The sequence below is a fragment of the Ambystoma mexicanum genome, chromosome 10, assembly GCF_040938575.1.
Source record: "Ambystoma mexicanum isolate Mex_15411 chromosome 10, UKY_AmexF1_1, whole genome shotgun sequence".
Taxonomy (NCBI): Eukaryota; Metazoa; Chordata; class Amphibia; order Caudata; family Ambystomatidae; genus Ambystoma; species Ambystoma mexicanum.
The window spans coordinates 810,330,214-810,618,571 of NC_090932.1; the positions used below are offsets into that span (position 1 = coordinate 810,330,214).

At 44.4% G+C, this 288,358-nt stretch overlaps 1 protein-coding gene across 1 annotated transcript; it reads left to right on the top strand.

Annotated features, from left to right (window-relative positions):
- The first annotated feature begins 16,784 nt into the window (after window positions 1–16,784).
- Window positions 16,785–225,656, top strand: LOC138491776 (otolin-1-like). Its single transcript, XM_069618481.1, has 5 exons — window positions 16,785–16,847; window positions 31,687–32,046; window positions 87,379–87,468; window positions 114,981–115,052; window positions 224,092–225,656. Exons 2-5 carry the CDS (start codon window positions 31,695–31,697, stop codon window positions 224,994–224,996), a joined length of 1,419 nt encoding a protein of 472 aa, XP_069474582.1. The 5' UTR covers window positions 16,785–16,847; window positions 31,687–31,694; the 3' UTR covers window positions 224,997–225,656.
- Window positions 225,657–288,358: the final 62,702 nt, after the last annotated feature.

Here is a 288,358-nt window from a genome sequence, read left to right on the forward strand (position 1 = left end):
GAGTTGTCCGTGTTGCAGCTGGAGGTACAGTGTGGGAGCAGTCCATGTATACTGTTGCACAACAACAGGGTGCTTTCTATGAGATGTTGGCTCAGGCCATGGATAGGGTGGCCAATTCCATGATCCCACCAGCAACTCAGGTAGAGCACCAGCTGCAGGCATTGCAGTCCACATGCCGCTCACACAGGCTGCACATGAAGGTCAGCAACAGGAGCTGGCGTGCGAAACTGAAGTCTTTGCAGGCATCCCTGCTTGCAGAGGGTTGGGCCCGCAGGGAAGCCCTGAAGCAAGAGTTTCTGCCCCTCAGAGCTACACTAGAAGTGCACGAGGCAGCCCGCAGTACACAGTATGAACAGCAGATGCAACTGTTGACTTGTAACATCTCGGAGGAACTCTGTGCATCCTGTGAGGTGTTGCATGCGGACCTCTGAGGCTTCTGTTACGAAGGCTCTGAGATATGGAACCCTGGATGCATAGTTGCCCAGTGCTAAATAATGAATCTTAGTTATTTGTAGGGTGAGCTATCCGTCCTGCGTTTCTTGTGTAGGGGCACTTGACGTTTGTTGGCGAGCTGCCCGAGTTGCTTCACTGGTGCAGTATGCCTTCAGTGTGCCTGCTGGTCACTGCTGTGACCCCGAATCTGCTGGTAGGCAGGTAGGTTTGTTAATTGTAAGTCTTTGTTCTGTTTATGGTGGGAATTTGTTAATGTCTTTATCTCCTTCTTTTCGGGTGCGAAGGTCTTGATGCTGGCGTGCCGGATGGAGAGGCACGTTTCTAGGTAAGAGAAAGCGCGAAGCACAGCGCCTTTAATGTCTTTTGAAGCTAACCAGTGTTTTCTTCTTCTTCTCCTCACAGGCTGCTGTTGTGCTGCGAGTGGATGAGGGGGCGATGAAAAACAGGCCCCCGGAATCCGTTAAGGTAGTACAGCGCTGTGCGGTTGTTTAATATTGAAAGCAAACCTGAATATGTCTCTTTTCCTTTGCAGATGTTGCTGTGGTGCTCCGGATGGAAGCGTGGCATAGCACAATGGAATTCAGGTAAGACTGATGGAATTGGATGTATTGTTTTTCCCTTTCTCGTTATTGCAGGTTGCAATGTTCGAACAGCAGCTGTGGTAGCGGTTCGCCGGAAGTCCTTAAGCTAGTACTCACAGGTGAGTGATGTTTCTTCTTCTCTCGGTTTCCACAGATTGCAGCCCAGTTGAGATGCTGAGTGCTGGGTGGTGTTTTCTCAGGTAAGACAGAATAATCTTGTTCTTGTTCTTGCAGGATTACAGGAAGATGCTGACGACCAGGAGCTGGACACAGTGAGCGTCATGCTGCTGGTTGCAGAATAACACGAAGCATGTTCTCCAGTCAGGGTGTGGTTTATATATCCCAGGTAAAGTAGTACCAGGGAAGGTAGTTCCAGGCCTGACATGCCCAAAACACTAGACCACATGGCTTGGTTCTTAGAACTAGACTGTGTGGGTGCTTCCATGTTGGATTTAAAGGCCCATGTACATAGATGGGACCTAGTTTGAACAGCCCTTCCTTCCTACATATGAGCCTAGTGCCAAAGGCGCCAGGACTGGCTCCAGGAGCCCTTTTGCAGTGGTTTTAAGGCCCGTAGGGTTCTGGTGGGAGCCTGCTTGTGGCACAACTTGTGCCCCCTCACAGTGGACATTTTTTGAAATTAGATCAACATTTGGATAAATGTATTGATGACCAACTGAGAATAAGTTACAGGAAAGCCAAAACCCTGAAAATGAACCTGCATCCTTCACTTCTCCCTGAGCCACTGTCTGAAACACCCCAAACATGGTTACCATCTCAAATATCAGGCTTTAAGAAATGTTGTACTTTTGCGATGTGCAGATTTTCACATGGAACTACTAAGATTTTTCGAGATGCAAAAGGAACACACATGCAAATCAAAAGCAAGTGCCCCTCCCCTCTTAATCAACACCTGAATGTGAGTTCCCGGTCCAGAGAGCAGAAGGGAGGTGCCTTGCCCAGTGGGGGAATTGCTTTGTAGTTTTGGCTTGCATCAGGCTTACTTTAAAAGTCACTCTGTCAAATTTTTCTTTGTTGAAAATAAACTTGCAATTTTAAAACAGGCAACTACAACTCTAATTCCAGTCTCTAAACTATGGAGATTAAATAGTTGCAACCTATATTACTTTTGATAACAGGTCACTTAATTTATAGACATTTGATTTCAATTGCACAAGTTTAAGCTTCTGATGCAACTAATGACAGCTGTCATACAGGCGGGCCACTGGTACTGCACCCATATTTTGACAGATTTTCACAGGCAAGCACACTTTTTACTGTGGATAATTTGATGATAGATTCTGTTTTTCCTGACATTGGGCCTCATCACGAGTTGGGCGGTAACGCTACTAGCGCCGGCGCTAATAGCCCTACCGCCAAACCCCTAGTGCTATTAGCGCCGGATCACGGGTTTGACGGAAGGGTTATTGCCCATTCCCCATTGGGCCCATTCAGGAATTCCTCATTCCCCATTGGGCCCAATGGGGAAAATTCACGGTAATTGCACCGAAAATCAGCAATTTTGCTGCGGAATTTCCCCCCAGGTCAGAGCTGGGGGGAAATCCACCAAAGCCATGATCTGGCGGACCCTTAAATGCGGCAGTAATAGCGCTTCTGCCGCATTTAAGGGTTACCGCCAGACTCGTGATGAGGCCCATTGTGTGTTCATAATGATTCGTTAAATGAAGTGGCGGGTAACACCCAGCAACGATATTGGATGTTTTATGGTGTTTTGGTCCGGTATTTTGTATTTTCAGCAACCAAGAAAAAGGGATTTAAGGGAAATTTCTGGGTTTCTTTCAATAAAGCACTGCCTTTCCTGTAGTGTTCATTTTTACTTGGCGGGCAGCCCAGTACATGTTTCAGCAGTGTGGTATCCTTTCCACTACTGACAACAGGCAAAGTAGATTTGGCAGCCATCTTTCTGTTTTTCAAAGCGCAATTTTCATAGGTTTTGGAGTGCCCAGAGATTTTGCGGCCATTTTGCTGATTCTGGTGCCACCAGCACACAGTGATGTCGCAGGGCCTAGTGGGTTAAAACATCCCACAGCGTACACGGTCAACGTCACATAGGTAGAGTCACTGTACACATTACTTCCTGCCCTGCATTTTTCTCGAGCGTGACAGTTAGCGCCACCAATTCTGCTGTTTGCGCTGAAAAGTAAGATGGTGGCCTTGCACGTGCTACCACTTCAAATTCACCATTGGCTCTGTGTTTTACCACAGCTGAACCTGAATGCCTCTCTCCACTCATATGATTAATTTTCAAAGAACCATCAATAAAGAGAATCCCCCCCCACTAATGCATTTTCCTTTGTGCGCGGGATGTCATCATAGAACTCCTCGCAGTTAGTGCAATCATGTACATGGTCACCCTCTACCACAGGTTAGGATACAAACGTAGGAGAGGTCTATATTTTACACCTTACTATTTTGATTGATGGATTCGATATATCCACCTCATATGCATAAGCTCTCTGAGATGTCAATGTACCCTTAGGTTTCTCCAAAATGGCAAACAAAGCATTCTCAACAAACAATGTCATAGAACACCCCATCACAATACTGGTAGACTTCTCGATTGCGAATGTGGCTGCTGCCAGCGATTGTTTGCAAGGTAAGTTCCCTCTTATAACTGGATCCGGATCCCACTATAATATGCTAGAGGTTTATACCCTAACATAGTCCTATGTGTAAACATTGCTGTCCTGACTGTCCCATTTGTGTGCAAAAACAAAGAGAACTCCTCATCGTAGTTTATTTATTTATTTAGTTGTTAATTTATATAGCGTTCCTAACCCTGAGGTATCTGGGCGCATTACAAAAAAGTTACATAGTTATAGTTGGGAATTCCTAAAACTGGAGCTGTACAAATTACTTTCTTGGTTCTTCAAATCCTCCCTCCATTTCCTCAGTCCATTCTATTTTTTCCTTATTCATTTGTACTTTCTTTAGAGCCTGAAAAAAGGGTCTTGTGTATGACCTTTAATCAACTAGCCACACTCTAACATAGTTACATAATCCCAAAAACTGTTGCATGTGTTTTATCGTGTGAGGTTTTGCTGTTTTCATAATCGCCTCAGCTCTTTCAGGTGTGACCCTTTTTCTCTCATGTGAGATCAACTGGCCTATATTCAACACTTCTTCTTGACAATATCGCATCCTCTCTCAGTCTACTTTATATCCCTTGTCTGCTAGGATAGTCATTAACTGAATCGAGTCTTGTCTACACTCATCTTCTGTTGTGCTACAAATATAAATCTCATATATGTTCTGTATCACAACACTTTTCAAATCAATATTTCTTAAGTCCATTTGAAGGACCCTATTAAAGATCGATGGGGACTCACAGTACCCTTGGGGCAAACAAGTGCTTTTCAGTTTGGTTTGGCAAAACATAAATGACGTAAGGTCTTGGGAGTCATTATGCAACGGGATTGAGAAAAACACATTTTGCAAGTTAATCACCGTAAAATATTGTGCTTCTGCTGAGGTACTACATAGTATTGTCGCCAGATTCTGAACTAAAGGAAATTCTGCCTCCACAATCTGGTTTATCTGTCTTATATCTTCAATACATATCCACGACCCTCCCTTTGATTTTTAAATAGGATACACCGCAGTATTACATGATGACTCTGACGTCACTAAAATACCTTGTTCCATCAGGGCTGATATAGTCTTAAAAACACCCTCATCTGCCTATCGAGACATTGGGTAATGTCTTGCTTGAGGTAAAATTGCTCCTGGCTTCAGCATAAGCATAACCTCCCCTATCCCGTTGAATAGGCCTACGTCCTAGGGGCCTGTAGTCCACAAGGAGTTTGGCACTTTTTCCAAATCTTCATCGAAAGATGCTGGGTGCTGTCGTACTATCACCATTCGCTGTGGGATCTCTCTTTTCTCTATTCTGATCCAGTAAGTAATATTCCCCTCAAATATTACTTCATCATCTGATGGATTATCTCTAAACATATCCTCGTCAGTCATGTCAGTCAATCTATACCCTTCCCCAATAGCAATCACTGTTCTCCATGGACTTTCCTCATCATCAGTTCCTTCGAGCATGGCCATCTCCCCTCGCACTATTGCTGCTTTTAACTTTAGGGGAATAATCTGTCCCCCCTCTTTATCCATAGGTATCTGTGACTTGAACAAAAACTCATCAGGTATTCTCATAATTTTTCCCACTAAGCCGGGTAGCCATGTCAACAAAATGTCTACTCCATAAAGAAAGACTTCTGGCTCTAATGGAATTCCTCGCAGAGCCATTTGCCCTATGAATGCCAATATGAATTTCCAAACATTCATATAATGTATTCCTGGGGTAGAACACACCATACCTTCATCAGTAAAAAAAATTGTCATATTAAGCTTTGTCATTAAATCTCTTCCTAGAAAGTTAACTCGCGTCTGTCTTCAATACAATAATGGAACAGACATGTCACGCTCTCCTATGGAGACTGGCATTTCATCAGTAAAAGGAACTCGACTTGTAGCTCCAGAGAAACCTTGCGCATTCATGGCATTTCCCGACATTTTTTTTTTTCCCTCTCGTATACTTGAAAGAGCAGCCCCAGTGTCTACTAAAAAAGAAAAAGATTTGCCTCCTACCGTCACATCAACCCTTGGTTCCTCTTGGGGGTCTGGTGTCACTGATAGTACTGAGCACATCAAGTCACCCTGTGAACTGTCCTATTGTGGATACATACTTATCCCTGTACCTGTGAAAGGACTTCCTCCTACGAGAGTGACACCCGCACCTTTAGGTGGCAATAGCTGTCCCATGTTTGCATTCTGCTGTATCTGCATGGGTGCGTGCTGCGACTCCCGTTTTGGTGGATTCAACGATGCTTGCTGTGGGTGCAATGCCTGTTGCATTTGCGAAGCTTGTACTTGATACACTGTGATCTTGGGCAAACCCATCCCTTGCTGGTGAGCAATATGCTGGAGGATAATCTGTCCCCCCTCTTGAGAATTGCCCATTCTGTACATACCCTTGGATTCCGCATATGCATGCAATGTGCCCTGTCATCCCATCATGTCCACCATACAGGAGAAGCTCTTCTGATTTGTCCCCTTTGATTAAATCCTCCTTGCATATTCTGATTATCATTCTGCAAATTTTGAAAAGCACCTTGATTATTCTGAAAATCACTTCTTCCTCTGTAGCCCATTCCTCTGCATCGCTGCATAAACCCATTTCCTTCTTCTTCCATATGGTGTTGATTATTCACCTGTGATGTACCCACTGCTTGTTGCATTCCCAATCCTTCTCCGCTTGTCAATACCGCCCCTTCTATGCCTTACTTTGACAATTTCTTCAGCACTAACTTGGCCTCCTCAAGTTTTCTAGCATCTTACTTCTTCCTATTTTTCTCTTGCAATAAACGACAGTGATGCACTATAGTCAACTGTATTTCTGCCCACGGCTTCGCTCCAATTCCTACTAGTTTCTTAAGTTGCCTCTGTACCTGTTCTGGCAATCCCTGACATAAAATGTGGTAAAATACTGCACTGATTTCCCCCACGGTTCCCGTGTTTCAAGAGTCCACTGTTCCTGAATACTCTGAATGTAAGCAAGCGGGTCTTTGTAATCTTTCATCTTACGTGCCATAATTGCACCCATATCTGACATATCGGGATATTGCACCCTGAGCACGCTCCAGACATCTGCTCTACAGTTGTTAAATGGTGCTCCATCGTGCACTGTGTTCTGTGCTGTGACACTTGAGTATCCTGCTCTCATCCAAATGTCATCAGCCCTTTAATGGCTGCTAGGAGACATTTAATGTCCCCTATTGCTAACGTATTTCCCCCTGTCATATTCTCTAGCTCATAAATCAATTTTCCCACACCTGCCATTAAACTGAGAAGTTTGCATCTTAAATTATCCTTATCCATTTGTGGCCAGGGAAAATACTGCCGTCTGGCCCGCCTTTCTCCAATAAAGGGAACTGAGTGTACTCACATTTGCAACGGCTCCCTATGTTTGCCTATCCATAGTGGGGATAATGGCTCCTGGTTGCCTACTGCCTGGCAATGACCTCAGCCTGATCACATATGGTGGTCACTTTCTGTTCTCGCTATGTGATCATCCTTTAGGTCGCTCTGGATAGGCTATAGGTTCTGGCATCATACCCTTAGGCTGCTCTATATGAGACCTTCTTACTTCCTTGTCTGCCTGCAGACATCCCTGACATATGTAGTCACCAACTAGTATGGCTATCTTCTCTTTTACCTTTATCTAAAGTTAGCATGTCTAAGAACAAGGCTGTATGATTGAGATTGAATGGGTCTCTTTCTTCCCTTTGTGATTGGAAGGCCAGGGACTGTTCTCCCTTCCCTCGGCTTCCCAATTTGCTACTTTCTCTTAAGTCTTCATAGGCTTTATTGATCCTCTCCCCGATGCTCCCTATGATATGATATGGCATTTATAATGTGCCTATACACAAGTGTTTCAAGGCACAATGTCAACATTTTCCTCTAAGGCTACCATAGATGGTCCTAACGTCGCTCTCTGTGACGAGAGGAGTTCCTCTATATTGCCCCATGGCATTACTGGACTCGATTCCATTCATTCTTTCAAAATCGCGTTCCCTTTGTCTCCTTTTTCGCTCCCTTTCTTCATCTAATTCTCTTCACTTTCTCGCTTCCCATCTAACTCTTTCCTCTTCTTGTCTTCTTGTAGTTTCTCTTCTCTTCTTTCATCCGCTCTAGGCTCTTCTTCTTCCCTTTGTCTTTCTATTGTTTTATCCCTTCCTTTATGTGCTTCCTCCTCCTCTCTCTTCCTTTCTTGCCGATCTCGTTCTTCGATTGCTCTCTGTCAGTTGTCACATTTCCTTTGCTCCTCCGCCCTTTCTTCCTTCTTTTGCTGTTCTTCCTGATACATCTGTTCCCACCTCTACCTACTCTTTCTCTTATGTTCATCCACTTTCAATTGCTTTTCTCGTTCCTTGTATTTTCTATCCTGCTCATCTTGATCTTCCCTTTGCCTGACTTCCTCGATGCTTTTACCATCAAGTTGAGCAATATCGGCCCTCCCATCCATTTGTCCTGCACAAGCTTTACCTCGTCAGCTTTATCCTTTTCTCCTTTCCATCTCTTAATCTCTCGTCTTATAACTGTGCTTACATTTGATTGTTCGATTTTCTCCTCCTTGTTCTGTAAGATCTTAAAGATTTCCTCCTTTCTTCAAGTCTCTTATCGACTATCGTCACTGCTATAAGCAAGTGGTTCTTATATCAGGTTACTATACCCTGTTGCAGCTTTTATTTCCTTTAACGGTGTCAAGGGTTTTGACCCATGTTGAATTATTAGACTGGGTAGATGTGGGGATGAGCTGTCGCCGCCCATCATTCTATCCCAGAACAAAACTAAATCAATAGACTGGGTAGATGTGGGGATGAGCTGTCGCCGCCCATCATTCTATCCCAGAACCAGGAGAACCGCGCAGTTTTGCGCACACCAAAATGGTCGCCTGACCTGCCACCCACCAGTGCGAGCGTGATAGGCCAGGGGTGCCATGAGTGAAATGTGTGCCAAAGGAAATACAGCAGTGCAGGTGGCTAAAAAAAAAGCACTTTGAAATCACCTTTGTTTCTCTGAAATGCAAGCTAAAAATGCCTATTTTAAACATTGCAAGAGATTCAAAAATCTCAATGAACACCAGCAGACATTTGGCATAATGTATTCTTGTGTGCATACTAAATTTGGAAAGAGAAAGAGCCCAAAACAATGTTTATAACAAAACTGGCTGAGCTGTGGATGTCAGCAGCTGAAGTGAAATTGGATTGAAAGGCACTAAAATCTAAATGTTTAAAATAAATGAGTGACCTACTGTTGAGTGTCACATAGTTTGCAACTGTTGAAATGTCATAGTTTTGAACTTAGAATCAGCGTTCTAGCTGCATGTGTAAAAATTGTCAGTTTGATTTGAATGTAGAAAACTGGGTACCAAAGTGACATTTAGCTGAAGCCTGGCTTAAAGAGATTGAATTCTGCCTGACAACCACCCCCGACAGGAGTTGAAACTTGATCAGCAGCTGTGTTCCCAGGCCTGGCTGCATTCTGCTGCCCCTGCCAAAAGGAGATGACACCTCTCTGATTGAATTAGGGGAGGAGCACCTAGGGACTAGAGGAAACTAAACAAAGCACTGTCCTTGGCCCAGGCAAATGTTAAATTAGCGGGGTCGTAAATGGCTTCCTCTTGGAAACGGGGAGGGGCACTGCATCTGTGAGCAAGCTGAGCTTGGGGGAAGTGGATAACCCAGAAATTCCACCATGTGCTTTGGAAAACATCACCCCTCGGGGCCAGAGCATAATTTTAAAAAGATCGATAATCCATAGTGTGGACTTATATAAATAACATCATCATTCTTGTGATTTTTCTGTGCACATTTTGAGAGGTGTTAGGACCCTCTGGTATGTTCTTGGGGATAGTAGCAGAAAAAAGGTTGTTACTCCAAATGTATGCATGTTAAAAATCTGACACTTTATCATCTGAAACCCATATCCCTGGTGCACATTTGTGTAAAATCTGGAAAGGTTTAGAGGTCGTTATCTGGATGAAAAGGGAAGAATTCTGTCATAAGTGGACACGACATCTTACAAAGACAGGGATCGGATGGTTTGGTGCTACAGAAAATATGTTAACTGGACATATAATATTAGAAAAATGGTACATAGATAAATATGTATTTGGATCAGAAATAGATTTGTGTGCAATTTGACAAGGGGAGGATCCTCTGACCATGAACCTACCTCATCACTCTGACTCATAACCCAGTTCCCCCAATCAAGGGAGAGAGGAGGAACTGGCCAATGATAAGTTGAGAGGGTTGGGCATGCAGAATGAGCCGACCCACCCACTTTCTAAACACATAACAAGAGCCACTGGAAGCCACACAGGACATTCACTTCCCACTTCAAGCTGATTTCTTGCGGAACGTTTTGCCAGAAGACACCAGATCCAGCACTTAGACTTCAAATCCAGACAGAGACCAGAACTTTGAATTCAGACTTCAGAATTTGTCAGCAGGCCTCAAAATCTTTTGCAAACTGATTTACCCCAGACTTCCAAGGGGCACATCAGAGTAAAACCGGTACTAAAGACCGTCCGTGGCGAGAGAACCGCAGTCAACCTGACCAGATCTGTGACGAGGCCCAATCCTTTCTAAATATAGTGTGAGTACCCAGCCAGGACTGTGCAAAACCAATCTCTTAGTTTAAAATAATCTAATTCAAACTATTTTAACCTATCTAGAACTACACCATCGCATTGTGTGTCCTTCTGTGACTTTAAAGCTGCAAAACTGTCATCTGTCATTCTGAGCTTTACTTTTATTTTGAGAGTCTACCTTCACAAAATCGGCCGTATCTCGGGAACCGTTTGTCCTAGGAACGAAATGTTACTTGCATCTTAAAGCTAAGATTCTAGCCTTTCCAATGAGCCCTGAACCGACTACCTCTTATAGTGCCTCCGTAATTGTGCTCGACGCACTCGACTAAATTGCCGCAATTTGACATTTTGCTTCATTTCAGCCACGTTTAAAAATATTTGTCCTTGCTTTCCTTTGCTGAAATTCGTTTGCAACCTGCCAATCATTCATATAGCATTGCTAAAATGATCCTGAACTAATTTAAAGTAGCTATCACTCACCCTGAACCTCTAGAGGGAATTAAAATCATTTTAGCATATTTTTCCCTTCTTTGCATACCACCTTGAAAGTACTTTGCCTGTGTTTAAATCATCCCTGCTTCTCTAAGCTTGCTAGGGGGGAACTGAATTGGGATTGTACTGTGATTGTATTCCTGAAGACTGTGTGTGTTACTTCCATCTCCTTACATTGCATAGGGGGGGGAGTGAATTGTCAAAGAAAAAGTGATCACATTATCTTTTGCTGAAATCATATCACGTTTATTTCTGTACTGCCCCTTATTCATCTTTGTATCTCCATGAAATCATAAAGCATGCTCTGATACCTTATTCCCCTGTTCCTAGTCATAAGTCACCAGAACTGTGCTATTGTAGGATTACCTATTGCTGATTACTGCTCATATTCACAAGTGTGATATCAATTATTAATTTATTATAAAAGTGTGATATATATATATATTGTTTAATTCTCAAATAAACCTTTTAAATTTGCAAATCAAAATTACTTCTTGGCTCAGTGGGGTCAGGGGAATCTAAGAGAGGGGTGTTATATAAGGGTGGTCATCCAGAGTACACAAACTGGACATAAAAATATATAAATAAGGGCTTCCCTTGAGAAATCCCAGACAAGGCACTGACTTAGTGGGACTGCTTGATTGGGGTCATTTAACAACGGATACAATTCTACACCTTCGTACTATCGCCATTTACTTCTGACAAGATAAGGGGAGCAGAAGGCTCAACACTTTCCTTCCTACACTGATTAAGCATCCAATCCTCAGAATGCAGATCCTCTCACTCAGCCTGGCACATCTTCCAGAGCTCTAAATTAGCTAACTTTTTCTCCAATTTCTTCCCTGTGTACGCAGACTGCAAGTATGTGGTCATATGTTGCAATACCGCTTTTGACAGCGATCCCCCTTGTGGCCATGGTATGAACATTTTGTCTGCTGTGCCCTTTACCCATTCTGCACTATACTATTTGAGTTTAGGCGTGTGTTTTGGCAGCGTCTTGCACAGGTGCATCAGTGGAGTAATATCTCCCATTATGACAAGTTTCAATTGACTGTCAATACTTACCGTTGGTGACAAAGATACATTTCAGAAAAACAACAAATATGAGCGCACGTCAACCTCTGCCGCTCAAAGCCTCTATTTCTCATTTATCTCAACCTACTTTTCGGTCTGTGCCGACAATGACCTAAAAAATAGGTCATAACTTTTTATCTCTACTTCAACTTTGCACACTTTACTCTTGTCGCTCTTCAACACCTCTTTTCATTTACATAATATACAAAACATAGACAGACTAGTTGACTTTTCACATATGTACCATGGTGCTCCTTTTCTCCTAGCCCCTAAAATACCCCAACTGGAGTTTGAGTCATTCCCTATTATAAACCTGTTTATGTGCCACCTAGTTATCCCCGATTGGGGTTTTGAAATGACTCCTTCTAGACCTGCCTTGAGGTAGGAAACTGGGATCTACAAATGCTCCTTGTTTTCACTATAACGCTCCTCGTTTTCACTATGATGCTCCTTGTTATATTTTAAACAACCCCCATTACTTGTTTGTGTTACCACAATCCCATCCCTTATTTTGCCAGTCCCCTCAATCTACTCACCAGTCCTTCTTTCAGTTTAAGGTCTTCAGTATCGTCACCCCTCCTCCAATCGACCACTGTCTCCTTCTGTCCTCTCAGCGCCTGTTGAAACCAGGAGGGATTTCGTCAAAGAGGTGCTCGTCCCACCTATATATATCTTCTTGCAAGTTTTATATAGCGGCCGCTCTCCACAGGAAACTTCGCAATTTTCCGGCTAGATGGCGGAGGGTGTCCGATTGTCCGAAACACCGGAGATGGGTACTCTAACCATCCTCTGCTACCACATGAACCTGTAGGTCCTTTAAGCAAGGTAATGATATATCGGATGGATGGGGATGCAGAATTTACTCTTACAGCAATAATAAGACTGACTCAGGGAGTTGGCAAAACTTAGCTGTTTTGTTCGCGATTATCTAAAACACAGAGTAGAACGGACATCAACAGACATCTCACAGTATTTCTCTCAACGTGTTACATGAAAAAACACATTATCTAGTAAAAACCCATCATCATTGACGTCACACCACGTGGCAAAATGAGAAATCCTAAGTTAGATTGTGGCTGGTCTACAGGGAACATCTAGGTACACTTTCTTTGGGGAATAGTATTGTGATTGGTTCTCTACAGTCAGGTGGACAACTATGCCCACCCAAAGTGCAAGTCATCCTCAGTGTCATAGAATACACAACGTTTCATTTGCTTTCAATCTATATGGCTCTTTGCTACATGGCCTTCTATAATTGGTTGGCATGCTTGTACCCTTCTGGAATATTCCACTCTCTAGCAGCACGCAAGCTGGTACCACAGGTGCTTGTGGGTGTACTTGACCATACCTTCCCACCCAATTAGCCCATCATCCATCATCACCCCTGCTGTCTGACATTCAAATTGTCTTTGAACTCAGCCTTGCAAAGCATCACTGATCCTGAGAATAAAGGGGAGTGTGAGCACAGTCTTATCTTCAGTCTCGATGTAGCTTGCCCAACGTCTATTTTTATTTACACTATGTGACAGGAGACCGTGTTTTAGCTCCTTCTTCACCTTTACTACTATTAAATGAATATAAGGTGGCACTCTTACTGTTTTTCCATTGCACCTCAACAGGAGCTTCCCTCGCTTCTCATGTTCATTGTATCTTCTCGAATAGATAACCAGTTTCTTGGCTGCCCCAACCCTTGACACTGGGCCAGACAAGCCTTCTTGAATCTTCCTTCATCGTCAGCCGTCTTTCTCTACTGCGCCACGCTTTTAGCCCTTTCTGCTGACAGGGTACTAGTTTGCTAAAATATGATGTGCAACATCCAGATTCTATATACATGTACATAATGGCGGCACAACCTACAGTCTATTCATTACGTATAGCCAGCCATCATGGTTGCTTAGTCTACTTGCGTTACAGCATCTGTGCAGTTATGAAGTGATTCGCATTTTTCTTCAGTGATCTTCACAGGTGCAGTCTTCATTCCAGCACATGAAATGTTACTTAACTCTTTACTTCGTCATCAGATTCTATAAGGTTTATATATTCTCTTCCTTGGTAACTCTTCTTGGTGTATCTTCCCTGTTCCATGTGACGTCGCCAGTCTCTTGCCTCCACCATTTCACACTTCTTCAGGAACCTCCTTTAAGACTGTCATTTCTCTGCGGGTACATCCTACAGGGCTTTCTCAATGGATACCTTGTCTCAAGGATTCTTCGCGGGGGACCATTATTGGCATCGTGCATGTTGCAACATATAGGATGAATGGGGGCGCGACTTCCAGTAGAGGAATTTGTCTCCTCCTCTACACTGTGTTGGCTGAATGCACGTTTGCTGTTGAATTCTGTACGCTACATATGACTCATGGTGGGAATGTTATGTATTGGTTTGGTAGGGTGGTGTCACATGCCATGTGTATGAACATGATTGTCATCCATATTGTGTTCAGATGCCATTTTTATTCAATGTAATTCTCAGTTGCTGATGATTGGTATTGGCCAACTTCAGCTTGGCAGTTGTTCCTGGACTTTGGGGCCTGGTGGGTCTGGGAGGAAACCCTTAATTTTTTGTTTTGTGGGGCTTGTGCTTTTCAAGGGGGTTCTCTGCTGTTCTTGGTCTGATGCAGTGTTGTTGGTCCTCTTCTTGCGTTGTATGTATGCAGGCCCTTTGCCCCGGCTGCTTTGGTGATTTTGCATGGGTGTTGTGTGAATTCACCTGCACAATGGTGACCAGTGTGAGGCTTTGTGGTCTGTGGAAATGTTTTCCTTGTGCCCATGTTGCTGCATAGTGCTTTCAGGACATCACTTGTGTGTGTCTTATCATCTTGGCATGTGTGAGTTGGCACATCTAGGTGTTCCCTGTTTGGTGAACTTGATGGCAGTTGACGCTGGAATCATGGGTGACAGCTGGGTGGTTGTGGGTATGATGTGGTCAGAAAAACAGCAATTGTGGGGCATTTTGGGCTGGACTGTTGCTTGCATGGGTTAGTACATGTCCAGCTTCACAGGAATGATGGCAAGTGCACATGCTAGGTGGCTGCTGGATATTTTGTGGCCACCCGCTGAGTTTGGTTCAAAATTTTCTATTTCTTGTTTTATATTAATATCGGGTGCTTAGAGTAATGTTTTTGATGTAATTTGCATGATAGCCATAGTATTGTTGGTTGGGCGCAGACCCACTTTGCCCTCCCTTTCTGTTGTGCTGCATTGGTGTGTGCCACTTTAGATGTTGTTATGTGGTTTTGGACCAGTCAACCACTCAATTGTTCTGTGGATCCTGGGCAGGCGAAGTGTTCTGGGGGTGTTGAGTACTACATTTGGCCTTTTGCACATTTGCGCTTTGCACAGCCATTTTTTTGTGAATCGCTTTGACACATATCACAATTATGCAACACACTTAAAGGGCTGCCACAAATACTTTGGGCAATTTTTGAGCTTTTTTGGTAAATCGGGCCCTATGTTTTTTTTTCTTTTCCACTAGTGCAACTTTTGCTCAAATGCGAATTACACTTGCACTGATGTAAAGTTTCTGCCACATTGCGCTATTTTGCGAACAGGCACAAATGAAGACTGTCTCAACGTTGCTCCTTTTCTTTTGTTAATGTTAAAACTTTATATTATAAAAATTAATGTCTAAAGTCTTGTCAATGTCTTATCTTTGACCGTGCTATCAGTATTTCAGGGAAGGGTGATTTTAGGGAGACTTCAAGTCAGTGAGGTAAGGGCGCTAGCACATGCCCCTCCCCCCTTCATTCTGAGAATTGTATTACATTTTATTTTTACTTATATTGCATTTTTATGTGATGTAATTATCATAAGTCTTTTTAGTGTATTTCACATGGATTGTTTCTGATAGCATTTTATTGTGCTGCACGAATGAAAAAAGGAAATGAACTGGATAATAGTATTATTATACATAATGTTGCGTCAGAATGGACCAAAACAACAAACAGAGTCGTGAATTTACGACTCCTTAGTTTGTGAATTTGGTCCTCCAAAAGAGGATCGTTTTAACCCATGTGGGTGGACAGATCTCTCTCTCTCTTTCAAAAACGGATTACTCTGCACTTAGCTGTCCATCGGGAAGCCCTCAGCTATCCCTCCACGGTGGCAGAAATCTCCATAAGTGTAGGCGGTGCACAGCCTGTCTAAAAGGGAGAGACAAAGAATAGTCCTCTGTTTTAAAAAAAATCTTTTTCCTGAATTCTGTCAGGCAAACATGCTTAAAAACTGCAGAGTACACCCTCCAAGAGGGAGCAGTAACTAGCAACTCCTAATCAAGCCCCACACAATGGAGTCAGTTTATCAGCAGATGTTATGGTGATAGTTAAATAGGTATCCCCCAGATCTGATACGAAATGTAAACAGCTACATTCGAGTAGGGATTTTCTCTTAATGTATTCAACCCTCCAAAGGTGTTTGTCCTTCCCAGCTTCTGTGGCACACCATGTTGTCCTACTCATGTGGAGGGGCCCGTTTCGTTTAGATGTCATGCCCCCCATCATGTTTAGCAAACCTACTATACTGAGTATACAGCTGGCTTATGTAAGAAACTGACAACATGTCACCTAGGTACGGCTCCCAAAGGCTATATACAGCTACCACTTAACATAAATTCATGTCTACAATTCAACCAAAGCTGCCTGTTTCTTCTCATGGCATTTTTGCGTAATACTATTATTCGACCCTTTACTTGATTTTTTTTAACCTAGCACCTGATTGTGTCTATGGTCTGCCATACACACCTGTCGCATAAAATGTACAGCTGCTACAGCTGTAGCCTGCGCCCCTGTACTTTTCCTGTCTTGGAAAGAAGCCAGCAGAAGAACAAATAACAAGTAAACCCCAGATTGAACCCACAACATTAGCATTTTCTCACATTTCAGTGCTAGGATTCTTTCTTTCAGCAGAATCATCCAATCCTGAGGTGCTCCGGTGGAGGGATCTTCTTTCATTGGCTGAAGTCAAATGAATCAATGCAATAAAATAGATTTGCGCCCGGATGGGAGCAGACTGCTTTTGCCATTGTGCCAAACAGGGGGCTGTTATCCTGATAAAGGGACCACTCATCAGGTAGGAGGGCTGGCTTTACTTTGCGTTTAGTCCAACCACTAGTTTACAATGCAGTCACGTCACAGGCTATAAGAAACAACCTTGTGGTATGTATGTTGCATCGCGTTTATCAAGGTTTGGATTTTATAGTATATTGTGTATTGCAGGTGTTTTTCGGATTTTTGTTGTTGTTGAAACTATGCAGAATCTGCTTGATTGTCAGGTGGGAACTGCAGAACCGCAACCTCTCCTGTATTGCACTGTTCGCGTGCCTGGAGGCAGCTAGTAGCCATCAGAATGAACCTGCATGCTGATATAGCCAGTTCATCAATAACTAATGAAATCGAGTTGTAAAATGTACAAAAATACTTAGTTTCATGAATGTCATTTACCAAAGACTAACAATGAATTTACTTTTGTGCATGAGTTTGGATCTAATTCTGATTTACTGTTGACTTCATCGCGGAGAAGGCTGCCTGATTCACAGCGAGGTTTCTGCTCCTACCTCTGGCTTTCTCTGGGCTCCAGAAGTCAGAGTTATGCTTAATACCCTGTGTGTGATTCAACTTGACCTCTCTGCGTTTAAACCGGCGCCCTATTTTGGGAACAGAAAGAAGGCCGTCCATGGGGGCCGAGGCAGTTACTATATTGATTCTGAAATAGCAAGTGACTGAGCCTAGTTTGTTTTTCTTCAGTTATGTTTTACAGGCACAGAAAGTTAAATTCCATTTATTTTAAAATGGCAAGCTAGTGAGGGTTGTATGCCAAACATTATTAAAGCTGAAATGTATGGAGTAAGGAAATGCTCTGAACGTACACTGCCTTGTGAAGACTTTCATAAGCAGTTCGCCTTTAGAGGGCTCCAGTGCTCTCTGCTTGCACATGAAAGACAGCTCGGTTTAAAATAGTGGGTGGTGGTAGCAGCAGCATAGCTGCTTTCGAACATACTCTGCAGAGTAAAGACCGACACAGAATGCGATACTATCTAATCTTGCATCTTTTGGTCCCGGGAACCTCAGTGCCCATTGTTCTTGTAAGTGTTCACGTTAAGGACCGTGCTGGTAAGACAATATCATTCATCCAAGGTATTAACTCAAAACAAAACGTTTCTGCGAGCTGAAATTATGTCAGCGAGATTTACATCTTGCTTCAACCAATCCCCTTTCGGGAAGAAAAAAAAGCAACAAAAACCCCTCAATTCCCCGTTTGGTCTCCCAGGTTTCCAACAGACGCGCGTGATATTTCAAACAGTGAGCTGTTTGCCCTACGTAGGCATTTTGTAAGGACGTTTGCCTTGTGTTAGTGTCAGTGGCGCCATTTTGTTTCGTATTAGTAGAAGAGGAACACGCTGCCTTTTATTTATGAACAGTATGTCTGAACAGAGCTCGCGTCGCCGTCTTGCTCCAAAGACTCTGATGTGCGGATGATATAAATCACCACCGTGCTCGTTGGTGTAATCACCAGCCGGAAGTCCACTCCCTGCTTTCCCATTATCGACCTGGCCGCAGCAGACCTGCTCCATGCTTGTTCAACTAGATAATTTGAGACAAAGCACCCACTCCACCTGGCAAAGTGTAAAATCAATAGCATCATTATTAGTGCTTTGATTTAAGTTGAGGTACACGATGGGTATATCACAACTCGTTCCAAAGAGGTGTTTTTGCATTGTGCTTCTTACTGCACTCACAGGACCCGCATCAACAATACAGTATAATCATATAACATATATTTAAAATCAGAAAAATCGAAACTACATACAAATTAAAATAAACAGACCTTTCTCACATCCAACTGTAGGCTGTAGTGGCGTTTGATACTTTTTTCTTTTGTTTTTTTAAATGCTGGATTATTTTAAGAGAATAGAATTTTAAAATTTAGTAGAACAGCGTTCTCTAAAAACATAACAATCAATGTGTTTAATTGTTAAATCAATAGAGATATTCTAGGGGAAAATCCAAAGCAGAGAAACAAAGATGTTTTAGGAAGATTCGAATAGGCTTCAGGCAGTTTCCTATGCCATTCCATGTAAACATTTAAAAAGAGTGAATGCATGCAGTGCGTGGTATGCTAAATTGAAAAGTGATATCTATTCAGTTTTATGAACAAGAATATGTTTTTGAAATTAAAAACAATTAAGAAAATTGGAAAATTGCTACAACTATTTTTGCACAAATATATATTTTTTAAATGGGCATTACCTAATAAACATAAAACACGCTTTTGTGCAGAGAGCTGACATCATAAAAGACTGTACACTCTCCAATAGTACTGTTATGTTCTCTAGGGAAATGATTGGAGACTCTCATTGACACCCATTGGGCCTGATTTACCAAGCCTTTTTCAATGGGGTTTTCCCATTCAAAGTGTTTTTGTAAATCAGGCCCATTGGGTTTAATTGTGACGTCCCCATCTGATTATCTCATACAACCTTAAGGCTAGCCTTTGAATTCACCAACATTTTCAACTGGCTCTTTTAGACAAAAATAATGAATCCAAGATGGTTCAAGTTGTACTGTCCAAACAATCAACTAAAAAACAGAGGTGTTCCTTTAACAAGTTAAACATACATATTTTGAAAATGGTCACATTCTGGGTAAAAGTCACAGGCATTTTTAAAATGACAGAATGTATTAGAAATGTTTAAATAGCACGTAGAACAAATCTAAAACGCCTTAATCTGGTCCAGTGCTAGAAAGGGAAAGAAAACAACTGGAGCATTCCACCTGCGAGGCGTGGCCAAGCGATGGGGGCCTTGCTAGGGTTGGATTCATCAAAGGCAAGTGATAGGCTTGTTAGGTGTAAAGACAAAACACAGTGCTAAAATAATACTCGATTTCATCGAAATTACTTGAAACGTGCAAAAAAAACGTAGCCAACATATCAATCAACATAGTTTTATTTATTTAATTTATTTATTTCATGTGGTAATACACCCAAACCCTCTGGTATCACGGCGTAGGTTACAAGAATACTTGGTGCTAAGTTGGTACAGGATTACTTGGTACTTAGTTGGTAAGATAAACATATTTGTGAGCATACAGTTTTGTTTCTTTAGCAAGTCATACAGTTCTTTACATGGTGTTACATAGTTAAGCAGGGCTTAACTGTAAGGGTACAGTGAGTACAGGGTAGACATATTTGTTAGCATACTTGTAGGCATACAGTTTTGTTTCATTAGCAAATTATACTATTCATTTCGTAGTGTTACAGAGTCAAATTGGAGTTAGCTGTAGTGGTACAGTGCTATAAGTTTACATTCTTACAAAATGTCAATCCTTTTGGCTTTGGTTATTGTGCTGTAGGGATTGAGGTTTTTAGAAATGGTTAAATAACCAGGTTTTAAAGGATTTCTTGAATTTGGGGAGGGACGGTTCATTGGAGATAACCGCTGGAAGTGAGTTCCAAATTCTGGGGGCTGCTAGAGGCTGGAGTTCCCTGTTCTCACATTTTTGAATCGGAGATGCAAAGGTGTGTTCTAGAAGAGGTTTTGCGGGTTAGGCAATGGTTGAGGTAGCTTGGTGCTGAGCCAGTTATGCATTTATGTGCTATGGTGAGTGTTTTGTGTAAAATCCGAGCTTGTATGGGTAGCCAGTGGGCTTCTCTCCTATGTTGAGAAATGTAGTCTCTCTTTTTTATAGCTAGTGCTGCTCGGAGGGCTTTGTTCTAAATTAGTTGCATTTTGTTCAGGTTTTTTTTTTAAAGTCCCTAGTAAGAGTATGTTGCAATAGTCCATTTTTGCCAGTATAAGGGCTCTGGCAAGGGTGGTACAGTTTTGGGCTGTGAGAAGGGGCCTGCTTAGGGAGATGAGTTTCGCCGTATAAGCCATGGAAGATGAAAGCGCACTAATGTGTTTACACATAGTAAGACTAGAATCTAAATAAACCCCTATGGTCTTGACCTGTTTGGAGATATTTATTGGTGTGCCGTTGATGAATATGGCTGTGTATTGTGGATGTAGGTCTGGGGATCCTACTATCAGTAGCTCTGTTCTTTCTCCATTGAGCCAGAGGCTATTTGTTGCCATCCAATTCTGGATGATGGAGTACATTTTGTTTATAGCGATGGTGTCCTTTCGATATATAAGCTGAGATGGGGATGAGTATTTGTGTGTTATCCGCAAAGTTAGTATATATTACTCCCATAGCGTCAACGTCTGTGAAGAGTAATTTTGTTTATGCGTTATAGAGGTTCGAGGAGATGCATGAGCCTTGGGGGACCCCCAGTGGGACTGTGATTGGGTCTGCAGCAACATCACCTATTGCTACTCTCGATGTGCGGTCAGCAAGGAATGACTTGATCCATGCAGTGGCCTCTTTAGAGAAGTGGAAGTTGTTGGCAAGCGTAAGACAGAGTTTGGTGTGGTCTACTAAATCGAATGCCGTGGATAAGTCTAATAGTAGTAGGATGCATAGTTTACCTGAATCCCTGATGGCATCCACCTGTTTTTTTAGGTCCAGTAAAGCAGTCACCGTACTATGACTAGGATGAAATCCTGATTGTCTTCTCTCTAGTAGCTGGATGTTTTCGAGGTGGGATTCGACTTGTGTGTATGCAATTATATCTATTATTTTGAGGAGGAAGGGCACTGTGGTGATGGGCCTATAGTTGGTGGGGATGGTAGGGTCTAATGTGGGTTTTTGGAGAAGTGGGGTGACCCAGGCTTCTTTGATGTTGGCTGGGACAGTGTTGGATTCAAAAGAGGCATTATCAAAGTTGGTGATGATGGGTGCTAGTCTAGTGTTGGTGCGCAGTCCTTGACTAGTTTGGCCGGGAAGCTATTACCTTTACAATTAGATGGTTTGAGTGAAGCTATTGTTTTGAGTACGGACTCAGTGTTCACTGGTTTGAAGTGAAATTCAGGAGAGTTGGTGGTAGCGTGTGTCAGTGTTGGTAGAATGGGTTCAGTGGTGGGAGCTAGGAGGTTTCTATGTGACTCTATTTTGTTTTGGAGAGTGTTTATCTTAGATGCTAGTGCATCCTGGATAGTGGTGCACCATTCCTTGTTCACATTAACTGGACAGGGAGGGGGTATGGGGGTTTCTAATTCTCTGATGATAGAGAATACCTCTTTACTGTTGAAAGTGGCGTTAGAGATACGTAGGTTGAGGCAGTTGGCTTTCTGCGTAAACACTTCCTCTTTAGAAGTTTTAGATATAGGCTCCAGTTGTAGGAAGTTGATGGTGGTTTTAGGGTCAGTTGCTAATTTGAGAGCTAGGAGTTCATATCCTGGTAAGGTTTAGGAATTGCATTCTCTGAACTGGAGTGCAGATTTTGAGATGATGGCTACTCCGCCACCTGTGGTATCTTACCAATCAGCTCTGTATATTGTGTAGTCAGGTGGTATGGCGATGGTGAGTAGTGGACCTGAGGCTGAGTGCAACCAGGTTTCCGTTAATACTAGGAAGTCTAGCTTATATTCTAGGATGAGATAATGTATGTCGATGGCATGTGCTCCTAACAATCTTATATTGACCAGTGCACCTTTTAGCAGAGGTGTGTTAAGGTTGGTAGTGTTTTATTTGTGTTGTGAGTGCTGGGGTGTGTGCTAGTGGTGTGAGTGCAGTAAGGTTATGACTAACATGTTGCATGCAATTAGCTTTTGCAGGCCTCAGTATGCTAGGGTTCACGCTTTTGAGGGTATTGGTCACATGTTGGGTGCTTGTAGTGTTGGGGTGGTGTGAGAAGTTATATTTAATCATAGTGCGAGTGGATAGTATTGCTTTTCTCAAAGTGCCTAATACAGGCTTTGTGCATGTAAGGGAGCTGTGTGTTCTGGTGGAAAGCCTGATTTGGCGTTCTGCACCTATGATAGGTGTAGTAGTAGGTGTTGTGGGGATGGTGAAGTCAAACTTCCTACTGCACCTCCTCAGAGGTACACTGCCTTTCCTCTCCTTCCCCCAGAAGTTCATGGTCTCCCAAGCTCTGGTTCTGTTTAGTTTGAACTATTGTAACAGCTTCTTTCTAAATCTACCTGCTTCTACGCTCCGCCCTCTGCAACTAATTCAGAACAGGACTGCAAGGCTTGTCCTTGGCCTCAAGCTCTGGGATCGTATCTCTCCAGTTCTGAAATCCCTCCATTGGCTCCCAGTGGATGCAAGGATTACATTCAAAACCCTCTGCATTGTCCACAAGGCTTTCTGGGGCCTGGGTCCAAAATACCTTCAGCTATCCGTCCGCAAATACCTCTCCTCTCGAGCTCTTCGCTCCTCTACATCTAACTCCCTCAGGGTCAGTCATTTTTCTAAGAAACAAGCTGGGGGTAGATCTCTGTCTTCGGCTGGGGAATCCCTCTGGAACAGAGTCCCTGCCATTCTAAAACCTGAGGAGAACCATCTCCAGTTCCGGAAGCACCTCAAGACCTTCCTCTTTTCTTCTGCCTTCTCTCCCCTTCTCCCCCTGCTGATCTGTTCTCTCTTGGCACCGTGCACCTGGCCACTCTCTGTCCTCCTGGCCCAGGTACCTGCTCACCCTGCCAGACTCCTGCACTGCCTCTAGTGTGTGGAGGCAGAGGTATAGTGCGCGAGCAGGCGCGGTCGCATGCATCTTACCCTGTAAGAGAAGCGGGAGGCAGAGTGACTGGCCCCTCGGTCCCGACAGGCCATGGACAGGCAAAAGACAGGCTCTGGCCTTAAGAGGCGGGCCTTGGGAGGAAGTGGCCGGCTGAAGCCTTCCGGTTGATTCCTTCTGGGAAAATAGAGGGATTACCAAATCAGATTAGACCCAGGGGCTCACCCCCATGGTTGCTTGGAAGCCAAACAACAAAGGGCGGCGGCCATCTTAGGTGCTGGGTGCGTGGACACAGCGCCAACTAATCAGACTTTAGGGGGCATCGGGTGATGGTTCAGCATGCAGCAGGTGGAAATAATTAACAGGGGTGCTGCAGGTACACACGCTATTGATAGTGTGTTGTTTACCATGGAGAGGCAATGTCGTCGATGTCATAGTCGATGAATCCTGCTTCTCCTGAAGCTGCCTGGGCGGCGGGGGAATGGGCTCCTGCCGTCCTGGGAGAGATCTGCTTGCGTTCTGGCTGGGCAAAAGACAGGCTCTGGCCTTAAGAGGCGGGCCGTGGGAGGAAGTGGCTGGCTGAAGCCTTCTGGTTGCTTCCTTCTGTGAAAATAGAGGGATTACCCAATCGGATTCTACCAAGGGGCTCACACCCACGGTTGCTTGGCAGCCAAGCATCAACAAAGGGCGGCGGCCAACTTAGGTGCAGGGTGCGTGGATTTTGCGTCAAATCATCAGACTTTAGGGGGCATCAGGTGATGGTTCGGCATGCAGCAGGTGGAAATTATGAACAAGGCTGCTGCAGGTACACAAGCTATTGGTAGTGTGTTATTTACAATGGAGAGCAGATGTCGTCGATGTCGTAGTCGATGAGGCCCGCTTCTCCTGAAGCTGCCTAGTAAAATGCTGAACAAAAAGACTATAATTGTGGCTTTATTTTCTCCCTCCTGAGCAGAAACCCACATTTGCCAGCATAAAAAGTAAAGAGCCTATGAAAATCTGTTTCACAAATGTACGATCAAGGCAAAGAAACACAGTGAAAGCAAATGCATAATATCATCACATGCTTGTAGCTTCATGCACATCTCCATATTCTCTAACACCGGCACTCTTTTTTGGGGACCGGAACATGGCTGGGGCACGTGCAATTACTTTGTTTGTTCAGTTTTCCAAAGTTCCAAGATCATATATCATTCCGAGTCTGCTCTGCGGCTCTGCTTGCAGTTGCAGGCCATGGCTGGTTGCTGGGCCTGGGAGTATAGCAACAAACAGCCAATGGAAACCAGCATTCTGTTGTTACTATGCAGTATTTGATACATTCTGTATAGTAACACAGAATGTACAGTTTTCATTGGCTGTTCATCTCAGTCTCCAGCCAGTGAAATGACATGATGACGTTTGGGGGTGGATCACGTGGGTCTGTTTTTGTTGCAGAGGCAGGCCACCTTCACCACACGAGGCAAACTTGCTTTGTTAAGGCGTGGCATGACTCGTGAGGAAGGACAGCCTGCCCCTGCACGTGTGGTCCCGTGCGCGGCCTACTTGCAGGCAGTTTAAGAAGGCCTGGCTGGCTGGCTTAGTGTGCGGTGTAAATTCAGCTCAACTCAGTAACGTAACGGTAAGTACTAAGCCCCCCCCCAGACCTCCAACTTTGACTGCGGCCGGCGGTGTGGCACGCTGTGGTGACTGGCGCATGCAGGAGGCAGACAGCTGCTTGCCTGCTCCGCTCGTTGTGTGCCCGGGGCCGCCGCAGGCTCAGGATTTGACCTGAGCTGGCAGGCAGGCCGCGGGGCAATGCAAGCGGAGCGGTGTTATGCCTGCTGCTCTTAGCATAGTCCTAGCAGCGGGATGGTACGGCAGCTGGGTGTGTGCGAATGTTTTCTGGGCTTGCCGATGGGCCTGCCCTGCTCAAAAGGTGGCTCGGCAGGCAGGTGCGATGAAGGATTAAACATTAGTTACGCCCTCGGTGATGGTGAGGGGGCCGCGGGTCTTATTTGGATAACCAGTGACATCTGCTTTCCGGGGGAATTAATTAGGCTAGGGCGTTAGCCGCGTTAATTTAAAGCCATGTTGTGAATTTGCCGTACATGGGCAGTTGGGCATGGCTGGCACAGCCGCGCGTTGCATTTGATTATTTATGTTACTGTAAAGTTGATGGCTAGTTGTGCATGGGACATCAATAGCTTAACGTGTAGAGCATCAGTCTATCAGAAACCACATGAAGGGTTTGAGCTACCTATCATCAGGCATGTCGCATTTGGCCTCCGGGACGCACGCCTTTTCAGTGTTCTGAAAATGTTTTATAAAAAGTGCACCTGTGGCTTTAGCCCCTCTCCCCACCACATATATATCTTGACAATTATCTGTTGGCAGTTAAGCTCAGCTGCGCATTTTCTCCATGCTGCAGCAGCCATTGCAGGAATAAACTTGGAATACATTTTTTTTTTTTTTTTGCAGGCCGATCGCCATACTGGCTACTAGTGCCCATGACCAAGACAGGCGTTTTTAATTAAGCTCTCTAGCAAAAGGAAACAAATAATGTTGTGGGACTGCAGTCTAGCATTGCAAATTAATTAATATTAACACATTAATATCCGTCACCTCGATTAAGGTCATATGGGAAATGGGCGCCATAACCGTAGTTTCTTTCGAATTCAATCGTTCATGGGGTTTGTTATTACAATCACTGTAGTGATGGCCGGGACACTTTAATTTACAATGTTTCATTTGGATGGCTTTGCGCCTGCTCCCATTTTTCATTCAGTGTTAAAGATCCCTTCTTTGGTAGTAATACACGCGCAGGGAAGAGAGGCATGTAGAGTTTCTTCCCCAAAGGCGTCACTATGTCTTTGGTGTGATTTACTCACACTTGGTTTCCCCAGCTGGTGTGGGTGCCTAAGTGGGGGTGGGGAGCACGCCAGCATAGCACTATGTGGATGGACACCAAGCCGCACTCGTTTTAAGACCATTTAGCCATATGGATTACGCCAGGGGGATTATTGCCAGGAACTGGAATGAGAGGTGAGTGGGGTTTAGAAGCTGCGTTACAATACATGCATGGATTGTGATTTGCTTTGCTCGTTGTTCCATCCAATGGGGCACACAGGAACAACAATTTTATTTGGCACGAGTTTTTCTGCTTAAGGGGCTTTGGCTGGTAAAATAGCTCAGTGAGTTCAGTGCCCACTGTGCCAATTGGGACGTGCCATGTCTGTCACAGGTCCAAACAGGAATTGCTTTACGGGGTGGCCCAGTTATGGCAACAGCGTGTGTGAATGACACATTTAGTTTTAAGAGGTGGTTTTTATCACGGTCCGTTCTACCGACACTGCGAGGGAGGTATATAAAGGGTTCAATCAGCCAGAAACCTTCTATTATTGTCTCGGTCTGCTTAGAGAGAGGGCGCAGTCTGAAGGGGGACGGCAGTAGGGCTCCATGCCTGCAAGTTAGTTGGCTACCCTACCCTTCACGTCATTATGCAAGCAAATATATACAAACAATAATAGCACTAAATGGACATTCTGTGTTATTATACTCTTGCTAGGTGCCACTAATTCGACTAGGACATTATTAAACATGGTGATGGTATATATCAGTGGTTCAGACATTCATCTTGGTATGTGGCTTTCTTTTTAAAGTGTGGTGGATGTGAGCCGGCATCAATATTTTTAGAAAAAATGAAAATGAAGCAGGTGAACATGTCACCCAGTGCAATTCATCCCCATCATCAACAATATTGCCTTGTGCATAGTGCAGTTTAGCACCAGTGGAGCAGAATAGCCAAAAAATGCAATGCAGCACTGCATTCTTCATTTGTGAGTTTGTGACACTGGTGCAGTTGCCCTAATTTGGCCCCCTGCCGGTAATGATCAGAAAGGCCAGAAGGGGGGGACTCAAATAGGCACTGGGACTTAAAATGCCTTTTGAAACACAATGAACGATTTATCGATAGCAACATTTACTTAATGGAACACCGAATAATGTTCAGTTTGTGCACTTTGGATACCAGTGGCGCGTTTGAATAGTTAAACTGTATAATTCACAATACATATAATAATGTATACCTTAATTCATAGCAACTGAGATTTTAGTTTGGGAAAAGTGTGTGTTTAATGTTGCTTTTTCATGCACACTGTGCAAGTGAAATTGGTCAATACTGCCAACAGCACGTTGCACTAACGCTAAGTGATGAAACATGCCCACGGTAGCATACAAAAGAGACCCCCGTTTCCCTGTTGGACCAGGCCTTTGGGCATTACCTTATTGACATTTGGGACAGTTGAGTCTGTGGGCAGGGGTGAGGAGGAGCAGGCGTTGCTAAAGGGGGGATTGATTGAGGGGGCTATAACCCCACACTTTTGCCTCTGGCATTTTTTGCCACTCTTTTGCCTCTGGGTTTGCCGGAATGCTGGAACCACTACACCTACCATAACAAGTGTTTTCCAACTTTAAAGCATTATACTTTCTCAACCCATGTGTGCCCTTCCCCATCCATCCCACTACTAGCCTCTGCCAGCAGTTGCTCATGCAGCGCTAAACATGTGACATGAAGCAGCAGCAGTGTGATGGGCTGGTGGTGGGCCGATCTAGGTCTAGCACTGAACTGGTGTGGGCGGTGCGGCGGCGCTGCGCCTGGTATTATGGGGCCAATATTTTTTGGGGACTGGCGCTTATTTTTTTACAAATTAAGCACTGGTTGCATCCTTTAATGGACTTGTCACATGCCAACCATCCTTACCCATGAACTACATAAATTATACAAGACTCCTGCTTGTATTTACAAGCAAACAAAATCAATTAAGAGCAGACCTCTTCTGAGTTCAGAAGTTAAGCCTCGGAACAATGGCAGCAGCGGATTACTGCTGGTGCAATGTGTGGCATCTCAGACATGTGTTTTTAGTTAATAAAAACATCTGGAGAAACAATGTTTCCTGGAATCCAAATCTGAGGAAATCTAGCCCAATTCCAGAACTGATTTGCTCATAGATGCATAATTCCCAAACTACTACCTGTTCTTGAGGTATCTAAAGTGCAGAGTGTTTGCATTGCTGTTGACAGAGAAATTAGACCTTCAGAGTTCTTGCACGGCAAGTTCCTCCACTGTTTCCCAAGGTAAAGTGCTTGCTCGATATTAAAATAAACTGAACTTGTAAGGTGTTTCTCAGCAGCTTCTTGTATGATAATTATAATTAGTACCCGGCGAGAGATAATCAGATTGTTACATGCAATCTGATTGGCCCTCGCCAGGGATTTACCTGACGCAGAATCCCTCGAAGCTTAAACTTCCTTGATATCCCCGGCAGGGGGGGTGTGGCCGCCCCTCAGCCAATGAGGAGGCTCGGAACGGGGTAATCCCTTCTCTGAGCCACCACACGGCTGGAGACTGCCATCCTCCCCTGCCAGGGATTCAGGTAAGTGTTTTCTCCCGGCCTCCCCCCACCCCAAACCTGTAACTCGCTTTGCTTGGGCCTATAACTATGGGCCCTGGGGCATTACCTGACTTGATAACGCCCCAGCGGCTCGGGGCTTCTTGCTTAACTATCTGGTGGGAATTGCTGGTCATTATTCTTAATATAATTATTTGGGTCTGCTAAAGATATTGGGTCAGATATTCACAAAGCGTTTTTCAATGGGATTTTCCCATCTTCTGTCTTAATGTCCATGCTTTCTCCATTCTTATTCACAATCAAAGGGTGAGGACTTCATGTATTCAGTTATGTAACGTATATTATGATCTGTTTGCATAGAGGAGACCAGGATATATTCAGGTAAAGCCGCTATGGAGCAGAGACATAGATTATCCTTTTGTTGAATTGGCTGCGGATCAGGGTTACTCCAGCCTCCTTCCCCACAAATAGCCATTTTTGCTTTATGGGCATTGTATATATTGGGAGCATTGACCCGATGGTAGAACTTTGCAGATTCAGGCCTGAGGAGAACACCACCAGTTGTTGGTACATTATTGACATTGGTTTCCATATGCGCACACCAACAGAAAATGTTATTAAGTGAAACACCTAAGTAGCAAATAGTATCCCAAGTTAAGTATTTTTCCTTCAACTAAATTCGACCTCAGAAGTGTTTCAATAATTTGTAAAATATGCATCATCTTAAATGTTTTACAATATAAATGTGTATAAACATTTAAAGCAATAAACCCTGACATGTGGGGACTTTATCGGGCCAGCTAATGGCCAGGCCAGTTAAAAGCCAGAGTGAAGCGAGGACTTTAAAGTTAGACCGGGCATTATCTGCCCTGGTAAAGCCCACCAGCGTGGGCGGTTTATTGCTTTTAGCAATCCCGGCATGTTCACTGGGGTGCTAACAGCATTTCTTTAAAGTTGAGAAATGGCACATTCGCCATTTCTCAACTTTAAAAAAATTACTACAAGCAAACATGTCTTTGAAGGGATTAGAGAGAAGGGAATTACACAGTCCATTCTCACTTTCCCTGGTGGCCATTGCCGCAACGGAGATGCGCCAGGAATACCAAGTGGTCCTGGTGCCGGCGATGGACAAGGAAGCACTAGGTCAGTGGGGTGGGAATGGGCATAGGTGAGGGAAGTTGACATTGGGGTCAGGGGTGGGGGAAAGTAGGGGAATGGGAGCAGGGGGCTAGGATGCACCTACCTTCATTCCCAGCGGGGAAGATGGCGGCCTCCCGCTTTCAGGGAGGCTCGGAGTGTGGGCTTTACCATGGATAAAGACCCCATTCAGAACCTACTAACTGGCTGTGAACTGCCGCCACCCCCACGCCCCACTCGGCCTTGTGCTAATAACATACATTGATTATTTAATTGTGCTCTTCTGTTGTACTGTAATACAAAAACAAACAAGCAAAATAAATGTTTACGTTTTTTACTCTCAACAGAGATTTAGATTTGGTTTTGCAAGCTCCAAAATATTGTGTATATAGTTGAACATACTTCTCAAGGGACGCAAGCTTCACCAGTGATCATATAATGTAAGTCTGAACCAGAGCCTGCACCAGGTGTCACTAAACAAACAATTTAAAGCAGTTGTTTTAAAATCCTGTTTTATATATATCTATGAAATCCTTTATATTTTATTTTTGCAGAGTAATTGTTTTATTGTATTCATCCTCATTTAATATGTTTAGGAAAGCACAGATAAAACTGTAGGAAAACATAAACAACGTGAAGTACACAAATACAAAATGAAATCTCGGTATAAAACGCACACAATAGGTGGCAGACGTCCCCTCTTTTTCGTAACTTTGAAAAAGGGAAAACAATTCTGTAATCTCTCTCCTCTGTCATTTACTCCAATCTCACGTGTTTACAGAAGGTAAAAGTAAAGTTTCTAAGAGTATGCACCATTATCGAACAAGTTTAATATATCACATACACATACAAACACACACGATTTTATATCTAAAACATGATGATTACTTACAGGTGATGAAAAAACATTGATGAATGCTCCTTGAAATTATTTATTTTTTGTATGTATTGAATAAAATGTTATTTATAATGATGAGTCCTTCCTGGGCTCTCCTCTGATGTGTCCCATGCATTTCTGCATTTAGGTGTTCAGTCCTAAGAATAGCACGAGAACAATCTGAACAAAGTTTGCTCAAGTGTGGCCCCTTTCCATGATATGGCTATTATGGATCACAGAATAAAACTGTTACATTCTAAATACTCACCATCAGATGAACAACAATCCAGTCGCTTTCTCCATTGTATCCAAACATTGTGGTGTTGTTCTCCTAAACATAAATGGAGTGTTTCAGAGCTATCCTATCAACAACACAAAAAACTGTCAAAACACATTTGAGTGTATAAGTGTTTACTATCAACTATGAATCGTTCACCATTGAAGCACTTGCCCTCCAATTACAAACCTAATGAAATCAAGCTTGAATTGAAAAGTGTACCCTTGCAGTGACTATCTGTGACACCCAACTGGTGAACTGACTAATCTGCTCTAGAATCTTAGTCATTTCATCCATAGTATTGTTACCTCTGCCTGCTTGCCACTGACTAACACATACTCTATCGCCATTATGTGTATATCAAAACCGAATGTACTAGTTAAAAGAGATAACCTGCTAGCTTCTGTATGTTTGTTGTAGCAATCATGTACGTAACCCAGAGAGAGAAGCAGAAGAATATGTTATGTTTCCTTTGCATTCATTTAATTTCTACACAGTGGTAAAAATGACCTGGTCAGCAACAAACCTTTTCCGGGGAATTTATGGACTCTTATTTGATGTTAGTTTGCCTAGGGGAGGAGGCTAATCTTGATTCGCTTTCCATGTTTCTGGAATAATGTTCTGCCCTTGAATCCCTACTTGTCCATTGACATTTACATGTTGGTTTTCTTCCAGATACAGACATGGGTTTTTTGTCTTGTCTCAGTGTCACTTTCATTTGTTGTGCTGTGACTGCTTATTTGGAGGCAAAAACCACACCTGCAACCAAGTTCTTCTTCACTAAGAAAGCTCCAGACTTTGAAATTACAAATCATTTAGAGACATCAGTTGTACCGGCAACAGAAGAAACCATGTTCACAGAAGCTTTAGAGATAAGTGAAACCACATCAGAATTAGAACCCTTAAACCAGGCGTACAGAACAGCAACAACCCTCTTTCCATTTGAGAATTATACGTTAGAAACTGGTGAATTTTTCTTCAACTGCTGTGATACCCCTGGAATGAAAGGAGAACCTGGAGATCCTGGACCTCCAGGTATGTCAAAGCTCCCACTGACATAAAAGAATATGCTTGTGAAAAATTCATGAATTTTCTTACAAACGATCAGCATGTTTATCATAGAGTCTTACTGAGAGTTTTTAAAAAAACCTAATGAGTACATGTCAAGGTACCAATGGAGAAAAGGTATCGGACTGAATATATGCCAACAAAAATATTTAGCTACCAAAATATCAAAACCAAGTGATATAAAAACAAAAAGATAGGACATTTATTTTCTACGACCACTGTCCTATAAGTTCCTTTTTCACATATTTGATTGTGAGGTATCCCAAATCGAAATCTCTTTGACCCTGCCTTTCACACCTCACTCTAAGCCCTATGTTTTATATATGCCATGTTTAGTTTTAACTACAAGATGGCGCTTTAGCATCACCTCTAAGCCGAAACTATTGCATTGGAGTACAGATAGGGGGAGATGACATATGAGGAGGGATACACTGGTTGTAGGTGTTGATTGATTATTTACCCACCCATTCACTGCCCATTGCCATACTGATCCCAATGGCCATTCCCACCCACTTCTTGCCCATACCTGCCCAAAACACACCCTCCTGGGATCACTTTCAGCTAGCTTTCCCAAGCCTTGCCATCAAACTTTGCACTCAAAGTGCCTGCCAATGTTTCTTCAAAGCGATCTGAGAGTTAATGGTTTGATTGGTGCTGTAAATGTACTACTGTTGTAATAAAAATATTTAAGCCAGGTCTGCCTTCAATTACTTAATTAACAAGTAGTATGCGTGTTCCTCACTGAAGTCATGTTAAAAACCAGCATTGGCAAAACCATCAGTTTTGGCTTGTGTATAGGTATTAGATAGGCATTTGCCAGGCACTCCTATTATAGGCCCAGGTACTTGCAACATTTTGCAGCTGCTACCATAAATTGCCAGTTAGTACCATTACGGCAGTACCTTGCAAATGCCTTTCCCATATCTACACAAAAGCAAAAACTATTGGCATTTCCAATGCTTGTTTGTCTTTTTAGGGTTCTTCTTGTCCTACATTACTTTTGGATCTTTCTGTTGCTGTTGACTATCAGTAGTATGAATCTATATGATTGTTTGGGTAAGTTGCCTCTTTTCTTACTAAACCTCTGTTCTTGCTAATAGCAATGGTAATCCGAGCTCTGTGCCGTCTGATGCTCTCCCTTCTTCTCTCATTCGTTCTGTCTACATTTTCCTTATTCCCTTTCTTATGTCTCTTTTTAATTCTGCTCTACCCAAATGCCAGTCCAATAACACCCATCATGTTTTGCTTTATCATGGAAAGATGCCCACTAAAAATGCCATTGCCCTCCTCTTTCACCCTGCCCCTAGCCCCTAAAATCCGATTTTCCCAGGCCCAGAAGAAACACACGTGCACACACATTCACACACCACTCACTCATTTACACCTTTTACTCGCTCATTCCTACGTGCACCCAGCCACGCATGTATCATATATTCACTCATGTACACACACATTACATAATACATAACACACCCTCTCACATACAGACACAAACGATTTTGGGCCTCATTACGAGTATGGAGGCAGCCATGCCCTTAATAAGGGCATGGCTGCCTCCATACCGGGCTCCAATAGCGGGTTCCTGCAATGAGGACTTACAGGGTCATTCCGACATAGGAGGAACCCGTAATTCCTCCTTGCAGGAACCCATCCCCATTCCCATAGGGCTCAATGGTAATGGGGAGGGAGGTAATAACGGGCACATTACAACTGACCCGTTATTACCTCCCTCTTCACCTTGCGGGACCCGGAAAGGACGCCTGGTTTTACCAGGCGTCCTTACAGGGTCCCGCAAAAGGAACCTCGTAATCGGCGCTCCCTTCATTATGGGAGCGCCGCCCTTGAAATGAGGCCCTTTATGTTTTTCTTATCTGATGTTTTGAATCTGTTGCCCACGAGGGACTCCTCCTCACGCAGGCCTCAGGCTCCCGCACTGCACACCAGCGGGAACCAGGGAGTAGGCAGACCCCCCAGCTGCCTGGCTCAGGACATATACAATGTAGCCGGAGCACCTCCATCCCACTCTGCACTAGGAAGATTTATTTCTGAAGTCATAGTACAAGCCCTGACTTCAGAAAGAAATCATTCCTTTCTCAAGTTGATGGGGCCCCTCCAAACATGGTGTGGTGGAGTCCCACACAGTGAGGGTGCTGCAGTTGCCCCCACTACACCACTGTCTAGAGCCAGTTTTTCCATTATGTGCCTTACATGTGGTTCCTAGATAGATGTTTTTGCTCAATACTAAGTTATTTTAATGTTTACATAGAGTTTATGTGTGACACTTTATATATTTCAACATGATGTACTACCACTCGATATCCCTTTTTATGACTGCGCAAATTAGCTTCTTTAAGAGTTAAATAGTGCAACATTGGTGAATTTTGGGACCAATAGATGAGGTCGGAAAATAAGAACTAAATGTTCACCAAAATGGAACACACCTTGCCTTGAGATCCCCCAATGCATATCTTTATTTTTTCTTATGTGATATCAAACGCATGGATTAGTTGTATATGAAAATGTTCAGTGAATCCAACATTTATAAAGCATATGTAATAATAGAAAAATTAATTAGATAATTGTTTAAAACATCATTAAAAGGACCTTTTAAAAACGTAGCTCAACTTCCTAATTAATTTAACTGAAGCGTAAACAATACTTGCTGAGAAAACCAAGCTAATATTACCCCTTGTGCAATCTCCAGAACAGACTCTACATTGCAAATTGAACACAAACTATGTGGTGGTTCCATTAAATATAATGGCCGTTTCTTTTAAAACCCCAATGAGCCTAATTTACACGTTTTCCAATCAATTTTCCCATTGAAAAATGATTTGTGAATCAGCCCAAATAGATTGTTTGTTTATACTGGACTCAACATTACCTTCGAATTAAAACTCATATCAAATTCGTAAGCGGTGTGCAGAAGAAGGCCTCTGCCTACCTAGGGAGGTATTATGGTAACTTATGCTTGAGCAATCACAGTTTTAGATTCTGCAATTTTCCAACTGGCATTCGCATCATTGCAAATACATGTGCATTGAAGCAAAATGATGGTAGCCCCTTTTCCGTGAACAAACACAATCAAATAACCTGTTCTCTGGACTGGTTTCCCCCCAGGAGGGTTTACAGCCACGTTAGAGCACAGTGTCCCTTTCACAGAGGAGAAATATCCATTTCCATATCAGTTTCATCCTGCACACAAGGACCGTTCAGTACCAAAATACTAGGCAATTCTCCAATGAACAAGAAGACGGACGGCAGCCCCAGACACGTGTTTCTGCCTTGTTGGGCATGAACCATTAGTTGAAGCTGTGTCTCTCTAGGCACAGAGAGTAAGGGGTCCAAGTCTGAATTACTCCTCTAACTTAGGGAATAAACTGATAATTCCAAAATGTAGTACATTTGTGGGAGCTCCTCCACTGACGATGAACAAAGCCAAATGACCTGCCCGCTGGAATGCGTTCCCAACAGAAAGGTTTAGAACTATGTTTTAGTTCCAAGATAGGTTGGCCTACAACCACATGTTTTTCTCAATGTTCTTTGCATGTATTTATTCATTTATTTAATTTATAAACACACATACAACCTAAGGGCATCGAGGTGCTGTTATCACATTTGGATTCATGTATTAAAAGATTTTGGGTAATTTGTTGTAGTTTTACAGAAACAACTGATCACATTCCGGTTAATCAATTAAACATTTTGTGCGGTTAGACCTGCATTAGTTAGTGTAGTCAAACAACTGTCTTTTAGTAGTTTTCTGAACCCCCAGTAGGATTTTTCCGCTCTCAGTGAAGGGGGAGGGAGTTCCAGTGTTTGACTGCGATATAATGGAAGATGGAGCCTCTGGCTTTAACCCTTCTGAATTTAGGCAAAACTATGTGGTGAGCAAAGGGTGTCCTGGCAGGTCTGTTCGAGTGACCCTTGGCTATTTTATGAGAGATTTATGGGGGGGGGGGTCTATGCTAGCACGGCACTTGTGGGTGATAGACAAAGTTTGAAAGATGATGCGCTCTCGGACAGGCAGCCAATGAGCATTTTCTCGAGCTGCTGAGATATGTTATTTTCTTGGAATGTTAAGCTCTGCTCAAAGTGCATTATTTTGTATAACTTGAAGTTTCTGCAGGTTTCTAGATGAGGTGCTTGTAAAGAGGACATTGCAGCAGTCAAGCTACGCGCCGATGATTGCTCAGGCTATTGTAAGGCAGCTTTCTTTGGAAAGGAAAGGTCTTGAGGCATTTAATACTTTGGTAGTGTAAGCTGCTGAGGAGGCAATAGTGTTAACTTGGCGTGTCATGGAGAGGGTAGCGTTGAGGTAAACCCCTAGTGTTTTAACTGATGCTGAGACAGTGATTGAGATGTTATCAATATGGAAGGCAGAATATTGGTTCCTAAGATTTTTTAGCACTACTGGGGGTTTGACAAGCAGGATTTAGGCACAGGTGGTTTGCCGCCATCCACGCCTGAATTGTGGAGTAGGTGTTGTTGAGGGTGTTGCAGTCTTCCGTATAGTTGCCTGAGAGTGGGAGTGGAATTTGGGTTTTGCTGGTGGAGGTGATGCCGATGGAGTCAAGGATGTTGAATAGGGGCCTGGTGAAGATATAGTATAAGGTAGAGCATATGCATGAGCATTGATGTACCCCACATGGAATAGGGGATTGTGCGGCATTGGCATTCTCTGCAAATCCCCTCATGACTCCACATTGCTGAAAGAAAGCGATCCAGGCGGTAGCCATGGGAGAATAGTTGGTCGAGGTAGTAAGGTGGTGGCACAAGGTTTTGTGATCGACTAGGTCGAATGCTGCAGAAACATCCAGGAGGAGGAGAAGTGTTGGCTTTCTCTTGTCCCTGATCTCAATCTGGTTATTTTGGTCCACCAATGGGGAATTCCATACTACGGCCTGGGCAGAAGCCAGATTGTCGCATACCTAGGACATGGTTTGCTTCAAGGAAGTGCTGGACTTGCAAGTAGGCTGCCCGATCTAATATTTTTAGCAAGAAGGGGACATTAGTAATGGGCCTGTAGTTCATAGGGTTAGCTCGTCTAAGGATGGGTTGTTTAAGGAGTGGGATTACCCAGGATTCCTTGAGGCTGGCAGGCACTGTGCTTGTGGAGAAGGATGAGTTTATGAATGTAGTGATGATCGGATTTTAGCACAGTCTTTGATAATGGAGGCAGGACAGATATATCCCTTGCATCTCAATGGTTTTTGGCTTTTGATGGTACTAGGACTTCTATCTCCGAGATCTCTTTGAATTGAAACTGGGGGACCATGGAGTTAGGGCTGTCTGGGGCAGTGGTAGGGGCTGAGGTGATGGGGTGTGAATAGCAGCTGGCTTGATTGCTTAAAATGTTTTTGTTCAGGTTGTTGATTTTCGTAAGCATTGCCATTTGGATACTTGTGCACTATGCTTCATCCTTGGTAAGGGTAGGGGGAGGAGTGGTGGGGCTCTCAACTTCCCTAAAGATGGAGAAAATGTCTTGGGTATCTGACTTTACATTGGAGATTCTGGCATTGAAGGCGGTTTGCTGTTGCTGAGACGATTGCTAGCTTACATCGCTTAGCTATGTCAGTGAATTTACCTTTCAGGGTCTCTGAAGTTTTTTTTCCCGCATTAGTTCAGCCTGATGTTTTTTGTTACACAATTCTAAGAGGTTGGGGGTAAACCAGGAGTTGGAGTGTCTGACTGGTTTGACTTTTCGACGAGATAGTGGGCAATGGTGTTAACTGCTAAGGAAATTGTAGATGCATATATGTCTGCTAGTATGTTGGGATCGTTGTATTTCTGTTTGGTGTCACTGCATGCATGCAAAATTGTTTGTAATGCTACCAGGTCCATGTTAGAGAAACCTGTCACAGGTACACGTGCAATTCTGAGCAAACATTGTCCTAATCCAAAGCATAGGGCCTGATTTATGGAATTTTTATGTGTATTGATAAGTGACTAATTAGCATGCAAAAGTCTGTCCAGCGATTCATGGAACTCACTTTGTGTGCATTTCTGGGTCCTTGCTGACACTTTGCGCAGGTCCACCCCGTCTCTGCATGCCATCGAGTGACTTGCATGAGACCCCACGCAAAGTGTGGGAGGGGCCTACTCAATGAAGTAAACAGGGCGTGGAACATGCATATTCCCCATTCTCCCTGCAGAATGAGGAAGAGCAAGGCATTACGTGGGCATGTCGAGGGACACCCTGTGCAAGGAAATCGCACATCCAGCACTGTGAAAAATGAAGCGTATTCATGGATCTGACCGTGCAACATCACGTCGGGGGAATCAACATCCAAAGCTTGTGATCTCACTGTCACATGAAGGCATGCGCAAAGTCGGAATTGCATAGGAATCAAAGCGCAAAGGTATACTTCGATCAAGAATATAGGGGTGTGGCCACACAGTTGGGGTGCCGATTGCAGTTAGGGGTGTGTGTATGCAGATTAGCGGGGTGCAGCCATAGTTTACAGGGGTTCACACACAGATTTACCCGGGGCCGACTTGAGTTACGAGTAATGCAATGCATATCGTCGGAGTGCAGTTATGGGTTTACGTAGAATCCTTCACAGTGTCGCCAGAGTGCTGCCCTGGTTGCGGGGAGACTGCAGGCAGTAATGCAGGGGTGCATGACTTTGCAGACAAGGATGGTGCATAGGTTGGTATATGTGGCTAGATCGCCTTTGTATGGGGGCATGTCATGGCCATTACGGCCGCTACTGCGCCTAGGCTTACTTTGTGATTACAATTCCATGAATATGCAGATCACACATGACATGCTTTTGTGTGCAAGTACACGCAAAGTGGTGTTGCATGCAGGGTTGAAGGCACGCCATCAAACGCTCATGCCAGAAAAAATATAACCCGCTAGGGAAAAAGGCCAAGAGATTCTTGCAAGGATAACAAGTTTTAATCACACAAAATTCGGTAGGCCAGCAAAGAACTCTGCTGCTTGAGAACGTTCTGCCCAAAAATAGTACAAGCAGAGTATTGTAAGGAAACACATCGTCACTAATGACGTTACATATACATTAATAACCTGCACGGTTGCAGGAATCAAGGATTGTGTCGGCAGTGCAAGGTCACTCTTTAGCAAATTCTCTTTGAACCGGGCAAATATTCCATGAATCGGGCCGTAAGTCTACGCAGTTATATTTAATATTGTGTTTGTGCAGGGTTTCTTAGCACGCCATCCTTCCCCATAAGTGTCCTCTAAAGCACCTAAGGGGGTGGCAGACGTTAATTTCCTTTCCTACAGGGTCTATGCGCATTTTCTGTAAATCTGGTCCATAGTGTTTCCAATGCATTTGTGCAGGAGGGCAATGTTTGCCCTAATGCTAATATGGAGGAATATTGGCATTAGAGAAAACCACTCCCCCAATGGAAAACATGCATTTAAAGAATACATACTTTGTACTTGGGAAATACACATATTTACTTTCTCCTTTGCATAGATTCATATTAAAACCCACCAACATGTAAACATGATTTTTTATTAATTGCTCCAATAACTGAATACTAACCTTTGAAATGTGAAAAGAGGCGGAACTACTCACAAAATACCTGTTATTTCATAAATGTGTGTAATCTCTTTGGGGCCTGATTTACAAAAATGTTTTCAATGGGACTTCCACATGTTAAAAAACATTTTTGTAAATCAGGAACTTAGTGCTATATGCTGAATACATTATTCAATGCAAACATTTTTGAACAATTGTATTCACAAAAAAGAAGCAATATTTGATCCCATTCATGACAAAGATCCGACAGACAGATCATTCAGGGCAAACATTACTAAGACGTACCATTTATATGCACTGAGGGATATCTCTGCGACTGTGCTTCCAGTTGAACTGTATTGTGCATAATAATGTCTTCCAAATGCTGAATACTACAAACCGAACCAAGAAAATGCAGCGTATGGTTCACTGGGCCACCCGTGTAAGTGGCTATGTTTTTAAGAAACATTTTAAGTCCATTACAATACACCATGGTGATTAGAAACACTGCTGATGCTGGTTATGGAGCCATTGGAGCTAACCATGGAGTAATTAGCTCCATGGTTGCCTCCGAAACCGTCCCAAATTCGGCTTGGTGAATGGAGTAATTACCGGGCCATTCCAGGGTTGGAGGGACCGGTAATTCCCCATTCACCTTTTGCCCTTCCCCATTCCCATTTCTGCCCCGTAGGGCTCAATGGGAATGGAGAAGGAGGTAATTTCGACACCGTAAATTACGGTACCGTAATTATCTCCGAAGTACCTTTGCGGGTCCCGTACTTAACTCCTGCTAAAAGCAGGAGGTAAGGAAGGACCCGCAAAGGGACCTCGGAATATGGAGGTAAGGGATTACCGGCATCGGCACCCTTACCGATGCCGGTAATTCCTTACCTCCAACCTCGGAATGACCCCCACTCTCTTTAAGGTATGAAGCCAGCAGGACCACAAGGTGGGAGGGTCCATGCCTGCTATTTAGTTGATAAATAATGTTACTTTACCTCAGACTCATATTTGCATGTTGCAATAGCCCAGTGTCATTAGACATGCTATGGATCTGTTCATGATCTCATATACAATGCTCCCACACCCAAGGAGCAGCAGTGGTTAAATGTGAGATTCTGTACATTGAACAATATGATGCCTGTGAACTGGTTGGCACATGATTACTAAAACAAGCATGATGCCAGCAAGGGGGTGGGCCCATATAACTAGGAAATTACTTGACAACACAACTGCTTTACACTGATTTAAATTTGAGATCTATGGGAATAGTGTAATATGAGCAAAAGGACACGCATTTCTATGCAAGTAGCGCATACATGGTTAGTTCCCAGTTCTCAAGACTCCAAGGTCAGTAATTTAGCTACTGGTTTACATCTCTTTCCTTTTGTAAGGAATGTGAATGGGCAATGTCAAAATCACAGAAATGTTACATGTTTGTTATTTATTCTTACAACCAAAAAAGTGACTGCTCTGGGGAACTATCCACACCATTGTTTTTTAGCCCATCTGCACCATTGCAATAGTAGCAGCCCAGCCCAAACTGCTAGTCCAGGTCCCCTCTGCACAGAAACACAAGCAACCTCAGACGTGTTTCGGCCTTGTTGGGCCTCATCAGTGTAAGTGATTTCAACCTGGCACACATCCAAGTCAACGCCTAGCATGTAATGCACAACTGAAATCCTTATTTATTTTTGTCTAAAAGTTCTTTATTCTGAACGATATACCACTCATATCATGCCCCTCTCCTGGAACCCCCCGGTCACACTGAACCCCCCCGCTCACACTGAACCATGAATAAGGCTGGTTTGCAAAGTTAAAATATATATTTATGTATTTACAATTTAAACACACTATGTTTGGATGGGTACCCAATAATCACCAATGGAGTGATGTAGCACTGAATAATCTCTTTAATACACAAGTAGTAATAGTGAGCAAAACAATTCAGCACAGAAATAATACTTTTATGTGTGTGTGCAGATCAGATAGCACTGTGGTTAAAGGTTCCCCCTGCACACCCCTCAAACCCCCAATAGGCAATGTAAAGTGATAGGAGGAGAGAACAGGTTTTCAGGAATGGCAGAATTCAAACACAATATCAATTCCACTTTCCCCCAGCAAACACAAGAGAAAAACGGAATTGACTGTCAAGCGGCCAGAATGTCTTTTAAAGTTATCTTGAGAATGGATTGGGTAAAAACACTAAATACGGTCGAAATTGCTGAAATTGCTATACATTCGTATGGGAGCCCCTTTGGATAGTTGCACACAAACACAAGCAATGATTTAATACCAAGAAACAATTTGAAATCTTAAAATTTAATTCGGAAGCAACAAAAACAGTTTTAAACGTGTCAGAATTTCCCAAAAATGAAATTTGCGGCAAACTTTTCACTGCGCGATAATCGCGATAACGGGAGAACCATATGGATTTGGGATGCGGTTTTAGAGCTGTGTGTTATCTACAAGCAGAAGTTGACATTTTGTTTCTAACACAAAAAGTGAGGATGTTATGGACGTTTTAGTGGAGGTCGTTTTTTCGAGATAGGCACAAGAAGGGAAAACAGGGATGCACTTTTAAAATGACAAATGGGTTTCTTACTCTAGAGGATGACTATGAACAAAACGAATACCCCACAGGAACACAGCCACTTGATCAGAATGACTGCCTGCTAAGGACTCGCCTTCTTCAGATGAGAAAAGATCAGCACAGAGATAGTTTTAGCAATACTAGTACCCGAGGAAGATAGGAGGGATTGGATAGAGAGTTCAGACAATTTGAAAATACTCCTAACAATACAGGTTCTGAATACAAGATAGGATGGGTTTAAGATAGGGATTAACTAAGAAAGATACATATGCTAGTGGCACAGTTATTTCTATACATACTTACTAGATATGTTTGAAATGGAACCGTCAGGATCCTGGACCGTCAAGATTCTGGTCAGGGAATTGGATCTGGTGTTAAGACAGACGGCTGGGCACATCGGATTGGGTCTGCAATCAGCAAGACGCTCTGGTCACAGCACGGCACAGGACTGGACTGGATCTGCAAAGCACTCTGGTCACAACACGGCACAGGACTGGATTGGATATGCCCTTCTTGGTTCTGATGATAATTATTTCAGCAGGCAAGCAGTACTGCACAGCCCGGCTGCATTTTGATGCTTCCCCTTAGGTTTGTGGGGTTCTGGAATTGAGGCCTAGCTGAAAATGGTTCAGCTATACCATGGGTTTCGGCTTTGCCAATTTTCTGGAGTCTGGAGCAAGGAAGATGGAGAGTTCAGCAGCAGGGTGCTCTGCCAGTATCAGGATAGTGGGTGAATCTGTCTGTCTTTTTGAGTGGGGAGCTGTCTCTATTTATGCTATGATAAAGGGGTGTGTGGGCTGGTTTAGCCTAAGCTCGCCCCTTTGACATTATGATTGGGTCAGAGTATCCTCTCTGCTTTGATAGGAGGAGAGAAACAGTGTGTCACCTTTATGGTGGGATTTTATGAGGCTGAGAATCCACCCCTAGACCCTTGAACACAAAATCTACTTTTGGCACAATACATATTTACACATGTGCAACCTCTGTAACAATCACATATACAGATTACATATTTTATATGGCAGCTATTCATCAAATCCCTGTAGCTGTGGGATCTTGTCTTGACATTTCACAGAATTTTGGCCTTTTCATCAGGAACACAATGTCCATTTTTTAAGCATATTTCTACCAGTGTGCACGTTTAACATAGGCATAAGTGTATAAAGTTTCATACTTCTATCAGAAATATATTTTGTGTAAAATCACATTTTCTGCCATTTCTTTCTAGAACATGCCACACGATTTTGCTGCCTCTTGAAATGTGCAGCCAAAATTTAGATTCACAAATCTGTTACTTTTATATTTTTCACAATTTTCACTGGCAAATTATAAGTCTTTTAAAAAAGTGTTCTTTGTTAATGTTCAGCACCAGATGGTTGTTTGGGTCCGCCTCTTTCTGTCTCCCTGCAGTCCACGAGTAATCTTCTCCCTGTTTGCTCTTGGCAGAGGCCATTTACGACTGTCCTCACACCTCGCATTTCCTTAGCAGCAGCTGTTCATTGTTCCCTTTTGCCTCTGTAGACCAGGTTCTTTCCAAACCCTATAATTATCGCTTTGGATGTTTGAAGGTGTTTTGTACCGGCATTCTGCAGTTTCAGCAACCAAGAAAAAGGAATTTAAAGCAAGATTTTGGGGTTTCATTTAGCAAACAAAGAAAAAGGGATTTAAAGCAGGATTTTGGGGTTTCATTTAGCAAAACACTGCTTTTTCCTTCTGTAATCCATTTTCACATGTTGTGGAGCCCAGTGACACATTCCAGGAGTGAGATCTCTGTTCCAGCACTGACAACATGTGTGGCAGATTGGGCAACCATCTTTTTGTGCGTTGCAAAGCACGATTTTCAGAGGTTTTGGCGCGCACAGGGGTTTTGCATCCATTTTGCTATTTCTGGCACCATCATAACATAGTGCTGCAGCATAGCAGAGTAGAAGTGGGTTAAAACATCCCACAGAGCCGCCCTCATGACTTGAGCTTGACCGCCTGTCAAGGGGAAGTCGGGAGATTGGGATGTTCTTTCTTTCTTTGGTCCAGGTGTAGAATTTCAGCTGCTTCTCCCATCAATGCTGGATCGACATGCTCTCCTCGCTGGTTCTGGATGGGAGTATGGAGCGATACTCCGGGCTCCTTGGGTCTTTCCCCCGGGTCCCCAAGTAGTCCTCCTTGGTAATTAGAAATTCTTGGTTCCAATGCTATGAGACAGAACAGAGCATGGTTATGGAAATTCCCCACTACTACTCATGTAGTGGGGCAGATGCATACATTGAATACAATTTACAATATTCCCCGCCTGTATTTACAAATGGTTTTAACAGTTGGATTATTTTAGGTATCTGGAATGTCCCCCTCTGGGTTTCTGGTTGGCTCCTCTATTTGCCACAAAGTATGACTGGGATGGCAACTCTTTAGCTGGTTTATGTGGACCCACTTGTCTTCCCCTTCTGCCAAACTGCTCTTGGGGATGCAGAATTTATAGGCGACTGGTGAGATTCTGTCTACAATTTCAAAAGGACCCCGCCAAGTTGGGAGGAATTTGCGCTGTTTGGCTTGGCCCCTTTGGAAATTGTACAAGTAGACCCGGTCTCCTACTTGACATTCTTTTTTAGTTGTCTTAAGGTTATAGTGGGTTTTCATACTGTCTGCAGATCTTTCTAGATTCCGCTGAGCATAGGCAAAAGCATGTTGAAGGTGTTTTCTCAGATTCTCAACATACTCATGAGTTGTGGAGGCATTTATCAAGGTCTGCACTTGGGTTCTGTAGAGCAGATGCTGGGGTAGCACCATCCTTCGTCCAGTCATCAGATCAAATGGAGACATTTTTGTTGCAGAAGAAGGGGTTGTCATGCAACGCCTTGGATATTGGCGTTTATGGCGCTGTTGGAGTCGTTATCGCACTTCCTGATTTCCAGCACGCTTCAAACTACGTACCTGCAGCGGTCTAGTTCTTCCATGTCGGATGCACGTAGTACTATTTAAGCACGCCTCCTCTTGACACCTGCGCGTTGCAACCTTTCGGTCAGCTGCGTTTTTCCTTGCTACCGTTGTTGCGCTAAGCTTTGTTCCGGTCTCTTCCGGTTCCTTTTTCTTGTATCCTTTCTCTCCCTCTCTGCCCGTTCTCCTTTAAGTTCATGCTACACTTCCATGCTTGGATCTTTATACAGGTTTCTTTCCTAGCGGCCTTGCCGCATTTACTTCCACTTTATATCCTGCTGCCTATGTTTTGGGTTTGTGTGGTTGTCAGAACTCCAACTCAACCGCAACTCAATTCCAGTGTCCACATTGGGACGAACACCCTTCTTCCAACTGAATCCTGCATCTTCCAATCCTGCTGCCACATTTCCGAGGGTTTTTTTACCACGTTGGGCTTTTTCCCCTAATTCGTCCCTCCCGGGAGGGGGGTCCTCAGAGAAGTGCTCTCTAGTAGCCTTCACTGTGGCTTCCTCTCATGTGAGACTCAAACTTCAAAACAAAAAGGATAAGGACTACAGATCTCATCGATCCTTGAGCCCAGTGGAAGAGGACACGATTTCCTCAGGTGAGGAGGTGGAGGAGGGAACGTGGGACGTTCAGCCTCAACTAGAAAGGAAAGTTGACAGTTTGCAACGCCAAAATCCCATTATGGCTACTTCAGAGCAAGTACAAGAATTGGTAACCGCAGTACAAAGTCTCTCATTAGAGATGCAAAACATGAAGGCGGAAAACAATCTATTGAAGCAGATGGTAGCGACACGAGAACCACAGTCTACTGACTTGCCACTGATGGCCCTATCCTCGGGCAAATACGGCGGTTCCCCTAAGACTCTAAAAGAGTTTCTTGATGCTTGCAGGGTGTATTTTGCGTTCAGAACCCGCACGTTTTCTTCAGATCATGCAAAGACAGGTTTTCTGATATCTAATATGACAGGTAATGCCCTAGCTTGGGCCACACCTCTTGTCACTGGTAAGGATCCAATCTTACAAGATTTTAAGTCGTTCTTGGAATTATTGAAACAGAGTTTTGAGTGTCATTTGCAGCCGGGGAAGAATTGTTAGACGCACGCCAAGGTCAGGCTGATGTTAGGACTTACATTTCTTCATTTAAAAGCCTGGCAATGGAGACCGGTTGGTCTGAACAATCTCAGTACATCATTTTTCGTTGTGGTCTTAAAGAAGAATTGAAAGATGAACTGGCTCACTTTCCACGACCTGCTACGTTACTTGAGCTGATGACTGCCACTCTACAGATGGAAACCAGAATGCAAGAAAGGCATAATGAAAGACGGAAGCTAAGACCTTCATTCACCGGACCTCCCCCTCCTCTCCCACCTGCTACCAAACGCACAGATCACCCGGAGATCATTAACTCCCGAAGAAAGAAAGAGAAGGAGGGAACAAGGATTATGTGCCTATTGTGCTTCTGACAAACATACAGTACGTAATTGCACTGAATTACCCACCAAGCCGGCGGGAAATGAAAACCCTCGATCCTAGAAGGGACGGGAAATCGAGGGCCCTTTCGTAGTCCCTATGTTACCATGACAATTGACGCATCCAACGTACCCGAAGATTCACGACTAATGGTGCTAACTGTTACGGTTACGATCAATGGGTCTCAAGTGGAGACACTAGCATTATTGGATTGTGGGGCCGCCGGAAATTTTGCTGACACCTTATGGGTGAACAAGGTCGGAGCGAAACGCATCGATCGAAGTCACGGACAAGACGTCGAAGGAGTGGATGGCCGACCATTGAGCTCGGGACCTATTCTCCAGACCACAGAACCTTTACCTCTCTGCATTCACGAGCATTCAGAGATCATTATCTTTGATATAATCAGAGCTGCACATTTCCCTCTGATATTGGGAATCACATGGCTACGCCAACACAATCCGAGCATCAACTGGAAGACTAACTGTTTGAGTTTTGATTCAAACGATTGTCTCACCGATAAACCAGTGAAGACTTTTTCCAGCCCGCTTCTCTCTACTGTCAGCATAAATTCTCTCACCCAGGTGTTAGAAGAGTACAACCCAGTATTTGCCAACAGCACCCGAGCAGTATTACCTCCTCACAGACCAGAGGACTATGCCATTGACCTGGTGCCCCGAGCTCTGGTAACTTTTGGTAGGATGTTTGCTCTCTCTAAGACAGAGAAGGAAGTACTCCGGAAATATTTGGATGATAACCTTTGCAACGGTCTCATTAGACCTTCAAAATCCCCTGCCGGTGCACCGTAGTTTTTCATACCGAAACGAGACTCCAGAGACCTTCGGCCTTGTATTGACTGCCGAGGATTGAACAAAGTAACAGAGAAAGATAGATATCCCATGCCACTCATTCCTGACATCTTAGAGGCCGTCCAGGGTGCCTCGGTATTCACCAAATTGGATTTGTGCAGCGCCTATCATCTGCTCAGAATACGTGCTGGGGACAAGTGGAAAATATCTTTCAGGACACCCTTTGGGTTGTAGGAGTATCATGTAATGCCCTTTGGGTTAGTTAACGCACCAGCAGTGTTCCAAAGGTTTATAGACAGAATTTTTTCTGATCTCCTGTTTGTGTCAGTTGTCGTATATCTGGACGATATTTTGATTTTTTCTAAAGACATGCCAGAGCAATTGATTCATTTGAAAGACGTATTAAAGCGACTCAATCAACATCAACTATTGGTCAAGAAAGAAAAGTGTGTTTTTGGAGTCACAACAGTAACCTATCTGGGCTTTGTTCTCTCACCACAAGGTGTACAAATGGACGAACAGAAGGTAGAAGCCCTTCTTAAATGGCCCGCTCCATAGTCTGTTAAAGAAGTACAAAGATTCTTGGGTATGGCAAATTTCTACAGACGCTTTATCCCGGGTTTCTCCGAGGTTACACTACCCATAACAAATCTTCTGAAAAAGAATTCTATGCCATTCGTCTGGAACACCCAAGCAGAAGAGAGTTTTCAACAGTTAAAAAAGAGATTTTGCTGTGCTCCTATTCTACGACAACCAGACCAGGAGAAACAGTTCATACTGGAAACAGATGCTTCCGCAGCCGCCATTGGAGCTGTTTTGCTTCAAGAAAATTACAACAAAGAACATCCTGTGGCCTATTTGTCTAAGACCCTTACCTCGAGCCAACAAAATTACTCAGTTATTGAAAGAGAACTATTGGCCATGAAGAAGGCATGCGAGGTTTGGAGGCATTTATTACAAGGTGGAAGACATCCCTTTATAATCAGAACGGATCACAAAAATCTGCAGGTCTTACAGTCTATGGAATGTGTCAATTCCAGACAGGCCCGATGGGCCCATTTCTTTTCTCAGTATGACTTCAGCATCACATATATCCCCGGAGTCAGAATACATTGGCCGATGCCCTTTCGAGGAAGACTCACCACTCCGGTGCATTCTCCGTTACTCCAGAAAGACTGTTCCCCCAGGAATCGAATCATAGCAACCACCTCTACATTTCTACAACAAGTCAGAGAGGTTTAGCAAAGGCAGAAGGCCTTTTTTTCAGGAATGGAAGATTGTGGATACCATCCAAAGAATTGCAAAAGAAGGTGCTTGCCTGGTGCCACGATCATAAAACAGCTGGACACAGGGGACAAGCCAACACCTTAGATCTGGTCAGTCGGGTTTTCTTTTGGCCAGGCTATTCCAGAGATGTTAAACAGTACGTGGAGACCTGTAGCGTGTGCAATCAAAGCAAATACAGCACTAAGCGACCTATAGGTTTGTTGAAACAAGATAACGTTCCAGATCGTCCGTGGAGCCACATTACAACCGACTTTATCGTTCTAAAGGTTGTTCCTGTATTATGGTAACCATGGATTCACTCACCAAGATGGCTCATTTTTCTCCTCTTCCAAGCCTACCCACGGCAGATGCTATGGCCGTGATTTTCATCAGAGACGTCTTTAAACTTCATGGTCTTCCTGATAAGATTGTCTCAGACCGTGGAAGCCAATATGTTTCCAAGTTCTGGAAATCTCTATGCAAAGCTCTGGGGATTGAACGTGCATTATCGTCTGGGTATCACCCCCAGACCAATGGACAGACTGAACGCTTAAATGCAACCTTGGAGCAGTATTTGCGAAGTTACACCAACTTGGAACAGGACAATTGGGTGGACTTACTACCTACAGCAGAATTTGCGTATAATAACGCCAGTCACTCCGCAAGTGGTATGTCCCCGTTCTACTGTACGTATGGGTTTCATCCCCGATCTATCATTCCTCACTTTACCTTATCAACTTCTCTTCTGGCAGTGGATGAAGTGTTAACTCGGCTTAAAGACACCCATGAGAAGGCTAAGCAAAATTTGACAGAGAGCCTCAAGGTCTATAAGAAACAAGCCGATAAACATCGACAAGAAGTTCCCGAATGGAAGTGGGTTCCAAGGTATGGCTTTCTACGAAATACTTACCACGATGGTCTCACCCATCCAAGCTTTCGCCACGATTCATTGGACCTTATCCAATCATTGCCAAAATCAATCCTGTGGCATTCCGTCTTAAATTGCCTCACATTTTAAGACGCATTCACCCGGTTTTTCATGCTTCTTTACACAGGAGTGCAGACCAGACTTGTATTTCTCGATCTCTCTCTGTCCCATCCTCTTCTAAAGTGCCGGAATATGAGGTATCACACCTGAGAGACTCCAGATATCATAGAGGTCGTCTGGAATACTTGGTACATTGGAAAGGGTTCTCTTCTGCAGAAGACTCCTGGGAACCACTGTCGCATATTCACGCCCCCTTGTTACTCAGGAAATTCCACAGGGCTCACCCGGGCAAACCCGGGGGTTCGAGGGGGCATACTGTCATGCGACACCTTGGATATTGGCGTTTATGGCGCTGTTGGAGTCATTATCGCACTTCCTGATTTCCAGCACGCTTCAAACTACGTGCATGCAGCAGTCTAGTTCTTCCACGTCGGATGTACGTAGTACTATTTAAGCACGCCTCCTCTTGACACCTGCGCGTTGCAACCTTTTGGTCAGCTGTGTTTTTCCTTGCTACCGTTGTTGCGCTACGCTTTGTTCCGGTCTCTTCCGGTTCCTTTTTCTTGTATCCTTTCTCTCCCTCTCTGCCCGTTCTCCTTTCCGTTCATGCTACACTTCCATGCTTGGATCTTTATACGGGTTTCTTTCCTAGCGGCCTCGCCGCATTTACTTCCACTTTATATCCTGCTGCCTATGTTTTGGGTTTGTGTGGTTGTCCGAACTCCAACTCAACCGCAACTCAATTCCTGTGTCCACATTGGGACGAACACCCTTCTTCCAACTGAATCCTGCATCTTCCAATCCTGCTGCCACATTTCCGAGGGGTTTTTTGCCACGTTGGGCTTTTTCCCCTAATTCGTCCCTCCCGGGAGGGGGGTCCTCCGAGAAGTGCTTTCTAGTAGCCTTCACTGTGGCTTCCTCTCGTGTGAGACTCAAACTTGAAAACAAAAAGGAGAAGGACTACAGATCTCATCGATCCTTGAGCCCAGTGGAAGAGGACACGATTTCCTCAGGTGAGGAGGTGGAGGAGGGAAAGTGGGACGTTCAGCCTCAACTAGAAAGGAAAGTTGACAGGGGTAGATCTGATGGCCATCAGGACAAGGGGTAATCGAATGTCCCAACTTGGCCCAGAATCTACCACAAACTTTTTTAATATGCTCACAATAGTCTTGTTGTATATCTCAGCTCCTCCACTAGAGGCTTGCCGGTAGGCAATGTGTAGTTTCCTTTTGACCCAAGTATCTCCCACATCTTTGTCATCACTTCGCTAGTGAAGTGGCTACCTCGGTCTGACTCAATCCTTTGGGGTAGTAAAAATGCGAGAAGATGTGATTGATCATCAGGGCATCTGCTGTTTCTGCCTTGCAATTTGGGGTTGGGAGACATTCCACCCATTTAGTGAACAAGCATGTCACGGTCAACATGTACTTGTTCCCCCTAGAGGAGCGAATCATGGGCCCGATAAAATCGACTTGTAAATCTGACCAAGGCAGTGTCATCCCCCTCTTTTGGAGGGGAGCACGGTGTGTGAGTGATGTTGGCTGAAATTGTGCACACACAAGTAGCCCTTTCAAATATTGGTCGAGGTCCTGCCCCATGTGTGGCCAGTATGCAACCTCTTGCAAGATTTCTAATATAGTATGCAACCCCTGATGACCGGCTGTGGCTGCATCATGGGCGTGACTTAGCATCAGGCTTCGGAATGAGGTAGGGACCACCCACTGGTCATGGCCAGCTATGGATCTCCTCACCAACAAACCGTCTTGGATTCGGAACATTTTTGGACATTTCTTCAACACTCTGAGGTCCTATTTCCCTATGTAATCCGTATCCACCAGGGGAAAGTTCTCAGGGTCCTCAATGTGTTGGTAAAACTTACCAATTATTGGATCCCCTTTTTGAGCCGTAATCAAATCAGCATCTGGGGTCTCCTTAGTCCATTGTGCAGTTGAGAGTTCATTGTGAGCCTTTGTCTGGGACCTAGTGATCACAGTGACCTGGAATTCCCCCAACAGGGACTCGATCTTAAGTAGATCCCCTTGGATGGCTCCGGTTTTGGCCAGCTGATCAGCTAGGTCATTTCCAGTTTTGTCTGGTCCCTCTACTTTAGACTGCCCCTTGATCTTTTTCCAGTAGATGGTCATCCCATTCGAGGTGACCAGATCATCAATATTTTTGCATTCATTTCCCATGTTTCAATGGTTTGTTATTAGCACATAGCATGCCTCTGGTTTTCCAATTAACCAGGTGCTCCACAAACCCGTTCCGTACATAATCTGAATCAGTGATTATGACCAGTTCGTGGAGTTGGTGTTGGACAGCAGTGAGGATGGCTTGATGCACAGCCATCAACTCTGCCACTTGACTACTTCGGGGACCGATTTTGTACCCAGCGGAGGGTTCTGGGGCATAATTCACTCATGCATTCCCTACGCCTGCCACAAGTTCCTTTTCCCCATTGTTGTCAACATGGTAGGAGCACCCATCCACATAGACAGTGGGCATTCCCTTACACTGGTCGTTTTCATAGACTTTGTTGGGGAATTAAGGTATGCCTCTATGTTGTCCTTGATTTTAAGACTTTCGTCCTCCAGACAGTTTTCTCTGGCACAATCATGCAAGTCAGCAGAACTTGCGCGAGGGGACTCTTCTTGTTTTGGCCATATCTGACCTCCACAGGAAAGCCTTGCATTGACAGAATCCAGGAAGTAATTCGGGAATTACTCACATTTCCGGCCCGGATTCTGTCACTTTGAAGATATTGCAAAGGTTGGTGTAGAGTCTCCACTATGATGTGTTCCCCCTGGATAAATGGGCGGTAATTCTTCAATGCCCACCCCGTTGCCAGGAGTACCTTCTCACAATCGTTGAATATTTCCTCCACAGAGGATAAAGTCTTACTCGCATAGGAGATTACTTTATTGACCTTGTCATGCTTTTGATATAATACTGCAGTCAAGCATGTATTAGAGAACCCTGTCTCCAAGAAGAACTCCTTGTTTTTGACAGGGTAAGCTAGGCAAGGCACTTGTGATAGGCTTCTTTTGAGTTGTCTTAGTGCCTTGGCTTGTTCTGGACCCCAGTCCCACTTGACCCCCCCTTCAAAAGATGGATCAGGGGTATTGTGATCTCTGCGTAGTTCTCAATAAACTTTCTGCTGTAATTAGTTAGTTCAAGGAGGCTCTTTAGTTCCCGCAGATTTGTGGGGTCTTATATTTTCTGGAGTGCTTCCACTTTCTTTTCCTGGGGACAGAGACCCTGCAGAGTTATCTCATGCCCCAAGAAATTGACACAGGTTCTGCACCACTGTGCCTTTTGAAAGGAGAGTTTTGCTCCGGCAGCCCCAACTGTGTCAGGACATAACAGATCTCCACTATGTGTTCCTCCACAGTTGAACTTTTGACTAGAACATCATCTACATATGCCAGGTTACCCCTCTCACCCAGGTCGGGCATGGCCTTATGTAGAAAGATGTTAAATTAATTGCCTGAGTTTATGTATCCGAAGGGAGTCCGGGGCCAAGTGTACTGCAGACCCCTGAAGGTAAAGGCCAGCTTGTATTGGTCCTCCCTACTGACAGGTACAGTCAAGTACCCATTGGTCAGGTCAATTGCAGTGAATAATTTTTGACCCCTGGATCTGGGCCTGCCCTTGGACAATGTAATTTCAGTAAGGGACTCCAATGATGCAAGAGGCAAGCGATATTGCTTCACAAACACTGGAGTCATGCCAGGGTTCATGGGAATTGTTGTGTGGATGTTGGTGCGACCACAGCCCTATGAGTCCAACGCAAAGAGATCTTGAAAATCTAAGAAAACTTATTTCAATTTTTGCTTTTGCTTCAGAGTCTCGCAGGCATCAGCTAGGTTGACTCTCTCTTCAACCATCTGCCTGAAGCCTGGAATGACTTCCGGTTTGGCTATCTCAGCGGCCTCCCCCAGCTGGGTGGAGAAGTCCCTGGTCAAAGTGCTGATTTGGACTAATGGCATCAGGTGGGGAAGGCAGTCCTTGTGGACTTGAAAGATCACCTCATCCCTACTGAAGTCACAGGTCAAATCTTCCTTACCATAAGGGCAGGAAGATTACACCAGGAAATTCCCCCCATGCCGGGTGTAGATCCTGTCTGGTGTTGTGTCATCGTCGCTATCACTGTCATAACAGTCCTTGGGGATTGGTCCTAACAGTTCATTACTTAAATATATGGAAACATGTTGGGCATCAACCGCCATTCCAATAATGATGGCTGCGCCTAAAGTGATACTCTTTAGGTCGCTGTTATCCACCTCTGTTGGAATGGTGTTGTGTTCTATGTTGACTAGTGGTGTTGGGTTTACCCCCAAACCCTGCTGTTGAAAATGAGCATTAAGATGGACATAGGCTTCAGGATTTTTCAGTTTCTGTTCTATTTAAATTTTTACTTCCAGTGAGAATTGTCGGGTCCGTTCTGGGATGGTGACTTCCTCTCCAATCTGAATTTCAACTGCATATGGCAGCAGCTGAGCTGACCAAAATGCTTTCTCTGGGTCATCAAAGTCCATGGGATTACCCGCTAATCGGGACCAAGTTTTGAAGTTTATTAGGTCCAAACTAATGGCAAAGCGATTGAGAATGTCACTGCCTAAATAAAATGCAGCAGGGACATCTCGCACGACCCAACAATTATGGACTATGCTCTTGTCACCTATGGGCATTTTGAGCATATACCTGTTAGGCAGGATATGTTTGGAATTGGGTTTTTCCAGGTCCTTTTCCCATTTGTCTAGCAGTTTAAATGTGGGAATGGCTGGCTCTTTAGGGAGTTTGCAGAACATGGCCTCGCTGATGAAGCTCTTACCATTGTTCACACATACTCAGGGAAGAACAGAGTCTTTCCCCTCATTTAACTGAATAGGGATGCACAAGTGCTCTCCAATTTTCTGAATATCAGCCAAGCTTTGAGCTGATTTCTCATCTTTTTGGACAATAGGAATGGGATTTTCTGATTGTGAATTTGTGTAGAATTTCAGAAGTTTGATTTTCAGAAATAGAGAGGACTCCCCATCACCAGTTTGCTGTCCTACTGCAATTACTGTCACGTCTGGGATTTGATTATTCTGGAAGTGAAATTCAATTTGGTCAGGTTTTTGTTCAACCATGTGACATGTGCCATTTAAACTAACATGGTTGACGCTCTGTTTCAATTTTATTGGTCGGTTAGTCTGGGTCCAGAGGACCTTATTTACACAATCTATGAGGGGAGACAATCTACGCAGTATGTCATTTCCTGGTAAACAAGGTGTGCCCTCTGGAGTCACCACTATACCGGGTGCTTCACCTTGTGTCACCCAATTTTAATGTCCTAATCCGCAGTCCCCGCGACAGGAATTTCCTTCCCATCGAAGTTCTGAAGTTGTCCAGGAAGAGGGTTGAGAGGAATTTGGTATTTCTCCCCCTTTCCCGAATTCAGTTGATCAAAGGCCCTTTTTGACAGAAGGGTAGCTTGGGATCCAGTGTCCACCAGTGCCAAAATTGTACATTGCCCCTGTATTTGGACCGGGACATAAAATCTTCCCTCCTTTTCCTCAAGGGGGCAAAGATAATGCACATTTGTGGCCAACTGGTGGGTTAATTTCCTTGCTTTGGATACCGACAGAGGGGTGATTTGGGCAGGATTCTGTTTGGGATCTTGGGAACCTGTAAGAAAGAGGTGACAGCTAGATATGGGGGACGTTTTGGGTTCCCCTGGTTCTGGTTCTGATTCTGGGCTGCCCCCCCACCCTTTTGGAGGCAGTCACCAGAATGGGTTTGCACCAGGGGATTTTCGTTCTGGTCATTCTGGGGTTTGATGATGGGCGGTTTTAACTCGGTCCCCACATCTACCCAGTCTGGATTGGGATCCTTTGGGACCCACTTTTCTTTGGGAGGAGTTCCCCCATCCCTGAAGGAGAAGATCCTTTTGCCAGGATCCTCTGAGGACCCCTCTCCTTCAAACTGGAAGATTTGCACCTCCTCCTCAAAATGGGTCTTTTCAGGCTCTTTATTTCTCCTACCCACCCTCTGTTCCTTGGGTTGCAGACTTTCGGGGGCAGGGGATTTGGGTTCCGGTTCATGGGTTTCCAGGGGCTTTTCACAAGTGGGGAAGGGAGCTTCCTCCAAGGCTTTACACCCCCCTTCCCCTTGTGTCTCCTCCCTGGGAACTGGTGGGTTGTCGGGGTTCTTCCCCCGTCATTGTTCTGGAGCACCCGACCCTGGATTTGAGGAATTCTGAGCCGCCATGCTCATCTCAGGGTTCTGTTGAGCCCTCAGCATGCGACCCAGATCCTGTGGCATGTTCTGGACCTGGCGCTCTAGTTGGGACACCTGCTGTGACTAGTACGGGGTCCTCAGGTCTACCCTGGGTTGATCCCGGGAAGGGTAACTATCCCTTCTTGCAAAATACCCCTTGTTAGGATAGTTTGGGTACTCCTCCACCCTTGGCCTCCCCTCTCCCGAATTGGGCTGTCTGGGCTCAGGAAAGTGGGGATAGAAAGAAGGGTTGTTTTGGGGGTTGAAGTTTGGCGGGTACCGGGGAAAGAAATTTGGTCCGGCATTTGGGGGATTACTGCCCTCCTGGGAAAAATGAGGAGGGAAGTTTCCTGGGTTTCCTGCTGTCTGGTTGGACCCCCCCCTTGGGCTGGAGGAGTCCACACATAGCCCATGAGCCCAGGATGGGTCTATTTCCCTTGTAGCGTGGGCTGATGTAGTCAAGGGAAGTTAGGGGTCCCATTTGTGGGATTACCTCCCTGGCTCCCTGTTTGGATTGGCCCAGGGCCTTTTGAGTTTGGGGTTGGTCGGATTCTGCGGGGGAAGGTTTTTAGGCCCCCCATCTCCAGATCTACAATGGGAGCAACCTTCACCTCTGCCACCTTAACAGCAGCAGAAGGGGTGTTGGTTGGTTTGGGGCTTTTGCTAATATTTTTATTTTCCAACGGCTTCTGTACTTCATAGATGCGCGTTGCTTATTCAATGACCCAGTCTAGTGATCTTTTCTCATGAAAGGCCCTCACTAGCTGGGTCATAATGTATTTCGGGAGAGCATGAAAGAAGGTGTTCACAAATTTCTTACCGTCAGTGCGCACTCTTCTAGTGGTCTGTGCAAAGGCGCATTTCAATTCCTGAACACATTCTTGTGGAGCCTGGTCTTCCCCACATTGTAAGTTGTAGGCTGCCTTGGGAGCCTCTTGAGGGTTCCTATGTATGGAAAACTGTTTCAGGATGGCCACCCTATAGGTGGACCTTCTGGAATGGTTCTGATCCTCCAGCCCCACAAAGAAGCTGCAGTACTCAGGAGAAAACATGCACTTTACATACTGAATACAGCTTTGGCTGTCCTTCAGATGGAAAGTCTCCATCATCTGCTCAAATAATTCAAGGTGCTCCCAAACCGAATATTTGGCATTTTTGTGGTAGGGCGTGATGACACTCCTAATAGCTTTTATTTGTTTCAGGGGATCCTTGAGTAAGGCCCTCTTAACTTTGTTGGCCTTTTTAGTTCTGGTCACCCTGGTCCACTCATCCTCTGACTCAAGGGAACTGCCACCAGAGGTGGCTGTCTGGTCTTCTAGACTCTCCCGGATTCTGCAAGCTCGGGAATGGCTGGCAGAATGTGGGGACCTAGTCTCTTGGGAACTGTGGCGCTCAGAAGAGTCTTCTGACTCTTCCTTGCTTCCAGGATTGGTTGAGTACCCCCCCACACCATTGTCCTAGCTGGGAAGAGGTTTTTAGTATGCTCTTAGTGGGCCTAGTCTCATGGAATTCCCCACCAAATTTTGCCTGATCTCTTGGTAGGTTATATTTCTGAGGATCCATTTCTCTGATTCTCCCCTCACCGGAGTCTCCCTATTCAGAGAAGATGGCCCTAGCACTTGGGAACCTGTACATAGATGCCCACCCATCCATTTCGGGGAGGCGCTGACCTATTAGCCCCATATTCCCCATTGGGTTGAAGTCTACCATACCCGTGGCCCTTGGTTCATGTGAGCCAGTGGACATGGGGGTGGCAGAGTCCATGGAATTGAAGGGATTAAAGTCTCTGGTGCCAGCGTTCCTGAGGTTATGCTCAGGGGTTTCCCTCTCCCATCTGACCTCATCTCTCTCAGCCCCTACTCCCTGATGGCATGCAAGAATCTGACCCATTTGTTCTTCTATTAAGGCCTTACTGGTCTCTATTAGTTGTTCCTGCATGGCTATCTGTCTATTGAGCCTGTCATTTTTTTCACAGAGAGCCTCATTGTCTCTCTGTGCTTCCTGTCTGATTTGGGAGTATTTGGCCAATTTTTGCTGCATGAGGCTCACATCCTGAGTCTGATCCTTACTAGCCTGATTATTCTTTGCCAGAACATCTCCCACCCTCCTGGTGTGCTCTAAAAGCTTTTCGTAGTCCATTTTGAGTTCACCCAGTCCCTCAAGGCCAGTTGATTTTCTTCCACCTTGGTTTTTAAATGGCTGACTTCCTGGCCTAGGGCGTCCCTTTCCTGAATTAGAGTACCCCTGTCTTCAGCCAGGTCATCCCTTTGTTTTCTAATGGCACATAATTTCTGGTGCTCCTCATCAAAATCTGTTTGAGTGTGGAGATCCTTCACTATTAATTTATTATTCTCCTCCTTCATTTCATCAATCTGATTTTCTAGGCCAACTATCTGCCCTGCGCAGACTCTATTATAACTTAATTGCTGCTCCAGCTTTTGTTGGCTCTGTAGTAGAGAATCCAACCTTTCTTGGCACTCTTTTTGCAGTGTCAGTAATTTGGTCTATTGCTCTACCTTCTCTTGCTGCAGGGGATCCAGATCTTCCTTTAATTTTGTCAGGTACTGTCTGGTTTCTCTCTATGAATCTTGGCTCTTTTCTAGCCTTTGCTCTGCAGAGTCCAAATCAGTTTGGGTTTCCTCTAGGGATTGTACTTGCCTCTTTGCCAGATCTAGGTTTTTGGCATATTTATCCTGTATTACTCCAATGTGGAGGTATAGATAAGCCGCTATTTTGGCAATTTTACATTGCTCTTCTTTTACTTTTGGGGCCATATACAATTCACTAAGTGCCTGATGTAATGGACCGTGGTCCTGCCATGTATCTAATTCTATGGCAGTGATTTCTTGTTTGATTTCCTGCAGCCAAACATTCTCATAGCATTCTCATACTGCTCTACCCATTCACCCCTGACAAACAATTTGTGCAGTAGGTGTTCTTTTGCCATATTGATTTCCACTAGGGTCGCCATTCCGGAAATATTAATTTCCTTCTGACTTATCTCAGGGTTATTTTACTTTTGCAAAACAGGCCCAACTCCTTTGAGTATTTCTTTTGAAGGGTGTTTCTACAGTGTAGCACAGTATGGTAGCCCAACAAGGTGTATGTACCCCGTCAGTTAGCATGCTGTGTTAGAGTGTCACAAGTGGTATGTCTAATTCAGGATCTTGTGACGAGCCCCCAAGCTGTAAGTGATTTCAATCCGGCACACATCCAAGTCAATGCCTAGCATGTAATGCACAACTGAAATCCTTATTTATTTTTGTATAAAAGTTCTTTATTCTGAACGATATACCACTCATATCACGCGCCGGTCACACTGAACCAGGAATCAGGCTGGTTTGCAAAGTTAAAATATTTATTTATGTATTTATAATTTAATCACACTATGTTTGAATGGGTACCCAATAATCACCAATGAGGTGATGTAGCACTGAATAATCTCTTTAATACACAAGGAGTAATAGTGAGCAAAACAATTCAACATAGAAATAATACTTGTGTGTGTGTGTGTGTGCAGATCAAATAGCACTGTGGTTAAAGGGTCCCCCTGCATACCCCTCACCCCCCAAAAGGCAATGTAAAGTGATAGGAGGAGAGAACAGGTTTTCAGGAATGGCAGAATTCAAACAGAATATCAATTCTACCTTCCCCTAGCAAACACAAGAGAAAAACGGAATTGACTGTCTAGCAGTCAGAATGGCTTTTAAAGTTATCTTGAGAATGGATTGGGTAAAAACACTAAATATGGTCAAAATTGCTGAAATTGCTATAAATTGTTATGGGAGCCGCTTTGGATAGTTGCACACAAACACAAGCAATGATTTAATACCAAGAAACAATTTGAAATCTTAAAATTCAAGTCGGAAGTAATCAAAAACTGTTTTACACGTGTCTGAATTTCCCAAATACGAGGGCTGTGGATGTTAGCTACAAGCAGAAGTTGAAATGTTGTTTCTAGCACAAAAACTGAGGAAGTTATTGACGTTTTAGTGGAGATCGTATTTTCGAGATAGGCGCAAGAAGGGAAAACAGGGATGCACTTTTAAAATGACAAATGGGTTTCTTACACTAGAGGATGACTATGAACAAAACAAATACCCCACAGGAACACAGCCACTTGATCAGAATGACTGCCTGCTAAGGACTCGCCTTCTTCAGATGAGAAAAGATCAGCACAGAGATAGTTTTAGCAATACTAGAACAGGAGGAAGATAGGTGGGATTGGATAGAGAGTTCAGACAATTCGAAAATACTCCTAACAATACAAGTTCTGAATACAAGATAGGATGGGTTTAAGATAGGGATTAACTAAGCAAGCTACATATGCTAGTGGCACGGTTCTTTCTATAGATACTCACTAGATATGTTTGAAATAAAACATCAGGATTCTGGTCTGTCAAGATTCTAGTAAGGGAATTGGATCTGGTTTTAAGACAGACAGCTGGGCACATCGGATAGGGTCTGCAATCAGCAAGGCACTCTGGTCATAGCACGGCACAGGACTGGACTGGATCTGCAAAGCACTCTGGTCACAGCACAGCACAGGACTGGATTGGATCTGCCCTTCTTGGTTCTGATGATAAGTATTTCAGCAGACAAGCAGTACAGCACAGCCCGGCTGTATTTTGATGCTTTCCCTTAGGTTTGTGGAGTTCTGGTTCTGGAATTGAGGCCTAGCTGAAAATGGTTCAGCTATACTATGGGTTTCTACTTTGCCAAGTTTCTGGAGTCTGGAGCAAGGAAGATGGAGAGTTCAGCAGCAGGGTGCTCTGCCAGTATCAGGATAGTGGGTGAATATGTCTATCTTTTTGAGTGGTGAGCTGTCTCTATTTATGCTATGATAAAGGGGTGTGTGAGCTTGTTTAGACTAAGCTCGCCCCTTTGACAGGATGATTGGGTCAGAGTCTCCTCTCTGCCTTGATAGGAGGAGAGAAACAGTGTGTCACCTTTATGGTGTGATTTTATGAGGCTCAGAATCCACCCCTAGCCCCTTGAACACAAAATCTACTTTTGGCACAATACATATTTACACATGTGCAACATCTATAACAATCACATATACAGATTACATATTTTACATGGCAGCTATTCCTCAAAACCCCATAGCTGTGGGATCTTGTCTCTGCTTTTCACAGAATTTTGCCCTTTTCATCAGGAACACAATGTCCAATCTTTCAATTTCTACCAGTGTGCGCGTTTAACATGGGCATAAGTGTACAAAGTTTCATTCTTCTAGCAGAAATATATTTTGTGTAAAATCACATTTTCTGCCATTTCTTTCCAGAACATGTCACACGATTTTGCCGCCTCTTGAAACGTGCAGCCAAAATTTAGATTCACAAATCTGTTACTTTTATATTTTTCACAATTTTCACTGGCAAATTATAAGTCTTTTAAAAAAGTGTTCTTTGTTAATGTTCAGCCCAGATGGTTGTTTGGGTCCGCCTCTTTCTGACTCCCTGCAGTCCAGGAGTAATCTCTTCCCTGTTTGCTCTTGGCAGAGACAATTTATGATTGTCCTCACACCTTGCATTTCCTTAGCAGCAGCTGTTCATTGTTCCCTTTTGCCTCTGTAGACCAGGTTCTTTCCAAACCCTATAATTATCGCTTTGGTGTGATTTCCTGCTGGAGGGAAAGACCTCTGTTAGGAAACCTGTTATTCCAGTTTGGTTAGCTTTAGCCAGGCTTGATTTTATTGTTAATCCTGTTGCATTTTTCCTTAGCTTAAAACAAACTTGTGATTTCAAAGAGAAGCTAGAATTCTCATTCAAGATTTTAAACCATGGGATCAAAACAATTCCAACCTAGGTTACTCTCAATAAAAGGCCTTTTAGATTGCAAACATTTGATTTCAGTTTATACATATTTAAAGTTTTATCAGGCACGCTCCTGACAGCTGTCATCCCTGCAGTCCTCTGCTGCACAGAGATTTTTGACATCCACAGGCAGGCCACTTCTGCTGTGGAAATCCCTTTATGCTTTCAGCTTTTCAGGACCTTGCAAGTTCACAATGATTTCTTAAACTAAGTGAATTGTAGCACACAGCAAGAATTTTGGATGTTTGAGGGTGTTTTGTACTGGCATTCTGCAGTTTCAGCAACAAAGAAAAAGGGATTTAAAGCAAGATTTTGGGGTTTCATTTAGCAAAGCACAGGTTTTTCCTTCTGTACTCCATTTTCACATGCTGTGGAGCCCAGTGACACATTCCAGGAGTGAGACATCTGTTCCACCACTGACAACATGCATGGCAGATTGGGCAACCATCTTTTTGTGCATTGCAAAGCGCGATTTTCAGAGGTTTTGGCACGCATTGGGTTTTTGCGGCCATTTTGCTATTTCTGGCACCCTCATAACACAGTGCTGCAGCATAGCAGAGCAGAAGTGGGTTAAAACATCCCACATCAGTGAGGTGCAGCTTGGTTCCCTATGGCGCAGCGAGCAAGGAACCCACGTCTGGGCATACCCTCTCTCACATAGGGCCTCATTACGACCCAGGCGGTAAGTTACCGCCTGGGCCGTGACTTTACCACCATGGCGTAAACTACGTTTACGCCATGGTGGTTGGCGGATTTACCGCCCCATTCCAACCTTGGCGGGGCGGTAAATCCCCATTTTCCCATTTTCCCTTCCCCATTCCCATTTTGCCCCATAGGGCATAATGGGAGTGGGGAAGGCGTTAATTACGCCACCGTAAATTACGGTGGCGTAATTAACATCAAGGTCCCTTAGCGCCATGGATTTTAACACCTGCTAAAAGCAGGTGTTAAAACCTCCATGGCGCTAAGGGACCTCGTAATCAGGCGGTAAGGGTCGGCGCTGTTTACGCCGCCGTAAACCCCTTACCGCCTGAGTCGTAATGAGGCCCATAGTGAGACAAACTACAACCAAAAAAGTGATGGGTGGAAGGTTTGGAATTACTTATTACTACACTTCGAAATAACAATAATATCTTCTTTTATGTAGCGCTAAAAACACGCAGGTATCTAAGCACTCAGATAATGCTTGATATTATTATCCCACTGTGTGGTACATCGGAAGGGTGAAAGGCTGAGTTGACGCCGCCGGGATTCGCTCTGCACAGATGTCAGAACGAGCGCTCAGCTTGCTGTGCTATCTGACCAGCTTAGAACGAGTTTATATGTTCATCATTAAATATAAAATCTGCCTATTAGTGTTGTACAAAATGTGTTAAATATTTTACAGTCAAAGATAATATCACATTTAATAAGCTAATAATGTGATGTTCCTAACATCGCCCTTTCATCACATTGCCTATAATATGTTTCAAAAACAACACCATTAAATAAGATTTTGAAAAATACCTTAGGTACTTTGAGGCAAGTGTTGTATTTCTGGCTTCAGTGAACACATACAGTGAATAGAGTTTTTTTTTTTCTACTGCCTGTCATAATTAATAAGGGACGCTTAGCCTGGCTGTCTTCGGAAATAGAAAACAAAGTACACTTATTTGGACATATGTGTCCTTCTTTCATTGGTTTGTGGTACAAATCTGGACAAAATATGCATTTGCAAAATATCCTGTCTATCAACCTAAATGGAAGTGGCTTGTACCTATCGCAGTGCATCTCCTTCTCCCTGCACCTTATTCCCTAAAACAGAAAATGTGATAAGCCCTACCCGTGAAATTACTAGCATCAATCACAAGGTGCACATTTAATGAAGCGCCTGTGATGTTACTATAAACAGATGGTATTCAGCGTGGCTCCCAGGCACAAGTAATTAACAAAAAACAGACACATAATAAGAGCCCTAGTTCAACTCAGTGTTTGCTACTGTCACTATACAGTTTAAAGTTTTGGAAGGCAGACTTTCTTGTATTTTTTATGTGATGCAGTTGTATGTTTGTTATCTCATGCCACCCTCAAGGTAGAAGTTTTACTGCGCACAGACATGGGTAGTTATTTAAATGCACCTTTGAATGCACCTTTAGGGATTGCATTTGTTCACTTAAGAGACATGCCTTCTCATGTTCCAAGTGAATCAGTTCAAGGAATGATAATGTAATGCTTTTATTGGGCCTCATTCTGAGTAGGGCGCAAAGGGATACCGGACACCGTTAAGGACATCGGTGCCGGTAATCCCTTTGCGCCCTACTACGAGGTCCCTTAGCGGGTCCCGCAATGGGAGTCGCTAAGGGACCAGAGAGCTAATAACGGTACCGCAAATTGCAGTACCGTTATTAGCTACTTCCCCATTCCCATTGAGCCCTATGGGGGCTCAAATGGGAATGGAGAATGGTTTTTTCAATGGGGATTTACCGGTCCCTCCAAGGTCGGAATGGACCGGTAAGTCCCCAATGAACCAGGGTGGACTCGGTACCGGTATGGGAGGTAGTCATGGCGCAAATAGCGCCATGATTACCTCCATACTCGGAATGAGGCCCATTATGCCTCCAGCACGAAAGAGTTTTATCTGAACTGAACATCTATAGCTGAAAACAGGATTCCACAGGCCTGATTTACAAAAACATTTTGAAATAAGGCCCCACATAACAATCAGCTCTTATTTCAGAACCCCATCTTGGCTCCTTTTCCGCTAGTCTCTTGTGCAAAGAACATAATAGAAGATACAATTAAAGCTTTGCAGAAAAATTGAACACCCATTTACATCTCTAGCATTGATTTAACATCCGTTTTTGGCATTGTTAATCGCCTTATTCTTTAGGGCGAATTTAAACAATGGCGGTTCCACATTCTCTGATGAATACAGGTCTAGAGTCCCATTCTAATTCGCAGATGCAGGTTTGTCTCGGTAAAAATGGTTCATTTGCCTCTAAAATAATCAACGACAGAGTCTTGAGGTGGGGTTGCATATTTGCAACCTGACTCTTTAAACTCTACCTGTCAGATCTGGGAGAGACAGTATCAGAGACACACATTACCTCCCCCCACCCCTCGTGTGGCTCAATTGAAAGTACCATGGCTCACATACACTGATGATTTCATCCTGTTGGACAGAGCACAAATGGATCTCCCGCATTCCATGGATATCTTATTTTCAAGAATCAGAAAAGAAACCATCTCAACATTGGTACAGGGTACTAATGAATTGGATCAAGTATATCCCTTACTACATTTAGGTTTCCACATCTATGTAAAACCATCTATAAAAGCAAACACAATAAGGTTGGCAGCTAAGGCCAGCACATTTCTGGCATGTTATGTGTACCTGTAGATTTGCTGTTGCTTGGCTATCCTAGGGTAAGTGGGTGACTAATGATGCCATTTAGAGTGAGTGTGAACGGGCGAGTATACATAAAGAGATGGAAAGTGTTTGTTATGCGGATGCCTATGTGATAACCCTCCTTTTTTAATCTGTTTTGCCTAACTAGTGTTATCAGTGGACCTCTGATTAAACGGTAAACGGGCACAGCACTTGAATGCTTTGACACGATCAGTGTCCACCAACCCTGAGGGACCAAAACAAGCTATATTTTTGTGTTCTGAAAAAAAGGAGCGTTAGTTCTTGACAATATTCAATCTCCAGTTCCTCAATCATTATGTCTTGCATCAGCATTTCAAGATGGCGACAAATGTATTGTTGAGGGACCTGTTGAAGCCTAGCCAACGGTTGGTTCAGCTGGACCTCAAAGGGGTGTATTTGACTGTCTCCATTGCAGTAGAACACAGGCGATTCCAGTGCTTCTAGTGGCATTAACAGCTGTTCTGGTTTGCTTCCCTGTATTTCAACTTGTCCACAGAACCTTGGTGTTTTCATAAGTTATTGCGACCAGTTGTTAATTTTTTTTTATTGCATGGGAGTCAGGTTGTTGCTTTACCTAGATGGTATTCTCATCATGATATGATATAATATGATATGGCATTTATAACGCACCTATACACAAGTGTTTCAAGGCGCAACGAGGCAGGGAGGGGAAACGGAGGGAAGACAAAGACAGCGATCTTACGAGGCCAGGTGACATTGAGATTGCGCAAGTGCAGGGGAAGGGTAAAGGGGAAAAGTGTGAGAGGGAAAGGGGAGGAGGCAGTGCAGTACATAGGATAATAGTAAAATAAATAGAGACAATAAGTAGTAAATAAAAGTGCAGTCAGCTGGTGGCAAGTGCATTGGTAAGTGCAGACATCAGGTGTCAAGTGCTAGTAGGAGCTGTAGGGATACAGAAACAGTCCCCGAGTGCAAGGGTTGCCCGGGGGGCAGTGCAGGTATGCAACTGGTGGGGAGTGGACCTGGGCCAAAAATCAGAGGGTAGCCAGGTAACCAGTTTCAGATTCAGCCAGGAGATCAGCAGGGGAGAGGAGGAGAGAAAGCAGAAGCAAAGAGGAAGGTCTTGAGGTGATTCCGGAACTGGAGATGGTTCTCCTCAAGTTTCAGAGGGGCAGGGAGGCTGTTCCAGAGGGAGGTCCCACCAGAAGAAAGAGATCTACCACCAACTCGCTGCTTTGAGAAGTGACTAACCCTGAGGGAGTTGGAGGTCGGATGAGCGAAAAGCTCAAGAAGGAAGATCGTTAGGAAGAGAAATTTGAAGGCTTTGAGGCCCCAGGCCACAGAAGGCCTTGTGGACAATGCAGAGGGTTTTGAACTTAATCCTCGCCGCCACTGGGATCCAGTGCAGAGACTTCAGTCTTTGAGAGATATGATCCCTGGGCTTGAGGCCAAGGACAAGTCTTGCAGTCCTGTTTTGGATGAGTTGCAGAGGACGGAGAGCAGAGGCAGGAAGATTAAGAAATAGGCTGTTGGAGTAGTGCAGCCTAGAGAGAACCAGAGCTCTGGAGACAGTGAGCATCTGGGGGAAAGAGAGGAAAGGAAGAATACCTCTGAGGAGGTGCAGCTGATAGTGAGACTTCTTAGAGACATCGGAGATGTGAGGAGAGAAGAAAAGTGTGGAGTCGAAGATGACCCTAATGTTGTTAGCCTCACAGGTGGGAGCGTCTTTGTCAGTCTTCTGAGTTACTTCAGAAGCACCAGAAGCTCAGTCAATTTGATGACAACACTCGGAATCCTTATAAACTGGGAACTAGGATATTCCTATAGCCCAAAAGTGGATGTTTGTCAATTTAATTTTATGATAGTCTGTAGTTCCTCAATCCTTTAGCTCTCCAGGGAGAAGATACACACTATCAAGTGAGAATGTGTGCACTCCTTACGGGCCTGCTTTCTGTCTCTGTGACAGGTGCCAGGATTGTGGGACACGTGTTGCCATCAATACGATGCAAAAAATCTTTCTGCCACCCCTACACTACAGAGATAAAACATGCAAAAGCTGCATGAAGGCACAACCTGGTCCAGTTCTTCAGAAGCATGTGATGAATTGCGTTGGTTGCTACGACACATAGAATGGAATGGCAGGGAAATCTTCGGGTCCCCCACCGGTCTTGCCTTAGAGTCTGATGCCAGACTGAGAGGTTGAGGAGCTCGATGTGGTGGGCGTCTCGACTGGTGCATGGTCATCACACAGGGGGTCACATAAACAAATAAACTGTTCAGAGATTCTTGTGGGGTGGCATTGCTCTATCATGCTTCAGGTGGACAATCAGTCATCATTGCAATATATCAGCAAATTGGGGGGCATACATCCACAGACCTTTACATATCTGGCAAAAAGGTTTTGGGATGTATTACTTCCACACAAACTGCAGGTATGGGCTATATGTATTCCTGGGGTGTCCAAGAAAGTCCAAGATTGGTGTCTACAACACTGTCAAGGCCCAGCAGATTGGCAACTGTTACCCATGTTTTTTTGCAACTTAAATGGTCTATGGGGAACACTAACAATAGATCTTTTTGTGTTCCACCTCAATGCCCAACTACCGTAGTTTTTCAGCTGAAAGCCAGATCCAAGGGCATTGGTGAATGAAGATGCCTTTACACTGGTTTGGGCCAAGGTACTACTTGAAATTCAGACTTAGGGCGCCACAGTATTGCTGCTCTCCCATCATGGCCTCCTCAAGCATGGTACCCGCTCGTGTCTCAATTACTGATAGATTTCCATGTTTACTTCTGACAGTTCAAGGGCCACAGATGGGAGGCCATTCCACTTGTTTTGAGAGTGATCCCTGAGACTGGGCACTTAGCTGACACCAGGGAAGTTGGGGCACAGAGGGCATTTCTGACTCAGCATGTATTAAGTGCTCATGGGTACCTAGCACCCTTTGATCATGTAAGTCATCATGGGCAGCCTGGGTTCACTGGCATTATCAAGGGCATTTGGATCCCCATTAGGGACCTCTAGTGATGATAGAGAATTGTCTGGCAGAAATTGCAGAGTACACCTCCTACCGAATTGTTAATATGTATTGCTTCACAGTTTTAACATACCATGGCTTGATGGATGGGTTTCCTGGAGGTGAGCATCCACTAGTTTGTCGGTTATTAAAAGGGAGGTATATTATGACACCACCCACTCTGCAATATTCCCATCTGTTGGACATCAATTTGGTAGTGACCAAGCAATGGTCATCTACCTCTGAAACAGCCCTCAGCAAAGCCAATGTGTCTGGTCGCACTTCAACGTGTTGTGGTTAGCCGTGCATTGGTTCTGCAATTGTCGGGCATTCACATATTCTGGTGTGTTTTTTTTAAACTTTTATCAACAAACCAAAACTGTGTGAAGGGTTATTGATGTCCCTGCTTTTGCCAAGAATGCACAGTTGTGTGTAGTCCAATGTTTAATGCACCGTAAACAGGCATCGACTGGATGAATTGCATCATTTGTATCTTTTCTGAAACCCTTTTTACCGTTTTCATCCCCTACTTTGACTGTTTGGGCCAAGTTGTCCCGAGGAAGGATGCGGTGAACACAGAAATATTTAGGCTCACTCTGTGAGGGGCGCCATGGTTTCTAAAATCTTTTCATAAGTGGCCCTGCTAGAGGAAATTCAATCACACGCCAGATGGACTAGTACACCCACCTTTTACACTTTTTAGAGTGAGCCTTTTTGTGCATGCTTCCACTGCTGTGATAGAATAGATTTGAAATGTGCAAATTAGGAGCCTCCATACTGTAGAATTCTGATTAGCCCTAGTAAATGGCAGTCATGATTCTAATAATGGTACAGAGGTATTACTCCCCTCCCCTTAACCACCCTCATCTCTAACCAAGTGCTGCTTTGCTTATCTCCCAAAGGGAAGGCCTTGTTCTAAGAAGATGGAATTGGTATTGGCTATTGGCCTGGGCTTGTCCCCTTCTTGCCTCGATCACGGGTACCTTGGTTCAGCAGTAGAGGTTACGCAAGTAGAAAAGAGGAAAACTGGCTGACTACAGGATGTCCTTATGAAACAGACTGCGTAGTGATTGGAGGGCAGGGTAACTGAAGGAGATGGAGCTATTGTGATGGGAGAAGTAGCTTTTTCTATAAATTGTTTTCTTGCCGCCGTATAGTAAACAAAATCAAGTAGTCCATAGTCGGAGCCTCTGTGTCATTAATAATTATGACTGTCTATCATTTACTAGGATTAATTGGAATTACCTATTACTAGGAATATTTTAACGAGGCTCCTCCAAATGATCAAGGCATTAGCACTACATGCATTACTTATTCAATGCAGTTGGCAGACACAAATCACACTGCAGTGAATTGAAAAAATGGCAGTCCTATATTGCTCTTTTCGGGCCTAACAACTGAAAACAAATGTTTAACTTGGGACTCAGCTCCAGTTCCACCTTTGTTAAATGTCAGGAAATCAACGCAGCATTACATCATACTGTTTTAACTTGTCAATCTCAAATCGATGAATGGTTTCACACATCCAAATGTATTGCTAAGGTGTGTGGTGCCCAGGGCTGATTTCATCGTTCGTAGTAATGATTAGGCACCATAATAACTTGGATCCTGCTCCCTTTTGTTTTATTTGCAGCTTATTGACAAATTTCTGGTGTCGTGTGGCTATATTCTGCCACCTGTAAATATATGGGAACAGCAGTGACAAAATCCACTACACACGTACGATATTGAGTATTTGAATTTTCTCAACAGCGAGGGAACAATGGAATAAGCAATGGGGCAGCTTAGCATCATATATTTTCATGATGAGGACATTGTTATGTTAACAATAATACACATTTCTCCCATGGGCAGTTATATGACTCGTGTTTCACAGTGGGTTCCCCTGAATCAGTTGTATATCTTTTCTCCAATTGGAGGTCTATAGTTGTTTGCACCATTGGCATCAAGTCACCCACCATACTGCTCGGGAATCTCCATGTTGTTCTCATGTACAGTTATACGTTACAGAAAGAATTTTTAAGAAGAACAAAACATTGTGTTGTGAAGTCTTTATAAGAAAACATTTTTAAAATATTAAATAATCAAAACATTTAGCGAATTTTTATTTTCACCTTTCTTATAGAGCCTTTCCAAAAAGTGTGACACTACTTTAAGGTATTTCTAACAAATAGTACCTATGAGAAAATGAAATCCGGAGCAACGCCGGTTATATAAGCTAGTATATAATATGCCCCAATATGGTTTAAAGATCTCCTGTGTTCTCAGTGCTCTCATTTGCCTTTTGCTGAATTGCATTATGGTATTTGTAGCCTCCTAGTCAAGATGGGGGGAATAATGCCACAATTGTACACTTTTTCCCCTAACATACTTTCATAAGGATTTATATATTTGAGTGACACTATGGTATGTGCACTTTTAAAGTTGACTTTATACAATAGAGCATTGTTGAAAGCCAGACATGGGGGCTAGGAGGGTAAATGATAAGAGGGCAAGTAAGTCATGATTATTTGTCCAGGATGTGGCAAGGGATGTTGCAATCCTGACACTAGGGCAGTTATTTTCCCCTGATTGTGGCTGCTTTTCAGGGCACATGTGGGTGGACAGTGGGATGTTTTTTCAGAGGGCGGACACACCCCTTGTTTTATTTTGAGGCGGCAAGCTTGCTCAAGTATTTGGCTACCAGGATTTTACTCAGGTTTTCATGTTCCCAGTGCAGACGCTTACCAACAAGACCACAACACTTGTCTTGTGTTGGGATTTTGTTTTCCAGGGAATATTTCACTACAGATTGCTGGGTTTAAAAGGTAAACACATTTTATACTTGGCCAGCATATTTATTGGAACATTTCCTCTGGTGTTCATAACTTTTTTGAAAATTACAATACTATTTTGCCTTGCTCACTTTCTTCGAAGGGCATTGGTATATTTCACTTTCAGATATATATTCACTTCATGTGCATATATTTATGGATGCCAGCTTTTGATGTTCACTATGGGGTCAAGTGCACCTGGGCATATGCTATTCTTAGAGTAAATCTGATTTTTCTCTTTTGCGTGCTGTTTAAATATGGTTGGTTGGGGTTGTGCAATGTATCACAACAGTCACCAAGAGACGGCCATAAAAAAGGGGCTTGTAGCACGCTGCTTAACCAAAGTATGTGATCCGTGGCAAATAATGTAATCTCACTGCAGATTGCCTAAATAAATTGTGAGCTCTCAAAGCCTGCCATCTTTTATACATAACAAAACCATTGTCAAAACAGGTAAAAATCCATCTGTGATTGATGAACATCTTTCAGCAAAGGGTTGCAAGTGTTTTAAAATATAGAGTGGGCATGGCAGAAGGCTATGCCCATTGGTCATGGCCAAAGCCCAATGCTGGTGGTCTGCTCATGTTTTAAAATGGACAGTCAGCCATGCCCACTGGCCATGGCTGAAGGCCATGGCTAGTAGACTGGTAGGGTTCTGAAATGTACATTGGGCATGGCCAAAGGCCATGGACAGAAGTCTGGTAGTGTTTTAAAATTGAGAATTCTCAAAGCCTTCCATCTTTTATACATAACAATACCACTGTCAAAACAGGTCAAAATCAGTCCATGATTAATGAACGTCTCTGAGTGATGGGTTGCAAGTGTTTTAGAATATAGAATGGGCATGGCCAAAGGCCCTGGTTAGTGGCCTGGTAGTGTTTTAAAATGGACAGTGGGCACACCAAAAGGCTGTGCCTGTTGGCATGGTCTTGTTGTGTTCTAAAATTGACAGTGGGCACTGCCAAAGGCTGTGCCCATAGCCATTGGTGAAGGCCATGGCTAGGTGAGGTAGTGTTCTAAGACATACAGTGGACGCGGCTAAAGGCACTGGTGGTCTGTTGGTGTTCTAAAATGGACAGTGGCCATGGCCATGGCCAGTCATCTGGTAGTGTTCTAAAGTTCATGGCTACTGGTCTGGTAGTGTTTTAAAGTGGACAGTTCTCAAAGCCTGATATCTTTTATACATAACTAGCTGTCCCCGGGCACACGTTGCTGTGGCTCAGTCTGGTTCAATGGAAAAGAAAGAAAAGAGAAAGCGCACATTTCTAATATGTTTAATTTCACAATGCTTGTGGGTATACAATATTTTTTGTTGTTCCATTGTCTGTGCAGATATGCCGTCTGTAAAACACGCAACATATAATTGTCCATGTGAGAAGCAATCTGTGTCTAGATCTAAACCACACAATTCCAACGATTGGCGTTGAGCTTTGTTGATGGTGATTGCAAAAGTTGGCATCAATTGAGCTGTTACGATTTCTGCACCAAACAACGTCATTTGGAAGCATGCGTTGTATTTCCTGATGTTAAATCGGAAATGCTTTGATTTGGCGGTATATCCGGAAAGCAAAGTTTTTAATGGCTCTGGCGGTTCTCCAAATTGAGGCAGTTTAATTTTCCCAGCAGCGCAACACATTCCTTTAGTTTCTCCATTAAATTTCAGAGCCTTGCAATAAGAACACACTTCAGTCATGGTGCCGATAAGAACATGCCAGCTCAAACTATAATCATCAGCTGGGTTGTACCGGAATGCAAGGTGATTATAATTGCGTGATTGCTGAGCACGAAGTCATGTTTGACGCTGATCTGCTGTTTCTCGTTGACTGTTTTCAGACACTCTCTGCCTGTCGTGTTCATTCTGTTGAGAATGAAGCAGATCTGAAGCTGCTTTTATGTCCAACAGATGGCGCTGTTTTTCGGTAAAATATTTAGAATAGCATGTGTTGCTTTTACGTCCAACAGATGGTGCTGTTTTTCGGTAAAATATTTAGAATAGTGTGTGTTTCTTTTACGTCCAACAGATGGTGCTGTTTTTCAGAAAAAGCATGTTTTTACCTGTCACAGGTGTGACATCTATGTATAGTAGGTACAAAAAACACGTGCCTATTTGAATGCAACGTTGTGTCAAAATTTCAAAGCAATCAGTGAAGAACTTTCTGAGATTTAAGATTTTGAACAAACAAACATTTACATTTTTATTTATATAGAAGATAGATAATACCAAATTCAAAACAGGCCAAAATCAGTCTGTGATTAATGAATGTCTTTAAGCGATGGGTTGCAAGTGTTTTAAAATATGGAGTTCACACAAACGAAAATTGTGCCCACTGGTCATGGCCAAAGACCATGCCTAGTGGTCTGGTAGTGTTTTAAAATGGACAGTTCTCAAAGCCTGCTATCTTTTATACATAACAATACCACTGTGAAAACAGGTCGAAATCAGTTGGTGATTGATGAAAGTTTGTTTGTTTGTTTGTTTGTTTACTTATAATGTGCACCAGACCGGTAAGTAAAAGGGCGCAACAATTATGAAAATGCAAGGCTTACATAGTTACACAAAATACTGATATATACAGATATGATATAGAGGCTTATATAATTACATATTATACAAAGTGCAAATGTGGCAGCTTATATAATTACAGCAATATACAATGCAAAAATATACAGATTGCAGGTGTTGCACTCCGTAGAGCCCTTAGACTCACAGTTAGAATGGAAAACACATGAGTTTCAAGTAGTAGTGCAGAGTTAGGTAAGGATGGTGTTTTATAAAGTCAGGGTGGGTGACTAAAGCTATGGATGCAGCCTAGACAGGAAGGAAGCTAAGGGTCAGTCGAGATGATGTGTTTTATAACATTTTTTCTGAAGTGTAGGAAAGGTTGGTCAGTTCTCAGGTCCTGTGGCAGTAAATTCCATGATTTAGCCGCCTTTACAGGAAAGCTGTTGCCACCTATAGTGGTAAGCCTGTATCTTGGTATAGACAGGCAGTTAGCATTGCCAGCTCTAGTTGATCTAGGAGAGATTCTTCTCTGAAATGTGTCTGAAAGGTAGCTAAGGGGCAACGTTATTGAGAGCTTTCAGAGTCAGTGACAGCATCTTAAACTGTATTTTATTGCCAGTAGACAGCCATTTATGTTGGCGTCTGAGGGAGGAGATATGAGTTCTTTTGTTTATTCCTAGGGCTGCTCTTAAATATTTGGAGATTTCGTATGGTAGTTTTATTGGCGCCACTATATAGGGCATTACAATAATCGATTCTGGAGAGTATTAGGGCTCTGGCCAGGATTAAGCAGCTAGCATCAGAGAGGAATGGTTTACCAGCTCTTAGCAGTTTGCAAGTGTAGGCGGTGGCAGAGGTCAGGGATTGTATCTGTTTATCGAAGGACAGTGTGGAGTCCAGGTAGAAACCAAGGGTTTTTACCTCCTTGGAAACTTTGATATTATTCCCGTCAATGTTGAATGAAGAAAACTCCTGGCCTAGTTTTTTAATGTTAGCCTGTGAGCCCAGAATTAATAACTCAGTCTTATCATCGTTCAGGCATAGGCCATGATTGGCAATCCATACTTGGATGATAAGATATACCTTGTTCACCAACTCCGTGTCCTTGCTATGATCCCCAGAAAGCGGGAGGAGAATCTGAGTATCATTTGCGTAGTTGGTGTAGGTCATACCCAGATGGTCCAAATCATCGAACAGGGGTTTGGTGAAGATATTATAGAGTGTTGGTGAGACACAAGAGCCCTGGGGAACACCACACAGGATAGGGGTCGGGTCTGAAGCTGCCGATGGAGAGAAGACTCTCATAGTTCTCTCGCTAAGGAAGGATTCAATCCATCTGATAGCATCTGGTGAGAAATGGGCAGCAGAGAGAAGGTGTCTACAGAGGACCTTATGATCGACCAGATCAAATCCGGCTGAAAGATCAAGTAGGAGCAAAAGTGCTGTCTTCCCCTTGTCTCTCAGCTCATCTATTTGGGATTTTAGATCGATTAAGGCTATTTCCGTTCCGTGTAATGAGCAGAAGCCTGATTGTCTATTACCTAGGAGTTTGTGAAATTCAAGCTGTTTTTGAATTTGATTATAGGCGGCTTTGTCCAATATTTTAAGTAGAAATGGAACCGTAGTAATGTGGCGGTAATTAGTAGGGATAAGAGGGTCTAAAGTTTGTTTCTTGAGGAGAGGGAGCACCCAAGATTGTTTAAGGTTGGCGGGGATGGTACCTGAGGCAAAAGACGCATTAATCAGTTTAGTGATGAATGGAGATAGTTCTCTGGCAGCATCTTTTATTATTTGTGCTGGGCATATGTCTCCTTTGCAATTAGAAGGTTTTAGTGACAGGACGATTTTTTCCACTTCCAAAATAGACATTTTGGAGAAGTGGAATATGTCATTATATGCCGGCAGAGTCGCACTGGGCAGTGGGTTTTTGGGCGAGTGCTGTAGATTCAGTACATTTTTTTTCTGCTGAATTTTATTATGGAGCATATTACTTTTGTTAGCTAGTGCATGTTGGATGTCTGCACACCAAGATTTGTCTTTGTTACAGATATCAGGTATAGCTATTGGTGACTCTACTTCTTTTAGTATGGAGGAAAGTTCTTTCATACTAGAGTTAGATTTGGCAATACGCTTGTCGTAGGAGTTACGTTTTGCTCGGCAAACTTCCTACTTGTAATGCGAGGAAAGTGAAGTTAGTTTAGCTTTGTTCTCATTGGAAGGGCAGAGTCTCCAATTAGTTTCACATTTTCTTTTCAGAGTACGAAGGTCTTTGAGTTGTGGTGTAAACCATTTGTTTAAATGGGCTATAGGTTTGCTAGATCTTAATTTGAGCGGGGCAATTTTGTCCAGTGTGGTGAGCATAATGTTGATGAATTTGTGAACTAAGGTGCTAGGATCAAGGTTTTTTGGTAATGCGTTGAGAGTAGGGAGGATAGCAGGGATTACTTTCTCAACCGTAATACTTTTTTTTATTTCTGGTTGGGCAAGGAGGAGCTAATGGAGGAGCCAATAGAGTGGGTCTTATTGTGGATAGGTGGAAGGACATCAATGAGTGGTCTTTCCACAATAGAGGCAGGATGGATGCGATAGTAACTGTGCAATTATAGTCAGCTATGCAATACAATATTCTCCCTTTTAGGTGGGTAGGTTTATTAACTTTTTGAGATAGACCTAGTGAATTGATTATATTGACTATATCTGTGGCATTTTTATCCATTTGGTCATTAAAGCCTACGTTGAAATCCTCTAATAGAAGTAGTTGAGAGGACGGTTTAAGGTTGTTCGTAAGTATATTGTGCAGATCCTCCTTGAAGGTGCCGAGGGGACCAGGCGGTCTATATATTAGGTGGATAGTGAGTGATTGTGAGCTATTTATCTGGAATTTCGCAGAAAGAATTTCACACGATTGTGACAGATGAATGGGGGCTAGTCTTAGGGAGAGACACGTTTTAGAAATGTTGGCAATGCCACCTCCTCGGGCACCATCTCGGTCTTGCCTAGCTATTGTGTAGCCATCCGGGATAGCTAACATAAGTGAGGGTCCTGCTGCATTGTGAAGCCATGTTTCTGTAATCGTTAGGAAGTCCAAGTTATTTTCTGTAATTAGGTCAGCTATGTGAGTGGCATGGGCGACAAGCGATCTTACATTAAGGAGCGCTCCTTTAAGGGGGGTGGCCTCAGTTATTTCGTTGACTAGGATGGGTTTGGCAGTATTATTGTCACTTAGTTTACACTTGTGGTTGTTAGTCTGGAGGGCATTTATATTGGAGATGGACAGAGGCGGAGACAAATTGAAATGGCTACATTTCGGTTTGGGCTTGTATTTGGTTTTCCGGTTGGAAGGCGGTAGGGATCTTCTCAGTGGTTCATGTATTTTAGTTAATCTGGCACGGAGTCTAATGTTTCTGTTAGACATGGCACAGGGTAGAGAAGCATAGGTTGCTGTCTCTAAAGCACTGTTATGTGTAGATTGGACAATACTGGCATTGTTAGTTGCTGTATTAGTCGATCTAGGCTGTCTGGGGTCTGAGAAAGCAGCTAATGGGAACTGAGCGAAGTATGTTTGGCTTCTAGTGCTGGCATGTATAGTGGCAGCCATGGTACAGAACAATATTGATAAGATTAACATGTTTCCCAATTAAGGTGTCAGGAGTATTGCACTACACGTGGAGACACCTGGGCGAAGTAGGTAGTAACTACAACTAGGTAGCACAGAAGTGGTATAACTTGACAACATAGGAAAGGGAATACCTATAAGTCAACTAGACACTTAGGCCTAAATGTTGTTAAGCAGCAAAAATAGGACAGTATCTATGATGCATCTAGACAGTAGTACAGTTAGCAGTAGCTCCTTGAGCAATATAAATGCAGTAGGGCATGTCATGCAACTGGGCACCTTGGTAGTGGCAGCGAATGTCTTACAGGGCAATAACAACAAAGGTAGGTAAGTACAGTTGGGCACCTAGACCGAATCACTGTATAGGCAACAGTGGAGACAACAAGAGTGCAAAATGAGATAGTACAGACTACAAAGGCACATTGTAGATAGGTAAATGGAGCATCTTTGTGAAGTTAGGTTAGCAAATTAACAATTAGCCGTGGTATACCGGTGTGGTGACAACTAGACTTTTAGGCCAAAACGCAGATATACAACAATGGAGAGCATAATAAGGCCATGCTAGAGGGGCTGAGTCAAAAGTAACAGCAGTCATAGGCAAGTTAAACGAATTACATTAGATAACTAGGCAGGGTTGCCACGGTGCAGGCCGAATATAGCAGTACTAGTTAAAGGTGTAGACAGGTTACAGTTAGCAGTGTGATCAGCGCCGTTATGAAGCACAGGTGAGACAACAGGGCGAGATCGTAGTTGGAAGACTAGATGTATTACAAATATTCCACTTCATAATTTGAACAGCAAAGGTAAGACAACAATGGACAGTGCAGCCGTAAACAACTTTGCTAGGTGGATAACATAATAGATTGTTATAATATTTGATAATATTGGCCAGCTGGTGGTGTCTTTAGGAGTGCTCAGGGCCACCGTGTGGGCGAAGCTCTTATATGTTAGTCACAGTCAAGTACCACGCCAAGGTTACAAATCGGGCTATGGTTAATGGCGATAGGTAACGGCAGTAGGAGGGGCTGCTTACCCTAGTGGATGAGTCTGTGTGTTCTGAGTGTCCCGGTTGGCACAACGGAGGTGCAGGGGTCCTGGCACTCAGCACATTCGCCTCCTGACAGGATCAGAACAGGCTGCCTTGGTGCATCGCCTTCGTGCAATGAGCGATTGGTGGCAATCGAAAAGTCTTTGAGCGATTGGTGGCAAGTGTTTTAAAATATAGAGCAGGTACGGCCAAAGGCTGTGCCCACTGGCCATGGGCAAAGGCCATGGCTAGTCGTCTAGCAGTGCTTTAAAATGTACAGTGGGCTGAGCCAAAAGCCATGGCTAGTGGGTATGGTAGTGTTTTAAAATGGACAGTGTGCAGGGTTGAAGGCCGTGCCCACTTGCCATGACCAAAGGCCATGGCTAGTAGTCTGGTAGTGTTCTAAAATATATAGTGGGCATGGCCAAAGGGTGGTGCGGAAAACATCTATGGAATAACAAAACCCTTGAAATTGAAGGAAAAAACTTTAGTTGCAGGGACGTTAAGGTAAGAACTTAACACAACAAAACCCCTAAAATTCAGCTAAAGCCACCTTAACTTCACGCCCCATTGTGCAGCCCAGATGACATCACTAATTACATCATCTAGGACATCACTGATGGAATTACTGAACATCACTGTTAACATCATATATAACACCACTGATTACATCTGTGATGGCATCAGATATAAAATAATGTATGACTTAGCTAATAAATGTTTTGATTAACTAAATAATAATTTAGTGTTTGGGCTTCGCCATGGACAAGGGTGTGGTCACTGTGCATGGCTGAAGGCCATGGCTAGTGGCTGGTGAGTGTTGTGAAATATGCACTGGCAATTGCCAAAGGCCATAGATACTGCCTCTTAATGTGTCATAATATACAGGGGGAGGGCTACCACTTTGAACCGGGAATCACGCCAGCTAAAAGGACACTTCTGATGTGGTAACTGGTAGCCAGTTATAATATCGAGAAAAAAAAAAGTCGAATGCAAAAATGTTGAAAAAAAATGTCGAAAAAATTAGAATGTTTATTTTTTTTCATTTGTGTTTTTTTGGGTTTAGGTAGTAAAGATAAACAGGGTGTTGGGGGGAACCCCCATAAAAAAAATAAAATTAAAAAAAACATTCGAAAAAAAAAATCGACATTTTTTTTTTCCACATTTTTGCAGTCGACTTTTTCACTATAAACCGTGATAACTGCATGCCATGGTAGATACACTACAAACATGTTCTCCTTTAAGATTGAGGATAGGAAATGGGAACTTAGATTTATGTCCATCTGCAAAACATCAAATGTGGTCTACTGCATTCAGTGCCCATGTGGAGTCAGGTATGTGGGACAGACAGGGGGAGCGATCAATATCCGAATAAACCAACATCAGTCAAGAATCCGATGCAAAAACTCTTTTGCCACACTTGTTTCTCATTTCTTAGAATATCAACACTCAGCAGACAACCTCTTGTGGTGGGTTCTAGACATAGTCCATCATGTGTCAAACCCCCAAAGAATCCTCAGTAAAGGGGCAAGATGGATCTAGTATCTAAATACACTGGAAAGAGGACTCAATGAAGAAATTCCAATGTATTAAGAACGATTCATGGCGTTCTTCTTTCACGCATTTTGACGGTAACTTGGAGGGGCAGTCTACTCTTATTAATGCAGTGAAGAAAAGGTGTGTGTCTAGTGCGTGTCATGTGCGCTTGAGGAGCAAGGTTATTTTGTAAATTGTTCTGTATGTATGGAGGGTGTTTTTACCAGCATAACTGTCAGACTCCGGTTCCACCTCCCCTTGCTCCTCACCTGATTCTTCTGAGGTTTGCTCTTTGAGAGGAATCTTGGTCTTTGGAAGCTTCTTCTTTTTCTTGCTGGATGTCTTGTCCTTGGGGATCCGGACCTTCTTCTCATGCAGATAAGGTCTCTCCCCTCCGGAGGCCACTGTGACAGCGGTGGAAACCTGTCCTGGAGGCCTCCAGGGGGGCCAGCCTCACATCCAGGGAAAAAGCCAAAGGCAGAAAAAACCCTGTGGGTATTGATTGTAGGAGACGGGGTGGTCAGTCCATTGGAACCAAGGCAGCGTGCAGAATGAACCTTGATCACTGAAAAGTCGAAAGCTGGCAATGAAGATGATTGCTGTGACAGAAGGGTGGTCTGGTATTGAATATCAGAGACAAACTCCCCGATATGAGAAAGGAAATAGCAAATGCTAGAATCTTTTACTCCAGTAATCCAGTAATAGTAAGAGCAAAACAAGAGAGTAAAGAGGAATCCAAGCAAAAGATGTAAGAAAAGAAAGTACCGCAAGAAGAAAAGATCAAGAAGGTAAAGGAACCAAAGAACTAAATGGAAAGCTGTACCCAGTGGAAGAGAAGAAATGCAGGTTACCGCGGTGCAGAAGATAGACCAGAGCCAAGAAGGAAATGACACGTTCCGACTGCCGGCAGAGCCAAACACAACTGGGAAGTGCGGCAGGCAGAAGAAGCAAAGAAACGATACCACGCAAGGAAGAGCAGATATGCCTAGCAGAAAGAGAAGGGAAAGGCCACTTACCGACATAAGGGAAATCAGAGACGGCAAGGCGCCGAAGCAGGTGAGAGGCAGACTACAAGCCGTGAGCAGAGTGAACTGTAGGCGCAAGAAGGAGCGGCCGATATAAGTGATCAAAAAAGGGAAAAAACAAACCCACGGTGAGAGAAAAAGGTAGTCCAAATAGTACTATGAAGGCAATCAAAGGCGGCTATGAAAAGCCCAAGAAGGGAAAAACACATAGAGTAACTGAGTGTTAGCGTGCGAAAACACAGATACAACGCACTGACTCAGGGAGCGGAGTCAGCCTTTATAAAAGACTCCGCCATGTTGGATGAGGACTAGAACGTGAGCACCGCTTCTTAGTGCCTCCAGCGATTCCATAAATTCCACCCCTGATTCCTGACAATAACGGTCTGCCAAGGGTGTTGCAGATTCATAAATAACTTGAGGGATTTGGATCCTGATCTGTGGGCTTTTTACCTGCAGATTGGGAACATGAACACAACAGAGGAGGAATAATGTTCAGCTTTAGGGTTGTATAGGGGAGGCCTTTGTTTTGGGAATATCGCTGTTTGTTTTTATGTCGTGGTCTCTATTAGTTAGGTTTGGGTTCATTGCTCTCTAGTTGGTGGAGGGGGAAATGTGTGGTTTTTAGGCCTGTGATAATGATGATTTAGTCATATATTTTGGTTGTAGGTGGTGTTAGGATCCTGAGTTTGTAAGTTCTCACACAGGTAATGTGTTGTTATTTACAGTTTATAGTGTGTGGACAAGTGTGTGTGGGTTGCATTCATTTTGGACTTGAGGCAGAGGGAAGGTCTGCTGGAAAATGTTGGGAATTGAGGGTACAGGGTGGTCCATTCCCATCCATTTGGTTACTGGATATATGGGTTTTGTTGCATTCTTTCTGTGACATTCATGACATTTCTTGAGGAACTCAGGTGTGGGCTTCATCTATTGGTCAATTGAGTTTTTGTTGTCTTATGCTGTTTGGTATCAGTGGAGTGACGTCGGACTGTTGAATGGTTTGGGTGTGCAGAGTGTTCTCTGAGGGCCGGGTGGCTCAGGTGGCATACTGTTTATTAGTACCCCAGCGAGAGACAATCAGAATGAAACAAGCATTCTGATTGGCTCTCGCCAGGTCCATACCTGGCTGGGAATCCCTCAGTCGGGATTCCACAGCCTTTTTCCCCGGCGAGGGGCGTGGCAACCCCTCAGCCTATGGGGAGGCTCGAAGCGGGGCCTCCCCACGGCTGAGAGGCTGCCTTCACCCCCCGCCGGGGACTCGGGTAAGTATTTTTTTTCTCCCTTCCCTCTCCTCCCTCCCACCCACCCCCCATACCCTCCCCAACTTACCCTCTTGTACCTGCATCCCCGTACCTGCCGTACCTGCCTCTACACGGCTGGGGGCTTTCCTCGTCCCCCGCTGGGGACGCAGGTACGTTTTTTGTTTCCCCACCTGCCCAACCCCGCTTACCTTTTTCTTGATACTTTTTTGCATCCCCGGCGGGGGACGAGGGAAGTCTCCAGCTGTGTGGAGACTCGGAGCGGGGCCATCCCCGCTCCGCTCCTCCACAAGGCTTGGGGCTTTCCTCGTCCCCCGCCGGGAACGCAGGTACGTTTTTTTTTTTCCCTCCCATCCCCACTTACCTTTTTCTTGATCCTTTTTTGGGAGCGGACGCACTGGGAACACTTTTGTTCACAGCGCGTCCGCTCCCGATGACCGCCATGGAAAGGGAAAACGGACTCCATTTTCCCTTTCCATGGTGGCGGCCCTTTTCTTGGCCGTTTCTTTTTTTCTGTCCTGAAACTCTGCAGCGTTTCGGGACAGAAAAAAATTGCTTTTAGTACCCCGGTCACGCAAATATTGCGGGCCGGGATACTAATAGCAATATGACCCTCGCGGCGGGGGCATTACCGACTCTGGTAATGCCCCGGGGCCTTCGTTAAGGCCCTTGCTTCGCTCGGGCCTATAACTATGGGCCCCGGGGCATTACCTGAGTCGGTAATGCCCCCGCCGCTTGGGTCATATTGCTTAATTACAGTTCAGTCATGGACCATTGGTCAAACTGTGGGTTCTGGGGCCATGTGTGGTGCATGAATGACTATTGTTTGCAGACGGGGAGGTTGGTGTGTGTGTGTATAGTCAACTGTTGATTGTGGTTGCAGTTATATGGCATGTGAGGCACATGGTGTATTCTCAACTGTTTTTTACAATTGTTTTCTGCCATGTGAGGCACATGTTTTGAGTTGTCATGGGAGGTGCATGTTTGACTGTTGGTTACAGATGGGGAGGCTGGTGTGTGGTGTATTGTCAACTACTGGTTACAGTTGTTATCTGCCATGTGAGGCACATGGTATGTGTTGTAAGGAGAACAACTGTTGGTTACAGGTGTTGTGTGCCATGCGAGGAGCATGGTATGGGTTGTCAGGAGACTTGTTATGGTTGTCAGGAGAATATCTGCCATATGGGGTGCATGGTATTGTTGTCAGGAGTTTCAACTGTTGGTTAAATGTCTGCCAAGTGAGGTGCAGGGTGGATTATTGGTTACAGTCTTTGGCCATGTGAGGTGCATGGTATTTTGACATCTGTTACAATCTGTTTTAAACTTTATCCGTTGATGATGGCTGTGTCTGCTTATAGTGGGTCTGATGCTGTAATATGTTTAACATCTGTTTAATGGCTAGCAAGGTCTTATTCAACTGGCAGTTTCTTTGGTGGCCATGTGAGGTGCATGATATTTAGCCATCTGTTTCAATTTGTTTTAATCTTTACCCATTGTTTTTTTGTTTTGATACATTTTTTTTATTGTTTTAAGAAAAAACAACAACAAAACAAGATCAACATAGGGACTATCATGTTCATTCACGATCAAAAGGTATTAGACATGTTGTCCATCTCCAGAGAGCCTTTACATGAGTACTTATATGTATTGTTCGTGCTCGTATCACATTTGGCAGAGAGTCCTAAGTCACTCCCTCTTCCCACCTTTCCCATATTTTCGAGGCTTTGTTAGGGCAGCCCCTGGCATTGTAGATCCTGTGCTCTATCATTGCGCATGTGTCCATATCCGTTACCCATTGGTCCAGTGTCAGAGGGTCTGGAGCTCCCCATTTCTGCACTATGTTGCGTTTGATCAGCCCCATTGCTGTGTGTAGAAGCAGTTTCTCCCATTTATTAACATCTATTTTGATGGGTATGCCTAGGAGTTAAGCCCTTGGGTCCAGTGGTATGGACTGGGTCAGGACTCTAGTGAGTTAGTTAGAGAATGCAGTCCAAAAGGCCTGTATCCGGGGGCATGTCCATAGGATGTGTATGAAGGTACCTACTTCCTCTCCACCTCAAAGACAGTTTGGATTTGGGAAGCGTTTCCAGCTTGGAGGAGATAGCGATCTCCCAGGGATGCATGAGCACCTGTATCCAGTCCTCTGGATCTATTTCCCCCACATCTACTTCCCATTTCCCCTTTAGACTGTTCAATTCGGGGGTTGCAAAGGATGATATAGCGTTATATAGGATTGAAGTGCATTTGGTAGGGATATATGCGGGCAGCATGTTGCGTCCTATAGGAGTGTATTCCGGTACAATAGTGTCTGCTGGTATGTGGGTTTTCAGGGCGTGGGCCAATCGCATATAGTGATATCGCTCTGTAGCTGGGATTTGGAATTGTGATCGCAGAATGTCAAATGTAGCCGGTTTCCCGCCTGCATGAATATCCCCCACCTTCAGGATTCCTGCCCTTAGCCATTTGGGCCATGGCTCAAATTTCTCTATTTTGGTCAGGTTGCTTTTTTGCCACAGGGTTGTGCGGCAGTAATTTTGTTTTCCCATCCTACAAACTTATGTGCTTGTTTCCAAACTGTAATGATGTGTGTTGTGGTTGTGTGTTGAGAGGGTCTCGGAGGGGGCTGATATAGGAGACTAAGTGGGTATACGTTGTGAATGGTGGCTATCTCGGCCCGTATGTGGGGCAGTTCCCGGTCCCCATGGAGTAGGTCATTGACCACTGCTAATTGTGAAGCCATATAGTAGGTTTGGAGGCGGGGTACTCCTATCCCCCCTTCCCATATCGACCTTTGGAGCGTGGCTCATGCAATGCGTGGTTGGTTTCCACCCCATATGAGTTCCCTGAGTAGTATCTCTACCTGGTCGAATTCCAAGTTTGGGATCTTGAACGGGGCACTTTGCAGGATGTAGAGAAATCTTGGGAGGGTCATCATTTTGAAAAGTGCAGCTCTGCCCATAAGAGTCGGGGGAGGGAGTTTCTAATGTTGAACATCGTTAAGAAACCGGTCCGTAATCGGTTGGAGATTGTGTTTTATATACCCCGTCAGGTCCTCAGATATCCAGATTCCCAGGTATCAGAAGCCCTGTCATTCCACCCGGTACGGGCAATCTTGAGGGATGGCCTGTTCCCCACCTTTTACCGGAAAGAAACGGATTTTCCCCAATTGATTCGCAGTCTACTAAACCAGCCGAAGTGGATAAGCATCTGCGTCACTCTGGGGCAGGATCGCATTGGGTCCCCCAGGTATGTCAGTTGGTCGTCTGCATATAGGGATGTCCGGTCTTCGTATCCCTCCGGCCATCTGAACCCTATCCAGTCTGCATTCTGGCTCTATCGCGAGGGCGAAGAGAAGGAGGGATAGTGGGAAGCCTTGTCGGGTGCCCCTACCAAGAGGGAAGGATCAGGATGACCATCCGTTTACCTTCACTTCTGCCTGGGTGTTGGTGTATAGCAATCGTACCCATCCCAGAAAGGTCTCCCCAAATCCCATACGCCGCATGACTTCCCAGAGGCTGCCCCAACGGATCGAGTCGAACGCTTTCTCGAAATCTATTACCAGTAGGGCCAATGGTCCGTCTATAATAGGAGCGCGCTCTAGTGCCAGATGGAGATGTCGCAGATTCATTCCGGTCGACTTGTGTGGCATAAAGCCGCATTGGTCCGGGTGTACCAGGGCAGGTGCGACCAATGGTAACTGGTTAGCTAGGAGCTTGGCGAGAACTTTGGCTTCGCTATTAATTAGAGAAATGGGTCTGTAGGAGGCACATTGTTCAGGGGGTTTATATGGCTTGGGGATGAGTACGATGGTTGTCCTGCATAAGTCTGGTGAAAGGGCCCCCTGCTCACGGGCACGGAGGAACATTCTATGAAGGGGGGGCACTATTTTGTCTCCAGCTAGTTTTTGCCAGGTTTCTACTGGGAACCCATTAGGACCGAGTCTTTTCCCTGTTTGTAGTTGTGATATGGCTTCTGTGATTTCCGCGTCCGATAGAGCGGCATCCAATTGTTCCTTTTGTTGTGCTGAGAGGGTTGGCAGTGTGACATTATCTAGGGGGGATGGGTCAAGGCGGAGAGCTGGGCCTTGGTATAGGTCTGCATAGAACTCGGCCAAGGCCTCCGCTATTTCAGAGTCCGATTGGCACCTTTTGTCAGGTGAAGTGACTATTTCCCGGACGTGGCGTTGTCCCTCATCTCTTTTCTCAAGCCATGCAAGCATTTTGCCCGCTTTGTCCCCGAGCTCATATATTCTTGCTCTGGAGTACCAGTGGGCCTGAATCTTTACCCATTGTTGGTGGCAGTTTCTGCTTATATTGGGTCTGATGTGGTAATCATTTTAACATCTGCTTAATGACTTTTAAGGTGTTATCCATATAGCATTTTCTTTGGCTTTGCTGGTTGCATAGGCATCGTATGAGGTGTTTGGTGTAGGCAGCTGCTTTGAGGTGCACCATTTTGAGAGTTTATTGTTTTCTGGTCCATGCAGGCTTTTACCAGAGGTGGGGAGGTGGTTTGTATGTATGGTTCCTGTATGGATGCTAGCGGAGGGAGAAGTGGTAATTTGGTGTTTCTGGTGGGTGTTTTACAGGACACAGCACTGTTCTGTTCATTGATGTCTCCGTATTGATGCTTATGGAGGGAGAGATGCAGTAATGTGATGGGCTGTACATTAGGTCATTATCTAGTGCTGTTCTGTTCATTGATTTCACTGTATTGATGCTAATGGAGAGAGGGATGTAGTAATGTTGAGATTGTACATTCGGTCGTCGTAATGGTGGTGCATGCAATGTTTGGTATGGAATGCTGTGTGCGGGTTAACTGTGTGTGTTCTGTCAGTGGCGGTTGGTGGAAGCTAGCTTGGTATGTGGATGGGCCAGTGTTTGTGCAATCTGCACGTGGACCTGTGTGTGCATAACTGGACACAATTACAAATACTTATCAACTTACCTGTGGTCCCCAGCCTGGTATATCGAGATGGAACCCACATAGTTTCATGCTACTTGAGAGAGATGACTTTTCTTAATTAATAAATGCTTGATTTGGGATCATTTAATATCTAAGTCATATTTTGGGAACACTTTATTACACTTATTTAAGTTGTCTCTTTCTATGTGAACCTCTGCTTAGTCAATATGAACTCAATTATAATAATGAAATTATGACACTCTCATATGAGCCCACTTGTTTACCTGGTTATAGGTGGTTCACCATCATATGACATTTCAATGTGAAGCTAAAAATGCAGTTTATATTCATGAACAGTATTAAACGACTTTGAATCCTGACATTTTAAGAGATGTGAGAAATAGATTGATAGATTAATACATACATACATCACATGGCAAATTGGCAATAATATTAATAACTCATATGTTCCAAATGTACCACAATGAATACAATGTTACGAATAAAATAACATATACACATGTTCCATTGTTTTAGTTTTTTTTTTTTCTTCAGAATGTTTGCCTGATTCAATTTGAAATTAATTGTATTCTAGGTCAAAAAGGTGAAATTGGAGCCATAGGTCCACAAGGTCTACAAGGAGCAGTAGGGCCTGCTGGCGCAAAGGGCTACAAAGGAGATAAAGGTATAGTGTATTCATAAATGTCCACTATATGTCTGGAGACATAAAGAAAATAAATGCCCATAGATAAGTTTACATTTCTGTAAGTATGTGCCACTGTAAATTTGTATCAACCCATAGCTATTATTATCAGCATTTAAAACAGGGTTGGCACAGCACTCTATTCATTGGACAATATCAGATTTAGTTAAAGCATGTATTTCAGTAAATATTTCTTTTTAACTTGGGAATATATTTTTCTTGCCATCAATAGCAAATGAGATGCACATATTTTATATAAATCTAAATATTCCAACTCTTTTTTCATTGCAGTTAGATGCAGTGCATACCAATTTCAATGTTAGATTATGAATCCACATTAGAAATGCTCAATTTGAATTTATGAGGAGCCTTCAATTCATATTTTACTTCTCTAAATGTTCATGGTTTACAGGGAGAAATGAGATCCTGCATTTTGGTGGGTGCATAGGACTATAAAATGGGGAAAGATCTGTCCAATATATGAATGTTACTATTCACACAGTGTACAAAATACAGTTTATCATGCATTCCTGTCATTTAATTTTCTTTTTTTCCATCACCTACCTGCATTTATTTCTGTAGAACTATGAACTGGTGATTTGTCTGTGAACAGTGCTAAAAGGAATTACTGTGGAAAAATAATATGGCTGTTTGTACCTGTCGCATGCTGATTGTTTTTTCACCCCTCTAATATTGAACCACCTTACAAATAGTTACTTTTAATTCTTTCAACTTCATAGCTACATCAATAATAACATCAGGAGTTTATATAGCCACTTCTATGTGCTGTAATAAAAGCTCATAGTACTAACCACTTTTATGGTACTCAATTTAGCAACCTGAGAAGAATGAAAGGCTGAGTCAGCTGTGCTAGGAATTTGAACTTGAGAAGCCCAGGCATGCCCCATGCTAAAGTCAGTTTTTAGCCTGGAATTAGAATAATGGTGGTGGCTCGACCTCCATTTAAGGCAATGCCATAATTCCTAATGAATGATAACATAATTTACCACATACCTATTAAAGAGGGTTATACTGCTCCTCTGCTTTATAGGCACTCCAGTACAGAAGCTATAATCTTTGATTCTCTTCCCACCTGCAGCACCCTCATTTTCTTTGAGAGGTCAAGCATTTCTGTAAGGTTGAAAGCCCTAAGCTTTGACCTAGCAGCAGGGTATCAAATTCTGATGTGCCTCCCTGGGTACTGTAGGTTTATGCGGGTCAGATGCTTAGCATGCATCCCTAGGTGAAAGCCACCCACAGCTGATTGACTGCTTGTGGGAGGGGGGGGTCCTGTCAGTATTTTGATCCACTTCAGTCTCACTGGGTGCCTGACCTGCCTGGAAACAGATTGTTTTCACATTGATAACCTATAACTTGGTGAGGTATGCCTTACTGCTCAACCACTTCTAGGTATGGGTGAGCAAAGGCAGCTAACAGAGCATTATTTGCCTACAGAGACAGCAATACCCATCTTTTACCTAGTAGTATGGAGAGAGATGGAGCAAAGGTTAAGATCTAATGACATTATCGTGAAAGTATGTGAACTGAGGGATAAATGGCATCTCAGAAAATGGAGGCATAGGAACAACTGGTGCAAAGGGGCATTCCATTGCATCAGATCTGGAAGTCACCTATCTCAAGAAGATGGACGTAGGGCTCCAGAAAGAGAAGCTCGCAAGCAGAAGGCTCTGATAGATGTGGAACATGAACAGCTTCACATGCACTAGGACACATGTCAGTTGAGCTTATGGGGAACAATAAAGAACATGCTGAGAAGAAAAACTAAAACAGTGCCCTACAGATTGTACTACCAACATGTAATTGAGAGGATCCATTCTCATGTTCTCCACCTGCTTGAAAGATTCGGTGAGTGCAAGTATACAGGGGGCAGATGTCTTAGCTTTCCTCCCTAGTTTGATTTGTTTATGATGTGCACATGCCAACTGAGTAATGCCAAGTCATATGCCTACTTAGCCATCTACTTATGAGTGCAAGTGAAGGGATTCAGGAGATGTAAGAGGTACTGGAATGTGTACTTAGTGATCAATGAGGCACTTGAAAGAACATTTGAGAAGACTCCAACCAGCTACTTATGTACTTTTTGCAACTCGCAATAAAAAGAAGTGTGAGCTGGGAGGCTTGGGTGACTGCTGCTATGTAGACAGATTGTGTTTATTCTTTTCATACTTGGTCAGATCTGGGACACTTGTCTCACAAATCTGAGATGTTCCAATTGGGAAACTATTTTATAACGAATTTAGGATATGTTATCAAAATAGCAGACACAAGGTCTGATTCATAGAAGCATTTTATAATGGTGCAATCCCATAGGAAAATGCTCTTTGAATCAAGCCCAGCATGTTTTAATGGCAACCTAAAGCAATTCATGATAGCTTTTATGATAATCTAAATAGATTAATAACAAAAATTGCTTTAATGTTCGAAGTTATGAAATACATCAATAGAACAAAGACTTATTTAACTATTTCGAGTTTAGAAAATAAGAAAATGTTTACTATATTTATATATGAATTAACAATGAACGGAGAATGTACATATAGAATTTTGAGGAAAAATTGTTTTACAAAGTAACTTATAACACAAAATCACATACAAAAAAAGATAAATAATATAATAATGCATACTTAAAAATTAATGCACAATATAGTGACAGCGTAATAGGTCAATGTGATGTAAACATTTTGGTGTCTAGTAAGTATCACTCCTTCATCAAGACTATAAATGATTCAATGTAGGATCCTGCATAAACAATATATTAAATATAAAGCATATGAATATACATTTTCGACAGACAATCTAAACCATGTTTTCAAAGAAATATATTAATACCCATGTGAGATTGCCAAGGGGGGGCATATTTTAGCTACATTTGAGGTATTTGATGTACAGATTGGAAATAAGCTCATAGTCATTGCATGAAAATCCCTGCTGTCACAAATGCTGGAGCATTTTTATGGCAGAGAGAAAGGAGTTGGATAAAACAAAAATTGCATTCCGCTCCTCCTCTGCACCATACAAATGAATGAAAATGTGGTCTGGGATGATTGAAAGGCAATAACGACTTACTCAAGGCTTTTACGCCTTTCAATCATGCTACGCCACTGACAAACATGAGCCCCTGTGTGTATTGTGGTTGACAGTTGTCACACAAACTATTTTGTCCTTTGTAGCAGGATCTACTTTTGTTGTCTACAAATGCTCACACAGTGTACACTTTGCCCATTCGTTAAAATGTTTTAGTATTTTTTTGTGTCGGCCTAAGGATTCTAGATATTTGTCCAGAATGGCTGTTAGTTGTCCCAAAGATAACTGCAGTTCTATAAATCCTGACAGTTAATTATTAATTCATATGTGATATGGTAAATGGTTTGTATTTTCTAATCTATAAATAATTAAATGTCTTTCTTTCATTGAAGTATTTCATTATCACAAACATTAAAAAAGATAATGTAGTCATTTTTTGAGATGGACACACAAGCTATAACTATTTGCTTTGGGGTTCCATTGAAAATTGAACATTTCCTTATAAAAATTTGAATTGATATCCTAACTTGGGTATAACATATTTTCGCAATTTGAACAACTTTTGCAAACATAAGTTCCTCCCAAGTTTCTAGTTGTGGTACGGGTGTCACTCTTAGTATGTCCCACAAATTTGAGCCAACATTTGGCTGGCTCTAAGGGTACTGACCCACACCTTCTGCATATGGCTTCACACTTGTGGGCAGCTCCAACGGTGAACCAGAAAGCCAGACACCTAAGAAAAGGTGGAGGACAAGACCTAATAGCAACCCATAACAATCATTGTTTGAAGATACCCCCAAAGCTGATGCAAAATCCCAGAGGAGTGGTATCAGGCAAGAATCAAAATAACATTGGTTCAAGAATAAAAAGGTCAGTGGCAACCACAGCTCAAAACGGTGGCAGTATTGCATCAACCTTACAATGGAGCAAGGACACCAATTGTGTGTGAAATATCCCAGGTTTCCAGGCACCCGTTCTGGCTTTTCATGTGGAGAAAAAGGCCTGAAGCCTCTTCTGTGAAAAAGCTATTATTTCACTAGTGATTTTGGATAATTAAGTTGGTATATGTTAATTAAGCTTCCATGAGGACAGACCAGTTTGGACAGTCAATGGACATCTATGTGAAGAGAGCCACAACCTAACGGACGCATGGGCCAGCATGGCCACAGTAGGCAGAGCCATGTTAGATGCTGAGGGAAACAAAGAAATCCTGGCTCAGCAGCATGTTTTAACCAAAAGAATCTCCAATGATATAGGAATCACCTGGCAATGGTTGTTGTGAGGATGGGTAATCACATTTGGGTGAGCAAGTTAGGCCTCCCATTCCCATCTCTCTGAATGGACAGACGCTGGATCTGTCCAAATGAAAAAACTCCTGTGTGCCTCTAAATTTAAGGAATGATGAGCTCCTGTACAGTGAGCCTGATGTCTGTCATCAGATGACAACATTAGGCTGCTTGTGCCCTAGAGTCTGATTTTCTTACTATTACAGGTAGCACAAACTTCTCTCATTGTTATACATGTGGATAATAGAATGCAGAGTTTGTCTCATCACGTTTACTGGAAACTGGATTAGCAAAGGCATACATTAATGCATGATCTATACAGTTGGCAGTTGCATGGTAAGTTGGTGAACAAATGGAAGGGCACCTGAAATTACTGCCAGTAATGGGAGTGCACATTTAGATGGTAGGGATTGGCATTGCTAGTCCTTTAAACTCACCCAACTAGCTCAGGGAACAAGTACACAGTGGTAGTCATTGATCCCAGGACTAAATATCCAGGGGCAATGCACCTGAGAAACATCACTGCTGTTGTGGCAGTATAAGCTCTCACTGGAATTTACTTGAGTTGTATCCCACAGGGTCATTGTTTTGGGGTAGGATTGCATCTTCAGCCCTTGTTACATGAATTTCATATGGTCTTTAAGGTATTGTAACCATTATGAATTACTGGTCCTGCTAACCAAGATAAAGTAAATATTTTGCGTATAGTTATCCTTTACCAGTTCAAAGTCAAGCCTTTTGGTTTAACTAATGCACATATCAGGATACCCTTACTATCAAGATGTCTAAAAGCCGGGTGGGGCAAAGCTTGGTGGTATGCAGTAGACTGAGGTTTGGTCTCAGAAAGCTTAAGCCTCTCCTGGCCCACAGCCAGCTGTTGGATGACTGGGAGACTCCTGCCGTCTGAGCACACAGGAGGGTCTACTCGAACCTCACTTAGTATTTCCAGGAAGCGCTGTTACCCAAGTTGTTCACCATCTATATGGAGCAGATGGGTTATTTGGTTGTGGGGCAGGGTGTTGAGTATGCATCCTATCGGGCTCCATGGGAATATGGATTTACCATACCGCGCCGCTTATGATATTCCAGTAGCACTGGGATGTCAGGCGGCAGTAACAGTGTTACAAGGTTAGTGGCAACCCACTGGTAACACCGGCGGGTTACCGCCAACCTTGTAATGAGGCCCAAAGACTTTAAATTGGACCTGTTTAACTATCAGAGCCAATGCAGATGGCGCAAAACGGGAGAAATATGAGTTGCAGAAGAGGTGTGAACCCCAATTGTTGCCGCTATGTTCTGTAGAATTTGTGGCTGGCGTATCAAATACAATGACTGAGCTAAGAATAAAGAGTTACAGTAATCTACAACACTCAAGACTGAGGAAGCAACACCAGGGGCATTAAACTGCGGTGGTATAAAGTATAACACCTTTCACAGCACCCTGAGTTTGAAATGCCCAGTATGACAAACATCTAGATAAGAAAAGGGACATGGTACATGTAAACGGATTTAACTTCATAATATTGATCTATCTTACATAAAAACCTCCAAAGCATTCCGAGGCAAATAAGTACACAGTTCCCATGGGCTGGGCATTTTCGTATTCAACAAAATCCAATATTGGACCAAGTGGGCCACTCAACCAGGACCAAAGGCCCATAGGCAGAATACACAAAATAGTCCACGTGACTTTTTATTATTTCAAATATTTTTAGAAGCCTTTTGAATTAGCTAAAGCTGGCCCTCCAACCATCAATAAGTAGCCCTTGTGTGATGACGGTGCCTATTGGGAACTGATGTGCCGCCTATATAGGGTTAGGGGATAGACAGAGAAGGCTGGCACTAATTTATTTGATACTGCAATGTCAGAGAAGTTCAACAAATAGTGTCTATAAAACAAATTCCATACTATACAAAATTCCAGAAATACCGGAACAACCCCTACTCATCTTTTCACTTGTCCAACTTTTAACAGAAAAAAACAGGTTAATTCATCAAAGACGTCTTTGATGAATTAACCAGTTGTTTGCTGTTTTAAATTATAGCATGGAATGTGTTTTCTACACACTGGTCTTTTTGGTCACAAATCAACACGAATTTGGTAGAGAAACCTCATAGGTTAGACCATTCCATCGAAGAAGATACTTGGGTGTCCTTCTACTCAAAGAAATGTAATAGTGTCATTAATCACGCATATTCTTCTGACTGGTTGTCCAGTAAAGATTCAGAGAGTACGTGTCCATGGGAAAAGGAGGACATCATCTGGGCTATCGATCAACTGAAATCTTCCAGGGCCCCAGGCCCAGATGGGCTTTCTCCATTCATATTAAAAAAGGCCCCCATTGCCTGGGCGCACTTCTTAAAACCATATTTTGACGATATTTATGCCTCACACATCTTTCCTGCTTCTTGGGCCTAGTTGATTATTATCCCCATCTTTAAAAAAGGAGATCCCTCCCTCCCACGGGAATTACAGGCCAATTTGCTTTAATCAATTCTTTGCAGCAAGGTGTTTTCGATTCTCCTACTCAGAGATCTCAACACTTTCTTGGCCGAGGATGACATCATGCCACGGTTTCAGGTGGCATTTCGCAGACACATGGGAACCTCTCTGAAAGCCACGATACTGAAGCATCTGCTGCACACTCTGAAGTCTTTACAGGGAAGCAACATATATATGGCCACCCTGGACTTGTCTTCTGCCTTCGACTGTGTGCAGCAGCTATTGATCTGGGATAAATTACTAGAACTCAAGGTGATGAGGAAACTGGTTCAGTTAATTGTACTATTGCACAACAACTCCAGGTTGAGGCTTTGCCTTACTAAGGAAGGGGAGGTATCTAGACCTATCCTCACCAACCTAGGCCTCAGACAGGGATGTACCCTGGCACCGACCCTTTTAATCTATATCGAAGAGACATTGAAGATATGTGGGCTACCCAACACGTGGTTCTGGTTAAATTGGGCCATTTACAACTTTATCGGCTGGCCTTCGCGTATGGCATTATCATTTTAATAGGACTCTGCAGGGCCTCCAAAAGAAGCTACACATCTATTTTCCCAGTATACCCTCACAAACAACTTAAAGGTTAATGGACACAAATCCAAGGAGGTGGTGTTTTTAAGCAACAAGAAGCCCAAAACAATGTGGTGGTCCTTGGGTGCGGAAAGTGATGCAAAGGTGGCTTATTTGTGCTATCCAGGCTACAACTTAAATAATGTATCATCAATGAACATGTGGACGACTATGCTGAAAGAAAAAATTGTACCCTTGTTGTCCCACATGAAGATCATTTACAGGAAGCTATGCAGATATTCTTGTCTCCCTGTCATAAAGTACTATCTAGGCAAGGTTGAGCCTATCCTATTGCATGGCCTAGATATTCAATCAGTAAATCTGGAACCCACCTTAGATTCCATACAGGCCATGATATGGAAAAATGTGCTGGGCCTTTGGACGGCCATTCCTGGGGCAATTTTGAGACATAAGCTAAATCTAATCTCCCTGAACACCCGATTCCATTGAAAACAGCTGTTGATTCTTCAAAAATTTCTCCCCCCCAAAATTCCCTTTTTGAGGACTTCCAAAAAATCCTCACTACATCCTCTGTTAAATCTGTTAATCAATCCAGAGGCTCTATGGATGTACTGTTGGATCGTATTGGATCCTCTGAGTTGGAGGAAAATCCAGTGGCCGTGAAGAAAAAAATGTTTAGGGATGATTCGTGACTGACCTTGGAATATGCAAGGTTTCCGAGAAGGCTGGGCAATCTTTGTGTATACCTACAACGCTTTCCATGTGCTAAGGTCCATACAACATACATAGGATTTAGGTTAGATCAATTCAAAGCCAATGAACGGACAAAACACTGGGGCGATGAACAGCAATCAATGTCCTGTCGTTTCTGCAACTTGAGTAGCCGTACGGAAACACTTAAGCACTGGACTGTGGACTGCCATATTCTATCCCCGGTCAGAATGTTATCTTTCCCCAAAGTGAGCTATAGTTTCTCCACGGACAGCTCAAAGGAAATGCTGTGGTCAAGACTTATGTGGGGAGAGAATCTTTCTCTAATTTTGGCACTTGTTCGATTTTTAACAGCCATTGATTGTACATAAATTGTAGAGGAATACTTAGGATTCAAGAAGTAGCAACCAATTTGATTTTGCTTCATTGTATTACACTGTGTTGACTTGGTTCTTTTTTTATCTTTCTTCTTTTAGGTTTTATGTGACGATGTTGTGTAAAGTTTTATTTGAACTAAATCACACTTTAAAAAAAACTTCCCCTGAATTTGACTCTGTTTGCTTTCACAAATAAGAGATTCTGGTGCTCTACCATTAAAATTAATATAGACATTTTAGGTGACCAGCTCACTAGTTCCAGCTAAATACAGGCCTCTAACATGTGGTCAGCCTAACTTTACAGGTCTGAATCATGTGGCAGGGCCAACTCAGCATTTCATCCTTCTAAGGTTGATTCATTCAGTATTATTAAATTGGACAATAACAGCTGGTGGTACAACACTTAGATGCAGGAAGAAGATGACATGAAGTGCTGCACATCAACAGAATTTTTATTATTATTATTATTATTATTATTATTATTATTATTATTATTATTATTATTATTAGTGTTAAGCGGCTTCACTTCAACACTACAGCTAAGTCAATGCCTAGTCTGGGATGCTGAGGGAAACCCTTATTGATGTATTTTTATGTCCAATTCAGTACTCTGGATGACAACCCTTGTATAACACCCCCCTCTTAGAATCCCCCTGACCCCACTAAGCCAAGAAATAGGTTTGTTTTGCAAATTAAAAGGTTTATTTGAAAAATTAAACAATATATATATATATCACTTTTATAATAAATTAATATCTGATAGTACACTTAGACATATGATGTGGTACACTTGATTACTTAGAAGTAGTATAGAGGATGAGGTAGCTGAAAATGCTTGATGGTTTCAAGGAAATGCAAGGTGGAATAAATGCAGTACAGAAAATAAACTTGATATGATTTCAACCAACAACAATGTAATCACTTTTTCTCTGGCAATTCACCCCCCCCCCCCCTATGCAATGTAAGAAATGGAAGGAGATGGAAAGAGGAGCACACAGTTCTCAGGAATGCAATCAAATACAATACGAAATTCAGTTCCCCCCAGCAAGCTTAGAGGAAACAGGTAGAAGTTTGAAACACAGGCCCAAAATGCTTTTCAATGTGATGACTATGGATGGGAAAATGTGCTAACTGATTTTAATTCCCTCTAGAGATTCAGGGTGAGTGAGAGATGCTTGTTGGTATTAGTTCAGGCTCACTTTAGCAATGCTCTATGAGTTATACCAGGTTGCAAACGGATTTTAACAAAGGAAAGAATGGAGCTGCTATTTTGACAAGTGGAGAAATTGAGCCAAATCGCAAATCGCGGTAAATTTCGCGAGTGCATAAATCGCGATTGCGGAAAAAGTATAGGGAGTAGGAAGTCGGTTCTAGGTTCGTTGGAAAGCCTAGAATCACAGCTCTATAATAAAATTTCGTCCCTAGCCCAAACGGTTCAAGAGATACGGACGATTTAATAAAGGTAGATTTTCGGATTTAAAGTAAAACTCAAAATGACAGGTGACAGTTTTCAGCGTTAGGATGACATTTGACAGCTCGCAGCTTTAGAATGACAGATGACAGGATTACTAGGAGGCAGTTCTACTTAGGTTAAAATAGTTTGGATTAGATTATTTTAACTAAGAGATTGGGTTCTGCACAGTTCTGGCGGATACACACTCCTAATTTTGAAATGAATGGGCCTCGTCACGGATCTGGTCAGCTGGACTGGACTTCGGGAGGTTCTGCTCACAGCGTCTGGGTCAGTTCTGCTTTGCTGGTTTGTCAGGCACCGGTTCCCTCTGCTCGGCGAGTGGTTCTGCTAGCAGTCTCTGGTTCTGGATACTGCTCTTCTGTTAAAAGTTCTTGGCAAAGGATCCAAATAGCTCACCCGGCTGTGGAATAGTTTGCAAATGATTTTAAGAATGGTGAGGCCTGCTGAGAAGAGTTCTCAGTTTGTGGGTTTAGGCCTTGCTTTAAGTTCTGAAGTAAAGTTCTGGTCTTTGGAGATTGATGGATGTGAAGTCTGGAGTCTCCCGGCAGAGCGTCCCGCAGAAAATGGAATTGAATCTCTCTACCTGTCCCAGCAGTCTCTTTTTATGTGTTTTGGAAGTGGGTGTGTGCATGGCATAACTGAGCCTGTCCCTGCCCCTCTCTACTTGTCATTGGCCCAATTCTTCCCTCTCCCATGATTGGGGGAAGGAAATGGATTGTCATCATGATGAGGGCTGTTTATGGGCCAGAGGATCCTCCACTGGTCAATTTGCCCACAAATCTATATTTGATTCAAATACATATTTCCCAGATACACAATTTGTTGAAATTACATGTACACATTATATATTCCTTATGGTCCGTGATTGTCCGACTCTAATCTTCCTGGGGGCTTGCATTCAAAAATGACAACATTTTGCACTTTTTGACTGGTTTACCAATATCGGACATTTACCAAAAATTACACACATGTGCGCAAGGAGTATGGACATTAATTGATGAAGACATGCAGACATTTGGAGTGAGACCCTATTTTCCGCTAGCAACCCCCCAGAATACACCACAGGGTCCTAACGCCTCTTAAAACATGCACAGAAAAATCACAAGAATAATGATATTACTTATATAATTTTGACCAGTCCGCACTATGAGTTATCTATCTTTTTAACTTATGCCCTGGTCAAAAAGGGGTGTGACTTCCCACATCACATGGTGGACGAACAGGTTTATCCACTTCCACCAAGCTCAGCTGGCTCTCACAGGCACTTCTCCTCCCACTTCTCCCAAGAGGAAGCCACTTTACGGCCCCCCCAATATAACATTTGCCTGAGTCCATTGTTCAGTTTCCTGCAGTCCCCAGGTAATTCAATCAGAGAGGTGTCAACTCCTTTTGGTGGGGAAGCAGGATGCAGCTATGCCTGGGAAGAGTGGCTGAGCAGCTTTCTCCTGTCGGGGGTAGTTGTCAGGCAGAATTTAGCTAAATGTCACTTTAGTTCCTAGTTTACATCCAACTTACAATTTTTACATATACATTAAATAATTACTTCCTTCAAGTCATTTCAGAATATAGTTTTACATTGTATCCACCTCTTAGCAAGTCTTTCCTTGGTCTGGTTTGGGTTCCTCTGTTCAGTTTTACACAAAAGTCTGGTGGTTTTAAAACGCTGGCTTTCTGATAGTGGTGAGTACTGGTATTGCAACCATTTTTGGGATTAAGAAAATGAATTCCCCACAGTTCTGAGTTGCTTTTGGCAATCAGCATTGCCATTCCCAAGGGTTTCAGGCTACTGTGTGTGTAGCCCAATGGTGGTTTTAGGCAGTGCCCTCCTGTGCTCACAACATAGGCAAAAATGGGTGGCAGCCTATTCTTCATGTTTTCCCTGTGCACTCTCTGGGAAGTTCTGGCCATCATGATGTTTTCCATGCCAGTACTGCACAGTTTTATGGTAGGGCTTGGATGCATGGGTAAAAACATCCCACATTAGCAATAATAATAATAATACTAATAATAATAATAAACCTTTGGCATATGGCAGAACTCTGTCAGTGTTTGCAGCTATAGAATGTAACTCAGCCATGAGTTGATCAAGTCAATTATTTTCTGCTAGAAAAAGACACGTTGCCATAGGTTCTAGAAAGTCAGCTAGTTTTGTGTACAATCAAATCGATATGAAAGGTGCATCTTAGTGCAGGCCCCAGTATCTGGTACTGTTGATTTTTTGATGCACATTCACCTTGTGGTGCCGTCCTCCCATTAATATTGCATGGACCCATTCTTATTATTGGTCTTTGCTATCCAGAGCTGAATGAAAGAGTATATCTGTTGATGTGGCAATGCTGGTTCGTATGGCAGGGTTTGGAAAAATTCAACCAACACAGACAAGAAATCAGTCATGAAAAGAGTGCTTCCGTGCAAATATGAGGCAGATTAAGACATATCACAGAAAGTTAAAGAAAACTCAAATCTAGTCCCTTGTCGATTTACTTACTACAGTGTGTCCTCCACAATTCGACCCAGTGTAAAGCTAACCAACACTGCAAATAGGGTGCTGTGTCCCTGAGGAATGAAAAGTTACATTGTCATTGATCCTGAAGCACTGCAATCAGCATTTTTATAAAATAAGTGAAACCTGTGGGGGATTAAGGTATTGCGGCCCGCTCTGAAACGCCCACGAGGGCCACCATAGCAGTTGAGGGGAGGCCACGCCCCCTACCCATATATTCATGTAATGGCCCGGAATCTCCCCGCAGGGCCTGAAGCCCGTGGGGGATTAAGGGCACAGGTGTTGCGGCCCACTCTGAAAAGCCCAGGAGGGCCACCGTAGCAGTTGAGGGGAGGCCACGCCCCCTCCCCATATATTCACCGGCATCTCCCCACAGGGCCTGAAGCCCGCAGGGGATTAAGGCTGCAGGTGTTGTGCACCCGTAAGGTGTTCGGCGCCTGGAGGGAGAGGCGTGAATTCAGTCAAGCCCAAAATGGAGTGAGGACCCTGTGCACCCTGTGGGGTCTGAGGAAGTGACTGAGTCCAATTACGGTCTAACAGGTGAGCCTGATATTGCTGGACAGTGTTGTGAGGGGGGATTTGGAACTTTCCACAACGGGTACTGCAGTACGAACAGCACACGTGATGTGGGGAGGTGAGACCCCTTCTTGTTTTTTGAACTGTTCCAAGGCCTCTTTCCACTAAGGCCGCGTGATGGTTGGCCCACCCCAGGATGCTCCCTTTGGAGCTATGGCAGGAGGAGACATCTCCTCCCCCTTTTCCCCCCTCTAACACTCAACCTCCTCACTTTTATCAGACCTAAAGGGCCCCCTGGCCCCACTGCAACAACGCAAGTCAATTATGGGCAGAAGACTGAGGGGGGCATGGCGACCAAAGCCCCGGGGGTAACGCTGGGAGCCACGCATGGAATGGGAATTTGTATTGGGAGCCTCTGCTTGAATGAAGCTTCTGTCCAACTGTGTCCGGCCTCTGTGTGTGTCAAAGAGGGAGACTCTACATGCAAGCTACTCTGCACTTCCAGCCGCAGGGGGGGCAATACGGCCCTATTTGTCCATTTGTGGTCTTGCTACGTCTCCTCCCCCTACATCTGGCCTGGCAAGCCTCTTTCTGGATGAATTTGTGCCCTCTGTTAATTTGTTAACTCCTGGAGGGGGTCTTGACTGCGCGGCCACTGCCATTCTCTTGGACACCCTAGCCAATGGCTGCAAAAGGATTTCAACAGGCATATCGAAGCTGACTGGTGTAAATGTGCCACTGGCCCCACCTTTGGCCTCTTCCCTGGGACTGGCTCCTCTTGGCCCATTTTTTGGCTGAAATCCAGGTGTTACAGTCCCACAGCTGCCATTGGTTTTCCCTGAAGCCACAACACACCCCCAAACACATTCCCCCGTTTCTTCTGTGCCCATGTCTCTGGATTCCGGGGGCAAAGGTTCAGCTGGTCTGGGCAGGGGAGAGAGGTCCAGTGTCCCATCCAGCATCGGGAGCAAGTCCACGCTTGATGTCTCCTCAGGGGTCAGTTCCTTCCTCCGTTTTAGCCCTCTCTGGGCCATCAAACCCCCCCCCCCCCAAAAGGAGAACACTGTCCATCAGCCCCATCTTCCTCTGAATCTACAAAATTAGCAAGCTGTCCCTGTCACCTCCTACTCACTGAGATGGCTGAGATCAAAAACCTCCTAATGGTCTTGATTAAGGGGGTGCTGAGGGTCAGGGGGGAAGTTGGTGCGGGGAGAGGGGGTGAGGGTTCAGCTGGGGCTGGCCCAGGGTTGGTCAGAGGGATCTAATTTAGAGTCCTCCAAAGGGACTCATTCGTTGTACCCATGTCCGTCCCCTGCTTCTGTGTTCAGGACTCTCCCACCCACGAAGAGCCGATCAGTGGTGGTTCTTCCCCCAGTTCCTCCCCCACTGAAGGAGTCCACCGAGTCCCTAGTCTCGGGGGTCGAGCACTCATCTTTGCAGAACTCCGTAGGGAAAGCCCAGGGCAACTTGCGTCCAGTGGGGAGGGAGGATAGTGTTCTACACCCCGGTCAAGGGATACCCCCGTTGGGGTAAAAGACACCCGAAGGCCGTAGTAGCTCCACTCTGCTTCTCCACAGTGTCCCAAAACTATTGCCTGACACAAGAGAACCAAGGGATGCCCTTTGAAACACATGTCTTCACTGGTTGAGGGCTGTTGGGGATTGTGGGTTTGTGTCTAGGGGTTCTTTGCTGGAGTGCACTAAACTGTCCAAATTTCCAGCTAAAACAGATACTGTCAAACTGGTTTTCGGGGATGCCCTTATGGCAAGCGACGTTTGGGAAAAATGTAATGGCCTCTGGTGGACAAAGTAAAGTTGCATCAAAGTCAGCGCACCCTTTATGCCTGCCCCTGTGCGTCCCACAGTAACCCATCTAGCAACAGTCCCCTCTCAGGGGCTAATTTGACTGGCTTGGGCCCAAGGCCCTATGGGAATCACCAGAGCCAGGGGGACTGTAGTGCCTGATCCATGGCACAATTAACTGTTTGGGGGCACTCTTGGAGGGTGCAGCCTTTTGCACGGTATTGTAGTTTCTTTTCTGTAATTATGTATTAGAATTGTTTTTTAGGATGCACGTTGATTGCCTTTTTTGGCCGAATAAAGTTGAACAAACAAACAAAAATAAGTAAAATCAATAGGCTAGATTATTGTGCTGCAAGGCGGACTGCACCAGAACTGTCTCATGGCTGTTCTCCATTCCCCTTTGGTGCAGGGATCTTTTATCCCAGAGACAAGGGTAGGTTGGAAGCAGAGAGGTTGATTCACTGCAGCCATCAACAGAGCAGTCATGCTGAAGCCGTACAGCAGCCTTTCAATGTATTGCTCTGGACGAGGGGAACCAAGACAGGAGAGAATCATAGTAGTAAGAAATGTAGCAGCGAGATGTTTCAAGTTTAAGGCCCATAAATGCAAAGGCAACAAGTGCTCTCAGGCTAGGATTGCTGCAAATCCAATATCTTGCAGGGCCTTCACAGGCTGAGGTAAACATTATGGGAATCCAGCAACAGATCTCATGTCAGACTGTGATGGTTCTGAAGCACTGCCATTCTAGAAAACGTGTGTTCCTGTTACTCAAATGTCCCCCCACTATATTTTGATGCACCATTAAAATAACTCAAATGCATTAAAATAACTCAAATACCCTGTTTGACTTGCTCTTTTTCTTTTAAGGGACACCAACAAGTCATGGTGTGGCATCCATAGCAACCACGAGTGTAATAAGAGTAAACCTGTATGCATATAAACACTGATGCACATAAAGGCGGTGTTGGAATGCCATTCAATTCCAGGAGCTATACAGGATGCTTGCTAGCCATGCACTTTTTAAAAAATCTTAGTACCCACAACTTAAGGAATGGTACACAAAAGGTGTCTCTGGGCAGTGCACACCGCATTGAGCTATTTAGCTGGCAGAAGAATGCAACAATAAAATACCAATGAAGGGCCTGATTCATAGAAAGTTTTGCACATCGCAAAGGCACCTTGCACAGAAAAAGTGCACATTGTGGCGCGCAAAACTCATGTTTCCAATTCATGGATCGTACTTTGTGTGGGTCTGCACTCACTTTGTGCGGGTCCTTACCTACTGTGCGTGGTGCTGAGTGCTTTGCGTGACACACAGCGCAAAGTTTGAGAAAGGCCAGCGCAAATAAACAAATAGGGTTGGAACATGCATATCCCCCATTCTTTGCGCAAAATGAGGAAGAAGGAGGAATAAAGTGGGCTGTTGAGGAACACGCCACTTAAAAAACTAAAACGCCCACTGAAGCGCAAACATAGCACAATTCATGGATTCTAAACTGCAACTTCCCAGAGTGAAAAGGCACATGTAAATCTCGTGATCTCATCACCACATGATACATGATACAATGTGCAAAGCACAAAGGCCACATATAAAAGCATGCAATGCACACCATTACAAAATTGCACTTACAGGATGAATCTCGCTCTGGTAGCAGTGATCATATATCTTCATGAAAGAAGGAGGAGGAGGTTGGTAAGGGACAGGATTTTCTATCCTCGCACAGTGCTTTTTCGGATGCCAGATGACGAGTTGTGTGCAAATTATAGATTCCCTCACCATGTCATATTGGACCCGGTCGGGGAGTGCGAAAAAGACCTTGAATCACCCACCATCTGCCCTCATGCACTCACACTCCTGTAGAAGGTACTGACAGCCCTACATTTTTTGTCTATGCGCTCATTCCAGCACACCTCTGCCATTGTTAGGGGCATATTGCAGGCCACACAATGCCAGTGCCTGTAAAAGTTCTTGTGCTGTATAACATAACGTGCGTGTAGACAAATATATATGTTATGCACACCGCAGGCAAGGCAGAGAGTGTGCCAGGAGTTTTATGCCATAGAACACTTCCCACAGGTACTGGTAGGAATTGATTTATGCATGTTGTGCTACAGCCCCCCTCCTCCCCGAAAGAGTGAGTAAATGTACCACAACTGGAAGCATTGCCATTCAATCAATTCACAGGTCTTCTGCAATGCAAAGGAGTTATCATGCATGTGAATGCAAATTTCCCCGGAAGTACACATGACAGCTACATTTACCATCGTTCTCCACTATACCAGACACTGGCATCCGGAACCTTTGGCATCACTTGGCTCATCAGTGAGTATCAACTAACAAGCACATGGAAGCAGTCACATGTTATGTTATGCTATGTTGATTTATATCGCACACCACTACCACCCAAGGGCAGTTTCCACGCAAGAGAGGAGGGCTGGGTGTGTTAGTGGGGATAGGAGGATAGGATAGGTTCAGAACCAAGAGAACTGGCATCTGTGAGCATTGTTTTGCATGTGGTAGTTAATTCGGGAAGCCCTGTGTGTTGTAACCATATGGGTACTCAGCACCTCTGATGTGTGCTAGTGGTTGTGTTGTTTTGTGCTTGTGTGTGCATGTACCATGTGGATTGTGGTTGTTCACACTTGCTAGATGTATCCATAAGTGGTTCAGGGTGCATGTGGTTGTTGGTGTATGGCCATCTATTGTGTTGGTGTTCATTTATGTACTGTGTGCCGGGTTTTTTCTCTAGGTATGCTACCAGAATCTTAGAGATAGTGGGTTGCGAACATTAGATGGATAGTTGGTGTGTTTATGTGCAGTTTGGCTAGCCCCTAGTCAAGTGTAGTGGTGTTGGATATGTTAGAGGAGCAGGAAGTGGAAATGGGTTAGTAAATCAGTTGTTTTGATGAAGTCTTTGGTGTGAGTTGTTGGTTGCCGCTTGATGGTATGTCTCAACATTCTTGGTTGCGATTCCTCAGCCCATCTCCCATCCTCACTCTAGGTCAGATTGACCTCCCTGTGGGTTATGGTGGCAGGTGAGTGATTGTACCAAGTGTGATCCTGGTTACTCATCTAGGTTAGTCGCGGTTGTTGGGTGTGGACCTGATATTTGGTTGGTTGCCGAAAAGGTGCGTGCCGGAGTTATAAGGTAGCGCTGGGGGGGCTTGTCCAGGGGGCCTTGGTTACGGGTGGGCAGGTAGGGGGGCTTTAGTTGTGGGTGGTCAGGTTGTATGGAGCTTGGGCTTTAATGATTCACCTGTCTGAGTATCGTTGGTCCATAATTACGCATGGTGTTGTCTCTAAATCTGTCTGTTGGTTCAGCAGTCTTCTTTCCTTCCTCACTCTGGTTGTTGGGAATGGTTTGGGTGGTGAGAGGTGGGGTGGTGCACATTTCCAGTCCTCTAAGATACTGCCACTATTATCTGTGACTGTGTCACTTAGTGTATTCATTTTGGTCTGGATTGGTATTGCTGACGGTGTTCCTTTGCGGTTGTCATTGTCTGTTGAGTAACCAGGTTTGAGTCATTTCCTAAAGGTGATGTGGTCCTCTGTAGTTCAATTTATTTGGACATGGTGTTCCAGTGTCTGACAATTAGACGTGAGAACGCAGTTCCTCCGAATTTCCTTTTTTTGTATTGTTTTGTCTCTATTTGTAAGTCGTCACTTGATCTTAGGTCTCACCTTGGCTGGTAGCGGCTGAGGAATTTGTCTCCTTGTCTGTGTAAGGCTTTGTGGACAATGCAGAGTGCACATGACACACAGAATAACATCCCATGACAATCAATGCTAACAACAACCATTTCCACAATTGCTGGGGACAGTACCTACCTGCTCCCACCATTCCTGCTCTTGCCATTCAGGAATCCTGCCACCCCAGCTGAGGTAAGGTATAACGCAGCACACATAGCCACAAAGGGAAAAGTGTAACACATGTTTGTGGTGCTTAAGTCAGGCTTCCTCTCCCTTGACCACTCTGACAGTGTATTGCTATAAACCCCACCAGTAGTATGCAATGTAATCATGGCATCTTATGTCCTGCACAATGTTGCCACACAGCGTGGCATACCAGTAGAGCTGCAGGAGGGACATCACCTTCAGCCACAGGCACCACCCATCACCTTCGCAGGGCACAGGGACAGGATGTACGCAATCAGCTTGTGCAAACCTACTTCACCTGAACTGCAGCCCCTGTGGAGCACACACAGTTAAGCCACATCCCTGGTGCCCTTCAATGATGAATAATCCACCTTGCCCATAAAAACACCCCAAGTGTGTGTCTGGGAAGGGGAATCTGTGTGTTCCCATAGCCATCAAATCAAGTGCACAAACCACTGGCACAGTCCTAGCCAGTGGAAGTAACAGTATCCTTGTAGCTCACACCAATGCACACAACACAATCAATTAAATCTGTTGTCACTTTCACATGCTCACCATCAAAAATTGGGAACTCATACACCCAACAACACACAGGAGCACACAAGTAGAAAGGCACAACACATAATGTAAGCAGGAACACATATTTGTGAGAATTACTGTGGCCACCCTGGGTGTGTCTCACCCTAGTGTACACGTTGAGTGGCTACTCCATTACCTGCCAACAATACAGCTAGTGTAGCACATCTCTATATAAATAGTCATACAGACTGAAGGTCAGTTCAAGAAGATGTCCACCTCACATCAGCTCTTTCCCTTGAGACTCTGCTCCATCTATCCTCAGTCATGTAGCAATGTAGGTGCCGAAACCAGTCTAGACTGCTGAGGTGCAGCGTACAGGCATTCCACATGGCTTTGTTCTTGCATAGCAGCAGCTGTCTCCCTTTGCAGAACGCCTCAGAAGAAACAAAAACACAAGGTCACAGTGGGTAACATATCCCTGCACCCAATGACACTGTACCCTGTGCCCCCCTGAGTGCCATGCAACAACTGCAATCCACAAATCAACAGCTTCCCATCTCCATGTCTCCTTCCGCACCCATGCAGGTGGACCAGCTCACCTCAGGCAAAACACCACATACAGACAGCATCCCCTCCCACAACAGCACCACTGTGTGCCCCTTCAGTGCCATGCAACAACTGCAATCAATGACTCAACCCCCTCTTACCTCTGGCTCAAGCTGCTGGTTGTGCCACTTTAGCGAGTCCTTTAGCAGGGTCTCCCACGTTGGTTAAGTCTTCTTGTATCTTCTTTATATAGAGACTAGAAAGTATCCACAGGAACGTTTAGCTTCTGCTGCTTTTCAAGACTTTAAGCCTCTTCGAACTGCCTTTTAGATAGGGTTGTGTTTTGGACTTTAAAATACTTACTGTGTAGCGAAACTGCCTCAAGAACATAGAACACTAACCAACTGTTTTCCTTCCCAAAAATCACTATCATATGTGTGTATGCTGACTAAATACAATTACTGCATTACTTTGTGGGTGCACGTGATTACCGATAGTACATCAGACCTGCCCAACTCCTGTAACAATTGTGAGTGTTCAGCAACTACCCACTAAGAAGTGACCTTTGAAATTATTGTAAAGTATACCTATGTGTGTTGGTTTATTGTGCTGAGTACTTAACAGTGACTCTTGTGTAAATATAATAAATCTATATTTTAATATTAATATATGTGTGTTTCTTTGATGTGCATTACTAACTGGGTTCAGTGTACTTACCCACAGCTCACATCTTCCTCTTAAGCTATGCCTGACTGCTCTGACACTCTACCAAGGTCTCTGAGTAGTACAGAATGATACTAAGAGTTGGGGATCTACAAACCATGTGGATAGCTTACTAAAATCTTACCTCCAAGTGAAATTTTATTAAAACTCCCCTTTCAGCTGGAAGGTTTCAAATTAATCTTACCCTCTGGCATTGCTCTCGGCAACCCTCCAGACCATCGTTCTTCAGTACAGACTGATACTAAGAGTTGGGGATCTACAAATCATTGCATTGGGATAGCTTACTAAAGTCTTACCTCCAAGTGAAATTTTAGAAAAACTCCCCTAACAGCTGGAAGGTTTCAAATTAATCTTAACCTCTGGCATTGCTATGGGCAACCCTCCAGCCAATCGTTCTTCACATGCCAAGTGATTACAAAAGAAGAAAGACCATAGGCAAATCAGGATTGGTCTCACCCCAAAAGGGGCAGTCCAGCACGAACTGCTTGGTCACATCCCTTCTGCACGAGACCACAAGCATCCCCAGACATGTTTCAGCCGTGTTGGGCTACATCAGTGAGGAGAAGCCTGGGTCTCTAGGGCCAGCAGGCTTGGGAGCCATGTCTGGGGCATACCTGTCCCACTCATGGTGACTAAGAAAAAATAAAAGAGGTGATGGCTGGAAGGTTTCAAATTAATCTTAACCTCTGGCAATGCTCTGGGCAACCATCCAGGTCATCATTCTTTGTATGCCAAGCCATTACAAAAGGGGAAAGACCATTTGCAAATCAGGCTTGGTCCCACCCCAAAAGGGGCCGTCCATCCACAACTGCTTGCTCACATCCCTTCTGTATGAGACCACAAGCATCACCAGAAAAGGACTGGCCTAGGTAGGGCTTGTAGAACCTCCTTGACATGCTCGCATAGTCACACGTTGTGGAATAATACAAGGACTTGGTCAATGAATCATGTAAGGAGATGTACAACTTGACAACCATGGTTTACTTAGCAGTGCCCTCTGAGTGCCTGGGTGGGCCCCGGCCCTGGAAAGCTATAATGCAATTAGCAGCTGCATGCCCTGCCAAGGTACTCGCTACCACCCCTGTGCACCATAAAACCACCTTGGTGTTTACGCCTAGAGCCATGCAGATGGGTTGGTTCTGTGCCAGGAGGCCAGGGGCTGTGCCTGCTTAGCAGGCTCATTTGAAGAGCTATCTCATGCCCTGGCCTGAGCTCCTTGATGGCTGTGGGTGCTACCATCTCCCCTGAGCACCTGCCTCGAACGTTGGTTGACTGCTTGACTGGCCAGCAGTGGAACCGGGGCATCCTGTCCCTCCCTGAAGGGAAAAACACCAATGCAAAATTAAATGTCCAGTTAAGTCCATAAGGAGGTAGGTTGCTTATGACCAGAACTCCCCCTGTCACTCAGGGTAAACATAATACAAGAAGGCTCAGTCACCTTACTCTGAATTACTTAAGAAAATGTGTAAGGGACCTGTCTCAGCTCCACTTGATTCTTGCTTCCCCACCTAGGATTTGTGGTGAAGCCATTGTGCCGGTTGACATTGTGTTGAAAGCACTGCACCCCTCCAAGCTGGACAAGGGCATAGCCTCATGCAATGTCACATCAGAGCATAGCTTGCTGGGGGTATCCTGCCTCCTAACAGTGGTGGAAATAACAAGCGTAAGGTAGTGTTCCAAGAGGCAAACTATTTTTCTGGCCAGCAGGGTGCCTGGCCATCAAAATAACCTCACATGCCTTGCATGTGGTTGTCAGTGTAGTATGGGCATGTGACTCCCAGCACTCCATGGGACTTATTTGATACTTTGTTTGTCTAGGGTTGGACTGCTTGGCTGGCCTCAACTGTTGTTCCAAGCAATAAGCTTGCATCTGTCTTGGGACCATGTCAATGGCCTCACACTCTCAATGTGTGTGGCTCTACCCTGCAAGCACAATGACTGGCCGAGTAGCCTACGGGTAACCAAAGTCTTTGGGGACTGAGGGGGAATATTGCTTCAGAGCTGAAACCAAAGAGGATAGATGGAAGGGCACCACCATCATTGGAGCCTACATCTCTATTTGACCATGCATGGGAAACCCCACCCGGCCCATACACATAAAGGATTCACAGATAGGTAGCTCTTCTTTGATTTTGTGCGTGGTAGTGCATGTCTGTTCCAAGTTGGTGGAGTCATTTGTCTGGGTAATTTTGATAATGAATGGGACTCCTCCATGACTACTTACGTGACCACAAGTGTTCGGCGTTCAATTTCGTATTGAGACAAGTGGCATTCATCAACACGAGATTGACCAATAACACATCTGTGATGCTGTCAGATGTCTGGGGCGGCACATTCGCCACACTGAATGGATCAGCGTGTGTCTACCCTTTGCTGACAGGCGTGGTTAGCCGTTGAACTGTGTTTGTGATATGGATTGGGGTTTACAATTATATCACATGCACTAGGAATTACCAGTAAGTGCAGGTCAAAAACTGGTTTGGATAAAGTGCCTGCCATTTGTACACATTGCGCCTCACCATAACTGATTGACTGGATGTTTCAGTGAGTTCCATGGATTGGTTCTGCTGGGTTTGGCGACAGCCCTGTCAGAGTGCTTATAAGAGGATCAAACTTGATCATCCAGAGGAAGCAAAAGTCACAACAAGGCTTCTGTATGTTGACCTGTGGAAGGGTCATCAATGGTGGAGCAGCCGTTGCGTCCCAGACATGCACACCCACATCCTAGGGTGCCCTTTCGTGCCATGGTCTGGCCAGTGTACTGTTCTGCAAACCAGCAGATGGATGTGTATATCTGGCACGGTGGAGTTAACCTGCTGGTAGAACACAAACCATGCACCGGCAAGGGAGCCCTGGGTGGACCCCTTCCTCTACAAACTTGCACTGGAGTTGCCGTGCTTGCTGGGTGCACTCCTTTCTCTGACTTGCTAGCAGGCGGTGATGGAACCACAGTCAGAAGGAAAGTCCAGAATGGGTGAGTCTAGGAGCTGAGGGAAACCTGGCTGTTCTCAAAGGATTGCTCCCCACGTGGACAGGGGCCTGCCATGCTGGCCGAGCTCAGAGCCATGGTGCAGCCAGGCCTACTCCACGGGTGGTTATTGAGGTTCTGGCTGCCCACTGCTGTGGGTGAGCGATGCTCATTCTTGCGGGTGCAGCGGGAGACATACCCTTGTGACCAGGCACCTGGACCGTGGCCCTGTGCAGCTGTGCTGGGGTTCGAAGACCCCAGTGGTCCCACCCATCCCCCACCCTGCCTGCCTCTGGCCCTCCTCACCTCCTTCCTGAAAGGGGAACGGGAGGACATGGTTGTTAAAGGATTAGTGGATTGATCTGGTTGTCCGGTGGTGGTGCTGCCGGCCCCCATCACTGTGTCAAGCCCTTGTTGCGCTACTACAGAAGATGGTTGGTGGGCTTCCCTGGCTGAGCACCTGGAACCTCTTCATTTGAAAGATGCAATGGTCTTGGCCAACTCACAAGTGGAGAAGCTAGATGGGGCATGAGGCTCCCTCGCTACATGAGCAGGCAGGATAGGTGGCACTGTGTCCCCCCACCCCTCCTGCACTTGCAGGTTTGGGCTGATTTCTGCACAAAAAATGTACCTGTGACTACTGGTGGTTGGTCACTCGGCTTGCGCATCAAAGAGGAAAGCAACTAGCTGTGAGAATCGGTGTTAATTGCAGGACACATTGATCGACAGCCTGAATGCACCTTGTGTCCCTGTATACCCCCTGGGGCTCCAGCTGTCTGAGGATTTCTTGATTCTCAATAGCCCCGGGGACACTCCCTGGGTGTGTGCCTGGGGTTGTTGCAGATACCCCATTCACTTCATCCCTCTATGGTCAGTCCCTGATCAGCACCATTGCAGGATGCATGAACTCAGCACAGAGGTTTGGTGCTGGAGCATCCTGGCCTCCCCGTTTCCCCACCCCATGGGTTTGGGAGGGCCGGGCACCCAGTGTGCCCTAGCGGTGGTGGTGGTGGAGCAGCTGGACATGCCACTTTTTTCTCTCTGTGGTGTTCCATGTCTGCCTGCGTGGGAGAGCCCTGGAGTGCAGGACTTGCGAATGTGTCTGATGGCCAACTCCTCCCCGGGTGTTCTTTGTGCTGATAGGGACAATGCACACATGGCTGTGCCAGAGGTTGGGGCTTGGGGAAACCCCCTCAAATGGGTTCCATGTGATAATATTGCCGCAAAAATATCGCCATACAAAAATGTCACCATATTTTTGCCGCAAAATTACCCCATGGAACCTGCAGGGAACACCCCCGCAACCCCCATATATACTAAAAGGGAGCGGGGGACACCCCCGCAACCCCCCTATCCATTTACCCCATAAATTATCCCCACCAAAAATATCGCCTATGGCCATTCCCGACAACCATATGTACAGCAATATTTTTGGTGGGATAATATTACCTGATACCCTCAAATGTCCGGGCCCTCAAGTCGGCTGCCTGAGCTTTAGCTCCCCAACCAGGACCTAAAATCAGACGTGGTGATAGGTTGAATTGAAGCATAGTACTAAGTGGTGGAAAGGAAATTAACTAGGCTTCCCTCACAAATGTCAAGTGAAGAGGGAAGAAACCAGCACAGAATCCATGTCCAGCAGCAGGGAGAAGCTGGCAGCACCCCCGGCACACTGGGATTGGGTCATCTTGGAGTTGTGTTGCTTGGGAATGCAGGCCAAAGTGGGTGGTAAACTCTGTGTAAGCCCAAATAGACACAAGACTGATAGCCAACAAGCACATAAGTGAAAGTTGAAAAGAACTCTGAAGACAGAGGGAGTGAATCCGTCAAGAGGTAAATGGGTGTGGTCCATGCAGTCCTCTCAGAGGATTCAACAAAATGGGCAAGTCGGTGAGCCAGAATGGTGGATCCTCTCATGGGACTGCTGCCTGGGCCCACACAGCCCCTGCAAGTTTCATTCCCTCACTGGTGGCACACTGCAACTGGCTCTGTGGTGGCCCGTGTGGGGCAGGTGGCTCTCTGACCTAGCTGAGGGTTACACAAACCCTGGCAGCAGTCTCGCTGTCTCTGCGGGGCCAAGGATGAATGACCGCTGCTGTGCCCTCCCCCACCAACTATCATGGGCCCTGTTGGGGGGGTCAACGGTTCAGTCATGGGGGATGGGGCCCTGTGATCAAAGTGTGACTGTCGACTGGGATGAACTCTTTGAGTGTGCCTTGATTGCATTGTGCTGCTGGGTGGAGAGGGCCACAAAGGGCACCAGGGGCTGCAGTGATGTCAGTTACCCACCCAACCCATCTTCAAATGAGTCAGACATGTGTGCAAGTCACAGGCCTGTACCAAACCCATAGTGCAATAAAGATGAGGGCTGGCGCACACTTGCTGAGATGTGATCCTGTTGTTGCATTGTGGCGGCTGCACTACCAGCCCCTCTAACCCGCTCTGTCGTGGAAGTGGAGCATGAGCATGTGTGATAGAACCCAAAAGATGGTGAACTTGCCTGGGCGGGGCAAAGCCAGAGGAAAAACTGGTGGAGGGCTGTAGTGTTCCTGACGTGCAAATTGGTCATCTGACCTGAATATAGGGAAAATAGAATAATCAAACCATCTAGTAGCTGGGTTCCTCTGAAGTCATCCTCAGGAGAGCTGGCACCCAAAGATCCCCACCTTCACCTGGTAAAGCAAATGATCAGAGCCATTGGAGGCAAAAGCATCTCAACCTATTCTCAAACTTAAAATAGGCAAAAAGACAGGCTCACAGGTGTGGAGCTAGTGAGCCTGCAAGTACACATTGGGCCACTTTTGGGAAGCAGAACTGGCACTGTGGATTAACCTAATGTTGGGTAAGGTGACCCGTGACAATGCCCATCAGCTCCAGAACATGTGTTGGTTGATACAGACAGCAAAACAGTGGCCAGGGAAGACAGAATCTGCAAAAGGAGTGAGTGACAACACACCTGCTCAATTAACTGGCCCTGGAATGATTTGTTAATTTTTGATGTCTCTAGTTCAGAATCATTTACATAGGTGTGTCGGGGTACGTTTTTCATTTCAGTTTATTTTTACCAGGCTTATCTATTCATTCATGTGTACTTGTGTTTCCAAGTAGTTTAAAGGAAATGTCACTCACTTTGGGGCCGGACATCTCCTGTTCCTGAATTGTTTGCTTAGCACACAGAAAATGAGGCAGTTTCTTGATGAGTTCCTTACTGGAAATTAATAGAGAAAATGTGGCAGGTATGTTGTTTTGGGCAAAATGTATTTATTGATATCATCTTTTAAGCATCCTGCTCACAGAAGGCACCACTTATAGTAAAGTTTTCTGTTATTTTAAACATGGTTCTGTCCTTCTGTGAGGAGCACGCAATTTTTGGGGAGACGCGATGGGAGTCCGCAATGTTGTGAAGACCCAGTTTGCACATGTCAGGAGTGACCCAGGTCTGTGTGTTGTACCAGGCTGGACATTTGTTTTTTTTCACCCGGGATTCACAGTTTGTAGTGAAGCTCTCCATGTCACTTCTGTGTTAAGGGAAAGCTGTCCGCTGTGAGGCCTGCTTCATTTATGTGAGCAGTATTACCAGCGGATCTTGCGGATTGGCACTCCTGTAATTATAGGGAGCGCCACTCCATAAGGCCTGATGGCAGTGTGGCGTTGCAGAGATCCAGTACCATGGTAGAAACAGGGTCATGAGCAGAACTTCCACTATGGGAGTGCCACTTTGTGACCCCTTTTGACATCAAGGACATATCGCCTTCGGTTCATTGGAAGATTTACAGGCTATGCAAGGCTTCCAAGTCATACCGCCTCATGTAGCTCGGAAATTGACTAACGAGGACAGTCTTCATATCGCCCCAGGATACAATAGTTGATATTTTACACACATTAGTTTTTTTAGTTTCCCCATGGCATCTCCGAAATATTTAAATAATTCAGTCATTGATAGTTGAGCAGTACAGTTTTTTTTGAGATTGCAACAAATGAAACATAACATGCATGGGATTACTGTGGTACTCGAATACTATTTCAAATCAGTGATGTACCACCTCTGTGGATGATGAAAATGATTTAGATTTAATTCCAGTAATTTATAATGCATTTGTTAATATGCAGGAGAGAAAGGAGAGTATGGTGAACAGGGAACAAATGGAATTCCAGGATTTCCAGGAAAGCCCGGAGAGCAAGGCAAGTAAAATGCATTTAAACATACATATATTTCTTTCCATTGTTTGTCATTGCTCATAAGCTCTACGTGCATTTAGTAAACTAGTAATCACATAACATTGAATTCTACTTTTGAAGAAATATGTCAATTCTGCTGACCGCCTTGAAGACGAAATGTACGACTTTGAATCCTGGATCATTGAGATTAACTTAGTCACTCGATAGTATTAAATATTTAGTTTTTGTTCTCATAAAAAATGTAACTTAATTTTTTTTTAATTTTTTGATGAGAACAAAAACGAAAACATTTAAGACTAAAGGATAACTAAGTCATTAAACTGAAAGACAAGAGAGTAGTCATTTAGTAGCTTCCTAGAGAATATCTTTCTGAAGAATATCCCTCAAAAGACGCCTAAGCAGACACCAATAAATATTTGGCCGCAAAATAATATCAGATCTCATGATATAAATATCACTCCCAAGGTGTCGGGTTGGGTGACATTAATTAGGTCAAAAGTGAAATTGGTGTTTTTGGTCTGAAAATCATTTAACTGAAAATTGCGACTCACCTCGATTTCAACAAAAAATGGTACCCCCCCAAAGTGCCGGACTTGAGTAACATGCAAGATAACCATATATTCTATCTGCTCGAAGAACCCCATGTGTGCCCTTTTCCCCCGTCGCAGATAGGGGCTTGAGAGCACTCCCAACTATGTCCTCCATCTGGAATGATTATATATGGAGAAGACAGGGAGACATGGGGAACCAGAGTAGGGTAATATGGCACCCACACCACATTGAGAACCATTGAGATTAGCTACTCTGTGAATTTATGGTGGGGACAGTGGGCGGCTCCTCACTAGGTAGTGTCTACTGTGTTTATTTGCCACCCTCTAGCTTCCACAGAAAACGTGTCTGTTGTAGTTTAACTGGTGTTGCGGATGCCAGGGTCACTGTGGACTTTGTACCCTAGTTCAAGGGGGCTCAATGATTGGCTGTGGGAGACTACAGGTGAACACTCTGTCTCAGTTTGTGCATCCCAGCCACAGGGTTCTCCATTGGCTGATGACGTACATTCAAGATGGATGGGGAAAGTCTTGGCAGACAAGTAGCACTAATGAACACCCAGAGATATATATTTGAACAATAGCTTGAGTCTCTCTAGAAAGCACACAGCTGATGGAGGGGATAACAACTTGTACTGAATACAGATACAGAATTTGTGACGGGCTTCTGAGATACTGCTATAGAGACTCCATAGAAAACAATGGAGAAAATAGAATGCTTGATGGACACTTTTGAATTTAGGTTGGTTTTAATGTGAGGACAAGGTAAAACCACTGAACAAGACCTGTAGGAAATAGGCATGCAGGTACAAGCTCCTGCAATGAACATGTAGCTGATACACCGCTATAAGAAACCCTGGCTATTACATGGAATATGATGGACATCATGTTTATACTAGACAAAATTTGGAAGTAGCAGAAAATGTTGTCAGATCGTCGAACACACCTATGCTGGGCACCCCTAACACAGTAGAGTCAGAGTACCTGATTGGGACACTGCTGACGGTTTTCAATAACATGTTGGTCTTGCAGAGTAATGGCAAGCGATTTCAGATTTTAAAAGTCTTTTATATTATTACCTTAGGGAAGTAGTGGATTGCATTGGTGAAGTTATGGCTGCATAGTAGTAATTTTGCTTAAAGACCAAATGGCTTGTGAAGAGCATACGAAAATGTCTGCAGCGATGGAGTCCCTTAAATCAGCAGGTCACACAATTCTACCTTTCTCAGATTTGGCCACCTTGGCCATGATCAAACTTCGGAGGCTATTGGAGATAAGGAAGCAATTGATGGATTTGCAAATGAAACATTACAGTTGGTAACCAGCCAAATTAAAAGTGGATTTTTTAAAGCAGCAATATATACTTGTGAAGATGGAATCTGCTAAAGCCATCCTTCAAAGAATCTGTGAGGCGATGAGCATGGGACTGGATGTTGATCTGACAGGAGCTTCTGTGTCCAGTGTAGCATACTATGTTTTAGGTCTTCTAGAAATCATAGGTGCCAGGGTTCTAGTTTGGAAGTGGACAGACATAACATGGCAGTGGGAATTATATAGATATCATTTGTTTGAAGATGCTCTCCTGGTTTTCCCTTCTATTGGTTTATACCACCGCCACCCCACAGTGATTTTATGTTTCCTTGTTTCTGCTCAGCCTGCTTTCTTTTTTTTCGATTCTTCCTTTAAGCTTCCTTTTATAGGTCTATTGTGGAATTTGAATGTCTTGCCTAGTGATTGCTATTGATCTGTAGCAGTCAGATAAATGACATTGGGCCTCATTAGAAGTTTGGTGGTAGCCTTGCCGGTAAAGCCGGCAGGCTGCCACCAAACTTCCGAAAATTTTCCAGCGCCCACAAATGGGCAATTACCGGGTCATTACAGCCGACCCGGACACGGTAATTGCCCTTTCGCAGGCGCCAGAACGGAATGCTCCCCATAGGGCTCAAATGGGAACGGGGAGGTCGGATGCACCGGCACCGTTATAAACGGTACCGGTGCATCCGACATGCTGTGCTTGCGGGTGCCTTTCTGCCCGCCTTTCTGCCCACCAGGTCAAACCTGGCGGGCAGAAAGGTGCCCGCGTGCACAACTCGTAGTTTGCCGGTCCGGGAACTACGGTACCAGCAAGCTTACCGGTACCGTAGTTCCCGGACCGGGAAAATTATAATGAGGCCCATTATGTCTATGGCATTATTTTATGTGGTCGTGCTTTTTATGCTTTGTATAATAAAAATAACATTAAAAAAGTTAACACATCAAAAAGTGTTTTTTACAAAAAATTATCCATTTGTCAAAAAGGACATGTCTACAAAAACAGAGTAGATTTGATCAAATTAGTGACAAACATATATCAACTCATATTATTACAAACACAAATCAATTTCTTAAATAGAAATATTTGTTGTTACAAAAGCAAATAATTTCGTTAAATTAAGAAGCAAATTTGCTCATTTAATTTCATGCGATATAAGCCTTACTTGTTTTGTGGTGAAAAAAGAAAGGTTTACAGATTTCTGACCTCGATTCGCTATGCACGGTTCATGAAAATGAATACAATTAGATGCACTGGTGGCTATGGTGAGCATTTCTATTAGGAATCACACAAATCATGAACATGGTTGATGTTTGGGTTCGATCATCTGCTCTGTGACATTAGCATTTGAGTTACTGAAGCGCGAGTCAGAAACTGCATTAGCAAAAGGCATGCCCTGCGCTAATGCAGCCTGCCCTTGGGCAGAATTATTCTGACTGGGAGCCTCTGCCTGACATCACTTGACACAAGCATTGTGCTGTCAATTCTGCCCATTTATATCTACCTAAAGGAAATTATCTCAGCTTATTCCTTTAGTTTCAGTAGATATCCGTGACATTGGGTATGGAGAACGTGATTCCTTCCCAGACATTAGTCACTCTGACATAGGTTGTGACCTTGTGTACGGGGAATGCATTGTTTTCACCAGTACTGTCAAATGCCCATCCTCATTTTCCTGAGTAAGGACTCAAAGGGACCCCTTTGTTGATCAGCCAAGCCAGGATGGCAGCATCACTTTGAAAATCATGGAATCTCTTTTGATTTCATTTGAACAAATCTGTATGGCTATTGTAATGCTTGAGTCGCAGCATTAATCTAATGCATTTGTGTTCCATTCCCTAATGTTTTCTTCACTTATGAATACAGCTTCTATACTTTATTTTCAGTCTAAAATATGTTAAAAATACATCTGAGTACACGTAGGAATTGCATTATGGTGAGGGTGTCTACTCTGAGTTCATTCTTATGTTACTACAGTACTTTATTCCTTTAAGCATGCCACCGTGTATGAGTTTTTAACATTGTATCTCCATTTTCTTGGGAGCAGCTTTTGAGGGTTTGCTGTATGACTACATTGTTTACTTTACTGAAGCCATGTGTAAGGGAAGCACATGTTTTGGAACCCCATATGTATGAACACATATGGCCAGCAAATGGAGCTGCTAAAAAAAGATTAAAACATGATATGCCCTAACATTGAAGACTCTCCTTGTAAGGATGACCATTTCCTTCTTTTAATTGCAATATATTGTTTAAGGTAGCCATCATGATAATACCACCTGTACCTTGGCTTCTATTTCTTTTGACAGCACTTTTTCTGATGAGCCTTTCACACCACTCTTCTGTTTGATTATCACAGACTTCTTTTCAATTTTCCAGGTGCTGTTTATTTTTGCCACTGCAGTATGTAGCCCTGTCCATACCTTTTGCAGAACAATTATAGATAAATGTTTTGTGTAACAATATCCTTCCTATATTCATATTATATAGACATTTTTAAAGGGGTTTTAGTTAATCTCTGGAGTGGCTGTGAGATGACTAGATGGGAGGAAACAGACCCCAAACTGAGAACAGTTAGGGTCCAGGATGGATGAGAAGTGTGCCCTTTGCTTGTATGTTGGATTAGTCATGTATGTGGCTTTCTTTCTTCTTTAAGTAAAACAATATTGGATGGTGCAAGAGAGGAGGAAGAAGTTTGAAAAAGGATGTGAGGTAAGAACTCTGGCATTTTCAGATTTCTGCATCCTGGGGTGAGCGGCATCACTTAATTTCTTGAAGGTCTCATTGCTCTGGAATATTCTGAATGTTAAATGGTCTATGTGTCTGGTAATGGTTGATTGCCGGAGTCCCAGAGCCAGGGGGCATGAGCTAAGAGCGTGCATCCTTTGCTTCTGAATATGGATTCCTTTTGTATAGAACATTGTGGAGGAACTATAGCAGTATGATGTGGGCAGGGAAACCAGTCTATGAGCCAAATGTTGGGGTTGATGACTCCCTTGATTCTATTGAGAGTTTCACTCACCAAATCATGTCTGTGATAGGGCTGGCTATTATTCGACAGACTCTGTTGGGGTAGATGGATTTTATCCCAATAGAAAGGAGCGGTTCACCTTGCGCTTATCGTTTTAATGATATAATGGGACAAGAATGGATGCAGTATTGTTACAATGTTGCAGTTTTTCATGTATCTAGAATAGGTATTGGTAATTGAGGTTGTGTTAAAAGTTACTTTTAGTGTTACTTTGTGTCTAGTGTGATACATTTAGAGTTTAATATATTTATCATCATAATAAGGGAGCACATTGTGCAATTTAGCATGATGAAATTTAGAGCGCATATCTTCATACAAAGTGGGAAAATCGCTTGAATGGGAAACTCATTATGAGGGGATGTGGTCGTTTTGAATATTATCATGCACACTTGGGAAATACATGGGACAATTTGATGCCACAGAGTTGGGCTGAGTTTGTGAAATAGATTTCTAGCTTGTTAGGAAGACTGACTGACTGACTAAGAGGGAAGGTATTGATTGGCAGAGGGATGGCTGCAACAACATGCCAGTGGCTATATGGAGCTGAAATAAAATGAAGAGCGATGTGCCCAGGGTTTTGAGCATGTAAATTGTTGAGTGGCCAAAGAAGCATCTGCCACCTGGAAGGATCATTCTGGGGTTAATGGCTAAAACTGTAGAAGGGTCACTAGAAGTGAAGATGACTGTGGGGCTATGAGAAAGCCAAGCAGATTAGCAAGAAAACGAGTATTATGGGACCAGAGGCCAAATGTATTGAAATGGTGGATACAAAATGAAAAGGGCATGAGTGGACGCCATGAATACATATCCAGGATGTCCAGGTGTTTGGAGAAATGAAGAGTTATTGGCCCAATTAAAGGAGCCTTTTGTTTGCTCTCGATGGCAGCATAAAGTGAAGTGCCCATACATGAATCTGCATGTCAGATTTAGCATTTTACATCTGTGACCAAGTGGAATCCGTACTTAAACTGTCATGCATCCCATATTAGGGTTGTGTGTCCTAGAAGAAGGAACCTAATAAGAGGGTTGGGCTTGTATTTGCAATGTCATGAAATTGTATATCTAAAGGGATGGTGTCACAGTGAAGGCAGACAATGAGATTGTGGGGACTAGATGTCCTTGAATAGGACTAAACCATTTGTATTTTGGGTAATGGCTTTGTAGGGGAACATGAGAGAAATGTTCTAGAAATGTATTACACAGCCACGGTAGTGGCTGTGTAGTTATGGTTAAATTGCAAAGTTTGGTGAGGTTTGGTCCAGGGGGAGGGAGGGGGCACGGTTATAGGGGGGGTCCTAAAATGTCTTTTTTTCCCGTAGACTGAATGGGGAAAAAACTTTGCTCACGCCTACAGCCCAAACCACTGGATGGATTTTCACCAAATTTATGGCAGGAGCATCGGCTTGGTCCCGAAAGCGTGCTTTTGTAAATTTGGTGAACATTCGTCTAGTAGTTTTTTTTTAAAAATGACTAAAAAGTAGGTCACAAAAAATGTGTGATATCTATGTCCGCTCCGCGGACACACTTCCCTCTTCGCTCCGCGGACACAACACTGATTGGCTACTCGGCTTGTGTCATGTCCGCGGACATGGGACGTGTTCGCTGATTGGTTGGGATGAAGTGTGAGGTGTGTCGGATTGTTTCGATGCGCCCGCCATCTTGGATCCGTGTTTGTTGTCCGCGGACATTGTGGTAAAAACAAATTAAAAAACACAACATTGCACTTGTCAAACTTATCAAATAATGCCTGGGGAGGTGAGGGGTGATGAGGATGGGATGGGATATGCAAGAAGCAAAAGAATGGTGTTTTTTGGTCGCAAAAGTCACACGGTACATTTGGAGGTGTTCCAACATATGTGCCTAAAGTACAGGCGAAAGAGATTGCATTTTGGCATTCAAGGGATGGAGATGTATAATTATGGAATTGTGGACTTGTAAACATAGATTGTTGCTTCTGCAGTCTGCAACCCCAACCTTACTTTGTGGTATTACGGCGTAATACTATATTCCGAATGCCCGTTCCCCTATATTGTTTATATTGGTTGCCCAATATTTATTAATATTAAATAGAAGCAATTTCAGATTATTTTACACTATTAATTAAAACGCTTGATGTTTATAAATTGATGTGTTAGTGCTACACCCAGAGCGCGGCAAATAAAGGGCTATTCATGTCTGTGTTAAAATGTAATTAAAATAATAATGGAGTCAGACTGGCGCTCCCTAGAGCCTGGCACCTCAGGCAGTCACCTGCAGTGCCTGATGCACGCGGGTCAGAATACACAGTTCTCATGGATGCAGTGAGGCAAGTTGTTGCAAAGTAAGAATGTATTTTGATTCTGAGCGAAGGTCACCAGCTTTGATTTTTTGATTGCGAGCTAAGGAAGCCCACGAATTGGACACACAGTATAAGGTTCAATTGTTTCTGACCTTGAGAGAAAGGGGGTTTGTAATAATGAAGATATGATAAGGTTATGCATTCCAAAAGTAGGCCAAGGAACATGTAAATTCAGTTTGTGAAGAATCGTTGGTGCGAACGCAGGGTGTGTTATGGTCTGAGTTACGCCCAGAGAATGTAAATGGTGAATATAATGTAAGTTTGATTTTCGACGATTGTATAACCGAACGAGCATTTAGTTATTATTATCTGAACATTGTTTCTAGGTTACATTGTATTTGTTTGTTCTGTGTGGCATATTGCAATGAAATGCAAGTACAACCTTTGTGTGTAGTGGTCTTTCTATCGGCATCGAGGTGCATGTAGACCACCACTCGGTTCCCCCAGGTTCAACGCTAATATTTAATTAAAATGTCATGTATGACCATCTCGAATTGTGTACCACTTTCCACATTGTTTTCTCTCTGTTGAGATTGTTTCATGTCTGTGCTAATCGTTAGTTTAAACTCTATGCCGAATTAATATGTCAATAGATAAATTGTAATAAAGATCGGCTAGTGAGAAATATTTATGTTATGTTTTCGAAAGAGGTACATTCTGCCATTCTGCGATTGTCATAGATTCCAGAAGACAACTGACGTATTTTTTAACCGGCCGCTGAACATAGTTGTGAACTCCTGGATCACAGTGACTATTTTTTGGGACGTTCGCCAAGGGCCGATATGCCCTTACGCTGTACTAGCGATTAGGAGCAACATAACATCCTTTACGGTGGTCTAGCCCCAAGTTGATGCAGAAGCACTGGAATTCACTGTGCGACCTAAGCGCTTCTTTTACCGAAAATGAACACCTTGTGTACGCAACAAGAACAACGCGTACCTCACGATAAACATTTTGGATCGTAAGCGAAGAAACAAATTTGCAATTTCATTGATTATGGCAATAGTCTGATGTTCTTGGAGCATTTATTGTGAAATTAAAGTACTTTACAAATTGTACAGTGTTGTTGTTTTCTTTTAAAGTACAGTTTAATATTCCGAATTGTGACGTGGTGTGTTGTGAGTCGATGTGTGTTGATTTTCGGGTTCTGCGTCACGTCACGTAGGTGATTATGGGCACATTTGGCTACGCTGAGGAGGAACGTCATCGAGAAAAGTGGAGAATATCACTGGGTTTGGTGATGTGAGGCTCAAGGGCGGGGCATATGATTTAGTGACGTCAGGGCAGTTTACCTTAGGCCGATGCAGCAATGGATAAGATAAGCACAAGATGGCCGTGCCCTGCTGCCAGATTTTGCATGTTTATAAAAGAGGAAAAGTCAGGTAAGGTGAATTGGAAATGTGTGTGAGATAGATCAACTTATGTATAAAAATACATGCCCGAACCCTCTGGACAATAACATTTTCTGAGCATTGCACTCGTGAAACTTATGAAATAATCTCTGGGGAGGTGATGGGTGATGAGAATGGGATGGGTTATTTCTGACCTGATTTTGAATGAGTTTATAAAGTTTGGTGGGATTTTGTGCAGAGGGGGCAAAATTAGGGGGTGGTGCTAAAATAATGGCTTATTAATGAGGTGTCATTTGATGAATCTACACTTCTTTTGGCAAACTGATAATAGATCTACATATAAATGTTTTTGCGAAGTTTGGTGGGTATCTCTCAAGAGGGAGCAAAATTAGAGGGGGGTCCCAAAATAATGTAAAGGCTTATAAATGTGGTGCCATTTGAGAAGTGTACACAAAGGTTTGCAAAAAGATTATAGATCTAGATATAAATGTTTTTGTAAAGTCTGAATGGATTTTGTGAAGTGGGGGTAGCTTATATGACGGTTGTATGTGTATTTATTTTACACTTTTGAAAAAATAAAACGTGGGTGGATTTCCAGCAAACTTGCGTACGGCACATTGGAAAGGATCTACAAGCATGGTTTTACAAATGTGGCAGTGTTTTATTATTTGACAAGTGTCATAATGTAGTTAAAAAAATAGCGGTATAGCTTTAGTGACTGAGGGGTAGCCTGTGGCCATGGGCAGTGGCCAGAATGTCTGGGTCATGGAATAAGGTCATGATCCGGAAAATCTGGCTACTGCCCATGACCAGAAGGGACAAAAAATAGGATTAAAGTGGCCATGTTCACCTCAGACTGGTTTTGTGGTAAAGTTATTGGAAATTAGGATAGATTTGAAAGGGAAGAAATATGTGCTCGTGGTAATATGGTCACAGGGTTTTCTTTTTGCCTTCTACAGGCTGCTATGGAAAGTGAAGAGGGGCCCTGTATGGAACCCCTGTCTTCCCTTTCCATGGTGGCCATCTTGGAAAAGGGTTTTCCTTCCTAAACCAGGACGCCTCAGGCGTCCCGTGTAGGATGAAAAATCCTCTTTTTTAGTACCACGGGTTCCCGCTTTGGGAACCTAGGCTGCTAATGGCCTTCATCCCCCATTTCAGGTGCTGGAATGGGGGGATAATGGTTCAGAGACCTCGTTATCCACCCTCACTTCTCTCGGGCTGATAAGTTGGGCTGCTGGGCTGGTATCCACCGTTCCAGTTCCTGTAATGGAGGATGAACGCCCCAATATTCCCATTAGTATAACACAAAATGCAAATGGAAATGTTGAAAAATCTTATTGAGTCTATGTACTTTACTGAGAAATATAAAGTAGATGGAGTCTATGCATTTTTTTTAGTTCTATTTTTTAACTGTGAAAGGTAGTTCGTAAAGGAACATTTATTTTGTTTTTGGATGGATTTATTTTGGCAGGAGAGTTTAGAACGAAAGGTGGGGAGGGAAATGAGGGAAGAGGCACCAAACACTAATATGGAGAGGCAGGTAGACAGGGGAAAATGCTGCGCGTGTGTTATTTCTAAGGTAGGGGGCAGTGTTTCTCATGCTCCTTGATTGCAGCAGTGGTGGCGTCTCTTGGGGAGGAGGGATGGGCTTAGCTGATGCCATTTTAAGATAAATAGAAGTTTTGCTAAAAGTATGTACTGTGTACTAGTTTGTTAATGGATGAGTAGGAATAGGTGTTGGAGCTGGCCAAGGAAAATTTTGAAGATGAAAGTTCCTAGATCAGTAGAAAATGCAGTTCTGAACTGTCTGCGAAACAACACAGAGATCTTATCGTGAAGTGTGGACAGGTTCTCGGACTTGTCATCATGCCGCGCGCCAGCGTATGGTCATGTGGCACTGTCCGGAAGGTCCGCTAGGAAATCAGATGTTTGTAGACGTCTACGGATGCAAAACTAGTTGAATTAGTTGCAAAAAGTGTATAGAAGTGTTAAAAATGATTTCAGAAGGTGGGAAATGGCAGAGTGTTAAGGTGACACTTTGTAAATGGGACCCAAATATTGCTATATTGGGTACGTATGATATTAGTAAGTTATAGGAAAATAGCATGCACTGGTAAAAACCCATGAAATTCACTGAAAAAAACGTTGTTAAAGGGGCGTTATGATTAAGTTGCACTAATAAAAACCTATGCAATTCAATGAAAAAACTTTGTTAAAGGGACATTATGGTTAAGTTGCACTAATAAAAACCTATGAAATTCAATGAAAAAACTTTATTAAGGTGATGTTATGGTTAAGTTGCACTAATAAAAACCTTTGAAATTCACTGAAAAAACTTTGTTAAAGGGACGTTATGGTTATGCTGGACTAATAAAAACCTATGAAATTCAAAGAAAAAACGTTTTTAAAGGGACGTTATGATCTCAGGCAAAATCGAAAAACCCCCAGAAATTTGCCAGTTATGGTAAGCTAAACAACCATAACTCGCACCACCACCATGCACTGCTAAGACTAACACCCAGGACATCAAAGATGACATCACTAATTTCTCTACATAATTTTTCTCTTTTGCTTTCCCTTCCCCTTACTCTTTTCCTTTCTTCCACCCTCACGATATATATCCCTGAGTGTGGTACAATTGCTTCACCCTCTATCCTTCTTCTAATTTGATTCCTATTTTCTTGATGTTCCTTTAATCCTCTGTAATAACCCATTAAACCCTCTCCATACAGCATTCCTACATGTTCTTTGTCCAAACTCTCATCATATTATTTATTAATGTTATTTTCAGACCTCTTCAAGCTGATGATAAGTATTGGCAAGCCCTTTCAATGATGCAATAAATTAATTTATTTTCAGATCATTGTAAGTGTGTTGAGGAAACCTGTCAAGTAAGCAGACTACATGGAGAAGGTGATGCAATTCAATATCTTCTACTTCCAAGGAACCTGACACCAATGCATGCCTTCCTCAATGGGCCTAATTTAGCGCCTCTGCAAAGACTACGCCATGCAGTGAGCTGATTCACACAATAAAGTTAGTGCAAAAGGCAACGGTGCACAAAAAAAACAGAAGCCATACATGCCTACAGCAACCCCCCAGTGCGAACACAGATTGCACAGGATACCCACATTGCACCACAAAGGTAAGTGCTAAATAGGTTATTACATGGTGCACACATGCAGAACGCCTCAACCAATGGTCATAAAAACTTCTGATAATCTGTGTGATTCCTACTCCTACTCTCCCGCGTCACAGTACATACTCTGTGAAGACACTCAGCCTTCAGGCAGAAACTTCAATTCTCATGTTTGCCCCTCTAGCTCATGGCCAGAAGTATAAAGCATGTGTGTAATTCCATAATCCACCTGTCAATATAAAGGAACTAGGAAAATCTTACCACTGGGAAGGGAAAGGAGGGTGTCAGTACTGTGATGTGGAAGAGTAGGACTATGAGTAATGAATAGTTCCAATAAGTAATCAAAGCATTATCTCCACATCCCTCTTCCATGCCGCAGTACTTACTTTATGAAGTATGGCAACAATCCAAATATTGGACCGGCACACACTTGGACTGCAAATAAAGTACCCTCCCGTACAATGGGAGCAGTGATCATACCATGAAGAGTCACAGCATACCCCACCCAGAGACAGAGTGAGAGTGTGAAAGACATCCCTCACATATACCAACAGGATAGGGGTACAGAGCCATCTAAAATAGACACACGTGTATCCAGAACATTCAACAGGCCTAGGTCACGCAGGCCGAGGGCACCAGCCTTGGACAATAAAAACTCAGGGACCCCCAGAGAATCACACAAGCCCCACGCAAAGACCATGGAAGAAAGCAGCCCTAGGGAAGCTCCTACCTCACAGAGCCCCAAGTAATTAGTTAGAAAGACAGGGGCTTAGCACTACCTGCACCATAAAAGGCCAATAACCGTAGCACTGTTTCCAGAGCTCTATGATAAGGACCCTTTCAAGGAAGAACCTCCCACAAGAACACTACACTGACATGTGACCTGCAGTACTTGCAATGTGGGATTGCTCAACGGTTGGAAGGGGGAACCAAAGGGATTCAAAGGGGCTGCGGTTGGAGCGGATAACTTAGCACCAGGGCAGGTAATCCTCAAAGAAGAGCAGGAATGGAGGCCGGGGCTTCTAGGACCCTCACCCACGAAACATTTCATTACCAATGAACCATGGTCACTGGTGAGAGACAATCCCCCTAAATGAAAGGGATGCACTGAAGTAGCCCTATCCAAAACATTTTTTAAAAAACATATTCTAGCCCACCAAAGTGCAGTCTCTAGAGATGCATCTCAGATGGGCTGAACCAGATATTGAAATGGACAGAACCATGTACCAAAGTGCCCAGATGCAGACCCGGTTAACAACATTCAAATTGTCTCCCAAGCAGATCATGATTGCTAATTCATAATCTGAAAGACCTGAGGTGGGAGCATAATGGGGACATATGCTGATTCAGAGAGCATGCACCTCAACATGACTTAAACAACACTGTACCCAAGGTCCAGCATACTCAGCATGAGAGCCACCTCACACTCACAACTGACAGAATGGTGTTGGGGGAATGGCAGGGAGAACTCTATTTCACACAATGCTAAACATGACACACGACCATACTGCAAGGCAAGGCCATCTGCCTCCAGCAGTCAGAAATAAGGACAGTGGTATTCCAGCTATTGTCGGGTTCCCCTAGGGGGGCCCAGAGGATGTCCAAGGGGGGCCCATGCTCCTCCCTGAGAACACAATAACTGTGTCTAACAGAAAATATAAGTAGGTCTGGATTTGGTGGTGGGTCAAAAGCAGGTTGTTTCTTGAAGCCATGGCAGAAGCTGGGTACTTAGTAAACTCTGGGGATCTGTGTGATTTAGCTGTGGCAGAATTGGTTGCGGCGGAATTGGCCATAGTCAATTTCACCACAAAACCAATTTTGACACGGCCAAATTCTACAAATCTATGCCCCCCAATACATCTCCACCCTCCCCCTACTTACATTTTCCACATCTGATTGCTTCTGACCCTGTGGCGTTGGTTGCATCCCTCTTACGCGGGTCAGATCCAATGCTGCAGGGTCCCCTTTTCTCTTTTTTCTTTTTTTCCCGTCCCCCGTCTCCAATCCTCAGGAAGTGGGGGACACCCCTGCTACTCCACAAGGCTATATCTACCAAACATCGGGAGAGGGGGACACCCCTGCAACCCCGCTCCCCATGTATGGTAGTGATTACCCAATATGATTGATTTCAATCTTTCAGATTTTAATTGATCGAATGTTGCTGGCCGAATTTGGCCAGATGTACCATTTGATCAATTAAAATCTATCAAATTGGGTAATAACAACTCTGGTACTTTTGCCTGTATTTGCGAACTCCCAGCACCCTCCCCTATTGCAGCCTTCGGGATATCCATGTGCTGACACTCCAGGGATGCCTCATACTTACAAAGCCTGAAGCTGCCACCTCTCCTGTACAAGCCCTTCTGGTACTGAGGGGGAAATCACAAACCACATACTCAGACCCATAAAGGCCTGTAATGGGGTAAACCGTTATTTGAAATAATGAGAGCAGTCAACCTTGCCTCTCCAGGGTTCACTGTCTGGAAGTACAGGAAGCAAAAGCCAAGGATCCTGGGATTGGTCAAGTGAATATGCCATGGGCTATGAGGGGGAGGAGCAAACAAATAAACAATAAGCATCCTTGACAAGTGTTCTGTCAGAAAGTGGAGCACCTTCATGCAGTAAGTCCTGTGATGAGGAAGAAGGATATGGAGGCAGTAGCTGCCTCCCCAGCAGCAGCCAATGACAGTCTGTGAGTGGCTATATCATGTAAGTGCTCACCATACAAACATCACGTACACCAGAAAGAGGGACTGACAAGTTTGAGTCAACATAACATACAGCACTATGACATGAAATGCAATTACAAAAGAAACGGCCCAAACAACAGTACTCTTGGTAATTCTGACTAGGCAACACCAGTTACAATGCCAGATTTAGTTGGCCCACATCTGTAGGAGGGTATAGCATCCTTTTACTGACACCCATTTTTACAACAGGTGTTTTGCCTCTTGAGTTTTTCTGCAAAACTCCATCAAAATATTTTGGGGGGGGTGAGAAAGGGCAAATAAAGGGTTGGGGGTAGGAAATAAAAATATGGTCAAATGAAGGGGAGCTTTGGAGGAACACCCCCAAAAATAAATTTTAAAAAATCAGATGAAGTTTTTCAGAAATCTCTCCCATGGCAAAACACCCGCAGTAAAACCAGGTGTCGGGAAAATGACATGGAACCCTGTTGGAGCACATGTGTGGCCTCTGGATCCTCAAGTGGAAATCCACAATGGCAAATAAGTGGAGGACTTGATGAGCCACATGTGGTCCACCCGTGGGCACTTGACAATTGTAAGCACTTCCCAGGCTTCAGTAGTGAGGTGAAGGTGCCATGGGTTACCTCATCTACAGACCACCAACCTACAATGGTAAATTTTTAGACACCTTCTGGAATCAGTCACAAATATAACTAAGCAAGACCACCTAATCAATCTTATAGACTTCACCATCTGGTTCGAAGAAGAGCACATCAACTCACCCAAACCCAAAATAACCAACTAGTGACAATGCAACTACTGCAAATGGTAAAAGGAGTGATGCACACAACAGGCCACACTCTAGACGCAATCTTCAGCAAGAAAAACCTCATCATAACCTAACGACCAAATCAAATCCTCTGAAGTGAAAACCTTAGCATACCCTTTGTGGTCCATTCTCCATCTACAACACCCAACCAGCCCATTAATAATCCTCCAACCTCGAAAAGAAATTAGAAAAGCATTAACAGAGTGGACCTAAACCGCAAGTTAGTAGCCACAAAATTCACCCACCACTGTAGACACAACAGGCATAGAAGAAAGAACAGACACAATCCTAAAATGTATCATCAAAACAATTGATGACATTGCACCGGAAAAAACCTTCATCCCTTCACATAAGAAAACAATGGCAAGATGGTTCATGCCCCACCTCATAGCTATGAAAAAAAAACCAACAAGAAACTAGAACAAGAATGGAGAAAAACCTACGACCAACACGAAAAAACCACATATCAAAGGCAGATCAGATTATACAAAGCAGAAATACTCAAATCAGCAAAAAATATACTACAACGAATGGATCGCAAGAGCAGGCAATGGCCAAAAAGAAATGTTCAGCATCATAAATGAGATGAGAAACCATCCATGTGCAACAACTCACCGAATCCTACACAAAAACTATGCAACAACCTTGCCAATCGTTTTAAGAACAAAATCAGCAAATCATAGTAAGCAGGCCAAGTAACCCCAATTATCAGCCCAGCTAGCCAACACCGGAACCAACAAACAGACTAAAATGCTACCTAGCCAATCCCTGCCCACCAGACATCTACAAATCCATCCCCTCCCAGAAAACACAGGCAGAATACTATCTCAATCTCTCTAGCCTCTCACTAGAAATAGGAAAAGTGCCACAAGCCTTCAAATTGGCTTATATCAACCCCTTCTAAGACACCACGGGAAAACATGCAAGACCTTACCAAATATCGACCAATCTCAAATATCACATACTACTAACACGCTATGTCTATGAACAAAGCTATACAACACCCCAATCAACCTCATCAAAAGACATCGGCTCACCTGCTACAACTACACAGATGACCCCCCAAATCATTTACAAAAGCGATGCCAGCAAGGAGGAAAATACAGCACTAACTGACTGTCTCAAGGAACTAAACCAATGGATGAGGACCAACAGTCTTAAACTCAATCTGGACAAAACTAAAATCATGATCACATCCAACGACTTGGCAAAGAACCAACGCTTTCCGTGGCCATTCTAGTTGGGAAAATCGCCAGAGCAATGCAAGGTGGTTTAAACCTTGGAATCTGAATGGACAAGGGACTAACACTAGAGCCACAAGTCAATGCAATAGTTAAGAAATGTTACTTCCACCTACACACAATCAACAAGATACTTTGCTTCCTGTCCTTCACACACAGAACACTTGCCATCATCTCTCTTATAATGTCAATAATTGATGACTATGCCAACAGCATCTACCTGGGAATGCCAGATTACCTGTCGAGGAAGATACAATGGATACAGAACACAGCAACAAGACTAACCCTTGATCTCACCAGAAGAGACCACATCACACCGACACGAAGAACCTTGCTCAAAACAAAAATGTAGAGGGTCTGCATTCTCCTGCATAGCAGCAAAGTTCTGGAACTCGCTCCCAAAGGAAATACGAATAAAAGAGGATCATCTCAACTTCAGGAAGCTGTTAAAACATGGCTCTTTAACAATCCTAACTAGGAACACCCCTGAGTGACATTTTTCCACCCACTACAAAAAACAAGAAACACACGAGAACAAAACTGCTCTAGAGATATACCTGGCCTCATCCAAACCCCTCGAGTGGGCAATGTATTGAGCCTTACTCTGAGGGTGGCCAGTCCATTGGATCTGAATGTGTTAGAAGGTGTACAATGTTGAGTTTGGATATGGCTGAGGATGGTCAATACGGTGGGCTTGGATATAATTCAAAGGTAATCTCTGTGAGGAATCTGGATGTAATTGTGGAGGGCCATGGGAACAAATTTTAACACAGCCTGTGGGTAGCAAATGCTTGAACTTGACTGAGTGCGAGGGAGACACAACAGTCATTGAACCAACTAACAACCCTCAAATCATTCTGCTTACTCACTCCAAAGACAAATCTATATAATACATTACTCTATTGCAACAACACATAAGATTATCAAGATAACAGATAAAAAAAAACACACACCGCACACCACCAAACAAAAAAACAGTCTAAGCGCACAAACTGCATCCACACCCACACACCTAGCACAATACAACAAACGCCAAACTTTGCAAACCAACGCACAGTGACTGTTTTTTCTGAACTGAAGCTACCAACAGCACATCAAAGCTCTTGCACATTTCCCGCTGTATCTCACTAATAAAGCCCCCCCAACCCTCTTTCATTTTCAGACCCCCCAGGTCGCCAAGAAACCATGCAAGTGGCAGCAGTGCATGGTACAATATAGTGAAAGCGGGTCCTGCCTCTCCGTCTGGCCCAGGTAAGTGCACACTCTGTACCCACATCCATTTTCATTTCTTTCCCCTGACCCGCTCCCTGTACCTGGATTCCCTCCTAGCCCCCTCCCCTGTCGTCCTCCCACCCTCATCCCAGTGAGTGGCTGGCCTCCCCTGAAAGCTAAGGAATATATAAAGCCAGTAGTGTGTGTGCAGACCTTTATTATGGAACAAGTTGTCAAATATTCATAAATGTGAAGAAAATGTGGGTGCAGAGGAGGTAACGCAACCTTGACATGAGGTTGGAAGAACAAGTAACAGAAGAAAAGTATTCAGAATATCGGATACTCCCATCCTCTGCACACCTTTTTGCTGAAAACATCAGACAGATTTTAGATAATGAGATTATCTAACTGATTCATGGAATTATTTGCGTGAAAAACGCAGATTTGTGCACCTTTCTGCCTGAAAATCCCTGTTTGAAGTATGGGGATTTTCAGGCAGAAAGCCACGCAAATCTGCGTTTTTCACGCAAATAATTCCATGAATCAGGCTGTAATTTCGTCTAAACCACAAATCATACAATAGTTTCATTAATGTAATTGCAATGATTCAATACAGAAACAGTCCAGTTAGATTAAAAGATGTATCTTTATGTTCATTGGTATCTGCACGATGCGTTTTGGGATTACATTCCCTTCATCAAGTGTGGTTTCTCAGTTCTACAAAGTAATTAATAGCCCATCACTACCCTATATGGATGAATCCATACATTTCAACTAATCCAAAATATATGAAATAGTAACAGTAATTTCTTTCAATGGTGAGTAATCAACTCGATTCATTAAATGTCTCAAAGAACATTAAACATACCATATAGTTTCATATAATTACCTCTTGATAGTCACTTCTGTATAACTAAAGGTCCAGAGTGGTAGTCACTCCCAGTTCATAAAGGATATAGGATAGAAAATACACCGAACTAAAGTGTTAAAATATAGTTTTTACCATAAATTACATGTTTCTCGTAGTGTGCCAGACAGCGGTACATACTGTGAAAATGTATGTATTGTGGTATCCCCAGATTTAATAAGTTTGTACATAGAGAAATGCTGGTCCATCTAAAGAATACCTGAGTAGGCAAGATGCACTATTATAAAATGCAAAATCTCACATGGTTCAAACATCCTTGTATAATATCTGCAAATGAAAGACACGCTACCTCTATATGGAGAGATAAAACGCTGGACCACCTGTTAGATGCCTGTGACTCACATCTAACCTGAAGGGAAAAGTAATATGCAGGAATAAAAAAATTGACTTATTGTGTCATCATCGCATTGAATTGCATGTATAGAAATCCTAGGGTGGTATATTAGGTGCTAAAACCTGGGTCAGACACTCACCCGCTGCAAAGAAATTAGCATTTAGAAGAGCAGGTTATCAAAACCAGTTAGAAAGCTTGACTCGCACATTTGGTATATTAATTTGCCATAGTGATAAATGTCAGAGGAACCCAGGACAGCCTTGCCTGGGCAGCAGCTGATGGCCAGAGGCAAAGGGCAGCTACTTTCTGGCCAGCTCATATCCCTGTTTTCCCTTGTTTGCCTATGGACAACAGATGAAGCATCCTACAGCTACAACTAAGGTAAGGTGGCACCAGGGTGAACACAGTCACTACAGTACTCAAATAAAACCCTGCCACTTGTACATCTTATTTTAACACTGTGTAGATTGCCTGCCTCACCCCTAGATAGCCTGATAGAATTATTGGGAGTTATCTGTATGCAGCACTTAGGCATATTTTGGGGGTAGGAAATGTGTTGTAATTAGATGTATTTCGGGGGTAGGAAATGTACTATACTTAAATGGATTTTGGCAGTAGGAAATGTGTGACACAGTTAGATTTTGGCGGTAGGAAATGTGTGACACTTAGGTGAATTTTGTGGGTAGGAAATGTGCCACACTTGGATAGACTTTTGGGGGTAGGAAATGTGCTACACTTAGATGGATTTTGGTGGTTGGAATTGTGTTACACTTGGATGTATTTTTGGGGGTAGGAAATGTGTTGCACTTAACTAACCATACTAAAAACTCAATATTCTGCAAACTCCAAACTAAACATAACCCTACCTACATCTACACCACAAACACTTAACAACACCCAACATGAAATCAAACACAAACACACACAAAGCACACATGCACAATCATACCCCAACACCACATGACTGCTACCAACCAAAAACGCATAGTGACAGTTTTTTCTGAACTGAAACTGCCAACAGCACATCAAAGCTTTCTTGCTCTTCTCCCTCTCAATTCCAGTAACAAACCACTCCCAACCCTCCTTCCATTGCAGGTCCACCAGAGCGCCAAGAGACCATGCAAGTGGCAGCAGTGCGAGGTATAAACCACTTAACATAACATGACTGAGAGAGCTGTGGATGATTTCCAGCTAAGGGACGACATCTGCAAGTGGAAGGGCCAGGAGTATGGAGGATGGCTACCATGGACAATGTTCATGTCACTGAACATAGTCAGTTTTGCAGTTGATGACTCATATGCATGTTGTCCCAGAACATGCACTTCATCATGATACCTCCCATGGTATTTAAATACCCAGTGGGCCACTATATGTGTGTGTCGTGGACACAATACATGCACTATTTCATGGCCCCAAGAGGAATAAGCCTTTGTTGCTCTCTGTGCCTATTAGGCATATGCACCATTTGTGCATTCTACTGGACATCAGTACACTGTGTATTGCACTCACTTACCTGAGGTGGCCATGGATGATCGTTCCTTCTCTACTGAGGCCTCAATTGCAGAAGATGAGTCCTTCAGTGTATGAGGCTGTGGCAGTGCAAGCTTACATGGTGCATTGGCACAGAGGTGCATGGTGGCCCAAGTTGTCAGCAACACCATTGAAATTTCATAGTAACAGCAACTTGCAGTCATGCTACCTTCACAAGCATAACCCTGTGAGGGAGGACGATGTTGATGACTACCCTGACAGCTAACACTGGAAAGTGACTGAAGGATCTCAATCCCTGTTTTTCTGCCTTAACCTTGGATGTTGATGACTGGGCTTGTGGGACTCATGTGAAAGTCAATTGTCACATTCACCAACAACTAAAGTGTCATTGGACATTCATGACAGAGAGTGTTACGGGTGTACATGAGGTGGAAGGGGATGGAACCTTTAATGTGTGGTTTGACTCTATAGTGTGCTGTAACTGGTTCAGAGTTGAGAATGTACTGGAAAACTTTTCTCAGCCAAATGGCAGAGGATTGCCATGACCATGGAAGATAGTGACGAGAAAGGTGTTGGGGTGAATGAGAGACATTGTGGTGAGCAAGTCTGTGAAGACTTTTGTCTATTTTGTAAAATTTTGGTTTGAACATAAACCTTTATAAACTATTTGCAACAAAAGATCATTTGGTATCATCTCATCATATTTAGGGTTCCACATCATTTAGAAATCTTGTTACTCTTTTATACTTTTTCTCAGTTCATTTCCAAAACTGAAACGGAAGAATCGGTGTTATTTCCTCATTCTCCTATTCACATATTAAAATGTTCTCCATCATTCTGATAACGGCTAGAGTCAAACTTATATTAGTACCCATCCTCATCATTTTCCAACAGTCCTCAGCTGATAGAGTGGTGCAATTCTTTAGATGATCACTCAAATAGTCGGTTTTTATCGCTGTTAAATTCTTACATTGCCCAAGTAAATGAAATGTGGATTCTTACATAGCGTTGGTGTTGAAATATCTGCAAAATCCCCGAATCTTGGCTAGCTGCCTTCTAAACAGCAAGACTTCCTTCGTGGGGAGCACATTGAGATGCAATCTCAAGAACAGGTCACAGTAATGTGAAGACTGAAACCTGGAGAGATACGCAGGGAGGTTGTTGAATGCTCTTTCCTCATGAGCTAGATTTAGAGCAAGATTATATTTTAATCTTCCATTCTGCATATCAATCCAATCCTGTACTCGTAACTTCGATTTGATTTGATCAGAATTGTTTATTAGTGTCTCAATTGAATCTCCCTTAACCAGCTCTCACATCTTTTTTTCAATTTTTCTAATGCCCATTAAATATTCTCACCATTTGTCTTTCTTACCACCTAAAATGGAGGGAGACATTCTGACATTTCACATTTCCTGTATAATTGCAGCGATGTCCATAATACTACAGCCCAACGATTGTAGTCCCAGCACGTATCTCACTATGCCGACCAGCAGGTTTAAAGGAAGTCTTAGTACTCCTTTCAAGAATAAACCTTCTAGTCTGTTCCATATTAATCAAGATAGATTTAGAACAGATTCTGCCCCATGAGTTAACACAGGGAATTACCTTCTGTTTGTAAATTATAATCAGGGGGATTAATATGCATTCCCCATATTTCTTGTGGAGAATTTTGGTTTGTGCGCTCAAGTTCACCATTTTCTCTCTTAGAATATCAAGTCATGGTTTCACGATTATGCTCCTATTTATCAATACCTCTAGAAATCTAATTGTATTGATTTTTTTGATGTTGGTCTTTCCTATATACCATTTGAATTCGTTTTTTATTTGTTTTTGAGAAGTACTAAATGTTAAGATTTTTGATTTTTTTGACGTTGATACGCAAGTTGTTTTTTTGTGTATAGTCCCAGACTCCTCTTAGACTTCTCTGTAGCGCTATTGGGGTCTGGTCTATGATAACCAAATCATCTGCGTATATCATCCATGGTATCTGGACTCCCTTAATTCTTGGAGGAAAGGCCTCTACCACAGATAGTGATTCTTTCAAGTGCAACAAGTATAAATAAAATAGGACCGATACCAGAGGGCATCCTTGTTTTAAGCCCGTAAATGTGTGTATTTCCCTTTAGTATATTCCCTGATCTGTTAAACGGATGCTCACTGATGTTCCAGTGTACAGCCCTTTATCGCTTCCAAGAGATCCTGGGGGCAATTCCAGTTCTCCAGTTTTTCCCACAGGCGTTCTCTGCTTACGCTATCGAACGCCTGTTCCAGAACTATAAACGCCATGTAAATTTGTGTTTTTGCTTTCATTGCTTTGGCTTTAAGCAGATTCTGCAAAAAAATATTCAAACTGGTTCCCACACCCTTCACAAAACCTGTCTGTCTAGAATCCATGCCCCTGCCTTTTTGGCCCAGGTTTTCAGTTCTATCACAGTAATTTTGGAAAGATCTTTCCCGGGATGTCAAGTTCAGCTATGAGGCAGTAGTTTTCAGGCTTCTCCCTGTCACCCCTCTTGTAGATTGGTACAATATGGGCAGATGTCCACTAGGCTGGGACATCCCTTGCTCTTACCACTTGTTTACATAGGATGTCGGCAAACTCAGCCCGAAATTCCGGCACTTCTTTCAAGATGTAATTTGTCAGTCTCTCCGGACCAGGGGCCCTAGAGGGGCTCAGTTTGTTTATTAAGCAGACTAAATCCTCCTTTCCCATTTTAATCGCCAGATATCAGTATCAGTCTTACTTTATACTATTCGTTGTTGGTTGATATGGGCAAACAAGGTTGGTTTCTGCATCATGTTGTGATTGCAAGGCTCTGGAGGCCTTCAACCAATTTTAGACTTTTGTTTATGTTTATTTATTTTATCTCTGTTGGCTTCTCTACCTTCCTTTTTTAAACTTCTCAAATCCGGCCTCAACGCTTTCTTTGCCCCGATTACTTCCAAATTGAGCTTGTGTTTGTGTTCAAGACATTCCTTTCTCATACCTTGATTCGGTTTGCGCAAAGGAATTTAGAAACCAACTGTACTCTAGTCAATTTTTGGCTAGATTCAGGTGGCGATTAAAGTTTCCTATGATCTCAGGCATATGCCGTGGCTTGATTCACAACCGGTGTCTTCTCTGGGCTACATGAAGTTCATCCCCAACTTTCAACATTTTAGTAGCTGGTTTACTTATCCACTTAATTTCCAATAAATCATGATCACTTACACTCACACAATCACTTCAAAGGTAACCACACATTCCCGTACATTAGGAGAGACAAAACAATAGTCTAATATCACTTTTTGTTACCCCCCTTCTCCATGTTGGGTGAGCCGGTACATCCCCTGTGATCTGCCCATTCAACATCCCTAAGTTTCTATCTTCCACCTCTCTCATCCATACAGTGTTACACGTTTGGAGTTCCAAATTGGATGTACAGGTCCCCAGGGCGTACAAGATGGCGATATTTAGATCTCCACAGATGATTATGTGAGGATTGTCAATTTTCATATTTATCTTATCGATCATCTCCATTACCTCATTAGTGAAACGCCATTCTCCACACTTTAAGGGATTCCAATATAGATTAAATATGATGATTACTTCTTTCCTGCCTGTTTCGATTGACAACATCTGTCTATAGGCATTCAGATGTTGTACAGCCATCACTGTTAACCCTATCCACCACCTTTATTAGAGTCAGTAGTCCTGAATGTGGGCGTCCTGTTGATCCTTTCATGGTAGGGTTCAGATGACAAGTGTAGCCATCACACTGGGTACTGATCGTATCAGATGCTCTGAAGACAGTATTCCATAGTCCCCCAATTCTGTATTTTTATCATTAAATAGATGGACGAACCCTCACTAGATCTGTCTCTCTGAAGTCCCAAAGCCACCTGCCTGATAAAATATGCATCAATTCAACCGCACAGTACAGCAGAAGCAAGGACATGGCAGACTTACGTTCTTCTGGGCCGGGATGGAAGGAAAGGAAAACAGTACTTCTCTGTCCATGACCAAAGGCCCTGAAACACTCTCACCATCAACATCCGACTTGCCTCGCAGGAATAACCCAAAAACTGTCATCCCCAAGAAATGGCTCATCCACAACACCTATCTTCAGCCACCCCACTATCCAATGAACTGGACATCGGACCTTCTCAAACCCCTGCTACAGCAACTGGTTGTGTACACATTCCTTGCAGTACATTTGTCTGAGCTTCCCGATTGTTACTTCACCACACCCTTGAAATTATCCCTTGCCAATTGCTCCCATTTATGTGCACATCTACATATGACAAATGAAGTGCAATGTATCTTCCTAAATATATCGGTAGAGAAGGGAAAAGCTTCTCACAACCCACATCACCTCTTCATACACCCAGCCACCCCTTACAGTAATAAACTCCCTGACTGTCTATCAAACATTGGAAGCTCCAAAGCAAGAAATGTGTTGGCTAGACATTCACAAATGTAATAACTGTGAACAAGTCACTTGCTAAGATTACTTAATAACCATCTACGTACAGTGGCTATGATACACTGATACATATCTACATGGGGCCATTAAGCATGGACACATGTCCTTCAGGAACATGTCCATTACGAGAATGACCGACAGAGTATTGCATCCAGTGGTCGAAGTGTACGAAAAGAAGTAGTGGAACTATGATCCCTACTGGCCTGCACCGCTCCCCACAAACCCCTTTGCCACACACCCTCCCACACACAATACAAACCCCAAAACACATGCTCCTGCTGTTTAGGGGAACGCTCAGTGCAGTGCACTGAAAATGAAAGTTTCAACTTCTTCCTACACTTTTATTTTAAAACAAAACCATTCTGGAACGGTTTCTTTTTAAAATAAAAGTATAGGAACTGTAAAACCTAATTAAAAGAAGTAGAGGAGCACCGCTCCCGCCCACTTCGACCACTGATTGCATCTAACCATGTGACACTCATACCACACATCCTGGAACATGCAGATGGTGTGCCAAACAGTGCCACGCACACTAAACCACTCATACACACTTACAACAATAATCCAACACACACACACACCACGTGCTTAAATAACAAAACAACAACCAGGAAAGAAATAGAAAACAGAGGAGTGTATTAGAAGTACACAACATATGACAAATAAGAACATATGTACAAAACAAACAGACAAATGTATTCCAATCACAGGTCTGTGTCCTGCTCCAGTGCCACCAATGCCCTGGCCAACTCTCCCTTCACAGTGGCCTCGCGGAGTCGGGCTTCCCTCTCCATGTGGATGGTGTACAGTGCTTGCCTCATCCATGCCTCAATGTCTTGGGCAGCCCTGCAAGATTCCTCTACGATCATAGCCTGAGCACTGGCCATGCAGTCCTCAGCCTCAATGATGTGCTGCAGCCCGGGCTGCCTGCCTCTCCTCCTGCTGTCTCATGTTCTCCAACATAGCTGCAAATTGTATCTGCACCCTCTGCCTTTCCTCCTGCCTTGCACTGGTGATGACCCTCACCTTTTGTGCCATCCTACCTGCCTTGAAGGCAAAGTCCAGCCTACTGTGCCACAACAATTCCCACTGCCTAACAAGTCTTCTCTGGCACTGACTCACCCTCTGCAAAGATGACCACCTGAGGAGAGAGGAACCCATGCTTGCACTGTCCTGGTCTGACTCTTTAGCCATAACAGCCTGTTCTCCACTGGGCACTATGGCAGGCCCGAGGCCTGCACCTCCCCTTGCTGTCCAATTATGAATGCCACCGCATCTGCCTCTGTATGAACCACAACCTCGACCAGAGACAAAGGCACACCCAAAGGGTGCATTGATGCGACAGATACAGCAGATGTGAGGCACAGAGGCACCACTTGTGGAAGACTGGGGCATAGAAGAGGAGATGTGTACTGGATGGTCTCTTCAGCTGAAAGACCAGCCAATACCTGAGTGGAGCCATCAGAGAAGATACATAGAGCAGCAGCAGATGAACCTGTGACAGGAAGATGGGCTGACACTTCCATGATTTCCTGCACAGTCATTTGTCTCATACCCAGTTTGCAGCATGCACATCCAGCTCAGAACCTCCATCTGACACCCAGGGCAGGCCCTCAATGTCTTCCTCCCCTCCACACCCAACCCTGACACCCCAAGTAAGGTCTCCAGGCGCCTCTGTCTCCTGGGCAACAATTCTCTGTGCCGCTACTCATGAGATGCCCACCACAACGACCTCACCCAGATCCCTGTCCTCAGCAGCAGTGACACTACCCTCCCAGGCACATGCTCCTCTGAGGAGCTAGATGACATGGGGCATGAATGGGTCTACAGTGCCAACTGGAAGCCTTGTCCTGGCATGGAGCTCCTCCTCAGGTGTGGTTCCTTCTTCAGATGATTGAGACACTGGAAAAGAAGGACAAGAGAAAAACATCACCATAAGAATGTGCATACACATGTCCAGGGATACAAATATCATGTTGCAAGCTACTAGCCAGCCATTTAATTCACTTGCCATTTCAATTCCAGACATACACACAGCACACACCTGCCTACTAGACAAGGATAAATTATCACTAGGCAATAGCTAGTGGCGATTGCCAATCATGACCCCTACACATGTCTACAGGAAACCTTGATATGTGGCCATGCAGCCCTTAAACCAATATGTCTGACATTGCCTCAACACAGATACATTTGTCAATGTGTCTCTGTTGACAGCTTAATATAAGGCCAGTGTGTGAGAAAGTGTGGAGGCAGTCGGCAGAGGATCCGCTCTTTTGTCTGGTGCAGAGAATGGCAAGGAGAACAAGTGGAGCGGCTTCTAAGGCTTTGCCTTCGATCAGTTAAATCTTGCGATGTCTGCAAAGAGGGCCGCAAAGTGTCTCGGAAAGTGTGGAGGCAGTCGGCAGAGGATATGCTCATTTGTCTGGTGCAGAAAATGGCAAGGAGAACGTGTGGAGTGGCTTCTGAGGCTCCGCCTCCAATCAGTTCAATCTTGCAGTGTCCGGGAAGTGTGTCAGAAAGTGTGGAGGCAGTCAGCAGTATGCAGTGTGTGGCGAGTGGCAGGCGCCGTCTAGTGAGTGGGTTAAGGAAAATACGACCATGACTGTACCAGCTATGAGCACAAAATTATACATCTGGAACACTGATAAGAAATTTTAGGTCCAAGTCTTAGTAGCGCCTTGTGAAAGTCCCTTTGAAGCCTGTCCTGCCTCCCAAATGATTCACCTTAGACGAGTGGATCAACTTTAGACTGTTGCTACAACCGTGACTGATAAAGCTCATCTGTTAAAGCGGTCTGGTGTAACAGACATTATTCGATCTGGCCAAAAGCAACAGTGTTTGGACACAAGAAGCGACTGCTGGGCTAGTCCCATTGAGCTGCTTGTGTCAGGTGGATCTTCAGGGAAGCACCAACGTGTGAGGCCCAAAATTCTTTGGCTTCCAGCTGCCATCCCTCAGTGGCGGTATTGCACGTTACTTTGTCTTCATTATGGGCGTGTTTAAAGTTTGAATTTTGTGTCAGCTCTGCATGCTTAGACACAACTGAACTGTTGTTCCCCTCCAGAACATGAGAGGCAAAAACAAAAGGTACAATTTAAGGAGTGCAGAGATTATGCCCTTAGACTAGGAGATGGAAAGAAATCTAAATCTACATGGCAATAAAGCAGGTGGTAGTTAGTGTTCAAGGGAAGATTACAACTTTTTGTTAGCAAGCTCAGCCGAAAACATACATCAAAGCATTACAGTCAGATTACATGATTTCAGACTTCCTAATGGTAGGGGCTGTGGATGATAATAATGAAGATAGTGTAATATCGGGATCAGTCCTCAGTGAGGTCGAAAAACAGGCAAGGGCCTCAATACTAAATGTGTATATTAACCTGGAACATGAAATAAATACAAACAGTTGAGGCTCCCAGAGAAAGGATGAGCACGGCCCTGGGATTCTTTTTTTCTCTGGAAGAAGATGCTAACACGGGCCTTATGAATTCAGTAGTACAGACTGAGAATTAAAATTTAATGTGGTGGATAGATCTTCCCTTCCATTTCAAAGAAATGACACAATACATCGAGACATGTCGAATGGTGAAATGAATACTCTGGCAGCACTGAACTATACCACAGGAAATCACTTGTGAGAGATCAGAAGGTTATCCCCTAGAGAACGGGCAATTAGAGATGCTGAATGAATGCACCTCGGTGAAAAGCAAGATTGCAAACGATCTTACGAAGAAAAGAATTAAGAATGTTAAAGGTGATTTTAAACCAATGAACATAGGCTCTAGGAAGTTTTTGAGGAGAATCCTAAATGTGACTAAGACTAGAGAACAACACAAAGCCAACATTCCCACATTGCAAGGAGATGTAATCACAACAATTGATAGCCCAAAGAAAGGTAAGAAACAGGCTGGAGCAACTACAGAGGTAGATAGATTGAAACAAGTGGATTCTCTGAAAGCTTGATCAACTAAATTGGGTACAACTCAAAACATCACTAATCAGATGAAAAAGAAGTAATGTAGGGCTTATAAGAATGTGACTAAAATGCTTACTACAAATTGTTTCATAAACAATTCTGAACTGACTATAAATATTGAAGCAGATGAAGCATGCGATAAGTCTGTTGAGGTAAAAACTTCAGATCAGAATATCACCCATAGAACATTTAATACGGTATCCTTGCACAGATTTGATAATATTGGGCAAGTTGTTCCAACCACAAGAAAATACGATTTTCAAGAAGTAAAGAGAAAGTCCTTATTTGAAACAGCAAATGTAGAAAGAGTTCAGCTAATAAAGATCTGAACTCTACTGAAATGACACGTCACAGAAAAAGGTACCCAATAATATTATAATCTATGTTTGAGGAGGATTGGGATGTTCCCCTACATAGATCTAGAGTACTATCAGTTTGTTCTGCAATTCCTGAATTACCCTCATTTTCCTCCTTAGACATCAAGTTTGTTCACCTGTTTGATTATTGTTATGTGGGTTATGTAAGGAAGGCATGGTATCAAACAGGGAAGGCATGGTATCAAACAGTAAGACAGGCACAAGTGATCACAGTTCAAGGGTGTTTATTGAACTTCAATTGGGTTTGAAAAAAGCAAATCTAAACGTATATCCAAAGATGGGAGCAAGCTACAACCATCAAATAATAATAACACAGTCCTAATGGTGTCTTGTCAAAATAAAAGGGTCTATACTAATAAACCTATTGCCAATCCTTACGTCTATATAGAATTAGTGTGGGAAAACAAAGTTATACACAAGAAAAGTGTTCAAGAAATGATATGTCAGAACATTCAAGCCATTGGCTTCCCTTCCCCACGTTTTCAGCACTGGACAAGGTGGCACACTCAAGCTTAGCACAGTCTCTGGCTGCTCTAGCCCTAGGGTGCAGTTAAAAACCTCAACATCATGACCTTCTTTGCCAAAGTCTCTTTGCCATTCAAAGTCACTTTTTTTGAGGGCCCGATGCAATAGACAAAAAACAAAGTTCATTTCTCATCAGGGTTTCAAACGTACACATTCTTGGGTGATTTTCTGTTCACCCCAGGTGCCCCTCAGCAGTACTCAGACCCACTTCTTAGGATTTCACATGTACAAATTCTCGGGTGATTCTCTGTTCACCCCAGGTCAGACCCAGTTTAACGCAAAACCCTCTCAGGTGATTTTCGCTTCACCGCGAGTCCGCCACCATTGGGCTTAGACCAACTTTAACACAAGGCTTTCAATTGATCTCCCTCTGCCGGGCTCGGACCAACTTTCTCAGCTTTTCCACAAATGTTCTTTACTACATCAACATTGAAGACTTTCAATTGTGCGCAGGGTTTTGCTTGACCCATTGCAGGACCACTTCGATTCATAATTCTCTACAATTCTTTCACTTTTCAGTTGGATACCTTACAGAGACCATTGATTGAGCACCCACGTGGTGCCAGAACACTCTGTCAAAGGTACTGTATCTTTATTTCCAAATTCAATCACTCATCAGCAGTTCAACTTTACTTACATCTTTTATCACAAGTATTTCAAACAATGTTTGTTCCAGTGCTGGGCGTACAATGTTGCTGCTTGCAACCTTGGCTTCAACACAGACCGGTCTTGTATCGGTCTCCCCAACTCACTGGCTCTGTTGATTTCACTGTTGCTGCTTTGTTGTTGGAGCCAAGGACAGTACCACGGTGGCTGGTAATTCTCTCCGCCTTGAGTCTTGATGCGGGAGGACCCCAGGTTTCTCCAACACACAATGCAGGATTCTTCAGCTTTTTTTCCTGGTCGTATGCTTTCCAATCTCGAGGACTCATGAAAGCAACTCTTCCTCGACGAAAATGTCAAGGGAACTTCCCTCCTTGCAATTCCCTTCTGTTTCGCCTTCTTTCTCCTCTTGTTAAACTGCCATCTTGGAGCTGCTGTTTCCTCATGTGCTTTGTCTCGCTCAGAGTGTGCTCTCGTGCTCCGCCTTTTATCCATGTGGGGAAGCTCAATGGAAGTCGGGTGTGTGTGATGGTCAGTCATTGCCTGACCATTGTATTGGGACATGTCAAGTATACGGCTTTGGTGTTAGTATATTTTCTCTCATAGTAGGGCTGTCTGTGAGAAAGTGTTTGTGTTGTAAAGGGAGGGGGTTGGAATTCCTAAATATCCTACTTGGTAGGATGGGGTAAAGGAGTTATAATGAAGGGGACACTGCATCTCACCAACTGTGGTCCCACTCCCCAAAAAAACACTCACCCAGGTGATCCTCCCACACTGGTCCACCCTCAGGAACTGGATTCAAAAGCGAGAGCTCTGTCCTGAGCACCTGGATGAAAGATCCCTGGGGCCTAGTTGGTGAGACACCTTCTGGTTTCTCACAGTAAATGTGCAGTCCACTGTTACTCCAAAATCACTGAGAAAATCATGAGAGCCAGTCAGGAGGATATTCTGCTCAACGGTTTTGAAAGTTGTTACCCTCAAATGGTCTAAGATGAGGGCAAGGAAAAGGGTAATAGAATGCGGGAGACTCTAGCTATAAAATGTTCCTTAGGAGAAGAACACCTGAGGCAGGTTGCATGTGAAACTGAACCGTCAAGTTGGGCATGACTTTCAGCTGCATTCCCTGCAATAACCAGACCAGGATTTGGGAAAAAGTGAATGTAGTGTACAAAGTTGGAAGTTCTGTGGACACAATTAATTCCTTAATGAAAAGATGAAGTCAACGTTTGATAAATTTGAAATTATATTATTGCAGGAAATGTGGTTAAGAAAGTCCCCTGATATGGATCATTTTATTATAGATGCTAAATTTGTTAAGAAGGGCAGGAGAAGGAGAACCTCATGGGGGATTCTCATGCTAATAAAATATAAAAAGGGACAATCTATTGAGAAGATACATCTATCTGCAGACTCAGTGCTTGCCACGAAAGTTACTGACCAATATGACAGAAAATTGCATTGTCTACTTATAATTAATATCTACTTCAACCCAATTTGTGCCAAAATGCATGATGTTGTTAATGAAATTGAGAATATTTTGATTATGTGGTCGAGGGATAATAAGGGTTGTCCCATAATTCTTGATGGGGCTTTAATCGCAAATGTATGGTAATGGATGTGGCTTTTGAAGAGCAGACACTTGCTGGTCAGATAGCACAGCGAGTAGAGCACTCACTTTGACAACCGTGCAGAGCCTGCCGATGCAGATTCCAATCCCGGCAGGGCCAAACCCTTGATGACATCAAGAAATTTGAGATAGAGAAAACGTGTGCGAGTGATCATGCAATGCTGAGATTAGACTTTCAAAGACCAGTTATAAGAGACAGTAGAACGAGAGTAGGGAGGATTCTAGAACTGTCAATTGAAGGAGATGGCTGCTTGAGAGCTCTGCTCCTGCCCTGAGATCCTGTTTATATTTGCAGATGGCAGACTCCGCCTCTATTGAAATGTCGGACTACCTTCCTCTAGAAGATACAGACAGGGGGTGAACCAGCTGAATTTCATGAAAGTGACATCCAACCCTCCAAGAGAGTTAAAGAAGATGGACTGATTGCCTGTAGGGCTGATGGTCGATCTGCAGCAGATTACCTGAGAGAGATTATGGCCATCATTGTCCTATCCATTAAAAAATTAAACAGACTGTTCTAGAGATGAAAAGTGACCAAGCTTTGGTTAAAAAAGCAAACTGAAATGCTGGAGACCAGGATCTCTGACTCTGAAGATCATTTCTGTGCACTAGAAGACAAAGTTTCTCATCTGACTCTACGCTTGGAGGATGCTCCGAAAAAGATTTCTCAGCAAGAAAACTACTCAAGATGCTCAAATCAAAGAATAACTGGTTTTCCTGAAGGAGTTGAGAATGGATGGCCTGTGGATTTCCTGCAGAAAACTTTACCAAAACTATTGAAACTCCAACCAGGAGACCTGCTTGAAAATTAGAGAGCACACCGTACTTTGGCCCCAAAACCTGCTCTGGGCCAACACCCCAAGCCTTCTCTGGTGAACTAGAACTTGGAGAACTGAGATGGGGTGAAACACACAGGATTATGCTTTTTTAAATGACTACAGCAAAGAAATTGCTGTTGAGAGGAAGCTTTTCTTGGAGTCAAAGCATCTGGCACAGGAGAAACATCTTAGAACATGATCTACCCCGCGATTTTCAAAGTTGTTATGGGTGGTGTCACTTATGCCTTTACTGACCACCATAAGGCCATGAGCTTTCTAAACGCTCCACATCCAGGGAGAAATGGAAAATTACTGTTCGTGAAATCGAGAAATGAACACCTGGCTATGTGCTGTTTTCTCTCATCTTAATATGAGATTCACTTTTATCCTTCTTGTGTGTTGTTTGCAAATTTAATCTTATCTCTCTTTAGTTTTAAAATTAATTCTTTAAGCATCTTTCAATCGCCTATTGCCGTTATAGAAAGTCAGTTAGCTTGAAGCTTTGCAGTGTGCATTGAATTCGCTGATGGAACTCCCTAGGTCCTTTCCTTTAATGCCTTGCTTCTATACAGTGTGTATGGATGTGTTTGCTGTGACCGGCAACGTATCCGCCATTACCCCGGTGAGGACTTGTCCATGAGGCCTGAAGCTAAATATTTACTGGTAAGGAGCGCCTGACGATAAGAGCTTGAGCAGCTAACCATTCCAGTTCTACTTTCGCACTCCTTTGCATCATCACCCAATAAGGCACTATAAGCTCCTCCAAATGTAATTTGCAATGTGAGAAATATGCCAGTGTGTATGTAAAGCTTCTTTCACCTATGTATGATGTATGCACTGTGAGAAGTACCTGTTTATTTTGCAGAGCGCTACATTCAAGAAGCCGCTTCAAGCGCTGAATAGAAATGCACACTCTGCTATTTTACCTAAGCACAGTTATTTTTGGACAGTCAGAAATTCAGAATGTTGGTAGGTGCCTCTCCTACCGTCATCTTTATTCCCTACTTCATGACTCTTTTTCTCTGCAACCCATTGTCCTTTCGTCCACAGAGCATCAACCCACAATAGGAGTGAATGCGTGTGAAACTATCTCTGTCTTAAATTATACTGCTTAACATACACAACGGCATTCCTGCATTTCAAATGCCAGTTCTCCATAGAACACCGCGTTCAGCAAATAGCTGACGTTTAAATAAACGCACTTTATGCTGAGTATTTACAACTTCATAGGGCGCTGAATTTGCTTTTCTGGCTGCACACACGAGGGAGCTGCTCTATTTTAACCCCCTCCCTAAACTGCACTTCAGTCGGCTGTGCAGAAACGTGGACTGAAAGTAGGCCGAGGCAATGCACGAAAAACACGGACATCGAGAAGGAAAACTTGGTTATCCTAGAACCTTCTTCCAGATGCACTTGTGCAGCTCGCAGGATTCTGCAAAGAAGCTAACTCCCAGATCACTTGGACACGTGGCACGTAGACAAACACCAAAAAAGTCACACTCTATAATTTACTTCAGAGGGCTTCCAAAACACACCTGCTGTTTTAAAGGTTGGCCTCTGCAGTATTTCTCTTGTGCAGTGCTTCTTAAAGCTAAGTGATACCATCTTGCGAGATGGTGCAGTGCGGCTAGATGGCAGGTGAAGTGTTTTCATTCACTGCCAGCCACATGTACACTCCATACCGTGATACTTTGGTTGTGTGACCTTTGCCAAAGAGAAGCGTTCGTGTTGTGTTGTTGGGGGGTTGCACATTGGTAACCAGACTGTAATATTGTATGCGAGTGGTGGATTGTTGGGCTCCGATGGAGCACACATCTGACACTCTCTGCTCCCAATTCAGAACCTCTTCCTGGTGTGTTTTTCTCATTTTCTACGCCTGCATGGTCCGCTTGCCTATATCCGTCTTGTGTGTCATGCATAGATTACAGATGCAACCCGTTGAGAGTTTTGAGGGAGAAAGGGTAGAATAAGGGGAAAAGAAAAAAGAAAACGATTAAGGGGAAGAAAGGAAAGAAAAATGGAACAGAGGAATATCGAGTGAACGAGATCTGTACATCCCACACTTACTATGAGATTTTAAAGGAATGTTTTACCAGGAAAGTTTCAATGTGTGATGAACTTTATCATATTATTATGCAATGCGCGCTGCAGCCATGTAATAATTTGACAGAAATTATACTAAGTTGCAAAAAATGTTTAATGCATGTTGTGCCCTTCTCCTATATGAGGCTGCATGTGCATTTGGTATATTTTCTTTTTTTTGTGAGGCAGTTAAATGATGCAGAGACGTGAAAAATAACAGTTTGTCTTGTTGACTCGGGGTCCTGAATTGCATGTAATTGTTAAAAAGTAACTGTAAACCTGCATTAATAAATGGGCTTGGTCTTGGTAGTGTAACATATGTATTTCCATTTGCCTCATGATTTGATTCGCCCCCATTTTCTAGAATTGCGCTTCAAATGTAATGAATTAGAAAAGAACGTATGAAACATGGTCATGAGAGTGCACACCAGGATATATGATATGCTGGTGAAGAGGGAAGGGAGGGAAAAAAACAGGTGAAAGAAAAAAGGGTAAAAAAAGATGAAGGGACTGCCTTATGCTATTATCCACCAGGAACATTGCCACTTGCTGTTTATCATTATCCACTGCACTGATATGGACGGTCCCTGTAAATACTTTCTGCTTGTGAGTGATGGTGTTATCCTGCCTATCCGTGGTTGTTGCAATGTCGTTCATCTTTGCACAATATTTAATTCGGGAGATATTTGCGCAGGTCATGCCCCCTGGTTGACTGGATGGAGCTCAATTTCCCATATTATTGTATCAATTAATCTACACCTTTGCGCCGGGAAGTGCGGATTGAGCATATGGTTTAATTTTTGTTTTGTTTTCTTTAAAATGGCTTTAGAGTAGGTCATATTTGGATAATGTTATTTTACCTATGTTTCTGTTAATACTTAATAAATCAGTAGTAAGGTTTATTTTATTATACTCTAATGGGGGATCTTTCTGGCTGGGAGGAAGGGAGAATGCTTCATTAGTTTGTACAAATATATTTGCAGAGTTGCTTTTGTTTATGACATTTTTGGTTCTTTAACTTGTTTCCATTCTTTTATCAATTGTTGAAGACTAGGTATTTTCATAATTTTTTAGTCCTAATTCCTTTATACTTTTCAAGTTGTATGCTAAAATCTATAATGTGCTTGATCCATCTGCATCTTCTTCTTAGTATGTTAAAATATGTGGCTGGGAGGCTGCAGGATCACTATCTGCTACTCTTTAGCCATGTTCTATCCTCAAATTGTTCCAGGTTCATTTGTATATTACTTTTATTTTCGCATGTTTTTTTAATGTTTACATTTTTACTTTTCTCTTTTGGATTTGAAGTATGTATTTCTTGCGTCCTTTTATTTTGTAGGGAATTTGACCTTTCATGTTGCTAACAGATATATTTCAAATATGCATTTTGACTTTGTGGATGGTGGCTAGTAGATTAACATACTTCAACCTTAGCCAACTCACAACATTTCCTCCAGAATTGGGAGACAAATTGACTCCCTCTATCAGAGATCACTGCTGATGGAAATCCATGAAGACGTACAATTTGTTTTCGGAACACCTTTGCTAAAAATGATGACGTGGGAAGTCCTTTGAGGCAATGAAATGAGCTATTTTGTAAAACAAGTCCACTATTACTAGGATTGTATTATAACCCAAATAAGGGGGTAACTCAAACTCAGTAATAGAAATGGTATGCCATGGTGCTGGTGGAACAGGTAACGGTTGAAGTAGTCCTGCTGGTCTCTGCTTTGAGCTTTTGTTTTGAGCACAAATACCACAAGTTTGGATGAAATCTATGATATCCTTATGCCATGTTGGCCACCAAAAATGTATTTTAATCTTGGCTGTTGTCTAAGCGATTCCAGGGTGGCCTTGTAGTGTTGCTCCATGTTAATCTGCCATGACCTTCCGTTGTAGCTCCTTATTTGGTAGGTAAAGACGATTCTGGAAATAAGGTAAACCTTCTTGAATGCAACACTTTGGTCCTTTTGACTTCCAGGCCTCCAACTCTGAAGTGGTCATGCTTAGTAGAATCTGTGATTTTAGGTCTTCTTCTGAAAACCCAGTGACTCCCAGCACCTTCTCTTCTGGAATTATGCTTACTGGATTCAAAGTGCTTTGGACCTCTTCTTTCTCTCCAATACGTAACAAGGCATCTACTTTATCATTATGTACTCCTGGACGGTAAGTTATAACAAAATCGTATTTCACAAAAAACAATGCCCAGTGGAGTTGTCGGGATGATTGACTCTTTGCATTGCGTAAATATTGCAGGTTTCGGTGTTCTGTGAGAACTGTGATGGTATGCCGGGCCCCCAATAAATGGTGTCTCCATTATTTGAAAGCATGTTTTATTGCTAGTAATTCCTTATCTGTGATACTGTAATTTAATTATGCTGTTAAAAACTTCTTTGACCAGAAGGCCACTGGATGAGGTTGTCCGGTTTCGGTATCTTTTTGAGACAATACAGCCAGGGCTTTAAGTGGGCCGGGGCCTGCCGGGGCTGGGCCCCGGCAGGCTCTGAAATTTCGTTTTGAGGCGGGGCCCTGCCGGCGCCCAGTAATCTCCCCTGGCAGCCCCGGCCACTACACGAAAAGGCATTTTTTTCTACAGCCTGAAGCGCTCGCTCGTTTGCTAGAGTTTCAGGCTACAGAAAAAAATGCCTTTCAGCCATAATGGTGGCGCCGCACCTGCGAGGCATCCCTTTAATCAAGAGATTCCCGTCGGCCGGCGCCACCATTATGGAAAAAACGTGAGGCCGCTGAAAGCAGAGGCCTTGCTTTCTAAATACTGGAGCTGCCGCGCATTCGCGGGAGTTTCAGTATTTAGGAAAAAGGCCTCTGCTTCCAGTGGCCTCACGTTTTCAGCCTTAATGGTGGTGCTGCCCCTCCCCAGCTGGCGAGGGCAGCACCACCATTAAGGCTGAATAGGCAGGCGCTGTCCCCTGCCAGGCAAGCCTACACAAAATAAATGCAGAGATCAGCACCCTCTCCCCATAGGGGAGAGGGTGCTAATCTCTACGAAAGGCTGCCTGGCAGGGGTGGCAGTAGCCCATTGAGCCCGGGCTCGTTAAGGGGGCGTGGCCTAACGGGCCATCAAGACCCCCGCTGTTAGGCCACGCCCCCTCGATGAGCCCCGGCTCGATTTGTAGTGCCACTTAAGGCACTGAATACAGCTCCCATTGCAGCACTCGACGTGTCATTTTCTACTACAAACGGTAGCTCAGGTTGTGGGTGTCTCAAAATGGGAGCACTGGTAAAATGTTTTTTCAAGGTCTGGAAAGCTTCTTCCACTTCCTTGGTCCAGGAGAATGCCTTGTGCTTTTGCAATAACAAAGTTATTGGATGGACTAGTTGGGAAAATCCTGAACAAACAAAGCGTCTATAAAAATTGGCGAATCCTAAAAAACATTGGATTCCTTTCACTGACGTTGGGGAAGGCCAATTCAAAACTGATTCAACTTTTCGATTGTCCATTTGAATTCCCATTGGTGACAGGATGAATCCCAAAAATTCCACTGAGGTTGCATGAAATTAGCATTTCTCCAGCTTGACAAATAACTTGTGTTGCCGTAGTTTCATAAGTTCTGCCCTTACATGACTAATGTGCTCTTGGGCCTGAAAAAATTAGAATGTCATTGAGGTACACTACAGCACTGACATCTAGAAGTTCACGTAAAACATAATTCATAAAGTTCTGAAAAGCTGCTGGAGCGTTGCATAAGCTGAAAGGCATAACTTGATACTCATATAAGCTGTATTTTGTGCGGAAGGCAGTTTTCCATCCCCTTCTTTGATTCTCACTAAGTGGTAAGCTCCTCGAAGGTCCAGTTTGGTAAAAACTTTGGCATCCTTAACTTGGTCCATTAACACTGGAATGAGTGGAAGGGGGTACCTGTTCTTAACTGTGATCTGGTTTAAGGCATGATAGTCTATGTAAGTACAAAGGTCCCCTTCCTTCTTGGGCATGAAGAACAGAGGATAGGACATAGGAGACTTAGAAAGCCAAATAAAACCATTGGCTAGGTAATTATCCAAATATGTCTTCAAATGAATATTTTCTTGTTCGATTAAAGCATAAATTCTACTACATGGGGTTTTGGAACCAGGAGTTAAATCAATTTGACAATCATATGGCCGGTGTGGAGACAACATGTTGGCCTGCTCTTCTTCAAAAACTTCTTGAAAATCTTGATACTTTGGTGGATTAAGGTGGGTTCTTCTCTTGAAATGCCTTGAACCTCTTTTCCAAAGGTTTCGCCTTGAACATAGCAGGAGTGTTTGCATTCCTCAGTAAATACTAAGGTTCTGGCACGCCAATCAATCTGTGGATTATGTTTCTCTAACCATGGAATGCCTAAGATTACTTTAAACTGTGGTGCACTGATTAGGTCAAACGAGATCTTTTCTTGATTTCCCTCCTGGCAAAGCAAAGTGCAAACTTCAGTACACTTCGTCATTGGTCCGGATATCAGTTGAGTACCCTCCACTGCAGTGACATTTTCCACCACAGCCTTTCGGTGTATACCAATACCCATCTTGCATGCTAGTTCGTAATCCATGTATTTTCTAATCGCACCACTGTCCACATATGCTTCCAGAGCATATATCTTGGAAGGTTGAAGGTCACTACTTAAGATAGCAGGAACAACGAAATGAGAGATCTGAATGTCCTTCTTCTGGCTCGACAAGTCAACCTCTACACTTGTCGGGCGTTGGAGTTTTCCGCCAGTTCATTTTTTATTAAATTCCTGTCTGCCTTTTCTACAGCTCCCACTGGTTTCCACTACGGTTTCACTGGACAATTTTGAAGATGATGACTGGCTGAACCACTAAAGAGGCATACATTCTGCTGTATTCTTTTGTCTCTTTCTTCTTTAGAAATTGGACCCTGAACACCTCCTAACTGGATTGGCTCAGAGTGACTTTCAGTCACTTGACGAGTTCCACTGTCTTTTGAATGAACACAGAGTGATCTAGTCTCTGATCTGGCCCGACCAGTGCGTCGGTCCTGCAACCGGTGATCCAGTTGTATGGTTAGGTCAATGAATTGGGCACAATCTGTAGGAGGGTTCACTACTTGCGCCAATATGTCCTTGAGTTCTCCTCATAATCCTCGATAAAAGAGTGTTGTTCTCTTCTCCTCAGGCCAATTTGTCTCTGCTACTGGTCGATTAAAGGAAGCTAAGTAAGCTAACAAGTCTTGGTTACCTTGGCGTAAAGAGAGCAGCGCATTATCTAAGGCCTGTCCTTGAGCATGATAGGCAAAGATTTTCTCTAACTCCTGCCGAAAACAGGGAAGTTTCTTAATAATGGGTCATCTCGATTGACTAAGGGAATGGACCAGTCAGCAGCATGTCCACCCAAATATGATAACACAAACGACACCTTAGCCTGATCTGAAGGAAAGACCCTGGGTCTACATAGGAAGTGTAAATTATATTCACTCATGAAGACTGCAAAGCGCTTCGGATCCCCCATAAACCTTTGGGGGCTGCTAGTGGAATGTTCCTGGGTAAAACCACCTGTAGAGGAGGACTGGGAGCAGAAACCTGACCCTGTGGGACACAACCTGGAAGTCGTGCTTGTCCTGCTTGGGACTGTAATAATTGGCCACCCAATTCATCAGTGCGTTCTCTGTTAACCACCAACTCTCTCCTGGGAGAATTGGTTTCTGACCTAGCTGCATGGACTTCTGCCCTTACCTCCCCAAAAATCTGAGATAAATTGTCTATTTCTGTGTTTTCCATTATGCTCAGGTGGAGTATTTTAAGTACAGCTTTGCATTCTGTAGTGCGCACCTGGACTCCTCGCGAGCGTAATACCTTCCCAGCTTGTGGACCTGATACCTTGGAGCCTTTAGGATTCTTTTTCTGTTTTGAACGAATGACAACAATAGAAATGCAATAACATCTATTAACTGAGATAATACTATATGAGATGTGTATTCCGTAATCACTCCCTTTTAACTCTAGGGCTGAATTCCCTTCTCACCTGAGTTTTATTATTGTGGAGCTCTCCATTCTTCTTTTCTACAGGGGCGCGTTGAGATGAAGAAACAATGGTAACTTGGGTTGCTGATGAACTCTATAGCTTCTTGCCTTGAAATGTCTATTCTTTTAAGAATGAGTCTTTGGGTAAGTAATCAGGTGAAGATACTGTAATCTTTAAGTGCTTTAATTGATTCCTGCGTTGGAGAGATATCTCTTACTAATTACTTTTTTGCAGGTTCCAGGAATTTGGGAAAGAATTACGGCTGCGGATGGTTGCAGAGTTACTCAGGATGAGAAAACATTTTAAAAATCGTACGTTCGCCAATACGGAGTAGCTGCAGCCTTCGAGGTGGAGCGCAGGAATAATTGTGAGGTGAAAACTTGAAGAACCTTCAGGTACGTAAATGCTTATAAAATGTCTTCTCTGTTAAACTGTTAAGTTCGTTTTTTACTTAAATACCTCTTGTGTTGTCTGCATATTTTCAGAAAGCTGAGGAAAATAACCATCGGAGGATGCAGTGGCTGCATAAGAAACTTCTGACTGAAGATGCAGCAGCTGCAAATGAAAAACTGCTGACTGAAGATGCTGCGGCTGTGAGTGAAACTTCTGACGGAAGATGCTGTGACTGCGAGCAAATAAATGTTCTTACTGAGGATAACAGTGTCAGAGATAACCTCTGGCAGGTAAGTCTCTTCTATGAACTATGGTACTCTGTAGCTTATTTGTAAAACGAATGTCTCTGTTATCTCCTTTTTTGACATGTTCTGTGAGGAGAAACGCTGGTAGCGTTACCTGCTGTCAGCAGAGCAGATGCGAAGCACGCGTTCCAGCGGAGGCGGGGCTTAAGTAGCTCCCTCTGCAATATGAATAGAACAGTGCTACTACTTGTAAATGGGTTTTGCACAGCAATGTTAAGTGTATGAAATTACTGTTGTACATCATTGGAGTCTATGGAAGTAGAGGCTGTGGATGGTGTAAATGCCATATGTGCCAGGCTAACACCCACCTTTGACCTGCTGATTTATATAATGTTCCCTGCCTAGCCTGAATGCCTGAATGAGGACTGTGCTCACTGACTGGGATCATGACAGAAAGAGAGTTGTGTGTCATCCGCATATCATTGAAAGTTGAAGGTGAAGACAGAGGTAATGTCGGTCAAAAGGGGCCAAGTCGACATTGAAAAACCGGGTGGATAGGTTCGATCCCTGGGGGATACCATAAGTAGAGAGAGTGATAGCAGAGAGAAAGGAACCAAGCTCTACCTGCGAAGGACGGTCAGAAAGAAAGGATGATAGCCACGGTAGAGCTTGATCAGTTGTGCCCAGGGTCTCATCGAGTTGGAAGATCAGGATATTGTTGCTCACCGTATCAAAAGCATAGGAGAGGTCAAGAACACTGAGCACAGAGTGAGAGTTAGAGTCAAGATTTGAGACCAGGTCTTCACAGATGTTCAGAAGAGCAGTTTCCATGCCTCTGGGTGCTCTAAAGCCTGACTGATGGTCATTAAGGTAACCAACAGATTCAGTTTGGAGGGTAAACTGGGAGATAGCCAACTTCTCCAGAAGGTTTGAGCAGAGGGTGCACAAGAGAGTGCTTGAGAGAAGTGCAGAAGACTCCAGTTGCGAAGGAGAGGTTGCAGAGGTCTGCCAAGGCTGGAGCTAGCGAGTCAATGTTGTCCTTGATGGTTTTGGAGGGGCAAGGGTCCACCTGCTTGGAAAACATATCCTAAAACACTGGAAGAAATGTTGTGAAAGCTCAGGGGTTAAATATCTACTGAGTTCGGAATGTTCCATCTGGAGGAACTCGGCAATACGATTTAATAATCATACCCACGTGTGGCCCTCTTGGCAGTCTGCATGCATCTGGGAATTGAGGTCGATTCACAATGGAGTTTGAATGCTTACATTTGATTTACTTAGGTTTAAATATAATTTGCGTATGTCTGCAGAAGATCGTCAATATCGTGTGCTTTGTGAAGTTTTTGAGAATTTATTTGCGCCGTTAAATGCCTCATTGCTTAATGTTACACCTATACTACACTTATCCAAAAGTACGCCTCTTTGGGTTTCTACTCTGTATGAACTACTTGCGCCGGTGGATGGTAATGTTCCTTCTGAGCAGGGTAGGGCTACCTGGACCTTCGAATAGGGTTTTGACTTATCGGAAGGAGATTGGAATTGCATTTGCGCAGGACCCTACAGATATAAAGTTGAACTGGATCTGAGGTTTACTCAACAACGGGTTGTGCATTGTATTTATTGGACCCCTTCGAAAACATTACGTTGTAAGCTTCTGCAAGACGATATATGCTAGAATTGTAAATCAGATGTTGGTACTGGTTCGCAAATGTTCTGGTCCTGTTCTGCAGTGTATTGAATTTGTCCTTGATTTATTGCTCCCTCATACTCCATTGCTATGTGGGCTGGGTTTGTTTCCGGTAGGTATTCGGCTGTCTGTTGCCCAACTCTTTTGGGATTATAGAGCACTGTTGGTAGCTAAGAAACAGATTCTAAAATGCTGGAAGAGTGATGCTAGGCCTTCCATAGAAGGCTGGCTGCAGGATTTAACCATTATATCAAGTAGAGAAAAAGTGACTTATCAAAGATTTAAAATAGCTGACAAATGTTCTGCTATATGAAATATCCTTAATGACTTGTGTATCTGAAGAATTCCCTTGTTGATTTATTTATTTATTTATTTATTTGTTTGTTTGTTTATTTATTATCTCGCTCTTCCTTTCTGCTCTTTGTTTTCTCTTCCCTTCTCTGATTCTATCTTTTCTTTTCCTGCCCATTGCATTATTTGTAAAAACTGTACAAAAATAATGATGTTAGGTTGTCTAAATGATGTTGTTTACTTGCAAAAATGTTGCTGTTTCTATCTTCTTCATTTCAAAAACTTTCATAAAGAAATTTTATAAAAAAAGGAATAAAAAGCAGGAACGGAGGAAGGAGGCTTGAATGTAGTGTTAAGCTGTGCTGGAAATAGGCTGATTCGGTTTAGTCGAAACTATGATACGGTGAATGCCTGTTTCGTGTCTTGTTGGAACAAATTAGGCGAATGGACCAAAGACTGGCACCATTCCCCGTTGGAGGTTTCTAAGGTATTGTCCATGCTAAAAGGTCTTCACAGGTTAAATACAAATGGACCCAAAAGGTCTTTATTCATAAAGGTAGACCAAACTATGATAGAGAAATTCACGTAAAAAAGAGTGAATTTAGAAGTGCAATTAAGAGGACCAATACATACAAATACTTAAAATGAAAAGATAAAAAGGTAGGGAAAAAGGTCCTAAACAAAGGTGCAATAATTGGCTAAGTCATCATAGAATTGAAAACTATATTGCCAAGAATCAAGACCTAATAGCAAAGATATCAAGTAAGGACAGTAGTTCAATTTGGTGGACCTTAAATAATAAAAGGGATAGTGAGGTAAAATTACAATCATCCTGTGAACCTGAAGAAGCATGGATAATATACTTTAAGGAAAAATGTAAAAGCAATACAAGCTCTATGTCCCCGGAACACACTACTTTAGGCAAACACTTCATTGCCCCACGGCCACTCGCTTCCTCCCCTCCACTTTACGGTACGACATAGCGGCCTCAGTAGAATGTACGACCACAAATGTGGACCGTTAGTCTGCGCTCTCACAAGGTGCGGCATCAGGCCAACCTTCACCTCTTTGATAGACGCTTCCCGCGCCTCATCAACTTCCTTTCCTCTCCTGCGGTCCCCCCTCCTCTGTCCTCGGCTACCTTGCCTCTACCCTCCCTCCCAGCCCCCTCCCTTGCTCCTTCTTCTCCTCCGCAGGGCGTACCTCTGATCTGTACCCCTCCCCAGAAGTCCTTCAAAGATGGCAACCTTCTCCACATTGCCACTCTTAACTCTCGCTCTGCCGTCAAACATTCCTCTGATATCTGCCACCTTCTTGAGGAACTGGACCTTGACGTACTCGGTCTCACTGAGACATGGTTCGCGGCCAGCTCTGTCACCAGCTTTGACACACTCCTACCTGACGGCTACAAGATCCTCTCCGTGCCCAGGCCCAACCGTGCTGGGGGGGGTGTGGCCCTTATCTTCCCTGAGTGGAGGGGGGGGGTGTGGCCCTTATCTTCCCTGAGTGGATTCCTACCACTGCTATTCCCACGCAGACCTACACCTCTTTTGAATGTCTTGTCTGCCGACTCTCTCTCTCTCCTAGCCATTCCCTTACCGTGGCTACTATCTATCGGCCACCTGGTCAAATTTCCTCCTTCCTCTCCCAGTGGGCGGACCTCTCCTCCTCACTCCTGTCCTCAACCACTCAACTCCTCTTCCTTGGAGACTTCAACATCCACCTGGATGCCTCCTGTCCCCCCTCTGGACTCTTTCGCGACCTCTGCGACTCTCTCTTACTCTCTATTCTCCCATCTGGGCCGACCCATTCTGCTGGGCACACTCTTGATGCCCTGATCTCTTCTTACCTTCCCTTCTCTGTCCCTCTCTCCACTCCTCTCTCCTGGAGTGATCACTTTCTCCTCTCCTCCCACCTCACCCTCCCTACCCCACAGGCAAAGCCACCCTCATCACTGCCATCCTCCTTCTCGGTCATCCGACCCATGAAGCGTGTGTCAGTTGAGGCTTTCGCTGCCACCTTCTCGACCCTTCTTCCCCCTTTGGCTGACTCCCACCCTGACACAGCCCTCTCCACTCTTTACTCTGCTATATCTGATATTCTTGATATCCTTGCCCCTGTCATGAGAATCCACCTGAAGCCCAAAGCCAAATGTAACTCCTGGTTTGACTCGGATCTCGTCACCCTCAAACGCAAGTGCAGGGTGGCAGAGAGGAAATGGCGTGCTTCATGTTCATCCTCTGACAAACTGGCCTGTCGCCTGCTCCAAAGGCATTACCGGCTCTCCGTTCTCACCAAAAAGAGAGCACTTATCCAAGCCTGCATCACTGCGGCATCTAACAATTCGGCTGAACTCTTTAAAATCTGCAAGGAGCTTGCCAACCCTGCTGCAGTCTCTACCTCTCCTGTCCCCTCCCAGGCCCTCTGCACGGCACTGGCCTCTCACTTCATTTAAAAAACTCAGGACATCCTGTTCTCACTCTACTCCCATCACCTCCCCCCCTCTATTCCCTGCCCGTCCTCTGGCCCTTCTGCAGCCACCCCTCCTCTCTCCTTCTCTGCCTTTCCCCTTTTTTCAGCTGATGAGGTTTCGAGACAAGTTAGATCTATGAAAGTCTCGTCAACACAGGTCCACCCCTGCTCCTCCAAAACTATTAAGGACCACATCGACTCCTTGGCTCCTGCCCTTGCTGACTTCTGCAATCACTCCTTCGCCTCTGGAGTCTTCCCATCCCCTCTCAAGCACTCCCTTGTGCACCCCCTTCTTAAGAAACCCTCCTCCGACCCGTCCTGCCCAGCTAACTATCGCCCTATCTCTATTACTCCTTTCCTGGGCAAGCTCCTGGAGAAACTTGCCATTTCCCAGCTTAATCTCCATGCTGAATCTGTTGGTAGCCTTCATGGCCATCAGTCTGGCTTCAGAGCTGCCAGAAGCACGGAAACTGCTCTCCTGAACATCCGTGAAGACCTGCTCTCGAACCTTGACTCTAACATTCCTTGTGTTCTCATTTTGCTTGATCTCTCTTCTGCCTTTGATACTGTCAACCATTCCATCCTGCTCAACCGTCTCCGTGATAACCTGGGTATCACTGGTCAGGCTCTGGCTTGGCTGACCTCTTTCCTCTCAAATCGACCCTCCCAGGTCCAACTGGGGTCTTTCCTGTCTGACATCTTTTTCTCTACCTGTGGTGTCCCCCAGGGTTCAAACCTCTCTCCCTGGCTGTTCAACCAGTACCTGGCACTTCTCACCCACCGCATCGCTGCTCTCTGCCCCTACTTTCAGTGCTATGCTGATGATACCCAGCTCATTTTCAGGCTACCCTCGGCCTCCTCTTCTCCTTCCCTCATCTCTGACTGTCTTTCTGCTATCCAGGAATGGTGTGCCGCCAACGACCTCTGCCTTAATGCCAGTAAAACCGAGATTCTACTCATCGGCACACCCACTCCCTCCTTCCCTGCAGCTCTCTGGCTGGCCTCTTTTGGCCCTCTTCCTGCTCCTACCTGCAAGGCTAAAAACCTTGCGGTTATCTTCGACTCCACACTCTCCTTCTCGCCTCACATTTCTGATGTTTCTAAGAAGTCACACTACCAGCTGCACCTCCTCAGAGGTATCCTTCCTTTCCTCTCCTTCCCCCAGAAGCTCACTGTCTCCAGAGCCCTGGTTCTCTCGAAGCAGGACTACTGTAACAGCCTCTACCTAAATCTGCCTGCCTCTACTCTCCGCCCTCTGCAACTCATCCAGAACAGGACTGCGAGACTTGTCCTTGGCCTCAAGCCCCGGGACTGTATCTCTCCAGGACCGAAATCGCTACACTGGCTCCCTCTGGCTGCGAGGATTAAGTTCAAAACCCTCTGCATTGTCCACAAAGCCTTCTGGGGCCTCGGGCCAAAATACCTTCAACTCTCCCTTCCTAAATATCTTCCTTCTCGAGCACTTCGCTCATCCGCCTCCAACTCCCTCAGGGTCAGCCGCTTCTCTAAGCAACGAGTTGGTGGGAGATCTCTCTCCGCTGCAGGGGCCTCCCTCTGGAACATCCTTCCTGCCTCCCTAAAACTTGAGGTGAACCATCTCCGGTTCCGGAAGCGCCTCAAAACCCTTCTTTTTGCTTCTGCTTTCTCTCCCCCTCCCCTGCTAAATCACTGAAATTGTACTAAATCAGCAACTGGGCCACTCACCAATCTCGGTCCTTGGCCCAGCCACTCTCCCCTGCACTGCCTTCCCGGCAACCCCTGCACTGCGGGACTGTCTCTGTATCCCTACAGCCCCTCTTCCCAGCACTTGTCTGCACTTATCTTGCACTTGCCACCAGCTGGCCCTTCTTATTTATCTTGTTCGTTACTAACCATGTACTGCACTTTTCCCTCTCCCTTTCCCCCTTGCACTTTTCCCATCCCCTTAACCTTGCACTTGCGCGATCTGAATGACACCTGGCCTAATAGGATCGTTGTCTGTCTCCCTTTGTTCCCCCCTCCCTGCCTCGTCGCGCTTGAAACACGTGTGTATAGGCGCGTTTCAAATGCCATATCATATCATATCATATCATATCAACGATTCGCGCCCGAGCTGGCGTACAACAAAATCCACTTCTATGAAGTGCATTAACCCCCCACATCAGGGAGTCGCCTCCTCTCACCTGCTGCCCAAGAAAATGCCTGGATCCTCACTACAGTACTCCCACCCTGCTCCCCCCGAGCAGCCTCAGCACTCAAGGGCCACATTGCACAATTCGCGGCAAGTAAACTACTTTCCTCACAACCCTGCATGATCACTCATGTGCATATAGCAGGTCTCGCCATGCCTGATGATTTAATCTCCCTGGATGCGGATGCCTTGCAATACGGACCTCCCACCGATACGTACCTTTAGAGCCACCAACCACCATCAGTTAATGTTGGTCACCCACAAGCATATCACAAAGATTTTTGGAGGACTCCAACACCCCAGCCCTGTGAATGCTTGCCTTCCTAAGTATGCACACAATCCGTACACTACTGACACCCGCCCAGCATGGAATGCTTTTAACAATTGGCTGCCCATAGCACTCCCTCGCTCCTCCTTGATCTGAAGACCTGCACCCCGAGCACAGCAGGCAGCATGCCCCCCCACAAACACATTAGACCATCATTGCACCTTCACAACTTATCTGCTCAAACTACTCCCCAGGAAACCCACACTAGGAACTCATGCCTCAGGTTGCACACCACCTTAAATTCAGGTGTGAGTCATGAAACTGCAAGCAGTCCATCTATGATTCTCACTGACACTATTACTAGATTACACCCATTCTTCACTTCAAAGCTCAGACTCAAACACCATGTACAACCCTACACTCATTGCCCAGATGCAACTCCCATCCCCACACACAGCAGAATCTCAAGCCCATCACCCCATGCAACAGGTCACCATCACATCACCCCTAGAAAACAGATGTTTATCCCTAAATCGTCACTGAAAGCTCTAGCTCCCCCTTAAAACTACCTTCCACATCTACACCCCAATTCCAGCTATTCCACTCCTCCTCCCATCATTGCCAAGGACCCCAGCAAAATCCACAGCATTCATCAGGACCAAATCTCACCCCAACAATAGTTACCTCCCTCTCCTCGCCACCTAGCCTCTCTGAATGAAGCCCCTACCCCTGATCAAGCCTCTGTCACCTTGCTCACTGACCCTCAGCCTTTCCTAACATGCGCCTTGATCAATGCTTGTTTGCTTCCTGCCCATGCACTCGACATCCATGACCTCATCACCAATAATAACCTAGACACACTATCCGTCACGGAGAGCTGGCTGCATGAAGCATCTGGCCCAGCCCTAGCCTTAGCTATGACCACAGGATATACCATCCTACGGAATGACAGACCCACCACCAGGGGAGGCGGAGTCGCTATGATTGCTAGATAATCCATTCCTCTCAGACAAGTTCATACATCCATTGATGGGAATACTGATCTTCTCTCTCTCAAATGTTCCCCATCCCCTACTTGCACCATCACCATGCACCTCATCTATCGCCCCATGGCCCTTCTCCAAATTTTGAGCAAAACCTACTTCATATTCTCCAGGATAACCTCAAAGCTTTCCAAAAATAATCCTGCTAGGAAACCTCAACCTGGGCCTCCAAGGCCCTAATTATCTACCCTCTAAATCTTTATCTGACACACTCTGAACACTAGGCTTCATCCAACGCATCCCCAATCCCACACACAATAAAGGGTGTACATTGGACTGGATCACAGACCACAGCTGTGAAATTTCCAGAAGCGCCAACACACCCTGTCCATGGTCTGCCTGGTATATTTTACATTTCTCTATCACACAGTCAAACAAACCTACAGCACCTCCCAACCCCCTTCCTCCTGCTGTCACAAAGCGCTCATGGAAGCTCACCAGAGACAATATCCTACCCCTGATCATCATTACCAGCCTTTGGGCTCCCTTCACCTCTGATCCTATATCACTAGTGGACACCTACACTTCAATCCTCTCAAAGGCTGTTAACACTGTAGCCCCTATAGTACCACACAAGGCAAAGTTAGTCAGACATTCCAATTCTTGATTTACGCCTGACCTACTTGCTTTACGCACCCTGAAAAGACAAGCACAGCTAACCTGGCTAAACGAGTCTACTATCTCTGCAAAACAGGATTTCACCAAAGCGTCCAAACAATACAAATTGGCCATACTCACAGCTAAGTCTGACTCCTTCAACCTTCAACACCAGAATTAGCAATGCCAAGTCAGATGCAAAAGAAATGTTCTCCTTATATAGAGAACTTGAATCCCCTGCAGTTCCCCCCACAACCATCATGAAAGACAAGATTTGGTGCTCTAGTATCAAAGAGGCACCTCTAGGCAAAATTGACACCTTGAATAAGAAGATCATATCTCACCAAGTAACATTCAATATAGTACCCATGACCTCTAGCAACAACTGCCCCCTCCCACCCACACTTCCCTCACCACTCAGTTCGCTTTCAGAGAACTCTCTGAAACTGATGTCACCAAACTTATTAATAGCCTAAAACCCTCAAAATGCAAAGGCGACATGTGTCCTGCACCCCTCATCAAAGACTGTGCTGACATACTAACCCCCATCATCACTGCCATCATTAACACTTCCTTTGCTCAAAGTACTGTTCCAGGCAGCCTCAAGGAACCTTTTGTACTTCCTCTCTTGAAAAAAAAAACCTGGACCAAGCTGTTGTCTCAAATTACAGGACAATCAACACTGTCCCTTTCTTCCTAAAAAGCCTGGACTGAGCTGCCTACTTACAAGTTCAGTAGTTCCTGGAGGATAATCACATCCTAGAGATGTGCCAATATGGTTTCCGCCCAAGGCAAGTCAATTAGATGAGATTAGGGATGAAGGCAAGTCTGCCTTGCTCCTCCTCCTAGACCTATCTGCAGCTTTTGACCTGGTCAACCACCAGATCCCCTGCCTCCACCTCACTACTCACGCTCACTTCTCACCATCCACCACTGCCTGGATACTATCTTTCCTGAATGGAAGAGTCATGAGGGTTTTCTCTCAGATTGCCAATGCCTCTCCCTCTCCTATCACCTGTGGTGTGCCACAAGGATCCTGCACCGCCCCTACGCTCTACAATATCTTCACCCACCCCTATTCTGCATTTTAGATTCCCTCGGCATAGTATACACTAACAATGCCAATGACACTCAAATCCCCCTCTCAGGCAATTACCTAGAAGATTCTAACACCCTGAACTCGATCTATTCTACAATTCAGAGCTGAATGGCTACCAATCATCTCTGTCTCAACAGTGACTAAATGGAAATCCTGATTGTTAGCCCACCAAGCTCCCTAAAGAACCTCAACAACCAATATTCTGCCTTCATGATCGACAACTGCTCAATCCCTGTCTCTAACACCATAAAGACCTTCGGGGTCTACCTAGACTTCTCACTCACCATGACCAGACAAGTAAGTGCCATTGCCTCCTCGGCAGTCTACTCTACCAAGTTCTTCAAGTTGGGCCTAAATGACCAGAAAGACCCCTCAGCCAACTCCCTAAACAGAGCATTAGGAACCCTTGGGTTCAAGCAAGCTATCTCAAACCCCACCCACACCAAGGGTCGTACCTTTGATTGGACAGCCCACCACAACTGCTCCATCACTATCAAGGCAAACAAACACTTGACATGGACAGACTACCACATCATCCTCTTCGACATTACCACGGCTAAGTCTAGCCACCAACCTATGACCCCTCTCCCGCCAGCTCTCACAAGGAGCGCCCGCCAGCACACTAAAGATAGACTCTTACCCCACCTCACAGTTCCTGCCCTCAGGCCACCCTTCCTAAAAGACCCTGAATCCCTAGTTCAAACATTTCATTTCATCATCACACAAGCCATTGACACCATCGCCCCTCTCACTCTAAGAAAAGCCAAACACACCAAGCACTCTAATGCATGGTTCACCCCCAATCTCCTTGAACTTCACACCAAAAAAGGGAAGCACTCTCCACTTGGAAGGCCAACCCTTGTGACTCCACCAAATGATAATTTAGCAAAATAGCAAAAGAATACATGCTAGCCATCATCAAAGCCAAAACCACCTCATTCAATACCAGGATTGACTCAGCCAATTCCAACACCAAGGAGATCTTCTACATTTTCAGGTAGCTTCAAACACCTATGCTCCCACTCTATCCATCACAAAAGATGAAGCTTGGTGCAACAGCATCCAAGATCCAATGCTCAAGAAACTTGACATGTTGCACAGTAAAATCCCAGCCAACCAACAAGCGCTTAACCACCAGTCGCCTCACATCTCTATTGACCTGCCTGAAAACTCACCCCTATTCTCCTTTAAAGAAGTCACCGAACTGGAATTCATGGTACTCATGAACTCCATCAAACCATCAAATTGCAAAGGCAACATTTGTCCAGCTACTATCATTAAAGAATGCACCTCGAACCTTGCACCATTCCCCACTGCCTTTATTAACACCTCCTTTTCAACAGGGATTATCCCAGCCTCCCTGAAGAAAGCCTGGGTCTGTCCTCTCCTTAAAGAAACAACACTCTAGACCCAACAGCACCAGGTTATTACAAGCCCATTACCACTGTTCCCTTTCTCCTAAAGATTCTAGATAAACCTGCATACCTGCAGGTCCAACAATTCCTTGAAGCCAATAACCTTCCCGGTCTCCAGCAGTCTGGCTTTCACCCAGGTCACAGAACCGAATCAGCTTTACTAGACCTCAAGTACCAAATGGACGATATCAGAGACACTGGTAAACCAGACCTAGTACTCCTGCTCGACCTCTTGGTGGCCTTTGATCTCATCGACCACAAAACCCTGTGCCAACACCTCTCAACGTCCACCCATTTCTCGCCCAATGCTACAGCATGGATCACCTCATTCCTCCAAGGCAGAGCCATGGGAGTTATCTCTAACCTAGCTAACACACACCCCAGCAGCTTTCAATGTGGTGTTCCACAGGGCTCGTGCATCTCGCCAACCCTATATAAAATGTTTTTCCAGGCCACTGTTCATCATCCTCGACTCACTAGGTATCACATATACAAACTACGCCGATGATACACAGATCCTCCTAGCACTTATGGGTGACTACGATACAGACTCCAAAACCCTGAACGCTGTCTATCCCCCGATCCAAACATGGATGGCACAGAACTGACTCTGTGTAAATGGAGACAAGACGGAACTACTGCTAATCGGCTCAACAGAAACACTAAAAAAACTTGACAAACAATGTCTTTACCATAGACAACATACTAATCCCAGTCTCCCAGGCTGTAAAAACCTTGGGAGTCTACCGAGACACCAATCTCTCTATGAGCCAACGCCATTGCCTCATCAGTGGCCTACCACTCCAAACTCCTCACTGCAGCTAGACCTTTCACTACAAAACAGAAATGCATGACAATAGCGAGAGCTCTAATTGGGGCCCGACTCGATTACTGTAACGCCCTCCAGGTCAGGACCTCCGCTAAGAACAAGTCGTACCAAACAATGCACTCCGGGCAGCCATTGATATCCCCCGAAGGGAACACATCTCAGCAGCCAGGATACAAGCTCATTGGCTACCCGTCAAATAACACATTTTATTCAAAACACTGACCCACACTCATAAATGTATCCACCTTACAGCACCCCAATACCTGTCGAAGAGATTCACCAGACCGCTCACAGAATGAACAATGAGAACCCCATGCACCAACCTACTCTCAGTGCCCAAGGTCACAAAAACACAGGCCGGAGGCTCCAGCTTCCCCTTCATTGCTGCAACTCAGTGGAACTTCCTCCCACCCAACCTCAGAGGAATCTCATCCCACATAGCCTTCCGCAAAGAAATCAAAACTCGACTGTTCATCTAAAACTCCCCAGTACCTACACACAGGACTCTATTGCGTTGAATTTTGCAACACTACCGTGTAGCCAAATGACCTTGTCATGTACCTAATATGCCCTCCTTGTAACTTGCTCTGCTACGCCTCATGTAACCAGTAGCAATGCCATAACATGAATCCACGCATGTATCAACCTCTTGTAACAATGCCACAAAGCCTCTGGGCTGCAAGTGCACTTTATAAATGCAGATAAATAAAGAAATGCAAATTCCATCATGCAGCCAGACCATTCCTTTAAAAAAATAATTGCCTAACCATTGCCCGTGCAATCATTGGCTATAAAATCGATTATTGCAATGTCCTATTCAATGGCACCTCTTCCAGAAACATCCACAAACTTCAAGTAATACAGAGTAACGCCCTCAGAGCAGCCCTGAACATCCTGAAAAAAGAGCATATCTCCAGTGCTAGAAGAGACGCACAATGGCTCCCCATTCAGGAGTGGATAATCTTCAAAACACTATCCATTACCCACAAGTGCCTTTCCAGTACAGCACCACCATACTTCTGCAAAAGAATTGCCAAATCCCACTCTGCAAGACCTACTAGCACCCCTTACATTGAGAGGCTCATTGTTCCCAAAGTGAAACGATGCAAAGCCGGAGGTTACAGTTTTCCTTACCTTACTGCCAAGCTCTAGAATGACCTCCCACCCTCCTTGAGGGCAGAGAAATCCTACTGGATCTTCTGCAAAGCATTAAAAACTCAGCTTTTCACCTAAACCTGAAATTAACACCTCAGGCCGCTACTTCACCTTGGACTCTCTGCCCCACTGCCCTAAGGATTTGCTCGGTAGGATAACTGCCAGTCAGTCCTGCTTCTGTATGTTTGTAGGATAAATTCCATCAGATTATACATATATTTTCTCACTTTTGCATGAAACTATGCCTGTCCCACACTAGCCTAAGGTTATGTTCTGTAGGATAACTGCCAGTCGGTCCTGATTCTGTATGTTTGGATGATAACTGTCATCAGGCTACCTCACCTGTTTCTGTATGTAACCATGCCTTTTCCACACTAGCTTGTCTAGTATTTTGTAACTGCAGCAGCGTCCCAATGCCTACGGGTTGTATGTGCAATTTACAAATGAAATAATTAAATAAATAAATGGTATTTTGAGTTTGGCAGGCTCGATATAGAGAACTTAATTAGAAAATTAAAAAATTCAAGAGCAGGCGGCCCGGGCGGTGTAGTGAATGGAGTGTTGAAGAATAATCCTGAGATGTCAGAGATTCTATATAGACATTTGTAGAAAATGTGTCAATTGGACAATGTCAACACTCATGGAGACATTTGTTAAGGATACCAATCGGGCATTACACACTGGAGTAGGACACTTGGTCTTAGCCTGTGATGTGGCGCTCAATAGGAATGCTTTTTCTTTAATTTCAATGAATTCAAATTAAGCCTATACCCGACCCGTCTCACACACCCTTGAATACAAATACCCTGGGTCAAAATGGACCATGAACCAGGCCGGTTGATGAAAATACCATTTTTATTTATTTTTATAATTCACAAAAATCACACACATTTTAATATTGAGCAGCAATCACCAATGGGGTGATAATTACAATGGGAATGGAAGCAATACACTTGGTTAACCTTCCAGTAGAACATATCCAAAGCACAATTAAATAGGAGCTCTTTTTGAATTAGGATAGATAGCACCGAAGTTAAGGTTTCCCCCTGCAATGTTCCCTCAACCCACAAATAAGAGGGACAAACCCCTTGCAACGGTCTAAAATGACACTCAGATTTTGATAAATGATGAATTATATGTGTTTTGAAATAATGCTGTGCATATGTTTTATCACAGTGTCAGGGATGTTATATCACTAGCAAGTAAGGTATGACAAAAGCATACAGTTCACAAAACAGATTTGAAATTGAAAACCCATTGCAGTCAAATCCCACGTTGGAAAGTTACATTTTTACACAGAAGCAGTTTTAAATGCAAAAACAGTTTTTAAAAAAATGGATGAAAAACACTGAATTCGAATGCGGTTGTTGGGCTGGGTATCAGATGTATATCACAGGGACAATATCAAAGCGAAAGGATGGTAGTGGCTCAAAATTTGGATGAGATTTTCGGGGTGGAATGGGGTTCAGTTTTAGGGAAATAGAGCAGTTAAAAATAAGAAAATCGGTTTTGAAAGAAAGGCAAATTTGACTTAAACTAAATTATCTAGACTATATTGTTAACGAGGGACACAGTAAGCTCCAAGGTTGATTTGAATTAGTTTGATTACTCAAAATATGACTAATGGCTTATGATTTACACCAGACAGAAATGAAAAGAGAGAGAGCGCTTGAACTTACAAAGTCAAGGGCAGGGTGCACGGATAATTCTAAGAGTTTTAACAAGTTACCAGGGTATGGATAGGATTGCTTAGCGAGTGGAATAAAGACAAAAGGGTCAAGATGAGGAGACTATGTGTTTCTCTAGGATGAGGAGATACTCACATTCCATGCTTGGGTTTGGAATTTTGGAACAGCCAACTGGGTCTGGTCACCACATGGCGGGCGAGCCTTACCGGATGGCAAGTACAGCTGGACAATTTGGGTTACTAGATGGCAGGGTGGCAGTGGGCATGCAATTAGTGGGCAAAAGCCAGGCTGGTTTCAGGATGCTTCCCAAAAAAATACCACGGCTTCTCCCTTTGGGTATTGGGATTTTTAGTGGGGTTGGTGGGATGGTCAGCTATGCTTTGGCCTTGCTTGGATATGATCAGCTGTGCTCTGGCTTTTCAGTGAGATCTGGAGTCTGGCAAGAGGAATGTGGAAGATCAGGAATGCCAGCGCAGGAAATTCAGGAAGCCTGTCTCTAGAGTTCTGTCAACCACCCCTTATGTAGAGCCTGGTGACATCACAGAATTATAGGTGGGCAGAACTGAGCTAGGCCGACCCCCAAGAAGCAGATAGGACAGCCTAAGTTAATTGCCTCCTCGAGGAGGAGTCCCAGTTTATGAGGTTGTATTTGATGAGGTAAAAAGCCATCCCACAGCCCTTTTTGCCAAAATCCAGTTTTGCCATAAATGGCAAATTTTTATAGTTGGGGCATCTTAACAAATTACACAAGCAGGTTACATATTGTATGCAGAACATGCCAGTCCAACTCTGCAGTCTGTAACACATTGGTTTGTCATTCTAATAACCTTTTGTCATTTTTAATATGAAACTTAGGCCTACAATTCTATAACTTTAGGTGTGTGTACATATTATCATAGGGCCTATTTCTGTTAATTTTTAACATTCCAACATATGTCCTTCCACCATGATTCACGTTCTTCTGGCGTTCCTGTCCCATACAAGCTATTGACAGCCAAGATATCTTATTTGAAAGCCATGAAAATCATATTTAAACTGTATAACTTTTACATTTTTGTGAAGTCCTGTTGCAAAGATTAAAAGTCTTACACGTTTAATTAAAAGAAATAGTCTTTGAAACAAATGGGCTTCCTTTCTCCTTCACTGGAACCATTTGTTTCTCTTCAGCTACCCTCCAACTGTCAGTTCAGCCCATTGTGGAGAGGGGTTTCCCAGTTTGATTGAAGGTTTATGACTTCACAGGTTGGTGTCCCAGCAGTTCCATTGTAAGAGACTGGAGCACAGACTAAAGACTTTAAAGGTAGCAATTATCACTTGTGTGTTAACATCTACTTTGAATGGCCTTCTGTTGCTAGAATCACCCCCCCCCCAAGCTAAAACCTGCCTTGGGCTGGTTTCTCCCAGGTTGCCAATGCAGATGAATTTATTTTATTTATTTTTGCTCTGAATTAGAAGAAAATCTGCTGAATAAAACCTTCTCGTACAGGTATTTCATAACACAATCCCCTTTCACATCGCTAGGCAAGTATACGTTTTTGTTCAACATGGTACTTTTAAAACAGGCATTTTTTTTGACTTTCCAATGCTGTTCTGTAGCTGTAGCCAGCTTCTTTTACACAACAGTCTGTACAAGGCAAAGGTCTCCATGAAATTGACATGTGCACAGAAAGCTAAAATGTTTTTTCAAGCAGCGATTTTTGATATTTTGTACCAAAGGTTTAAGCATTTTTCCGTGCAGCTGAAGTAAAGCTTTTGTTGCTTTCCTCAGATTTGGCTGGCACAGAGCTTGTCATTCAGGGATCATGATTTCTTCTGCTGAAGCACAATGTGAATATGGATGGGCATGGCAAGGCCTTATTAATAAAAGTATTTTGATGAACCACAGATGAGAATAGCGTCAGAGCAGCATCCTTCTCTGTCTGAAATATTCCTTTTTTCAATGGGAACTTTGGCCTTGCTGCAAAGCATGCTGCTTTTTCACTCCTCTTATTTTGTACATGTAAGCAACACACTGGCAGGCTGTTTCAGTGTACCCTCTTGTTCCATCCTGCCCAATATGTGCTTGGCAAGGTGGTGCAGCCATATTTTTGTCGTTGGTGTGAGGCATTGGTGCACACGGGAGCCAGCTCAGCCATTTCGCTGGTTATGCTGAAGTGCAGCTTGGTGATGTGGGGAACTACTGCTGAGTGGGTAAATAAATCCTACACAAGTGATCTCAGTCCCCTTTTTCCAAAAAAGGTAAGAGAGAAGACACTTTGAGCTATCAACAGATTTCGTCGATCAACACGTCATCTAAAATCTTGGCAACCTTGATACTAAATGATCTTACCACCTGAGCTGAGAACATACAAAGGTTTAGCCCACTATGGACAGGTTTCAGGAAAGGTGTAGGAACTGTATTGAGTGGTGTGAGCTTGTTGGCATGTATTTCCTCTGTGGGAGGGAAATCTGGACACTCCTTATATGTAGTAGCTTTAGACTTATTCTCTGCATTCGATAATGTAGACATAATAGCCTCATGGCAGAAATTGACAATGTGGGGAATTCATCCAGGGCTGCTGTGTATGATACAGTTATTATACACAGATAACATAGCAAAAGTTAGATTAAACACAAAGGGTGATCTATCAAGGAGTACATCATTAGAGAAGGGAGTTTGTCAAGGTTGTGTACTCATGCCAACTTTGTTCAAGTGCGTCATGGCAGGGATACCCTCTTAAATATGCTGATCTAAAAATGAATTGTATGGCGAAAGCGGATGACCTAATTTTAATGGAGTATACTTCACCAGGTCTGCAACGAGCATTGAAAGGAGGGGCAGCATACCTGGGTGATAATAAACTGCTATTTAACTCGTCAAAATCTTACGTTATGACATTATCCACAGGAAAAAAGAGGAAAAGCTATGTGTGGAGGATAAACAATCAGAAAGTTGAAGAGGTAGAATCGTTCTAATACCTAGGTTTTGTGATTTCAGCAAATAAGGCCTTTGTAAGGTACACAATTCGAATGGAAGAGAAGGCTTGTTCTTGCACACAATGCTGATGAAGTCTATAAGAAGTAAATTGTGTGCCTTTTTGTTAATACATCTTATCGAGTTCTATCAATTGAAAGTGTCAGCTATAATGTCATATGGCTGTGAATTGATCAAATTCAGCAATAGGGATTATTTAGATTCACTTGAAGGGAACATTCTGAAACAGTTACTGTGCTTATCAAGATCGGTTTCTATTACTGTTATTCATCTAGAACGAGGACTGCAATCTTGGTGGGGGAAATACAATACAATAAAAGAAGCCCACAGCAACTAGCCTCTTTTAAAATAGCTCTCTCTTATTAGAGACATGGAAGAATATTCCCTGACTATCTATGATTAGCAGTTAAGACATGTTATATATTGAGCTTCCTAAATGAGACAGTTCTACAAACTGTGTTGTGATTACATTTGTTTCACCTGTGGTGGTATCTTTACTGTCCACATGCGTCGGTTCATTGCTAAGCTTGGGGCTTAAATGTACTGTTTGTTGTGAGCTGCCCGCAAAGATTCATAATGTTAACCGCTGCCCTTGTGCTCTACGTGCGGAAATGTCTCATTACTCTGCTCTTTCGTGCTCAGCTAGAAATCCTAGTGTGTTCCCAACAGCTCTGTCTCCGTATGATAATCTTACGGACGGGAGTGAGTCGACCAGGTGGGTCCTGGTGGACCGGGATCAGGGCCATCTACTGAAGGGACGAGTAGAGGTAAATAAATTTGTCATATAGCAAGCTGGAATGCGAGGGGATTCCATTACCGTTTACATAATGATGGCTCTGTGCCCCTGCTCACTAAATTTGACATGTTTCTTCTCCAGGAAAACAGGCTTGACTCTACATTTTGATCACTACCACCTTTACCAAGTAATGGCAAACAAGGGCCTACGTGGTAGACCATATGGGGGATTAATAATTGGAGTAAGACCAGAAATAAAATTGTTATATTGAACTTTCTATTCCCAATAGTACTGTACAGGCAGTCGAACTGAAGTTGGGTGAGTTGGAGGAGAGGTGTAATCTGTTGATTGTAAACATATACATCCCCCCTACAACTCACTGCCTGGATAATATACATGACCTTTTGGATGAGATCCTTTTGGCCTAGGTGGGACTACCTGAAAATCAGATAATCTTAATTGGGGCGGGGGGCAGAGGTTTAATGCCCACTGCATGGACAAGCAAGAGTGCGCCTACTACCAAAACTTTGCCAAAAAATGTGAAATGTTACAGAAAGGCAGTAACATTAAGAGTGAACATTGGGTGCAATTTATGAGGGACTGGACCTTACTCTACTGAACCGTAGAGCCTGGGCAGATTGCCCAGGGCAATTCACATGGGCTATGGGTAACAACAGAGTCACATCGGCTACTTTTTTGGTAACAGCACATGTTTGGAGAAACTGATGAATTAAAGGTGGTGCCAAACATCTTTAGTGGCCATGCCATTTTAGTACTGACAATACAAGGCCCAAATCCTGTAATTAATTTACAAATACTGTAGTGGTGTTTATTCAAACCACGTGGGAAACCGCGTCTGTTGGACTATCAGTCTTATTCAAAAAGCATACTTACTTCTTTCCCAACTTACTGCCAGTGATTTATCCCTGCTGGCCTCACTGAAGGGTAATGAAATTGGGGTTGACTGAAGTGCTTAGCCACTAAAACTGGATCAGAGGCAAGGGTTAGCTGGTAGTTGTTGACAAAAAGAATAATAGGTTTAACATCGCTATTCGTGATGCCAAAAGAGAAATGAGAAGGAAGTGAAGAATGCTTCGATGTGCTTTTGGTCTGGAAAAAGAGATGCGCTGTAAGACTCTGGCAATCAAGTTGAGTATGAGCAATTGTTAAAACGTTGAAGATTTTTAGTTAAAAACCGCTATTGGCAAAACGTGATTAGCGCCCTCAGATCAGAGACGTTTTTATGGGAGGGCAAAAGGGGCACTTGCCCAAGGCCCCCACCTAGGAGGGGGCCCCGCAAGGCTAGCTGATCTGAAGAAGTAAGATTCATTGTTCACCAGTCTTAAATAGCACATGTCAGGATATTTTATGGGGTGTTCATGAGGCTCTAAACTCATTGCCTTTCTGTTTTGACAAGTATATTCTGCCTTGATCAATTCATCATGTATTGCTCTCTGTGTTCACTGTGTTATACATTACGGCACAAATGTGTAGCATTCTTTCCTTCCTGTGGTAATTATGTTGATCATGTGCAATAGGCAATGGTGAAATGCATATTGATAAATTGAAGGCCACAGTGGTTCAGAAGTTAGCTCAGTGTGTGAAGCACCCATTGCAGAGATATGTGTTCATATGCACAATTAGAATATCACATTCCAGCAAGGCTGGCTGATCCTTTCCTAAGTCGTAAGTTTATAAACCTGCCTGCATACGTACTTGGTTTTGCAGAACAACATCTGCTATTATCAGCAATGTACATGCACCAGCTAGGGGTTGCTATACAAACTAACATTTGATCTGTAAGGTGAAGGTCTAGAAATTGGTTTGTTCAGATGGGGTGTTGTAAAACCTAGACAATCGCCTCCAGCGATGGCATAAATTGTTAGTCCAAGAGGTGAATAAGTATCCAAATTCAAGACTAAACGTTCATGCTTGTATCCTGGATTTGCCAGCAGACGATAAAGTGATCCTGGTCAAATCATCTAATAAATCTTATATTACTGTGCTGTCTTCTGTGAGGTTTGCCTTCTTGCATGCTGCTGGTATAGTTTAGCCCATTACTTGATCTTTCTTCTTATGTAGGCCATTTGGGTGGATGGGATGGCAGACAGAAGAGAGCTAACCATATGTTGCAGGCCTCAGGCAAGCATATTTTAAGGTCTGCTTGTTTGACAGAAAAACTGTTTGCTTTTTGGTAAAAGACAAAGGTTTTCATTCACGTTTATAAATTAAATGTCAGAAGCCATTGTTTTGGAAGTATTTAAAGCTTTAAAATACAAAAGACAACCCCAGATTAAATTTGGTAAATCACATAGATTGGCATGCTGGTTCTTATATACTTCCCTTGATGATGGCGAGAATGAAGCTAGAATAATTCCCATTTTGCATAACACACTTCTATAGCATTTTGTTTAAAAATGGTCATGTTTGGTAAAGTGATTTGTGTACTTTCCAAGTCCGTTTTTTATAAAATTAGATTGTTTTAGTTCATGGTAAGAACTGGAAAGAATGTGTTCAGATGCAGCAATTACAGAGTTGGCACAAATCCCAGCTTCACCCCTTCACCCCATAACCAATGTGTAACCCTGGAAATTGGGGTTACCACCAACCTCGTAACGAGGCCCCATATCTCATCTCTGAAAGTGTTTATTACGAAAGGTTCCCAAGCCTACTCTCGTGTACTTGACATAAAAAAGAAAGTTCATACATCGTGGCGACCCACGTTCAACTCCAAAAGATAAATGAAATAACAAAAATTCATGCCATGCTGTGAAATAACTCACACTTTCTTTGTAAACATGGTTCTAAAGAAGACAGGTTCTATGCTCCTTGTTCAGATACATGGTCATTGTGATTCATGAACTCTTGTAGACACAGGGTCACAGGCAACCTTAATTTCAAAACAAACCTTTGACCAACTTAAGCTAGAAGGGTGCAGGGTCATGAAATCCATCTCAAACCTCTACTAGGAAAACTTCAAAATTCCAACAAAAAGGATATATCTGCCAATGGAATTTACGAATCTGGAAATCAAAATTGGGCAACAATGGGGCTCATTATGAGTTCCACGGTATCCCGCAGATAATTCCGGGAGGATACCAGGGAACTACTGTACCGTCTCCGCCGCCTGATATCCCGGTATTACTGGGATAATACGGGTGGTGGACACCGGCAATCTTGTATTGCCTAACTTCTCAATATTGCCAGTCGTTAAACCTTTCAAAATTCTCAGCCCTTCAGAGGGATTTCCTTCTCATGGTATGATCTTCATAAAAGCCTTATTCATGGTTTCGCTGTGTTAATAGGGAGCATATGTATATCGCACACCACAGGCATTTGTTCCTTTGATATCTAATTGCAACATTATTTGAAAACCATATCCCACTTCTAATCTCAGTCTGTCTTCCTGGTACACCTTCCTGGTAGCTTCTAATCTGCTTACACTATCCATGCTACGGTATGTGTAGTGTTTTCCTTCCTTCTAATTGTTGGTCTCTATCCCTGCATGAGCACTTTTGCATTCTGTAAGGAAGCTAATGTGAGTTCTCTGTCTATTATGGGTTACATGTACCTTTTATATACAGTCCTGCATTAATACTAAAGGCTGCATACCTTCCTGGATGTTATGGATAAAAAGTATCCTGTATGTACTAGAACAGTAACCTCTTCGTAGACTGCTAATGTTGGTCTTCAAATACTACTTGTTAATCATTCCGAATGAAGAGGCTAAGGGGACTTAAAGGGAATAAACCTCCTTATTATGCTGTGAGACTGCATATCAACCTATAGGTTGTGAGAGTGACGGGTGGGGAGCGTGACCAGTATTCTTGATCCTTTAATTCCTTTGGTTTGGTGGAGGGAGGCACCAAAGATGTCCGTGCCCAGGGCCCCAGAAGTGCTTAAGATGGCCCTGCCTCAGATGCTGTGAGAGTAGAACTATTTGGCAGATTTTGGCTTGGGCTAAAAGTGAGAGAGCAAAGAAAACTTTAAACCCGAATATGTAAAATGCGTGGCTGTTGCACTTAAAGGATAAAGAATGTAGACCTACAAAAGTGCCTAGTCTGGAATATTGCCTGAGGGGGTGGCCTCAAATAGCGACGAGGGAAGATATTGAATCAATTATATTGGTTATATGGGCTCGCGAGCATCGTTTTAAAACATGACCCTAGTGGATGTGCGAAGAATTTAAAAGTGCTATTCGACTGGGGTTGCTTAGCACAGGAGATACCTCTATTATGGCAGCAATCTATTTTAGTACCACTTTATAAAAAAGGTCATAGGCTACTACCCTAAACTTACAGACTATTGACACTCCTGGATGTGACTGAGAAAATCTTTGCACCTCTCTCTGGTTCTAAGGGCAGTCCAAACATGGGTGGACAAAAACCACTTACTCCAATTCACCCAGACAGGATTTCACCCTGGGAGTGCTACCACCCATAACTTTAGGGTTTTGGATAGATTGATATGGTCAGCAGCCGTTAAGGAAGGCTCTGCTTTACACTCCATCTTTGTAGAATTCGGTGCTGCGTTCGACTGTGTCAGTCGCCAAATGTTATGGTATAAAATGGAGAGATTGGGTTATCCAAAGTGGTTGATATGTGTCTTGAAGAGTTTACATCTGAACATGGGGGGCGAGTGAGGCTGGATGACTCTGGCACTACGACGGCATGGGTTTTGATGAAAAGGGGAGTCAAACAAAGTTGTGTCTTTGCTCCTTTGTTGTTCAACATTTACTTGGCAGACCTGCCCTCGCACTTCACCACTTGTTGGTTGTTGTCCTAGAATTGGAAGAGTACCCATACCATGTATGCTATATGCTGACCCTTTAGTTATTGTTCAACCACACCTACTGTGTTGCGTGGGGAGGTTTGACACACTTATCTCATTTGCAGCTGAAAATGATTTCTCTATTAATATGGACAAAACGAAAGTAATGTTGGTAACTGCTGAGAAGGTTAACCGATCCACCTTCTCAACACGTTTGGGTATCTTGGATTATGTTGAAAAGTATGTTTACCTGGGACTGGAAATAAGTGCCAGTATGAATTGCAGACACATAATAGAGGCCAAAAAGAGGGAGACCCGGCGATTGACGTATATGATTGCGAAAGTCGCCAATCATACTGCTGGATACTCCATAGAGGGGATTCTTTTTATGTACAAGCAAAGCTATTGTACTTTTGTATTATACAGCCTTGATGCAATGGCTATGGGTGATCTATTCTCGCTTGATAATTTGGAGGGTTATTTTTGGAGAAGGGTTTTAAAACTGTCTCCCTCCACTCCGGTGGAATACCTTAGACTGGAATTGTGTTTAGTCTCTCTGAAGGGCCTATTGTTTGCAAAATGAGGAGAATTGTATTTAAAAGCCAATTCTAATCCTAAATGTCATCTACTATCGATGGAAAGAAGGGATAAGAGAGCCGAATCAGAAAATTGGGGCGTTGAGGTTACACTCTTGAATGAAAAGCGGCAATATAAACTGCAATATAAACCCACCCCCAGACTTCAGTATGGGTACAAATTATGCCATTCTGAAGGCTGTATTTATGAGGATGGTCGAATGATGGGATTGGGTCAATAATTATTTACATCTAGCAACCGTAGGATCCTACAGACACGGCTCAAACGTTACACACCGTTATTTAAAACCTCAGACCTATCTCCAGTAGAACTCTTGCACAGCAGTGCACAACTTAATACTCAGATTGCGTACAAATTAGATTCCACTCTTTGGGGGTCATTACGAGTGCAGCAGTAAGGGGTAATACCACCATGGCTACCTCCAAACTCGTAATGATCCCCTTTGTGTTTAAGGGAGCACACCTTACCATAACGTTAGAATGAAGGTCCATATCTGTAAAATACCAGTAATGATAGAGACAGCAAAGGACATTTTTATCGAATATAAATCGTTGGGGACAGTCTATATGCGTATCCATGGCCAATATGTTTGTATATGTTTGTGTCAATTAAAGCTGTGGGTTTTGGGGATTACTGCCTCAACTCAGAGTCAGAGAGATTACACATTGCTTGGTACTGGTTATGGCATCACATCATAAAACCTTTACTCGCAGACACAGAGATAATCAGGTCGAACTTCATGGGCTACTGATCTTTAGACTTTTAGATACATTTTAGATAAATTGTAGTACGTTAGAATACAGATTGTGTATAGTGCTGTTTTTATGGTTTTCATGGCATACAATGGCCCTCATTACGACCCTGGCGGAAAGTGACTGACCGGACCGCCACAGCGTAAATAGCGTTTCCGCCATTGCACGAAGGAGCAAAGTGCGGCCCATTCCGACCCATCGGGCACGAGCACCACGGCATGGCGGAAGTGCAAAGTCCGCGATGGCGGAAATGAACCCAAAACGGCCCACACCGCCGCCGTACGGCGCCCTAGGTGCAATACCGCCACCCATCACAGCGGACACCGCAGTGTGCGCCTACCGGAAAGTACGGTGACCGGAAATATACGGAAACGGAAGTTAAAACATGGGCCCGGAACGGGAAACATCCCGCCGTACACCTATAAAACCACTAAAACCACACAACCACTAAAATCACTACCCTGAGACACACCCCAACCCGTCATCCACCCTAGCGAAACCAAGAAAAATGGGAAAAGTAGCGAAGAAAGCGTGCGACCGCAAGCGGCAGGTCCACTTCTCCCGTGAGGAACTCACCGTGCTAACAGAGACCCTCCAGGAGAATGCTGCCGTCGTCTTCTGCACGCAAATGACCAGGACGGCACTTGCAAACAAGAAGGCCATATGGGCTCTGGTGGCACAGCGGGTAAGTGCGGTGGGGACCGCACCCCGCACCCCACAGCAATGCCGTAAGCGATGGGACGACCTGCGGATACGTGTCCGCAGCATACTCTCTGCCAACCGCAACATTGCCACAGCCACCGGGGGAGGTCCTGAATCACCCATCAAGTTGACCCCCTGGGAAGAAATCTGTGCCTCCACCATCGGAATGGAGAGCATAGAGGGAGTCGGAGGGATGGAGAAAGGAGTGCAGACATCCGAAGATTCAGGTAGGTGGGCCAAATAAAACAATGCCAAATCCACAAAGTCCATCCATGTGAAGTACCATGCGTCCACATAGTGCAACAGAAACACATGTCCAGGAGAACGGCCACACACATCGGCCTGATAGCGCACGTTAAAACCCACAATAAATACATAAATAATTAAAAAACCCTAAAACACGCACTACACGTGCAGCAGGCACACCCTAACTGCAGGCTGCCAAACAACTGCACCCTCACTCCACACACAAATGAAAGCACCTCCAAGGCCCCGACCCAAATCACCCTCAGGTACCACCCCAATGCATGTGATACAATGCCATTCCAATTCCCACAGACCCATCAATAACCCTCGCCCTCCTTTACTCCACCACAGGGTCCGATCAAACGACGAGCTTCAGGACACCCCTACCAGCACACCTGCAAAGAGGGCCAAGACCAACGGCCAAAGACCCTCCACCTCAGCTGCACGCATCAAGACACGGCAGCAGCACAAATCAGGTGGCAGCACAGAGGAGGGAACATCAACAGGCACCCCAGCAGCCAGCATGCCCACAACACCACCACCACAGGTCCCCCCAACGGATGCCACAGAAGGCACTGCCTCCGGTGGCAGCAGCACCATAGGTGACACCCCATTGATGGCAGCATGCTCCAACACAGAAGACGGGGATGTCGAAGTCAGATCCATCCATGACCCGTCCCAATCCCCCTGTCTGTCCCATCCCGTACAACATGAGGATACCACGCAGGGGCACCCACAAGACGACGACTGGCCATCCCCCACAAGCCCTGTGGCAGGGCAACATGAGGACAACAGCCCCTCTGTGACACCCCCGCAAATGGCCATGGCCCAGCAGAGGCAACAGTCCCTCGACCAGTTAATCGTGCAACAGCAGCAACTGGCCACGCTCCTCAAGGACCATGCCGATGAATGTGGGGGCACTAAGGCAGACATAGAAACATCAACTGAGACACTTAGGGCAGAAATGGAGAGAGGTACAGAGACACTAAGGGCACAAATGGAGAGAAGCACCGAGAGCCTGAGGGGGGAACTGCATGCGACGTCCAAGGACGTATGTGCCGAACTTGCCGCAGTGCGCCGTGTGCTCACTGAGCTCTCGCAAACCCTTAGGGACATGCATGGACGTGAGCAGGCAGAGACATCATCCGTTGCAAGTTCCGTCCAGGGCAGCCCCCAACGTAGATCTGGGAGGAACCTGCGCTCCACAGGCAGGGGTGCCCCTGATACCCGCAGAGGGGGCTTGCAATAGCGACTGCCCACTGACAATGAGCATCTTTGGACACTGGTGTTCGGGGGGGAGGTGGGAGGGTGGAGGGGGTGTGTTGGGCTCACTTGGGTGGCGGGTCGATAGGGTGTACAACATGATATCACATATGCCATAAAAAGTGCACGATCAACCAATGAGATGTGTGGACATTGATCTTTGTGTACTAGGCCATCATAGGCGTACAGTCCATATTGTGCATGTCCCAGACACACACAGTGCCACGAGTCCCGTGTCCATGTATCAGCCACCAGGCGTGAGTGCTAGAAGCATACATCAATGAGATGCTGACGAATGTCACGGGCCTCCGGTGCCTCGCAGACTCCTTGAGGTGCTGCCACATCCCCACCCTCATCATGACCATCATCAGGTGCTTGCAGTTCTGCGTCAGGGGGCATGGGCACATTTCTACGTACGCACATGTTGTGGAGCATGACACATGCCATCACCATCTTTGCAACCTTCTCATGGCGGTACAGGAGTGCCCCGCCAGACCTGCTGAGGCAGCGGAAACGACCCTTCAGTAGGCCGAATGCCTGTTCAATGACTACACGGGTACGTGAGTGGGCATGGTTGTAGTCCTCCTCATGCTGGTCCCGTGGGTTCCGGACTGGTGTGAGGAGCCATCTCTTCAGTGGATATCCAGCATCACCTGTATGTGGACGAGAAACGTATGATGTGGAATGCCATTGCTACGTACGCACACCCCCCCCCCCCCTTCCTGCCAGGTCATTGCCGAATCACATACCCCACATTATCATGCATGTAATGAGACTCACCGAGTAGCCAGGATCTGTTCCCTGCGTGTCGCTCCATGTAGCGTGGTATTGTAGAGTTCCTCAAGACCATAGAATCATGGGTTGATCCAGGGAATCGGGCACAACAATGTGTAATGATCCTGTTGGAGTCACACACCATTTGTACATTCAGAGAATGAAATTGTTTTCGGTTGCGGTACTGGGCCTCCATGGCATGTGGGACGACCAATTCCACATGGGTGCAGTCGATGGCACCAATGCAACCCGGTATGCCGGCAAGTGCATGGAATCCCACTTTTGTGTTGGTAATTTCCTGCTCCGAGCGTGGTAGGGAGATGTAGTCGTCTGCGTGCTGCAGGAGGGCATCGAGTACTTGCAATAGTGTCCGTGAGAACAGTGGCTGAGAAATGCCATGCAACTGTCCGACTGTGTGCTGGTAGGTGCCTGTGGCCAGGAAGTGTAGTACAGACACCACCTTCAGTAGGGGTGGGATGGCGGTTGGGCTATCTATCATGCTGACAAGGTCAGCCTGTGTCATGTCCACAATGGCGGCTATGGTGTCCCGGTCCAGACGGTAGAGGGTGTGGATCTGCTCATCAGTGAGGTTGAACGGATGTGCTCGGAGGCGTGGGATTGCGGGCTGCCTGCGTGGTGGTAGTGGCTGTGCTGGCGGCCCTTGCTGGCCCTGCCTTGGCCTCCTCCTCCTCCTGCGTCTCCTCCGTGCGGCCGGTTGTAGTTGGTGTTCGTCTTCTTCTTGGAGTTGGAGTACTTGCAGTGCTATCAGGTCCCCCAGGGCCAACATCGCGAGTCCTGCCGGTAGCATTTCGGTGTGGTTGTGGGAGGAGACTGGCTGTGCAATTTATGTGTTTTCAGGCTGAATGGCCTCCACCTGTGGTGATTCATTCCACCTGTGCAAACTGCTCTCCCCTTTGGCCGAGCACGTCCCGCGCACAACGCTGCAATTCGTGGAATGGCATCTTGCTATTGCAATCATGTATTTGTACCCGATGGCCGTGTAACATTGGTTGATATGTTCATTCTGCTGTGGTCCCATTGTTTCACATACTATCTGTGCAGTCGCGAACAGAGTTGTGAAGGGTCAGTGGAACGTAGTACTCGAGTAACGGTGGGCCCTCATTCATCACTGTACCGAGTTGCAACGACGGGCGGGGCGTCCCATTCGTGGGTGAAGGCAGTTGCCATTTTCACACACAGCCGCACTCGATGGATTAATTAGTGTTTTCAAACGGCCACAGATGCCTCTTCGACGTGATGTTGCAAATGAGGAATTCGAAGGGCGGCGCTTTCGGTTTTCAGCTAGCGGCGAGGAGATGCCCACAGGTCTGACTGCAAATATAACGTTCTATTGTTCAATGTCCTTGGGACAGGGGCCATGGCGAGTATGCAATGATTGATATGAATAGTATGGGATGCGCAATAGCGTAGTGGACGATAAGGCAGGACGTTCCCAAATACATGTTACTTCACTACACTGGAATTACGGGCTGGGGCACTGTGGATTTTGCAGGCTGCATAACGCACAGACTCAATGGATATTTCTAATGTTATGTGAGTAAATATTCAGGCGTTTTAATCCCGGGATGAGGGAATGATGAATGGATGCATGGGCAGGTGATTTGATACAGAGTTTGCCATGTACAGGGCTTCTTGGGATCTATCCGCCTCCCCTACGCTATGTGATGCAGGGCTGCCATAGTGGGACCATCGTCTATCTGGCCTTGTTGAGCCCTCCCTGTCTCGACGCGCCCTCAGACACTTGTGTCCATGCACGTTACCAATCCCATCAGATGGATTCTGTTTTCACAGGCGCATGCACAGGTACACTCGTTTGTGATGGTGTTTACACCTCGATATAGATAGTTATGAGTCGCAAGTGGTTTTTGGGTGGTGATGGACCTTTGGAGTGGGCTAGCATGCATGTGGCTGTGGATTTAGTGTGATCATTGCAGTGAGTTGTTGGAATGTAGTACTGATGGCCATTCTGTTCTTTTTCTTTTCTTTTGGTTGACAGGTATCTCCTCCCCTTTTGCCACTGCCATCTGTATGCCACTCCTGCAGATGGGTTTTACTCCCGACACCTGCTGCTTCGTGTTAATCAGTGGAGCAGCATTACGATCTTATGGGACGATCGCCAATGGGCCACATGCCCTTACGCAGTACTGGTGGCTCGGAGCAACATTTCGGCCTTTCAGCTGGACTAGTGCCTCCCCATTGGGACGGCCCTGCGGTTCTGTGCGCTTCCATGTTGCCTTTTCGTACGTGTATGTGGCTCTGTGTACCATGAGGGAACAGGGCGTCACACAAGTAGTGGCTGGTCATTTCTTGCGGATGCAGCCCACAATGGTGAAATGTGTTTTGGAGTTCATGGCCTGATGGCTGTATGGGCTTGGTGATTTTGATGTGCATTAAATTTCTATTCTGATTTGGCCCGTGTAGCGTTCTTCTTTGCAAGTGATGTGGCATATGCCTATTTGGGGGGCGATGTATTGTGAGGAGATCTGCACTGGGTTCCAGCTTTGGAGTTTAGTTGCGTGGTACTGTACTGGGCGCGTTTGCCTACGAAGCCCGTGAGGTCAGGGATGGGGGCTGCCAATATGACAGTTTGAATGTTGTCATGCTCAGGGGCGGGGGATTGGGTTTTGTGTAACAGATGCCGGTCAGCCAGGTGGACTGGTGGAATGATGTGATTTTCGGAATATTGCTGGTCACAGGTGCCTGTGTTTGCGTGCGTTTCTTGGTGGGGGACTGTGGTCATGTCCATTGGGATGGCTTCTGTATTCGTGCCATCTGTGCCCTGCAGCTCCCATTGGCCCCTGTTGTGTTTCTATTGTTCGTTGGCATGCATGGGTGACTTGTACATTTCACTGGTTGCATTGTGGCTTCGCTGCACCTACGGGGAGTTGTACTTTGTGGGCAGGGAGCGGTGTACGGGCACTCAGTGGGGCCGTTTACGGTTGATTCGCGATGCCGTACTTCTCACCATGGCGGAATGGTGCATTCCGCCATGCTTGATGGCGTTAGGTACATGTCCGCTAGGGTCGGAATTGGCGTACCGTTGCGCCATGGTGGTGTTTACGGTTTGGCATGGCGCGCGCGCGCGTGCTTGGTGCAGTTAGCGTTGGCGTTCACTACGGTGTCGCTAATGGCATCGTACTTTGCGGTGACGGGTCATAGTCGCACCGAGCGCTATTCGATGGCGGTATTGCATTTCCGCCATCGTTTTCCGAATTCCGCCAGGGTCGTAATGAGGGCCAATGAACTGTTATATTTAAATGAGTGTTTTACTTACTTAAATTAGCAAAGCGTGGCTTTTAGGAAAATTTAAGGTTTTTATGATCATATGATGAATTTCTATATTGAAATGAGTGTTTTACTGATTTAAATAAGTAAAATATGGGATTTAAGAAAATGTAATGTTTTATTTTCATAAATTGCTTATAAATTGCTCATGAATTGTTATTAGGTGAATGTATTAAATTGTGATCTTAATTTTGATTGGTTGTAAAGGTTTTTTAAGAACCAAACACAAATAAATAAAATAAATGATACAATGGGCCTCATTATGACTCTGGCGGTTGCTGTGCCAGTAAAAGTCGTTTTTTAACAGCACCCGGGATTGGGCAATTACCGGGTCATTACGGCCCTACCATACCCGGTAATTGCCCATTTCTGGGCGTCAGTAAAAAATGCTCCCCATTCCCATTCGAGCCCGTAGAGCTCAACGGGAATGAGGAGACCGGATGCACCGGCACCATTGAGAATGGTGCCGGTGCATCCGGCATGTTCTGCTCGCAGGTGCCGGTCCGCCCGCCAGGTCAGACCTGGCGGGCAAAAAGGCACCCGCAAGCAGAATTCATAGTTTGCCGGTACGGTAACAATGATACCGCCAAGCTTAGCGGTACCGTTGTTACTTTACTGGCAAACTTGTAATGAGGCCCAATAAAAGAATCATTGTGCTTTTAAAGAGGGTTGCTCATATGGACAAACCGAGTCTCGGTTCGTTTATAAGTGACCTTCTAATTAAAGATTCAAATCCCTTCTTTTGCAAGATGAAAACGTGGTGTAGAAATGTTATGGCCACTGCTGACACAAATGAATCAGAGTCTTATTGGGGGTTGAAAAACAAAATCAAGTGGTGAGATAAGTTGACAGATATTCAAGATCTTTATAGATTGAAACTTCATAGAACTAATGAAAAATGTGATCTCCCGAGAGACACTAGAGTGTACCTTTGCAGGTTTCCATCTAAATACTACAGTGAATGGTATTTTAAGTTTAGGTTAAGTTGTCTCCCAACATTGGGGGTCATTGGACCCTTACTGGGCATACCGAAGGAACTTTGTAGATGCAGACTCTGCAACGCGGATCCTCCTGAGTCACTATATCATCTTGTGATTGATTGTGCAGAGCATATGCACCATAGGATTCTGAACTTTGGTCCATTTATACATTCAATTTCTTATGTATTATCGACTGCTCTCTGGGATGTCGAGTTTCCAACTTGCCCTTTTTTTGGAATTGGTCATATTTTTGATACAAATTTTCAGAATTGAATAGGGTGATGGAACAAGAAGAACAAGACCTATGTGGAATGATGTTTGATTAAGTGATGTATTGTGTTTTGAACTACTGGACTGGGTGTATGACGATATTGCATTGAAACGATTTTAGTAATCCAAACTATTAATTTCTGAACTGATTATGCAGTGTATTAGGATTAGGTGTACATTTTGTATTGAACTGTTTTTAGACCTTATATTAATTCAAGTTATGATTTAAAAAATGTGCTTTTAAGAACAACTGTTTTTTCATTAATTGAGTGTTAGGTGTTTGCTGTGTTTTATTATTTGGGTTATAAGTACTGTGATTTGTATATATTAACATGAATTGTGTAAAGTACTATGTGTACTAAAATGCAACAAAATGAAATAAAATAATGAAGGGCCAGTGGCCACATGAACACTTGACCTCAAATTCACAATGTACGGTCTGTTCATCTTTCTATGAGCACCTCAGACATTCTATGAGAACTGTATGCAATAGACGTGTAATTTGCAAGAGTCTGCAGCAGATGGCAGACTTGAGGACTGACCAAGGCACATATACTAATGCTCACCATATTCCCTCACTCTCCATAAAACCTTCTTGCAACTTCTGTTTGGGTGAAGTAGCATGACCACTGCAATGGAGAAGGAAATGTCCACCTACACAGGAATGTAAAACAAATTAGGTCCACCCATGCATTGTATCCACTTGTGGTCCAACATACACTCCTGTCACATTCACCTCTCACAGAAGCCCATGACCACCATCCCTCACATGCATGCATCAGGATGCGCCATGTGGCGTACTCTGAGAGGATAATCAGAGGACTACAGTTGTGTGAACATCATACCACCTCATGTGAATATAATTGAAGAACATTACATTCACTCAGGTATTCTGAAAATGACATGGACACATGCCTTCAACAGCAGCCACGGCTTGCTTTCTCTACTTGACCACTTGACCATCTGACTTATGTGTCCCGTGTCATTGCTTCAGTGTGCCAATGTGCCAACATGCACAAAACATGTTTGACAACACCCAGTTAGAGGTAGACTTTATCTTTGGCTTGCTTCATGCCATCCCATCCACGACATTGTAACAATGCAGGAGCCAGTTCCCTTTGTGTACCTATCTGCAGCTTCCATCTGGGCCTGCATTTCAAGGACCTGGGCATGAAGCACTGGATTCACCATCTCCAGTATCCCGACCTGAAGCAGTGTTGCACAATGGCAACCACGAAAAATGTACCTCCGCAGTGTATCCTTCTCAATGGCTGCCTTCATCTTCTTCTGGATCCTCCTGTCCTCCCATCCGTTCTTGATGTTCATGGAAGTATGAACTGCCACCCGTCCATGTTGATGGCAGCCATGATGTCATCCCCAATCCTTTGAAGGGCAGAGCCCCTAAAATGCCTGTCAGCACTGAAGAAGGACTCATAATTTCTCAGAACCTGGTCACCCAGGATGCCAACTGGCTGACATGTTGACAGTCCTCAGCCTCACCACTTTGGTGTTGTGAAATGATTGTGCAGCCATTGCAGCAGTGAGACCGGTTAAGGTGACAGTGAGTCCTAAGAGACTGAACAGAGGTAATTTGATGGTTCAAAGGAGGAGTGTTTATCCAGATGAGGTGGTCAGGGAGAGTAGATGATGCAATTGTGTACAGTGCTCCAGCTGGAGGCGACAGGCTCTGGTGGTCAAACAGTCACTCCAGAACAGTGTAATATTCCAGCAACCAAAGACAGAATACCAGGCAACAGCAACTGCCAAGCAGCGAAGGCAAATAAGGAGGGAAGAGGCAACAAATTAAGCTACGCAGGAGGACAAGCAAGGAAGAGTTGACAAAAGGAATACTATGATGCAGCAGACTGAGCAAAGTGGAGGAAAAGCCTACAGTGTGTAAGTTGTGAATGTCACGCAATATGTGATATGCATGCTCAACATAACTGCGTAAAGATAAATTAGTAGGCTCATGCTGTTCCATAGAGCTATTACAAGGGGTGTATATGCAGAGCCCTTTTTATTTTTGTTGCTCAAATACAGAGGTTGTGCGATGTAATCGCAGGGTGCGGACAGGAATCTAAGTTCAGCCCAGGCAACAGGTGGAGGATCACCCCAGGAATAGACCAAAATCAAAGAGGGGGGTCAGTCAGTGGCCTATTAACAAATGAGCGGGTCATGGGTGTTGGAAGGATGGACACAAATATGTCCACATCAGGTGAGTGACATGTGTGCAGGATGTATTTGTTGCTGTCCACACCTTCAGGCTCATTACATGTTTGGTGGTATCTTGGCGGTAAACTGCCACTTGGTCCGATGGTATTACAGCCGGATTAGAAGTGGCAATGACAGTGTTAGTCACAATTTAATTGGAGTTTATAGGACTCCATGGGGGATTTTGGCTGTAATTCTGCCAGCACTACTTCTACCAAAAGGTGGCAGAAAGATGGTGGATTTACCTCCAGTTCATAGCTGCAGGTGAATCCTCCAACTTACTGCAAAGCTCACAGTTGGGCGGCACAGTAATGCAGCGGTATACGGTAATAGCAACGCATTTTAGCTGCACCACCCAACTCATAATTATGTTCATGATATGATCTGATATGGCATTTGTAACGCGCCTATACACAAGTGTTTCATATGTAAATTGGACATTATTCAGGGCCCTTCTCTTCCAACCCTCATTCCTCACATCGTGGGAACATGCCCTGGCACATGTTATGGAGATTTGCAAGCATGATAAAAGCATCATTCAAGGGACAGTGTAACATTGTGGTCCTTTCACTCATGTCTCTTTTGTTCACACATGTGAAGAAGAGAACTGGTAAGGTGCCTTTTGAATGCAATCCATATGGTACAGAAGATAATCCCAGTGTCACGTATGGGGCTAGGCATTTTGCACCACTGCTGTTGTCTTTTCCTGGGTTGCACTTCACAGCTGTCCATGTAGGAGTCATGTCTTCAGTGCCCCTAGGAGTCAATCGGCAAGTAGGTGATTACAATAAATGGTTCACATGCCATCTGGTGTCTTGTACTTACCCAAAATCCTAAAATGACAGTGATGCAATGTCAAACATCATGTCCTGGCCAGGCTATCAGTGGCAGGCATGGAAACAGAAGTGGTATCCATTGTGGCGATATCTACATTTGAGTCACAGTAGAGTTTCTGTGATGGTGACAATGAAGATGTGAGTCACACTCATCCTATCATGCATGGTTTGGCAGCAAGTCATGGCGGATTAGCCTCAGGGGTAGTAGGTTTGCACAACTCATATGCACATATGGCACAGTATAGAAGTGTGTTACTTCCCAAGGCCATTGTTTTGTCTGGCATACTCATACAGTGATAGCCACATACTCGAAGTGTCTTGATTCAGGCCCATTGGGATGTTGTGGTGTGCTGTTCAATGTGTGGGTGTGTAGCACAGTTGCTCCATTTATTTTGGACTGTGTCACATAATGGCCAGTACATGCTCCCACAGCCCTACTTATTTATCTGCCATGTTATATGCCCACCCATTTACATTGGGGGAAGGTCAATAAGTGGTTGCTGTTCACCCATCCTCAGTCTGGAATGTGTTCTTCCTGCTGATGGCAACACGCACTGGACAGTGGTCAGGGTAGCAACAGTCAGAATGGTCACTGTGTAGCATTTAACATGGATGTGTGGGGCACATGTGCCCTGTTACATCAGGAATCCTTGTGGTTTGGCAGTACTGGCCTTAGAGGGCAATCATCATACACTGCTTCTTCTGGTATTGTCTTCCTTAGGGGCAATTAGGGAGTGCCAGGTAAAAGGCAGTAGTTTGTGGTCAGTGATTCTTAAAGTCTGTGCTTGTGGGTAATTGGCATTTAAAGGTCAGAACAGAGATGTAATGGTGTGCAGGACATTGGCATTGAGAGCACATTGTATGTTCTATGTTTGTTTTGTTATTCTACATGCGCTGTGCTCTGTGAGTAGGTCACCCAGGATTGTTGTTAGGACCAGTTGTCTGTTAGAATGCATTTGATGCTGGATTATTGCGGGACATTGTATGGGTAGTGTCACCTATGTGCATACACGCTGAGGTGTAGATAGTTGGTGTCTGTTCTTTTGCAGGTGAGCATTCCCCAGAGGAAGATCTGACTGAACCATCAACCACCCAAGGGCTGCTAGATGTGCGTGGTGAAAATCCACAGTGTTTGCAGGCAATATTAAGTAGGCCTAAGGAAACGTCCTCCTCAGATAATATGCCTACTTATGCGGATGACATAGTAGGAGAACTCATGAAGGGGCCTGAACTCACAAGCCAGGATGAGGAGGAGTTGCTGTGGTTCATGTCAGAGGCTGAGGCAGAGGAAGAGGAAGAGAACCAGGTCACGTTGGGTTCAGCTGGTGTGACTTTGGCACATTACCAATCATCTCTTAATGGTGCCAGGAATAGTGGGCCACAATTCAGTCAAGATCAAATGTGCCTTCCTCTGATGTGTCCACGGCTCCAGTGACTGCACCATTGCCAACAACACCAGTGAAGTCCACAGTGCTGGGTGGCACAAATAGATCTGATGCAGGACGTCAGCCACTGATTATTGAGTCATTACAACAGGGCAGACCATTTTCTGCACACCTGGCTATGGCCTGCACAAGTGGTGGCTGCTTGTCTGCCACCCAAACTGAGTGGGAGGACGAGTTGCAGCATACAAGCAGCAGACAGGTACAAGACCTACCGGATTTGTGTCCGAATATTTCCCAGACGGGCAATTGAGTGGTATCAGGTATTGGGGATCTTCTTCAAGATATGTGTGCATTGAGGGAGGAAGTGCAGTCGGACATTGTGGCATTGGGGGAAAGCATACAGCAAGAGATGATGGCATTGAGGTAAAACATGTAGTGAGGAGAAATTACATTGAGGGAAATCTTACACCAATACATGGTGGCATCAAAGGACAGCATGCACCAGGTTGCATTGGTATCTGGGGACAGTGTTCACTAGGATATGATTGCAATTGTGGGGTTTTTGCATGTCTCTCTGTCATGCATTACTGTGGTTACAGATGATCCGAATTTGGCAATGAATGGTTTAGTGGCCCCCAGGTGTGCATGCACCCCTGGATGGTGGTTCCCAGTGACTGTGGACATGTTGCCTCTCCTGTATTGACTTACATATGGTATATATAAGTTACTTGTTTGGGCCTGCCCCACTGGTGTGAAGACATTTAGGGTGGTGTTTGGGATGTCTGCTGTTATGATGTGTTTGGTTGGCAGTGCAGTTCTCCTTTAGGGGGTATATTTGTGATGCGGTTTGCTTTTGTTGTGGCCAACATATTTAGCTCTACAGTTTTGTTCCTCATAGTCAAAGTTATGTTGCATGGCACAGGTTAGTCTCTGGTCTTTCACCGGCAAGCATAGGTGATGACATCCAGTTACACAGAGTACACTGCTCTGCCACTCATATAGGTGTAGATTTCCTTTTGCTGCATCTGTGTGGGTTATGGCCTCTCACACTAATGAGTAAAGTGTTCTGCCATTGTGCAGTGTGGTTATGTGTATTTAATTCCATGTGCACAGGCTGTGTGCCAAATGTTTTTCTTGGTGAGTCCTTAACTTGTTGGTGTTGTCTCCTGATGTGTGCGTGTTTCTGGGGTTGCGTAAAAGAAAACTAGGTATGCCCCTAGTCTTCATTACAAGGGCAACAATATTCTGTAAACCACAAAGTGTAAATGAAGAGCAACTTATGTTCAAAACATATATAGTAACTGTATGTTTATCTTTTAGGAAAAATAGGATGCTGCAAAAGCTATCCTGGCGAATATAAATCACATGTTCCATATGAAATCATTCAAATAACATCATACATTTACTAACATCATTTGACGCAATAAAGTGCTTGGTGCACAATCAGTGAACCCAAAATAGGGCAACCCAAAAAAAAGTGCAGCATCCTATTTTTCCAAAAAATAAACATACAGTTGCTAAATATGTTTTAAACATAATTTTTCCTTCATTTACACTTCATTTTTGTACAGATTATTGTTTCTGGGGTTGCTGCATGGTGTTGGTATAGTTGATGATTTGGAGATTCTTGTGTTGTGTTAAGTAATGTAATGTTTCATTTGTAGAGCGCCACCTGCCATATGTAATGGCATCCAAGCACTGTAGGACACATGGGCTTTCATCAGACCATAGACTGAAAACAAATGAGAGAGGAGCAGCACAATGCATGTCACAAAATGTGCACTTTAGGTACTAACCAGAATGCATGATATGATATGATAGGTTATTTATAACGCGCTTAATACCCAGATGTTTCTGAGCGCGGACCAGGGGATCAAACCTGTGTTGCCGCGTGTCATGTTGCTTGCAAGGCGAGCACGTTGCTGCTGAGCTATCCTCCCGAGACAATGCAGAGAAGTATAATGTGGTGACACTTGAAGCCAAGAGAAATAGCGAAGAGGCAAGAAGTATATTGAACTATATGACAGGTGGAGCGTTTCCTAAGGCAATGCAGCGGTATGCTATGGATCAGAGTATTACATGCAGCATAGGTGCACAGTGACTGATATGCCATCAGATGAGATATGCCAAAAGATGAAACAGAAATCGAACAGATCTTCCCTTGACTCAGCAGTGCTGTTGCGGCACACCTTATTGTTTATTAGTAACACTGCCCTCACAGCATTCCACATGAGCGTTTGATGACATTATTGTAAAAGGTCCTGACTAGCCCCCTTTTGCCACTATTGGTGCCCTTGCTGAACTCGGTTCTGGAAGAAAAAAAGGGGGACATCAGTAGTGCAGTGGGAGAGGCAGCTGCATTACCAGTGGTGTTGATGAGTGCAGGTCGGAAGTTCTCTGTTCCTTTGTGTAAATCTGCTTTCAATGGTTTTTGCACAGAAACACAGAAACGTGCACAGAAACATGGGAGTATCTTAGTCACAGGAAAGAGGCTAACAGGCTACTGCGCGTTTGGTCTGGTTAGCTACTTATGCGGGACAGATTCATATGGCTAAAGAGGAGAGATTACACATAGGTTGGTTAATGTTCATTTGCTAATGATCAGTCCGGTGACAGCTGTGGGGGATGGGTCCGGGCATGTGTGTAGTGTAAGGAGGTGGGAGATCTACGAAGGGAGATGTTTAGTCAGGGGAATGAAAGGGCAGGACTTACATGGGCAGTACAAGGCAATGTAACCTGCAGACCTGCACGACACCACTGGCCTCTTGCAGACAGATCCCTGTGTTTCAGTAGCTCATACTACCACTGTGTATCCCGCTCTCATTTTCATTGCCTCTAATCGATACATTGTTTCCTATGTGCAACAAAACAGGCAAATGCAAGTTGGCAGATGGGTGGGAGTAGGCCATCTAGAAACTCCACTCAATTACCTCAGACTGCATGCCAAGGCTTATGTGAGTCAAGTTCCTTTGGTTCTGAGACAGGGCTACAGTCATCAATGTTGCCTTTCTTAATAAGCTGGTTGACTGACTCAGAGACACCTCAAACCTCACTGGCATGCTCAGGTGCTGCATTCAGTGGCATGCTGGCAACACTGCCTGTCAAAGTCAGGGCTGGTCTTGGGCAGGGCAAGAAGGCCTTTGTCAGGCAATCATCAGGCTGTCAGGGTAGGCCCCTGAATCACTGTTCTTTTCTTCTCAGGGTCTACCTTGTTGTCTACCAGAAGGCCCAAAACACTTGTCACCCAGGCCAAAGAGGCTTTCTCTCTTTCCCCAACAGCCAGAACTCATCAGATTTAGAGGAGGCACCGGGACTTCGGTATCAGAGTGATTATGATCACCTGCTATGTGTTCTTCACCATAAAACAAGGAGCAGCAGCTGCAGGAACTAAAACCAGAACATGCTGACAGTGATAGAAATGGGTTTTTGCAAGGGTAAGGGGGAAGTATGACAGGTCAAAGACAGTAAATTCTCATGCGTGCAGTCTCTCAGGCTCCTTGCTAGGTAAGCGTCTCTAGTTGATGTCTACAAAGTTTTGCACAACAGCTAAATGTTGGAGCCAGGGCAAGAACTGCTATGATTTCTTCATCCATATATTATCAGATGTCCTTCCAAAGGGAAGGAGGGGCTGCCAGGGATTAGCATATGCACAGGGTGAGAGCTGCTACCCATGGGGGACAAGTGTGGCAGAAACTCACCCATTGAGTGCTATGTGCATAACTACAGAAAGTGATGAGCATAAAGGATGCCTTTACACAAGTTGGTATGATGTCTGGGGAAGACCATCAGAGAATAGTGTTTGTGTAGGATTGGCAAAGCAGGATTTACAGTAGGCCACATGTGCAAAGGATGCTGGAGCTGCATGGAGTCCATATGTTAGTTTAGGGTAGTGGTGTTGTGAGGCATGTGTTATTGGTTTCCTGTATGTGTTTATGTATGTTTGCAGCACGTTGAGGAAGATGGTCTTACAATGTGTTGTTTCTAATATAATGCATGCACTAATTGCCGCTCCAAATCAATGAGTGCATGCTTGGTGTTAGGTTTTGGCAGACAAGCCTTGCCCACTTTCATCATTGAAACCCATCAGAAATGCAGGTTTGTAGTGTGTCCTCTACACAGGATGTCGGTCATGCAAACAAGGTATACACCACATGATTGCAGGTGGGGCCTGTGGATTGGTGCACAGCCCCTGCTGCACCTCCACAGGTATTGCACGGCTTCTAGCGATTTTATGCGGGACACAACATGCCAGTATGATTTTACATACCACTGGTGGTGTATATAGCAATAAATCTTCAGACTGATGAAGGGAGTGGAGCTGTGACCTGAGCACTCCGAATCTGCACCCCACTATGTGCCCAGTGCCAATGGACACTGCCTTGTAATGGACTTCACCTGGGTTTTCAGGATTCTTGATGGGCATCAGGAGAAACGGTTCTATCGGGTAGACACTGTCCCATGAAAATGGGTAAACGGAAAAGAGTGTTTACCAAGGAGCTACATGTTGCCAATGGTTCCAGAGCTTGATGGATATGGGAATGGCATAGGATATAGCTGTTATGAGCGCAACTGGGTACATTTACAGTCACATACATTATGTGGGCAATTACATCACAGAAGACCTGCACATTGATGAAATGTGAATTTTTCCTATTCTGGTTTATATTCTCTGTCTTTCTGGGGAGGTGCAGCACAACATGCATGCAGAAAATGGCTCACAGGACCTGGCAGAACTGTGTGACAGAATAGAACTCCTGGGCCAGGCTTTACCTTGCCTGCAGAGTGCGGGGCATATCTATTTGGCTATACAGCTGTGCAATGATGCACAGCAAAACTTGATGCAGGCTCCAGGATTGGTTGGACTGCGATATGTCCTGGCTGAGGTCTGCTGGAATGACAAAGCAGCCAGAAAGTGAAGGGCAGATAAGACATTCATACGCACAGCTGTTACATGTGAGCAGATGGTGCGCGATGCCAGGTCAACCTCCCACTCCTTGACCATGTCCAGGATCATATGTGGGGGAACTCAGTCTGTGCCACTGACCTCCACATCCAGCATCCCAAAAAAGGTGGTGCAGAAGTGGAATATCCTGGGCCTCATCCGTCGTTCTCAAGTGTGAGCAATGCATGGTCATACATTGTCACTGGCTTTCACTGTGCAGTGCCTTTATTCATTTAGTGCCTTTTAGCCTACTCGGGTTGATGGTAAGTTGCAGGGCCTTTTATGTTTGCGCGATGGCGCTATATTTTTTGAGAATTCGGTTTGTTTTGCACCTTGTTGAATTTTTCCATTTCCTCCCTGCCCACGCTCATGTCACTCCCCTCTTTTGCAACATAACGAGCCAACTTGCATATTCCGCTCCCTTCTCTGCCTTTGCGCTGGCCCTTGTATTGCGCTAATGTGGCTGTAACGCTGTGGCATCCAATGTGATTGGCCAGTGGAAAAGGGCATTCTGTGACTTGCCTTCAGGCTTTTTGCGCTGCCCAAAGTGTACTAGTTTGGTAGAAAGTCACATTGTGTGGCACAAAACGTTTTGCAAATCAGTCCCAATATCTGTAGGGAGATTATCTGCAGTGCTTGTTTTGTTCATTGGTGTCAGCTTCCCCTACTCCACAGATGTGTGCCCTTACCATATCTGATGTAATTAACTGCCTTCATTTGGTTAGCACAAAGGATGTGTGTGGGACTTTCACACTTGTATGACCGTTTTGTTTTGCGTACAGGTCTATTCTTCATGAGTGTCAGTCCAATATGGAACTAGATATGAGTTGTGTGTTGGCCCTGTTGAGGTGTGGCAAGGAGTAAAGGCGTACATGAGTATTTCCAGGTTAACCTTTGAAGTGGTTCTTGGACATTCTCGTTATGGCACTGGAGTTTCACATAATGCAGCAGCACTTTCGCAAGAATTACTCTGCCAAGGTTAATGAAATCATGCCGCCTTTTCCAGCGCTGCATGTGCCTGTTGCAGCTTTCTCGGAGTGCCACTGCAAGGTGTTATCTACTCTAATTGTGTTTGAACCTTCAGTTGTACTCTTCTGCCAAGTCCTACCACCCTTTGTAGATTGGTTAGTACTGAAAGTAAACGATTGTCCAATGTCTTTCAGAATGCCTCTGTGCATACCATTACATGTACAATCCAGGCTTCTGGCTTTTGCATGTGGTTTTTGGTCTTTTAACACAGCAATCACTCTTCTTTCCATGGATAGCCTTGCCCGTACTCTCTAGCTTGCAGACGTTTTATGGCTATGGGCAGGCAGCAAAACAGCCAATACATTTTCACCCAATACAGGTATTCTTCATGCTAAAATGGCTACGAATTAATGTTAGCATGCTTCTATAGATTGGTTAGTGAAGTGTAGCCTTTGATTTGAGCCACCATGTAGCAAAATGTATAGTACTTAAATCGTATTGTCCTCTACAATCTCTTCGACAGATAGAGACCCTTAATCAGGTGGCCAGTGTATTTCCTGCCAAAAAGGATGTTTGCTCACATTGGTATAGAGATGCATCTGTTCCACTGCCTTGTTACATTGTGACATTATGCTTTACAGGTGAAAATTTGTTAGTAGCAGAGTAGGGTATTCCATGACTGGATACAGCCTAACATTCCAGGTGATTGATGTTTATCTTGAGTTATGGTAGTAACATAAATTGGTACACCTACACTTTGTTGGATTGACTATCATGATTTTGATGTGATTTTAACAATTTAAACTCCTATGTTTGTCTGGTTGTGTTCTCATATGGCCACAAACCCCATCAACAGCTTCTTCCCTGGCTGCCTTTTCTACCTCAGCTTAGTTGTTGCTTGAACATCCTCCTGTTTCCCCATCACAGCTGCCTCTTGAATCCACAGAGCCTTGGATGACAATAAGACCCCAATGAAGAGGTTGATTCCAGACCATCATGTCATTTTGACTGTGAGCCCCAAATGGCAAACCTACTACATCCCAACAGTTTCCCCCTCTGACTAATCACTGAATGCAAGATAAGACGAGAAGAATTGGATGTACAATAGGGAGACATGCGACACCTCAAATCCATTGACTTGTTTGTTGGTTAATGCAAGAACAGCAGCTGCACATAGGTATGACTTGTGCACTGTTCTTAAAGATACTATGCCGGATTTCATGTGCATTACGGAGACCTGACTCTCTGAAAGTTCAGGCCCTGATCTTTGTCAACTCATGCCAAGTTCCTATGCTGTGGTCCACATTGACAGACCCCCTCCTAATAGAGGTGGTGGCTTGGACATCATTTATCAGGACACTTTTCAATGTTCACTCATCCCAGTGACACACTCGCTCCCATGTTAATTATTATTGATGAGAGTGCAGATTAATGCAAATGTATCCTTTCACTTCTTATTGGTATATTGATCACCCTCTGCTAAACGTGCTGACTTTGCTATTACTTTTTCCCATCTCATTGCCAATTTGAATTTGTTACATTCCAATCTGGTGGTACTGAGGGATTGTAACCTCCACCCTAATGATCCTATGAATCTTTATGCCAAATACCCGGTGACGTTCCTGTCAGATCTCTCCCTGGACCTATGTAACTATCTCCCCTCTCATAAAAGTGGCCATTTTGGCAGGGTCTCTAGTTGCAGCACAGTGCCGGTAACGTGGTCTGACCATGTCCTGGTCCCTTTTTGGTTCAGGTCCCTTCATGTCACTTTAACACCCTCTCATGGGATACAACTCCATAGGCAGTGGCATAAACTGGATCAGATGGGCATGATAGAGTGTCTATGCGAGGAGCGTTGGCTCTTCAGGGAAATAGGTGTTTATCCTTTTTCTTCCCTATTAAATGCCTTGGAGAGGGTTGCCGATAAAGTAGCCCTGAGGCTTCCCCATTTTAGTACAATTAAACCCTCTGAGATGTGGTATATGCCGGAGCTGAGAACCCAGAGACATGTTTGCAGATGCCTGGAGAGAAAATGGCACCTGAGATATAAAGTAGACACACATAATCTCTATAAGCACGCTGTCCTTTGCTATCATCAGCTGACTCGCTCCGCTAAAGCTACATATTACGCGACTAGGATTACTGAGGCACCCTGTGCCTCTAGAGAACTGCTCCGGGTAGCTAAGTAGCTATGAGTGTGCCTAACCGGGATTTTGGTTAAACATCCCGATGCTCAGCTGAGATGTGACAGGATTAGTAGTTTTTCCCAGGAAAAGATTGCTGATATCCGCAAGGCTATTATAGTTCGTCAAAATGGGGAAACGGCAGGCGTAACTTTGGCGAAAACTGACGCTGCCCCCACATCTCTGGTAAATAACTTCGAACCTAATCCTATTACGGACAAAGTTATAGGTATGTCCTTCTGAGCCTTAAATCAGCTTCCCCGTTAGATGCAGTTCCTCAGCACATTCTGAAAGACTTGCCCCCCCTGACCTATTGGCATGCTGACTGAAGCAGTCCAATATTCTTTTTTCGGTGGGTGTGGATCCATCTGCTTTGAAACATGCAGTGGTCCTGCCCCTTCTGAAGAAAAAGAATTTAGACCCCAGATTGCCAGCAAATTACAGACCCATCTCTTTGCTTCCTGCGATGATAAAGCTGCTGGAGGCAGTGATTACTCCCCAGGTCTCCTCGTTTCTGGAAGAGAATGACTCCCTTCATCCATTCCAGTCAGGGTTTCGCCCCAAGATGGGTACTGAGTCTGTGATGATCTCCATGTGGGATTATCTCGCATTGCTTCAGGACCGCGTAGAGACTGGAGTCCTTATTTTCCTAGATCTCTCCACGGCCTTTGACACTGTGGACCACAAGATTTTATCATCTAGGCTTGAACAAGCAGGCATAACTGGCCCCATTTTGGCATGGTTTTGCTCTTTTTTGACAGGTCAGGCTCAAACGGTCTCATTTCAGACCTGTCACTCCTCTTGGGATTGCCCTATCTCCCCTTCTTTTTAATTTGTACATGCGAGCTACTGGCGGATCTTATCACTGCATGTGGAGTTCCTTTTTACTCCTATGTCGATGATACGCAGCTTTTATTTTGGTTGGACTCCTGACAAGCTGCTCCTCCCGAGAAGCTGCGAGATTGCTTAAATGAAGTGGGAAATTGGATGTCAGACAATTGGTTGCAATTAAATGGCAATAAAAGAGAGGCCCTGTGGTTGGAACCCAGGAAAGGGACCACCTCTGGAATTTGTAGTACTGCCTGGAGTCACTTGGTCCCTGTCCAACCCCTTGTGCCTCAGTGAAAAGTCTTGGAGTCAAACTCCTACCTAATGGGTCACGAAAGGCTCAGATTTATGCTATTTGCATCGCTGGGTTTGGAAGATTGAAGGCCTTAAGGAAAATTCACCCGTTGCTTCCCACTGAAGATTGGACAACTCTGGTGACATCCACCATAATCAGTTCGCTGGATTATTGTAACAGCATCTATCTGGGTCAGTCTAAGTACCAGATCCAGCAGATGCAAGTTCTGCAGAATGCGGCAGCCCAACTGGCACTTAGGGCGCCTCAGTTGACTCCTTCTTTAGCTCTACTATTTTGTCTGCACTTGGTTCCGGTGTGGGCTCGCATGGAGTTCAAGACCTTGCGTGTTGTGCATCGAGCCCTGCACAACGTGGGTCCTCACTTTCTGAAAAATAAATTGGAAAGATACTGTCCTACGAGAAATCTATTATCAATTTCCACCAGCTGCTCACGATTCCAAAATTTTGCCAGAAACGCATGGGTGGTCATTCCTTCTCTGTTCTGGTGCCTAGCCTATGGAATGCACTTCCTCTAGGCCTAAGAACTCTGGCTGACTATCTTCCTTTCAGGAGGGCCCTGATGACACATCTGTATAGTCTGTCTCTTCCTCTCTACTAGAGCATGTGGCACCTGAGTACACCTGAGTCTTCCCCCTCCGGCCAGCGCCTCGATGACCATGGGCCTTAGTTGCGCTTTATACATTTTTATAATAATGATAATAATAACAATGTCCCATGTAATTGGCCCTGCCTGCATCAACTATTCTGCTTTGTCTCCCCGGCTCTGATGTCTGCCTAATAAGTGGCAGAGCTCCATAGTCCTGTTGTGTCCCTCTCGCAGATGTACTGTAGATCCAGGGAGTGTCAGATAACTGCGAGGTACCAAGCAGACCTAGACCAACATTGCTTCCCAGCACCCAAGCCCATCTGAAAACCCTGCTCTCGCCCATCACACTCCCATTAGACACTGTAGTGAGGAAGAGGGTCATGCCCTCACATCTGTCTGGATGGATGAGATCAGAATCCTCCCAAGGTGGGTTCCGCTCATGTAGCATTTGTGCAGAGGCTGCCACTTTTCCAGGTTCAATAGAGTGGTTATTGATTGTGGCATGTTTTCTCAGGGTGGCCATGCTTTGCAAGCTTTTGGGACACTTGAATGTAAATATTAGATACAGTAGCTTTCTAGAATGATTGGTGAGTGTGGCGTGTTTTCTAAGGTTGGTCAGGTTTTGAAACCTTTCATGAGCTATTAGTTGATGTGGTTTGTTCTTTGATGGTCATCAAGCTTTGATGAGTGTGAATAGGTTTGATGAGTGGGAATAAATTGCTTCAGTGTTCAAGTGAGGCCTCCTGAAATGCCAAGTCTTAGGTTCCGATTATTGGTCCTGTCCTTAAAGGCATAACAGGGTAGATGGACCAGACAGAAGGCTATGAAGCATTTGTGTACTTGTGGAATGGCATTGGACACAATTGCCTATTTTCTGGCGAGTATGAAATAGGCCCTTGTTGGTGGAAATTAATATCATACATTTAGACAAAGCACTTGTCTGGACATCATAGAGCTGTAGTCCGGCTGTGGTCTTCTCTTTAGCTACTTTTATTGGAAAGCATGGAAGAAGCAGAGCCATCTTTTGAGGTGATTGGGGACTGTGATGCTGATGTTCTGGCTTGTTCCTTCATATAGCATTTCATGTTTGAAAGTATAGTAGTTTGTATTTGAGAAGCTTCTATAATATGTGAAATGCTCCATTTTAATTTGGGTTTAGATATAGTGAAATCGTTTTATGTTTTTATATCTTCTTATGCATTGCATTTTCTTTACCAAATTGATAACTAATTCTAGAGTTGCGAGACTGTGTAAATTATGTGAAATGTGGATTCAAATGTTACCGAGAGATTGTTCTCTTTACTGGATAATATGTGTGTCTTGTTGCATCAGGATCATCCGGCTTTACACATTTTCACGCATGAATACAATTTGAGTGTGTGTCTCTTCTCTACAGCGGTTGGTGATCCTGGCTTGTTCTCTTTCATGGTCTGGCTTTTTAACCTTCCACAACTCCTGATTGTGAATTTTTGTGATTCATGAATATGGCTTGTTCCCTCTACCACAATCCTGCCACAATCCTTGACACTAGGAGCCTGATTATAAAAGCATTACACTGGTGCAATGTCAGTTTGTAGGGCATTGGCACTGGGCTAAAACTACTGTAGTGCAAAACATGCATTGAAAAAGTACACATTTCACTAGTAAAGATTTTGGGGCTGTACATGGCATAATGGATGTGGATGATATCATAGATAAGGGTGATGATGTGAACATGTATGGTTATGTGTATGGAAAGTGGATGCGGATGTGGATTGCCAAGATGATGTGAGTACTCATGGTGACTAGGGATGGGATTGTGGTCAGTGATGGGGATGCAGAGGTTGATATGAAACAGAATGTGCGTGTAAATAGCAAGTTGAATGCCAAGGAATGTGGACACAGATGATCATATGGAAATGGGTTTGGATGAGACTATGAGAGGTTCTGCTTAAGTGGATATGGCAGTGACATTGAGTCTAGATGTAATGTGGAAGTGAGAGGGGGTTTGAATGGTGATGTTGACATTGGCATGGATATTAGAGTGTAGATGGTTTTGTGGATGGTGGTATGGATGGTAGTATGGATGGTGGTATTTATTTATTTATTTGCATTTATAAAGTGCTCGCACAGCCCATGGACATCGAGGCGCTGTTACAAGAATAAGTCTTAGTTGCGTAACATAGGTGGGCAGTTGGGTTACATTAGCCCGTCACAAAGGTCTTATTTACATTTCTTTAGGTTAGTAGCAGTTGCATTTCCGTGGTAGGATCGGGCTTGGTTGCATGGTTAGAATATGTGTGAATACATTGTTTGAGGAACATATGGAAAAGTAAGGGAGGCAGCAGGTCACATAGATCTGCAGTAATACAAGATGCAGTTTGGTGGGTTTTGGAGTCCGAGTCTCACAGGAGGTGAGGCGTGTCGGTTGTGAGGTGAGGCGTGTGATTGGTTTTAGGCAAACAGTCTGTATTTAATATATGATATCATTTAGATTAGAAATGACTTACGCAGTAGGGGGATAATAGGGGGCACAGGCAGTTCTGGGAGAATGCACCTTTACATTAGAGCATGTTTGTACTGGATAGCATGTGCAGGGTAGTGAAGGGGTACGAACAAGAACATGTACCAGGGACGAGGATAGCTTGAGACCAATATTTACACATTTACAAATTAAATAGGATTCGTCTGAGGGAAGAATGCAAGAGAGGTGGGCTTGGCAATTCGCTTGGATAGGAGGTTGAAAGGGCTTGAGGTGCCTTGTTTAAAGTCTTAGAGGTGCCTTTAATGGCCCCGGAGGACAGCATTCCAGTGGAGTGGGACAAAGAGTTAAAATCTGATCGAAAGTGCTTGGCTTTCAAGGTGGTTGTTCAGGCCTCTTGTTGGTAAATTGCCCTCATCGTCTGACCGTCTAGCTGATGGATTAAATAATCTCGAAAAGAAGGAGAGTTTTGGGATTCCAATGTTTTATATACTCATTAACAACATTGCAGGGATCAGATGTCCTATTTCAGGTGTGAGTACACTGACGGATAATCCATTTGTTTCAGTGAAAGGGCATAAACATTTCTTGTTAAGTAACCTGAGAAACCGAGAGCTGCAAGGGTATCCCAAGCCAACCGAAGAGGGACGGAGTGCGATGGTTCTCTCCTGAGAAAATGTGTAAAATAATTAATTGAAATGTTGCATTTGTACCGCACACTTTGTGAAAAATGGGACAAAAAGCCATTCAACTTAACATTGGTTCTGCCTGGTAACACACAACAAAGTCAAAGATTCCAGGTCAGCTACAGCACACAGGAGCATTTCCACACTCATTTTCAATATTCCTGGGCTCACAATATATGCCAACAATGCCACAATAAAACACCCTTCATGTAGCAAGGACCCAAAGAATGTATGCCAACAATGCCCCTAAAAAACACATTTTAATGATGTCTGTGCTGACGATACACTTGTATACAATACCCTGGCCGTTGCCTACATATATTCTAGCATTGGCATAATGAAAGATTTTCATGTTGCCTGTGCCCACAATAAATGACAGAAATGGCGTGTAAAATGTAGCATTTGCATGCTGCTGAATGGATCCCTGGGAATTGGTACCCCTAGCAAGCCCTTTCCCCATCACCCGAACTCAAACATACACCTCTACGCACATCCGCTTTCACACATGCGCATCCACTTCTACTGACATGCACAACCTTTCTCACTCACACGGACTCACTGATACCCGCTCTCAGTCACATGCATTGGATCACATGAACATGCACCTTTGTAAGGCACTTATCTGCATGCACCGGCAGCACTGCTCCTGGCTCCAGGTTTCCCCATTCCTACCCCAGCATGGAAGGCACATGGCAGCACTCAACTGCGAGCAGAAACATCCTGAGCTATGCCTTTCTTCTTTGCACAGTACTTAAAGCCCTTATCATATTTCTTGTCAGCACTCGGGGTAGAAAGGGAGGAGGAGAAGTGAAGAAGGGGGTGAGAGGAGAAAAGAGATTTCTGAGAAAACTCTAAGCACCATGTGCATATGAAAATCTTTCTGTAATCGTTATATTTGCTTTTATCAATCTTCGGGGGCAAGAAGCTCTTAGTAAGTTCTGTATAACCTAGAAGTCCAATGGCTAATGCCCAAATGACCAGGGAGCTGAGAATGGATTGCCCCACGCCTATGCGATGAGCAATTGATCATGTAGCTGAAGATGTCTTGGGCAGGCGATCATCCATCTGCAAGGTGTGTAGGTCGTATGTTTCCTATGAACTGACATTAATATGTAAGGGAGGGAAAACATGACCTGGTTGTCTGTGAGCAATGGGGCGGAAGTGATGTTGACCTGTGTTTTAAACGATACACTTTCTTTTATTTTCAAACTTGCGACACACCCAAAAAATGATTGGACAGTTGCAAAACTTTTCCATAATTGAAAATTCTACAAGTTCAAGTTTAAGAAGAGCTCAAAATATTTGCTTCATACCTCAATGCTTATTCCTTTTTTCTCATTTAAAAAAGATTGCAACCTTTTTCACAGCAAAAGTTACCGGAATATTGAATTAATGGGAGATTTCAGAAAAATGCTTTAAACATACAGGAGCATTGAACAAGCAACCATGGCATTGCTAAAACGACTAACACTGTCTTTAACACTGTCGGGTGTCTTTAAAAAACAAATGGACATTTACATAATGATACAATTATTTAGAAGTGGGAAATATTAATGAAAATGTATGTTATTCGGTTGCTTCCCAGTTAATTGGAATCTTGACCTTTCACTAAGCGGTAACATTTTTGCTCATACATTTTCCAGACAATTGTTTAGGAATAGAAAATGTCAAACTGTGTGGCGTGTGTCTTGCACATTTGTGAAATTGCATGAGTGCCGCATAGAAGGATCCTCCCACTTCAAAGTTCTCTGCCCTGCCACAAATAAGTTTTGCAACACTCACACACATTCCCATTATGCACTCATGAAAAGTCTGAAACATGACAACTATAAATAACACATTTCACAGCAGCTGAGAAAAAAGTCAAATATATATTAATTTTATTATTAAAAAAATATCAGTATAAAAGTATGTTGAAACGAAATCTTTGTGTTACACCTAGCATGAATATACGTGATGAAAAGTGTTGTGGATGGCAGCTATAGCGCAGCCTGGCAAGTCCACGCGGTTATTGTCTCCCAGGATTTCTCAGCACCACCTGGTCAGCTGCCGGTATGCTGTGTAGCGATACATCCGGAAGTTGCTTAGCTCATCCTCAGTCAGCTGGCCGTGACTGTGATTTAGCCTGTAGCTGTAGTAGGTCGTCTCCAGTACAAACGGATTCAGAACCACAGTCTGGAACCCCGGGAGGGAGGTGATGCAGTCCACATCGTACTCCTGCATCTTCTCCTGCATTCAGGCGTACATGTGGCAACAACCCTGCTCCCATGGAGCCTGCATCTCTTCACACCCATCGCAGGAGCACCTGTTGTTGGAGGGTTCCTGCCACGATGCCATCTCAGCTACTCAGGATGGGTCTTCTAGTAGCTCTCTACCGCTGCTTCCGACACACAGCTCCTCGGCACTGTCCTCTGACCTCGGCTGCTGTTCCTTCCCTGTTGGCAGGCTGTGGTGTGCTCTGCACCCCTGTAGCCTGCTCTCTCCGGTCTCCCCAATTTTTCCTTCAAGAAAAGCAACTCTGTGCCAGGTAGACGATGCGGTATGGCAAATGTCGGCAATGGTTGTGTGGAGGTTGATGCGAGCATTGATGTAAGACGAGATTTAGGTGGTGATGTGGGCCATTATATGGATGGTGGTGTGAGCCTTAATGTGCCAAAGATATGGAAAATGATATTGGTGGTGTTGGTACTGAACACATGTGGTATTGTGGGTGGGTATGTGAATGTGATAAGGACAGTGATATGGATGGTGATGTGCATGATGATTGAGATATAGCCATGAATGGAGACATGGTTGTGACGCTGATATGGATGTGATGAAAATGTGGATGATGATATTGAATTAATTAGTGATGGTTACATGGATGCTGAATATATGGGTGATGATTATCATGTGGAATGTAAGAGCGATATAGCTTGGGATGTGAGGGTAATGATGGACAGTGATCATTTGGATGTGGGTGGAGAAGATATTGATGCTAAAGATGACAATAATGTGGAACTGATGATTATGTAGATGAGGTCTTAGATGATACGATTGATGTGAGTTGTGATGATGACACAGATACTAGTGGTGATTTAGATGGTGATGATGATGTGAAATCTGTTGTGGGTGGGGATGGCAATGTGGTTAACAACGTGGGAGCTGTGGTTGGTGATTTGGATACTGTAGTTGTTGTGGAGATTTGGATGTGGATGTTAAGGTGCCATGATTTTAATCATATCCATCATGCCAGAGCCTAACCTCTTCCCCAAAGGCAGTCTAAATGCCCACCTAGGGATGTGGCAGGTTTTCCGGCAGAGAATAGTGCCGTACCGGAAGCAAGTCTCTGTAGAAAGTTTGGTCTCTGCACTTTAGTGCAAGAGAAACTACTGCTGTTGAGCATCTGACAGGATTACTATTGGATTTCATATTTTCATAGGTCCACCTTCTGGGTGAATCTATGCATTAATAATTATTACCCACGTATGATAAGCCTTTGATTGTATCTCTTTTACACAGTGTTATCACTAAACCAACAAGTGTTTTGACTTGCAAAATAGCATCTTTTGTATTCATAAATCAGAACACATTAATAATGTTCTCTGACTTCTTGTTTAGCATTAATGTATATGTACTCCATAGAGATAGTATATGACAATTAAAAATAAAACAGTCAAGCAATGAACAGTTCCTAATATAAGCAATAAAGTAGTGGAGCATAGCATCCTACTCTTCTAAAATGTAAAAATGACCTACTACCAATCACAAATATGTATGTAGCCATTGTGGCCCAGTAAAACATAACATGATACTCACAATTGTGATGCTTTGGATTCGCAAGCCAGGGGACAGGTGAGGTTATATAGACCACCCTCTGGATAATTCATATGGTAGGAAGGGTTAAAACTCTCAAAAAGTCCATGGATTCTATGGGCCTCATTCCAAGTGTGGCGGTTCGGAAAGAAGGGTGCTGGTAAGTTTACCAGCACCCTTGTTCCGGACCGCCACACTACAAGTCTTCCTGCAGGGGCCATTGTGCCAGGCAGGGTCAGACCTTCCAGGTGACATCGGTAGGTTACAGCCAACCTCGGAATGAGGCCCCATGGGTTAATAAACCAAGAAAAGCCTAAAAGCGTTTTAGAGCCATGGATCAAAAAATATTACATACAAAACATTTAAAATCCCCCAGCAAATGTTTCAAATCACCCTCAGATGCGCTTTGATGGATCCACGTATCCTGGCCAGAGAAGTATGAGGGGCAACAAAGGTAATACATGGATTATGTGTCAAAACTTAGTACCACCCCAGACTCTGTGTCACTAACACAGGAAAGATTTAAGAGCTAACCTTATCAAATATACATCAGTGTCTCTTAATAGTACTCCCACAGAAAATAAAAAAGTATGTTTAAAAAATGAAAATCGCTTATTTCAGCCTACAAAATATTGAAACAGTCTAAAAATTAGAATTTGAAAAAATTGGCCAAGTGCCAGTTTCTAGCCCCATGAACAGTTTACTGTTCAGAGTGAGGGCATCTGAAAGCCGCTTGAATGGCAGTTCAGCTTTGCAAATAAGTTTTGCTTCAAAACTACTCATTAAAAATTAGAATTTGAGAAAATTGGCAAAGTGTCATGTTTAGGCCCAACAACTATAATTACAGTCTTGGACGACTCATTAAATGTGCTGGTTTTTACTACCCATGCAGGTCAAGATCTTGTGGGCGAGCAGTGTCCTCCAGGCTGTGCTCCTTCATGGTTCAATGTAGCGCAACCTTCAGTGAAATATTAGGGACCTCTCTCAGGCTGCTAAATCAGCATCCTTTTAAAGGCCGAGCCCCACCAATTTCCCTGTTAGCCAATCACATTCTAACAGATAATGATGTCATGCATGCAATCAATAGGATCATTGAAACTAAACATCTTATTTGCTCGTATTTGAATTGAAGCCAATCTTGTCATTATTTTTCACCTATGTATTAACTTGCATGTTTCAACAAGATGGATCTTTGCCAAATGATACAATAGACATCAGTGTCTTTCTTCATGACATTTTCTACTGTTAGCATGACCTATATAAACATTCAACATTGGTTAGTGTTTTATCAATGTTGGTGTGGACTAGTGTTCTTTTTCTTTATATTAATGCAAGCATATTGCTATGCAATAACAATGCTGATAAAGTGACTATGCTCTCATTAAAGCATAGCAAGAAGATTTGTTTTGAAAAACAATGTAGGACAACGCAACAAGGTTAGCAGATATACTTTTTGCTTAGGCAATAACTTCTGTCGTGCACGCAGCATAGAATAAATAACTGTGTTTTCTAAACGCCTCAAGCTTTTGGATTTCCAGTGAACACATTTACTCCATAATACATTTGGAAAAGTGTGAGTTATGTGAGCAGATTTCCAATTGTGCTTGAGAAGGGAATGCTGGCAAAGTCAATAGTTGGAATGCACATTTGTGAAATGTATCTATGTGAATCCTAACAGTAATGTTTCATATATGGCTACAGGCTGATGTTGCCTCACTGGGAATTTAGAGCTGTTTATAGAATAGGCATATAATGCAATTCATGACAAAGAGTAATAACAATAGGATATGCAAGGTACTTCAGTTATGGAAAAAAAGTGGAAATGGTGGTATTGATGGCAATGTGGGAGGTGATGTATATGTTGATGGTAATTTGTCTGGTAATGATTATAGATATATTAATGTGTCTAGCTGGGATTGTCACAAAGATCACCAATTATTATAATGAAAACAACACCACTGACATTGGGTTGTGTGTGATTTGGGAAGTACAACATGCAGTGATAAGAGGAGACTGTGGAAGCTGGACTTCTGCATATGCTATGAGGGGCCCTGAGAATTCAACCAGAATTGGAACTAGAAAGTAGGCTTACACGAAGAAGGGATCTGTGAGGGCTCTTCCTGACCTGAGTTTCAGGCCAATTTTATGCCCAACACTGCCCAGATCCTCCTGAGAATTGTCCATTTTATTATGTACAGGGGAACAATGAAAAATTGGCTGCTGGTGCATAGACGTAGGATAACTAAACCCAGGAAGTCACATCACACATTTAGCCGCCAGGATGAGAATGTACACTATCATATGGAAGAGAAGGAAGAAATAATCTGAACCTAATATGAATCACTTATGCATGAGGATCAACAATAACAGACATGCCAACACTTGTACAATAATTCAGCAACTCTTCCCAGGCTGTCTGACCAAGACTTCCCTGACTTGAAATGTCAATTTTCAATGGCGGATATAGACTGTGCTATCACTCTGGACTTGGCGGATTCTCAGCCTTGCATTATGAACTCTTTAAAATGCTTCTTCTCATCCCAAAGACCAACCTGTTTAAGTAATTCCCCTAATATGGATTGATGATGTTGTTCATAGTGGAATCCACTGCCACTCTACTTCGAAGCCAGGGAAAAAAGTAGGTTTGGACTAGGGCATGACATTGGCTAGGACACCATTTAAAAAAGGCTCACACTCACAAATGTGAACCATTCTTCTTGTAACAGATGGTTTGAGTAGTACAGAAGGGGACTTCTTTTGGTAAAACCTTTTGCAAATCATGCATTTTAAAGAATATTGGTGTGGTAACCAGCAACACTGGTCAGAACTGCCAGCTGCACAGCAAAGTCAATCAAAAAATGACCCACACTAGCATGTTTGTCCTGGTTTGCCCTATTTTCCTGCAGGCTTTTCTGAATCTGGAAGGAAGCAAATGTGGGTTGTAACTCCCCATTTCACTATTAATTGTAGTTGCTAAAATGTATACAAGGTTTTGGTCATGTGGCTGATGAAAGCCTTCCTTCCCTTATCACATCAGGAAGGCTCCATTACTGATCGAAATGCTGAGGAAAATATCAGGCAATTTATTGACCTAATTCACAGTGCGTGGAAAGAATTGTGGGATTTCTATGTGTGCCCTTGCCTCGGGGCTATGATTTATAGAACTGGTTCATTCGTAGAACACTCATGGTGATTAGATTCAGCCCTAGTTTCATCATTCTTATATGCAATGATTACTAGAATTCTGCTCAACAACCCAATCAAAATGACCAGGGTAATATGCCTGGGCCGTCATCACCTCTAATTTTTGTCAAATCTTTGGAGCCCTTTGCCCAGTGGGTACATCAAGGGATGATATTCAGGGGTTCTCTACGATCAATGATGGACTAGCCAATCAGGTCACAAGAGCATGTGACAACACTTCTAAAATCCCTATGGGCATCCATCCAGGGGGCACAGTGAAGGGTGAAGATTAGAGATTGACCAGCCTCTTTGCCTCTTCTCCAAGAAGCCTTTGCTTTTGCCTACCACCCTGCTGAACCTGCGACTATCCCTAGCTTTCTAATTGCTGTGCTGTCTCTTCAGTTTGCCATACTCACCTTTTATGCATTCACTCCTGCTGTTTCTCCTACTCACCTCTTCAATGCTTTCTCCAATCACGCTACAGCTTCCTCCTTTCCTATCCCTACTATAAAACTCACATCCCAAATCTCCAATGACTCCATCTCTCTTGCACCTCCTACTTCCATCAAACAAAGCCAACAAGCTAACCATACCTCCCCTAAGATCTATCCACCTTGCCTCTCTTCTTCTAAGACTCCACTTCCCTACTCTTCCTTACCACGTCAAATGAACATGGCACTCCGGAATGCTCAGTCAGTATGCAACAACACTTATTTATCTTTGGCCACTTTCATGCCAGCTCTCCTCACTTAGACCTCCTTGTTATCACTGAAACCTTTTCCATGTGACACTGACACTCTGGTGGCCCTACACAACTCTAAATTATCCTTCATTCACTTTCATTGCTTGACTGGCAGAGGTGGAGGCATCGGAAACCTACTCTTTTCCCACCTCAACACCTCTTAAATCTCCAATACCATGTCCTCTCCTACCTCTTTTTAATTCATCATCTCTCTACTATTGTTCAACCTCACTCGGTTCACATCAGCTCCATCTTCCTCCCTCCTTGTCCCACTGCACCATTATTTGATGAATTGAATCTCTTTCTACTAAACATAACTTCATTCTCTTAGGAGACTTTAACCTTCCTATTTCCAACTACTTCTCAGAAATCTGAACTTGAGCCTTTTCTTAGCGACCATGCTCTTCACTCTATCCATAACCTACCAACCCGCACTCCAACCAACCTTGCTGGCTACAGGGGTTTCTAAACGTACTCCTTACACACACTAACCCTATGACTATCAACTCCACTCTCACAGATAATGATCAAACTGTCAAGTTTGCTGCAAATGTTTCAAAAGTTAGAGATTCTCTCCTGGCCTTCCTTACACTTCGTCCTTCTGCATTCCACACTCTGCCTACTCTACCATTCTCCTATGCTGCTATCTCCCACTTTAGTCACACTAATACTGAAGCAGTCCTATCTCTACTGATAAAGGCTAACTTCTCTTAAGCCCATCAGACCTTCTTCCTCCTTAGCTAGTCAAGCCTATTCCAATTTTGTGTCCTCTCTCCTCGCTGAACTCTTCAACTTGTCCTTCGAGTCTGCTTGCTTTTCCTCTATTTTCAAAACAGCCACAGTTTTCCCGCTCCTAAAAAGCAAGGGCTGACCTGAATCTACCGGCTACATTTCTCCCTGTCTCTCCTTTCGCACTACTCTAAAGTGCTCAAAAGGGTTCTGTTCAACCATCTTACAAATGTCTTAGAAATACACAACTTTTGAAAACCCCTATAAGCAGGTTTCCGTTTCCGTTATTCCACGGAAACTGCTCTCATGAATGTCTCCAACTTCATTGCCTCTGCTAAGCACTCAAACCTATCCTCTATCCTAATACTCCCTGACCTGTCTGCTATCTTTGACACTGTCAATAACTCTGATGTTATTAATACTCTCTATTTTCTTGGGGTCGTGATCAAGCTTTTGACTGGATTGAATCCTAACTGGCACCTCAGCTATTTTCTGTCTCCTGGAACAACACTTCTCAGTGGTTATATGTGATCTTACCGACCTCAGTTACAGAGTGGTAAATTACATTGTTCACAAAACACTGAAAAATACAGATTTTTAAAAAAAATTATTTGGGTTCCCCCCAAGAGCCCCTTTTTCCCACCCTTTTAAAAACACCCTAACCCCATCCCACCCATTTTAACCCCTTACCCCACTACCCTTTATATATTTATTTGAACTTTTCTGTGTTTTCTGTGTTATTATCCACTCTGTTATGCACAACTCTGTTTTGTTTCGATAAAATGACTGGATACCATCTCAGCTCACCCCTCTAACTGTTGGTGTTCCACAACTCTCTATCCTGGGACCTCTCCTCTTTACACTATACACCTCTTCTCTTGGGGCACTAATATCCCCTTTTATGTTCTCATACCAACACTTCTCAGGCAGGAACTTCTCTTTTACTGAACTGTCCTCTAATTTCTCTATCACCATTTCCAACTGTCTCTCTGCCATTAAATATTGCATGGCATTGAACTCTCTTATGATGAACTCTACCAAAACATAAGTGTTCTTCTCCCCTGCCAAATACTCTCTATCATCTCTTTTTCTGCCTATCCAGTTCCCACCAGACACTCTTCGCTACTCTTCTTCAGCTAGAAACGTCAGCATCATCTATGACCTTTCTCACACATTCTCTACTTTCATCTCCAAAACTGCAATGGCGGCTCTCCTCAACCTCCTAAATATTAGGATAATCAGGCACCTCCTTCCTTTCAACACCACCAATCATTTTTTAACCACTCTTGTCTCCTCTAAACTGGAATTCTATGCTAGGCTCCTCTTCGGTCTCACCAACTAGGTCTTTTTGTACTCTCGCAAACAGGAATCTTTTTTTTAACTCCCTCACTTCATACCTACTTCCTTATACCATCACTAGGCTGGATGGCTGATGATGCAAAACAGTTCGAGATTTCAATGTTTTCTTCTGGTTCACAAATCTACTCACGGTAAGGTACCACTGTTATCTATCTTCCTCTATCCAACTCTACAATCCTTGATTCTGCTCTTTCTCCCTTCTTGCTCCTCGTGATGGAATTATCTTACCCCGGACATTCGAGAAACAGCCAACACCGATTTGTTCAAAACCAAATTTAAAGCATACCTCCTCATCTCTGTGTCACCCTCTTAACCTATTTATTTATTCACATTTGTTTAGCGCACAGGCAGCCCGTGGGCACTGTGGCACTTGTTACAGAAGTTGAAAATGACTTATTTAACATACAGAGAAGTCATTGCTTAGTTACAAGAGGCATACTGCAAATGCAGATGTGAAAGAGGAAAAAAGAGCAAGCTGAGAGAAGGAAAGAATGTGTTAGTTAAACAGTGTGTTTTTTAGTTTTTTGCGGAAGGCAGAGAGAGAGGTTTCTGCTCTGAGTGTGCTGGGTAGTGCATTCCATAGCTTAGGGGCAATGTAGGGGAAACTTATTCCACCTGCTCTAGCTCGTTTGATGTGTGGGACCTTTAGTTGGATGGTGTGGCATTGTCTAGTAGGTCTGGTAGAGTGTGATCTGGCCAGAGTGTCAGACAAGTAAGAGGGAGCTGAAAGATTGATACATTTGTGTGTAGTAGCAAGAATTTTAAAAGTAATTCGCTCTTTGACTGGTAGCCAAAGTGCTGATTTTCTGGCTTGCGTGATGTGGTCTCTTTTTGGTATATTGAGCGCTGCTCTAAGTGCATTGTTCTGTGTTGTTTGGAGTTTATTTAGGTTTGTTTTGGAGGTGCCAATAGCGCATTACAATAATCTAATTTGGCTCCAATGGTGGCTCTGGCAATGGATAGGCAGTTATCTTGGGTTAGGAATGGTTTGATGGCATTAATGAGCTTGGTGCTAAAGGCGGAGGCAGAAACAATGGAGTTGACTTGCTTGTCCATGGAGAGTGAAGCGTCAATATGGACTCCTAGAGTTTTAACAGAGAGTAGAACTGGGATGACAGAATTGTCGATGCAGAAATTGGAGTAGAGTGTGTCAAGGTTGCTCAGAGTGGATTTTTGACCAAGGATGAGGATATTGGTCTTGTCTCCGTTAAGTCCCTTCGTGGCCAACCATGCTTGGATGGTGGCGTAGATATGCTGGAGGATGGCAGTGTCCTGATGGTAGAGTCCAGTAAGCGGAAGGAGCACTTGGGTATCGTCAGCGTAGTTTGTGTAGGTGATCCCAAGTGCTTCCAGCTTATCAAAGAGAGGTTTAGTGAAAAGATTATAGAGGGTAGGAGCCGTACATGAGCCCTGTGGGACCCCACATTGGATGATGGTAGGCTCTGCGTTTGCTATATTGGAGAACACTTTCATCACTCTTCCTTCGAGGAAGGAGGTGATCCAATTCGAGGACTGCTTGGAGAAGTGCGCAGCCTGTGTGAGATGGTTTGTGAGGGTGGCATGATCAACCAAATCAAATGCTGCTGAATGGTGTAGGAGGAGCAGGAGGGCCAGCTTGCCGTTATCTAAGATTTGGGTGATTTGGTTCTTCAAATCTAGTAATGCCGTTTCAGTACCGGAAACCTGACTGCCTTTTTCCTAGGACAGAGTTGTTTTCAATATAAGACTGGATCTGCATATGTGCAGCTTTATCTAAGATTTTAAGGAGATATGGAACCGTTTAATGGGATAGAAGTTGTTAGGTTGGGCAGGGTCCAGAGGTGGTTTCTTTAAGAGCAGGCACACCCACGCCTCTTTAAGGCTGTCTGGGACTTTGCCAGCCTTGAAGGATGCGTTAATGAAGGCAGTGATAATTGGAGTAAGAGGTACAGCACACTCTTTTATGATGTTAGGGGGGCATATGCCACCTTTGCATTGAGAGGGTTTGAGCTGTTTGAGGATGTGCAGGACATCCGATTCAGTGATTTGAGAAAAGTTAAATTTGGGAGAGTGATTGTCTTTGGAGGTATTGTGAGTCTGAGTCTGCTGGGGGTGAAGAGCCTTGTAGAGTTCTGCTATTTTATTTTGAAGAAGGTCTATTTTTTTAGCATAGCTACTTGGATGCTGTTGCACCAAGCTTTGTCCTTAACAATCTCATTGGTGCAGATTGGAGGAAATGTAAGCTCTTTAAAGATGGTGAAGTGCTCTTTTGAATGGGAGTTAGCTTCTGTGATGCGCTTATTGTAAGTTTCGGATTTGGCCTTAAATATGGCATTTTTGTATTTTTTAGTAATGCTTAGAAAGCTTTCTTTGGTGGCGTCACAGTGATTGGCCTGCCATGTTTTAAGAGCTTGGCACTTACATTGGCGTAGATTCAATAGGTCCTCTGAGAACCATGAATTGGAGTGGAACGATTTTTTTTCTTTTTTGTTTTCTAGGGGTGCTGCAGCGTTAACGGCATGAGTGAGGGTGTCTTTGAAGATCTCTGCTAGAGTTTTGGGGTCAGATGAGAAGGCAAGGATTGTTAAGAAAGGGACATATGTATGTTGTCTGCTGTAAGTTTTTTGGCACTTCTGGCTAGCTTGGCAGGTGCAAATGTTGTAGGTTTGGAAAATGCGGATATGGGAATGCAGAATTGAAGGCAATTATGATCAGTCAATGGGAGGACTGTGTTTGAATTGATGATGCTGCCACAGATGTAATCTGCCACCCAGTCTAGGATACAGCCTTTATCATGGGTAGGGGCTGTTACTTTCTGTGTGAATCCTAAGTCTATAAGGTCTTTGGTGAGAGTAGCTGCTGTTTTATCCAATTTATCATCGTATCCAAGGTTTAGGTCTCCTAGGAGCAGTGTTTTGGTGGGTTTTTTTATGTTGTTGCCAAGGAGGTGGTTGATGATTATACCTGGGAAGTTACTATGGGGACCTGGAGGTCTGTTGATGACATGAATGTTTACTGTGTCTTTAGGGGAGAGGGATAATTTGGCTGAGAGAATGTCAATCTTATCTTCCCCATGGTGGGGAGTCTGATGGTAAGGGTATCTGCAAAGATTAGTGCAACCCCACTTCCTGTTTTAGATAGCCTGTCCTGTTTTAAGATCGAGTAGCCTGAGGGTAGGGCTAAGCTGATGGTAGGGCCAGAGGCTACATGCAGCCATTTTTCTGTTATGGTTAATATATCTAAGTCCTGGCTGGAGATAAGATCATTGACTTCTATAGCATGTGCGTTGAGTGAGCGAACATTGAGTAGAGCACATTTAAGATGTTGAGGTTTCTTAGATTGAGGAGGCCTGATATCTTTAGTGGGAGTATGCTTTCTTGTAATGGAAGTATGCGGTGGCTGGGTAGAGAGTGAGTCTTTACCATGTTTATGCGTTTATGTGCACTTATGTGGGGATAGTGGCAAATCTTGGCGTGAGTACGTGATCCCAAATGGAAGTTCCTAGGTATTACCTGCATGGGTGTGGTGATGATGGCTATAGGGTGTGTGCGTGTTCTGAATCTGTGCTACCTAAATTGGTTCTCAAGCATTGTGTGCTGAGTATTGTATGTGACGGTGTGCCCTGATTCCATAATGTGGCTGTTAGGTTGAGACTTAGGCACAAAGTATGCGATATTAATAGAGAGTATAATGCAAACTAGGCCTATGTAAATGTGAAGGGTGTACATTTTGAGGTAGGGGTGCCGGTGCAAGGGGGATAACTATGTGGTATGAGTACAGGCTGTTCTCTGGCAGCGCAGCGAGCAGTGTTATCTGTTGAGAGTGGAACCTAATGAGAAAGTGAAGGTGGCTACATAGAGACAGTTAGAGGACAGAGATCTAACAAAAATTGGCTAGGTGGGCTTTAGACAATTTTAACCTCGGCAAGGTATACCAGGAATCACAAGCGGTGCAACACATTTTTACAGAAAAAAGGGTGCTCGGTCCCCATTTGGCATATATACATTTACATATACATATAAGCAAACATGCATTCCTATGTAGGACAAACTTTCAGTGCTGACTATGAACTAGTCGGGTAGGGGTGCATAGAAAGTTTGATGGCAAGTTTGGGTACATTGATAAGAGATGCATTGACATAGGCTAGAGCGGGATGCCTATGATCAGCATGTATGATGCTGGGTGGCGTTTTTTTTGTTAAGCGTGGTAGCCCCTCGTAAAGAAAAGTTTGCGATGGGGTGGCGAAACAGTCTTAGAGTTCCTTTAGAGTAACGCACCTATGCTGTGCAGACTCTTACCTTCTGGGTATGCAGGAGGAAAACTTGTGGCCCAAGGCTCCTTAGGCTCAGACAGGCTCGAGACAGGGGCAGCTTGCCTTTGTGTATCGGCCTTCGTGTTGAGGGCTGGCTCTCGTCTGCTGGCTCTCATCGGGTGCAATAAGGAGGGCAGCGGCCAATTGGATGCCGCGTTGCTGCTGCAAGGCACTCAGAATGCTGGAGGACGATTACGATCCTCTGCGGGCGGCCATCTTGGAAAGGAGTTTCCTCCTTGTCGGCAATGGAGGTCTGTGGATGCAAGTGGCAAAATGGGTGCTGGTGGGCTGTTGCACCAAAATCGAATCTAGGCAGTGCAATGAAGGTGGCAGTCACGGCGATTCCGTGAATCTCGGGGTGAACACACGTCTACTGGCATACGAAGTGAAGAGGGGCCATCCGGCTTATCTCAGATGGGGACGTTGTTTGGCCCATCTGCTAGTCTGCTCCTGCAGTACTAGGGAGGTGAGCTCCTGCTCCTCCACGGGTCACACGTACAAATGAGCTGTTCAGGACCTACCTCTCATCTGCCCTCTAACTAATATTTTTCCCCTCTAACCTGCCTCTGTCCCATACTTTCTATGCCTCCACTCTAGCACTTCATCCATCATGATCACACCCCTAACAAAGCCGGCCTTACCGCCTAACTGCACTTAAACATGTCTATTGTTGATTGTCCTTAATCTATGTAAGAACACCCATGTATTGTCCGCGGTGACTGTTCCATTTACTCCCCTCCATGCCCTGGCCAGAATGTCACTCAAACTCACCCCATTGTAAGAAGCTCACTGTTTCCCATGAAATCTGATTTGTTATCTATTGTACATTTTTTTGGGATCAAAAGAACATTATTCTGCTCTGTGTATGAATTAATAAATACATTAAATAAATAAATAAAGGTTTATAGGTGGTGCAAGATAACTACTTAAAGATGACGCCTGTTACAGAAGCATCCAGTGCAGCTCTTTGGGAACCGGAGTGGTGTAGTCATCTTTCTTTGGCCCTCTACAAGAAATTCTAAGGCACGCTAGTTGGCTTTCAGCAGGGCCAGTTTTGATGTTGGTACACCTGCAAGCAACAGATCATTCCAATAGTCTGTTTCAGAGTGGATGTGTGAATGGGCTACATTTTACAGAGAAAAGCAATCGGGAAAGAAACTGTTACTGTTTTCTTTACAATGTGAGCCCTGAAGAAGAGGTCACTTTGGTGAATAATAGTGACTTGTCACCGAAAGTGAGCTGGTCGTGAATCATATTTTGCTTCTGTTAGCCAATTTTGGATGAGCTTTCCAGAAGGATACATTAAGTCTTCATTGGATTCATCTTAAGATGGGCAAAGCATTCAGAACCATATGCGGGAGAAGCAGACTTTCAGCCACTGCATGTATTGCACACAATTAACCAATAGGTATAGATGTGGGCCATTACCTTATTGGTGCATCTTAATGTCAGTTTTAGCGAGGTGCTCAAGTGGAGTAACATCAGTGTTTTTCCACATTTTTAAAGTCTGCAGGACTCCATGGGGATGTAGTCAGATTTACCATGAGCAGTAATTCTGCTGCGGTAAAAGCAACATTTCTTTGAGGTAAAGTGGAGTATTTACCTCCACTTCACCTCCAAACTTGGAATTCAGCAGTTTGGTAATGGTGGCAGAAATTCCTTTATTGTCAAATAAGTGGCAGTGAAGGACTTACCACCACACATGTACTGCGTTGCCAAACTCATCATGAAGCCCTTTGTTACTGGGCCTGACAAACCGTAAGACATCACACACAGGTGATTATTTCTCTTGGTAGAAATTGTCAAGTGTCATACAGCCACACCACTTCCTCCTGCATGTCACAGAACGTGAAATCCTCTGGTCTAAGTAAATCCCTTATTACAGGTAGGCCTGCAAGTAAATGTTTTTCATAATTAGTACTCGGCGAGGGTCAATGAGCTTGTTACAAGCAAGCTCATTGGCCATCACCTGGGCCTTACCTCGCCAAGAAGGCTCTGAAGCCTCTGCTTCACCACCTTGGCTCCGGAGGTTCCTTTCGTGACTGGTCACCATGGAAAGGGAGAAGGGACTACACGTAGTCCCATCTCCCTGTTCCATGGTGGGCATTTTTTTAAAACTTTTTTTTCCATTCATCTGAATGGTCACAATGGAAAGGGAGAAGGGACTACATGCAGTCTCCTCCCGATCCCCGGTGGCCATTATTGCAGCTTTTTTTTTCACAAGTCGAGAAACGGTTGCAGCGCCATTTCTCGACTCGAGAAAAAGTGCAATTAGAACCCTGTTATGACGTGCTGGGGTTCTAACGGCAATTTGACCCAAGGAGGGGACCATTACCGGTCAGGTAATGCCCCTGAGGTCCGGTAAAGCGATCAGGCTTCTAACTTTGGCCACGGGGCATCACCCAACAGGTAATGGCCCTCCTCGGGTCATATTGCCTAAATAAGTGTTGCGTGGGAGCTAATCCCCACCTTATCTCCGTAAAATAAAGTCTGTCCTATTTGCACGCGTTCTACAGAAATGTACAGTTAACCTGTCTCTTGGACAGGCCACTGTGCATTTATGATGAAAATAAATACATAAATAAATAGGTACATCCATGCATACACAAATAAAATAATAAAGACCAGCAAATAAAAACCTGAGAATACCAAAGAACTCTCATTCTTGCATGCATTACTGAACGTGGATCATGAAACCTATTCACGTTTTATGGATTCCACAAAGAATGTGCATTAAATAATGTGAATATAAAGAAATACGCTGTAGATTATTTACATAGTTTGGGTAATTCTGAAAACCTGATTGGATTGTACTATTCAATGGATGGGCGAGCCCCACGCTGACAATGAACTATGTGAAACTAAAAGGCCTGATGAATGTTTGATTATTTCATACGGAGCCCTGCGTTCCTATATAACACTTGAAATGGCATGCATTTCTAGCCCCTCGTGCGGGACGGAAGGGTGACGAGACATGTGTTGCTACTTTAGTCTTTATTCTTGAATTAGCCTCCTCACTTCCCGCAGCAGGCTCCTCCTCTTCCTCCTCCAGACTCCCATTCCTTAACCCCTTGTCCCCTGTGCTTTTCCCTCATAACACTGTGTATGCTTGCAGTACACGAACAATGCTTATGCACATTCTATATGACATTTATAACTCTTTGCCACAACAAACAAACACACTGAAAACTGCCCCCGTCCCACAATGGGTGTATTTGAAAAAAAAAGTCCAAATTGCATGCCAGGGACTGTCCACATCAGCATTTATCTGCTATTTGGCTCCAACGTGCAATTTTCATTTTTTGCCAAATGGAGTGCAAAAGTAGAGTACAAAGAGTTAAAATCACCATTACTCCCTAGTTCTACTTAGTAAATGCTGCCTGCGAATTCCTATGGAATCCAGGCGCTAAAAACCGTGTATTCCCTAAGAATCCATTCCTTTTACACTAGTATTAAAATCTCATGCAGGCATAAAAGAATCCATTCCTTTTACACTAGTATTAAAATCTCATGCAGGCATAAAAACATGTGCTCTTTGAAGGACGGAGAAGGAATGCCCAGTGGAATGTAAATTCTGTTCTGTGACCTTGCTTACCCAACTGGTAGCAAAATTCAATTGGGTGTAACAGTATTGGGTAATTGGATAACACCTTGCTTTTCTACCTTACCTATACACTCTGGGGCTTGTAAAATAACCCCCAATCATTCACCAGTGAGTCGTCTTTTTACTTGTCCTAGTATTTTCTGTACCAGGAAGCCACCAAGGTGATGATAGTTGTGCTTTAGAAGAACTGCAAAATAAACATGAATAAACATTAAAAAAAAAAGCGTATTTTAAAATGATATATGATGTGGTGATTTTCATTGTGAATATGTGTATTACTGCTGTACTAAAGTCACTTCTTTGTTTTATTTTTGCAGGGGATATTGGCACTAAAGGCGATAAAGGACACTTTGGCCTTCCGGGGCTGAAAGGACAGAAAGGCGCGAAGGGGGACAATTGTGAAAATGGCACCAAAGGAGAGAAAGGCGACAAGGGGGAACAGGGCTTCACAGGAATAGATGGTGAAAAAGGAGACAAAGGAGAAAAGGGAGACTTTGGAGAAAAGGGTAATTCTGGGGAACCAGGTGAGAAAGGAGAACAGGGAGAGGTTGGATTAAACGGGTTGCGGGGAGAGAAAGGTTTCAAAGGGGACCCGGGAGATAATGGGGTAGGTGGCCTGGACGGGGAACGTGGCGAAAAGGGTGATGCCGGCTTGAAAGGAGAGAAGGGTGACATAGGACCTGCTGGTCTCACAGGACCTCCTGGGCATAAAGGTAGTATGGGTGCAAAGGGTGTAAGAGGAGCGATCGGAAAGAAAGGTGGCAGGGGCACCAAAGGTTCCAAGGGCGACAATTCAAAGAGTGCAAGGTCAGCATTTAGTGTTGGCTTATCGAAGCCTTTTCCACCGCCGAACCTCCCGGTTAAATTTGACAAGATCTTATACAACGAACAGGAGGATTATAATCCCTCTTCAGGCAAGTTTAACTGCACCATACCTGGCGTTTACGTGTTTGCCTTTCACGTAACAGTGAGAGGCAGGCCTGCTCGGATAAGTATTGTGGCAGAGAACAAAAAACAGGTTAAGAACCGCGAAACTCTCTATGGTCAGGAGATAGACCAGGCCTCATCTATGATCATTCTAAAACTAAACACTGGCGACCAGGTGTGGCTGGAGGTTGCAAGAGATTGGAACGGGCTCTACGTTAGCAGTGAGGATGACAGCATATTTACGGGCTACCTTCTCTACCCCGATGAAATTCTTGAGACTCCGCTGTCAATATAGCTAATGATATTAAGAGTGAATCTGTATTTGTCTATATTTTTTTAGGAATTCCTGAATGTAGAATTAAATATTCTCTTTTGTACTAAAATGATGTAAAAATGTTATGAGTTCATATTTACAATATTTGTAATAAATCAAGTACGTTTAGCTAAACATCTGTCAGTCATTTCTAATTTCAATTGTTAAATGGTCATAAAAAGTATGAATGGTGTCAATTGTATCGCTGATCTCAATTTGGCTTTCAAGCGTCAGCTCTAAGTCCAAAAGAAACCTCACACGTGTCTTTGTTTTTATATTTTAAGCAGCATAGTATAAGTTATACTTAAAATAAATGACAGCACTTATCAAAATGGCATTTTGAATGGAGCCACTGAAAAGGTAATTAGCCTGCTGCTGGTGGTTCGATGTTTCATCCATTCGCAACGTTACTTGGTTTTAGATGTAGTGACTCCATTTTACACATGGCATGCTAGTAAATATACACGAATACGTGTCTTACACATAAACCTGCCCTTCAATGTGGTAGCTTAAATTGTTACTTAAAGGGAAGAAACTCAAAGAAATGAACGTAGCTCGCATAGCCTGCAGTATTTCAATGGACTGAATTGTTAATGACTCTGTCAGAAATTGAAGTGGGATCTCCGAATTAAAATGAATTTTAACAAGGGAAATGGCCTTTGTGTCTTCGTTCAAAGGATCAAGAGGGCTACAAGATATAATTCCCCATTAACTGGGAAAGTGCTGAAACATCCAATACACCGAATGCCGCTGAGGCGAGAGTCAACGTGAGGTCAGTGAGGGTGCAGGAAGCGGAGCCTGCTCTCGCAATTAAAAGGTCCTTGCTTGGCGTGCTCCATTCAAAACGCACGGGTTTGAAATTCGCACAATCGAAGAAGCGAGTCTGCGCTGCCGGACTTATTTGCATCCTTCGGCAGTCGAAAAGGTCGATTGTCGCCGTATCGAATGCGAATTACAAGTACGTATGTTGTTGTGTCGTCTTGTAAGTGGTTTGTTGTTTTCACTGTGCTACAGAGTACTTATGTGAAACAAATCTGAGGCCGTCTTTTGCAATTTGATTTGTGGCTGAAAAGACTACTTCAATGACATGAGGAGGCGTTTACAAAATGAACTATAAACATCGGATTCTAAAGACCTTGAGAGACACTTAAGATTAAAAAAAAATAAAGCAGGAGAGACGTGAGTGAATATGTTGTACAGACGAGGGCATTTGCTTCTCATTTCATTTGTTGGTTCACGTTTCTGTTGCGTTAGCCGAACACGAGCTCCCTTTCAGAGGAGCAGCGAGCGTGATGAATGTCCCTGAGAGCCTCTGGGATTATGTTGTTCCCTGAAGAAAACATGGCGGGTGTGGGAGACAGGAGACTTTCTACACAATGAAGGCTTTCTATAGAAGTTTTTTCTTGCTTACCTTTGAAAAGAACACATTTAGGTTTTGCAGACGTTCACGCTCAGTGTCCCCCGAGAATCCGAGGGCAGCTCACATGAACAGCACCGCACTGCGATATTATGGATGTTAACCAACCTTTAACATTTAATTTCTATCTACACAATGAATGCTTCATTTCCAGTGGTGTCACCAGGAATCAAATTTAGGAGGGGCACAGAGGGGACCACAGACAAAAGAAGGGGGGCCACCTGTAAATGGGCAATGTTTGACGTCAGGAGCACTCCTGCAGAGAATCTATTGTGCACACCAACTACCACACCCCTTTTGGGGACCTACCCTCCCATCAGAATGTAGGCACTAAACCATTAAGTCACTAATGACCCATCATTAGCGGTTTTGTGTGCTACATTCTGATTAGAGGGGCTGCACTTTGCTGGGGGGTGTCTTAACAGCTCTTCATTGTTGTGTAGTATGATTGATTGAGGCCCTGTGTGTTTGCTGTGCTGGCGGAAAGATCACTGCAGACAGTGCAATGAAAGTAGCCCAGCTGAGGTAGAGGGGGCTCTAGGGGGGCCCAGGATTTCAGAGGAGCGGCCCGCTCCCCCTCCCCAGCCCCCCTAGCGACGCAACTGTTCATATCATCTGAAACAACCACTCTAAAGCATATAAGAGTGGTGGTTTTGCCATGTGAATGTATATGAGCCAGTGTCTGTACACCCCTTGTAAAACAAAAAAAAGAAATAAACCTGGGAATGAATCCTCCAAGTACTGTAGACAAAGTTTGTTTGATTGTTTATTTATATAGCGCCTATACACAATGTGTTTCAAAGCACTTCAAGGAGGGAGGGAACATAGGAAAATACAGTTACATTCAGTAAAAGTCCTTGAAACAATACAGAATGTGAAAAAATAACTATCATAATAGGCCTGTCCACATTTCTGATAGTGCAAGTGCATAGAACAAGTAAGGCAAGAGGGAAAAGAAGGAGAACAAAGCAAGCAGTAACATTACTATGTCTGACGACAATTGATGTAGTGCAGGAGGTAACAAGAGGAGGGGTGAGAGGGGGGTGTGGGGGGATATGAGTGGGGAGAAGGAGAGGAAAAAGGCACGCTACTGAGCAAATTTGTCAGTGACACATTTAAAAAGCAGGGGTGGGGGGAGGAGGGAGAAGAACAAGGGGGGAGGAGGGGAGACAGACAAGCTTCTATCAAAAGTCAAGAGAACAGATGATAGGAGTAAGTGCTAGGAGGGGGAAGGCTGAGAGGATGGAGAAATAAGTAGGATGGGGAGTCGGTAGATAGTAGAAGAGGAGGGAAATTCGGAGGGGGAAAGGGGGTAGAAGGCAGGTAAGGAGGGGTACACAGAGCCAAAAAGAGGGGGGCAAGGCAGGGTGGGGGCTCACAGACACTCACTAGGGGGCATACATACACTCACTCACTAGGGGGGCAAGGGGGCACACAGACACTCGGGTGGGCATGGGGGGCACACATACACTCACTCAAGGGGGGCATGGGGGCACACAGACACTCACGGAGGGCATACAGATACTCACAGGGGGCATGGGGGCACACAGACACTCACGAGGGGGCATGGGGCACACAGACACGGGGGGCATGGGGGCACACAGACAATCACTCAAGGGGAAATGGGGGCACACAGACACTCACAGGGGGCATGGGGGCACACAGACACTCACGGGGGGCATGGGGGCACACAGACACTCACTCACGGGTGGGCATGGGGGGCACACATACATTCACTCACGGGGGGGCATGGGGGCACACAGACAATCACTCAAGGGGGGCATGGGGCAAACAGACACTCACAGGGGGTATGGGGGCACACTGACACTCACGGGGGGCATGGGGGCACACAGACACTCATGGGAGGGCATGGGGGCACACAGACACTCACTCACTAGGGGACATGGGAGCACACAGACACTCATGGGGGGGCAAGGGGGCACACAGACTCTAACGGGCGGCCATGGGGGCACACAGACACTCATGGGGGGGCATGGGGGCACACAGATTCTAACGGGGGCCTTGGGGGGTACACATACACTCACTCACGGGGGGCATGGGAGCACACAGACAATCATTCAAGAGGGGCATGGGGGCACACAGACACTCACAGGGGGCATGGGGGCACACAGACACTCAAGGGGGAAAAAGGGGCACACAGACACTCATGGGGGGGCATGGAGGCACACAGACACTCACTCACTAGGGCGCATGGGGGCACACAGACACTCATGGTGGGGCAAGGGGGTACACAGACACTAACAGGGGGCCATGGGGGCACACAGACACTCATGGGGGGCATGGGGGCACACAGACTCTAACGGGGGGCCATGGGGGCACACAGACACTCATGGGGGGGCATGGGGCACACAGACACTAACGGGGGGCCATGGGGGCACACAGACACTCATGGGGGGCATGGGGGCACACAGACTCTAACGGGGGGCCATGGGGCACACAGACACTCATGGGGGGCATGGGGGCACACAGACTCTAATGGGGGGCCATGGGGGCACACAGACACTCAAGGGGGGGGCATCGGGGCAAACATACACTCACTCACAGGGGGGCACGGGGGCACACAGACAATCACTCAAGGGGGGCATGGGGGCACACAGACACTCACAGGGGCCATGGGGGTACACAGATTCTAACAGGGGGCCCTGGGGGCACACAGACACTCATGGGGGGTATGGGGGCACACAGACTCTAACGGGGGGCCATGGGGGCACACAGACACTCATGGGGGGGCATGGGGGCACACAGACTCTAACGGGGGGCCATGGGGGAACACAGACACTCATGGGGGGGCATGGGGGCACACAGACTCTAACGGGGGGCTATGGGGGCACCCAGACTCTAACGGGGGGCCATGGGGGCACACAGACACTCACTGGGGCCGGCGATCCGGTGTACCGTGGTGGACAGGGGTAGACAGGGGGCCTTAGGATCGGGCCTTTGGAGGAGGGCCGGCCAAAAGCCTGCCAGCCTCCTCATTGGCCTGATTCATGGAAGTGTTTTACAATGGCACAATCCCATAGGAAAACGTTCCATGAATCAGGCCCAGAGTACTGCTGTCTTTTGAGTACAGTAGCGTACTGCAGACTCATCTATAGTACACCTTTGATACTAAGAACTGTAGTTTCTATTTTTATATATATTCTAGTGTATTCCGGGCAGGGGCAACAGCCATTACTGATCCCCCATCAAACTGTCCCACCACTCTTATTACCAAAATGCTTATAGTCTGCTACATGTAGGCCACCTTTGAATTGTAGTCACATTTGGCATTTAGGCCTTTTGTGTTAGTTAAGCCATATCTGGCATCTAGACCAATTGTGTTAGCTAGCCCTATTTGTCATTTAGGCGCATTGTGTTAGTTAAGCCATTTTTGACATTTAGGCCAATTGTGTTAGCCATCCACATCTGGCATCTAGACCAATTGGGTTAGTCATAGTTGGCATCTAGACCTCTATCCAGAAATGTTGAATTTAGGTGTTTTTCATTTGCTGTTGTGTTTGAAATTTAGTCTAATGGAGTAGTTCCTGACTACGTGGAGACTTAGCTCTGCTGTTGTTTCACTCAGAGCACAGCTGTCATGCTAGAGAGCCGCTTGAGCTGGGCCCGGCAGAGGCTGTGCAGCACCCAGTGCCAGGTGGGATGTCTAGATTCCTGGAAAGAGGGAAGAATGCCAACATTCAAACACCGGAGCAAATGCAAAACACCTAGATTTGGGATTCCTGGATAGAAGGAAAAATGCCTAAATTTTAAACCCAAGAGCAAATGTAAAACACCTAGAACCTAGATTCAAGGTTCCTGGATAGGGAGAAAAATGCCTACATTTCAAACACTAGAGCACATGCAAAACACCTAGATTCAAGGTTCCTGGAAAGGAGGAAAAATGCCTAAATTTCAAACACAAGAGCATATGAAAAAAACCCTTTGATTCGAGATACCTCGATAGGGGGAACAAGCCTAAATTTCCAACACAACAGCAAATGTAAAACACCTAGATTTGAGATTGCTGGATAGAGGGAAAAATGGCTAAATTTCAAACACAACAGCAAATGCAATACACATAGATTCACCATGAGACCCAAACACTATAACGCAAACTCATTAAACTAGAAGACTACTAAGGACCACAATATGCCACGACACAGAACAGGACGATCCGAGAGAAAACTGGGAGAAAGAAGAAATCAAATGGAACCACACCATTACACTATGCCAACAAACAAAGACACAGCAATACAACACACACCTACAAGCATGACAGAAAATAGAAAAAACTCCAAAAGAAGGCAAAAACCTTTATAACTAACATCATACATACTGACGGACCACTCACCAGAACAATTTACAACCACCAACGATGCTAGACATTCCAGCAAGATACCAGGACCGCACAGGAAAAGACCAGAAACATGCAGAAGGAACAAGATGGAAAACACGACTCCATATATCACCAAAACTCTAGGGCACCAACAGCAACGAGATAGAGAAGCGGAACAAGAAGAAGTCAGGAACCCAATACAAAACCTATCCGATCTACTCAATGATGAAAAAGACCCCACTGAACACACCACACATCGAGAGAATAACGAGGAAACTCTCCAACAACACCCCCATAAAACGAAACCATCAACTAAACAAAACACTGTTAAAAAAAATACTCTGCAATGTAATCAATGAAAGATTAATGTCCAAAAATGCTACAGAGATCTACAATCTACTCTGCAATGGTGGAATAGACATCTTATTCATCACAGAAACCTGGTTAGATGACAACTACAAAGTCACACTACACAGCTGTCTACCCAACAACTTCAAATGCCCACAGGTAAACAGAAAAGGAAAAAGAGGAGGAGGACTTGCAAAAACCTACAAAGAACACCTGAAAATAAACACAGATGACCCACTGAACATCAGAAACCCCAACTCCAAATCCATCGTTCTTCACCTGACAGAAAACTCAAAGATAAACATTCTTACTCATCTATAGACCACCGACTTACGACGCAACCTCCGTAGACACCTTCATAGAAGCCATCACAAACCAGGCCATCAATCAAGTTCACCTGATAATCATCTGGGATTTCAACATATGGTTTGAAGAAGAGAACGTAAGCTCAACAGAAATCAGTAATCTAGCAGCACGGGACAATGAAACTATGCCAAATGGTTAAAGGAGTGAAACAAGCAGCAGGACACCCCATCGACACAATCTTTGCCAACAAAAAACTGATCTCAACGGCGCCACCAATATAAATACTATGGCATGACCACCTCATCATACCGTTCATGATCAAATACCAGCTAAACCACCTAAACAGCCCCAAAAGCTCCCTGCGATCTGGAAAAGAAACTGGAATACCATCAAAAGCAGTAACTTAAAAGAACAGCTGGAATTCTCAAACCCATCAACCAGAAGCCTTGACGGAACTGACTAAGACGAAAAAGCAGACCTAATACAGAAATGAATTGCTGAAACAATAGTCAGCATCTCCTATGAATAACCATTCATTCCATCGAAAAAGAAAGCAGTGTCAAATGGTTTACACTCCACCTCAACACAATGAAAAAAACAAACCGGAAACTTGAAGAACTAGAATGGAGGAAAAACTACAACCAGGCAAAAAGAATAAACTATCAAACACAAATTTGAGGATACAAAAAGGAAATTCTGGAAGCCAAAATGAAATACTACAACAATCGAATCATAACAGCCACCAACATCCAGAAAGAAATATTCAACATCATCAATGAGATGAGAAATCCACTGGGATGCAATAACACACAAGTACTTTAAAAACTAAAATCACTGACATACATCAGATCATACAAAGCAGACCAATCATTCAGAACGTGCACCATCCTCCACCTTCCCTTGGAACCACAGAACAAGCTGCAAACTTCACCCAAATATCAGGAAAGAAATTGCTCAAACTGGTGAAACAAAGCAACAAAGTAGGCTCCCCAATGGACCCTTAACCACCAGGCATCTATAAATCAATCCTTACAAAGGGCACACCGTTGGAATGCCACAGAAAACTCTTTAACCAATCAAACGGGAGAGTACCGCAGGTTTTAAAATCTGCATACATCAAACCACTCCTCAAGGATATAACCAGCGATGTGGAAGACCTCTCCAACTACAGACCGATATCAAACATTCCCTATCTGGCAAAGCTACTAGAGAACTATGTCTACGAACAAACTCTGGAACACGTTGAAAACCACTGGCTATTGGATCAGGCACAAGTCGGCTTCAGACCCATGAGACCGAAAGTGACAGCATTTCTCTCTATCTGGGATGACCTAATGACCAACGCAGATTCCAACACAAACTCGGCACTGATACTACTCGACCTCTCCGCAAGCTTTCGAAACAGTTCATCACAACATCCTCATCAAGAGACAGGAAGAAATAGGGATCATCGACACATCGCTGCTCTGGATTAAATTGTTTATAGCTAAAATAACAGAAACAGAATGGATTACACCATTCAAATCTGTGCCGCGGGGCAGCACCTGTGGAGTAACACAAGGACCCTCCCTGTCCCCACTCTTATTTAACATCTACATGACTCCACTAATCAACCTCACCAGAAGGCATGGCCTCACCTGCTAAAACTACGCAGATGATAGCTAAATCATCTAAAAAATCGAAGATGTGCAAGAGGAGAACACAACGCTAGTAGACTGTCTCAAAGAACTCTGCCAAATGATGAATGCAAACATGAAATCCCTTCATTGGACATTAATGCTACATAACATAATTTATGGTTGTAGCAATTTAGACTGAATTCAATTATTGAAGCACTGCATTTGTGTATTAGCGCTTTACAAATAAACAATTACAATTTACAATTACAATGTATTATCAAAACCTAATGTCTTATTGCATTGTGTTTACTTGAAAACGCTTCAGTGGGTGAAACGTCTAGGCAAATTGTAATAAAATGGGTAGTGGAATTAAAAAAACCTATAGAAGAAACTAAGAAATATTTTTCATTTTTTTTATCAAACCTATGAGAATAATGTCGACAATTGAGAAACTTTTTTTCTTCAACATGCAAGAAACATGAAAATCTTCTTATAATATCTGTCAATATAGCTTTGTAGTCATATTATTAGCACTTGCACAATTCAGAAAGGAACAAAAATGCTCAGGGAATACAAGACAGGAATATTCACCCTTAAAAGCTCATCATTGTAGAGGCAGTTGAATTGGTAATTTTATCAGACACGGGGCAACATGCTTTTCCCTGGATGGATCGGTTCCATGTAATAATGTCCCCACAAAAATGTCCCCTGACAAAAAAGTTGCTGTATTTTGCTGGGACATTATTACATTGAACATGCAGGGAACACCCCCCTACAACCCCCAATTTGTTTTTTGATTTTTTTTAACAACGGGAGCAGGGGACATACCCGCAACCCTTCCCCAAACTTAATGTTACCATATATAATGTTGCCAATTTGTATAGGGTCATTATCACCCGATACCGATGGGGATCGAGCAGCTCTACCACTTAAATAGTTTCAGCCAGTGCAAATAATTGTAATGGCAAACATCACACCACCTAACACACTCCTGCATTTGCTGAATTTCTACAACAGAAAAAGCAGTGAAGCTGTAATTATGAAAAATTTTACTTCGGACAACCATTCAAAAGGTTGGATTCTACTACAAAATCATGCCATATACTATAGAAAGTGTACTGTGGGCCCAGCATTATCATTTCCGCTCTCCTTTTATTACTGTGTCACTGTAGCATCAGCATATTTAAGATTACATGCCTATATATGAATATGAAAAATCATAACCTCTGCAATGTTTGAGCACATCTTTCAAAGGTCACCTAATTTTGAAAGCAACTGACCTGGCCACATCACTATACTCATGTACAATATGGTCTAGTTCAACGGACGTTTAAGTGTAGGAAAAGAATGTTGAAAAGTAGTTATTTTTTGCACTCTGTCTTCCATAGGCCCCCAAATAATTCCCTTTCAAGAAGCATAACATGACATTGCTCAGCATTTTGGCACCAACCCAGCTCTTACCCGCAACTTGTGCACTCTGCAACCAAGCCCTCTGCCATTTTAAAAACCCCTAAGTAGTACCGTCTGAACCCATTAGCTTTAGGAGATTTGGCGGCAGATTATTATTTGTGAGCAAAGATGGCGAAGGAAGTGTAATGATTACAAAATATGACTATCAGGTAGTAACAGACTGATCACGTTTAGTTCTCTTCATGCATATCCACTTCTAAACGCTTTATTTATTTATTTATTTGCATTTTTAAAGCGCTCCCACAGCCCACGTGCATCGATGTTACAGGAATTGTTTTTATTAGTTGCGTAATTGTTTTTTTTTGTCTTAGTTGCGTATTTATAACACGCTTAATACCGAGAGGTTTCTAAGCGCGGACCCAGGGATCGAACCTGTGTTGCTTGGTGTTGTCTTGCTTCCAAGGCGAACACGTTGCCTTAATAATCAGTAGTATCTGTATGATGTGGGATCGTATATAGTATGTGCGCTATTGACCACTCTTATGATAGCTTAACAATAGAATATTGTGATCCAAATCAATAACACTGAAAAAATGGTTGGCTGCAGAAAAAACCTCCCACAGAGCTTCCCACAAAGCTTGTGTTTGGTACTTAATGTGATGAAAAACTGGGAGGGTTATCAAGTCCTGCGCTCAAACTCTTTAAGTTATAAAGTCCAAAGAGAGGGCAATGATGCCAAGATCATTAAAGAGATAAGAATTCAAGAGTTCCAGAAATTCTTTTTAATATGTGGAACAGCCGACACGTGTTTCGACCCCTGGTCGTTTTCAAGGCAGCAAGGCAGCAAATTGTTAAAAAAAGGTTGGATGTTATTGTTGTCAATAAATTATTATTTATCACAGCGCTTTATCATAGTCCTTTTTTTCATCTTCTCCTGTCCCTATTTTTGTAAGCATCACACCAGCGCTATCTAAGGAAAGTTTCCCGTTAGGGACCAGGCAGGGACAGTACGTTTTTCCATCTATCCTTCTGTCTTCTGTATCTACCCTGTATCTCCCCGGCCACTGTGCACCACTGATCGCCTCTGGTTGAGGGATTATTCACTGCTCCTTTGAAAACCACATACAGTTGTGTGTTGCCCTCTGTCGTGTTAAAACACAAGCCTGTTAGGGCTTCACCCTGTACACTGTTATTATCAGTGCCCTCCCGTCCCCCTTGTTATAACTACCTTTCAAAATAGTTGACCATAGATCAACTAGGTCCTAACAGAAAGGCTTTTGATTAAGATATAACCACAAATCAGGAAGTTAAGAAAGGGGCAGTGTAACAGTATGGGGGAAGTGTTTTCTAGTCCTTAGCAACTTCCATATACAGATTAACAATTTTTGAATATTTTGAACAGTGTTTTCCATAGTATGAAGGCGAGAAATGGTCTCCAGAGAAAATGGTGCAAAAATAAGCTAAACATTTAACTGTTTAGTGTACCTGTAAATCAGATTACCATTCCAACATAGAAACTCCAAAGACGTTTCTAAAAATATTGCATGTAATACCAAACTCAGTCTCCCTATAATGAGCCTCCATACACTTCACCAGAAAGCACATGAGCAACACAGCCAAGTAGGTTCAATATGAGTTTTAGGAGTTATAGCATGGAATGTGTCCCCCATTGCAAAATGCCACCCACAGTGGAAACATTTGCATAGAAAGTGTAGTACAGGCTCTGCATCCAACAGCACATGAAACATCAAACATGCACTTCCATGCTAGGGGATCAGTCTGCAGTGCTATCAGTGTCACTCATTTCACCACCTCTGGTGCCAGTTTGTGTCAACAGTGCTGTGGCATATTAATCCCTTACAGCCCACATTTGGGCACAAGCCATCCCTCAGTCTCTCAGGGCACCCACTATTCATAAAACCTTTGCCCCATGGATACATGTCACCCTGAAGACTCCAGCCCTCAACGATAAGGCCCAAAATGCCCCAGAAAACACAGAAATAAGAAGGGCAGCCTCATCCGTGATGCACTCTCTTTATTCCAAGTGCCTTTGAGGTTCACTATATAGGAAAGCAGCCACAGGCACAGACACAACAGAAATCAGAGGTGGAGTGGCCTGAGGAATCCGAAGAGCCTTTGTGGAACCAGTGCCTGAGCAAACTGTGATCAGAATTTATTAAAAGGGCAGAAGTCACCTGACTTCACCAGTTGGGCTAAACGCAGCAGGCCTTTCTAAACTCAGATACATGCTGCCGAAATGTCACTAACAGTATTGACCGGCTTGTTTTAAGAATTTGGATCTAATGTATGGCTAGACCCTAATCACGACATTAACCTGCATTATTCTGCACTTATTCTAGTGCATGCCAACACCAGAGAGTGGTATGTGTTAATCTGCTACCATGAAAAGCCAGTTAATACTACTACTGCTGTACCTAGCAAGTGCGTTTCCCATGCCTACAAAAAAGGCCAAACTGTTGACATTTCCAATGCTTGTTGTTTGTGTCTCTTCATACTTGATAATAGCGTGGATCGCTTAATGTTTAGCTAATTTTGCTCGAGTGCAGCTATTTTGCTTGCCTTTATTCTGCTACGTGTATGCACATCTTGCCTGCCATTTTAACATGTTTTGACAGTTTTCTGATTTACAATGCCTTCCATTATTTTCCTTGTATTCTTTTTTGGCACAGTTTTGTATTTTTAGTGCATACTTTTTTGGAATTCTTTCATGTAGGCCTGTTATGTGGTGTGAGGGATGAACAACCAGGTGTTCTTTATTTGGGGTGATGTGATGCCACGAATTCATAAAGGGAGGTTTTCAAAATTATCCCAGAATTCAGGTCTCTTACTGCCCAATCAAGCAAGATATTCTTTGCCTAATAACTTTGTAAATCACACCCTCTCTGTCTCCCTTTCACTTTTACCCTTAAACCCACCTTCCACCTCACAACCTCCCCTCAACAATGTATTTGTTCATTGTCACCCATCTCAACAGCAGATTTATTTTTTATTTTTTATAAAGGGCTCTATTTCATGTTCTCCTGCTGACCCTTGCCCACCTTCCCCGCTCAAATCACATCTCAGCTAGCTGAAGATGCCAGAACACTTATAAACTACTCCTTCACTACAAGGGTAGTCCCCGGGGCTTTACAGTAGCTTATTGTAAACAATTATTGAAAAAAGCAGGACATAATCAGGTCAATCTTAGTAACTACCGAGCCATTGCCAACTGCTGTTATTTAGCAAAATTGTCAGATGAAGCCACCCACCATCAGCTTATGAAGTTCATGGAAGACCAAGACATTTCAGGCACATATCAACTGGTTTCAGCCCTTGTCATAGCAACAAATCACTTCTTGTTTCCATCTGGGATGAGTTGAAAGATAGGAGAGACCGAAATAAGCCCTCTGTTCTTATACTACTTGACCTATTTGCAGCATTCATCCTAGTTCACCTTAACATTCTCAGTAAATGCCTATTTGAATGCGGTATTAAAGCAACAGCCTTTAAATGGTTTATGTCCTTTTTACCCAAATGATCACAATGCACCTACATGGATTCCATCCACTCAGAAAAATATCCTTCTGGTGTACCCGAGGTTCCCCACTCTCTCCCTTACTCTACTATCTCTGCCTCTGCAGCCTCCCCATCTTCCTAAGGCCCCTTTGTCTCTCCTGCAACAACATACAGAGGATACAAAATTCATCCTTAAAATACACAGCAATTCTACTCCCTTGTTTGATATCTTAGAATGCATTAACAACATTGACACTTGAATGGCACATATCTGTCTCTCACAGAACCCATAAAAAAATTATTGCATATGAAGAGTATGCTTAAACCCTCTTCTCCTGGCCCCTTTCACTCCTCCACTTGGCCGGGTGTCCCTTGCATTCCCTGCGGGCCCTCTGCTTCCCCTTCCTAGCCCTCTTCCCCTTCCTAGCCACTTCCCCAGACCTATTGTCTACTGTTCTGAGGTTTTGTTCTACATGGTTGTTGGTTACTGAATTTCCTGCATCCCTGTTGTGCTCATTGTTTTCCCTCTAGGTTCCCTGGTTGATTGCTCTGTTTTATTGGCATTTTTGCTTTCCATTGGTTATTATTGGCTGCATCCCTGCTGTGTTCTTTCGTTTCCTCTAGGTTCCATGCTCAACTATTCTGTTCCTTAGTATTCTGTTATCCACGGTTGTTTTTTCTCCGATTGTAGTGCCTGCACCCCTGCTGTGTTCTTCCTTATTGTAGGTTATTTGGGTTCTTTCTTTCTGTTTCTCCTTGGTAGCCCATTCCCTTCTGTGTCCATTCTTACTTCTAGGTTCGGTTGGCAACTGTCTATTTCTGCGTCTGTTTTCTGTCATTGTTCTGTCCTTTGTGTGCCCCCATCCTTCTGTGACCCCCTCCTCCCCAGTGCTTCTCCCCCCAGGCTACCCACCACTCTCCACTCCCCCCCCCACTCTCCCGGTTGCACCCTCAATGGTGCTCTCTGTATCTCCTATCTTTTGTAACTGCTTTTCTATTGACTATCCAATCCTTCTCTCTAAGTCCGGCAGGAAGAAGTTTAAAAGGGATATCCTGTTTCCAACCCAGGCCTCACTATCGCTGATCCCTACACCAGTATTTCCTCCAGACAGACCCTTGACGTTCCCTCTCCAGGCCTATGAACCCCCATATGGTCTCTGTTCTCTCTCCTTTTTCCTCGTCACCCATTAATGGTGGCACTCGTTGAGAACCTATCCTGCCCCCTTCCACCTCTCCAAGACCATCATTAATGTTTACCTAAATGGCATCGTCCTGGCCAAGGCCGTCAGGCCAATCGCTTCCTTTTTGATAGACGCTTCCCACGCCTTATCAACTTCCGTTCTTCTCCGGCTGTCACTTCTCTTTCCTCTCTGGCTCCATTGCCTCCTCCATCCTTGGCCACCTCTACGGCTGTCTCTGCTGCTTCTCCAGATACTCTGTTGCCGCTTTCCTCTGCCACACCTTTGGCACCCACCTCCTCTTCCTTGGCTATCTTGCCATCTCATTCTACAACCTCTTCCCATCCATGGGCACCTCAAACACTTGTGCAGGGCGTACCTCTGACCTGTACCCATCCACAGAAGTCTTTCAAAGGGGACAGCCTGGTCCACACTGCTACTCTCAACTCTCGATCAGCGGTCAAACACTCCTCTGACATCTTCCGTCTCCTCGAAGAACTCGGCCTAGATGTACTCGGTCTGACCGAGATGTGGTTCATGACCAACTCTGCAAGATTTGACACTCGCCTTCCTGATGGCTACAAGATCCTCTCCACGCCTAGAACCAACCGACCCGATGGGGGAGTAGTCTTGATTTTCCTGGAGTGAATCCCTGCTTCTATCATTCCTATGCAGGATTCCTCCCCCTTTGAATGTCTGGTTTGCAGGCTCTCTATCTCTCCTGGCCTTTCTCTCACTGCAGCTACCATCTACCGACCACCTGGCCAGTTAGCCTCCTACCTCTCTGAGTGGGCGGACCTCTCCTCCTCGCCTCTACCTCTCAACTTCTCCTCCACAGAGACCTTAACATCCACTTGTATGCTTCATGTCCGTCTGGAGAACTCTTTCACAACCTCTGTGACTCTCTCTATTCTTCCCTCTGGCCCGACTCACTCTGTAGGGCGCACCCTTGATGTTCTGATCTTCACAGACCCCCCCTCTCTAACCCTCTTGCTACTCCTTTCTGCTGGAGTGATCGCGTTCTCCTTTCCTACCATCTCTCTCTCTCTCTACTCCTCAGGCCAAGCCGAGGCCAGCACTGCCACCTACCTTCTCGGTCATCTTACCTATGAAGAGTGTGTGAGTTGAGGCTTTTGTTGCCACTTTCACCCCTCCTTCTGCACCTTTGGCTGACTCACATCCTGACATAGCCCTTTCTAACCGCCATCTTTCTATCTCTGACACTCTTGATGTACTTGCCCCTGTCATGAGGATCTGCTTGAAGCCCAAAGCCAAGTGCAACTCTTGGTTCAACTCCAACCTCGTCACACTCAAACACAAGTGCAGTGTGGCTGAGAGGATGTGGACAAACTGGCCTAATGCTTGCTCCAAAGGCAGTACAGACTCTCTGTCCTCGCCAAGAATAGAGCAATCATCCAAGCCCGTGTCTCTGCCGAACTCTTTAAAATCTTCAAGCAGCTGGCCAACCCTGATGCATTCTCTACCTCTCATGTTCCCTGCCAGGCCCTCTGGACAGCCTTGGCTTCTTATATCGGCACAAAAACTGAGGACATCCTGCCTACCTTCTCTTTCTCTTCCTTTCCTCTTCCTCCTCCTCCACTACTGGTCTGCCTATGGCCTCCTCTCCTCCTCCCTTCTCTTCCTTCACCTTGTTCACCACTGATGATTTTTCTAGATAAGTCTGATCTATGAGAGGTTCTTCCCTCTTCTTCTAAATCCATCAAGGTCCAAATCAACACCCTTGATCCAGCCATGGCCGATTTCTGCACTCACTTTTTGGCCACTGGATCTTTTCCCTCGCCCCTTAAGCTCTTCCTTGTGCACCCCCTCCTTAAGAAGCCCTCTGCCGATCCATCCTCTCCGGCTAACTATCGCCTGATCTCGATTACTCCTTTCCTGGGCAAACTCTTGGAAAAGCTGGCCATCTCCCAGCTTAATCTTCACACTGAATCTGTTGGTTGTCTCCACACCCACCAGTCTGGCTTCAGGGCAGCCAGAAGCATTGAAATTGCTCTCCTTAATGGTTAGGTCAAAATGTTTTATTTCCCCTACGGGTCGGCCATGTGATCTTAAGCCTAAGTCGCTCGATTTTAGAAAAATTTCCTATGGACCCTATCCGAGTTTTCGTCCATTAAACGCATGCGAAAACAGGAACCAGGGAGCTGCCATTTTGTGATAATCCTATCATTTCCCCCATCGCCCTGGCTGACCTGCTTTTGCGGCACTAAATCATATCCCCCGCCCCTGAGCCTGACATTATCAAAACATTCATATTCCCCGCCTCTCCCCGTGACGTTACTGTGCTGCGTAGGCAAACGTGCCCAGTCGTCTTCTACGCGACTTCACACAGAACCCGGAAACCAACACAGAGCAGCTCACAACAGAGCGCGCCACAATTCGGAATATGAAACTGTACTTTAAAATCAAACAGCAGCAGCAGTTCTCTTCCTCGGTCGGCATTAGCTCGCACCGATTGCATGTGCACCAGGTGGAAACACCGTCCATGCGACTAGGTCCAGTGTCTTCATCCGTTGATTTGTCCTGCCAACTGCTGGCCGAAGCCCCATCGTTTTCGCGTGTTTCCCTTTCCAGTAGTTCCTCCTCTGTATACTTGGGCTCGTACATGTAGCACATCATTGATTCCATTGTGTGTTGCACAAACTAAAATAATTGATAGCGGTGGTACTGGTTTATGTCCACACGGGCTACAAGCAACGAAGGTAGCTGACCAGAGCACAGAAACGAGTCACAGAATACTCAAAGTAACAGGGAGAGAGGAATGGAATTGAAAATCTGCTGCTGTGTGTTGTGAAACGGTCTGTTTATACTTATTGAGGAAAGAGGCGTCCTGCCATTTCCATGGCGACACGTCATTAGCTGAAGCGAATCGAATGTTGACACGAGACGTGCTTTGGCGTTGTGAAATGGGCGGTACGGGTCTGCTGATGATAGGCTCAGGGACGGGGGATCAGATTTAGTGCCGCAAAAGCAGGTCAGCCAAGACGATGGGGGAAATGATAGGATTATCACAAAATGGCAGCTGCCTGTGCCTGTTTTCTTCCTTGTCTTCCAAATCCTGAGGATCAGCTTAATCGCTATCATAACAGCGCTGTCAATCCAGACATTATGTTTCCTAGTTCACACACATCTATCTTTATGTGAAAGTAAGATTATGTTAACTGCAGTTCTTTGTAACTCTATTTCAAAAATTAAATCAATCCTATCAACCAAATCCTTCCAAAATGTTTTTACTCTCGGGCATTACCACAGGAGATGTAAAAGAGGACCTCTTCCAGCACCACAGCTCCAACATAACTCATCCAATAGCAGCTTCAATTTGAACATTTTAACTGGTGTCCAGTATACTCTTGTGATAACTTTCTGTCGTATTAAACGCAAATTCTTATCTACTCCTAAACTCATGCTTACCTTTACGACATATCTCCATTCTTGTTCAGAAATAAAATTATTAACATCATTTGACCAAGCCTTCTTTAACCCAATCCATGCTAATTGATGTCGCGCTTCAATGGGCATGAAACGCATGTAAGTCCATACACTGTATTCTTGTCCAACTAATAATTTACTAATCCCTAGTTTCATTCCAAATGAGCCACCTGCCATATCTTTCCTCTGATTAATTAGGGAAACTAAATCCAAATACCTACTCATCTCTCTTTGTCCCAAGTCATATTTACTTTGTAATTCAACAAAATGTAACAACCTGTCCCCATCCAATATATCATTCAACTTCAAAATACCTCTTTTGATCCAGCTCTTCCAATGCAGGCATCTATTATTAATTTGTAGTGCATCGTTTGGCCAAATTGAGGCATCCTAGCTAAAACCATAACTCTGTCCACTTTCCTTAAACCATACACCTAGGTCCTCTCTAGTTGCCACTATTGGTTGTAATGTTAACCTTTTATAAGGCAGCTTTCCCATACTATATACATTTCCTAGATGATATGGCACCCATATCTCTCTATCCATCCATAGCCAGATGGGCTCTTTAGTATTTCCTTCTCTAAAATAGTATGAGCTTTTTTAATCAAAAAGGCTTTGTAGTATTTCACTAGATCCAGATAACCAAAACCACCTTCCTCTACTCTTTGCACCAATATGAATTTTGGAATACAAGGTTTTTTATCAATTCCCCACAAAAAGATTGAAAAAGTGTATCAATTTTTGACAATTGTTTCTTTTATATGAGCAATGGGACCGATTGAATAACATACAAAAACTTTGGTAACTGGACCAACCTAATTGCATTCACTTTTTTTCCCACAGATTCATATTTAATCCATCCCATCTCTTGACTATGAATGATATTTTGCCTACTATCCGATCTATGTTACATTGAATTATTCTATTTAGATCCCCAATAATATGTTTTCCTAAATATGTGACACCTTCAGGCAACCATTTGCAATTCCAAGATTCCAATATTCTATTATCGCATGCCCTTGATAAAGGAAAAATCTCTGTTTTATCCCAATTCACTTTGTGCCCCCACAATTTTCCCACTTCCTCAAACATTTCTTTGATTATAGGCCCACAAACTTCCGGGTCTGACAACAATAGCAGCATATCAGCCGCATAAGACAACATTTTCACCTCAGTTTTCCCAACACATTTTTCATGTATCATGTCACATTGTCTAATGTATACTGCAAGCAGCTCTAATGCTAAATTTGACAGAAATGGTGACAATGGGCAACCTTGCGTGTTCCTCTCGACAGCGGAAATGACCTTGAGATCTCTCCATTAACCAATACCTGGGCCCTAACGTCATGATGTATACATTCTATCATCTTCATAAACATAGGTCCAAATCCCATTTTCATCAAAGTGTATTCCATAAACTTCCAATTAACCCTGTCGAAGGCTTTTTTAGGGTCAAAAAACCCTATATTTTGATTTGATTCTTTCCCATAATGAACCCCAATCACATTCAACACAGTCCTTATATTGTCATATCCAAACCGTCCTGGAGTAAAACCCACCTGAGACTCATCGATCAGGTCCCCCATACATGACATTAAGCGATTAGCCCATATTTGAGTGAAAATTCTTAGGTCTACATTCAGCAAAGAAATTGGCCTGTAATTTCCGCATTTTTCATGATCCTTATTTGGTTTGGAAGTATAATGATTAAAGCCTCTATCATCGAGTCACACATAACTCCTCAAGCCATACATTCATTATATACTTCACATAATATCAGTGCCAGCTGAGTATCAAACCTCTTATAGAACTCTGACACCATACCATCCGGCCCTGGTGACTTTCCATCGTTCATCTGCGAAATGGCAGTATGCACTTCTGTAACATCAATCACAGACTCCAGTAAAGTGTTTTTTTCTAAAGTTAACTTGGAAAGTGAAATTATATCAAAGAATGTGTCCAAGCTCTCATCACTAGGCTAGGGTTCCTCTTTATGTAGCTGCTTATAAAAACTTCTGAAGTTTTTTCAAATTTCTTTAGCCTTATGTAAAGTATCACCTTCATCTGTTTGAATGGAGGAAATACATGTTTCTGTTATCATTCCTCTAAGTTTGGTGGCCAATAGTTTACCATTCCTATCTCATATTCCCAAAATCTCTGCTTTGAATAAAACATACCCTTATTTGCTGATATTTATACACGGTTATTCATTTCAGCCTCTAGCTTTTTTAATCTTAGCCTACTCTGCTCCGAGTCTCCTGTTGCTCAAGCTTGTTGCATATATTCAACCTCTTCCTCTATTTATCTCTTCCTGATTTTTCATCTTAGCATGCATATTTCTGCTGATCCATTCACATCTTAGCACTGCCTTGAACAATCCTAAACAATTTTGATTCCCGCTGTATCCTTATTTTCCTCAAAATGATGTCTAATGAAGTCTTCTAATCCTGTCGTAACTAACTTGTCTTTAAGTAATATTAGCCTGCTTTCTCCATCTTTTGGATTTCACTCCTATACCCTTTAAATTTATTTGCATGTCAAGCAAAGCATGGTCCGATATACCCCTTTCCATAATATTCGAGCATACTACCTGGTTAACCAATGTTTTACTAACAAAAAAATAAACGATCCTCGAGTACGAATTATGAACCGGTGAAAAAAAAAGAATATTCTTTCTCTCCATGGTGAAGTTCCCTCCATATATCTCTAAGCCCATGCTTAAACACCGAAGTTCGCAATTCCTCACTAACTTTCGCACTGCTATATCTGCATTCTGATTGCCGGTCCAGTTTAATATTCATTACAATATTAAAGTCCCCCCCCATAATCACTGTCTCACCTTCCATTTTGTCCAGCAACAAACTTAATTGACTGAAAAACTGTGCACCCGGTGAGCATGGGACGTAAACCGTTCCAACTGTCAACTTTCTTTTATCATAAATAATATTGAGTAGTACATTTCACCCTTCATCATCGGTCATTGTCTGTTCAACCCTTATCAGTAGGCCTTTTCTAAACAAAATACTCACACCACTTGATCTAGAATCATAATAATTTGAAATTACTTTAGAGTATTTTGGACTATTCAAATAATTTCCACTTTGATCATTCAAGTGAGTTTCTTGAAGAAAAAACACATCTGCTTTACTCCTCCATATCCTTGCCAAGACTTTACGTTTTTTAAAAGCATTGCCAATCCCCTTAACATTCCAAGTAATGAAAGTTACTGGATTCATATCACAATAGTTTGCAACATCCTGCTTTTACAATGAATTCCATAAAGAAGATGAAGCCTCAAGTTAAGGTAAGAAACAAATAAAAAAGGAGGGGGTACACACAACAACAAAAGACACTTAAACAACCTACAAACACAAACCTTACATTTTGTACGTCCCCTAAAGCCCGATAAACATCAGACATAAAATAAGTAAAACTATATACAGCTAACACAGTATTCCGAACCATGCGCCTACCAGAAACCCTGTCCTAACAAATTCAGTCTAAATATATTAGCATTTTCCCTAGACTTCCACCATTACCCCTAAAAACAAAAAAAAATCCTGTTTCCCCAGACCTACCATAAACTCTACCTTACTACCTGTTCACGTTACAAATTCTTATCACACTAACAAGTAGCATATCAACTGTCTATCGATCCCCATACTTAAAAAAAAAGAAAAATAAATAAATAAAATGACCCTCATATATTTCTCTATTAATAATAATATTGGTCAACAACTGTCTCCCCTTAAACTAGCAAACAATCTCCTTCTCACTTCCATGTAACCTCACACAAAAAACCACCCCCATCATAAATAGCATATTGTATTCCACCTTATGTCAGTGCAAAATTCAAATGATGTTTACCAACACCTATCCCTTCCATTGCAATTTAAACATAAACCATATGTACAGTAATCCTACCCACACTTAGCAGTTAGGAACACAACCAATTGTCTCGATATTCACCCTCTCCTTCCCACCTAATCATCCTCAAATATTAATATTCTACTCCAAATATAATTCTGCAACTATGGTATACGCCATGTTCCTTTATGCCATATTCAATATATATCATACCTACCTTGATTCTAACCTTCATTCTGTCCTCATTCTCTTCGATATTTCTTCTGTTTTTGATAAGGTCAACCATGCCATCCTGCTCAACAGCCCCGTGATAACCTGGGTATCACTGATCAGGCTCTGGCCTGGCTGACCTCCTTTCACACTGATTGACCCTCCCAGGTCCAGCTGGGGTCCCTCCTCTCTTCTATCTCTCTCTCTCTCTACTTGTGGTGTACCCCAGGGGTCTAACTTTTCTCCCTGACTGTTCAACCAATATCTGGCTCCTCTTGCCCACCGCATTGCTACACTCTGCTCCAACTTTCAGTGTTATCTGGATGATACCCAGCTCTCTTTCAGGCTCCCCTCAGCCGCCTCTACTCCTTCTCTCATTCCTGACTGACTGTCCGCTATCCAGGTGTGGTGTGCCGCCAATGATCTCTGAGTTAATGCTAGTAAGACTGAGATCCTCCTCATTGTAACACCAGCTCCTTCCTCTCTCTCTCTCTGGCCACCCACTCTGGGCCCTCTTTCTTCTCCCACATGTGAGGCTAAGAACCTTGGGGTCATCTTCAAGTTCACCCTCTCCTTCTCTCTTCACATCTCTAACATCTCTAAGAAGTCAAATTATCAACTGCACCTACTCAGAGGTATTCCTCCTTTTCCCACTTTCCCCCAGAAGCTCACTGTTTACAGAGCTCTGGTGCATTCTAGGCTGGACTACTGCAACTGCCTCTTCCTTAATCTTCCTGCCTCTACTCTCTGTCCTGTATAACTCATCCAGAACAGGACTGCAAGACTTGTCCTTGCATCAAGTCCAGGGATCGTATCTCTCCAGCCCTGAAATCTCTTCACTGGCTCCCAGTGGCGGCAAGGATCTAGTTCAAGACCCTTTACATCATCCACAATGCTTTCTGGGGCGTGGTACTGCACTACCTCCAACTCTCCCTTCCTAAACACCTCCCTTCTCAAGCTCTCCGCTCATACACCTCAAACTCTCTGAGGGTCAGTCGCTTTTCCAAGCAGATAGTTGGGGGCAGATCTCTTTCTTCGGTTGGGGCCTCCTACTGTAACAGCCTCCCTGCCTCTCTCAAACTTGAAAAGAACCACCTCTGGTTCAGGAAGCAATTCAAAAATTGAAAAGGATTTTTTAAACATGTGCTCTTTAATTTGCATCAATAAAGTGCTTTTTGATAGAATACGTTCTCATTCAAAATTAACACCATTAAAAAATACAAAAATATACACATTGTGATAAACAAACTCAATCGTGATACATCATGACAAAAGGCATTGATCAACATAAAAACAAGAAATAGCGTTTCTAAATATGACATTGAAAGTGAATTAAAAGAAATTATTAGGAAAACTTAAATTCAGTTCCCTAGTCATGCACCCAATTGGGGGTGTTCTAAGATAATCCCTGTATCTCTCCCCGACAATTATTCTGTTTTGGTGAAAAGGCAGGAATTAGTCAGGGTTAATGAATGTCCTGAGGCTCAAATGAAGCCTGTATCTGGGTCTTTCAGGTTAAAGAATTCTTTGCCTACGTGGGGCTTGGTCACCAACCAAGCTCTTCACGTTTCGGCGGTCATGAAACACTTTTTAGTCCGCCTTCATCAGGGCGTCTTGTTTGAAGACCCTGTGTAAATGTGCAAAAGAAAACAAACATTATAATTCCCATATCTCAATATTAGTCAGGATGTGTCTGACATTCTATAATCAAAATTTAGCCTCAAGTTTCTCGGCTGTGGCTTTACCTGCCAATAGTGATCCCAAGTCTTTGGTCCTGTCTAGTCCTGAGCACCGAGCAATCCCTAGAGTCAAGTGTTGTGACTTCTTTGCTTCTTAATTTTAGTGACTCCAGTCCTTTTTTAGGGTAGGACCCTTCCTAAGGGTACCCCATATTGTGTTTAACTTACTTCCTGTTGGTAAAAAACAAAGAAGGAGGAAACCTCAATTTAGTGAGAGTAGGTTGTATGGTTCCCGTGATATTGGAGGGTAAGGCGCTATGTTCTAAGTTAGGAGGGGCCCCAATTTTTACCTCGGTGGTAGTCCGGGATTCTTATTCCATGGAGAAAAGCAGAAGGTGCTTGTAGGTGTGCCAGGAAAAGGAGAGGTCGCTTTGTGCCTCTATAATGGCAGCCCTGCTCAGTTTCAACTGAAAAACACAAAAAGGAACCTTGTGCTAACTGAAAAACATAATGGTAGTATCACTGAATGTGGAGGTAAGAGCTGTGGCATGTGAGAGCGGAGCTCCAGCGTTGATATGGTGGGTCCAAAAGATTCCAATCCAGTCAATGTCCCTGAAATAGATCAGGGAATGGTTACCTCTGTGTTCCGGCTGTGTGTTTTAGATTTGTTATTGGGGCTGCTGTGCAAACAAGTTGTTTCTTATTCTTGAAACCGCGTGGCTGGGGCTAAATGGTAGTCAAGGCTACCTGGTAGTGACCGGTTGTCAGGAGTCGTATAGTACGGTCCGTTTCATTGTACTCATTGTCTTGCATATTATTGGGGTGCATAGAGAATGAAGGGTGCGCTGTGACCCGCAAATGCTGCACTTACCTTCCTTGGAAAAGATAAGTGGGCTGCTGGACGAAGAAGACCTTCTCATGGTGTGGATGGATGCAGCAGCATAGAGTAGTCCAGCGTGAATGCGTTTGTGTGAAAGAAAGGTCCTCGATCCAAGCTGAGGATCTGGGTAAGTCGGCCATCCAGAAGGGCGGTACGTATGATGAACGGCAGCCCTCATAAATTACCTAGTGAATCTGGGTTGTGCAATGAGTAATGATGTTATAGACTAAATGAGTCTATGTGACCTACTGTGTGCCATGCAAAACCCGGGTTTGCACGGGCCATGACTCCTAAGACACCCACACATAGTCAAGGACCAGCCAAACTAACCCAGGAAGGGGCTGTCCTAGCCTACTGATGGGGTCCTACAATATGTCAGGAGAGGATGGAAGTGTGATGTGTATACTGTTAGATGGCGTACCAGAAGATGTGTTGGTACGGTGGGACCTGTGGCCCTTGCTTACAGTGTGTTGGTAGCCTGTTGTGGACTCAGTGTACCACTGGTTGAAAAATTTCGTTCAGTCCCTGGTGGTAAGAGTCTAATCAGTGAATCCATCTGGATTCCTTGTGTAACAAGCTATGTGCTAGGTCTGCTCCGCTCTTTACTTTCTCTAATACCCACCACATAATATCATTGGGAGAGTGTTTAGCCTCAACAAAATGTGCCACCAGGGGTGCTGTCATTGTTTTACAATGGATCTTGGATCTGTGTTCAGAGAGCCTTAAATGTACCGATCTCATTGTTTGTCCCACGTATCTCATGCCGCACGGGCATTCAATGCAATAGATAACATGGGAACTCTTGCAATTGGTAAAGTCTTTAAGTGTCCATTCCCTCTGACCAATCCTAAAGGTTTTAATTTTCTTAGTGAATTGACATGCCACACAGTTACCGCAAGGGTGGTGCCCTTGTATTGGGCGTAGCGTTCTTTGTCGTGTGTGAGAGGATTCTGCTTGGAAGAGGGAATGGACTAAATGATCCTTGAGGTTTTTAGCCCTCTTGTATGCGAATCTAGGCTGTGGATCCTCTGGTAGGTATAGTTTGGCAATGTGATAATACTTTTGAATAATTTTCTTGATTTTCGCTGTTTCTCTCCCATGTGTCACCACACAAGTGAGACGGTCTTCCTCTGGGTCAGTCCGTGTAGTTTTTGGCTGCAGCAGTGTTTCTTTGTTGGTATTGAGTGCTCTTCTGGCTGATTGATCCTGAAGTTTCTTGGGATACCCTCTTTCCTGCAGTCTGTTTGACAACATTTTGGAGTGTGTGAGGAAATCCTGTTTCAGGATGCAGTTACGCCGTATCCGTAGAAATTGCCTGTAGGGTAAGTTCTGTTTGGTGTGACTAGGGTGGTTGCTAATGTGGACACAGTGGGAAAATAGGTGGAAATTATCATCACTATGTTAGGTTGAGTCATTGTTACCGACTGGATTTGGATTTGTACTACTGTTTGATGACTGATGTTTTCAAACACAAGGGGCCTCATTATAAATTTGCCGGTCCGGTAACAACTCTACCAGTAAGCTTGCTGGTACCGTTGTTACTGGACCGGCAAACTACGAGTTCTGCTCGCAGGTGCCTTCCCGCCCACCAGGTCTGACCTGGGGGGAGTACCTGCACCCACGAGCAGAGCATGGCGGATGCACCGGCACCATTCTAAATGATGCCGGTGCATCCAACCTCCCCATTCCCATTGAGCCCTATGGGGCTTAAATGGGAATGGGGAGCATTTCATTCCGGCACCCGCGAAAGGGCAATTACTGTGTCTGGCAGGGCTGCAATGGCCCGGTAATTGCCCATTTGTGGGCGCCAGAAAAATTTGGAAGTTTGGCAGCAGCCTTCCAGTTTTATCAGCCAAACTTGTAATGAGGCCCATTGTTTTGTATATAATGTTGTTTTAACATGTTTTTGATATAATTTAACAGGTGGTTTTCCTTGCACTTTGATGGATTAATAAACTTGTGTTATATGTTTTAAATAAAGGACAATATACATTATTGATCTAAGTGCTATCCCTGTGTATTTGTTATAAGGTATATAGCTAGAGTCGTTCGCTCTGAGTAGGGGTACATACATGTCTTACTGATGGATAGGGACCTTTCATCTGATTGATTACAGATATTATATTCCCATATAGTAGGGAGGTTCGACACCGTTAGTGTGTAACACCTTGTGAGAATATTGTTTACTTTCACTCTACAACATCTATGACGAGCATTCCCTCTCACAATTTCCCTTACTCATGTCAATTTTATAATACTTGTTTTGTGAAGTATTTCCAATACCAGCATTCAAATGCACTGCAGTTGGCTAAGTAGGGCCACGAGTGCAGGAATATAGGAAGTGCACTGTGGGATGTCACAAGGGAGAAATGAGGCATACTTCCCACTACATGTGAAAGATGCAGTAAGGTGCAGAGTTGCCAAAAGAGGGCTGCCATGGACAAATCTGTGAACTCTGCAGTTTTTACTGAACATTATAAGGCTGAAACTCCATTGACAGAGTTATGAGAATATATATGATGAGGCAAGGATGGAAACTGATGGCATAATATGTGATGTAAAATATTAAAACAGGTTTTGTGTAAAGAAAGAAAAATGCAGAATTTAAAAGCATTCGTTTCTGTTCATAAGGACTGCTGGAACACCCAAAGAAAACTCACCCACAAAGGTCAAACACTCCTTCACCTCTCTATCTGGAAACTCTTTGAAGCTCAAGAAATCCAGGAAGAGGGCAGAGCGTGGGCCTGTGATAGAGCTTTATTGGGGGAGAATGATGACCACTGAGTAAATAAAGATGCAGCCATGGGATGTCTGTACTCAAAATTAAAATCAATGTGTGGTGAAGTTCTGGGCTGACTGACAGTTGACAGGCACCCGAGAATGTCACATGAGTCAGGGGGTGGACATACACCCATCTGTTCAAGCACATAAGGAATGACATGCTCAGGTCTTAGCCTTCAAAGAATGCACAATATTTAATTTCAGGCCAGGTCAACAAAAAGCCACCTACAGGAATGAAAACCATAATGTTCTATTTCATTGAATTAATAATATTCATATAATTAAAGGTTCTCCTTGGATTAAATGGGGGAATCATATTTTGCTCATAAACTGGGGAACCAGAATAGACACAGAGATGGTTCAGATATCTTTGGAAAGCACACGAAGAGCCCTATTATCTGTGGACAGGAATCCCTCAGAATGCGACCTTGCGAACCAGAGTAACAAGCTCAAATGTGATTGTAGTTTCCCAGAAAAAGTTTCAGATCAGAGAGTCAGGAATATGTTTATTGAATCCAATTGAATCCAATATTGAATCTGTAAAATATAAATATTTTAACTGAATTCCTTTGGGGAAAATCACACAAATGTGCCATTTGCACATGCAACCACGTGCCAACATCAGACACAGTTCTTTGTGACCAACATGATCAGGCCAGTTTTGAAATTTATGGATTGCGACCTTATCTGTAAATTGAAGAAAAGTGTCAAGTAGAAGATTTTTAAATTAATGTCTGAGCTGGTCAGAAATGCAATTTCATATGGGTTTAGCCTGATTGTCCAGAAATGGGGCCTAGAAACCTGAGAACCATTTAAAGTAAAGGGGCTAGGCCTTTTGTCGGGGGAAAGTGCAAGGGATGCCCTATCAGGAGTATCAACCAATGAGCCGGCACCTTTTAATTTAGACATGTTGGGGTGTGGTTAGGAGATTTTAAAACTAGACACAACATGGGAAAGAGAGACAGATTGACTGATGGAGACAAGAAGGAAGGTGGAACTAAATCTGAACAAAACCAGGAGAAGGGTTGGGGCCTTCCATCATAAGAGGCAGACAGAAGGATTGCATCTGGGGGCCATGTATGACCAGAGGAGAAGGGCCTTTGGCATACTATACATAACCAGGTCACATTGCTTCTAGTGAGATGACCCAGGATTCCTGCTGACGTCTCCTGTGCACAAACCAAGAGAGATTCAAAAAGTGAGTACATTTGTCCAACAGAACAAAGCATTGGCGGGGATATGTTTGAGTTAATATTCTCCTCCTATTAACAGGGTGGGCATACAGTAGTAGTTCCCAAGCATTTCCTATTAAATAATAATTTAATTAATTCCCACATAGTCAACAGACACTGGGGAGATCTTGGGGAAATTTGAAATCTTCAACATCTTTTCAAGTGTGAATAATGAGATAGTTGTTAAAGTAATTGTGGATCACCTATTACCCTTTTGCCAACCCCACAAATTCCCTTAAGGGGAGGGGTGTGTTCAAACAAAAAAAAAAGAAAATTCCAACTGCTCAATATTCACTAAACCCTGCATTCAAGCATAGGGTGTCCAAATGTTAAACTGAATCTATGGGTCTGTGCTGTGCAGAAAAGTGTCTTCAGGGTTAAGTAAAGGGAAAATAGCTGATTTAAAAGCATGCTCTTGCTACAGAGAATGAATAAGGCACTCCAAAGTGAAGGGGAATATTCTCGCTGTTTGGTGGCAAAGCTGAGGTTTTCATCATCGTTCACGAAGAGTCTGTTATTAGACGTTTGTTGTGCTACAGCATTGCTGGAAATAGTGCACAGTAATGTCAGAAATAAGGAGCACCGTGCATGTTGACTCTTTTGCCATTAGAGAAGCGCTACAGTTTATTTGGGTTTAATCACATACAAATTATATTGTAAGGCACAATTATCCTGTCATGTTCTAGGGGTTTGCATTGATTATGCATACATTAGGGGTATTCTCGAGTGACCTAATCGTCTGAAGCATTCTCTAGACCTGTGTTTCTCTTTATAAGTGACTGGGGGGGACCAGATATCTGAATGAAATCTGTGCATGTTGTTGTGTTAGACATTCTGTGATCTTTCATTACCAAAGGCAAACTGTGCTTTCAAATGGTGTTTTCAACTAATGTGTAATGTGATGTTTTGACAGGAAGGAAAGGTTTTGTGCCACAGAGTGGCGTGCGCCTTGATAATGTTTCTGTATATAAGGATTTTGTCTGTTGATTAAAGGAAAATAAATTCTATTCTTTCTGCACACTGGAATCGTTCCTGGCTTGCCTATTGCGTTGTTAAATTTGAAATGTTAAAGGTATTTGTACTGCGCACTGTCACCAACGGAATTGGTCCCCAGGCGCTCAGGCGGATCTGTAAATGATAAAGGTGGGATGGGTTAGTAAGGTGAAGAAGGGAGTAGGATAGTGAGAGGAGTGGTGTTCTGTTGGCAGCTTCAACTCAGTATACACCGGGTGCTGAGCTTTGGTGCGGGTATCGGATCGGAGTCAGTCCGCGTGTGCTGTTGTTCCGGCTTATGTGTTGTTGCAGTGTTGTGAAGTGCGTGCGGCTTGTTGTGCGAGAGATGGCTGTGTGAGTTTATTGAGTGAGATAAGTATGCAGAGTTTGAGCTTATATTGGTTAGTGGGTTACCTGACCTTTACCATGCTAACATTCACAGTTCTGTCTGAGTGTGGCACTTGCTGGCCTTCACACTCCCATCTAGACGCGGCGCCGGCCAGTGCCTAGGGCTCCATCCAGGTGTGGTCATGCCAACATTCGCTCTTTTATCTAAATGCGGCGCAGGCTAGAGTTTAGAGATCCGTCCAGGTGTGGGCATGCTAACATTCACAACTCCATCCTAACGCCACGCAGGCTGGTGTTCACACGTCTAAATGTGGCACATGCTAGCATTCACGTTTTTTCTAGGCGCGGGCATGTTATCCTTCAGTCAATCCTATCCATATGTGATGCAGGCCAACGTCTATGTAGGTGCGTCTGCCGGTCTGGATATGTTTGTCCGGTACGTACGAGTGGGAGAGTCACTTGAGGGCTTTCGGCTGGGTCTAGGTATGTGGTCAGTCTCTGCAGCCTTCCTTTGTGACTATTTTCCATGATGTCTTATGCTCTGCCGAGTGGTTGGTTCTTTGGTTTGAGTGTTTGTCCAATTTGAGAGTGGCCGAGGATGGAGTTATTTCCATCATTGTTTTAATGTCTGGGCATTCTAGTGCGTCTCCGTTGTGGTTACGCTTTGAAGAGCCATGATTTGAGGAGTTTCCTGAATGCTAGGTGGTTTGTTGTATTCCGTATATTCTTAGGTAGGTCATTCCTTGTTTTGGGTGCCTGGTGAGAGAAAGACGATCCTCCGAGTTTTTTTCTGTTGTAGGGTTTTGGTTCCAGGTGTATTGTTGGGTGTCCTGACCCACGTTTAAGCTATCATGCCACAACATTTGGTGCTGTGGGCTTAGAAAATTCAAGATGGCGGAAAACCCACATGTGCGCCGAAATCCAGGAAAGCTGCGCAGTTTGTGCGCACACCAAAATGGTTGCCTCACTTGCCACCCACCAGTGCGAGAATGAAAGGCCGGGTTGCCTTGAGGGAAATGGGTTGCCAAAGGAAAAACAGTAGCGCCGGTTAGCTTCAAAGCGCTTTAAAACCACCATTGGACTACCCGCACAGTAGTCTGAAACCATTGGGAATGGCAATGCTGATTGCCAAATGCAACCTAGAATTGTGGGGAATTCATTTCTTAAATCCCAAAAATGGGTGCAGTACCAGTACTCACCACTATCCAAAAGCCGGCGTTTTAAAACCACCCTGTGTTTCTCTGAAGGCAGGCTCAAAATGCCTATTTTCAAACATTGCAATATGTGCAAAATATTCACTGAACACCAGCAGACATTTGGCAGAATGGAGTTTTGTGTGCTTACAAAATCGGGGAAATGAAGAGCCCAAAACAATGCTTATAACAAAACTGCTATGGAGTCAGCAGTTTAAGTTGCACTGGATTTAAAGACACTAAAATCGAAAATGTTTAGATTAAATGAGTGACCTATGTTTGGTGTCACATGCCTTTGCAATTGTTTAAATGTCATAGTTTAAACTTAGAATCAGCATTCTAGCTGCATGTGTAAAATTGCAAGTTAATTTAAAAAGCAACAAAAACATGACAGTTAGCTGAAAGTCTGGCTTAAGGAACTTGATTTTGCTTGACAGCTACCCCCATCAGGAGTGAAACTTGAGTCACAACTGTGTTCCCAGGCTATCTGCCTTTTTGCTGGCCACACTAAGAATATACCATCTATCTGATAATTGAATTACCTGTGCTCTGCAGGAGAGTGAACAATGCAACTCCCTTCACCCAGGCAGAGGGTTTATTGAGAGGATCATAAATGGCTTCCTCTTGAACAATGAGCCTTTCAGGACCCAAGCAAATCTTATATTGCAGGGGTCGTAAAAGTGGCTTACTCTTGGCAGAAACTGGGAGGGGGAGAAACTGGAGACAGAAGCTGGCTTGGCAGAACTGGATAAACCAGTATTTCTACCTTGTGCTGAGAGGAAACCACACCCCTTTGGAGCCAGAACATAACTTTAAAAAGATGGATCATTCATAGAGCGGACATGTGAACATTTTATAAATTATACCATAATTCTTGTGATTTTTCTGCCCACAGTTTAAGAGGTTTTTAGAACCGGTGGTATGTTCAGGGGGGTGTCAGCGGAAAAGTGGATATTACTCTAAATGTATGCATGTTAAAAATCTGAAACTTCATCAGTTAATGTCCATACTCCCTGCGCACATGTATGTAAAGTTGGGTCAATGTCAGAAATTGAAAAATCAGTTAAAAAGTCAATTATGTGCCATTTCTGAATGCAAGCTCTTAGAAACAACAGATTTGGACAGAGACATGGCTAAATTCAGCCACACCATGTATATGTAATTTCAAGCAACTGTGTAACTGTGAAATATGTCTTTTGTTATCAAATATAGAATGTGTGCAATCTGACAGAGGAGTGTCCTATCTGCAAGCCATAAAATGACATCACTCTGACACAATTTAGCTTCGCCAATCAAGTGAGGAATGGAAGTTTGACCAATTAGAAGCTGAGAGAGAGGTAGGGTCTAGTGATGCTAGAACACACCCACATTCTAAACACATAAAAGCAGACAGACAGGACAGATAGGGACCTTCAATTCCATCTGCCGCTGGAAGCTCTGCCGGAAAAATCCATACTTACCTCCATCAAACTTCAAAGAGCCAACACTTAGACTCCAAGATAAACAGAGACTTCAGAACCTTAACCAAAAAGGCCACTGCCAGCAAGAGTATTTGTCAGCAGGCCTCAAAATATTTTTGCAACGGAACTCTTCAGACAGCCGGGCGAGCCGTCTGAATTTTGCCAAGAACTTTTGCAAGAACCCGGTGACAGAAATATCCAAAGAGAAGGCAGGACCCGACCCAGAGAACCGGTGCCTAGCAGAGACCAGGCCATTGTATCCAGAGTGCTGACCCCGATGCTGTGAGCAGTTCCCGAGACCAGACGCTGTGCCCAGAGACCGTCCGAAGTCCAGACCGGTTGACCAGATCGTGAAAAAGCCGCCTTCCTGTTTAAAATCTCTTGTGAGTACCGCCAAACTGTACCAAACCAAAGCTCTTAGTTTAAATTCATCTAATTCAATCTATTTAACCTAAGTAGAACTGCCTGATAGCTCCAAATCTGTCACCTGTCATTTCTAGTGAAATCTGTCACTTGTCATTTTCTAGTTGCAAGCTGCACTTGTCATTTTGAGCTTTTAAAATTTCAAATCTGAAAAACGACCTTCACAAAATCGCTCATATCTCCGTGACCGTTTGTGCTAGAGACTTGCAGTAACTTTCATTTGGAAGATCCTAGGCTTTCCTAGGACCCCAAAACGATCGTGATAGTCCTTGCGGTTCCTCTGTCATAGCACTCGGCGCATCCGCGAATTTTACCGCGATTTGCAAATTTCTCCTCGTGTAAAAACAGCTGCTGCTTGCCTTCCATTTGCCAGAAATTCGTTTAACCTGCTAATCATTCCTGAATCATTGCAAGAGTGAGCCTGAGCTAATATTAACTAGATACCATTCACCCTGAACCTCTGAAAGGGAATTAAAAGCATTTTAGCATATTTTTTTAATTCATTGCCAGCACATATCAAAGCAATTTGGGCCTGTGTTTTCAAACTTCTGTAGTCTAAGCTTGCTGGGGTGAACTGAATTACAGTTGATTGCATTCCTGAGAACTGTGTGTTTCCTCTCATTTCCTTGCATTGCATAAAGAGGGGGGGAGTGAATAGCCAGAGAAAAGTGATTACATTGTTTGGTTGAAATCATATTGAGTATTTTCTTTACTGCATTTCATTCATTCAACCTTGCATTTCCTTGAACCCTATAAAGCATTCTCTACCACATTATACTTCTGTACCTATTTACCACTGTGCTACCTTATCCATTTCATGTCAACTCCTTATTGATTATAGAGAAGCGTGTTAGTGCCAGATTCTCCGTTGTTAATCTTTATCATATCAGATTAAGTGTGATATTCAATTATTAATTTATTATAAGGTGTGACATATATATATCTATTGTTTAAATTATCAAATAAACCTTTTAATTTGCAAAACAGAACTACTTCTTGGCTCAGTGGGGTCAGGGGGATTCCAAGAGAGGGGTGTTATATAGGGGTAGTCATCCAGAACGCATGAACTGGACATAAAGATATATCAATAAGGGTTTTCATTCAGTATTATAGACTAGGCGTTGACTTAGCTGTAGTGTTGAATTGAATCCTCTTACAAACTGGGGGCTCGGCCGTACGTTTGGGTTAGAATACCACTTGTGCAGCTTAATACAGTGTGCTAACTGACGGGATACATACATCCGGTCGGATCACCACGCTGCATTACGCTGTGAAGCATTCCTCAAAAGGGACACTCCAAGAAAAGTTCTGTTCTGCAAAAATAAAATACTAACTTCTGTAAGTCAGGACAGAGACCAATCTCTAGAATGACGACCTTGGTAGATATGAAAATAGCCAGAGAGCACTTCTTACATAAACTATTTGTGAGAGGTGAATGGGCTGAGCAGGGCCAGGATGCCTGGTTGCAGGCCATCACGCGACAGGTCACTGAAACAGGGTCAGACTTATGGAGAGATCAGGGTCCATTACATGTGGCCCTGAGTGAACTATATATGGCTCCTAAAGCCAAAGAGGAACACAATAAGATTGCCAGGATAGCAGCATACCTGTACCTATATATGGGAGACATGCAGGATAGATGTGCTGAAAGCCAAAATCTGGCAAATAGGCAACAGGTGGTGTTAGAGAAGGTCCAATCTGACCTGGTCTCTTCTGAGCAGAGGCTGCAGGGGAGCCAGGAGTCAGAAAATGACAGCAGGCAGTACATCATTAAAATAAAAGAGGATATGGGCATCCTACAACAGGAAAAGACAGACCAGGATACCAGATTTCTGGCCCTGCAGAAGGAGCACCAAGACAGTTTGGACTCCTTACTGCAGAACCAGAAAAAGTTGGAGCAACAGATCAATTTCAACAGGGCATGCGCGGAGCAGGTAGTCACCCTGCAAAGCCAGCTAGATAGAGAGAAAGAGGAGAGCAATAAACTGATTCTGAAAGACCTGGATACCCAGGCAGAGTTTGATCAGGAGCGCCAGAAAGCTGGTGCCTTCCAAAGGCAGAGGGACGACCTGGCGGCACAAATGCAGGCTCTTAGTCAGGAAAGAGACGCCATAGGCCAGGAAGTCTGCCATTTAAAAAGGAAAATGGAAGAAAATCACTTGGCCCTCCAGGGGCTGGGTGATCTCCAAAAAGAGCATGCAAACTTGTTAGAGCACACCAGAAGGGTGGAAGATGCTCTGGCAAGAAAGGAGCAGGCCAGTAGGGATGGGAATCAGGAGGTAACCCTCCTGCAGCAAAGACTGGCCCAGTGCTCCAGGACCAATCAGGAAGCACAGAGGAAAAATGAGGCTCTCTGCCAGCACAATGAGAGGCTCCAGCAACAGGTAGCGATGCAGGAGAAACTGATAGAGTCGAGTAAGGCCTTAACAGAGGAACTGAAGGCACAAATGCAGGCTCTTGCATTGCAACAGGGAGCAGGGGCGGATAGAGATGAGGTTCGCTGGGAAATGGAAACTCCGGAGCATAACCTCAGGAGCCCTAGTACCAGAGGCCCTCATACCTCTCAGTCCCTGGACTCTGCCACCCCCATGTCCCCTGGCGCACACGAGCACAGGGCCACAGGGATGGCAGATTACTATCCAACCAGAAGCATGGGGCTCATAGGCCAGTACCACTCAGGAATGGAGGGGTGTGCATCCGGGTATGGGCACCCAAGTACAGTACAGTTCAATGGGGAACCCCAGGAGAGTAGGCCCATTAAGAGCATCCTGAAAACCTCTACCCAGTTAGGTCAGTGGAGGGGGTACCCATCAAATCCTGGCAGCAAGGAGGAATCTGAAGACTCCTCTGAACTGCGCAGGACACAGGAGACCAGGTCCCCACATTCTGCCAGCCATTCCCAGGCTCGCAGAATCCGGGAAAACCTGGAAGAACAGACGGGAACCTCTGGGAGCAGTGCCTCTGAGTCCGAGGACGAATGGACAAGGGTTACCCGAACCAAAAAGGCCAATAAGGCAAAAAGGGCCTTGCTTAAGGACCCCTTAAAGCAGATTAAGGCGATCAGGAGCGTCATCACGCCTTACCATAAGAACGCTAAGTATTCTGTTTGGGAGCACTTAGAGTTGTTTGAACAAATGATGGAGACTTTCCATTTGAAGGACAGCCAAAGCTGTATTCAATATGTAAAGTGGACCTTCTCCCCGGAATACTCCAGTTTCTTTGCGGGGCTGGAGGACCAAAATCATTTAAGATGGTCCACCTATAAGGCGGCCATCTTGAAACATTTTTCTGTTCACAGAAATCCTCAAGAGGCTCGCAAGGCAGCCTACAATTTGCAATGTGGGGAGGATCAGGCCCCACAAGAATTTGTGCAGGAGTTAAAGCGTGCTTTTGCGCAGACCACCAGAAGGGTGCGCACAGATAGCAGAGAATTTATAAATACGTTTTTCCATGCCTTGCCCAAATATATCATGACCCAGCTCGTGAGGGATTTTCACGAGAAAAGATCTTTAGACTGGGTCATTGAACAGGCTACCCGGATCTATGAGGTGCAGAAACCGGTAGATAGCAAAAGTAATGCCCAGAAAAACCCCAAAGCCAACAGCACCCCTGCTGCTGCCAAGGTGGCAGAGGTAAAGGTCACCCCCGTTTTGGATTTGGAGATGGGGGGGCCTAAAAACCTACCTGCACCTAATAATGCTAGGCCCAGGAGGTCCTCGGGTCAGTCACAGACAGGGAGCCAGGGAGGCAGCCCCACAAATGGGGTCCCTCGCTCTCCTGATTATGTAAGTCCCCGTTACAAGGGAAACAGACCCATCCTGGGTTATGTGTGGACTCCTCCAGCCCAAGGGGGGGGATCCAGCCAAGCACCTAACCCAGGGAATTTCCCTCCTAACTTCCCACCGGAGGGCAGAAACTCTCCAAATCCTGGGCAGAACTTTTTCCCCAGGTATCCACCCAACTTTCAGCCCCAAAACCATCCATCCTTCTTTCCCCAATTCCCTGAGCCCAGACCACTGAATCCGGGAGAGGGGAGGCCAAGGGTGGAGGGGTACCCAAATCTTCCCAACCCGGGGTATTACCAGAGGAGGGATAGCTACCGTTCCCGGGATCAGCCCAGGGGAGAAAACAGGGCCCCGTATCAGCCTGAGCGGGTTTCCCAGTTAGAGCGCCAGGTTCAAAACATGGCGCGGGATCTGGGTCACATACTGAGGGCTCAGCAGAACCCTCAGATCGGCGTGCCGGCGCAGAACGCACCCAACTCTGGACCTGGTGCTCCAGAACAATGACGGGGGCAGCACCCCGATAACTCACCGGTTCCCAGGGAGGAGGCACAAAGGGAAGGGGGGTGTAAAGCCTTGGAGGAAGCTTCCTTCCTCACTTGTAAACAGCCCCTGGAAACCCAGGAACCGGAAACAAAATCTCCTGCCCCTGAAAGTCTGCCTCCTAAGGAGCAGAGGGGGGGTAGGAGAAACAAAAGACCCAAACAGACTCAGTTTGAGGAGGAAGTACAGATCTTCCAATTTGAGGGAGAGGGATCCTCAGAGGATCCTGGGAAAAGGATCTTCTCCTTCAGAGAGGGGGGAACTCCTCCCAAAGAAAAATGGGTCCCTAGGGATGCAAATCCAGACTGGGGAGATGTGGAGACTGAGCTACCGCCGCCCACCATCTCATCCCAGAACCAACAGCATGAAAATCCCCTGGTTCAAACCCATCCTGGGGACTGCCTCCAAAAAGGGGGGGGCGGCCCAGAACCGGAGCCAGGGGAACCCACAATGGCTCTGATCTCCAGTTGCCAAATTTTTCTTTCAGATTCCCAAGGCTCTCCACAGAATTCTGCCCAAATTTCTTCTCTTGCAATGTCCAAAACCAGAAAATTTGCCCACCAGTTGTCCAAAAATGTACATTATCTGTGCCCCCTTGAGGAGAAGGAGGGAAGATATTATGCCCCGGTACAAGTACAGGGGCAGGGTACAATCTCGGCACTGGTGGACACTGGATCTCAAGCTACCCTTCTGTCCAGAAGGGCCTTTGACGAACTGAATGCAGGAAGGGGAGAGAATTACCAAATTCCTCTCACCTCTCTTCCTGGGCAACTCCAGAACTTTGACAGGAAGGAAATTTCCGTTGAGGGGACAGCAGACTTGGACATAAAAATTGGGCGACATAAGTTGAAACACCCGGTCATAGTTGTGACCCCAGAGGGCAAACCTTGTTTACTAGGGAATGACCTCCTGAGAAGGTTGTCACCCCTAATAGATTGTGTAAACAAGGTCCTCTGGACCCAGACTAGCCGACCAATAAAATTAAAACAGAGTGTCAACCATGTTAGTTTAAATGGCACATGCCACATGGTTGAACAAAAATCTGACCAAGTAGAAATTCACTTCCAGAATAGCCAAATTCCAGACGTGACAGTAATAGCAGTAGGACAACAGACTGGTGATGGGGGGTCCTCTCTATTTCTGAAAATCAACCTGCCTTCCAGTCTAAAGTGGTACTCCACGCTGGAAGGAAACACTCTGAGATTCTATACTAATCCACAATCAGAAACTCCCACTCCTATAGTCCAGAAAGATGTGAAATCAGCTCAGAGCCTGGCTGATATTCAGCAAATTGGAGAGCAGTTGTTCAGCCCTGTCCAGTTAAATGATGGGAAGGACTCTGTTCTCGCTCGAGTGTGTGTGAACAACGGTAAGAGCTTCATCAGCGAAGCCATGTTTCGCCAACTCCCAAAAGATCCAGCCATTCCCACATTCAAACTGATAGACAAATGGGAAATGGACCTGGAAGCGCCTAATTCCAAACATCTCCTGCCAAGCAGGTGTATGCTCAAAATCTCCATTGGCAACAAGAGCATAGTCCACAATTGTTGGGTCGTGCGAGACGTCCCTGCCGCCTTTTACTTAGGCAGTGACATTCTCAATCGCTTTGCCATTAGTTTGGACCTAATAAACTTCAAAGCTTGGTCCCGATTAGCGGATAATCCCATGAGCTTTGATGATCCAGAAAAAGCATTTAGGTCAGCTCAATTGCTACCTTATGCAGTTGAAATTCAGGTTAAAGAGGAAGTCACCATCCCAGAAAGGACCCGACAATTCTCCCTGGAAGTGAAAGTCAAAAGGGGACAAGAGTTGAAAAACCCTGATGCTTACATACATCTAAATGCTTCTCTCCAACAGCAAGGGTTGGGGGTAAACCCAACTCCATTAGTCAACATAGAACATGACACCATTCCAATAGAGGTGGATAACAGTGACTTAAAGAGTATTACTCTAGCCGCAGGCACCATTATTGGAATGGCGGTTGATGACCGACATTTTTCCATCGACTTATTAAATGAACTGTTAGGACCAATCCCCAAGGACTGTTTTGATGGTGACAGTGATGACAATACAACACCAGACAGGATTTTTACCCGGCATGGGGGGAACTTCCTGGTGTACACTTCCTGCCCCTATGGTAAGGAAGATGTGACTTGTGACTTCAGGAGGGATGAGGTGATTTTCCAGGTCCATGAGGGCTGCCTTTCCCACCTGAAGCCTCCAGTCCAAATCAGCACTCTGACCAGGGACCTCTCCACCCAGCTGGAGGAGGCCGCTGAAATAGCCAAACCAGAAGTCTTTCCAGGCTTCAGGCAGATGGTGGAAGAGAGAGTCAACCTAGCTGATGCCTGTGTGACTCTGGAACAAAAGCAAAAGTTGAAACAAGTTTTCTTGGATTTCCAAGATCTCTTTGCGGTAGACTCATATGACTGTGGTCGCACCGACATCCACACAACAACAATCCCCACGGACCCTGGCATGACTCCTGTGTTTGTGAAGCAATATCGCTTGCCTCTCGCATCAATGGAGTCCCTTACTGAAATAATTAAGAACCTTGAGTCCCGGGGAATAATCCGTCCAGTCCACAGCACCTTCAATAATCCGGTGCTGGGAATATTGAAGTCATACGGCCAGTGGAGACTCTGCGCCGACCTCAGGGAGCTCAACAAACGGGTCCATACTTCCCGATGGCCTCTGCCCTACATTGACCAAGGGCTGGCCCAGATCCAGGGGTCACAGGTATTCACTGCAATAGACCTGACCAATGGATACTGGACTGTGCCTGTCAGTAGGGAGGACCAATACAAGCTGGCTTTTACCTTTGGGGGCCAGCAGTACACCTGGACCCGGACTCCCTTCGGATACCTCAACTCCGGTAATGAGTTCAACATTTTTCTACACAAGGCCATGCCCGACTTGGGTGCAAGGGGTAACCTGGCTTATGTAGATGATGTCCTCATCAAAAGTTCATCTGTGGAGGAACACATAGCGGAGATCCGTTATGTTCTGACGCAGTTGAGGGCCGCCGGAGCAAAACTTTCCTTTCAGAAAGCACAGTGGTGTAGAACCCGTGTTAATTTCTTGGGGCATGAGATTACTCCTCAGGGTCTCTGTCCCCAGGAAAAGAAAGTGGAAGCACTTCAGAAACTGAAAGACCCCACAACTCTGCGAGAACTAAGGAGCCTCCTTGGACTGACTAATTACAGCAGGAAGTTCATTGAGGGCTACGCAGAGATCACCAGACCCCTGATTCATCTCCTGAAGGGGGGGGTCAAGTGGGAATGGGGTCCAGAACAAGCCGAGGCAGTAAAACAACTCAAAAGAAGCCTCTCACAAGCGCCTTGCCTAGCTTACCCTGTCAGAAACAAGGAGTTCTTCCTGGAGACGGGGTTCTCTAATACGTGTTTGACGGCAGTATTATACCAAAAGCATGACAAGGTCAATAAAGTAATCTCCTATGCGAGCAAAACTTTATCCTCTGTGGAGGAAAAATTCAACGATTGTGAGAAGGCACTCCTGGCAACGGTGTGGGCATTGAAGAATTACCGCCCGTTTATCCAGGGGGAACACATCATAGTGGAGACTCCACACCAGCCTCTGCAATATCTCCAAAGTGACAGAATCCGGGCCGGAAATGTGAGTAATTCCCGAATTACTTCCTGGATTCTGTCAATGCAAGGCTTTCCTGTGGAGGTCCGATATGGCCAAAACAAGAAGAGTCCCCTCGCGCAAGGTCTGGCTGACTTGCATGATTGTGCCAGAGAAAACTGTCTCGAGGACGAAAGTCTAAAAATCAAGGACAACACAGAGGCATACCTTAATTCCCCACACAAAGTCTTTGAAGAGGACAAGTGTGAGGGAATGCCCACTGTCTATGTGGATGGATGCTCTTACCATGTTGACAACAACGGGGAGAAAGAACTGGTGGCTGGCGTAGGGAATGCATGGGTGAATGAGTCACCAGAACCCTCCGCTGGATACAAAATTGGTCCCCGAAGTAGTCAGGTGGCAGAATTGATGGCTGTGCATCAGGCCATCCTCACTGCTGTCCAGCATCAACTCCACGAACTGGTCATAATCACAGATTCGGATTATGTACGGAACGGGTTCGTGGAGCACCTGGTTAATTGGAAAACCAGAGGCATGTTATGTGCTAACAACAAACCCTTGAAACATGGGAAGTTGATCCAAAACATTGATGATCTGGTCACATCGAATGGGATGACCATCTACTGGAAAAAGATTAAGGGTCATTCCAAAGTAGAGGGACCAGACAAAACTGGAAATGACTTAGCTGATCAGCTGGCCAAAACCGGGGCCATCCAAGGGGATCTAATTGAGATTGAGTCCCTGTTGGGGGAAATCCAGGTCACTGCTATCACTAGGTCCCAGACAAATGCTCACAACGACCTTTCAATTGCACAATGGAGTAAGGAGACCCCTGATGCTGATTTGATTACCGCTCAGAAGGGGGATCCCATAATTGGTAAATTTTACCAACACCTTGAGGACCCTGAGAACTTTCCCCTGATGGATACCGATTACATTGGGAAAGAGGACCTAAGAGTGTTGATGAAATGTCCAAAAATGTTCCGGATCCAAGACGGTTTGCTGGTAAGGAAATCCAAAGCTGGCCACGATCAGTGGGTGGTTCCTACCTCATTCCGAAGCCTGATGTTAAGTCACGCCCATGATGCGGCCACCGCCGGTCATAGGGGGTTTCACACAACACTGGAAATCTTAAGAGAGGTTGCATACTGGCCACACATGGGACAGGACCTCGACCAATATTTGAAGGGTTGTCTTGTGTGTGCACAATTTCAGCCGACATCCCTCACACACCGGGCGCCTTTACAAAAGAGGGGGATGACACTGCCATGGTCAGATTTACAAATCGACTTTGTAGGCCCTGTGATTCGCTCGGCTAGGGGGAATAAGTACATGTTGACCGTGACATGCTTGTTTACCAAGTGGGTGGAATGTCTCCCAGCCCCAAATTGCAAGGCAGAAACTGCAGCTGCCTTGATGATTAACCACATCTTTTCCCGTTTTGGTCTACCTCAAAGGATTGAGTCAGACAGAGGTAGCCACTTCACCAGTGAAGTAATGACAAAGATGTGGGAGATACTGGGGGTCAAGAGAAAGCTGCATATTGCTTATAGACCAGCTTCTTCTGGGGCAGTAGAGAGATATAACCGAACCATTGTGAGCATATTAAAGAAGTTTGTGGCAGATTCTGGGCCAAGTTGGGATATCCGATTACCTCTGGTCCTAATGGCCATCAGATCTACCCCTTCATCTGCAACCAAAATGTCACCATTTGAGTTGATGACTGGGCGCAAGATGGTGCTTCCTCAGCATTTGCTCTACAGGACCCAAGAGCAGACACTGATAAATGCCTCCACTACTCATGAGTATGTAGAGAATTTAAGGAAACACCTCCAACATGCTTTTGCTTATGCTCAGCGGAATCTAGAAAGATCAGCTGATAGCATGAAGACCCATTATGACCTGAAAACTTCCAGGAAGGAATATCAGGTGGGAGACCGGGTCTATCTATACAACTTCCAAAGGAACCAGGCCAAGCAGCGCACATTTTTGCCTACATGGAAAGGACCCGTGGAGATCATCGACAAGATCTCCCCTGTGGCCTACAAAATCCACATCCCCAAAGGTCCTTTGGCAGCGGGGGAAGACAAGTGGGTACACATAAACCAGTTGAAGTGTTGCCATCCCAGGCACGCTCTGCAACAACTGGAGGAATCCTCTGGAATCCTAGCGGGTACTGTCTCAGACTAATTCTGTTCCATTCATAAAACATACCACATCTAGTCTCTAAAATATTGTGATTTGCATGAAACTGTCTCTTAGTTATACTGTTTTTTATCAAAATAAGAATGTAATGTTCGTCATGATGAAATGCATATGCTGTCCCACCATCTCAACAGTGGTGGAAAAACGTCTATGAGTAGGTATTGCCGCTCTTCCTTTGTCGTCCTAGGAGAAAGAAGACCTTGAGACTGGCCAAGGAGGACGATCCGGAGACCGGGAACGAAGATCCAATGGGCCCAGTGGACCGCCCAATACTCCCATCAGGACTGGCGAGGAGAACCGATCGATCAGTACCGGATGGAGAAGAAGATGCTGAACTGTGCCATCTACAGAAGAGGAAGAAGATTATGCGGACAGACCGGTGCGTGGGTCAAAACCCTTGGGCACGCGACTCCCCATCGACTCAAATTCAAAGTGCAGTCGCGTGGGGGGGCTTGTTGGGTGTCCTGACCCACGTTTAAGCTAGCATGCCACAACATTTGGTGCTGTGGGCTTAGAAAATTCAAGATGGCGGAAAACCCACATGTGCGCCGAAATCCAGGAAAGCTGCGCAGTTTGTGCGCACACAAAAATGGTTGCCTCACTTGCCACCCACCAGTGCGAGAATGAAAGGCCGGGTTGCCTTGAGGGAAATGGGTTGCCAAAGGAAAAACAGTAGCGCCGGTTAGCTTCAAAGCACTTTAAAACCACCATTGGACTACCCGCACAGTAGTCTGAAACCATTGGGAATGGCAATGCTGATTGCCAAATGCAACCTAGAATTGTGGGGAATTCATTTCTTAAATCCCAAAAATGGGTTCAGTACCAGTACTCACCACTATCCAAAAGCCGGCGTTTTAAAACCACCCTGTGTTTCTCTGAAGGCAGGCTCAAAATGCCTATTTTCAAACATTGCAATATGTGCAAAATATTCACTGAACACCAGCAGACATTTGGCAGAATGGAGTTTTGTGTGCTTACAAAATCGGGGAAATGAAGAGCCCAAAACAATGCTTATAACAAAACTGCTATGGAGTCAGCAGTTTAAGTTGCACTGGATTTAAAGACACTAAAATCGAAAATGTTTAGATTAAATGAGTGACCTATGTTTGGTGTCACATGCCTTTGCAATTGTTTAAATGTCATAGTTTAAACTTAGAATCAGCATTCTAGCTGCATGTGTAAAATTGCAAGTTAATTTAAAAAGCAACAAAAAACATGACAGTTAGCTGAAAGTCTGGCTTAAGGAACTTGATTTTGCTTGACAGCTACCCCCATCAGGAGTGAAACTTGAGTCACAACTGTGTTCCCAGGCTATCTGCCTTTTTGCTGGCCACACTAAGAATATACCATCTATCTGATAATTGAATTACCTGTGCTCTGCAGGAGAGTGAACAATGCAACTCCCTTCACCCAGGCAGAGGGTTTATTGAGAGGATCATAAATGGCTTCCTCTTGAACAATGAGCCTTTCAGGACCCAAGCAAATCTTATATTGCAGGGGTCGTAAAAGTGGCTTACTCTTGGCAGAAACTGGGAGGGGGAGAAACTGGAGACAGAAGCTGGCTTGGCAGAACTGGATAAACCAGTATTTCTACCTTGTGCTGAGAGGAAACCACACCCCTTTGGAGCCAGAACATAACTTTAAAAAGATGGATCATTCATAGAGCGGACATGTGAAAATTTTATAAATGATACCATAATTCTTGTGATTTTTCTGCCCACAGTTTAAGAGGTTTTTAGAACCGGTGGTATGTTCAGGGGGGTGTCAGCGGAAAAGTGGATATTACTCTAAATGTATGCATGTTAAAAATCTGAAACTTCATCAGTTAATGTCCATACTCCCTGCGCACATGTATGTAAAGTTGGGTCAATGTCAGAAATTGAAAAATCAGTTAAAAAGTCAATTATGTGCCATTTCTGAATGCAAGCTCTTAGAAACAACAGATTTGGAAAGAGACATGGCTAAATTCAGCCACACCATGTATATGTAATTTCAAGCAACTGTGTAACTGTGAAATATGTCTTTTGTTATCAAATATAGAATGTGTGCAATCTGACAGAGGAGTGTCCTATCTGCAAGCCATAAAATGACATCACTCTGACACAACTTAGCTTCGCCAATCAAGTGAGGAATGGAAGTTTGACCAATTAGAAGCTGAGAGAGAGGTAGGGTCTAGTGATGCTAAAACACACCCACATTCTAAACACATAAAAGCAGACAGACAGGACAGATAGGGACCTTCAATTCCATCTGCCGCTGGAAGCTCTGCCGGAAAAATCCATACTTACCTCCATCAAACTTCAAAGAGCCAACACCTAGACTCCAAGATAAACAGAGACTTCAGAACCTTAACCAAAAAGGCCACTGCCAATTTGTCAGCAGGCCTCAAAATATTTTTGCAACTGAACTCTTCAGACAGCCGGGCGAGCCGTCTGAATTTTGCCAAGAACTTTTGCAAGAACCCGGTGACAGAAATATCCAAAGAGAAGGCAGGACCCGACCCAGAGAACCGGTGCCTAGCAGAGACCAGGCCATTGTATCCAGAGTGCTGACCCCGATGCTGTGAGCAGTTCCCGAGACCAGACGCTGTGCCCAGAGACCGCCCGAAGTCCAGACCGGTTGACCAGATCGTGACAAAGCCGCCTTCCTGTTTAAAATCTCTTGTGAGTACCGCCAAACTGTACCAAACCAAAGCTCTTAGTTTAAATTCATATAATTCAATCTATTTAACCTAAGTAGAACTGCCTGATAGCTCCAAATCTGTCACCTGTCATTTCTAGTAAAATCTGTCACTTGTCATTTTCTAGTTGCAAGCTGCACTTGTCATTTTGAGCTTTTAAAATTTCAAATCTGAAAAACGACCTTCACAAAATCGCTCATATCACCGTGACCGTTTGTGCTAGAGACTTGCAGTAACTTTCATTTGGAAGATGAGATCCTAGGCTTTCCTAGGACCCCAAAACGATCGTGATAGTCCTTGCGGTTCCTCTGTAATAGCACTCGGCGCATCCGCGAATTTTACCGCGATTTGCAAATTTCTCCTCGTGTAAAAACAGCTGCTGCTTGCCTTCCATTTGCCAGAAATTCGTTTAACCTGCTAATCATTCCTGAATCATTGCAAGAGTGAGCCTGAGCTAATATTAACTAGATACCATTCACCCTGAACCTCTGAAAGGGAATTAAAAGCATTTTAGCATATTTTTTTAATTCATTGCCAGCACATATCAAAGCAATTTGGGCCTGTGTTTTCAAACTTCTGTAGTCTAAGCTTGCTGGGGTGAACTGAATTACAGTTGATTGCATTCCTGAGAACTGTGTGTTTCCTCCCATTTCCTTGCATTGCATAAAGAGGGGGGGAGTGAATAGCCAGAGAAAAGTGATTACATTGTTTGGTTGAAATCATATTGAGTATTTTCTTTACTGCATTTCATTCATTCAACCTTGCATTTCCTTGAACCCTATAAAGCATTCTCTACCACATTATACTTCTGTACCTATTTACCACTGTGCTACCTTATCCATTTCATGTCAAATCCTTATTGATTATAGAGAAGCGTGTTAGTGCCAGATTCTCCGTTGTTAATCTTTATCATATCAGATTAAGTGTGATATTCAATTATTAATTTATTATAAGGTGTGACATATATATATCTATTGTTTAAATTATCAAATAAACCTTTTAATTTGCAAAACAGAACTACTTCTTGGCTCAGTGGGGTCAGGGGGATTCCAAGAGAGGGGTGTTATATAGGGGTAGTCATCCAGAACGCATGAACTGGACATAAAGATATATCAATAAGGGTTTTCATTCAGTATTATAGACTAGGCGTTGACTTAGCTGTAGTGTTGAATTGAATCCTCTTACAGTATGTCAGTGCTTGATCTTAGTGTTCTTGTCGGTTGATGTAGGCGTAGTTTGTCGCTTAGGAACTCTGCGCCTTGTTTGCGTATTGCTCTGTGCGTGATGCACATGGCCTTGAACTTTATTCGTCGTTTCGGTGGTAGCCAGTGTAGTGTTTTTAGCGTGGGTGTGATGTGTTCTCTTCTGGGTAGCTTGAGGAGGAGTCTGACTGCTGCATTTTGTATGCGTTGCAGTTTTTTTAGAAGTCATTCGGGCAAGCCCAGGTATAGGCTATTATTTATTTATTTATAATGCACACTAAACCATTGGGCATCAAGGTGCAATTTACATAGAAAGGGCAGGCAAAGCAGAAAGAAAGTCAGAGAGTTACTTTACAGTCTTACAGCTGGTACATTATGCAAAAAAACAAGTTTTCAAATGTTTCATGAAAACCCAATATGCTTGTTCCTCTCTTAGAGTTGGGGGAAGAGAGTTCCACCGTTTGGCTGGATTGACAAGGAATCTCAAGCCACTAGCTCTTGCTAGTCTGAAGTTGGGTTGGATGAGCATGTTAGCATAGGCCTTTCTGGTCGGTCTTGTAGAGGAGGCTCTCTTAAATTTCTAATGGGCTAGAGGGTGAACTCCCTGCATTAATTGTTGCCCCATAAATATATCCTAAATTTTGGTTAATATTGTATTTTCAAACATTGAGCGGGTATGCAGATTTTATTTTGCTAAATGATTATCTTTCTGCTGGCCGTCTTGTTTTCTACAATATCATATTCGATTAAAGTTTACCTTGTGACATTTGCCTACTCTGACAGGGTCAGGGTCAACCTGGGGCAGGAAACTCACTAGAACAAAGACCCAAACTAGCCATGCCCCACATATGTAAAGTGGGATTTGTGTCTAGTCCCTGAGAAATCCTCACCATGTGTCAAAAATGTAAACTCTGATACCACTCGTTGTGTCTCAATGCCTCTCCAAATAGTTGCTGGCCATGTTTGTTTTTCACAACTCCAACATCCAAAATCCCCTTGCGAGCAGCTAGGAACACCTGGCCCAGAACCAAACAACAACCAGACCTGAAAGGCAAGAAAACCTGCACCACATCCCAACAGCAACCAGCAACCCAGAAAAACAGAACACTCTCCAGTAACTCAGAAAAATGAACTTGTAACCACACCACACAACAGAGAAACATCACATAGTGTCAGGAAGATCATGTTGGAAAAGCAGCGGGACTTTGAGGGGGTTTGAAAGCCTCTTAGTTGTGTAGCACTCATCCCGGGGAAAAGACGGGCATGGATTGGTGCGGGATGTCAGGTGCGCACTGCAGTGAATAGGGAGGAAGTGCGAAAGGCACAGAACCACCAGCCCTGTACTTTAAAAGCAGAGAGCAGGCAGTTTATGGGTTGTACGGATGAGGACCGAAAAAGGAGTTGTAGAGAGACCTAGAGAACAGGTGGAGGAAGGTCAATGGAGCACAGTTGTGGAGAGTTAGTGGAAGAGCTTTCAAAAGGTGAGGTATTTGAGAGAGATTGGTATCATCATTGTATAGTGTAGTGTGAGTAGTGTAGAATTGGGGTTTAGGAGGGAAGATTGAGAAAGTTAGAAGAGTGGGAGAAATCAGTAGGGTAGTGACAGTAGTAGTTAGTGTGGGTGGGAGAGAATGAGTGTTAGGAGAGGGCAAGGCTAGTAGAGAGGGGTTAGAAGTGGGTTGCAAGGAGTGGGGCATAGTAGAGAAGTGGGGAGGGAGAGACTGGGTGTAGCAGAAGGGTGAGAAGGGCACCATATCCCTGTGTTTGGTGTAGGGAGAGTAGTAGTGGTGTGAAGGGAGTTTTAATAGAAGGAGGGATAGAGTTGTGGCATCAAAGGGTGGTGGTGAGTACTAGTAGTGAGAGCAGTAGTAGTGCGAGCAGCAGTAGTGATAGTGGTAGTTGTGAGAGTAGTAGCAGTGGTAGTGAATGGGAGTAGCAGTTGTGCAGCAGAAGCAATAATAGTAGTAGTGTGGAGAAGGTAGAGTAGAAGAAGGGAGAGTGGCAGGAAGGAAGGAGTAACACTGGAGTTACTTAGAAGGAAAGAGAGGAAATGTAGAGCTTTAAGGTAGAGTGGCACAAATGTTCACCATCCTTTTCCAACTAACCATTGGTAGTTTAGGGCCAGGTACAAATCCGTGAAGGTTGTAGACAGCCCGAATACAGAGAAACCACCATTACGAGAAGGCAGTATTTCAAAAGTAATGGCTACCGAGCAGTAGCACTAATTGGGATTAGGAATGCCAGGGTTAGGGTTGGAATCCCAAGGGAGGTGATAGATATGACCCCAGCACCACTTCCATCCCACTTTTGCAGCCAGTGCTTCTTATATAATAAATTGCCTGCCTACAATTCTTTCTCTGAAGTGCTGTTCATAATTTCGAAATTACAATACTAAATTGAAACTTTATGGTGAGTCTTGCTTTACTCCTAGTCCACATGATGATCCATATTTATGGTTTTATTCTAATCCAACAAAATGTATAGGCACCCACTCCCCTTTCGCTAAATAAATTCTACTGCTTCGACTCTCACATTTACAATGTCTACTATTTGCTTAGCTAACTGGCTTCGACACCTTTGTAATGCCTTTTTGACAACCGGCACCTATACCCCTATCTCTGAAGGATAATTAATAAAATTAAGGACCCTATAATTGTAATCCTTTTAAGAGCAGAGACTTTTTTATTTTTTCTCTTCTCAGTCTTGAAGCCATTGAATTTTGCCTCAGTAGTAATACCTTTTTTTGTCTCACTTTCCTGTTGCTTACCTGCATACCCTCCCTACATAGCCAACTAGACATTTCTGTCAATTGGGCTTGCAGGATGCAGGTACTCATAAGAAGTGAGAGTTCTGACATGACCATAGCCACGAAACCTATGTGGAACTCGAGCACATCTCAAGGCCATCACACATCCATAACTAGTCTTAATAAACTTATCAACACACTTACAATATCTTTAGCCAACTAAAGATGAGGGTGCCCTTAAAGTTGTTTCTTTATTTCTCCTGATGTACCCTTCCTTTCCATACAGATTGTCATATATCTCTTACATACATCCCTGCTTGCACGTTCATTATACCATCTGTGATTCCTCCCTAATGTTTTGGCACCTTACTTTGTTTATATTCTGTTCACCTGCTCGCCAGCTACGTATCCTTTCCTTCTATCTTTTTCCCTTCCTCTAGGGTAGGGTGGGTTGGGGTAGAGAGAGTGGGGATAGGGTGGGTGAGTTGGGATTGAAAGAGTGGGGTTAGGGTCAGTGGGTGTATAGAGGGTGGGGGTAGGGTGGATGGGTGGTGGTAGACATGGTGGGGTTATGGTTGGTGGGGGTATATAGAGTGGGGATTGCATGGGTGAGGGTAGAGAGAGTTGGGATAGGGTGAGTGTGGGTAGAGGAAGCGGGTGGGGGTAGGGTGCAAGGGGGTAGAGAGCATGAGGGTGCATGGTGAGGTTAGAGTGGGTGGGTGAGGCTAAAGAGAGTGGGGTTTGGTTAGGTGAGATTAGAGAGGGTGGGGATTGGGTGGGTGGGGGTAGAGAGGGAGGGAGTGGGTTTGGTGTGTGGGTGTGGTTAGAGAGAGTGGGGTCGGATGGATGGGTGATGGTAGTTGGTTGGGAGAAAAAACATGAAGAACTAAGCAGCCTCGGATGGACTTGTCAAAAGTAGCCCAAATTAGCACAAGCAAAACCCAACCAGTGCACGCAATGGGGGTGGAGTGGGTGTGTGGGGGTAGAGAGAGTTGGGAATGGAGTAGAGAGAGTGGGCATGGCTAGGGTGGATGAAGAAAGGCAGCCTCATCACAAAAAAAGATGCTGTCAAAAATAGCCCAATGTCTGTGAAAAACAGCGCAAAATACCCCAATATGAAATCATTACACTGCTGGAAAATGGAAACCCCAGCACCAAACTTTCTTCTTACAAACCTGCTGACTGGAGAAAATATTGTTAGCAAACTTCTCATTGGGTAGTTTGGCTGGAGAGTTTGGAAAAATAGGTTTGAGTGATTTGGCAGTTTCATGCCTCGGCCTTGCCCCTTGCTATGCCAACCAGATTTTCTTAGTTCAGAGCCCCCATTCCCTCCCTCTTTCTTCTGTAGCAATGGTTTTGGCTATTTTCTGGTGCAGGGGCCACATACATGTGCCAAAACCAAAAAGATAGTGTTGTGTGTGTTTAGGTGCTGTATTTAGCTTACACTGTGGGTGGTTGTTAATCTTTTAGTATGCTAGCTCATGAATCAGTAAGGTGGTGAAACGTAGTAAATAATACCCAAAAATATTGTAAGAAATGCAAAATTGGAAGAAAGGCATAACTGGCAATCTTGTGTATTATAGTGCTCAGGTAGGTATGTTGCTCTTCATTGTGCGAATGCGATGTATGCAGGGCATGAGGAGTATGTCAACACATGTGAAGTAAAATGTGGGAGACATTCCAATTGTGTGCCTGAAAGCTTTCTGTTGAACTCCTGATATCCTCCGGGGTATGAGTAGTGGTCAGCATCAATAACTCCCACAATGTGTGGGCATCTGCAAGGTGGTACATTGCACACTTCCACACGAAGGTCAAGGTATTTGGCAGACAGCTTGAGAACAAGAATGCATCATGCTTTATCTCAAGGGTCTTTCAAGTTTTGTTGATAGGGTCTGGGTGGAGGGATGCGTGAATGCAGCAAGTTTTTTGGGTTTTGAGGGGGCATGTCAAAATGTGCTTGGCCATGAAGAGCTGTGAGCAATTGGTGAACATTTTATAGTAGCATGAAGAATAGGACGGATGAGTTTTCTTTTGTTGAAATCTGGCATATGTGGTATGTGCCCTGCCATTTTTTGTATTAGTACCCGGCGAGAGTCAAGCAGAATGCAACACGCATTCTGATTGGCTCTTGCCGGGTCCTTACCCGGCCGAGAATCCAGCCGAGAATCCTTCGATTCTCAACCGGGACTCCAGCTGCTTTGTCCTCGGCGGGGAGGCGTGGCAGCCCCTCAGCCAATGAGGAGGCTCAAAGCGGGGCCATCCCCGCTGCGAGCATCCCCACGGCTGAGAGGCTGCCTCCGCCCCCCGCTGGGGACTCGGGTAAGCTTTTTTATTATTTTTTTTTTTTTCCCCTTCCCTCCCTCCTCCCTATCCCACCCCACTTACCTTCTTGCTCCTGCGTCCCTGGTGGGGGACGATGGCAGCCTCCAGCAGTGTGGAGACTCCGCGCCGCCCCCCTTCTCCTCCCTCCCGCCCTCCCAACCCCACTTACCTTCTGCTTCTTTTTTTTTCGGGAGCGGACGCGCTGGGAACACTTGTGTTTTTGCGCATCCGCTCCCAAAGGCCGCCACGGAAAGAGAAAACAGACTCCCGTTTTCCCTTTCCCGGCGGCAATTTTCTTTGTCGTTTTTTTGTTTTTCCTGTCCCGAAACGCAGCGGCTTTTCGGGACAGAAAAAAATTCTTTTAGTGCCCTGGTCATGCATATAATGCCGGCCGGGATACTAATAGCAATATCACCCTCGCGGCAGGGGCATTACCGACTCAGGTAATGCCCCGGGGCCTTCGTTAAGGCCCTCGCTTCGCTCAGGCCTATAACTGAGGGCCCCGGGGCATTACCTGAGTCGGTAATGCCCCCGCCGCTCGGGTCATATTGCTTAATTAGCAAACCATGCATATGGTTACTCAGGCCCTTGTGGGTTTGCTCTTGTATGCGCCACCCAGTAGGATGCATACATACAGAGTGCACCACCGAAAGATTTGTTGAGAGGAGTAGGCCCTGTCTCCCTTTGGGTCTTCTCGTCCCACTTTCCAAAAGAGAGTCTGTGTCACCGGCACTGTCATAACAGCATCCACAACAACATGATAGCATCTTCAGTCTCAGTATTATTTGGTGTGAACGCCTGTAGTATATCTCACATCCACCAGGGCATGACATGTGACGTGCAGTTCCTGTGCAAAGTGACTGGTGTACACATATTTTTTGTTATGCAGCGGATGGCCTCACAGTGGTTACATTTCGCAATGGGTGTAGCCTGTGGCAAGTGTACAGGGCAAACTTCCCAGTCTCAGTGGGATGTACAATGCGAGTCCCTATAACCCCTGTTGCAGGGCTTTGTGGCTTGACACTTTCTCATTGACATATAACCTTCAGGAACCTTCCAGGTACGCAAACCATTTTCTTTAACAGAATTCAACAAACTCTTCCCTGTAATCCAACCTTGTGTTTGTCTTGCCATACAGAGTGCACTGGGACCCTCATGCTGTCTAGACCCCAGCCCACCACATGATCAAGACAAAAGCCTGCCAACCTGTAGCAGAAGAGGTTCTTGCAGTGAAATGTTCTTTAAATGCAGTACAATTGGCTGTTCTACTGTATCACAGAGGGGGACAGAATGAGAACGGCGACTCAACATAATCATCATGTCCAGATTTCTGGGAAGGTTCTCGAGAGGTTTCCAGGCAAAAATATAGAAAAGTGAATAGGGTCAGGGGAGCTTAAAAGGGAATGCGATATGCTAGACAGGCAGTGTACATGTTGCATTCAAATGAGTAGGATAGAGGAACTGGAGCTTCCGCGCTAATGCTCCACAGCAATTATCAATGGTTTATAGCTCTCGAGCTATAACATCCCATTAGAGATCTGAGAGTTGCCCCCTGGAGTGATAAGTAACCCTGCCGCAACATTACAAAGAATGTCAGCGGCCATCACTGTATTTAAACAGGTCAGAATTAATTGCATTCAGGGGAAACAGACTGCAAGTGCAGAGGGAAATTTTCTCGCTGTCGCATTGACCATACCGATTGAGACACATCAAAAAGGCGCAATTTCCCGTGATCCCCCCGCTCTGCAGAGTATATCTTCATTATAGCTGCTAATTAACTCGCCATCCTGTAATTACAATGTCATATTAAATACAGTAATATTATTCATTCGGTTTCAAAGCATTTTCATGTAAGTGGCCATCGCTAATAAGCAGTTGTGCAGCCGGCAAAGGTCACCAGCAGCCAAATGCTTTTTAAATTTACATGAATATAAAAATGCTCTATGGTATACTGCACACGTAAAGGGGTGACTCATGTGGCAGAAAATGTCCCTTTACACCATACAAGGAGATACCCCTTAACTGCAGTCCAGTACGCTTTACTAATTTCTATTTTACAAAATATTTTGTGCTCCAATTCTAGATCCAGTTATATGGTATGGGGATCATTTAACTTTAATGAAAACTAGCGATTAGACAAGGCTAGGCTTATTGGTGTCTACCTACAGTAGATAAAGCAGTGTTGTGGGGTGCGGTGGACGTCCGGGGCCCCCGCTGGCAGGCACACGTGCACACACACACTCACACGAAGGAACCACCTGGGACGCATGTGGTCTGCTCAGGTCCCGGCGGCAACTGGCTTCCGGGCAGTCTTTATTGGGACTGCGCATGCGCGAGCCTCGTTATGGGCCGCGCATGCGCATACGGCGTAGCTCACTACGCAACACCCCTCCTTTTCTGCCAAACAAGAAACAACTGTAAACCTTGGTACACACAAATATAACTTGTAACTTCACAACCAGTTCTCACCCCATTACGGGGCCGAGTCCATGATAAAGTCCTGAAACCTCGGCGGCAGCTTCTGCCCCGCCCGGCTCGGGTACCGTCTGGGCTCGTCTCTCGGTGACTCTGGGGCATCGAGAGCTTCCGGCAGCCCCTCATTCCTCGGTGATGGTACTTCCCCGGGTCCTGGTCCGGGTGCCTCGGGCAATGGAGGAGTGGGCACAGTTCCAAGCCTCTTGAAGTACGACACGTTTTGTGTGACGGTGCCCCTGGCATTGGCAGCGGTAATCATAGACCCCTTGACATGGGTCACTCCCAGTGGCTGTGCTTCATACGAGAGAGACAACTTCCTTTCCGGCTTCCGATTTCTGATCAGCACCGTGTCCCCCACTGCAATCACCTTTTCTGGCATTTTCCGGCAGGCGCTCTCCCGCTCATTGTGGATGGCTCTCTCCACTCGTACCCGGTTGTTGTCAATTACTCCGGTACTGCGCCCTTCCACTTCGGGGATCAGTCCTCTACGCGCCCGTTTGAAGAGGGCCTTGGCCGTTGCCACCCCGGTGGACTGGTGGGGAGTTGTGCGGTACTCGCATAGAAACTCAAACAGGTTGCGGCGGAGCTTCTCTCCTCCATTGATTGATATCCGAAATACTTTATTGAGAGTCCTCATAAACCGCTCCACCTCCCCATTGGCCCTGGGCCAGAGCGGGGTGACCTTTTGGTGCTTGATCCCCTTTTCCTCACAGTACTGGGCGAATTGCTGCCCCTGGAACGGCGAGCCATTGTCCGAGCAGATCTCTGTGGGGAACCCATGGGTGGCGAACATCTTCTCCAGGGCCAGAATAGTGTGGTCGCTGGCCGTGGATTCCACCAGCTCCACCTCGGGATAGCGTGACCACTGGTCAATGACTGCAAGAAAGTACATTCCCCTGCCCATGGACCCAAAGTCCGCGTGCACGGTCCCCCACGGTTGCTCGCTCCTTTCCATGGCCTGGATGGGAGGCCCTCTCTCTGCGGGACACGCCACCTGGCATGGGATGCATGCGCGCACAAAATCGTCCACCCTGCTCTCCAGGTCCGGGAACCACATCTTCAACCTTAGGCGTGCCTTCGTCTTTGCCATCCCCTGGTGACCTTTGTGAGCAAGCTGCAGCACTTTCCCGACCAGTGCTCGCGGGATGACGATCTGGCACCCCCTCAGCAGAAGGCCGTCCTCAGCTACTGACAGTTTGTTACGGACCTTCCACAGTGCCTGGAGATCTTTACGTGCTCCACTCTCCCTTGTGGCATTGTTCGAGAGCACTTCACGCCACTCCCCACTGTCCATGGCCTCCTTGATGACCAGAAACACCTCATCCACATTCGACGCTTCTGCGATCTCTTGGCGCCCCAGGGCCACCGGCAGAGCAGCTTCCACCACGTGTTGAAGCACTTCAATGCAGTCCACAACCTCGTCAGCGTCTCGAGGGTGCCCCGCCCCCGGGTGACGGGACAGATAGTCTGCGGGATTGTGAGTGCCTGGGCGATATTGCAACTTGACCCCATATTCCATGAGAGACAGCATCCACCTCTCGATACGCGGTGGGGGCTTGGATGAAGAACCGGCCATGATTGGAATCAGAGGCTTGTGGTCAGTTATCACAACCACAGGCTTCCCCAGAATGTAGATTTGGAAATGTTTGCAGCCCCACAGGATGGCCAGAGCCTCGCGCTCGATCTGCGAATAGCTCTTCTCGTCTCCGTCAGCGCCTTGCTCGCATAGGCGATGGGACGCATGGTCCCTGTGGGTCTGCCTGCATGAGCACCATCCCCAGGCCCACCGGGCTGGCGTCCACTACAATTACCGACTCCCTGTCCGGATTGAAATACGCTGTGGTCTCCTGACCCGACAAAGCATTCTTGATATCGGCGAACGCCCTCTGCTCTTTCGCCGTCCAGGCCCACGCCACGTCATTCCTCGTCAGGGCCCTCAGTGGCTCCGACAGGGATGCCAGATCGCGAATAAAGCATCCACAATAGTAAACCATGCCGAGGAAGCTCCGTATCTCGGCCGGGGACTCTGACGGGGCCGCCTCCCGAATGTTTCTTACTTTCTCCGGGTCCGGCGAGATGCCTCCTGCGTGGAACACGAACCCGAAGAACTCTATCCGGTCCTTCAAAAACTCACACTTTTTCCGATGCAAGGTCAGCCCCAGGCTTTTGAGCCTCTCCAGTGCCCGCTCCAGTTGCTTCAGATGTTCCGCCTCAGACTGTGCGAACACCAGAATGTCATCTGACATATTGATCAACGCTTTTAGTCCTGCCAGGGCCCCCCGGATAGCGTTCTGGAAAACTTCCGCCGCTGACGAGACACCGAAGCTGAGCCTCTTAAACTGATACAGCCCCTCGTGAGTCGTGAAAGTGGTGATGTACCTCGACTAAGGGTGAAGTTTCAGTTGGTGGTAGACAGTACTCAGGTCCAGCTTGGAGAAGACCTTCGCTCCTTGCAGCTCGCCGACGATGTCATCCAGCGTGGGTGTGTGATGGCGCTCCCTCTTGATGGCAAGGTTGGGCAGCCTCATGTCCATGCAGATGCGGATGGCACCTGGCTGTTTGGGGGCAACAACAATCGGGGAGACCAACGGGGGCGGGCCCTCAACCCTCTCGATGTCCAAGTCGACCAGTGACTAAAGCTCCTTCTCCACCTGGGCCCTCAGGTGGAAGGGTATCCTCCGATGTTTTTTAGGGCCGTCAGTCTCACCGACCCATCAATGTGGAGCCTGATAGGGTCCCCCTTCATTTTTCTGACCCCTTGACGACGCTGTCGAACCGCTGCAGGAGGCGGTCAATGCCTGTGTGATAGACAGCCAGTATGAAATGTACAATGTCAAGGGCTTCAGAAGCCACACAGCTCAGTAGGGAGTGTGGGCTCACGCTTGTCAGAAAGAATCTTGCCTTGATTTTATCCGGCCCGTGTGACACCGGCGCTATGAACACCCCTTGAATGGGTATCGGTATGTCCCCACCGAATGAATATATCCGGGCCTTGGCTTCCGTCAGCTTGGGAGGTCCTGGGAGTGCCTCATAGTGCTCCGCTGCTAGCACACAGACCAACGCACCAGTGTCTATCAGGGCGGGGGTGGGCACCTCCCCAATGTTAACGGTGCACGTTGGTTGCCTGTAACCTCTGGAGCAGGCGGCGATGCTCGAGATGAAGAAGATCTCCTCCTCCTCTTCTTCTTCCTCGGCTATGTCCAAATCCTGCATGCCCTGCTCAATTGCCAACACTCCCCTCACTCTTCGGGCATTGCTCCCGCCAACTCGCGCTGGCCCTCTTGATGCTGTCACAGAGGTGGAGGCCCTGCATACCCTTGCATAGTGCTCGGGCGTGCCACACCGGCCACAGACCCTCGTCTTCGCCTGGCACTCTCCCACATGCGGTAGGTCATACCCGCAATATGGGCATGACTGCGGAGTACCAACCGCAGAGGAACTGTCCATTTTCCTGGGTGTCCATCGCGCTCTTCCTGGGGCTGCACGGCCGATGGCAAAAGCATCTTTGCCCTTCCCAGGGTGGATAACAGCGTCCATTTTCGCCCCTCAACTCATAAGCTCTTCCTGTGTCGAGGATCTGTTGCAGCGTCAGGCTCGGCTCCCGTAGCACCTGCCGTCTCAGCTTCCCCGAGCTACACCCTTGCAGCAGCTGGTTGCGCACCATCTCCTCCTCATTCACCCACCTGCAGGTACTTGCGAAGTGTCTCAGCCGTGCGCAGAACTGGTCCAGTGACTCTTCCCCTTGCTGCTTTTCCGCACACATAACAAATCTGTCAAAGTCGACATTCGCCATCGGGAGAAAATGGTCTTGGAGGGCTTGTTTCACAGCATCGTATGTGACCACCTGAAGGTTAAGAGAGTCATAGATCCTGTGGACCTCTGTGCCCGCAGAGTACACCATGGTAGCAACTTTGGCATCATCATCCGTCTCCCCTGCTGCCCTGAAGAACATTTCCAACTTCTTAACCCACAGAAGCCACTTCGGCCCCAGCTTGGATGGTGGGCCAGTGGTGTCAAATTCGGGCATCGGAGCAAGGGTGCTGTGCATCCTACGTGGGACTGGCGCAGGGGCTTCCTCTCCTTCACCCTCCTCACCCATGGTGGCAACTGGGGATGGGTACTCACAGTCGGATGGCCCTTGGGCACAAACTCTCGCAGTCCAGCCTCAGGATTGGTCTTGCAGCACCCCAGCAATGGATGATGGCTCTGTCAGCTGTCTCCAGTGGCCTCCAGGGTGTTGTCCACTTTAATTCCCTTTTATTTTCTTTTTTTTTGATGATCCACGGCCCCTCAGGTGAAAAGGGCCATGGAGTTTCCAAAAATTGATCTTTTATGAAAGGGGATCGCAGCCGGCGCACGACCACCCTCCTGGGCCGCAACCGCTGCGATCCGTTATTCAGACAAGATGGCCGCCGGCCATGTGCGTGTGTTTGTGACGGCACGGAGAAAGCACTTTCTCCGATTTACTCGGAGCAGTGAACTCTCTCTCCTTCCGTCGCTCCTCATTGCCAGTGTTGTGGGATGCAGGGGACATACGTGCACACACACACTCACACGAAGGAACCACACGGGACGGGTGTGGTCTGCTCACATCCCGGCGGTAAACTGGCTAACGGGACGTCTTTATTGGAACTGCGCATGCGTGAGCCTCGTTCGCACATGCGTAAACGGCGTAGCTCACTACCCAACAAGTAGGAATTATTTATTTATTTGCATTTTTAAAACGCTCACACAGCCCGCAGGCATCGAGACGCTGTTACAGGATTTTATTTTTGTTGCATGATTGTAATTTTTGTCTTAGTTTCGTATTTATAATGTGCTTAAATACCCAGAGGTTTATAAGCGCCGACCCGGGGATTGAACCAGTGTTGTTTCGTGTCGTTTTGCATCCAAGGCGAACACGTTGCCACTGAGCTATCCTCCCGGGACGCCAATTAACACAATTTATGTGCAAATACTGGCCTCGGGGGTAATGGGGCGATATCCAAATGGCCAAATTAACAGGCCAGCGTTCACCCGTTTTGTCGACCAGTGTGGGCCAGTTTGAGATATTAGTGTGCTGTTTAGCTTATTGTTTTGACCAACATTGCTGCCAGACGTGATTTTCAATGCATCATTTGCCAAAAGACTTAACAGAAATGTGTCCACATGTGCAACGTTTTAAGATTCATAAGGGAGGCACCCCTATAACCTAAATTGTGATCACTTACATTCGGGGCATATTAATAATCACGTGCGTATTTTGTCTGATTTTGTTTCATATTGAACCACTGATTCTACAAGTGACGTTACTTGTATTGTCTTCAGTTGTAAACAGGATTAGGGCAGAACCTGTTGACCCACTAAAGAGTACAACACAATCGGGACGGCCAAAGAGCAAGATCCACTGACTATGGTTTAGCAATCCTCAATTCAAGACCCTTTCTTTAGTGAGCAGTAGATTTACAGTCACTAACAGTAGGGGGCAAGGGGCCTTAGTGTCCCCAACACTCCTTTCTTGGAGGAATCCAGCTCAGCTGTGCTGTCTTTCTATGAGATGTGATGCCTGATGCGTTTCTACAATCGGTGCTGTATCTATGAGTACTGCTGTGTTTCTGTGAGTTATGCTGTCTTTCTTTGAAATGTGATGCATTTCTGTAAGATGTGCAGCGTTTCTATGACTGTCACTGTGTTTCTGTGAGCTGTGATTTGTTTCTGTGAGTTGATCCTTATTTCTGTGTGGTGTGCTGGGTGTCTGTAAGGCGTGCAGTGTTTCTGAGTACCAGTGTGTTTCTGTAAATGATGCTGTCTTTATATGAAATGTGATGCATTTCTTTAATGTGTGTCCTGTTAGTGTGTGTAATGTGTGATGGTGATGCTTGTGCTGTACGAGTCATTCTGAGGATCTTTGTGGTGTGGATGGGAAGAGCTGTGCTGTGTGTACGGTTGCATGCAGACACACCCCTCCATCTGGAGCAGCTGGGTTGTGGAACACTGCACAGGGATCGGGACCTCTGAGGGGCAGGCTATGATGATGCCTATATCACAGAGTGCTGCTGCTAGTGCTGCAGTGCCACCCACAATATTCCAGCACAAATGCATCTTCGTACATCCCACTTCTCCTCACCTAACAGTGTTAAGCGCTGTTCACGAAATATAGCAATTTTTCTGTTTTAAAGTAACCTTTGACTAATTGTATTCAACATTTTCTTGAGGGATACTCACAATCACCTCTTAGAAGGGTTGGACTCACACACTGTGCTCAGTCTTTCGGCAAAATATGGGGCCACTTTGAAAAATATTTCCAGGGCCGCTTTTGGTTCCCAATCCAGCCCTGCCTTGCAGTCTCTGCCACGAGCATAGCCACGTGCATTCCAGCTCCCTTACTAAACAATTGAAAACGCACAAGCTGTTGAGCTCGGCACTCTGTCAGCTTTGACCAGATTCCAGCTGAAAGTCAACAGCCAAACACTAACCACTACTCTACTTTTTTCCAGCAAACTCAGCTTATTTGACCCTTAGCTCTAGATTGAAATCTATATCTTCACAAGGTGACAGACAGCCAAATACATCTTAGAATTGTGGTGTGATGGTACACAATCCTGATGAAGCCTAATTGGGATGAGTATTCTAGTATTCAATGAAGACAATATGCGCTGGGTTGCTCAGGTAACACTTCCGAGGCTGTATGGAAACATTTTGATTTTTTTCAGTGAGTAGCCATACATGGCACAGGTTTGCCAAGATACAGAATCTCTTCTGTCTGTGCCTCGGGTCTGCATGGCCATCACACCAATGTCTCCAAGTGAAACATGCCTTGGTTGCTGGTGCTCTCATGCAGAGGGGATATGGGCTTATTGGTTTATATGGTTGATACCCTCCTAGAATTATACAGGTGAGATCAAAAACAATGACACGAGAAATTGCACAGTGGGATTCACAGTATTGATTTATATGGATCTCCAGCTTGCAGTTGCTAGGCTTTCCAAATTCACCTTAATGATCCAGTGACGCCCTTCCATGTAAGGTTGGTTGTTATCTTGTGATTAAGAGCATCAGCGTGGCAACTCAGTATGGGTGTTTCACTTTCAGAATGGGATGTAATGACATAGATAAGGATCTTAGAAGCTTGAAATCATGATTGATAGACTGCCAAAACTGGAACCTAGATTTTAGACATGGGTCAAACTTATCTTGCCTTGTGTCACCTTTCCACACAGGACCTACACAGTCCTCTCTTGAACCCTGTCAAGGCTGTACTATATGAACAACATTTCATGTACTCATGTTCCAGAGAGGCAATTGAGAAAACAGAATACATATGCAATACTGCTTTTATGAATGGACACAAGAGATCATTTCACTTTGTGCCATGAACTGGCTACCACTCAGGGTAAAGATACAATTTCAGCACTTACAAACACTCAACAGACCTTAAAAGGCAGCAGGCAAGAATTCATTAAAAAAAACACCCCGGCCAATCTAACAAGATGTCTAAGATTGAAAGCCACACCTTCCTGGCAGTGCCCCGGTACAACATAAAATGCAAAGTAGTCTCTTTGTTGTACATACCTTTACGTCGCTTCCTTTCAATACACCACATGTGTCCACAACTATGACACCAGACTTTGGACCTTGATGCACATATGAATCATCAGACTGCAGGACTGCATCCCCCTTCAACTAGTACCAAACCCTGGCTCTCCTTCAGACTGCAGAAAATCACACATCCCTTTGAAGCAATCAATCGGATCATAGTCAGCAAAATACCCAAACCCAGACTCTTTCCATGGGGCCACAGAAATAATATAACTTCTGAGGAGATGAATATTCAGTCAGGCAGAGACCAAACTGATAAAGACTATGGGCCTCATTCCGAGTGTGGCAGTCCAGAAACAAGGGTGTGGGTAAGCTTACCAGCACCCTTGTTTCTGAACCGCCACACTACAAGTCTGCCTGCACGGGCTGTTGCTCCCGGCAGGGTCAGACCTCCTGGGCGCAATGCCCCCTGCAGGCAGACTTTTCACAGAAGCACTGGCACCATTAGCAACAGCTCTGGTGCTTCCGTCTCCCACTCCCATGGAGTTCTTTGAGACGCCACAGGAATGGGGAGTTACCGAATCTGCCGCATGACTTCGTGCAGCGCCGGGACTTATAATGTCCCAGTGGCACCGGGAAGTCAGGCAATGGAATCAGTGTTTCTGGGTCTGCGGCAAACTATGGAACAAACAGGCAAGAGCTCAATCACAGCCAACACATCGATGACAAAAAAAACAACACAAGCTAATTCTGAAACCGATTTGATGTACAGTTATACCTGCAAGAGCATCAGTCTATTTGCAATACCATCTTTGAACTAGATAATTCAAAGGTACTCTGTGGCATAGCCATGTTGACAGTCAACATTAACTGCCAACTAAGACTACTACACTGACTACTGCAACATCTCCAAACATCAACCTAATACTGACACTTTTCAAGCCAAACACCCTTGACTTTAGCGTCCAAACATTTGACATAATTGCATGATCCAAACTTTGTCACCGCATAATCTCACACTTTATAAAAACACACAACCAGTCAGAATACACCCAGGATGGGGCTTATTGGAAACTGCTCTCAAAAAACATCCAGGTTCTGATCCAAAGACAGAGCCCAGCTTCTTCTGATCTTCATCTATCAACACCTTGGCAACTTGTCTTTCCTGCATCTAATCTATCTATTGCTTTCAAGAGCCCATGGAAATACTGTATCAGAATACATGCTAGCTTTATAAAGCCCAATGCCATAGCTTTAAAAAATGAATGGAAAGCTGTACACCAGATTCTCAGTATCATTGATTGATTAAAAGCTTTACATTCATCACATTTCGGATATTTTACACCATAAAAGCTTAAGGAAATAGTCCCAGATATAACCTTCTTATTACAGTGACAACATTATAAAGAAGAGCAACCTTCGCTCATGTGGAAATCCAGTGCATTGTTGTGAGGTTTTATGCTTTGATTCTAATGACCCAGAATGCAGCAGGATATAGAGGTTCAATTAGGGCGGCACTTAGGAGTACGAGGGAAACATGCACCTCTTTCCTCCCCTGTGTCATCAACCTGAGTTGCTAGGTCCAAATAATCAAGATTATCAATCAAAGGTACTGGTTT

Coding starts and splice junctions, on each gene's coding strand:
- LOC138491776 (XM_069618481.1), top strand. CDS start 31,695: ATGGGTTTTTTGTCTTGTCTCAGTGTCACTTTCATTTGTTGTGCTGTG. Junction 32,047..87,378: donor TGGAGATCCTGGACCTCCAG/GTATGTCAAAGC, acceptor ATTGTATTCTAG/GTCAAAAAGGTGAAATTGGA. Junction 87,469..114,980: donor GGGCTACAAAGGAGATAAAG/GTATAGTGTATT, acceptor GTTAATATGCAG/GAGAGAAAGGAGAGTATGGT.